This window comes from Platalea leucorodia (assembly GCF_965183815.1).
Source record: "Platalea leucorodia genome assembly, chromosome: 3".
In the NCBI taxonomy this organism is placed as follows: Eukaryota; Metazoa; Chordata; class Aves; order Pelecaniformes; family Threskiornithidae; genus Platalea; species Platalea leucorodia.
Window position 1 is genome coordinate 79,103,802 of NC_138825.1, and position 284,485 is coordinate 79,388,286.

Here is a 284,485-nt window from a genome sequence, read left to right on the forward strand (position 1 = left end):
TTGTTTTGTCGTGGACATCTCCCTATAGACACAAACAAGTCTGAAGTCAGTAATTATGGTACAGATTATTTTAAGCTAATTCTCATCAGCAAATGCATATAACAACATGCTGCAGACGGAAAAACCAGACAAGGTGAAGTGAAACTTCAGGAAATGAATGAACCAGTGTTGGAGAACAAAGCCAGAAAAAAAAGAAACCAAGCCAATTAAGAAACACATGGAAAATGATTAAAAGAAACTCAGTTTAAACGTCCTCATCTCATCTTACTACATAAGATATTGACACACAATTTTTCCAGCTTATCTGAATATCAGAAATTGGAATACAAACAAAGGAGAAATGTCCAAACCCACAAAAGTGGAGTTCAGACAAAATCAGTCCTGGGTCTGAAAACGCTCCTACTTCTGTTTTGTTTTCGAAGTCAAAGTTGGACTGGATGCTACTTTGCTAGGATTCCTGGCTGCGGGTGTTGAACCTAAGCTGTTGCCGTTGCTTTGGCAAGTTGGATAAAGAGGTGGATGAGAAATTCATTTGCCCGCAGCCCCAAGATTATCAGACACCGGCTTTTTTCTGGAATCAGTGGAGAGAGATTTGGCGTGTAAATTAAGCCCCTCCAGTGGGCAGTGGGCACGTGGTAATACTATAAAATAGGAATTGCCATTCCTTCATTCATTCCATTTAAATTTTTAGCTTTTCCTATTGGGGATTTTCCTTTTCTTTGTACAGGGTCCAGCTCTATAGAGCCTGATTTTGCTTGGAACCTCATAAAGGTAATGTTAAAGCCAACTAACTTTTTATAAATGGATAAATTCATTTGAATGCCTGGATCTATGAAATCAAGAATGCTTTAGTCTCCATTAAGATTTTTGAGTGTCAAAACAAGCCAGATGATACTGAAATATGCTCTGATTTCCAGTATTCTCTCTTCAGAGAGGTAAATGGATGCCTCTTGGACTATGTTAGCTATAACCTAGGGTGGTGACAAAAAAACTAGAGGCTTTTCCGGTACCTTTCCTCAGTCTTTGTGGTCTTATATAAAGGGGAAGCATAATCAATCCTCTTTGTGTATAAATATAAGATCTCATGCATATTCAGAACAACCTACTCTTTCAGGACCTGATTAAACATACCATTAAGTCTTCCCAGAAATTTAAACAGAGTTGTGCTGGGTTCAGATAGAGCTGAGAAAATTTCATGGTTCCCAGGAGAATGCAAGTCACACATGACTTTGGTTCATTGTGTACATGCAGAGAGGAATTCCAGTTGTCACACATTTCTGCCTACAGCAGGCAATATTTTTTATATCAAAATCTCTTCACTGCAGGCTGGCAACAAGCTGCAGACAAGAGCCCCACTGAGGCTGCTAAAAGCTCTGCGTAACTCTGGGAATCTGATGCCCATCCCAGCTTCAACGTAGAACAAGGACTTACAGCTACTCAAACTGATAATGAAAAGGTTAAAATTACTGTTTTCTGTTATAACCTGATCCGAACCTCAGTGAACTCCAGCAGAGAATGGTTTTAGACTAGGTCTCAATGAATCCTCTATCTCCTGTGAATCCAGTAAATTATTATGAGTCCAGCAAAGATAACCTGTGATTCTGGGAATTTCTGATGCTTTGTGTTGGTGATTTTTATGCAGTTAATGCCTGTGTTTGTAAATTCTCCAACCATTAAAAACAGCTTACCTCTTTTTCTGCAGGCTATCAACACATTTGCAGGATGCCAATATGTATACAAATATGGATCTTCAACCGCATGGTCAATCCGGTCTAGACTTCTTGAGCAGCATTTCTAACATTGTCAAGACAAAAGTATGTGCCATTTAAACCGTATTCATGCTAATAAAGTAACACACATGTACTATCCCCCTAAATCTGCAGGCAAGCACTGTTTCAAAATTTATTTCTACTATAGTACAGATGCTGACCCTTATAAAGTGCAGTTATGTTAAAACCAGGCATAAGGGAGTAAGTGGGACATTTTAGAAGTGCAAAGTCTGCATGAGGACAACCCACTGTGCTCTTCACAGATAGCTGAAGTTGTTAGAAGACTGTGTAAGAAGGCTATTTGCCTATTCATAAAATCAGATGGATGCAGTTCAATGGCTCTTTCTGGAATATTTGACGCTAATAGATGTTGACTTGGATGATGAGTATTTGTATCATGTATTATTTATCTAGAAGCATCTGGAAAGAACAGGTATTTATTACCAAAATGACTCTATAATGTGGATTGTTCTGTCGTACCACCTACATACAGAAATAGTGAATTTATACACCAAAGCCTGCAGCACCTCCTGAAGTTTTCCCATTCTATTGTGAACATTTTGCTTTCTTCCCCATTCTGGTCAGAGTAAACCAGCTCTCAAGTAAACAACAATTTACATGAGTCTTCAAAGAAGAGCAGAGTTAGGGAGAAATTCCGCACAGCACCTTTTAAGAAGTGCAAGTGAGAACTTGAAAGTTAAGGAGATGATGTTCCTATCATTTGAGGCTCCATGGTGCCTTCTCAACCATGAGCTGTTCCAGGTCCTCCTGGCACAAAATCATCCTGGCAGAGAACTGAGAGAGACCTGCAAGCAGCCAAAGCTGCAAGAGCCTCCCCCAGCCATCTCACAACCTTCAGTGCTCCCCGAGGCACTGACAGGCTGCTCTGTGGCCCCAAAAAATCTGCTTCTGCCAAGGGCCTGAGCTTGGCCCGCTGCAGATGCCAAAGCAAGAGATGAAGCCATCAGGACGTAGCCTCAGGGCTGTCTGTCAGAGCCTGCACAAAGGAATCCTTTTTGGGGGGAGACTTTGGCGTTAACAGCTCTCCAGCATGACTTCAGCTGGTACGGAGGAATTAGAATAGGATGGATAAGGGATTTTGGGGGCAATAACTCAGTCTTGGGATTTAGCATTCAGACACTGGATTTGCACTTTTTTGCTCAGTTTAGTTTATCTGCCCTATGGTGTATTCAGAGGATCTGTCACCAGGAGAGGAGTTTCCAAGGAGTGTCGGAGGGAGATGGCTGGGTTTGGGTGGGGGAACCATCAGATGCAAAGAGCTCATCCCCATCCTTTCTTCATGTCAGTGGCACAATTTTAATAAGAGGGCTTTGCCTTCTTCCTCCAGCTTTAAACTGATCACGGGGGAGCTATGATACTTCACAAGGCAGGAACGGTGTTTGGAACCGTCAGTGACCAAACTCACCTTAACAGGAACATAAAAATAATTATTATTGGCATCACATAACAAGAAACACTATAATCAGAGTAATTTTGTCTATTATTAAACTGAGAAACAGTAAATTTCCGCTGTTGGTAGAAAAGCACTGATGAATGAAAATGATAAAATCTTTTTTTGAAGACTTTTATTTTATTTGTTAAGGGCAGCCTGATGTTGGCATATATCTTAACCAGGGCATTATTTTTGTGCATTTTCTTTCATTCTTCAGCCCAAAAGACACATCGCTGGAAATATATAACGACGACAAAACAGGAGGGTACCATGCCATGTTATACCTAGAATATCTATCTTATTTGGTGACTCCATGGGTGCTTCCCTACATGGATGCTTCCCTACATGAGAAGAGTGATGGCTTTCATTAAAGATTCAAATAAGAAAAACTACAAAGAGGGGGTGAAAAAAAAGATTTAGTTTTAATTAACAAACCAGAAAACTTTAACAAAACATTTCCTCCACAAAAGAGACTTTTAAAATTATGCGCCTGATAATCTTGTTGTCTGTTTCAGTTTCCCTTTTGGAGGAAAGCCAATGGGAAGCTTGTGGCAGGATAGTTATTCCCCTGAAATATTGATTTCCTTAAATCTGTTGTTTTAGTTTATGAGCCTGACTATTAGACAAAACTGTCATCAATCATTATCTGTGTGCAGGAGACCAAAATGTCTACAAAGTTCTTTAGATTTCTTCTAGTCTTTGATATCAAGTGTTTTGAAGATTTATTCATCTGCCTACGCTAGAAGTGGAGAATTTTGTTGATGTTAAGTAGCTTAGTTCCTGTTTTCTCTAAGGAAATGACCAGAAAGCTACAGTTTTGTCCCAGAATACTTCAGGCAGCTGTTTATTAGTTTTCCTACACGGCATGTGCAGATGATCTCCACAAGAACAAGTGAGGAGGAGATACATTTCTAAGTTTTAGTCATTTTGCTGGTAACCTCCAAATACGTTTTTCTATATATTTTATCTGGTGATGCAGCAGGCAGAAAGCAGGTAGCTTTGCCAAGAGTTATTAAGACTGAGTCTTAGTTAAGTGAGAAAAGACTTTTATGTTCAGAAGTGTATGCCCCACTTGCGTTGCGCCCGCAAAATCGAAGTGTGCTCCCCAGGCTTGGCAGTGCGGGGCTTCCTGGCCTGTTTTTTTCTGAGCACCTGTACAAGGATATTTATTAAGATAAGGGGAAGAGTGTTTTCCTTAAAAAGTGCGTGTGCTTTCTCTCTTGCCTCACTGTAGGGTTGCTGCTGTAGACTCTTTCCCCATCCTGCCTGGTTTCCTGCTACGTGTTTAAAGAAACAGAATATATATCCTCATAAAAATAATACCAAGTCATTGGTTCAGAAGAAAGAATGTCACCATTTGAGTTAGCAGGAATATTTCCTTCTGCATCAAGAGGCCTGACTGAGACAGACACGTCTGACTTGCGATCCAATGTTATCCAAGCAGATGTAGTTTTGACTTTAGGATGTTAAAAATAAGTCGGTGATAACCGGATAACTGTGTATTTTGAAACAATTATTTCCTTGGATACAGAGAGAGACAGTGTGTGTGCTTCTAACATCTGCACTTTTTCTTATTCGTGAGTGCATGAAAACAGGAAAATAGCATGAAAGACCTGCAGTGGAATTTTTGTTGTATCGCAATTCTGCCAATGAACTTCCACTGGAAAGAAATTGACAGTTTTAATTGTGTTTTTTAAGCATGTAATATACAATTCATTATTGTGTCACGCATCCTATGATTGTGAGATACTCTTTATTACTCATTGTTATATCAGGCAACATTTCTCTCCTGCATACATCTGGTTTTATGTAGTTCCTAGCAATGGAAAAAAACATAGCATATGCTTTGTGGCATCTCCTCACAGTTGAGTCTCCTTTGCTTGCTTTTTAGAGGGTACTTAGCATTTGCTTGGAACTTGATATTTTTGAAGCAAGTCTTTATTTACAAGTGATGACATCAAAGATGAATAACACAAAGCAAATCAGTTCAGCAATATAATTTTGAAGTCAATCGAGAAACTCACAGTAATTAATAGATACTTCATTTTAATCCCTTGCAACAGATGCATGTGCTTCTCTTGGCAGTTAACTGCTTTCAGGCACTAATTTGACACCATATGGGTGTCAGATTTCCAATCTCAACAACTGCTTAATTAATTGATGTCTTTATCTTTGAATGGGTTGTGTCGGCTCAGATCAAAAACCTAAGCATGCTATAAAATTGTCAATAGTGAGAGCTTTCCTTAGAGACTAATGCAGCATAACACCAAAAATTGGGATATGTTATGTTTATGATTGATTTCACTTGGCTATCATGTTGCCGTAAGTGTGAGAAAGAGAGAGGAGCCAGAAACCGAAGATAGGGCTGGGAAGCACATACATAAAGTATTGCTAACCCCCAAAATCATGAATCACTCTCCTTAATAAAAACAACTAAACAAAAACAAAACCCAGAGATGGTCCTGAAAGCGGTACGCTGTAGAAACAGGTAAACAGAAACTTCACATTTTAAGATTTGGTCTAGTCCGTTCCAACAAATGGAGCTTAGTCTGGCATTTGGGGAAACTTACAATGTAAGTATGTGATTTGACATTAGATGCTCCAAGACTGTCTCCACAGCTGTCACAGTCCAATGCAGTTCTGCTCACCCCATCTCCAGAAGATACTGTAGAGGTGGAAAAGATGCAGAGAAAAGGTTGACAAAGATGATGAGAGGTATGGAATCAGCAAAAAAATTATAACGCTTCAGCTTGTAAGAGAGATGACTAATACAGCAAATCTCCTATATTCACTGAAGGTGAATAGGTGCCATAGGTAAATAGGCACCATTTATTCACTATTTCTTACAATGCAAGAGGGTACACTAACTGAAATTTTGAGGTACAGTGTTTAAAAAACAGAAGCAAGTAATTTTTTCACCCAAAGCATAATTAACTCACTGTCACAGGATGTTGTGGAAGCCAAGAGATATAAATGGATTCAAAATAGGAATACAGAATTTTACAAAGAATAGGCCCATTGATGAACATCAAAAACAATAGCCCAGATGCAATCTCTGGCTCAAAAATTCTCTGAACTGGATTGCTGGCAGTTACGTGGCCTTGCCCAAGGAAGGGTCATTTGAGTTTGCCTGTTTTCTTCTGTTCTTTGCTTAGCTTAGCTCAGCTGGCTAGCGTCAAAGAAAGGCTACTGAGCTAGATGGATTTGGTTGGCCCCATGATGGTCTCTCCATTTTAAAAAAGAAGGTGTTAATAAAAAAGTGAGTTTTGCAAAAGTTCCACATACCTCACCTCTGTCAGTCGTGTCCTGTTTCTACTGTAATCACAAAAGGACAAAGAAAAACCTAAGGGTCCGGGGTGGGGAGGGGAACCTTGCTGGGAAAAAGACTGTCATTTTACACCAACTCTGCACGTTCACAACAAAGAAATATGAATTCCATCAGGAGAACTAGAAGAACTATGCCTTGGACCCTGATCAGGAATTGTCACAAATGCTTTTGAAAATGTTGCATTTCAAAAACAATTCTTCCTTAAAAGAAAAAAAAGATTATGTTTTTTCTTGTAACTGTAAAAATAAAAAGGTTATGTTGTTTCTTGCGGCTGTATCAGAAAGGGAATTCCCTGTCCCTGTGAGGAACATCATTGAGATTTCTTCTGAGTCAGGTATGTTTCTTATACTACAGTCTGAGGACAGTAAAATTTAACTTGCGCTTTCAAGTATGGTTTTAGTTCCAGTTTGAAAGGGGTTTTCTGCATTCAGGTCTGAGTTCATGGCTGATCTCTACCAAAAATTTCAAGCCAATACTCAGTATTGCTTCCCTCCCACCCTGCCCAGAAATGTCCATCTCCTCTGGCCTACTGCTGTCCCATGGACCTGCAGGCTGCAGTGCAGCCACGATTAGCTAACTGCAAATAACATCTTGAGTTAGCAGCCACATCCTGCTGACTATAAACTTAATCTTGCTCTTTGCCAACAGCTCACTCCCACAGAGGAAGGAGATCACTGGAAGCATGCTACACCATTTGTTTGGCTACTGCCGTTTCTCCACCAGACAGAATTCACGAGCTTCCAGAGATGTCCCATTGCTGGAGGATGAGCCTTGCCTGAGGCAGGTAATCCACTGTGGTGCTAGGGTGTGACACTGCTGGGAGGACTCACAATGCTCTCAGTGTATCCTGAAATTGAGGTTGGGAGTGACGAGTCCACAGCAGAATGGCATGGAGATCATCAGCTCACATCCTTGTGCAGAGAGAGAAAAGGAATGGCGTCACCCTGCATCTGTAGTTTTCAGCTTCTGTTTTCCTGGAGATATGATGTGGAAGCATGGAAAACAACTTTTTTAATGAAACTGAGTAACTCAAATGTAACTTGCCTCATAAAGTGTCGCCAGATGCCTGTGTGGGCCAAGGGGGTGTGTTACGTCAACTATTCAGGCTCCTTTGTATGACCTCCCATATGAGTTACTGCTTTAGAAAATATTGGCTTGGCTTTATGCTCAAACAATCAGGTGATCTTTACCACATAAGGGGTGGTACGAAAAATGAAAATGAAAATTTAGTTGGAGTTGCGAGAAAAAGAAAAAGGAACATCCAAATTAAACACCAGTTACCATCAAGTACTGAGTTACTCCAAATGATGCATGACTAACATTTGGTGGTCTGAACTCTTCAGGTTTGTGGTTTCATCTGTATTAGCTATCAGTAATGCAAAAAAAAAAAGCAGAAGTGTTTTCTTAAAGTAAGACTTTCTTACTAACACTTGTCAGTGAGAACTGAACTCTAGCTGACACAAGTAATGAATCATAATTATTGGAAAGCACTAGAAATACGCTTGTCCCTTCCTCTACTCTTTCTCCTGGAAGAATGCTTCCTTTATGGTTCTCATCAAGTGAAATGGCAGTAACTGGTCAGGTGTAGACTACTGTCTGCTGTCATGCAAGCTGTAACTGGAAATCTAAAAATGCACCACCAAAACCTAATAGTGAAACTGTGGGCTCAGACAACTGACGAAGCAGAAAGGGTGAGTTTCTAGCGCAGGCTGCTTGCTGACATCAGCCGGCTTCCTGCTCACCTTACGCACATGAGTGGCCCTACTGAGATCAGCTAAATCAATCGTGTAAGCAAAACAGCTTTTGGACCTCTTGCTTCTCTGCAGAGATCTCCTAAACCGAAAGAAGCTGGCTAGCGGTTTCATGTACAAAGGTGTTTTCTACCAACCCTTATAGCATCTTACTCCCCTTTTTAGAAGTCAGTTCTTTGCCCTTCACGTAGCTTTCCCCATCTCACTCTCTCCTTCACCCCTCCGTCTGGTAAGTACCAGTGGAACAGTGATTTCTGGCCCGCCAAATCAAGCAGTGTGCTAAAAATAGGTGCTTATACACAGTGTAAGCAACTAAAAATGATACAAATACTTAAAGGTAAAAACAGAATTTAAAACAACCAAAGTAGACATATATTGCAATGACTGCACGGGAAACATTAGTACACAGCACCAGCAAACACAGATGACTGATCGCATTTGGCCTTTTGCTTGGACTTGTTCCAGATATCCAGCCACACACATTCTGCTCCATATCTCAGTATGGGATCTTAAAAAGGTGCTACAGAAATTGCAAAATTGGTGTCCAGTCTGATGCAATCTCGCCTAATCATTTTCCCACTGCCGTACATTGCAGCTGCTGTTTCCCGAGTCTTACGATCACATCTCTCCTTCCCTTCCCCTTTTATCTCCATCTTTCTCCCCCTCGCTTCCTTTTCCTATTCGACTGACTCTTCTGCACCATCACCCTACCCTCCTGTTCTCCCAGACGCGTATTCATCAGCTGGTGTTAATCAGCATCGGTGCACTGATGTCAATGGGAGCAATGTCAGCTAAAAACCTGGCTGACAACACTTGTCTGAAATGCAGAAATTCAGTCTTGCACCCCTGCCACTCCTCACTGTGAACGCTTTGCCTCTGCGTTGGATGTCAGTGCCTGGCACAGCCCCTCCTCGCCACCTCATCCCCTTAAAGCGTGAACCATTCACAGGGCTCTCTCTGATGGCAAGAGTTAAGGCGCTGAGGCAAAATGGAGCTGACATCCCGACAAGAATAACTTTGTGTTGCTGTAACGCTGCTGCTAGAAATAACAACGACACGGGGTGCTGTTTTGCAGCAGCACAGTGGCTACATCAGGGACTTTAAACCCTCACCGCTACTCAGCAAGGTGCCCAAGCTCTAAATATTTCTGCTAGTCTTGCCATAATTTTTGAAGTCCCTAGCAGCCCTTTCACGCATCCGCATCAGACACTGATTGCAGGCTGGCGGTCTTGTCATGTTAAGAAAACAATGGCTTAGGTCCAAGCTACAGTGTTTTTCTTTCTGTGGGATGATCAAAGGGCTATAAACAAAGGCACAGAAAAGGTCTCCCAAACAAGTTTCTGCAGCGATTGCACTGAGGTTGCAGACAATGGGCAAAGTACAGTAAAGTCAGTGAAAGTGAAAAGGACTGGTAGGGAAAATGGCACGTTCAGAGGCTGAGCGCGCCCTGTCAGCTGATAAAAAGGTAATTTAGTTATGTGTAACTGGCCCCCTCCAATTTCTGATTAACTCAGTGACGGGCCTCATCAAGAGAGTTTGAGTTAGCCGGTTTCATTTTGATTTTTTATCTCTTTTACCTTATGACACTATTGTTCCAGCTCGTGGCCCCAGAGAGATCCCACTTGCTCCCCCCCAGACCATTGTAAGAGGAACGGTGGATCCAAGGGTGTTGGAAAAGCCTGCGGCATTGTTTTGCTGTCATGCAAACCTGGCTACATTATCATTATTATCATAGACTGACATCTTTCATTGCCTTTTCTGTTTTCCAAGACAAAAGAGCCAGCTGAGACTGGAACAAAGGAGAATACAGGGAAAAGGAGAGAATATGTCAAGCAAGAATAGTTTGGAAAGGGCCAAAAGTGGAAAAGGAAGTCTAATTCTAGCCTCATCCAGGGGAAAGAAGTTTTTTGAGAAATGTAAACAAATCAGGAAATCCTGGCACTTACTCCAGTTCCGATTTGGCGAAACACACCAGCCCTTTCCCTGTGTGTGAGCTGCTGTTTGTGAATGAAATCCAGATTATGTTATTCATTGAGCCCTGCCAGTCCCACAGTTTCCAGGTTTCCTTTTGCCTATGGCATAGCTTAAACCTTAAAATAATAATAATAAAAAAAACATATGCATGTTATTAACTCTCCATATTCAAATGGAAATACAATGCTATCATAAATCTCTTTCTTTTTTTTTCTAATGTAAATTCCTTTCTCCAGCATGAAGCTGCAGGAAAGCCATTGTATCTGCGCAATCTAAACTTGAAAGGGAATTTTTGTTAAACTAGTTATGATAGGGGAAACATGTTTTTCACTGAGTTGAAAGATTAAAGTTGGTCATAAAAAGGGGTGGAGGAGCTGGGGGAGGATTATTGGTTGCTCAACTAATGATTAGATACAGGACTTCAAGGACAAATTAAGGAGCACAAAAAGAAAGATTTCTGAAGATAAGTGAAACCAGTTCCAATAATATCAAATAAAAGATGCCTTGTTTATCATGGATTTTAATCTCCCCCAGTTCTATTCTACCCCTATTAGTCTAATTAGACAAAGAGAGTGTAAACCCCAACAGAGACAACCAATCTTTTGTAGACCTTGAAGTCTGCCCAGCGTGTCTGTCTTCCAACTTGCCCTTCTTTTGCCTGTCTCCCGGTGCGGGTAATTTCCCTCTCTCTTGTGATTCCAGCTTAAACGGCTTCTTGGTAACATTCTTCTCCCCCTGATTTTATTTTTGATTCCTTACAGAAATATGACACTGGTTGCCAAAATTCCCTTTTTCCCGATTCAAAACGGTTTCTGGCTCATTAATGCTGCCGTTTAGGGCAGGGCGGGGGCGCAGGAAGAGGAGAGGGGATTGAATGTGGCTGCTCTTACCTCAGGCAGGGTTTATCTGTGCTGTAGTACGGGGACTGTTTGGAGCTAAACTGAAGGATACATCAGAACCCATAAAAATAAAGTACCTGGGAGAGGTGGAATTCATCGTGTAGCTCTAAATGGCCAAAAGAAAGAAGAGTACCTTGTCCTTGTCCGTGGAGAAATGAGAAAAAGTTTCATAAATACCAACGGGTAGCGATGATGAGCTCTCATTACAAGTCTGTCTGCACAGTGACTTGCAAGGAGTCAAGGAAAAGATCCCAGTCTGCCACGACTGCTTTGGGCCTTACGGGTGGCTGTGGCTAAGGACTGAGGAAGGCAGGAGCAATTTCAGCCCTGCTCTGAGGTAGGCACACATGTAATGATGCAATTGAGCTGCTGCCTCTGTGCCTTGCACAGTCTCAGTCAAATCCTTGTGAAATTAGAACATCGGAAGAGCTGCTTGAATTGCTGAAGGGCTGGAGCTGTTCGTGTTTCCAGCAGCAGCCTTGCTTGCACATTTATTTCTCCCTGTCTGTGTGTGTGTGTGCTCGTGTGTGAGCACGTGCACTCTTTTGAGAGAGAAAAGACAGAGAAGGTAGTATTTGCACAATCATCTTTACTGCATAAAAATGGTTGCATCATCTACCTGGAGATAGTCAATGGCTGTGAGCCATCCTGAGCTGAAATCACAGTGAAAGCAAGGTGTTATCATTTTACTGTGATATTACCATAGCGTCATGAGCCTCTTTTCCTTGTGGAAGCTGGAAGTTACTGTCATTTACATGGTGGTAAAACTAAAGTGACACTGTTTGGTTTTGGTTTCTTTTTTTTTTCGGTAGATGCATTTTTTCGTGGTAGGAGCTAGAGCTCCATTTTTAAAAGTGACATGGCCTAAAATACAATTCTGCAAAGTTTTTCAAATTGTACTGCTCTGGCAGTTTTTTTCAAATACTTACATTTTCTTAACACAAATAATTCCGTGGCCAGCATTTTCGGAAACTGGAAAATGTTGCTACCCATCCAGGTTTCCCTAAATTTAAAAAAAGAAAATGCTATAAAGCAGTTGGTGTTTTTACATTCCCCATTGGTTTAAAACCTGGTTTGTTTCTTCATTTAAAGACTGACTACAGTCCACAGCACAAATGGGGGTTACAGCTGCTGCATCAGACACAGTCCTCCAGCCTGTAAAAAATAGGTCCTTTCTGTATGGTTTGTCACCCACCTGGACCCACAAAGGCTGCAACCGAATGCCTGCTCTTCTTCCCTCTCCAAAGGGTGCTGCTTTTGGGCAGTGGGAGGCGGGAAGGGGCAGAGGAAGGTGGGCTGAGGCTGGGGAGGGCTTGTTACATGCCACCGTGCTGCAGCCTGGAGTTCCCAGCTCAGGTCCTGCTTCCCGGCCACGCAAGCCACGGGGACGGTCAGACAGAGAACGGAGAGCTTTGTTAGGGCCATCATTTTGGGGACCTTTCAGTATAGGTAGGATCCTGCCTCCTTTCACATCAGTAGAGGGCTTTCCATCGCCTGCAGAGGCAGTGGCAGTGAGGCAACTATCCTGAACACGGCACTGTAACTGCATTTCTGCATCCAAAAGAGACATTTGTAGAACCTGTAAAAATAGATATAAAATATACATTAATTCTTTGGTTTAACTTTACTGCTGTCAGGGCCATAAAAACGATCAACTTTTTTTCATGCCAGGGCATGGCTAATGACGAATAAAGTAATCTGGAGAGAAATGAAGTTACAGACCCGTCTCTGACTGCCTTCTGTTGGTCTGGGGAAAAAAAAAAAAATCCAGCACATGTGTATGAGCACTCAGAGGACTGCTTGCAAAAGCCGTAGATGGTACATCTCTGTTACCCTGTCAAGGGAAAACTGCAGCAGCGCTATTAATTTCAGGCTGTTTCTGTAGCCTGCATAGTGCTGTATTCTCCAGTGTGGAAAAGAAGGGAAACAGGTGCTCCATCTCCTCAGCATCTGGTTTGGATGACCACAATACTCCAAACACCTGCACTCTGCAGTCCCGCCAAGCCTTGCCTGCTATTGTATTAGGCAGGACTGGCTGCCTATAGCAATAAAAGACATTGTTTGTATCAGTTGTACCAGAGGAACATGGGTTGTGAGGAGGGGACAGAACAAACAAACCTGGAAAAAAAAAATCTAATAGGAAAGAAAATCTGTTCTGTAGCTTGAATGCTTTTGACCATGAAAGGCCATTTTTTTTTTGCAGAGACTGGAAAAGGGAGACCAGCCTTGCGGCCAGGTTTTCCTGTCTGAGCAGACAGTTGGCACTTGAGAGGGTGATAATTTTTAAGTATCAGGTATCAGGTTTTAGGACTTGAAGAGGAACTGTAGTTTCACATTTTAATACAGAATTGTTTTTACAGACTGTGCCGAGTTTTATCTCTGTAGCTCTGACTATAAACATGATGATTCACATCTTGCTAAGAATGGATTTAGGGCTATTTAGGATTAAAACTGAAACTTTGCCCAAACCTTAAGACACTGCAGTTTATTCTATTTTAGGTTTCCTCTTCAGGGCTGGCAAAGCCGTCTCCCTGAACGTGAAACCACCGATACATCCAGAAAACCAAGTCAGGGCAACACATTTTAGGAGATGCCGTAATGTAAGCAGTCCTAGTGAAGTCAGTGGTATCACTTACGTCCTTAAAATCACGCACAGATTTTAGGACCTTTTTAAGATGACAAATTATTCGGTACTAAAACAAAGGACTGGCAGATGGTCTACCTAGATCCTGTTCTGCAACATTCAATGGGCTTATTTTCTGCCCTTGTGAAAGCTGCGTAGTTTAGGGGCGTTTTACATTTCCTTACGTGTAAAACCGGGGGGGTCATGGTTAGCTAGCTCCTATGTTTGCTTTCTCTGCGGAGGCGCACCGAGCCTTTGAGCCCCTCAGAAGAAAGCCCCTCCAGAGGCGGCAGGCCCTTCTGCCAGGGCAGGAGATGGGGTAGCTCCCTCGCCCGGGGAGGGCGAGGCCGGCGGGGCCCGGGCGGCGGGGCCCGGCTCGTCCCTTTGCCCCGAGCCCCAACTAGCGACAGACCAGCGGAACTGCAGCAGAGCGCCTAAAGCAAACACCGCTATTTCAGCCAAAAAGTCACTTGCGGTGAGGAAAAAGCTTGCCATGCCCCCCCCCCCCCCCCCCCCCCCCCCCCCCCCCCCCCCCCCCCCCCCCCCCCCCCCCCCCCCCGAGCTGGGGCTATTCCACTGGCCTTAAAATACCTGTGACACTGGGCTTACATGCCAAGGGAGATGAATATCTTGTCTCTCTCAGCTTTTGGAAAAATGTTTCAGGATGGGAGAGGGGGGGTTCATACTTCGCGGTGATGGCTTTGCTGAGAAAAAGCTGTCCTCTGACTGGCATGCGGAGCACTTCCCTGGCAGGAAAGGCTTTTGTGGAGTGGTGGACGTGACGATATAAACAGGTAAAGAAAATCTGACAGTGCTGATGCAAAAAGTAGAGCCATTAAGTACTCAGCACAAGAACATAAAGGGACACCTGCAAGACAACATATGGAGCACTGGATTTTGTTAGATAACAGCTTTTTTCTTTTTGTCTGCAATGATCCATCTAACTTCCCAGTTTACTACATCTCACACATAAATGCCAGTGTTTAAGGTCCACAGCTACCCGTTCAGATGAATGATGGCCTAAGACATAAAGATGAAATAGGCTAAAACATAGAGTGGAAAAATGAGAATAGATGGGAACTATCGTTACACTCGTCAAAAGGTTGATATATAGCACGTGCATGCACCCACTGCGGCGCTCCGTGGACATGGTTAAAGAGAGAAACTTACGCTCAGAGAACTTCGGTGTCGCTACCCTAGTGAAATTACAGGAGAAAGAAAGTACTTCCAGTTCCTTGGGACTTTTTTTATTCTAAGCAGATGCGTCTTCTCAGATTCACTCTGTTTTTACAGTAACCACTATGACTAATTGCATATTTGGATAAAGAATGGGGAATCTTATTTCCAGCATATGAAGTGTGGTGATTAGCCATCGCTGAATTCAGTTCCAATCCCGGATTAAGTTATACTCTTGTTGGCCCCTATGTACAAATTATGAAATTTAAGGCTAAGAAGATATATATCCATATATTATACATGGAGAGAGAGAGAGAAAGAAAGATATGAGAAGACGTACATTTAACTGGTAGGAGCTCACATTTTGAGCTCAGCCGTTTGCAGAATGCTCCTGATAATAAAGTTGTGATTGGAGGCTGGTAAATCTGCAGCATCATTTTTCAAATTGGTTAAATGATGCAGTTGCACTCAAAAAAGTTGTTAAACCAACTTCGGATCCCTAGGGATTGAGCACACTGACTATTGCTTGTGCAGCCAGGAAAATCCAGTTCTTAGCAATGACTACTTATTCCTGGTAATGATTAAATAGGTTCCACAAGATCCTTTGAAAAGTGGTTTGTTTAAATACCATTTATTTGAAGGCCATCAAGTCTCTGGAGTTCAAGGGTAGCAAGGCAGATAGCGTCAAGGCAATGATATCACATCTCTATTTTATGACACCCACTGCGCCATAGATCATACTTTGTACGTGATTTAGGTGCGGAGAAATGCTATCCTATTAATCCATCTTATCCTTCGCCTTCTATCAAGACAGTTCATATTAAGAAGGGAGGCTGGGAGGATAAGGAAGTTAGGACATTAGCCATAAGAAATCTCTTTGTCAAAGGCTACGGTCACTGCACTGCAAAATCTTTTCTGCAGGGTGCACTTTCTTGTCAGAGTGCCATTTTGTCACACACCCTTGGTTCACCATCTCCTAAAAAACAATTTTGTGTGTTTGCTTAAAATCAACCACCTGCCATCTGGCGATATGTGGGTGCTGTTTCAAGGCTCCCTCCAGAGATGCTGTTCTTAGAGGTACCACAACTCATTTGTTCAGTAAGAAGCAGAACGGGTGGAAGCCCGACGCTGTGGAAGTGGGTGGCAGAGCTCCAGCTGAATGAATTGAGGCCAGGATCTTTTTCCCATAATGTTCCCGGAAAGTGAATTAAAAAAAAAAAATGTGAAAGTAGGACACAGCAGAGCTCTCCGTGATCATAAATTTGCACCATATCCTGCCATTCATACACAGGCACCAGGGCCTTTGAAATCACTGAGTCAATGGGAGACTTGCCTGACAAAGAATTACGGGATTACATCCTCAAATTGTTGAAGTTTCATGTGCGTAACTGAACAGAATTTCCTTTGAAATGAAGACAAAAACCCTTGTAAGGTTAAAAAGTGAATCTGAATTTTGTGTTTTTCTGAGTCTGTAGTTCTTGCCTTGGGTCTCATTTTCGGAAACACAGACTTGGATGTGACCCAAAACTTTTTCAGCACCTCATCATTATTAACTCAGTGTTTCTCCGTGAATGTAAATTTTCCAGTCCTCACTGACTAGACAGGCAGACAAAGCTACATCAGTCAGGGCATGCTTGACACATTTACTACAGAGAAAGAAGAAGAGTGGAGGAGTTTTAAAATTGGGGATCAAAACGCAAAGTAGTTAAAATGAATGCACTCACCCTACCAGGGCAGTATCAGAGAATCGATTAAAATGATGCCTGATAAGAAGTCTATAGGAAGCAGAAGTGAAAATAAGACATTCAAAAGCAATGGGATTTACTATAAAACAGAATTTCAGTTTACCAGAAGCCATGTGAACTAAACCAGCTGCTATGTATGAGAATGATACTCATCTAAATAGATGGTTTACCATGGGTTTCCTTAGCTTGCCACGATTTTAGTGTGTTTATTGTTTCTCTGTGGTGGCCATATCATTTCTGACCAGAGCATTGTGCAGGATAAACTTTAATCCACAAAAAGAAATGTTCACCACCAACTACCTATTTCTGACACACTGACTCAGCCAGGGGTAAAGCAGCATCTGTTTCTTTTTCACCTCCATGTCTTGCCCAGATCTTCAGCTTGGTGGACCAAGGCACAAAGAGGTCTGGCAACTTAGGCAATTGCAGAGGAAGCTGGTAGATTAGGTGGGATTATGACCTGAAACTTTGCCGGTTCCTACCGGTTTGCTGCAACCGCCGGGCTTTACAGCCTGCCTTTGGGACGAAGTGTATGGAACTGAGTGGGGAGTGGGAGCAGCAGCTAGTGGAAAGCCCGACAGCTCCTTTTCAACACTTTCCTTTTTGCAACTCTTGCCATTTAGATTTCCATTCGCTTAAAGGTGCCTTTATTTGAGAAGAAAGCAATGCCTTACATGTCCATAAGGAAAGGTCCTCTATGCTTGTTATGTTCCAGCTCTGGCAAGGACATGCTTTCTGTCAGGGCAACAACCCCTGCCCCAGCCCAATCCTTGTACCTAACGGGTAGCCACAGGCTTGCCCATGAATATGTGTGAACACACACTACCTGGATTCAGCCAGTGAACTTTGTTCGGGGACTACTGTTTAACTCTTCCAGGCGTGTTTTTTGTACCACAGGCTCATCACCGGCTGCCAGAAAGAAGCCACTGAGCTCCCTGCCTGCCCCAGACCTCTGTTCATGCCATGGGCCTGCCCCCTTCCTTCTGTCAGCACGAGCATTTCGGGGGGACCTGGTTCAGGGAGCTGGATCATGTCGTAGTTGATCTGGCCCACTCAAGAGATTTTTTAACTCATTTTTTCCAGACAACTCAGCTCTCTGCTCTGGTCCCACAAAAGCCTTCAGGGAGCGGGGAGTACGAGGTGGGAAGGAATGATTGGGGCATACACACAACCAATCTAAACCAAATTTGTTAGCTGTAGAGAGGTCTCAAAGGGTGTGGAGGAGAGATTAAAGAAAAAAAAGCCTATTTGTGCCAAGAAATCAATGCGGCATTAGTTCATCCCTTGTGAAGCATCAGAGAACTCACGTGGGAGACAGCAATGGTGAATGAATGCTCCTCTTGCGCGTAAAGCTTCAAGCAAAACTCACACCTTATTAGACATCAGAGAACCCACAAGACACAATTCCTCGCAGACCAGACTCCATTGGCTCTGCTGTTCACATACCTACTCATTTCTTTTTACTCTTTGATAAGATCTGGTGGTTCACTGCAGTCTAACCTCTATGCAGCGGATGAGTGAAAAGGAACCAGGTGACTGGAGTATTTTCTGCTCTTGCGTAACGAAGTGCAGTAATTCCTGCAGAGATGTCAGGACTGGTAACCCTACCTGTCAGGCTGCCACACCAGCAGTTTAGGAAAGATCCTGGTGGCACCTCCTGCCTTTGCTTTCACATATTTCTAACCTGTCTGTGTCAGATTTGCAGTGCAGGTTCCCTTGCTTCATTTTTAAAACAAAATGAGTTCTTTATGAGAGGAAATTTCATGAAAGAAATAAACCAGGTTGATCATGACGATCAATATTATGAAAATGCAGGGTTGCCCTGGGGTCTGGTGTTTGGTCAGATCTAATAAAAATGACTGTGTTTTTTCACCAGCTCCTGTGGGAGACAATTCCACAGGGAATTCTGGATCTCACTGTAAAGAGATTTCCCTGCTTATTTCTTCCCTTTTTTTTGACATACATATCTATCATACATAACTATTTCAATGACATCCGTCTGTGCCCTACAGCCAAAAATTGTGTTGGTACTTTCTTGTGACCCTATCCTTGCAAAATCATGTTTAACATTGTGTCCATAAGAGCTGGCCAAAAATGATAGTAATTTTGGGGAAGACATAGTGACTAATTTCTGAGCTTTTGATCATCCCAGATTGAATTTTAGAAAAGACTTGGTTTAGGATTTTCTTCCTGTCATCTCTTCTCCTTTCCATCTCATGCTTTTTTCCAGAGAACTGAAAAAGAAGAAAAGCTAGAGAGGGAAGAAAACTTGTTGAATTACTTATTTGTAGTGTTGTTTCCTACCTCCGAGGGACTCAGTCCAGAAGCTATACTAGAGTCTTCTTTTTCCCCACAGATGTAGTTACTAAACCATCTACAGCCTCTTTAAAACTAATTTTTTATTCTCCATGCTCACTAAGAAAACCCTTCCCAAGCTCAGACTATTTTTCTCCGTAGTTACTACAGTCCTTTTGGATCTTCCTGACATGCACTTTGGCCTGTTTCAAATTAGCCAAAATGCATCCACAGGACACATCAAAAAGTAAATGTGGAATTGAAAAGCTAATTTGTAAGTATGAAAAGTTTACTTAATACTACCCGGAAATTACTGGTTTCTGTTCAAATTGGCAAGAGAGATGACAGATATGTTATTGGGGTGCTAGAAAGCTGATGGAGAAGTAGGCCAAACCGATGCTGGCCTGCTTCATGAGACAGGCTAAAGCCAACACCACCTTGAGGCCTTCTTTAGTTAGAGAGAGATTTGTACCATTTCAATTAAGCCTCAACTATACAGCTGAAATACAAAGAAGCTATTCATTGGGTGTGCTGAGTTCAATACATGGATTTGGATAACGTGTCTACTAAAACACCCGTTGACATTGTCAGTTCCCATGACGCTCTCCAGAACCTGGCTCTCAATCTGGCGAATGAACTTAGTTCAGCGCTGCCCTGGTTTTGGTATTCAAGCTGTCAGTCACAGGCTGGGAGATTTCCAAGGAGTACCTGTAGCTACTGTAAATTTTTCTCATGTCATTGTTCCGTCCTGTCTGCACCCGTATCATGGGCTAGCGTGGGGTCAGAAGCAGCTCTTCTGCTGGAGCTTGCGCTGCCCTGACCATCTCTGACAGTAAAAGTTACCAGACCATTTTGCGTAAAACATAGATGTCAGCCAAGATTCCCAGCCAGAGGCTTACTTCACTTTGTGAATACTCCTATTCCCCTTCTTTCTGGTTATTCCTCCTGACCTTTCATTTCAATTATTGACAGAGGGGGAAAAAAAGAAAAAAAACCCAAACCACAAAATCAAAACACCTACAGTCCCCAGGAGAAATGCAGCAGACCACATAAGCACTGCCTGACTCACGTTATCCACCAGTATCTTCTAGCAAAAGCAGGGAATAGGGAAAAATGTGGGCCAGACAAGGGAGCTCTGGGCCAGCCGCCTTCTGCACCCTTTCCCCAGGGCTGTCTGCGCCTCTGCCCAGCAGCCCAGGGAGGACACAGCAGCCAGACTCCACCTACACAAAGTTGGCCTGTCTGGTTGCCTACACGCACTGAGAAAGCTTCTCCCTTTTCTTTTCTCCAGGATTTCGGAGCCAGGACGTAGGGCATATGAAATGAATGAGCGTGGGATCTCCTTTGTCATTGCCTAGCAGTGGTGGTAGCCCTCGCTGGAGCTGCGCACATCTTGGCGTGAGAGGAATTGCGACTCGTCCTTTCCCACGTCACCAAGTTGGGAGACGAGACGCAGGTCAATAATGGGACATAGCCTCACAACCCGGAGGCAAAGCCTGTTAATACTGCCTGGGATAAAACACACGTGTTCTCCTAAGTCATGCAGGCTGTGAGTAATGAACTGGCTTTGTAGCTGGTCCCCATGGGACAGGACATTTATGAGTGATGCCTTGCAGTCCTCCAGGATTCACAAAAATACTCAGAAACAGGGAAACTGCCCTCAGCTCCCAGGATCCTCACAGGAGAGCTCCATGGAGGACAGACATTTGCAAGGGAAACTGTTCTGCCATGCTGCAATGTGCCAACTGTGTCAACAGCACTTAGTCCAGAACTAACTCTCACTCTTTCCTTTCAGGCCAGCCTTCAAATCAGGACTGGCAACTTAGCCAACAGACCTGGAAAAATGCATTAGGCAATGAATCTTTGAATAGGAAAACCCTCTTCAAAAAGTAGTATCCCCATGCCCTCCCTACGGCTTGTGTTGCTGGACCTGCTCTCTTGATCGGCTGGAGCTCCTAGCCTATTGAAGAACTGGGCTGTGCAAAGAAACTCGCTTTGCAGATGGTCTGAGGCAGCTCTGGAAACATCTCTGACACACTGCAGAACAAAATCAGTAATCATTTAAATTATTCCCAGGACTCCCTGAGCAAAATTTGTTCCAAACAGAAGAAGCAATGGCAGAAGGGATGTGACTCCCAGTCTGTTGCCTGGGCCCAGGCTCTCCCTCTCTGAGCTTCCCAAGGCATCTCTCAGGATGTCACCCAAGAGGTGTTTATTAGAAACCAGGAGAGCACAGAAGCGTCTCTGCTTCTCTTGCCAACACAGCAGTCTGAGCAGTGCTGAGTGTAGAGGCCCTGGGACAGGGCAGTTCAGATGAAGGTATTAATAACAGGCATCTGGGGAGTGTTTTGGCTGTAATTTTAAGAAGTGGAAGAAGTGGGGAGAAAGGTGAGGCCAGTGAGAGAGCAAAAAATAGGTCTGGACCAACTGCCTACAAAGTTCACAGCACTTCTGGAGCCTATTTCTCAGTCTTTTTAGACCCTCCCCACCCTCTGAGCACAAGGTGTGTGCCCCAGCATGCTTGTCCTGCTCGTTTCTAGGAGGAGCTGAGACCAGCCCCACCATGCTGGCGGCAGGAGGCCAGATGGCTTGTGGCTCACCACTCTGAGATGAGCCTCACACCTGTTTCAGCCCTAGCAGGGCCTTTCCAGAAACATCAGCATCACTTTTACCTCCTCAAGACCTTCCAGCCTTGGCGAGGCAGACACCTGCACTATGGCTACCCAGGTGCAAGCAGTGCAAGCCAGGAGCCATCTGCAGCACCCTGCCCCGTTCCCTGGAAGGTGTTCTCCTGGCCAGCCCTCTGTCTCTCTGCAGCACAAGACAGCCAGCTTCACAGCCTGCTTTTCCCTAAGAGGTGGACTCTGTCTGAACCAAGACAGCCAGGTTTGGCTGGCTTGTGGAGGACACTGGAGGCAGGAAGAGGGGACTGCTTCCTAAGAGCATGTGGTGGGACCTGGAGGAAAAGGAGTGCAAAGGTGCCATGCTGCCTGGCAAGGAGTGATGGTGTCAGGCCAGGCTGCTCTGGCGTGTGTTTGTGATGAATGGTTGGCCCCCAGGAGCCGGACAGTCAGGCTGGAGTGCGCGTATATGGCCACACATTGTCTCACCCCCCTCCATACCATCTTGCTGCCGCTCTGGGGGTGAGCTGGAGGGAAAGCAACCAGCAAGTCAGGACACCACATGTCCCAAAATCCATGCCTCATGGGCGGTATTTTGCATCCAAAGAAAGGCTACATACTATTCATGCTTTTTTTTTTTTTTTTTTTTTGCTGCCTGCTTGTGCACAGTGGCTGTAGACAGTGCTTTTGCCCATTCAAAACACCAGGCTGATGGCACCCGCTTCTGCTGGTGGGCGAGCAGGGGATGAAGGAGGGTTCCTGAGCAGCCCATGCTGGTGGGGCTGCACCAATGTGTGGGCACCCTGCAAGGAGCTGCCCTCGTCTCCATCCTGATGCGGCCAGTCACTCATCAAACACAGGCAAGCCTGGCACCGGTGAAGAAGAGTGGCAGGATGTCATTGCAAGCCAGGGTCCAGGAGGGGAGTGGGCTGATCCCACTGAATGGTAGTGGGGCTGAGGAGAGCCTTGCCCCTAAACATGGATTGCCTTTGGGATGCGACTGGAGGTGCAGGAAGAAAAGGGGGCTGTCGGGGTGGTGGTGGTTTCTGGGGTGCTGACAGGGACCTTGTAACAGGACAACAGGGACAAAGTCTGTATGGATTAAAATAACCAATGGTGGGCACAAGCTCAATAGCATCTTGGCCCTGGGCTCACAACGAATAAATCTCCTTTCACTCAAGGGAGAAGCTCTTTTGTTTTCTAGGCTGCGCATCAGAAAGCCAGAGGCTGAAAATCTATCTATAGCTAAGGCCAAGTAAATATCCATTGACTTTCTGCTTTTTAAAGAAGAGATTTCAAAAATCATGTTTGAAAGTACCAGAGAACTTGTGCCAAGAAATTTCCATGGGGAAAAAAATTACTTCACTCATTCTTTTAAACTCTAATAAGAAATGTGCCATAAGTTTGATTTAGGAATACAACTGCTGAACATGAACATAAACATAAAATGATGTGAACTTTGGCATATATCTGTTGGAGAGCTGGAATTTAATTCCTCATGCTAGGGATGAGTGGATGGGTAAAACATTTAGGAATATCCCTCCTTCTTACTTCACACCATTACAGAACTTCTGTCTGGATTACCAGCTAACAGAATACAGTAATTGCTCTGATGACTAGCATTTGAGTAAGGATTTGCCTGTTGGGGGGAGAGAGCAGAGGCTGACAGCTGACTCATCTCATGAGGTCCCTTTCCTAAGCAAGTATTTATCTTGTTCTCCAGTGACGAATTGCCCACTGAGATCAGGTTCTGAAAATAGTAGATCCAAGGGTAACAGCGCTGTTTCGTTTTTGTGTGGATATACTGAGGTCAGGAAAGCTACTGTGCCTCCACCAGAGCTCCCCACTACCCCTCTTAGCAACAGCAGAGCCCAGTCTGGCCTTTGACCAAAGAGAGAGCAAACCGTTGCCAGTATTTTGGACAAAAAAGCAAGGCTGAAGTCATGAACTAATTGGCTGATAATGCTTCATGTTGACCTTACCCTGGTTTGAGTCTTTATAAAGACTTTTGAACAGGGGTCTAAGTTCACTCTGGTACCCAAGCGTTTTGATGGCAGCAGGGGGTTCCTGTGGGAGCCCTGAGCAAACCTGCGCTGGGAGGCCGAGGAGGCTGCTGCCCGCCTTGCGGCCATTGCGGTCGCAGCACAAGCAAGGCCAAGCAGCCTCGGCGTGGGTTTCCACTGCCAGTCCAGCCTTACAGCGCTGTCAAACAACCCTGCTTGGGCAAGCCAGCCAGCGCATGCTCCTTGCTGAAAAGGCCCATGTTGTAGGCAGCCAGATCCTCTGGGGAAGGCAGGGCACCTGGAAGCTGATCTGCCCTGAGAACAACGTGGGTGCGTGACACCCAGACCTCAGCATCTCAGGGCCAGACATACAGCCCTTAATCACCCCCTGACCTGCATCTCACCTTACAGTGTGCATTTACCCAGAGAAACTTTGGTTTGACCTGCTAGGACATACTATACCTGGCTAAACAACCGGTGTCAAAATAAATGCAACCTCTTCTGAAAGATTTGGGGAAATCAGGGGTGAAATTTGTTGCCAACCTGTCCAACAAAGAGTAAACACTACCTTATTTTTATGTAGTTGGGTCAACAATTTGTTAGTTTGGCTCCCGGGGCTATGTTGCTAACTGTTCTTTCAAAGCAGGGTGAACAAATGTCTGAGGGCTAGAAATTGCCCTTATGGATCCAAACTGGGAGGTTATGGACAGTCTGAAGAACAACAGTATGGAGAGTTACACCACCTTAAATGACAAGAAATTGTACCCTTTGACTTATGTATTCCTATTTTTAGTGATCCCTACAACATTTACTTGCTACGCTGATGAAAAGTTGTTCAACAGCCACAAGACTTAAAGTTCTGACATGAAAAAGTTGGGTATGTCCAGGGACATACATAAAGTGGTCTTAGGAGGGAGAATCAATGAAGAGAAGAAATGTCTCCTATACAGAAGAGGAAATTTCTTCTGACAAGTAGCCTTTGGTGAAGGTGTGGATGTTGCATCTAGTGCTTAGAGTTCTTGCTATGCATTGCCAGTCTGAAAAGCCTGGGGTGTTCAATAACGTTATCCCTCTTCAGCAAGAAAATAATCTGTCATTTCCATTGAAAGGCTGAACTTGTGAACGTTTTGAAAAGTCCATCCGCAGGTGAATGCAAGAAATCACAGATGGAGGCAGGCTGCTGATTTGGATTCAGTTTTATGTGCACATACTCTGGTGGGGGTAATCCAGGAAGCCAAAGAAGACAGGAGAGACTGTAGAGTAATACACCTCATGCAAATGTATTTGAATAACCTTCTTTGACCTCTGTGTATTTGTAATGAGAGAGATTTGTTAAGCAGACTCTAACACTGACAGAGAAAAAAAACCATACAACTTTAAAATATGCCGGGTATTAGGATTATCTGATCACCAGTGAACACGAAGCGTTCGACACAAAAGCTCTGTTTTCCATGTAAAGGGAGATAGGAGGTGCCTTTACGATATGAAGATTTATCTAAAAATCAAATACACCCCAAAAGCTGTATGGCTGCTGCTGGCACCTTCTAAACTCATCTATTTGTTCATTTCTGTGCAGCTGAGATCTGTTCAAGGTATTCCTTCAAAATAAAACAAACCCCTCTTTCAGCAGATTTAGTCCTTAAAGATGCATTGGGTTAACTTGTCTGAACCATTGACAAAAACTACTGCAGATCAAATGCATTTACTTAAAAGGGTGTTTCACAGAAGAGTTGTGCTAATTACCAGATCAGACATATGGAACTATGCTGTGTGAACAGGTTTTTTAAATGTTTTTCCTTCAAACTCGGTGAGAAGTGTCTGACACAGCACAATCAGTTTATTCGTTTAGAAGATTTAAGTCTCATGCTGGGTGGCTGCTGAAAGCCTGCAACAGTCTTCTAACCTAAGGCTGGGCTGGCCATTTTCATGCAAGTGATCTGATTAAGTAAGACATATTGGATGCTGACACAGCCATCCTCCATTTCACTGGAGCTCCAAGCAGGGGGGAAACCTCAGTGTCCAGGACCTCTTCATCACTAGGAAGATACTCGGCTTTTGCAATTTAGGAGGAATTGAACATCGTTGGCTTGTTCAATACCATGTCACTGTATGCTGGTTTAGTCTGTCCCCTTATAGCATATAAACATAAGGCAAACAAGCGTAAATCAAGCTTTGGCCAGTGAATTTGGGGAACTGTCCTTCTGGCCCCTGAAGGTCTCTGGAGCTGTATTTGCAGCCCCAGGGTGGCGACTACTGAGCTGGTGATACACAAAGCCTCTGCAGGAGCAGAGACCTGTGCTCAGGGCACGGTGGCTGGGCTCATCCCGTGCCACTGAGAAGCAAGACTGGCACTGCCATCTGCAGAGGTACCTGTTTGCTTGCAGATAGCTTGAGAGTCTGTAGCTCAACATAAGATTGTAGCATATAGTTTCACCATCTAAAGCAGCCAGCAAACCAACCCCTAACCACTATTAACCTAGTTACTCCTGTACAGACTCAGCTGTCCCCACTCACCACAAGGGCAGCAGCACCCAAATAAAGTTAATGATTTATTTAGAACTAAGGCAATATAGAAAAGAAAACCCCAAAACTTATCTCAAAATAAGACAACTATCTGCAAGCTTACTGTTTGTCTAGTCACCTTCCTCATGAGCATCTTCGTGGATTGTGCCTTCCCACCCAGATCAGTAAATCTTGTCTCATGGTCTCTTCTCTAAATTGAAAATCCATTTCCCTCTCCAGTTTCACAGACAGTATCTTTTAAAGGCCACTTAATTGCCCTTATTGTTTTCCAAGTTTGTTTGGAGATACTCTTACCTGGGACAGCATTGCATTACCTTCCTGGTTGTTCTTCCAGCAGCCCCTGATAAATTAATGCAGGAAAGACATACAGCAAATACTAGACAACATAAATTATTTGATCTGTCTCCAAAACAGGATTTTGCAGTAATGTCCTTGAAAGTACTAGGCTTTATTATCCATAGGCACACATCTCCACTTCATACCCTGGCTGTGGCTCCATGTGGCACTCATTTCGTTAGCAATCTATAGCATCTGACTTTTACTTAAACCAGCACAGCTTCCATGTGTTATCAAGCCCAAGCTGCAGCCATTTATGAAGGTGGTTGGAAATCACCCCACCTAAGTTTACACACCTGCACATATAATTCCTCTGGCCTATTTTAGACACGTATCACCAAATACCCAGGGAAGTGGTTGAGTCCCCATCCCCGGAGGTATTTAAAAGATGGGTACGTGTAGTGCTTAGGGACATGGTTTAGTGGTGGACTTGGCAGTGCTAGGTTAATGGTTGGACTTGATGATCTTAAAGGTTTTTTCCAACCTAAGTGATTCTATGAATTGAACCCCAGATGTGCCCATTTCTCTTCACTGCTTCTAAAAAGAGCCTTGAGAACTAACTTGGACATAGATGCTTACATGGTAGACATCTAATTTTGGACCAGAAGTCCCACCCAGTATAGCAACGCAGCAGATTCTTACATGGCTCCGTTCTGAGCTAGCCAGACGTACGCCAGGTCTACTCTGAAAGTCATGTAGCTGTGCTGTCATGGCAGCAAGCCCAGGCTAATAAACTGTATTGCTGGAGGAGTATGTGGCAATAATAAAGCGGCTACCTGACTTCTGGAAGGGAGAGAACTAGGTAGGGTATGGCCTGCTCTAATTATAAACAGAGTGAAAAGGCAGCTGTCTGCACTCGTTTGTGTACCTTTTCTGCATTGTTTAGTCTTTATAAAAACCTGTGATTGGCACTGGATCTGTTCTGGATTCAGGATTTTGATTTAAGCATCTGAATCAAGCACCTTCTCCAATGTGCTCATTAGGTAAATTCTACTGTATCACATTAGTGCAGAGCAAGTCAAGAAGCTTACACCTTGCCAACTAAAATGTTATCCAGCCTACAACTTAATAACTCTTAAAAGTCTTTCCAGCTTTGCTATGATGTGTGAAAATTTCACCTGAAGCACATAGTCATGCCAAAAGAACTGTAATGTAGATATAATTATATCAGCAAAAATATCCTTCAGCTAGTGTATTTTATTTACATCAATAAAAATTATAGTTGCTTATAGCTATGTTTAATATGCATCCTTGTGTACGCAGACACTTTCATATATAATACATACATCAGCTGCTGTGGTATAGGTAGACATACAGCAGACTATCATTAGTGAATACAAAGACTGCTGGAGGAAGATTTCTGGGTATGCTTTTTGCAATGTTTGAAATGTACATTGTGCCTATGGAAAAACTGTACACTTTTCCCTTTCTTTCTTAACAGGATATAGGTATAGTGTTCCCAGGGTAGGTTTTTAACTTGTTGGGGGCTTTTTATACAAACTAATTTAGTTAAATTTTCCTAAATGAAGAGATGTAAGCTATTCATAGCTTTTCTAGTAACTGTAGAATGAAAACAAAGTATGGTTTGAGACTCAACATACAACAATTTAAGTATTTGAGTTTATTGGTTTGCCCAGGGCTAATTAGGGCCTGATCCAAAGCCCATTTGAAGACAGTGGGAGTCTTTCCACTGGCTTTAGTAGATTTTGGATCAAGCTTGGAGGGCTATAGAAATTAAAAAAAAAAAGAAAAAAAAAAAAAGAGAATGTTGTCACAATTAGGCCAAATAAATGAAAGCATCTGTCACTTATCATGATTTGAAACTAATTGCATGGAAAATTAGATTCATGCCCCTAGAGATCTGATGGAATCTGGATTCAAGCACTTTCTTTCTCTTGTAGTTTAAAATACTTCATTTTCACTTTGTTAGCTCATTTTCAAGAAATAATCTCAGCCCCTTCCTGTAAAAAGAATAGCTTCATCCTATACGAGCCAAACCCAGAACAGATATTCATGGTTTTTCAGAAAAGAAATTAAATTCCAGCTTTGTTATTGTGATAATTGCAAGCTTGTTTTCGCGTATGAAAAGAGAGGGTGCGAGAGCTGAGTAAACGATAAACACGGATGGGCTTTTGCTGCTTTTGCGTGCAGCAGCAAAGCGCTGGCCCTTCTGGCCGCCTGCATCTGAAGCCCCTGCGCGGGGCCTGAGGTGCTGCAGGCAGGGACCCCTGGGACCCCTCCGGCCCTGGGACCCGCTGCTGCTCCCCACCGCCTGGCAGCCCCCACCTCGAGCGCTGCCTACAGCCCTGCCAGGCAGGGGGCACAGGGGAAGGTACCTCCTCCTTACGTTGTAGACCCCAGCGCCCCGGCTCTGCTCTTACTTACACTTTTTAAATGACTTGCTAAGTAAATAAAATACATTCTTAACCCAGCTTGGAAGTGATTTTTGAAGAAAATAAAAGGATTGCATTGCCTATCTTAGGCAGCCTTAAGAAATGATTTATAAAAAGCAAGAAAGTGAAAATGAGGGACTCCTTTCAATCTTGTTCTCTTGCTCAAGCGAACAAAGCTCTTCGGTTGTTTGGGACAGATTTTCCACTTGGGCCAAGCAGATTTGCTGACTAGTCTATTTACTACCCTAAGTAATTACTCCGCTTAAGCAATCAACAAGACTCATCCTGCCATTTCCATGTGCTCACTATCAAAGAAGGTGAGCTGAAAAGCCCTGTGTATGAGCTACATGTGGGGGATCCAGGGTGTCCTTCTAACAAACCGAGTTACGACAGGCTTTTTGGTACACGGCCACATTCCAGCGTTTCCCTTATGAAAGGGAGACATGCAGCAGCACATCCTCCTGCACACTAACCCGGGAGCTGCATCAAGCTGTTCGTCAGGGCCCTAAACAAGGGATGGGTGAAATTGTTTTGTCTAATTTCCAACCCACTTGAATGTCATGGGTTTTAAAGTTCATCAGTCTTGAATGGTTATTTGGTTTGCATTCCTCTGAGGTGAGGCTGCAAGGGTGGGGTGAAGCAGAGAGAGGTCCTGGATGAAAAATGGGGCAGAGGAGACAAACAAAAACAGAGAGACAATGAAAACAGGAGCAGAGAGGAGGAAGGAAAACAGTTAAAAAAAACAAAGCATGGCCTGTAGGTATCCTCTGTAGGGCATCTTATTGTATGGGACTGACATGCTTCAAAGACAAATGCAAATGTATTTATAAGACTCAGGGCCTTAGGGCCAGTTAGGGGGTGAGAGAGGGAAAGAAAAGAGGGGAAAGAGTTAGACTTTGTAGAAACATGGAATAATGGGCTTTCCCCACCTCAACAGATTTTTTTTTAGTGTCTGTAAACAAAGTAGAGATGGGGTAAGGGAAAATTAAAACATTAAAATCAGGGAGAGTAGTGATTAATTGGAATGGGAGCTTGGTTCTTGGGAGAGGAATCACAGGAGAAACTCCAATGGCAAGAGAAAGTAGGGGAGGGAAGAAAGAGGGGAGGTAAAAATAGTGAGGGTACTGGCTGGAAGAAACTGCGGTGAATTGCCTGCCAGTCATTACAGTGTCCCCATTTCTCCTGCAAATCCTGTTCTCATGTAAAAGTGTTGCCAGCTCAGAGGCATCAGAAGGACTCTTCGATGGAAGGTTTTTTCCTCTAAATCACCACGTTCCGCAGGAGGAACAAAAGCTTGTGCTTAACTGGATGAACAAACAAGGTCAATCTGTGCTTGCAGAAATGTGTTTTCAAATTCTAGAAAAGGAAAGCTCTAACTCGGTCTCTTGAATGAGCACCGAAGTCCCAGGATTCTCCAGGGAGCACCCCTTGGAGAGCAGCAAAATGGCTTACTCCTGTTCCCGAGGGACTCCTGGAGCCCCCAGTGGAGGAGCGCAGAGATGGGGAGGCAGCAGAGCCCTCCGTCTTCCCCTTCGACTTTCCTGCTAGGGAAGCCCAGGATGGCGGGAGCGAAGGGACATAGCTGCAGACCCTGCCGGGTCACCCTCCGCCCCCTCCTGCAGCCCGGGAGCCGTGGGAGGATCTCCACCTCTCCTGCCTCCCTTCCCCAAGCAGCCCCAGGGCCAGCGTAGCTCTGCACCACCCTCGTTGCCCGCCTGTATTTAGAGAGTACATTGAGTTCCTAGCTATTAAAGAAGGGCCTGGAGGTGTTGTGTGTGCTGTGGGACACGTGCATCGTGCTAGATCACTTGTGAATAGAAGGAGTGCCATTAGCAGCTGAACGGGTGGTGTGAGGTAATGAAACATTGAAAGAGCGTACATTTTTTTGGCAGGCTCTGAGTTGAGCTCTTGCATCACCGGCAGCATTTGGCTTTGCTGAGAAGGGCGGATGAGGCACCTTGCTGCTCTCTGTAGCCTCACCTGCAGCTTGCACTTTTCCTCGGCATATTACTGCCCTGACTGACACCGAGCCGTCAGCACCTTCCTTCGCTCTGCAGGAGTGGCAGGCTACGCTTTTTGTGCTGAAGCTACCAGTTGGTCTGTAGCTTTCTGGGAGGATGCTAATGAGAAATGACAGCAAAGTGGGTGCAGTAACAGAACAAATGTTAATGGGGTAATATGCTACTTTCATTATCTCCACCTGCTTTCTATATTCCCTTACCTTCAGAGATAATTCCTAGCATTTAATTTAATGAGCTTTTGTGTAGGCTTGCTAGCAGAATGCTTTCGATTGTATTTTTAAAGCAGAAAAGCACGCTTATCAGGCAGGATTTCTCAGTCTCTTGCAGCTGCAATTAAAATGTTTGCAGAAAAAAAGAATAATTACATGGTAAGTTTCTGATGACATGCTTATGGTCCGCATTGTTTTCTGGATTCAAAAAACCCACCACTCTCACCTCACATGATAAAACCTGACAGACAGGAGGATCTACACACAATGCCTTCCACAAATTCTCCAGAGCAGAAGTTTGAAAGCACTTAGTTGGTTTTTATTTAGCCTTTTGAATGAAAGTTTTTAAATTACCTTCACTTACTAGAAACTTTTTGGAAAGGCAGAAAAAAATGACACTACAGAGAAACTTTCCCTTTTCTTCATCCTGCTTGATTAATGGGTATTTGCATAACATATCTGTTGGGCTCTTGGCACTTTCCATTTCTGACATTTCTGTGCCTTCAACAAAGAAAGAACAACTTTTTTTGTTTTTAGTCACTAACCTTTAATTAGAAATCAGAGCGCCTGGCTCATATCTGTCATTAAAAATGAAACTGATTACTGTACAGCTCTGTAGTTGGATAGATAAATTCATTAACTAGCAGTAACACAGATGGACTCAGGAGTCTCTCCTCCTTATTGTTATGGCAGCCTGAAACCTGGCATCGCTGCTCCATGCTCAGTACCTACAACCGGTGTGAGACAGTCCCTGCCCCAGACCCCGTGCAGCTGAAATGTATCATTCAAAGGACAAGGAGAAAGGAAGCCATGCTCAGGTGGGAAGCTGAGACATCCAAGGATGCAGTGTAAGTCTGTGTCAGCACAAAAACCAGGACAAGTCCTCTGAGTTCCCTGTCAGTGCATTTTGCTTAAGGTTGTGTCTTTTTTTTTCCCATCAATTAATATAACTTTAATGATTTGAGGGTATGGCAGCAGGAATACTCCCAAACGCTTTGACATCTTAAAAGCAGATGGGAGAAATCACGAAGGTTATCTGATGATGCTTTCTGCAGCCCATGATACCTCCTGGAATTATTTTTTGACCGAAGGCATTGCCTCAGACAACTCAGGGTGACGAAAGTACTCACTGCTCAGCTCCTCAAACGAGCAGACGTCGTTTACTGCTGCCCTCTCTGCCCGCTTCCTATTTCTCACAGCAATCGCTCCTAACCTATCAGGATGTGTCTGTGGCATCGTTCCAGGCAAGTAAACAACACTGGACAGTTTGGGAATACCAGACCAGGAAGGGTTTAGAAGCACCATCGTGGGCTGTCTCCTTCATTGTGTTAGCGACTGAACCACCCAGTGCTTGTTTCCTCCAAATAGCAGCCCTGTAATTGTTTCCTCTTGTCTAGTTCATTTTTAGAACTGTTTTAATTTCGCCTATTGTTGACCCTGCTAGTTTAGTCTATTAAGCTTTACATACACATGGGAAAAAATAACAGCACCTAACTTCCTGCCTTCCATTAGCCTCAAGAGCAACTCTCGGGGCAACGCACATAAGGAACAGGGAAAGATATATTTTAAGCTGCGATGCTACCACAGTGGCAATTTAGAAGGTTAAGCTGGGCAGGATTTAAGGTACGAAAGGGCAGCTCATCCCGGGCGTTGTTCACTCCTGTCGCGCACTCTGCGGGGCAATGAATCTGGGCTCACTAGCTGCAGTTTGAGATGCTGCCCAAGGACCGGCTTGTTGCAGCATTATATTACAGATGTATTAGTTTGCTCTGGTTTTATTTCACACTTCCTTTTTCTCCCAGACAAAAAATCCAGGCTCTTGGTGAGATTCTTGGGAGATGCTGCCTATTTCAAGATGTTATAATACTTAATATATTGATCTAAGCTCTTTGATGATTTCCCTTAATACTTGTTCTTATCTCTGTGTTTAGTGTAGTGTCTCCACACCAAGCCATTTCAAAACAATTTAATCTGATTTCCCAACAACCTTCATGTTAGTCTGTTATAAAGTTTTAACAATGTACTGGCTTAATGTTGCTTTCTAATAGCTGGTCTGTGCTGGAAAGAAGAGATCATTTTTTTCATGCAGCTAATGGAGTAGCTCCTTCACGTGGAAAGACAGCAATTTCTGCTTTGACTCCTATAGACTTTGAATTGGGTCCTGGTTGCTGAAGATCTGAGAGTCTCTCGCTAGAGCTCTGTGGCCATCTGCATCCATACCCAGTCTCATCCATACCCAGTCTCATCCATACCCAGTCTCATCCATACCCAAATGACGTCCTAGGTGACCTTCGGTGACCTTCAGCACTTGATGGCATGTGTTGTCCACGACAGAATGAGAATGTACTGAAGCAGCTGGCTCACACCAATGCTAAGTGTCTATTGCTTAAGCAGAACAGTGTTAAGGCCAAGGTGCCAGAAGTGATTTCAGCCTTGCAATAACCCACACCACAGGCTGGAGTGCCTGGCTGTGGAGGAGGACTTCACGATGCTGGGTGAGGTACCTAGGAGGCTGAATGAAGAAAGGTGAGCACACAAGAATGAATTCCCAGCTCAGTCCTCGACTTAGCATGACAGGACTTCCGAATCAGACTATAATAAGCACTGAAAAAAGGGGAGTCAGGAATATATTTTTCTTGCTTGGATTTGGCACCCTTGTGAAACTGGGCTTCAGAGCCTTAAATGCTTTTCTGTGCACAGGGAAGCAATGTCATGCCCCGTATTTCCTTAAGCTTGGATGAAGAAGAAAGTACCCGTGCTCACCTTGTGCATGATGCCATAGTCCCCTCATCCAGGAAGCAGGAAATCTGGCTTGCATCCTCAGCCTCAGAGGGCTTGACTCCAGAATTCTCAGATCCCAGAAGAGCCCTGTAACCACTTCTGGGAGAGATAAACCTCCACCCTTTCTGCTGGAGATGAGTCAGGGTGAGCTATGACAGGTCAAGCCAAAGGTCCCAAAGGAGAATAAATAGGAAAACACCTGATGCTGTGCTTTCCTGAGGAGAACATGCAGCAGGGGAGATGGGGTATATTGGGTACAGGGTCCCACAGCGGAGAGTCCCAGCAGCAGTGCTTCACTGAAAACCTTCCTTCCCTGCTCAGAGAACTGAATCTAAAGCTGAAGCATTTCGGCTGCAAACACTGCAGTGGGTTTTGTTTTCTTTTTCCAAGTAAAATCTGTTTTCAGTTAACTTTACATAAAAATCCTGGAAGAAGCCGTAAATTTTAGGGGTTTATTATACTTAGATGAGCAAGCATATACTATATAGACAGAAAGAGCGGGAGATGACATATGATACATTTATATACTCAGCCCTTTTGTTGACAAAGCAATTTTATCATCAAGAAGAACTGTCATGACTCGTAACCTTAATGACTTTCCCTTGTATACAGTAGGGTGACAAGAAATACACACAACCCCCTGCCTTTGGTATTCTATACGTATTTCTCTTTTTATCTTTTCATGTCTTGTTGCTTTCCCCAAACGAGAAAGTGAACGGAAGTCTCCAGTTCTTTTCAACCACATTTTCCTGATTCCAATTTAATTTCTATTTTTGTATTTAAAAAGCAACACAAAAAAGGGCCATGTATGTATAAAAATAATCAAGGTCAAATTGAGCTGCTCTCTGTGAGCAAAGGCACGGATGGAAAAGAGGGGCCTGTGTCTCTCTTCCATCTAATGCACCTACTGCTACAAGTGTGGTTCAGTCACCGTGGGAAGGTTTAGCACCATTAGTTGGCAATGGGAACAGAGAAAAGATTGTGTCGCTGCTTTGACTGGGGAATGCAGCGAGTTTCATTCATGGCTATATCGGCTACCTAGCACTCTTTGGTTTGCTGTAGCTACAAGCTGTACTGTATTTTCAAAACACAGTTCCAAAAATATCCCTGTAGAAGACAAAAGGACACTTCTTTCATGTGTGCCAGTGGTATTGCTGCCAAGCTCTGATTCAAAAGTAATGCATGCACATTTCTGAGAACTGGAGACTTCTTTATTTCTATTTCAGGGTGCTGCATTAATTTATCATAAAGTATGAATCATATGACACGAACATTTATTTACTTGAAGTACAAGACTAAGTCTAGTAGTTCCCAAATGCTCTGAGCTTTCTTCTCTTCTTTTTTCAGTGTTTATCTCACAAAATACGTCTAAATACTACTGTATACTTCTTCCAGTATTTATACTTGAATGAAACATAGTACTTAAGATAGCAATGACTTCTAAGTCAACTCTGAACATAGATTTTGCTGTTATCAAACAGTATGCTAGCAACAATAGCGGAGCATCCCAACAATGAAATAAAAATCTGGAAGCTTTCAAGTATTTTGAAACCAAATTAATGAGGCTTCATATTAAAATAGGGATACATGTTTTCTCTGCTGACCAGGGATGCTTTTACCTTCATTGTAACTACATAGCTCTTAAGAAAACAAGGCCTCTTGTGCTCTTCATAAAAAGACAATTGATAATATGTAGAAATTTCAGCTGTTTGAAAAATGGCATGCATTAACTGAACTGCAAGTCTTTAAGCACTCCTGAAACTCCAGTGCTTTATCTATTGTCCTGAACAATATGAGTGATGTATCATGTAGAGCAGAGTGACAGTGTTTGCTAACATTCCCATTTGTAGAAAGCAAGAGGAAACCTAATCCTAAAAGGATCCTGACAATGCCGGTTGCCAGACTTCTTAATTTTCAAGCAAGGGATTGCTACTGGGTGTTAAATTGCATATGCCTGCATGCTGCTGCGTGGAGAGTAATGCATGAGAGAAATCCATTTATCAAGACTCTGGTTGCATGTTAGCATGCCCTAAAAGTAAATACATGACAGCTTCTCTCCGCTCTCTGTGCCAGTTGGTATGACTACAATACTGTTTACCCATCTGCACGTGCCTCAGGATGTTATATAGCCTATGCCATGATATCATAGCTAGTGCTGTGTCACTTGAATGCCTTTCAGTGCATTAAATGACACAATGAAATGAAGCAGAAAGACTGATGTGACATTTCTCAATAGGAAGCATTTATCTCTGTTCCATCAGTGTTTAATTGACTTGCAAACCACTCAGGACTCTACAAACACTAAGTGAAGAGATCTTTAGCAGACAGTAACACTTTACACTAAGTGTCTTTAAGTACACTTGTTCATAGTATAAATGTTCGATAACACATTTTAGATACACACACTGTGAATACTAACAATGACATTTACCTTTGGGTTCCCCTATCTATATAATTGAAGGAAATTGATGCTTAGCATGCTAAATATATTTATGGTGTTACACAGTGAAATCTCTACTTGCCTGTATTACTTTGCCTTACTTTATTCCAGTCTGTGCTTTGGAGTCTTACAGCTCGATCATCAGAAGTTGCAAGTAATTGCCATTAATGTGTTAAGTAGCATGGTTAGTGCCTATCATATGCTGTTTGTTTTCTCATCCTCTCCCCAAGAGGAGAGGCATGCAGTGAATTGTTTGGGTTTGGTACAGAGTTCTGGCCTTTTTTTGCCTTCCATTTGTTTTCTTTAATATACACATTACTATGTGGAATCTAAGACTATCCCACAGACTGGGATATGGAGAACAGGCCTAAAAGGATGCCAAGCACATGTATTCCACATGTCTCCATCTACCACAAGCCATATATCTCCCAGCATACCACGGAAAAAAGACTTGTGAAGATTCTTGTGGGACTATGTAGTGCCACAAGAAAGGAGCAAGAGAAATCAAGATCACTGACAACGTCCTGTTTATGTTTGCTGTTTGACTTGCTCACTGGGTTGCAGGAAATGATTTATTTGCCCCTCTGTAAAGAAGCCCCTACTGCTTCCCAAACACCCATGGGCCTCACCAATTTGGCATGAGGGAAAACGTGTTCTCGACCCCAAATCTGGTGATTACTTTATGCACCCAAGACAGCAGATTGGAGCCCCAGCATATCCTGCATGATATACTTGGTCTTACGGTAGACGATGTTTATTGCTGCAGAAGGAAGCAAGAAGAAATTATTTTAAAAACAAAACAAATTGAGAGCCAAGTTTCATATCAAAGAAGAGAGAAAAAATCTTTGGTCTCTGCAGGTGGCCAGCAGAAACACGAAGCCTTACATTAATGTGACACAACTCATCTCATGAACAAGAGAGATCACATCTACTTTCAGTACTGATCGGAAGGTCCAAATATGAAACAGCCAAAGACTGATGCCTCAAACATTAGTCTGTATGCTGGGTTCATCATATCTTGCCATCTAATTCCATCCATAAATTTATCTTAGAAGTAATTCTTTCTCCTACAATTCTGTTAGGAAGGCTATTTCAGAACCCACTATTTCAATGGTTGAAAAATGTTTTCTAATTTCTGTTCTAAATGTAAGTGATTACTGTAGGGCAGGGAAGGTCCAAGAAACGGGCCCCATGTACCAGGCCCTTGGAAGGGAAGTTGGTGGAATTTATGATATTCCCCAGACCCCACAGGAGTTCATTCATGAGTCTGACTATTTGTCTTCTGCAAAGATCGTCATCCTTATCACACTTAGTTTCACTACAGCAGAGGAAAGTTTTGGCTGACCATGGTCTTAACCCAAGAGCATGAAGAGCTCTTGGTTTGTGCATGTAATGGTTTACAGAAGCTGGAAAAGACAAGGTTTTCAATAGCTTCAGATAACCTGTGTGCTGTAGTGTCCTGTGCCTTTTGATGTTTCTTCAGCATCAAAAGCCTGTGTATATCACATCGCTGCACCCCAGCAAAAGGACATAAATATGCAAAGCCAGGTCATCATCTAGTGAAATTAGATGGAAACTTTTCACTGGCCAGAGATGACAGAAAAGTGGCTATGTTGTCATGTATGATTGAGTAGGACTTCAACAATATTTCTAGATCGCAGTCCAAATCAACATATTAAAGCCAAGAAAATTATTCAATATGGCTACAAAGTCATCAAATTACTTTCCATCATCCACTGACACAATTTCTGTCATGGCTTTATTTCAGATCAATCACTCTTTATTCATAATTTGACCTGTCCAATAAATAGGCTATTCTGGTAGTAAGAGTGTAAAAGAAAGGTGAAAGACATGTAAAGATTAGGACTTCCTCCAGTGAGATATCAGTTTAATTCATTGACCTGAAATCCTACCACTTCTCTCGGTGGAGACAACAATGTCTTGGTCATCATTTTTAAATGCTAAACACAGGGTCTGGGGGACAGAATGCATGCAGATCCCTATAAGCACACCTATTCACTGGAATTACAGAATAAGCCATAATTTTAACAAATTACCATTTGAAAAAGTGGGTCTTTCTGGATCTAAAATATTACTTTCAAGTAGATGAGCTTGTAAATGGCACATAACTCCTCCTCCAGATTTACAAGTGAGGTGTTCATCTAATGGTATTTGACTATGGTATAGTCAGATGTCTATGCATTTGTTAAGCGCAAGGAATACTTGTTCTCTGAGTGAAATATTGGCAATTTCAGTTCAGAGGTTCTCCAGTGGAACTTTCTTTCACAAGTCAGGAAGGACACACCACATCTGTAAGTCCTGAGCTAAGATTTGCCTTGGGTGTTAGGAGCTTCAAAAGTAAATTAAAGAACAAGCAGTGCAAATGAGCTGCTGATTAATAGGTACCATGCTGTTTGAGAAGGCAACTTGTATATGTACAGTGTTTTTTACAAAAGTGTTTAATATGTGTTCAGAGCACTCTTTAAATGCTCAGTCCCGAAGCAGGCTGCAACTCGAGGTTGAGGAAGACGCTTGGATAAGATTTGGTATTTTCAGTGGAGTGGATGTAAGGATAGTCCTAAATTGTAATGTAGCTTCAGCATAGATTTTGGGGAGTTTATTGTGATTCATCTGTCTACAAGTTTACATGTCTTTTTGGATCCGTGAACAGCATTGTGGCAAATTGCACAGAAGTTTTTAGAAATAATCTGTCAGTCCTAGAAACATTTTCCAGCTATGTTACTACAAATACCTTCCTTTTAAATAAGCCCTACTGTCTTCTTTATTTAAACTAATCATAACTGAATTTCCTTTGAGACCCCGGTCAAATATTTCAGCAGGCACTGGGGAACAATTAATGACAAAGTCTGTAAAATTCTGTGCACTGCTTATCATATTTCTATCATGTTAATAATCTTCACCCAGTTTGCTTGCTTGTGTTTTTTTCAAATATGAAATATTCTTTGGGTAGGCACGTGATTTGGATGCCGCAGGTTTCTCCCTGTGTTTGTGCCGTATTGCAGCAAAACAATTTAGCAAAGCAAGGGGGAGAAGAGGTTGTTATTACACCTCAACAATGTCAGTGTGGTGGTGTGACAGTGCACATGGCACACGCGGCTACATGCACAGTCGAGACAAGGAAGCCAGGTTCTTACCCCAACACATGTGTATCTGCAGACAGCTGTTTAATTTGCACAGGACTGGTGTCTGTGAACAGCAAAGCCTGTCTTCCCCTCACTTGCCAGTTCCCAGGTTGGTGCCCCGCCTGAGTAGGTATCAAGGAGGCCCTGCTAGCGGCAAACACTCCCAGCAGCAAAAACTCCATTGCTGGCACATCTGTGAGAAAACGCATGGGAGAAGGAGCCGCGCGTGGCCCCGCAGCCCCAGGCAGAGCTCTTGCAGCTGGGACAGTTTCCGCATTTCGGAAGGGAATTTGAGCAGGACTTTATGTCCTAAAAGCATGTAGCAAATTGCTTTTCTACTCTAAGTTCCAGTTCCAGGTTACTGAAGTTTCTTAATACATACAAATTTTTTAGTACCTGATATACCACATAATAGCATGTTATAGCAGCACCGTGAACTCTCATTCTATCAATCAGCTACGCAGGTCCTTCTGAAATAATTTGCACTGCAAACATAAACAGCTACTTTTTTATTACTTAAAACACCCCTTTCAACTTTCATTGTCACCAAGACAAAATGGCTTCAAACAAAAAAAATTCCCTCTAAAACAAACAAACGAATGAAGGGTCACAAATCCTCAAAAATAACAATGCCGCAGGTCTATTTTGGTAATTCTCTTGGCAGAGTAATATGGAAGCTTCTCTCAAATGAACTGCTTCCAAGTTTCAAGGGAACAGGTCATAAATAGATTGTTCAGGAAATTCACAAAGTTTGGATAGGATAATGAGAAAGTAGTTGATTAAAGACAAATTTTGAATTTACCTATCTGACTAAGTTACAGCGGCAGTGGACTTGTCCCCTAAAGAGGGCACTAGCATGTTTCTTTTTCTTAACCCTTTATGTTTGGTTTGTTTTTTTTTTTCTAAATTAAATCTCACTCCTTTTCTTAGTGCAGACTTTATCTCCGGAGCCAGAGATAGCCTTTGAGGCAGGCAAGGAGAGGACACAGTACAATAAAGGACATAGAGGTCTTTGTGATGACAACAGGAAAAGCTCAAGGAAGAAAAGAGAGTGGCGCTGAAGGATGTGTGCCAGAGAGGGAAGGGGAGGGAGGGGATGCCGGGGCCAGAGAGGGAAGAAGGTGAAGGAGTCCTGGAAGTCGCTGTTATTTCAAGAGATGGCACAGATAGGCAGAGAGCAGACTACAGAGCGCGGCCGCTGACCTTTCGCGAGCTTCATGTTACAGCAGTCGTCGGCTGCAAGCACCGACAGAGCTGGTCCGTCTTCAGGGGTACTCCGAGACACCCCCTCGCTGCCTCGCTGCGACTCCTCTCTCCCTTACGGACAATACTCGCTTTCCACAGCTTCCTATTTTCAACCCCTCTGAACCTCCCGATCATTCAAGTAGGCTGCGTTCGCTCAGCGTAGAGCTGGCAAAAATTTGACACTGCAGGACAGCAGGAGGAAAGGACGTTTTGATGTCTTCACCAAAACACCCCAGTTTATCTTTAATCATTGTGACAGAAACCAGAATGAAAGTCTGAAGCATTTCCAACTTTCCTTTTCTTATCAAGGGGAAAATACACATAGGAATGATTCCATCATGGGGAAATAATTTAAAAGGGACAGAAATTATGTGGGAAGACTTTCTCTTCCTTTTCAAAACCTTTTTTTCGACTGAAGAAAATAAGTCTACAGTTTTTATACTCTTTTTTTTTGTAAAAATATGGAAAAATAGGCATTTCTCAGTTATTTTTCTATTTTAAATTTTATCTGAGCAAGAAAGATTAACTTTCTTCTGGCCATCTCTCCCTATGTATTAAACTGGGAAAAGACACAAAATGATTGGCATTGTAAAGATTTTTACACTAGTCATAAAAGGAAAATGACACATTCAAACTTGCCATGTTATTAATAGCAAAAAATTTACATTAACCAGGATGCTTTCTCCCAAAGGATCCTAAAGCATTTAAAAAAAAAAACTCTAAAGAATACAGTGATGTATTAGTGACAGTCAGTCATTCTTCTGTTGCAACTCAGCACCTTGTTGGCAGCAGCACCACCTGGTTATTTAAGACAGGAAGTGAAATATATTTCATTTAATTGCAGGAATAATGTATGCAGCTAGAGCAATACTTTGACATGGCATTTGGTCACGTCACATATTTAATAGCTGTGTTATTGTGACAAGCGCTATGGAATTCTCCACAGCCCCAGTGGTCAACATAATTTCATCTGAATGATGGCATCTTCAATAGTATAGCACTACTCTAAACACCAGTTGGGACACTGATTCAGTGCTGACTCAGAGGGCATATGTTAACATGCTAAATTGCAAACATCGTTCTCTCCACAATGTGTTACCTGGACATTTTCTCCCCAAAGCAGAATCCTTGTTAAACTTACTAGTTTTGAGAACTGAAGAAGATATAGCACGTAGGGTGTGAAAGCCTCCTTCTGAGAACTGGAGTTACCATTCATTCTTAGTTTGCTTTTCTGATCTAGGCAGGCTGCAAAACAAAAACAAAATAGAAAAACGGTGCAAGTTCTGCGAGATTTCAGCACACATTTTATTGTAGTCTGGATAGGTCCTTAAAACAACTTTCACTGAAATCCACTCCATTTTCCGGAAAATTTTAACAGAGTTTGCTTTCTTTAAAAGTGAGATAAATAGCAAGTTATATCTTGCAGCTAGACTTGTTCAAACTTGTGCGCGACTGATCATCTCCAGTGAATGCGCACACAGGCACCGCAGAAGGTATCACATCAAGAAGGTGCAGCACAGCTTCTTGTGAGCTCAATAAAAAGCCCGTTGTGTTTGTTGTTTGGAAGCTTTTTGTATCTTTTGGCTGTCCCCTTGTCCCGGAACTGTTTTCTGAGGTATGTGAAGAAGTATGGCCTCTTAGTTACATCCCCCAGCTCATTTTGTGAGAGTAAGACAAGTTAATTGTGCCTGACGATATGGATGACCCTTTCAAGTCACGTAAAATGATACTGCTCTGCTTATCACAGGTAGATAACCATTAATATTATGTGTACTGTCTATGGGAAGAGAAAGGGTCTTGTTTGTTTTGAATGTTTTCAAAGGTAGGAAACAAAGGGTCCTGTGGGGACACCAGCACACAGCAGACAGTGCAGCCATACAAATTGCAGTTAAAAGACAGGCATCTGCAATAAAAATGGGTGAAAGACAAAAACCTGGCTGTTTCTTTACAATAAGGCTAAGCCATTTCACTGAGGTCTACAGCAATACAGAAATAGAATAAAGTCACATTTATCTCAAGCAGAGCTCCTGGCCGGAGCTCCCTCTTGGTCAGTCACTGTTCTTACTGAATGAAATCCTCAATTCTTACTCATTTTTAACTGGGCTCATGTATAATAAAATATCTTAAAGTAATCATCATCTCTCAGAATCTGGGCCAGAAATATTTTGTCCAGATAAGACCCAAAGAAAAGGGGGTCTAGAGACTGAAACCTTTGCATTGTTGTCACATTAATCATTACAGCTTAGGAGCATGGAGCACAGATCACAGTCCTTAAATCTAACTGTAAACAACGCATCTCAGTACAAGGGTCTATCTTTGCAACCACGGGCACAAATCAGTTTATATTCACTAGAGGGGCAAGGCAGGATAAGGAAGAAACTGGTCAGCTGGGTAAGCGATGGGAGGATTTATGAGTTTAATTTCACCTTGGTGAAATACTTTATAGCCACAGAACAGAATTTTCAGCTTGATTCAGCCTTCTGAGACCAGTGGACTTTGGATCTAGCCTTTAAACTGCTTATTTAAAAAAACCCAAACAACACAGCACCCTAAAAAGCCTGAAAGTAAAATGCACCTATTTCTTTGTAACACGCAACATGTATTGCACTCTGAGGAATGACATTTTTAAGTAAGTCAGTGGAAAATGTCTCATTAGCTTGAGCTGGCTTTGGATCAAGATCCAGAAGGTTTTGAAAAGACATTGCCAGTGTCCGAGGGCTTCAGACAGCCTCACTTTTGGAAGCGGAATATAATAGCTTTTAGTGCTATTTTAAAATTGTATAACATGCACAATGTCATTTGTGGTAAAACAATATGATAACAAATATCAAGCTTATATTTCATTTGACAGATTTTGTGCTATCTGTAGAACAAGAATGTAAAGTATAGAATTGCCGGGCAGGGAAAGAGCTGATTGAGGAAAGGGATCTCTCAACAGAGCTCAGTGGAAACACCGTGTTTCAGAGAATAATGAAGATCCCAGATCCCCAATGCCTCAGTCGTTTGGAATAATTAGGGATTCACTTACTAAGGGTCAGACCATCTTGTTGACCTCTAAACTTTCTGATCTTTAGGAACCTCCTCAAAACAGGCAAAAATCAAACAAGAAGGTACTATCTGCCTTTTTAAGTGAGTTTTCAGGAAATCAAAAAGATATGATTTCTCTGAAGTTAATTAAAACATTCTAAAGGTTTCTTTTTTGAAGCCTTTCAAAAAGGCAACTGTCGTGTCAGTTGAGTGAAAATGTAACATATTTCTTACATCTTACAGAGAAATGCATTTTTTAAATTACTCTAAAGGAAAATTACCATTGCTAGTTATAAAATAATAATTTTTTAGGGCAAATATTTTTACATTTTGAAATTTGGTTTTCATTGTGGAAAAGCTGACAATTTGAAATTTCTTGGAAAAACAGAAATTTGTGGGGAAGTCATCAGAGTCATGGTGCTGATTTGTTTTGAGAATACTGCTGAAATATCACAGTATTAGTTATTAGATAGATTTGAAACAGTAGGAACATATAAATGTAAAATATATGGTTAATAAAATATGCCATGTAATGAAAATTAATTAGGATGGTGAAGTGGGAACAAATGGGTGAGCCAAAAGATTCAGTATTACATTTGTCTTGCAAATACAGTCATTGAAGTGCTTTGAATCCTTTTGATTTCAACAAACGACCTATCATTCTTTTTTACCAATAACAGAAAATCTCAACATCGTGGTGTTTGAAACACTTTCATAGCATGTCTGTGAACAAACAGACATAAAAAATGAAGTTGAAAATTAATGTTTCGTTAATGCTACAAATGCAAAAATAAAATTAAACACTTGTGAAGAAATAGTACGTGTTCACCTGATTTATATAAAGTTGCAAAAAAAATCATGAAGGATTTACAGGGCAATAGAATTCAATATTGATACTGCAGTGTTGCACTTGAGTGATAACTTATTATAACAGCTACATGATTTTAGTTCACTTGTAGCATGAGACACTAAAGATTTTAACTTGAAAGAAAATTATACCATTGTACGCTCATATATTTTCCTGTGTTTTACAGAACAAATGGATCTTCTGACTTTCATCGGACACTCCTGATACTGCCGTGAAACATCTCTTTAAAATGTTGCATGAAAGTTTCCTTCTTTTCAAAAAAATCTTACCATTTTAAGAATTGCTCTAACAATGTGCTTACCTTCTTCTGCTAATAAAATAGAATATTAAACTAGCACCTTCAGAGAAATTAACAATTTCTCTGCTACTCTGAGAAAGTATCTCTCAAAAAGGAGAAGTGCCAGAAACATCATGAAATGCCCTTGACCTTGCTACTGCTCTTGATTTTATGAAGAGGGCACTAAGATTTCAAAGATGCTTATGTACCCAGTCCCTCTGAAATCATGATACTTGTTAAGTACTTAAATACCTTGAAGTATTTAAGCTTTACACTGCTGTGATAGGCTGTAGTGTGCAATTCTTAGGCAGACAGCACAGCTCTTCCAAATTCATTTTGCAACAGTAATAGGAATACCTGATCACTCCGGTATTCTGAAGTAAAACCCCTCTTTAAACCAGTTCTCACGTAAGGTTTCATTTTATCTACATGAAAATCCTCAGATACTTTGCTGAATCCTTTAGGAAAGGCTCTATTGACCTACATGGAAAATAATTTGCAAGAAAACACTGCGAGCATAAATTTTAGAGCTCTCATAAAACATTATGCATGGGACAAGTGAGGCCATATTACATAGAAAAACGGACTCTGTCCATAGAGTTATCAGTTAGGTTAGTGGTTAATATGTAATCTTCAATGTACAAACCCTGAAAAATGAACTATCCACACTCCACATCACCTCGAAAAATGTGTGGGTATAGTCACTTTCCATGACCTCATAACTTTATTACTGATTTTGTTAACTTCACATTATTAAGCTGAACAAAAATTCTCCTTCCATCTATTTTTCTGCCACACAGAAACTTTTAATGCTAAAAAGCTTCTGTAAGAGTTCTCCTGCTACATGCAGTTTTTATTGTAGCATTTTTACCTAGATAGAGCACAGAAACTATTTTATGTTTTCCTAAATTATATGATCCAAAACTGTAACATAGAAATATATGAACTTCTAGATATATTTTGCTCAGCTTATTCAAGGATCTAATACACCATTTTATATAAGATCCTTATCATTTTAACAAATTTGATCAAGCAAGGTGGCGCTAACTTTAAAATTTGGTATTGGTTTTTTTTGTTAATAACTTTTTAAAAGGCTAAACTGTATTATACCAGCCAAGCCTCTATGCCAAGCCTAATTTAAATGCTGACTGCATTCTCTTCTCCTTACAAATCATGGGATAGACACACGCAGTGCAGAGTTATGTAGATACCTTTATAACTATTTTGTTTCTTGCTGCTGCACACTAGAGCTAGAAGTCCCACAGAAATACTATTTGTGCTAGGCAAGAATGGATTTGGCTACTCTATTTTCCTTTAGTATCATCCACACCCAGAGGAAACTGTTACTCAAATAGAAATGAGAACACATATTCCAAACTTCAGGGGGACATTGTGTTCCCTAAAAACCCTAAATAAAGACCTTTTCCCTAAAACAAGTCCATATTCCCTAAATAAAGACCCAACAAATCCTGCCTAAGAAACTATGGAAGTGACTGAACTTTTATTGAACCTCAAAGTTTTGGCTTATCTCTTGGGCAATGGCTGGGCTGGTTCTTATTTATATCCCTATTTAAAACAAGCAGATTAATTCTTGGGTTTGCTTTCAAATTTAGTCACACATGGAATGTCTTAATTGTTTGTTAAAGGAACAGCGGGTTGTGGTCAGGGTCAAATGCCCTTGTGCTCAACAGATTTTAAATTTGCATAGTACTAACTCTTGAGACTATGATAAGCAAGCAAAGCAAACCTAAAGGAAGACCTTCATGCTGCATGTGAGGGAAGTGCTGAGTGTGCAGGTATGCAAGGGCAGGGGAAAGGGTGGAGGGGACCTGAGTCCATGGGACTGGGCATTTTTTACCATATTGGAGAGCATGATAGGTACTGGTAAATGGGCTTTCGGTGCAGGCATGTCAGGGAGTATGAGATTCTGCAAGATTAGTAGTGAAACAATGCAAGATGTCTCTGCTGCAGAGTTAAATTGAGTGTTGGCAGAAGGATTTAGGTATATGGGCTGGAAACCTGGTTCTGTGTTCACTCCTGCTAGTACTCATCACCTGCTTTGTAGGGGAGGCACAAGCTGGACCAAGGACCTGCTGGTGGTCCTCCAGCGGCACCATTCCAGAATTTCCTGTTTTCCTAGAACAGGTGGACTCCTCCCTGAGTCACTGTGGCAGGACCTTCAAGTGGTTCACTCTAACACAGCATAAGGTATCATGAGATTTCTGCTCATATATGGTGAAGAGGTCTTTCAGATGTACATGAGGAAAGGCGAGGGCCTGGTGGAATGGCAGAACCATGAGGTACCACAGAAGAGCTGCCCGTAGGCGTGAGCCCACCAGTTGGACTAGCCCAGCTGTGAGAGCCATGGGCTGGCTGGGCGGTTTCTAAGACAGAGCCCCAGGAAGCCAGGGGATGAAGGCTCTCCTCATCATTTCCTCGCTGTCCTTCCAAACCTGATCCTCCCCATTCAGGGACGGATTATGAGGGGGACTGGAGTGGTTAGATGGCAACAGGGAAGATTTTTACATGACCTGTGAAGTGTCAGTCTATCAGACGTAGTGCTCCCTGTGATCACCGAGTCCCTCTCCTCACTGGTGAGCAAATCCTCCCCAAAAGGAGAAGTTAGCAGGATTAAATAAGGGGGGCTTGACCTCCCCCGGCTGTGCTGGGCCGGAGGAAGTGGATGGCTCAGCAGGCAAACCGCCTGTTCCAGCCCAGTGGTTGGCCCAGCATCTTCCTTGCATATCAGGCAGCCTCCAGGGAAGAAAAAAAGGCTATTTTAACTCAGTCAAACACGGTTTCAGCTCTGTGCTTTTCTGCAAGGAGAAAAGGGAGGGCTTTCTTGTGTTTGGGACCAAGGGACTGGTTCTGTTTGTTTTCCCTTGGAGAAGACCGATTGCCAACTTTTCCACTCCCTGGAACAAGGGGGGCTGGTTTCATTTATTTTCAGCACCCTCCAGGAAATGAGGCTGTTAGGTTTATTATCCTGAAGCTAGAAGGCCAGTTCAGTTTCTTTAGTAGGTGTAAGGGCACAGTTACTAAATTTACTGTGCTTTTTCCAAAAGGTTGAGCCTTGGAGCAAGCCTGTTATTCCCACTAATTACCTGATGCCCCGATGTGTCTTTGGCCGAAACCTACCAGCTCAAATCGTGACCTGCCAGCATGAGCAATGACCTTATGTAAGGCAGCAACTTTCAGTTAGCTCTGGTAAAAGAGAAATCCTAAGAGCTGTGTAGAAATGTGTCTATTTCCATGTGCCTGCGGTTGTGTCTGTATGACACTGGCCGCAGTGGTGGTATCGGTTAAGAGCAGTGAGTGCACAAGTGATTAAGGCTGGTTTAGAGCAATGTGCGTCTCCTACAAGACAAAAAGAAAATCCAGGTAACATTACACAAGAGAAAGGTACATTTCTTTCTCTGATCTCTTTAGTGCTTACAAGATTTAGATAACATGCTTATCATGAAGCAAACGGAGATATTTTGCAAGTTTTACTTAGTGTGGTAACAATTATTACCCTTTATACCTTTGTAAATACCCTGACATTCGCAAGAGTAAGGGCATAAATAAAGTGAATAAACACAGCCTAACTCCAAATACCTCTTGGCTTTTCACATAGCTCTCTAATTAAATGATGAGGATGAATTTTTGTGAGGTTGTAATAAAATACAATTATTTAAATAAATATCTGAACAAAATAGTCATACGGCCAGAATAAATTACCATCGTATTTTTAATTACTGAAGTAAGTTTTGGTAGAAGGGAATGAATAATATTAAAAGATTTAATTAGTGAATTCAGAGAGGGGTGATTTACAGCACTAACATCAACAACATAACATCTAACATAATTAGGGATCAAAAAAAGCCTACTACAACACTAACATCTAACATAATTAGAGATCAAAGAAAGTCTACCAGGCAAGCAAGACCCTTCTTGCAGAAGAAGAGGTGGTCTCCCAGTCTTTAATTCTTGCATTTCTCTCCTTTAAGTTTCTTTCCCAAGTACCTTTATTTCCTCTAGAATATTTAACCATGGATAATTAAATAGTTTTTGTAAGGGATCAACTAACCTGCAGCCTGTTGGTTCTACAGAAGCTAGACAGCAGAAATGGCTGCTGAATATTCACAATACCACTACATATGAGAGGAACTGGGCAAGGGGAAGCAAGACACATCAGTGTTATCTAGCACAAATACTGCTTTAATTGTTTTTTCCCAAGATGCATAAAGAGTCCTTCTGACGTGGGTAATTTCAGCAGTGCTTTGGAATAATAGGTCTATAAAGTTATGGGGCAGAGGCCTTGTGCTACTTTGGCCTTGTCCCGTGCCTTTTGATGACTCTCAGGCATGTGCAGGGTTTAGAATAGGGCTCCCACCAGGAGGTAAAAGTAAATTAGATGAATTGGATTAAATGAATTAAAGGAAAGTTCACGAGGATTTTTTCTGTGGAATTTTCTTCCACCCAAATGTGTCATACTTATTTCTGCAATTTCTTTCACTCGCTTCATGTTTCCTGGCTGTGCTGAGAAACCTGTTCCAGTCAGTGAAAAGGATGCCTCCTCCACCTAGACTGATGGCAAAGGAAGAATATCTAATGAAAATGTTCAGAAGAGGAACTGATTTTCACAAAATTTGTCTCAATTTCTCCTTCCTCTCATTTTCTGTCAGAACTCAAAACCCTATGGATAGAAAAATGTAAAAAAAAAAAAAAAAAAAAGCTTGCAAAAGTTTCATAAAAATTACCAGGTGAACTTGTTATAATATCTATTAGATTTTTGAAATTTCTGTTCCTTTGAAATTCCTGCACACTTCTGCAGGAGATGGAAATAACAAAATACATAAAAGTCATAGTTTTCAGTAATATTGTTGCAACTTGAGAAACTTAAAATTCATCTGCAAAAGTGACTATTTACTCAGTAAAACACACAGGGCTTCTGTACCAGCTCCATGCTACATTAGAGTCTGTGTCTTTAAAAGTTTTAGTAGTAGGATTTAAAATCAGTTATTAAGAGCTTTTATTATCAACAAATCACATGCTGGAACAGGAGAATAACATGCCCTTGTTTTTCTCCAGCTTTCTGTGGGCTCCAAAGGGCTCTGCCCTTGGTCGCCTTCCCTCCTCCCTCTGATGACTCAAATCCACCCGTATGCTCCCTTCTGTCCAAGCCCAAAGCTCAGCCTGCTTCTCTCTGAACGTCTCGCCATCGGCTCAAGCTCAGTATGGCTCACCAGAGCTCTTAATCTGTCTTCTAAGCTCTCTCTGCTGCTGCTTTTTCCAGTCACTGTAGCTAACACCACTGACCCGTCTGCTTCTGGGGCCTTGAACTTGTCAGCACCTTCAGACCGGGACTTTCTCCACCTCAGCTACTCATATCAAGGCTCTGTGTAAATCTTGATACAGAAAACTTCAAAGCTATGACCTTCCTCATGTTTCCATTCATCTAAAATTACCAGTCCAGCTTTCATCCTTTCGCCACAAAACGCCACTCCCTGGTTTGGATAGAGCACGTTTCCCACTCTTTCCTTTGTGCCCAGAGCTGTAAGCAGGTTTCCTCTCTCCTCCCATCTTCCCACCAGCTCCCCCATCATCAAGCACAACATAATTCTCCTTCGTGCAGATTGCAGCCCCACTGCCATCTCTGATAACCCACAATGCCAGCTGTCATTGCACATTTGTAAACCTTTCACACCAGTAACATCCTCTTCCTACACTGCCCTTCCAGCCTGGGAGGAGCTCTCTGTAAAAATACACAGCCCTCTGCCATTATGCACCTTCAAAATTTCCCTGGCAGTCTTCCTTTTTCACACTGTCTGCAAAACCCATGTCGCTGGCATGCTGCAAGTGTGGTACACACAATGACCAGTAATGTTGTACTGTTTTCCTCCATGACCCTGAATGTAGCTACCTGTTGTTTTGTCTTTTCTACTTTGATCGTAAACCTTAGACCATAAATGCATCAAGCATCTTTACCACTCGGGCATGTGTGGAATAGGTCGCAGCGAAGCCCTGGCCCATGTCTGAATTGTACAGATGCTGCCATACGAGAAATACCGAGATTTCACATTCAGCTACACAAATGTTGGGAATGCGTTATTCAATTACAGGACTAGGTTTAACTCATACTCCTTTAGAGGAGAGGCTAAAGTTAGCCCTGAATGTTAAAAAAAAAAAAAAAGGATTCTTTACAAATGTAATTATTTAGTGTCTATCAAAATTCGGCGCCTTTCCTAAAAGGCAGTTCTGGAATTGAAATTTTTTATTTCTTCTTATTTTTGTCTCCATTGTGGAATTGTAGTGGCAATATTTTACATGAGTTGTTATACAGAGTGGCTAGAGCACTGCTGTGTGTGATAACCTAACACATTGTCCAATGCAGTTTGCAGTTCAGATTCAGTGGTCACTGAATACATTTTTCTTTCTTTCTTTTTCTCATGTATCGAGAGATTCTACTCAAAGGCATGTGCAAGTCTCACTTGGAATCACATTTCTGGTGCTGTGACTCTAAAGTTTATTTTTTCTGCAGGGATCTATAGTTTCTATAGCGTTATAAGCCAAACCAAATGTTTTCTGAGGCACAACAGAAAGCTCTATTTCTAAGCCATTTGAATGCATGTATTCAAAATGTATTAAACATAGGTAGATGATGACTGCAGAAGAAGATATTTCTAGGTGCGGAGTCTTTTAAAAGGAGCTAAAACTGTTTTCCTTTCCAAGAAAAGTATATCAGTTTCCCTATGTTTAGCGTATTTCAAATTCTGTCAACAAGTCATAAGCTGTTAACAGGAAGCTGCCTTCTGTTTTACTTGCTGCCAAGATTAGGGGTGACATTCCTACCCTCTTGAAATCAGTGACAAAACTTCCTTTGACTTCAATAGGCAGAAGACTTCATCCAAAGCAAGAAAATGATTATCCTTACATTTTCAGAACCGAAAAGAGTAAAAAGCCTCCTTCCAATTCATACTTATCTCCATTTTCAGATACTGCCATGTAAGAATTATTTATACTGTCATCCTTTTCAGCATAAAGGTTATCTTAGTTGGTTTTGATGCCTGAAGACAGGAGTTAGCTTATAAAGTATTTTTGCAGCATACAACAACAACAAAAGAGTAGCTCAGAAAGGCAAAAGCAAACACATAAAAAGAAGCACTTCTCTTTCCATTTCATTAATACGGATTTGCTATCTTTCCACACAAAAGAACAAATATCATTTCATTAGACAGAAAATGTTTCTTATAAAGATAGCTCTTTTCACAGAGTGATGTTTGGTGGGAGGGGATGGAGGAAGGGTTGATTCAAAGATCAGTGAAATAGGTGGGGAAAAGAGTAGATAGAAAAGCTTCCGTTTACTGTGTTGGGCTTTATGTCACACCCTTCTCCCCTGTTAAATACTGTGTAGCAACGAAAGTTCAAACCCTTCTAACTTTTCTGCAAGAGCCTTCTTCAGAAGAACAGCAAAATACACCAGCCATGGAGTCCCAGCTGAATTGCGTAAGATTAGGACACGTTTCCAGAAATGCTGAAGTAAGTAGAATCTAGGTGTCAGGAGTACACAGTGATCTGGTGCATAAGTAGCCGGTACCTAACCTTGCAAACTCTGGAGGTCTCCCTGATAACTTATTAAAAGACCCAAACACACCAAATTCAGTGAAAGCTGAGTATTGACTATATACCCAGGGACACAAGGGTCCAGATTTTCCTATGCGATCTCTGGTGTTTGGCAAATCCTTCTTTTAATGACCAATTGTCATCAGTTAAAAATTGAAGAATAAAAACTAAGCATCAATTAAAAAAAATTGGTCATCAGCCTCTTCTAGGATTAGAATTTCGTTCATTCTTCACTTCACAAGGAAGGTCACTGCAGAAGGAAAAGGTGAGCCTAAAACATTTTAACTTTCATCTGCCTGAAAAAATTCCTTCAAAGAAAAGTTATTTTTAATTGAGTGAAGTTATACTATGATCTGCGTGTTGATACTCATACGTCAGTTTAGATATGTTTATCGTACCATAATCATGGTTTAGATTGCCTACCTGATGAAATACTTTGAAATACTACTTTGTAATTGCTATTCCATACTAACTCCCCATGTGGACATCCCTGCATTGCTTAATTGACTTCACAGCACCAGGAGGGTAAGCATACCAATGCACAACCCCAGGGCAAACTAGAGTATGATTCCGCGGCATGCCACTGACTTCAGTGCACCCATCCTGTCCCACGGTGCACAGAGCAGTTTACCACAATGAAATATTGCTTTGTTTGATTGTACTTTCAAATATCGACCAGACCTACGTCATGTAGAAGTCTCTATAACTGAGATAATAAAACCGTATTTTATGTTACGTAAGCTACTTCATAATTCAGCTCAAAAAACAAGCAACCCTTCAATTATCCATAAACAATACACAATTTTCATAATTAATATGTACAGTAGATTAACATAATTTAGGAATCAAAGATTCACTGAAAATCAACAGGACTTGGGCTCTTGAGTCAGTGCTTCCAAAATAGAAATCCAGCAGGGCAGACACTTTCAGAGTCACATTCCTCTGAAACGCGAGTTATTTGTACACCTCAGCACATGCTCATGACAGTGAAAGACTGAGGTTCTGCTGACACCTGTTGATAAATGTCTGAACAGCAGAACTGGTATCTTACAAGTAGGTAAATGAAATTAAAAAATATAAAAAAAAAAACAGGAGTAAAGGTACAGACCTGCCTTCTTTCTACGGCAGAAAAGTTTCCAGTCATTGCTAAGTCATAATGGTGAAGTGAGGTTGGGGAAAGGACAAAAAGGAAAGGTAGAAACAAAATTTGCTGATAGATTTTTTGTTAGATCTTCCCTGACAAGGACAATGAAGTCACTTCCTACTGAGTCAATACAATACTTGTAGTGAGTCATTGTGGAGATGCTGACTAAGCTGAAAGAGATTTACTAATGACTGGATGATCAGCATAAGTATAATTAATATCAGCAGAGACCAGTATGTGTTTTTCAAATGATCAGATTTATGCTAACATGGGAGTGCGATAAGATGATAAAGACTGCCGAGAGATTTTCAAACTTTTTTTTTTAAACACAGGAAGATAATTTTTTGCTTACTCAGCAGCTTATCCTCAAAACTCAGCAAATATCCTATCTAAACTCTGCTGGGGTTGGTTAGACCCAAGAAAAGGTAAAATTTTAATAGCATTTTACTTGCTGCTACAACACTAAACAATTAAGATAACCTTCAAATTTTCAGTTATGGTACAGTCCTAACACTAATCACTTTTAACTTTGTCTTAAGCAAACATACTGAAAAGGGGAGAATATTGCTACACCTTTTGTAGTAAGTATTTCTGTTAACAGACTGCACTCCTTTTCATTTGTGCAGGGGGGGTATGGTCCCTGGTAAGAAAAACATGTTTTGGACAGTGTTTTTAACACTATGTAACCTGTATTAACTGCTTTTCTGATAAGAAAAGTTCAGACAGTGCAGATGTGCTGCTTTTGCTGTTGTTCACATGTGATCCTTCCCTCTCCCCCTCCTCAAGAAATATAGGAGAATTTACAGTAAAGAAAACATTCACTTTCTGTCCCAGGTGCTCACCTTTGAAAGAAAATTACTGCTTGTAAAATACAGGCCCAAAGATCTTATCTTGGACAACCTCGTACTTGGGTTTCTTTCTATATTCCCGCCCTCTCTGTATCCAGGATGAGCTGGAAGGTATTGTAATGGATAATTACTGTGATTACTGGATGCCTGCCAGCCCATTCAGGAATTACCGTGCCCTGGATTGAAAGGGCTGCTGAAGCCTGAAGAAGACAGGCACCGCTCTGGGTCAGCTGCACAGCGGTGTGCAGTCAGGCTGCCCTCTCCCGGCAGATCAGGTCTCTTCATGTGCCCGTCTGCCCAAAACTGCCAGGACACCTCAGCTCGGCTGCTTTCACAGCATAAACCTGATCTACGGAGACGGTGTGGAAATGCCCAGCATATTTGGATGTATGGCTGCTCAGTCAGAGCTACATGCAAGTCTGACCGAGCTGCTAAACATCCAGAAATTCTGGACAAATGTAAAATGCACCCATCCCAGACAACATCTTCGGGATGAAAAAGAAGACGTTTTCTTCAGGCAAGCTGCAGCTTTGAATCAGATGCAAGGCCTTTGCTGTGTATGAAGCAAATTTGCAGTCAAGACTGCTCAAAACTCTCAGATACGCTGTGCACATACAGCATGTTTGTGTAGCACGCAGGCAAGCCAAATGCTTTACAAAAATATTGAGCTCATAATCCTCCATATGATACCAGTTCATGCACATATGTACTTCTGTACAGGAAGCTCAAGACAGAAATGTGGCAGCCTTCGCCTGCCAGTATTTACCTGAGCAAGTTGCTCAGACAGTTAGCAAGCTTTTATCAGCTTTGGGCACGTCAAGGCATTGCCATTAACCCACCTTGCTGGTTGCATGTTCCTGAGTGCTGTAACAAAAGGTGTAGTTGGCAGCTGCGCTCCAGCCTTGCAAAGGGAGATTAATACAGAAACAAGGTAAGAAGGAAAAATGACCAAAAGAGAAGGGACGAGAGACAAGAAGCCACACAGGCGTTGTTTAGGATGTAAATGAAGCTGATGAACGCAGTTATGTCAGTTAGTAACAGTGATCATTATGGGGTTGGCTTATTTCCTCATACGCACACAACCCTCAGCCTCCTCACAGGATGCCCAATTAGAGATGGTCACTCTTTTCATTAGGAGTAAGCAATCAAGGCACATTTCTGAGCTGGTAACTATAAACGTTCGATGCCATTTCTGAAATGGTTTAGATCGTTGTCATTCCAGGCGGTTACTTTATTCGCGACCGTGAATGCTCTTCGGGCGGATCGAGCCTTTAGACACCACCGCGTGCAAAGCTGCTCACCTCCCGCTGCCGCCACGCGCCGCACGTGCACACGAGTCCACCCCAGATGAGCTGCGGTGAAGCCCTCCCCCGGCTGACAGGGCGTCTCGGTGAGGGCTGCTGGCGGTAACTCTGAAACAAGAGCTGTTTGGAAGAAAAGCAGTTCAGCCATGCTGCTAGCCCAGGGACAACCTGTCCGTTGCATGTTTCCAGTATTTTCATGACACGAGGGTCCACGGGGCCACTATGTGGAAGGAAAAATGTTTGCAAGTTTTCTGGCCCAGGAAACCCTATTGTAAAATAAGCACCTGGCCGATGAGCCCAAGGTCACCCACCCGACACTCCATCAGTGGGCGCGCATTCATCCCGACCAGCTGCGCAGGCCAGAGCCCGTGCGGTGCAGGGCCGGAGCCCCCGACGCCAGGGGCGAGCGGGATGAGCGCCAGCCAGCCGGGCCGGTGCGATGGAGCGGCCGTCCTCAGCGGGACTCAGTGGCCAATTTGGCCTTCGCTTTTCGGGTGGAATCTCCGGCAGCCTGCCGAGAAGCCTGTTTGATGGAAACGCGCTAGGGGTTTGGGTAGGCCCGGCCTACGACCTGCCCCGCGCCCCCGCCCAGGCAACGGCCGCTGTTTGCCGGGCGGCGCTGAGGGGAGCGCTCCGGGCCGGGCCTGAGCCTCTCCCCACACCCTGTGTCAGGGTGGGGGAGCTGAGAGGGAAGAAAAAAGCCCACAATCAGAACGCGCTAATTATGTGGTTTTTAAAGCGTTTACTGTAAGGAAGATGAAACCCGTCGGCCGGGTGCTCAGGGGGAAACAACTCCGACGGCCCCGCCTGCCCCCTCACCCGCCCCGCCCCGCCCCGCCCCGCCCCGCCCGGGCGGCTCCCTGCGGCCAGCCGGTGCCTGTGCGGCGGCTCCCTGCAGGGGGCGCTGTGCGACTCGGCCCGCCGCCGGCGGCCGCTCTTGGCTGGGGCGGCTGGCCGGCAGGGGGCGGGCCGTATGGCGGCGCCGCTCCGCCTGGGCCGCGCCGCACGCCTGCTGCCGGCCGCCGCCGCTACGGCCCGAGTCCCAGCCCCGCGGCCGCCTCCGCGCCTGGCTTCATCCTCCTCTTCCTCTTCTTCGTCTTCCCGCCTCTCTCCGCCGCCGCCCGCCATGCAGGCCTTCCAGTACCCCGAGGTGTACCGCGACGAGACCGCCGTGAGTACGGCCCTCGCCGGGGCGGCCCGCCGGCGTGTGGCGGCCGCCGGGCCTGGCCGCGGGGGCAGCCCCTCTCGCCAGCTCCCTCGGTGCTGCGGGGGGCCGCGGGCCGCCTGGAGGGGGTTAGCGGCTTCTCGGCTTTCAGGGCTTTGTTCGGCCTCGGCCGTGACAAGTCCCGCGTGCTCCCTTGGAGGGGTCTGGGGCTCCAACGCCTGCGGGCCGCGGCGGCCGCTGGGGGCTTGTTCAAAGCAGGATCTGTGGCCGTCGTGGCGCTGCCTGCGGGCACCCGGGGTGGCTGCAGCCCGGCTGAGGCGGGGGGTGCCCGGGGGGAGCCGCTCTCACGGCCGCGCCCCAGTCGGGAGTGCAAAACCCGGCGGTTCTGGAACCGCTGCCTGGTTTGGGGAAATCCAGGCCTCCACCTGGGCTGGAGCAGCATGCAGAGGAACAAATAGTCTGTTTTTATATGATGGTACATCTGCAAGGTAGTCTGTCTCCTTGTGTTCCAACTTGATATGTAAGGTTTGCTGTGTAAGTTTGGCTAAAATGGGTTCAGTTTTCTTCTTGTTCCGCAAAGGACTGTGCTTTAGGCGCCAGCCCAGGAATTATTTACAAAGCTAACGTGGCTTTTAAACCAGAATGTTTGCCGACATGAGCCAACACTGAAAAAACTTAAGTATTTATTTTCATAGTTGAGTGAAAGGCCTAACTATGCAACTCCTAACAGCAGGTATCTAGTCTTATTTTGTATACTGGAGGAAGGAACCAGATAAATTCAACCACGTGGGTTAGTCTTTTGTGTTGTGGGTTTTGTTTTTTGGTTTTTTTTCTGTTTTTTTTTTTTTTTTTTTTTAAATTTATATCTATACTTAGTGTTTGTGAGCAGCAATAGTAGGGAGCGCTAAACCAGAGACAGTTAGTCATGTAACCAGAACTACACCTAGCAGCAAAGTGTTACTTTTCTCTTCCTTTGCTTCTTAGCACTGTATGCTTTTGTGAAATTTCAAATACTACTCATCTTGATGACTGTCATTCCTTAATGAATAGAGTTTGCTTGTGTGCATGTCTTTTTTAAAGTATTGTCTTTTATAAATTCAGGTGTCGGATTACCATGGGTGTAAAATAAGTGACCCATACTGCTGGCTTGAAGATCCCGATAGTGAACAGACGAAGGTAACCTTTCTTTGTATGAGAATGGATGTTTTGACATGGTTCTCTTTTATAGACTAGGTGCATGGGTACTCTGTTTTTGAAAGACCTGCAAGTACTTTTTTGAAAGCTTACATAGTGAATGTAGGTATACTTCATGTGATATCTTATGGTGCCAACAGCAATTTTGTACCTTTGTGTTAATGGGGGAAAGACTGGAACACTTGGTATAGATCACAGAATTTGGAAAACTAAGGGCCTGTTTATCTTGCGCTCATTTTTCTTAGACAATTTCAATGCTCAAGGTGGTGTTGTCACACTGAAGTGAAACACTCTGATTTTAGAGCACTTTATCCACTGTTCTAAGTACATCTAAAACTGCCATAATAAAATAGTTAAGAAAGGGTAGAAAGAAAACTTCTTCGGCTTGCTTTCTTTGTACAGTGACAAAGTGCGTGAATACTCTTTTTTTTTGACCCCTTTTTTTAAAAAAAAAAAAAAAAAAAAGTTTTCCTCCTGAAGTTAGGTTTTGTTAGTGGCTTTTATTACAGATTGCAGATGTTACAGTGTTTCCAGCATGCAGTCTGGTATAGCTAGACTGTGCTGCTGGAACTGGTCTTTTGCTGAGAAAGAATCCTGAACAATAATAAAGTATGACTGTGGGCCGGTTCCTCTGATATTCATGGGATAGGGAGTTGCAGGGGTGATGGCCAGAAAGTGGTAGGTGGCAGTGTGGAGTGGGTTTCCTCTGTAATGGCTAATAACTTTGTGACAATTGTAATTCCTGATCTAAAACACTGGCGCCTATCTAGTATGCATGATTCTGTCAGAAAAATGATGGAGGGCAGGATCTCCATTTAAAAATATCCTGCAGGGTGGCTTTCCATTAATGAGATTTATTCTAGGTTCTCTCATGTATGTGCTTACATAATACATCTTGATGAATTAGAGGATGGTAAAATAGTACTTACTGTAACTGTCAAGAGCAAGATAAAATGTGTACAGTTAGGATCCCATTCCCTACTTACAAATCTATCAGCATATGTAAAGACTCATGTGGGTTAAAAAGGTTCATTTGGGATCAGGTTTTAGTGGAAATGGCCATGGACGTTAACGTTGGAATTGGATATTTAGTAAGTTGAGGGTATTTTTTGATTCTGACATCCTTAAGAAATGGTACACATAGGATAGTTTTGTGCCAAATTCAGAGGGATATACGTGTGAGGAGGTATGGTTATGTCTTTCTTTTATAGAGGCCTTATAAATACCTATTAAAGTGTTTTTCGGGATCCTATGGAAGAGTAGGGATTGAGAAAATGCCAAGACCTGACTTCTTTTATCTCTGTGTTCAATACTTTCCACATACTGTGAGCAGGTTGGGTGAGAACAGTTGGAGGAGGGTGAATCTCATTCTCCAGAGATTGTAGTTTATATAGGAGGCAAAATAAGGAATGGGGATTATAACATCCTCATAAAAATGCAGCAGCCCAGACACAAGATGTCACATTGGTGGAATGAAAATGTTGTCAAATCTTACTTGCCTACCCTCTAAAAAACACACTCCTTGGCAGAATTTTGCAGTGCAGTAGTAGCATGATGTAAAGAGTGGAGAGTTCCTGTGTGTATAAGTATGTGAGTGTGTTGTCTTTTCCAAGTTCCAGGAGTTACTGAACAAAGGGAATTAAAGTATTTTACTGTTCTACCTCTTTCGTAGAAGAGATCAGAAAAAAATAATCTTGAAGTGCTAAACTCCTTTCATCTGCTTTATCACTCACTTCTTTGTGCTCTGCAGCAGAGGTTGCTAATGGCCACTCTTTCTTGCTAGCTTTTCTTAATAGTTTTTATCTCCAAGTTCTTGAGATAGTTTGCAGAACTCCTGCATAATAGCCATTCTGCACCTACCAGATCAAAGAATAACCAGACACTGGTATAGAGGCAATTGAATGACTGTGCAGGCTTCAGAGAGAATTTGGAACGTGCTTTGTAGACTTCAAGCCTTCAAATCACTGACCTTGAGACTTGTGTCCTTTCCATTCTTCCTCCAAGTTGCTTGCTCTCTTTATGCATTCCTTTATCCCAAACCTCCATTTGTTTGGGGGAAAAGTAAAAATACCCTGTGTACACCTCCAGCGATAGGCTACCTTTAATTTTCTACATATTAAGTACAGAACTAGAAGCAGAATTCCTTGGGTATCCATGCTTATCTGTAGTGAAAGAGCCCCTATTCAGTTCCTGTTTACAATGTGCTTGCTTGATTTGAGTATGTGTAACAGTGAAAATTCTGGTTTATGCCAAGAGTGAAGACTGAACATCATTAATTTATTAAGTTAGGAATCTTTTCTTTCACGCAGACAGTGAAAATTATTTGGTGTGTGCTGTCAAATAGATACACAAATATGTTGGAATTCTACTTTTCTAGACTTAGCAGAAATAGTCATGTCAAGCCTTGGTGTGGTCACAGAAGATAAATGAGTAGGCCTCGCTTTGTTTCTGTGTTGATGTGAGTCAGTGAAACATTAAGTTTACTATTTCTTGAAGTGTGGAGAAAGAAGCGCAGGCAAGTGAGATTGGTTTTAACTCTGGAATTTCCACAGTAGTTTCATCTGATGTCCACTGTAGGGTCAACAGGACTGGGACTGAAAGAAATTACCCACAACAGCTATGAGCATAAAGAATCATACTCATTTTTTCCTGTGGCTCATCCAAATGATCTTGTGGGCTCTGCTAGTTAGCAGCTTACAAACAAGTGAGCATAGAAGGGTGGGATTTTTTTTGTAATTGGTTTAATCAGGTGTTTTTGCAGTGAGAGTAGAGTGCAGGTGGTACTGTACCTGATCTACTGTAGTTTGCAGGTTTCCATTAAGTTAGGTGGTTCTGTGGTTTCTCTTTGCCCTCCCTCCTCTTCCTTGCACAGACCTGAATGTTTCTGTGCCTCCCTTGCATGGGTGTAGCCATCGCAAGGTGATGTTCTGTAGGGAAGCCTTTGGTGGATTAGTTTTCTGTTGGCATACATGCTTAATCTAGGTCACCCCAAGACCACATGATAGTTGGATGTAAGATGGTTCAAGAATGGGATCTTTCCTTTTCTAGCAGCCCACAGCCTACTATTAAATAGGTGAAAGTCAAATAGGTCTAGAAACTTTTCAGCCAGGTCGCCTGGATGATCTTATTCCATATGCAGTGTATATATCTACTATAAAAAGGAGGTTATTGAAGTCTGCACATGGCTAAGCAGGACTGCTTCCTGCCAGATACAAAGACTGGTAATGTTAAAACAATTTCTATCCTAAGACTTCTTGGAAAGTATACTATGAGTGGAAATCATTATCCTGTCAAGAGAAAAGCTTAGTGGCATGTAGAAAGCTGATAGGTTGTAACAAAGCATGGTTAAAAATTTTGTGGCATGTGTTTTTTAAATGAAACTTAGTTATTCTTTTTTAAAAAATAACAATTGGCCTGCTCAAGTAATGGCCAAACACTTCAGCCTTGCGTAGAACATCTCTACTGTTAGTACAACACTTGAGAAATTCTTTTGCTTTTCAAGTTACCTTATTTTCTGAGACACCCATAAGCATATACTTTACTTGGACCCTTATTCTGTCCCTTCTTCTGCTAGCAAATTCTGTCCTGGTTCAAGGCTTATGATAGATTGTCAGATGCAGATTTCTACAGGTAAAATAGGAATCTTTCTCTATAGGTTCATGAAGATGTACAGAGAGTTATTGTTAGCCCTGTAGCCTGGGTAGCATCTGTTTAGCCCAGCGTGGTGGATGGAGTTGTTTAGTGTGAGAGTTTCTGCTGACAACATCTGTTCCTGTACTTTGCCTAGAGCAATATTTCAATTATGTATTGCTTTTTGAACATGAGTGCAACCTCATGCTCAAAAGTGTAAGAACAGAGAGTTTCCAAACTGGACTAGATTATCCTTGGTGGAACTTTTTCAAAAACCTGTAATTCCTACCTCCTTTTTTAGATAGCAGTGGCATTTCCTTTTACAAATAGTCTTGGAATCTTTGGTGCATACTAAGTGGAAATGGGAAAAATATATTAAGTCCCTGTAAAAGCAAAATTACTAGCAATTGAGTTGTGAGTGCAATAGTATATAAGCATGCTCTTGTGCAACGAATGCTTGTAAAGAAAAGTTTGTGTCTCCTCTTTGAATACCAGTAATGAAAACAGATGTGGTAAGATGTGACTGTGCAGTTAAAAGTGAGTAACACAGTTCCAGTATGCCCTTGCAGCAATGTTACCATTTTGGTCGTGTTATTGATAGATGAAACAAAGACGTGTGCCAGTTTCTGTCCACTAAATGCAACTGAAAAGTGCTTTTGCCCATCCAGTACAATGGATGGCTTTATACATGTTTTTATAAGACATCTTTTCTCTGAAAATGTCACAGCACTTTGAGTAGTTAGTTTATTTGTGTAGCATGCGCTGTCTAGATTTTTGTGTACGTGGTCTTTGAAATTCATGTGTTTCCATTTAGAGAAAACAAATTCAGATACACATAATTCTTGGGTAGATTTAATTAGACGATGGGGCCGGGGGGAAACTGTTACAGTGGTACTGTATGTGGAGGCTGCCACTGGGATGTGCTGTGCTGCTGGGCTGGGTGTTAAAGCTGTCTATGCCAGTAAGATCCTCAAAGGGAGAACAGAAGCAAAAATTGGCCTTCCCTTGGCAATGCATTCACCTCTTTCTGTCCTTTTTCTCAGGGGATCATTTCCTGACTCGATCCTCGCTGATGCATAGAGTCTAATTTTGAGTAAAGGTCCAGAAGTCATCGTTAACCCTCTGTATCTGTTCCTTTTCAATGCTGTAGTGCTTGCTTTCTTGTATCATTCTTGAGTGGTGACTTGCGTGTAACCAGCCTATGTGTTCTTAAACTGATATGTTTCAGCACTTAGCCAAGTGCTCTTAGGGCATTACTAATTCTGCACTCACATGTTTAAAGCTTATCAGTTTCTGTATGCTTTGTTAGGCATGAACAAATACCTCTCAAGTGGAGACTGACCATAATTAATGCACTTTCTCCTTTACCTTTTGGCCTGACAAGTCTCTGAAAACACAGCTTGGCATGTAATGCAGCTCTTGGCTAAGCACTGCTGTGGCAGCAGGGCAAATGGGAGGGAGAGTGTCTCTACTTGCCCTATGTGCTCACTTCTCACCATGTGAAATACCTGTAAAATGCTCCTTAAAGAGTTTTATGTTCTATTCTTTCCTCTTTCTCACCTGAAGAATTAATAAATGAGTAAACATTGGTAGCAATTGGTAATGTGTGCCAGGTACTGTGTTTGTACAGCAGCTGGCTTCTCTGAAGAACTGTGAAACGCAGGCTGTGGAATAGGGATTGTAGTCCTGCTGCTCCTGTGGGTCATGCCCTGGGATGAAGTGTAGCTCAGATGTTATCATGTGTTGATCTGCTTGCTGTGTGACAGATTCAGGACGGGTAGAAACAATAGCCTCTTTCAAAGCAGCTGGGGAAGAGACCTGTGTAAGCAAGGGATGAATGGACATCCGGCTGGAGGCGAGAGGCTGGGGTCCAAGAGTGGTACTGCAGCCACCGGTGCGACGTCTGGCTGTGAATTACAGCAGCACACACTGTGTCCTGTCCTTCCTACTCCACATTAGAGACAGAAGAGCCTGCATGTCTGCTTCTTAGCAGCTGTGGTTCACCTTAAGATGCTTAGGTATTAATTTTATGTTAATGTACTGTGCTATAAATAGGGATGGTGAAACACCAACAGAGCACCAGTTGTTCCATGCATGCCATGGGAGTGGCAGCCTCTAACAGACAGCTGGAGTGGTAATGGTTTTGGCCACTGTTGTTAAGTGTGTGTGACTGGGAAATGGAGCGTTTTGAAGAAACCAGCCTCCTCAAAGTTCTCTTTTCAGAGATTAGGTGTTCTTGCCTTTTGTAACTAAGAACTGATCTGTGGACAGTACTTTGGCCTTTCCAAGAAATAGTGGCTGCGACTAATCCTGTGTGTTACATTAATAGAATGAACAGATGGTGCACGTGACATTTTGTATCATGTTCCAGCCTTTCACAGCTCCTGAAATGATAGTGCTATCTGTGGGCAAAAGGGTCTCTGTTCTTTATCCGTTTCCTAATTTATCTATTGTAGAGTATTGGAGTATTGTATATTTGTGGTGAAGTAAGGGAAGATGGTATTTCCTAGATATATACTGTAAGTTAGCTTTTCCATGCCATTTAGGCAAATATAAGGAGAGTTTTTAAAAGCACGAGGTTTGGGTTTTTTTTAAAGGGGAATGGCAGGAATCTGGCTTGTCTTTGGCCAAACCACTGGTTACCCTAGTGCGTGCCCTGGAGAGACGTTATTCAAGATATAAAATCAGTCTTATTACAGTATTGTGGCATAATGCAAATAAGTATGTAAGACTCTCGGGTGTGACTCTACACAGCCTATATGCAGAGAAAGATGTCTGTGATGCATTGCTTCGGAAAATAGTGTTTTCCATAGGAAGTATGCATTTCTGCTTGAGTTAATGTATTTTGGGGGGGTATTCTTTTCTTTCAGGCATTTGTGGAGGCTCAGAACAAGCTTACAGTACCCTTTCTGGAGCAGTGTCCTGTCAGAGGACTGTTCAAAGAACGCATGACTGAACTCTACGATTATCCTAAGTACAGTTGCCACTTCAAGAAAGGAAAAAGGTATGTGAGGAATGACTTTGTAGATGGTGATGAATGTGAAGCAAGTCAAAAGCAACTACTAGTTAGGAAAACAAATTATAAATTATATTTTTATTTATTCCTTTATAGTTGGGAAGTAGGAAAAGTAAGCCAATGTTAATATATATGGTTGCATGATGCAGAGAACAAGATGCTTGACTGTCTCCAGTTCCCAGTCATACTATCTTCTTGTGCTTTTGTCATCTTTTCTTTTTATAGGAGGAACTGTGAGTTTATCAAAACTCAGATAACTTTGTAGAATTACCGTTGTAAAAGTAAAACTCTGAGGAGTTCCTTGCAGGGTTGGTCACTGTCAGTATAGTTAAAGGCACCTTATCCTGAAAACAGCACAAGTCTGTCATGAGTGTGTTGTTCTAAATATTTACTAAAATACTGCTCTTATGTTGGACATACTTTGAGCAGCTGGTAGGATTTTTGTTTAGTCATAGCCAGTGAAAAGCAGCGGGAATTCTGTTGTGAAAAATGGTTCCTATATCTGCAGGGGATAGGGGAAAAATTATTTGGAGGACTTAAGGCAACTGATGCAAAAAGATCTGTCTTTTAAGAAATAAAGAAATCCTGCTATATTCCAATGCCTAGTCTACTTGTATCCCTGTTTTAATTCTGTGGCTAGGTAAAGAGATGGTGCTTATGTGGTTTACCTAAGGTCTGGAGACTGCAGCTGCTACTCAATGTTGTGTGACCTCTTTCAGAAACACTAGCAATCTAGAGAAAGGGAGTAAAGGGATGAAACTGCTGATTAACTTAGAAACATCTAAAGATTGTTTTAGCAGTTGAAAAAGAGGTAGTGCAAACAACCAGCCATTCTTAATCATGGGAAACACAAATAGTCTTTATTTTGAATTTGTTTGATCCTTGTTGAGTGAGCACCCAGATATGCCAGGTATGTTTTCACTGTCATCCTCAGGAAAGAGAAGAAGATGTCTCATTGCCTTAAGATTTCTGCACAGATATTGAGGGAAATCTGCTACTCTTTAGTTATCTGTCCTATGCTGTGAGGAGGGTGTGGATACTTGTTACTAAGGGAAGGAATGTCTGTACTATGTGGGTTTTTTTAAAAGTATGTAGAGGGGAGTGAACCCAAGCTGATGTTGACTTGTCACGGATGTGGCACTGTATGTCAATGTGTAGAGGTGTGAGGTTTAAGCCCAGAAGCAATGGACCTGTTTAGGACAGTGCTGCATCCAGGGAATTAAGCCTTCTTGAGCAAGTCAGGCAAAGCTTATTAGTTTGTATGTCATGCTCATGCATCCGTAACTATGCTGAATCTGATTCTGGAACAGGCCTGGTCAGTGACTACTCTGGATTCCTGACCCATTCTCCCTGTGCAGTGCAAATGTGCCTGGGTGTGGTTATTTTCAACGCTGATAAGGCTTGATGTTGCAGAGATGCTCATGGCAGCGATGCATATAGTCCCCACTAGATAAAAAGTCATAATTTGATGCACCTGACTGTCCTTCAGGAAGAACATTTATGCCAGGATCTTCATGTGCTTTAACTTATGACACTTTACTTTGGTTTTAATAGATGTCTTTTTAATTTTTCTGAGTGTTACTGTATTTCTTGGCACATGCTGAACTTAAATCACAGTGGTTTAAAAATCATACCAAAACCCATATATTATGGCATTTGAGGAGATTAAGAGGACTCTACCAAGTTAAGTAACACTTAGTAAGGGGCAGGAGGAGGAACTATTCTATTTGAAGAACTATCTAAACTTACCATGACACTTAGAAATTCTTAAATTTAATTACTCCAGTTTTCTGCTGAAGAATAGCTGCTAGAGGACAGTGTCTGAAGAGCTGTTCTGTAGAATCTGCAGAAAGGAAGAGTGCCCAGGGAAGTGCTGTGCCTGTCACATTGTTTGACCTTTGCTTCCCAGCTTATTACCCATTATTGCAGAGGTGAAATTGGCTAGAAAATGCATGGTCAAATGGAAAATTATGTATCTTTTTCTTCTGTTCCTTTGAATCTTCCGATTTTGTCACTCACTGAACATGATTGTTAGTATTTGAACATAATCCTAGTTCAGATTGTTAGCCAGGCCTCTATGAGTATAGTTCCCTTCTGGGTTTACCAGGTTCCCGTGCTTGTATCCAAGTACTGGACAGTCTCAGGGAAGGTGTGAACTTATGTTTAGGTTTGAACATTACCCCACAAATTCTCCTGTTCCCCTAGATGTAGCAGCTATTTGATTTGTTAAGTCACAGGTTTGTGTAGTAAAACTCAAAAGTCCTATGAAGGAAGAAAAGTGTAGTACCTATGAATTGCATAGAATACAGTTACTAATTTCTTTGTGCTCTGTAGTGTCTTCTGATGTGAGAAGTACCCCTTACTAAAGAGAATTCTGTAATTCTCTGTTCCTACAACTTTTTCAAAACACAGAGTTTTATGGACATTGGGAAATACAGATGAAACAATTCCAGTTCTGTTTCATTTGAACATGTCTGCCACCCGATACAGATTGAAAGCAGCTATATGAATGACAAAGCTTAGAACACAGAGGATGGGAACCTGTGCCAATACTTGTAACAGAAAAATGCTAAGGCTGCCACAGCTGTTTAACATAGACAGTTATGTAGAGTTTATAGTATACTTAGCTTTGAAACGTGCTGTGGCAAATGCAGCTTTTATTTTTAAAAGATGTTTTGGATGCATCCTACAGTCTCCTCTATACAATTTATTTCACATTGGGATGAGATTCCTCTCATTTTTAGAGGCCTAGAAATTGATGTCTGGGCTTCCTCTGTACTAAGGGGGAGAGAAGGGCACCTACAGAGGATGGTTAAATCGCTGATGGCCACGGGGGAAACCATGATTCCTACTCTACTATGAAGCTTGTGTTTCCCTTACATATTTATTTGTCTTTTATTCACTTCATGACAATCTCATACAAGTTTTTCTTGCTTGCCTAACTGAAAATCTGAGTTCTGGCTACTTATTTTTGCCTCTTGTGTTCTTTTAGGTATTTTCACTTCTACAATACAGGACTGCAGAACCAGCGAGTTTTATATGTACAAGACTCCTTAGATGCTGATGCCAAAGTTTTTCTTGATCCAAATAAGCTTTCTGATGATGGCACTGTGGCTTTACGAGGTTAGTGAGACAGCAGTTCCTGCTGAATAAGTCTGGGTCTTCAGCAGAAGTTGGAAGTGGTTTCCAGCTCTTTGCCTATACGACTAGGGTGGCTTGTTTTAATCGAAGTAGTCACAGTAGCTGTATGTGGATTTGTATAGCATTTCAGAACACCACTTCTAAATCTACACTGTATTCACAATTAACTTGATTCAGTTTCTCAACGTCTTTTTTCACAACTCTGTAACAAGTTTCCACTGAAATATGAACAGACCTTGAGGCTGTCCACAGCAAGGAAAAAAAGTTTGTGTTTATAGCGGCTAATTCTCTTAAAATTGTATTTTGTATCTTTAACACAAGCCAGCAAGTTGGTGTGAGAGACTGTGAAGGAATGTAGTGTTAACTTTTATGAGAATCACAAAATTACTTGTGTTTGCTAGGGCTTTAACTTGTGTTAGCTGTCCATTTTCCAACTCCCTGTTGGCTTATTGTAAAAGCAAGACTCTTGGACCCAGAAGTCCTTTAAGTCTGTTCAAGGCCAGTTAATAAAAACAGAGGACAGAATTAATGGATGCTTCTTTAAGTGTGACCTAGTTAAAAAGAATCAATATGGCTTTTTTTAGTGAGAAGTCCTGCCTTAAACTGTGGCTATAAGGAATTGGGTTCATATAATCTTTCTGTATTTCTAAAATGTTTATGACAAAATCTTTGCTTGTGCACTTGAGGAAACAACAGCCATGGAACAAGAGGGTAAGCTCCTGGTGTTGATAAATAATTGATTTAAGGGCAAGAATAACTGATTGGCTCTCAAAGTGGAAATCAGTGGTAGAGTTCTGTCAGGGTTTATGCTAGGACTTGCACTGTTCAGTATGTTTATATATATTAGGAAAAGGAGTGAGCAGTGAGGTGGCAGAGTTTGGCCATGATACAAAGTTATTCCAGGTAAAGGCTGCAGACCAACTGTGAAGAGCTGCAGGAAGACCTTATTGATAGCGAGTGGGCAATGAATTAACAGGTAAAAGTCTCTGTGCAAATAAATTAAGTGATGCACAGGGGACAAACAAGCCTAACCTCATTTGTAGAGGAATGGATGGAACGGACTCTGAGCTGATCATGACCACTTGGGAACAATTTTTAGGCTGTAATAGATAGTTCTGTGAAAATGTCAGCCTGGTTCTCGGTAGCAGCCAAACCAGCACATCAAATGTCAGAAATGATTAAGAAGGAATTAGAGAACGAAACAGAAAACACCATTACATTAGCAACCCAGGGCTTATACAGTAGCATTGAATATTAGATACAGTTCCCATCCCCTCAGCTCAAAGGGGGCTGTGAAATACAGTTCAGAAGAAGGCGGTAGGAACAATCAGGGGTATGGAGCAAAGGTCAGGAGCAATTGAGTGTGCCCAGATCAATCAGCTTGGAAAAGGAACAGTTTAGCAGGGATATAATAGAGGTCTATAGAATCATTTGTGGCATGCAGTAGCATGAGGAGAGTGAATAGGGGTTGGTTAGTCAACATTCTTTCTATTACAAGAATGAGGGAGTATCAGATGAAGGCAGTGGAAGTCAAGTCCAAAGCAAACAAAAGAAGGTGGTGGTTCATACCAGAAGAAACAGATTTGTAGAACCCCTTACCCATGGATCTTGGTGGTGCAAAAAACTTACTGTGGGTTTAAAGGGAAGCTGGACGAGGTCAAGCATTGAGTATTATTAAGCAACTACTTCATGAAAAAGAAGTCTCCTAAGCTAAAAATGGTGAGAGGTTGTAAGAATATTTGAGGGAAATATTACACTTGCTTGCATTGTTCTTACTCTTGTAGGCATCTTCTTGTGACTACTCCTGAGGGCAGCTAGGTGGAATCTTGTTCTGAATCAGAATGGCCACTCATGTTCTTATGGGAGAGAATATGTTAGGGTGGCACTGTGGTGTCTCTCAAACGTATGATTTCTATGAAATTCAACTTTTTGGTGTGTTTTTTTTCAGTAGTTACTTTCAGGTCTGCACAGGCCTATGATAATTCAATCTTTTCACTTGAGTTGATTTGCAGGAGTGAATTTAATCCTTATCAACTATGATGGAAGCTCTTCTGAATTTTTTTCAGAATCATGTTTTCCTCACAGTTTGGATAGAGCGACATATGTATCAGAGGTCTTAGCTGAGAATACCGGTGATTAATCCATTCGTGTGCTAGTGGCAAATTTTTCTAGTTAATTCAGTTGTCATGGCTTTGCAGGGTCTAGTTTTCATTGACTTCTATATTGAAGTGGTGTTTGTTTTATTTCAGGATGCATTGCTTGCATCTCAATTTCTGTTGGCTTCTTTGGTACTGTTTCTCTCTTAAAATCTCACTTAAAGTTCTCTACCTGTGTGCATTCTCAGTCTCCACCTCTTCCCCCCAAACGCAGGGGAGTAGAAGAATTATTACTCAAACCATAATTCAGATGTTGGGCATAAACAATGTTACTGAACATACTTACTGAGTATGCATGCCTAAACTCAGATCTGTGAACTACTTGAGAAGTCCACAGAGACTGGAAAAGCACTGCGAATCCCAAATGATAGCAGATGTAGTTGCTTGCACTGTCTTTTAGAAGACAAACCCTCTTCTCGCAGTGTTTGGTGAACACAGTTCTTTTGACTGCTTTCCCAATTTCACCTCTCCTTTGTTGGGATTTGGCTAGTGTGTAGTAAGTAATAAAAAGCTGTGTGGCAAAATAACAAACACATTTTTCAATATATTGTTTCCTCGTGCTGGTTCTTACTTCATCTTGTTTGGTTCCAATGTCCTAGGTTATGCATTCAGTGAAGATGGTGAATACTTTGCATATGGCCTGAGTTCTAGTGGCTCTGATTGGGTTACTATCAAGTTTATGAAAGTAGAAGGTCCTGAGGATCTTCCAGATACACTGGAGAGAGTTAAATTCAGTTGCATGGCATGGACCCATGATGGAAAAGGCATGTTCTATAACTGCTATCCACAACAAGATGGGAAAAGTGATGGTAAGTATGTCTGTACTAATTGAATGCTATATGGAAGCAAAATGACCTTCTCAGTAAATTGATGCAACAAATAATTAGCTCTACTAGTTTATACTGAAATAACTAGCTGTACTAGTTTATACAATTTGCTATCAGATTACGTGTTGTATGACCAAAGCCTGTACTCAGTGTGAGTATCCTCTTGTCTGCCTGTCCATCTTTCTCTAAAAAGTCTGCTGCTCCTTTTCTTTTTCTCTGCAATGATTTACTTAGCTTTCATACAGGGTGTTACTGGCTGGAATTTGATGTCTGGTGACAGCTTACTTAGATCTCTTTCCCCTTATGTATTTGTGTGGGCATAGGTGAACTGGCTTGGGAGGCTGACCTGATGAATAGCAATCTGGGGCATAAGGTTTTTGTTATTCAACCAGATTAATTCATCTGTGGTTCACAGCACAGCAACACAAAATGTTTATGCTAGCAAAACTCAAGGACCAGCACACAAAGTGGAATAAATTGCTGAGGAGTGTCAACAGGGAAGGAATTTAGCAACTCTTATTATAAGGCAGTGCTACTGAAAAGTTTCTTCTGGAGCTATGCTCTTTGTTAAACCTTGGAGAGAGCCTGAATTTTGCTTCTGTGTTTGCTTTTGCAGCTTATCATTTTGCCAAACTCGCAAGTTAGATACCCACCTTGTGTGTTTTACATTTAAATATGTTTGTAGTTCAGAAGCTGAAGTGTTGGAAAGTGTTGCAAGAACAAAATTTAAAAAAAAAAAATAAAAATCAAGTAGCACCTCATGCAGTGCTTTAAAATACTTTTTTTTATTTTCAGCAAATGGAAGTATGAAGGTTTCTAGGAATGTTATATAGCAATAAATCTCCCCTTAGTTGCCTAGGGTGAAATGGGAGCAAAAACAGCATTAGAGGGTGGCAGGGATTGTTGTTTTTCTTTTTCTCGCTTAGTATTTCTAGAAAGCAAAGCTTGAAATGATAGATCTTCACATTTGAAGAATGTATTATCAGCAATAAAAGGAAAGGGTAACTGAACAGGTTTGCAGTGTGGTTTGAAATTTTTTTTTTTTTTTTTTGGAGATGGGTGTTTGTTTGGAGGGGAATGGTTGTAGACTGAAACCATTTGTAGTTCTCTCTGCTGAATTACTCTTTTATATGCAAAAGAATACAGAAGTTTCTAAAGGTTTTATTTGGTGGTTGTTGCATTTCTTTGAGAACTAATTGGTTTAAATATCTGCAATTCACTAGGTACTGAGACCTCCACTAACCTGCACCAAAAGCTGCATTATCATGTATTAGGAACTAACCAGTCAGAAGATATCCTATGTGCTGAATTTCCCGATGAGCCAAAATGGATGGGTGGAGCTGAGGTATGATAAACACTCTGAAGCTTGTCATCATTATGTTCAGCTTATCAGATTCTAACAACTGGTAGTAGGTATAAAGTGGAAAATGTTTTGTTAAAAGAACATTTTTTATTAATGTTGCAGAGTTGACCATTGAACTAAGAATCATTGAATAAGAATTGCTGAAAATAAGACTGTCTAGTTTGCTTTGAATCAGTCCTCAAGGCTGTAATGACACAATCACATACCCTTTTTCGTCATGGAGGACATTCTGCCTGATGTACATTCCAGGGCAGAGAAGGATCATTTGATGGACAATGTATCACTCTTCTTGTTTCTTCTTAGTCAGTGCTGAGCACCAGCCCTCATTTCCTGCGTAAAAGCCTTATTCCAGTAATCAACATGTCTGGATATTCCCTGCCATGTATTTATTTTGTTTATATTTATTTTTGTGAGGTCTTTTCTGAAGATGAAATACGTCCATTCTACTAACTTGAAGAATGGAGACACACAGGTTAAAATCTGTTAATACTGTGTGCGGAGTTGGAGACTTCCAAGTTTCCCTACAAGTTTTATGAGCACAAATATGCTGTGGACTGTGTTACTGGAGATGGAACAAGTGACTGCTGGAATTGATTTCTTAAGCTTATTTTGTTGAACTACTACTATATTGTGCAAAGTCCCAGTGAACCAAAATGATAGGTAACCATGCTCTGTTCTTCCTTACATGAGTGATTGAAAAGACTCTGAAGTTTTGTAATTAACACGTGTTTTATTCTTTGTATTAGATTTAACAGTGCTTGACTGAGTGCACTGTTCTAAGTGCTGTTGGAATGTAGTGGTGGTTATTCTGTTTTTCAGGGACCTGTTGTTTTTCCAGTGGGTAAAAACATGTTGTAATTCTTTGCACTCTCCTAAGTACTATGTTTAATCAGTACATTTTGCTTCTACACAGGGTTTCTTTTGGTCCAACACTTTTGATAAATATGAAATGTTTTTACCCTGATTTGGGGTATTCAGTTCCTAGAACTACTTTTCCCTGAGAGTACCTCTTTTTAAAAATTTGATCATCAGCCTATGCTCACTTTTCAACACATCAACCCGTGAAAATGTTGAGGGTTTCTGTTTTGTGGGCTGCCAGAAAAGAAAGGTTCTTTCAAAGAATTTGAACAGTGGGATTCAAAATGAGACAGTGACTGAGAGTGTGAAAGGCTCTCCAGCAAAGTGACCACACTGAGCTTTCTCTGTACAAATCAGACTTATCTGTAGGTGTAGGTTCTGTGAATGAAAAGAACGTTTTTTACATAATGTCATCTATTCATGAAACATACCTTTAACAACTGACCTGAACATCAGTGTAAACTTGCAAATGGGACTTTGGAATTTTTTTTACTGTTCAAAAACTAGTCAGTTCTGTTGAGTAAACTGGCAATAAAATAGAATTTGGAAAACATTATCCTTATTTTTGCCTAGTTCTGTAAATAAATGGGCTTTCTGTTGGTGACAGATGTCTTGTGATATATCCACTGATTCACGAGTGATGCATATTATTATTATTATTGCTTTGCAGCGTCGTGAGCTAAACTACACATGGTGTTGTGAAGGCAAATTCATTTTCTGTGGGTGAGGGCTGTTGCAGTCTGATTCATTAGCCTATACAGCTTTTTAGGGTAGTGAAAGTTTGCAGTCGCAGATGGTATTAAATCGCGTGGAAATTATATCTGCTGTATTAGGTGTAGAGGTACATTTGTCTTATAGGTAGCAAAATCTTTGAGATAATAGCACACTAACAGAGCCTTTTCTTATCTAAGTTGAAGAAGCAGGGCTGGAGCATTTCAAGATCAGAAATACAGAACGTAATATGAGGAGGACCATGGAAGAGAATTCATAGTACTGTGTGTGTAGTGAGTATCAAAGAATTTGCCTGGTCAGGGTGCAGAGAAGCAGCCATCCTGCATCCCCTGGCTCTTCTATTGTGAAAGAAAAGCTTGAGGCAGCCTTAAATGTAAAAGAAGTATCTTTTTTTTTCTGATACCAAATGTCTCAGATAATTTTTGTGCTTAATGAGAATATACAGCTCTTATAATAGATGATCAAAGGTCTTTGGGGTGGGAAGAATGGACTGGTACAAATAACTCTTGCTGTAGAATAGGAATATAATAGAACGTAGTGCAGCTGCCAGTTCTGAAGCCACTGGAATTGAAACAGTCCCATAAGTATTGGGAAAGTGGGGAGGGCAGTGAATAGAGAAACACCTCACTACTGTGGGTCCTGGTTTAATAAATATGTGTGGCTGCTTATGACTGTTTTCTTGACCTCTAGGAGGCATAAACTTCCAGACATGTTGGTATTTAAAAAGAAATGGTATTTTAAGGAGGAGTAGTAAAGCAGAGATCCACCTTGGTAAATAATCGTGAGCTTATCTAAGTGAAAGTACTTTAAAACAGTTGGTACTCTGGGGTTGTGCTGTGAGCTCCAGCTGAAAAATGTGGCTCTGTCATCCTGATACTAATGAAAAATGGTCTTTAATGGTCAGGAAAAAACATTCTGCAATTAAAAAAACCAAACCAAAACAATGCAATTGCAAAATGTGGTTTCATCCTTGTGCAATAGGTCAAAAATCTTCAGGCCATTCAAACAAGTTTTCTGGTCAGTTTTTTTGAAGTATGTGTTTGAGAAAGTGGAAGACCACAAAGTAATGGGGGAAAAATTAAAATATCTTTAGTAAAAATCAAATTATGTGGCTTATTGGCACTGTCCTGAATATTCTTACTTGGTACTAATATGCTGCCACAGTTGTTAAAATACAGCTTTGCACAGCTCAACATTTTATGAAAGTCTGCTGTCATGCATTCCTGTCAGATTAATAAACAAATGTTTTTATTTTACAGGGCCTTGCTGGGCCAAATGGGTAGAGACATTTGGGTTCTCTTAAGTTTTACACAAGCTTCAGTAAAGACAGTTGGATTATTGTGTGGGTGGTCTAATTTCAACTAGCAAACTTTTTTCTATAATGGGGGCAGAACTTGAACTTCCATACTCAGGTTTAAGAGTAGAATTTGCAGGTCTCGCAACTGCTGAGTTGAGGGAGAGAAATACCTTACTTGCAAGTGAAAAGCACCTGACAAGGAGATCCTTCAGAGACTGCAAAAGTAATAACCTTGCCATGATACTTAAAAAAAAAAAGAAAAAAAAAAAAAAATTACTAATCTCAGGTGCGCTGGGGGGAGTCAGTGTGGTATGTATTTTCAACGGAGAGAAGAAACTAGGTCACTGATTAGGACAAAAGAGTGTTGTGTAAAATTTTGTCAGCTTAGTACATTTACAAGACAACATGCAAGAAAGCTTCAGGTTTTTTTCCTCATTACACATTCAACACCAGCCCCAAGTATGCTTGATTTAAACAAAATCTGTGGTGCTGAAAATGGTGTTGGCACAGAAATATAGATGCATTTCCAACTCCTCACTTGAATGGATTACTTGTGAGGAAAAAAAATCTGTTTATTTTTAGTCAGATATATAAGTTTTCAAAAAGAGGCTATCAAATCTTTTCATTAGTCTAGAAAAAGCGTATGTATTTCTAGTACAGATTCTAGGATGGGGGGAGGGGGGGGAAGAGGAGGGATGGAGTTTATTTGAATAACATCCCAGTAGAGGGCAGTCTGGTATGAAGATTTTTAAAACCTTGGCAATGTCATAGCTACTCTTGGAAAAGCAGAGCTTCCCATGCTTCTCTACTTAAGTGACATGTTCTTGCCTCCTCTCCAGACTCATAGAGCGTATTTCTCTTTCACAGCCAGCCTGTTATTCGCAAAGTTAAACAATAAGTTATGTAAGAGCCTTTCACAGCTGGTAGTGTTAAAAGTCCCTACGGTACTGGCAGGAAAGTAAACAGGAGAGAAAGGAGGCGGTGGGGGGAACCCTCCCATCCCAATTCTGCCAGCAGTAAAACAAGTACAATTTTTCCTATTGTTTAACAAACACAGTGCACAGTCCCTGAATTGGCAATACTTTTTTTTATTTTAATGTTTAGAGCTGTCGGTTAACGTCAGTGGTTCTCAACCAGGGAGGTGATCTTGCAAATGAAATTTAGAGCACAGAGGAGTAAGCTGTGCCAGATGTGTGCTGGCCATGGTGTGTTTTCACTGCAGGAACGTGGAAGTGCAGCATCCAAAGAGGAAGAGTGAGCAGCATGAAGGGAAAGGGTTCAAAACATTGTCAGTTTGCTCAAGTGAGACTCACTGCTGGACTAAACAGGGCTGTGGGAATTTTTCTAAAGCCTTATGCTATCTTTGTCAAGGCTGAATCTGGAATAGAAGCCTACTCTGAGTATCATTTTTCAGCCCTGGTAATAGGTCTGGAGAATTTTACCATTAAGAAACAGGCAGGCCCCCAGCTACACATGGAGCTATGGTAGACGGTAATGTCTTACATATCCAAGTTCCTGATGCTTTGGTGCTTTCATTGCACTCAAAAGCAAGCTGAAAGCCACAGGAAAAATTGTATGTGATGTTTGTCTGTAACCTCAGAAGGCTACTGATTTTACTCTGTGCTAAATTGAAGAAAGAGAATGCATATAAATATGCATGTACATATCGTAGAATCATAGACTGCTTTGGGATGGAAGGGACCTTTAAAGGCCATCTAGTTCAACCCCCCTGCAATATGCAGGGACATCTTCAACTAGATCAGGTTGCTCAGAGCCCCATCCAGCCTGGCCTTGAATGTTTCCAAGGATGGGACACCTACCACCTCTCTGGGCAACCTGTTCCAGTGTTTCACCACCCTCATCGTGAAAAATTTCTTCCTTATATCTAGTCTGAACCTACCCTCTTTTAGTTTAAAACCATTACCCCTTGTCCTGTTGCAGCAGGCCTTGCTAAAAAGACTATCCCCATCTTTCTTGTAGGCCCCCTTTAAGTATTGAAAGGCCGCAATAAGGTCTTGCCGCAGCCTTCTCTTCTCCAGGCTGAACAACCCCAGCTCTCTCAGCCTGTCCTCATAGCAGAGGTGTTCCATCCCTCTGATCATTTTTGTGGCCCTCCTCTGGACCCGCTCCAACAGGTCCGTGTCCTTCCTGTGCTGAGGACCCCAGAGCTGGACGCAGCACTGCAGGTGGGGTCTCCCCAGAGCAGAGTAGAGGGGCAGAATCACCTTCCTCGACCTGCGGGCCACGCTTCTTTTGATGCAGCCTAGGATACGTTGTGTTCTTCTTCTGAACAAGGCTGTCTCATGTCCTGTTATAATTGAAACAGTCGTAAGCACGATGTTCTAGGGTCAAAGTCCCAGTTCTCTGGCTTTGGTAGGTCTCCTTCAACCCCAGGCTTAGCAGAGGCTCAGAAGGATATGGTCAGAATAGAAATGCTTTTTATACCAGCACATTGTATCTGAAATCAAAGAATAAAAACCTGCCTGGAATAAGGAAATTGAAGTAATGCCCAAAGCAATTTTTCTAACCTGGGGAATGGGTGGAGAGAGCACATCAGCATGTTGTTTACATATAATCAGTCCATGTCCTGCATAGAGTGTGTATGTCAGGCCTGCTCCTCAGAATGTAGTAAGTGGTTTCTGTTGGACCTGATCCTGAAATTATGCATTCCTGTGATCAGCCACCGTTAGGTCTGTCAAATCTAGTTGATTAAACCAGTATTATGCAAATAGAAAACAAAAAGCATTGGCATGCAGTGTTAGAGTGTCAGCTTCAGAGGTCTTGGATTGTGCAGACAGTCCCAGAGGGTGTTAGGGAATGGGAGTTCTTGCCCCAGTCTTCATCTTCTCAAAAGACTGCTAGAACATAAAATGTGATAGGAGCTATATGCAAGCTTCAGTGACTTTCTAGCACCGCTGCAAAGATAATGTCAGAACATAGCTTTATGTTCCTTTCATTACAAACACTGCCTTCCCTCCCCCCCCCCCAAAAAAAAAAAAAACAAGCAAAAAACCAAAACAAAACTACAAGATCATTTTACCTTATGAAAAACTATTTCCTGTTCTAGGAAAGGAAACAGCTTTGGGTTTGTTTTTTATTTTCTAATAGTGAGTTAATAAAAGCAGAATTTGAAAGGCTGGGAGATTACAGTGTTCCGTATTTTAACTTACTCATCTGATACAAAGCTTTAAAATATTGATATATAGCTTTAAAATATTGATACCTAATGCAAGGCAGGTAATTTCTGCATCAATCTGAAATGTCTCTTCCATATAGATTCTTCTTGGTCAAATCATATGCAGGTTCAGTGGTGTTATACAAAAATCTTTGTGTGGCATGCACCTGAAGTTTAGGAAACAACCACTGTCATCAGTCTGTTTTATTGTGGTGGCTGGGTACATTCCTAAATGAATATTTAAAAAAAATTCCAGTCAGTCACTCTGGGTAGTTTTAAACTGTTATATACATAGCATATAGTGAAAATTGTGGGAGTTTTAAAATGCAGCTTATTGATGCTATGAGTTTTTAATTCCTACTTAATTAATGCCATGCATGACATGGTTGCATCTTTGTTGCCACCCATCTGGCCTTCTCTGGATGGTTTGATCTTCCCATGACTGGGTACACGGAGTCCAGTTACTAATTTGACCATTTGCCTCTGTTGGAAAGCTTTGGTTCTGTCTGATTTTTGTGAGCTTTGATTTTTTTCTTTTTTTTTTTTTTTTGGTATGTCATTCACTTGCTCTGTTTCATTGGAAATGCATTAGATAGCAATGACAGTTGCCTTGTTCCATATGCAAAGGACACTAGCGTATGAAGCAGTAGTTTGTAAAATAATTGCAGATGCAGATCAGGTTGTAGGTTATAATAGTGTTAATGTCTGCAGTTAAAGGAGAAGTTGGTTTCTCTTTTCATCAACACAGGCATATTATCTAATAACTGAATTTTGCTGATTTAATTTTTTAATATCTTGTTATGCAGAAACAAATTATACACTGATTAGTTTTTTTCCACCTCGATAATAAAAAGGGCAAAGGTGGTAAAACTTTTAATTGGTTAGCTTAAAAAGGAATGATGTGTGTAATATTTGCCTTAATATAATATTATGCACTCAAAGGGCCCCTATTTGTGAATTAAAAATAGAGGGCTCTTCCTTATCCTGAATCTTGCAGTGGTGACTACCCAGGTAGTATTCAAAGAACTAGCTTTAATATTCACTGGGGTTGCTGTCATGCACTTTACTTGGAAGCAAAGCACTTTAATGTCTCTCCTATTGACGTTTTAGCTGAGGAGTGATACATAAAGCCAGGAAGTCTGAAAACCCAACAGCCTTCTCCTGTTCATTCTTTTTTTTGTTTAATTATGTATGAATTTTTGGTCTGAAATGTGCTGCTAGTAGACAAAATATTTAACCTCACTTTTGCTGTGGATCCTCATGGGTGGTTACTGCTGTTATAAATGCACAACGTGTAACCCTTTGGGATTCCTTATATGGCTTGTATGATGAATTAACTATATTTTGTAATGCAAGAAAAAAAAAAAAGTAGTTGGAAAACTCCTTTCACTAAGTAGGCTTTAAATAATTCTTGTTCTTTTGATATCCATTGATTTATTGAAGTTACAGGTAAACCACTTCATCTCTTAATGTCTTTCTAAGCAGTGATTACTTTTCATCAAAATGGAGAGAACAGGTTTAACATTGAAACAAAATTGCCAGTAAAAACCAAAAAATACTCCACTGTAACCCAAAACTATAATTTTACTTCAAAGGGTTTGATCCTTGCAAGACTAAACAGAACAGTAGTTGTGAGCACAGCTATCATAATGATACTTCTGTGTGTTTGGTGTAAAGATGGTCACAGCAAATATTTCAGAAATAACAGATCTAATAAATTCAAAATTGCCAAGTGACTGAATGGCAGCAATGAAACTACAAACTGTACACCAGCATCAGCTCTTTGAAATAATGCTTCCTTTACTAGTGCCAAATTAGGGATTAGTGCTGTGTTATGCCAATAAAATCATTGTTATGCTGAAGGTTTTTAAAAGCTCCAGTTGAAGGGCTGCAGGGTTTCTTCTGTCCCATTTTGACAGGACTTGAATGTCATTTTAAGATGTTCAATTGCTTTATAACCTCCTTACCTTTTACTAGTGTGTGTTGTTTGAAATGACAGAAATTATTTTAACGAGAGAAATGTGCACTGACTAGCATTCCAGATCTCTCTCAGAAATTCTTGAGATGTGTTTCCTTTTCAGCTTGGATGTGGGAAACCAGGAGAATTTACTTCTGATCCAAGCTGTCAGTTCTGACATTACAGCTGTCTCCCTTATGCTGAACCAGGAATGCATTCTAAGATTTGAGTGAAATGCTGGTATGAAATTTCAGTTCATAACTTTGTGGGCCAAGGGCAAGGATTGCAGTTCAGATCATGAAGATGATGTAGCAGCATAAGAATAACCAGAATCATAGTTGGGAAATCCTATTTTCTTTTGCCATTCTGAACCCCCGACTCTTGTCTGTTTAAGATATAGAAGAGTCAGTGGCATTCAGACCATGATTACACACATTTGTCAGTCCTGCCATCTGAGCTGCCTTAAGCAATCTCTGCCACTATTATTCATGTTTCCAGCTGCTTGGTTGCCGTGTGTTAGCTCAGCCATTTGTGCAACGGCACAGTGAACTGACTGAGATACTAATGTAGCAGAGGGACTTTTTCTTTTATTCTTTCTTTTTCATTGTGTTTTCTTTCTTTCCTTTTTTTTCCCCTCCTGGATTCTTCTTTGTTGTTTTGTTTTCCTGGATTCTTCTTTTTTTTTTTTTTTTTTCCTTATTTTATTTTTATTTTGCTTTTTTTTTTTTTTTAACATGCTATTTTTTCAGCTGGATCAGCTCCTCAGTGTGGTTTACCACATGAATGGTAAATGCTTGTATTGACATGACTAGGGGAATGAACTTGTATGGATACAAGCAACCAAAGCAGTAGGAAGAGCTAGAGGTGGAGACTGCATAAGCTGGTACTGCTCCCAATATTTGCCCATCAAACTGTAACTTTGCAATGTCGATGTCTGAATCTGTGGTATAATACTAAACATTTGGTATAATACTAACCATGTGGTGGTCGGAGGCAGTCTTGGGCTCAGTGACCATGACATGATAGAGTTTTTAATTCTTGGACAAGTGAGGAAGAGGGTCAGCAAAACCACTACCCTAAACTTCAGAAGGGCAGGCTTTGGATTGTTTAGGAGTCTGGTTAACAGAGTCCCTTGGGAGGCAGTCCTGAAGGGCAAAGGAGTCCAGGAAGGCTGGATGTTATTCAAAAAGGAAGTCTCAAAGGCACAGGAGCAGGCCATCCCCATGTGCTGTAAGTCAAGCAGGTGGGGAGAAGACCGGCTTGGCTGAACAGAGAGCTTTGGCTGGAACTCCAGAAAAAAAAGGAGAGCCTACCACCTTTGGAAGAAGGGGTAGGTGACTCAGGAGGACTACAAGGATGTTGTGAGGTTATGCAGGGAGAAGATTAGAAAGGCGAAGGAACTTAAGCTGGCCACCACTGTTAAAGATAACAAAAAATGTTTTTACAAATATATCAGTGACCAAAGGAGGGCCAGGGAGAATCTCCCTCCTTTGTTGGATGTGAAAGGTAACTTTGCCACAAAGGATGAGGAGAAGGCAGAGGTACTTAATGCCTTCTTTGCCTCAGTCTTTAATAGTCAGACTGGTCATCCTCGGGGTTTTCAGGCCCCTGAGCTGGGAGATGGAGATAGGATGCAGAATGAAGCCCCGGTTGTTGAAGAGGTGGCAGTCGCCGACCTGCTCCTCCACCTAGATGCTCACAAGTTGATGGGGCCAGATGGGATCCACCCAAGGATACTGAGGGAGCTGGCAGAGGAGCTTGCCAAGCCACTCTCCATCATTTATCAGCAGTCCTGGTCAACTGGGGAGGTCCCAGATGACTGGAAACTAGCAAACGTGACGCCCCTCTACAAGAAGGGTCGGAAGGAGGATCCGGGGAACTACAGGCCCATCAGCCTGACCTCGGTGCCAGGAAAGGTCATGGAGCAGGTCATCTTGAGTGCCATTATGCAGCACGTGCAGGACAACTGGGGCATCAGGCTCAGCCAGCATGGGTTTATGAAAGGCGGGTCCTGCTTCACTAACCTGATCTCCTTCTATGACAAGGTGACCCACTTAGTGGATGAGGGGAAGGCTGTGGATGTTGTCTACTTGGACTTTAGTAAGGCCTTTGACACTGTCTCCCACAGCATTCTCCTGGAGAAGCTGGCTGCTCACGGCTTGGATAAGTGCACTCTGCGCTGGGTTAAAAACTGGCTGGACAGCCGAGCCCAGAGTGGTGGTGAATAGAGTCAAATCCAGTTGGCGGTCAGTCACGAGTGGTGTTCCCCAGGGCTCAGTGCTGGGGCCAGTTCTGTTCAATATCTTCATTGATGATCTGGATGAGGGGATTGAGTGCACCCTCAGTAAGTTTGCAGATGACACCAAGTTGGGTGGAAGTGTCTATCTGCTGGAGGGTAGGAAGGCCCTACAGAGGGACCTGGACAGGCTGGATCGATGGGCCGGGGCCAACTGTATGAGATTCAACAAGGCTCAGTGCCAGATCCTGCACTTGGGTCACAAGAACCCCATGCAACGCTACAGGCTAGGGGAGGAGTGGCTGGAGAGCTGCCTGGTGGAAAAGGACCTGGGGGTGTTGGTTGACAGCCGCCTGAACATGAGCCGTCAGTGTGCTCAGGTGGCCAAGAAGGCCAATGGCACCCTGGCTTGTATCAGGAATAGTGTGGCCAGCAGGACCAGGGAGGTGATAGTGCCCCTGTATTCGGCACTGGTGAGGCCGCACCTCGAGTACTGTGTTCAGTTTTGGGCCCCTCACTCCAAGAAGGACATCGAGGTGCTGGAGTGTGTCCAAAGAAGGGCAACGAAGTCGGTGAAGGGTCTAGAGCACAAGTCTTATGAGGAGCGGCTGAGGGAGCTGGGGTTGTTTAGTTTGGAGAAGAGGCGGCTGAGGGGAGACCTTATTGCTCTCTACAACTACCTGAAAGGAGGTTGTAGCGAGGTGGGGGTCAGTCTCTTCTCTCAAGTAACAAGTGATAGGACGAGAGGAAACGGCCTCAGGCTGCACCAGGGGGAGTTTAGGTTGGATATTAGGACAAACTTCTTCACTGAAAGGATAGTCAGGCATTGGAAGAGGCTGCCCAGGGAAGTGGTTGAGTGTCCATCCCTGGAGGTATTTAAAAGACAGGTAGATGTGGTGTTCGAGGACATGGTTTAGTGTTGGACTTGGTAGTGCTAGGTTAACGGTTGGACTCAATGATCTTAAGGGTCTTTTCCAACCTTAACGATTCTATGATTCTATGATTTTTAGCATGCTGCAGCAACAGTGTCTTGTCCTGCTTCTGCCAAATTCCTTTGGGTTATAGAACTCACTGATGTAAGAGTAGCTTTAGTGATAGAGACAGACCTAATTGGCATCCCACCAGCAATATGCTTTGGGAATTCCTACTTCAAATTAAACATAAACTGCTGTCAACTCTTCAGTAGTCCAGCTGGGAATGTGGAAGGAAAAACTCATTAGATGTACTCAGATGTGCTGTCATCAGAGGTTCTGAATTGCCCTTGCAACAACATCAGAAATTTGCAAATAAGTTTTCTTTCTTGGGTAAAGCACACAGTTTTCTGTTAGCCGTTAGCTGACGGCATCAAAGAACAAATTTGTGTGGGTTTCAGTCTACAACTGAAAGAATTTTATGTGTCATACTCTTGAATTTAACTGAAATTTGTGTTTATATATACCACTTGCAATTATTTAATGTTTTTTATGGTTGGTGAGGAAGAGAAGGAAACTTGGTGCTTTTACAAGAATGAACAGTTGTTTAAGCAGCATCTTGCAGTCACTAGTTTAATTAAAATTGATGCCTGCAGTTAATGTTTGTGTAAAAACACTGAAGATGCTTCTTTCAAAAAAGATCATCTAATCTTGGTTTCCATTTCTGGATATGCTGCCATCTTGGAAGGAGGAGGCAAAATGTCTCAATTTTGCAGACTGCCCCATTAAAGCTATCTTAGCTGTTTCATATAATGTTTTTTTTTCAGTCCAGTAGGAATCCTAGGTGTTCTTTTCTATTTGCCTTGTGAGCTTTCAGCTGTATGGACTTTTTTTAGAGGTATAATTGGTTGTTGACAAAATGCTTGTAAAAAATATAACTTGAAAGCACTCGTTTGGGGTTTTTTTTGGTTTTTGGTTTTTTGAGGAGTGTTTGGTTGTTGGGGTTTTTTTGTCAGCTTTCATATACTGAGATTTGGCTCTGTATTCTACTTAGTTCCATTCTTGTGTCTTCAAAACCATGGCTCTGTTTGAATAGCAGTATAGTTAAGTGCTAATTCTTCTGAGATTTATTTTGCATAGCTAATTCTACAGGTAATTTGCACAACTAATGTTATGAATATTAACGAAACTAAATCTAAGAAGTAATTACAATAGATGAATAAGATTTTTTTTAAAATGTGTTTAGGGCCCAATGGAGAGTTTCCAGAACTCAGATTCACATTTTGTGACTAGAGGTTTAAATTTCCATTAGGTATTGTCATATAAGAATGTAGACAGGAAACAGCCTTCTGTATCGGCTGTTAATATAACATCTAAATCTGGTAATTTTGGAATACGCTCAAAACAGCTCAGTCAGGAGAGGGAAACTTTAAGTTGATGACTTCCTGTTACTTCCTGCCTTTCCTGGATGGACTCGCACTTTCAAAAGCTTTGCCAGGAAGCAGAGTATGTTTGCAAAGCCAGAGCAGAAAGAAGGATTCATTGATGACTTTATGTACCAGTAGACACCATTTTGGAAATTTTATCCTGTGTGTACATGCACGTGCAAAGGCAAACCACGAAGCTTCATCAGAAAATTAATAATGTGGTTATAGCTTATAATGTTCATTTAACAGCAGCGTTAGATTTTTGTGTGTGTAAACCTAATAAAAATGGCAAAAATTAAAACTCTGTAAGCGTCATTTAGTTTGCCGCAATAAGCAGAGGTACCCTTAAAATTATCAGCTTTGATGGTTTCTAAGACATTTCATACTGCTTTGTGACAGAAAACACACCTTATTAATTCCATCACTTGAGAACTTGAGGGAAAATCTGGTGTGAATTAAGTGACTGTCATTCAGACAGACTAAGCTGCCAGGCTTTTTCCACCTCTGAGATGGACTTTTAGCAGCTACCTTTGGAAGCTCGTTGGAATAAGGCAGCCAGAAATCCAAAGCTAACATCTGCCAGTTGGGTATTTTTTTCTGTTATATGTTGTACTGTGAATAACAGTACTAAGTAGGTGAGTATTCAGCTTTTTCTTTTAAAAAATAGATTGACAGAGCAGCTATGCAGAGCAAGCGTGTTTGCCATATGCCAAGTGTCAACTTGATGGTTTTCACTGTCCTGCCAAGGTGTGCTTGCATCAGCAAAATGATCTTACAGGGCTTAATTCACCAAGAGTATGAATCTAGCATCGTTTGATGAACCTGGGTTTCGGCATATCTGGGATATTCACAGGCTCAAACACTGACCGTGTTGGAATTGCTAGAGAGAGGAAGCATGGTGAGGACACCTCCTCGTGTACAGGAGGCAGCAGTCAGTTTATGTAGACCTGTAAAATGCTCTGAGGGCCCATTTTCAGAAGTCAGTGACAAACTCTTTTCTATAGGTTCAGTTTAGCTGACAGGTTATACAGTAAAAAATGAAGTGCTTACACAGGGATCAAAATAAAGACTTGCCTGAGATAAATACCTCTTTCACTTAAGTATTAGCAGTTTCAGCAGCACAGTTTTTCCTTTGTTTGATGAGCAAGTCCAGTCCTGGTAGATCTCTGCACCTCTTAAAATACCTGGATTAATATGTATATCCCAAATTACTGATTTTCAATGAGATACATGTCGCTGGTCCTTCTTGTGTCACTGCCGGGCTCCATTTATTTCCATGGGATTTGGGGGAGGGGAGGTAAACTTCATTTTGCGCAGGATTGATACCTTGATGAAGGAGTTTGGAAGTTCAAGCTCGGAAGTTTTGACCTCATCCTCCCAAGAAACTCTTTAAGTTTTTTTTTTTTTGGGCAAAAGCTACTGGTTGCTCCATTGTATCTTTACAAAGACAGCTAAGTTAGCAAATCCTCTTGCACAGTTTAACATTGGATTTGAATGCTGACATTATAAAAAACACTGCACAATAGCTGTGAGAGAGGAGTGAGAATATGTGAGAGAAACAACCCTGCAGAGACCAAGGTCAGTGAAGGAGGAGGGAGAGGAGGTGCTCTGGGTGCCAAAGCAGAGATTCCCCTGCAGCCCATGGAGAAGACCACGGTGAAGCAGGTTGTCCTCCTGTAGCCCGTGGAGGCCCATGGTGGAGCAGATATCTACCCTGACTCATTTAGACGCCTTTTTAGCTGGAATACTTTTAATAATCATAAACTTTCTTTTTTTAATTCACAGTGGGAATAAACAGATAATGATGTTTGGTCTGATCTCCTGAAATGTCAGCAGACTATACTTATGTTATTTATTGATGTAAGCGATGAGTGTGGGTTCTTGGTGAGTTCTCATATTCCATACATGTCTGTTCACTCAACTAACTGTAGCATCAATTTATTTTTTGCTAGGGGTTTAGGGAGTAATTTTTCAAGTTGTTTTTTTTTTTTTTCCAGAGGATGAATTGCCTTTGATTTTTCTGTAACTTCTTACAGGTATCGGATGATGGTCGATATGTCTTGCTGTCTGTCCGAGAAGGGTGTGATCCAGTGAACAGACTGTGGTACTGTGATCTACAAACAGAATCTCAGGGTATATCAGGTATGTGTTTTCTTCGTTTGTAAGTTTTGTTTCATTTTAAGACAATGTAAGACTTGAAATACTTTTTATGTTTAAATATATATATTTGAATATGTGTATTGCTTAACCTTCTCTCTTTTTTCTAATGCAGAGATTATGAGAAAATAGGCACTGCTACTGCTAGCATTCCATTTTCTGCTATGTAACAGTAGATGCAGAAAACTCCATTCTTAGCTGTAGTTTGTTTAAAAGGTCACAAGGAAAAATTGCAATAATATAAGCAGCCTTACCAGTGTATTTCTTTCTACACCACTAGTACTTTTCCATGTTTAATTTTTTTTACGTTTTAAAAATTCATGTGCCTCCCTTCAAGCATTGATGTCCTTTTTTTTAAAAAAAGTGCCTGGTTTATAGGTAACATTTTTTCTCCATATAGTACTAGGAAACAAACAAAAATCCTCTAATATTTTAGCAATATAACTTTGCTTTGTAGCGTCATTATTATTACAGTAGAAGTATCTACTCATTTCAAATACATGTTCATGAACTGCTCCTTCCTTGCCTTCTAGTTGGATTAGCCTTTGGCTTTTTTGTATTTGGCTTTTTATCCTCAATGGTATGGGCTGAAAATATGGTACTTTGATCCATATGGTTGGCATAATTAGTTGTTTGACTCATTGGTGGTTTTGTATTTCCAGAGTATTGGGTTATTAAAATCTCTTCCTCAATCTGTGCTTTATGTAGAACACAACTTAGCTCTTTTTGATTCTTTGCGGCTTCTGTCTTCCAAAACTTCAGAAACAAAATAAATACTGCAGTAGCTCCTTTTTAAATATTGGATCTCAAGAAACTTGTTCTCTTGCCCATGAACAGAATATTCAAGGCTTATGAGTGTGATTAGAACTGATAGCAGCTCGGCAACACAGGGCGTATAGTTTTGTTTCTCCCTGCCTTTATTATACTAGCTGGTTGTGTGGTCTTCCCTTAGTTCATCAACAAGTCTTAGTACAATATTTTGAATTTTGGTGAGTTAAGTGTTAGTGATGATTATTAACAGTTTTATACTCCTTTCTGGGGGCTTATTAATTTTGTTTTGTGGGCACGTTACTCTCTCCTTTTATGAAGGATAGTTCTTAATTACTTCTAAACTTGTCTTGGACAACTGAGTAGTTGTTTAATGTCCTCTTAAATGTAAAAAGCAAAATTACTACAGATGCTTTCCAGGCAACTTTATTAGAAACATAAAACTATGTAGATAAAACTGTTTACTACAGTGAAGCAGTCGTAAATGATAAATTGCATTGTCATTCAAGTTTACACTTTTCAGCTAGAGACAGAATACATAAAAAGCATAGCTCTCCTCCCATATTCACCCTCCCATTTATAGATACACTGGACAATCTTGAAGAGAATACTAGCATGGAGCCTTGAAAGACCATTGATGAGATAATGAAGCTTCTATTTTATACTACCTGGTATAAGGTAAACCTATGGTTTAAGCTTTTCCAGGCTTGGAAATGCTTCTTTAAAAAAGTTTTTTCTCTGAAGCAGTCTTTGATTTGCCTTCTTTTTGTTTGTTGATGGGTGGAAGTTGTTCCATCCCTCCAAATTCTCCCTTTTTGCATATAAAAGGAAAGATCTAGCTGTAACCATTTGCTTGCGCAAGTTCTCTATTTTATAAACTTAGGAATTCTCCATATCTGTCTCATTAAGTTACCAAATGCATTTTCAGTAGAAAGACTCTTATCTTTATGCCTGTCTTTCTACCTCCATGTTAGTAAGCACAGACCTAACAGTAAACATCTGGGATTTTTCCTAGAATTGATCTTCCATTCAAATGCAAACACCCTGAACCACTGGTCCTTCAGCTTTTGGTGGCCAGAGGCAATAAAGTTGAGCAAACAGTAATATATCTAAGCTTAATTCTTGTCTCTATCAATCTAGACCACAGGAGGTGTAATTTCAGTTCAGTTTGTAATTTTCTGGGACAGCGAGTGTAGAAGAGGTTGTTTATGAAGTTAGGATAAAAGGATGCCAAATTTCATTATATAAGCTGTTTTAGACAAGTAAATAAGCAGCTCTAGAATAATGGAGTTTAATGGCAAGTCTTGACTTAAGACTTGGGTTTAACTGCCAGTTTGTGCAGACTGCTTAGTAATATCTCAAGGTATGTTTGGATGGGTTAAGATTAAGCAATGATGAGAGAATTCTTAACAAAACCATGAGATACAAAAATACTGGCACTTGTTATGCTGTCTGTAGAATGCAGTGTTCAGTACAAGGGTCTATGTAAGTAGCAAACTTGTTATGAAGTGTTAAGATAATCAAGTGTCTTAGAAAAATATCTGTACTCGTACAACGTATTATATTATCCTTATTACATTATCCTTCTATCTTTTAGAACAGACTTTATTAATGAGTAGAAATCTTACCTTTGGTGACATCTAAGATGTCAAGACATACTTCTTGCCATTTTCCTCCTTCAGAACTATTGAATGTTTAATCTGAGCCTTTTTATGTGACTTGTTTACAATGATCTGTTTGTTCAAAAATCCATTCTAGTGTTCAGAATACCTCATCTTCGTTCTGAAAAAAAATAAAAAGGAAAGAAAAGTAAGATAGCTAGTGTTTTTCCAGTGTTGGAAATGGTACTTGATATAGATAAATAATTAGATTTTCAAACACATTTTTCTTCACTACTTGCTCTATTAATCCAGATTATCCAAGAATAAACTAGTTATTTAGAAAATTTTATGCTTTATATCTTTAAAGTCTCAGCCTTCTTTAGACTTATTCAGAGGCCATCAAACACAAAAGGCAATGAGACCTTTTTGAAAGGTAACAGGCAGTAATATTTTACATGGCATCCATTACATATACCATGTATTTCTTTGTGAGGAAGTAAAAGCAACTGCTAAGCAAAAGGTAATGGATGAGATTCTAATTTTTACGAAGCTTGTGGCAAAACCCTAATTATAGAATGACACACTTCAACAGATTGTTGTTAAAGCTGCTCTGTAGCATATATTGTTTATAAAATAACGTTTCAATCATGTAATTGAGAATTTCTCTTTTTTAAAATACTTTATGTCCCAAGGTAAACATACCACTGCATAGTCTGACATGCTACATGTAAAACCATGAGTTAAGGAATTTTCTGTTACTTAGAATTGCACAAAAATGCAAAGAACTTATTCTCATCTATGACTTACTACCTGAAAAACCTGTTTCAAAATGTCACGTTAACAAACTTAGGGGCACCTTTCTTGATTTTGGTTCCTAGCAGTGCGTTCTTTTCCTTTGACAGGAGGTAATCACATTTCTTAGTTGCTTAAAGAGTTTTCTTTGAAAAGAACATGTTCTCATAGTCAAGAAATATAACCACTGAAGAGTGAATGCCTTTTCCTTCCAATGTAGTGAGGGCCTTGTGGAGTTAACTGTAGTTCTGCTACTGTTTCTTAGAGATGATGGCTGCAATGATAAAGGCTGCTTATTTGGCCCACTTGCGAACACATGGCTATGAAGAAGTCATAAAGTTCAGTGTTGCAACCTCAGTACTGACTGCCAAAATGCCAGGTGGTTCTCTGTAGGAGAGCTGCAGGGATGTCTGTGAAATGCAGTTCATTATGGTTATAAATCAATACTTTATTCCCAAGATAGATAAGCTTATCTTTTTACTGGGAGATAAATATCCATATTTCATGATTTAAGAAAAGTAACGTGGGATAATATGATTTTTAAAAAATTAGCACAATTACTGCTTTACACCTGTGTATATTTTTGGTGGTTCAGATGCAAAGAAAATGAGTTTTGAAACCTAAATGCTGTTATTAATGCTTTCTGCTTCTGAAAAAGCAGAAATAATTTCTTGGGGGATGGGAGGTGGGAAAGTGTCTGACATGTTAGGAACTAAAAGTCAAAAACTAGAAAAAGAAGAAAAAGTCTCCTTTATCTGTAGGTTAGATGTACATTTGTAGAGCAAGGGGTGAAAATGGCAGGGTATATTGAATGACTGAGTGTGTGTTACCTAAAGAGCCTTCTCTTTTTTTATAACTGTGGCAAAGTTTGCATTAGAAGATTCTGCATGATGTCTGTATCAGTGGGAAGGATGTCGGGACAAGATAACAACATATAACGAAAAAGGTGCATCAGGCTTAATAACTAAAAAGTTGCATCAGACCTCGATCCAGTCTGATCTACTGTGGTGGTTTATTGGTGTTTATTTCTTATCTAAGATGTGTTAGATCTTTTAATTATTGAATCTTTTTGTAGTGTTGGTAGTAACTTCTATGTTAGTTTCCTTCAGACTAATATTATTGACACCACAAAGGGCCAGCTTCTTGCCTGTTTGTTTATTATGGTGCGAGGTATGTTTCACAGCTTTTAAGTTGACTTATTTAGTGTCACACTCCAGCATTTAACTGTTACTGTACTGATGATGGTCTTAATTTCTAGACAGAGTTAATGTGGCAGTAATAGTTTTTTGTTTGTTTGTTAGTGTGTTAACTTTGGTTGTCTTAGGCCTCAGTCCTCAAGATTAAAACTTGCTTTAGAGGTGCTGAATAACTACTCCAGAGAGTTCACAATCAAGGATCTGCTGAAGCCTTAAATGAGTCAATACGAATGTGATAAACTGTAATTTCTTGAAAACAATCCAGCCTTACCCAAAAAGAAGCACTAAGTTGCTCTATTCAGTGAAGACTGCACAAAGAAATTTCTCTTAGCAAAAACACATCTGTCATGAACACCATTACCTGAATGAAATGAGAAATTTTTTTCCTTCTTCTAAGCCTGAATGATTATTAATTCTGTAGGATAATGAGTATCTTAAATTGATTTTATCCAGATTGAGTTTGGTTAGTTAAGAGGTGTCTTCATTTCATAGTGTGTACAGTGGTAGAATTTATTAACATTTGTTATTTCATACTTTATCTAATAGTCTGGTTCATTAGGGGCAGAGGGGCCTTGCAGAGAGATCTGGACAAATTAGAGAGCTGGGCAATCACCAAGCGTATGAAGTTTAACAAGGGCAAGTGCCAGATTTTGCACCTGGGACATGGCAACCCTGGATGTACATACAGACTAGGGAACAAGAGGCTGGGGAGCAGCCCTGCGGAGAGAGATCTGGGGATTCTGGTCGACGGCAAGTTGAACATGAGCCAACAGTGTGCCCTGGCAGCCAGGAGGACCAACCATGTCCTGGGGTGCATCAAGCACTGCATTGCTAGCCGGTCGAGGCAGGCAATTGTCGCGCTCTACTCTGCACTGGTGCGGCCTCACCTTGAGTACTGTGTGCAGTTTCGAGTGCCACAGTATAAAAGGATACAAAGCTACTAGAGAGTGTCCAGAGGAGACCCACAAAGATGGGGAAAGATTTAGAGGGGAAGCCATATGAGGAGCGGATGAAGTCACTTGGTCTGTTCAGCCTGGAGAAGAGGAGACCGAGGAGAGACCTCATCGCAGTCTACAGCTTCCTCACAAGGGAAGGAGGAAGGCCAGGTGCTGATCCCTTCTCCCTAACGACCAATGATAGGACCCGAGGGCACGGCAGGAAGATATGCCAGGGGAGGTTTAGGTTGGACATTAGGAAAAGGTTCTTCACCCAAAGGGTGGTGGAGCACTGGAACAGGCTCCCCCGGGAAGTAGTCACGGCGCCAAGCCTAAAAATATTCAAGAAGCGTTTGGACAACGCCCTCAGACATATGGTGTGAATTTTAGGGTTGTCCTATGCAGGGACAGGAGTTGGACTCGATGATCCTTGTGGGTCCCTTCCAACTCAAGACATTCTATGATTCTATGATTAAAACAGTGACAAAACAGTAATTATAGTCTCCTCCAAAGTTGGACCCAAATGATCTGCCTTTTCAGTATTTAGTGTGTTTTGAAAGTTCGTAATTATAATTTGATCTTGTCCAATCCCAATGGGTCTTCATTCTTATTTTACAGAAAATGAAAATAGAAGCTGAAAAACACCTCATGTTAGAGAGCAGTGAGAGAACAGAAGAAATTATATTTGGCCTCTTCAAAGAATAGTGTGGTACATTTTCATAGTGTGCCTCTTAGTCAGTAGTGATGCCCGAAACTGACAAAAATACAATTGGGTTCCAATTATCCTAATAACACTTCTAAATGCAATTAATAAACAGGTTATCTGGATAAAGTCTTACAAACAAGCAGCATAATTAATTATTGCTATCCTCACAGGTTAAAAAATGAAGGGAGGGCAGCTAAAAGGCAGCTCCCATCTTACATCAGTGTATAATTTATACCTTTTATATTGTATTTCCTGAAAAGGCAAAAATGAGTCTGAGATACTTGGCACCCCTCTGCGAAGGTCCCAGTCAACATACCCCCTACTACCTTTTGCTGTTGCTGAAACAGAGACCTAGCACAGAATTTGCAACTGATGTGGCCATAGTTTGTATTTATGTTCTTCTCAGTACCACCCTCCTGCTAGAAGTCACGAGCCCTTCAGATCTTCTGGCTGATGGAAGCATGTGTTCAGGCTTCGCACTGCTTCATCGTAGGGATGGGGTACACTGCCTCTGTAACTCAGAGGCTATGTCTATACAGTAGCAGGTTAGGCGCAGCCTGTACTCTGACACTGAAGCCAGGAGGTACATGCCAGCTCACCTCCGTGTGTCAAAGCTCTCTTCCTCCAAGACATCATAACTATGTCCAAGTTGCCTGTTGGGAACGATTTTGGTAAATACTGTCCCCCAAACTGTGACCACATACTGTCTGCTAATTGGCACAGACTAAAAATGTGACCGGGGGTGTGCTAGCTGTTAAATAGTCCGGAAGTCACGGAGCAGTGCTTCAGGCCTGTGCCCCACCTCTCTTTTATATACTTATTTATATATATAACCAGGTTGATTTCACACAGCAGCCTGTTTTGTGTCAATTCTTCTACAGCCGGGGATGTGAATTACCTGGCATCGAGTATACACTTGTCATGACATGTTTCCAGCTGAACTATTCAAAAGCTGAGGAGATGGCAATGTTGGGTGATGGACAGAAGTGAGGCAAGGAAGCAATACAGTTGCAGTTTGCCTGAATTAAAGTTATGTTCCTTTAAGAAGCAGTGGTTACAAAGCAGGAATGGTAGAAATGTATTAGTATGATGGTAATGACTATAATAATTTCTATCAAAAAGTGGTCTAAAGGAAAGAGAGAGATAAACTTAAAAGATGGTGTCCATCTTTCCTTCTTTCGCTATGTGCATGTCGTATATCTTTGACCAAGCACTAATTTGTGAGGTACAGAATTGTTTAGGTTGGAAGGGGCCTCTTGAGATCATTTAGTCCACCTCCTTTGCTCAGTCAGGGTCAGCTAGAACAAGTTGCCAGGACCATGTCTGATTCGGTTTTGAGTATCTCTACAGATATTCTCCACAACCTCTCTGAGCAACCTGGTGCCAGTGTTTGACCACCCTGCATTAAAAAGTGTTTTCTTGTGTTCAGATTGAATTTCCTATTTTTTTTGTGCCCATTGCCTCTTGTCCTGTCAGTGTGCACTTCTGAGAAGAGTCTGGCTCCCTCTTCTTTATTCTCTCCCATCAGGTATTTACACACATTGATAAGATCCCCCCTGAGCCTCCTCTTGTCCAGACTGAAAAGTTGGAGCTTCCTTATCTCTTCTCATATATGCTTCAGTCCCTTAATCATCTTTGTGGCCCTATGCTGGGCGTGCTCCAGTAAGTCCACATCTTTCTTGTACTGGGGAGACTGGAACTGGATACAGCACTCAAGATGCAGCCTCATCAGTGCTGAGTAGAGAGGAGGAATCACCTCCCTTGACCTGCTGGTAACATTCTTCTTAGTGTATCCTAGATGCGGGACTTCGTTTTTCCTCTTGTTGAACTGCATAAGATTCCTTTCAGCCCGATTCACCAGCCTGTCCTGGTCACTCTGAATGGCACCACAACAATCTGGTTTATCAGCTGCTCCCCCCAGTTTTCTGTCATCTGTAAACTTGCTGAGAGTGCATACTTTCCCAGCATCCACGTCATTAATGAAGATCTTAGAGCATTGGCCCCAGTATCAACTGCTGGGGTACACCGTTAGTGACTTACCTCCAGCCAAACTTCATCCAAGGCTGCCTGCAACTTCCACATGCACAACCAGTTCTTCCTTGTTTGTAAGTGTCAGGTCAAGCAGAGCATCTTTCTTTCTTTGCCTTCTTGCGCATCTTGGGAAGTTATCATCAAGGCACTCAAGAATTCTCCTAGATTGCTTGAGTCCTGATGCATTTTCCTTCCAGCAGGTATCACAGTGGTTAAAATTTCCACTATAAGGAGTAGGGCCTGTGAACATGAGGCTTCTTCCAGTTGTCTGAAGAAGGCATCATCTACTTACTCTTCGCGATCAGGTCTATAATGTATAAGCGCTACAGTAGTACCCGTGTTGGTCTGCCTCCTAATCTTGACCCGTAAGCTCTTGACTGGCTCCTGACCCATCCCAAGGCAGAGCTCCATGAATTCCGGCTGCTCTTTCACTTTATGTGAAAGGGCAGCCCCCCTCCTCACCTTTCCAGCCTGTCCTTCCTAAAAAGCCTTGATCCATTGCAGCGCTCCAGTCCTGTGGGCTATCCCACCATATCTCTGTTATCCCAGTGAGGTCATAGCCCAGAAACTGCATGCAGGCTTCGAACTCCTCCTGTTTGTTCCTCATGTTGTGTGCATCAGTGTAGAAGCGGTTCAGGCAGCCACCCCAGCATGCTGATTCCCAGTACGGGTTTGAGAGCTTTCTCCATGAGGCTGTTCTGCAGGCACTTCCTTCTTTACATGCCTACGCTTGGAGAGATTCCGCTTCAGCTCTGTTCTGTCGATTGCTGTGTCCCTTCTGTTCCTGTCACCCAGGCCCTTGGCTTGCCTACCCCATCCGCAGCTTCCTTACTTGTTAGTTGAAGAATCCCTTTCTCCTCTGTCGTTTCTAGTTTAAAGCTCTGCTTACTAGGTGGGTCAGCCTGCAGGGATACTTTTGCCCTGGTTAGTCAGGTGGATAACAACACAGCAGTAGCACAGGATGAGGTAAACTAGAATAGCTGCTGAATCATTAGTTTCTCTAATGGATCTGTATGGGTGGATGTCTTCTGTTCCTTACTTGCAGCCTGTTTTCTATGGAAATAAGAGATGCTTAATCCCACTTTGCTTTTTGAATCATTGGCTTCCAAATTCAAACAATTGTGATGGAGGGGTAGGAGTCCCGATGGTGCAACCCTCACAGGAATGCATGGGAGGTCAAGTGGCCAGGGAGAGGTGAGAACCTGTTAAGTAAGGGCTACGGCATAAGCTTGATCTTGGTATACCTTGAAGATTCACTCAGATGAGAAATATTATGGATGCCTGAGGTGTGGAGAAGGCTTCAGAAGAAATTTTTGCCTTATTAGACTTAAGATACTTTTGGTCATGGTTCTCTCCCCTGTGGATTATCCAAGACATGAAAGTCAATGGAAATTTGTCCTTCAGTTGTGACATTCATAACAGCTCTCTTCTCTGAATTCTCTGATGAATAATAAGACGACACCCTGCTTATGCTGAATCTTAAAGTAAATTGAGTTAAAATGTCAACCAACTTTATACACATCTGTACACCAGGCTCCATTAGTTCCTGTGCTCAGAGACTTAAGTGCCTCTTCATTGCATACAAGATTCTGATTATGCTTTGTAGTCTTTTAAGAGGACTTAAGAGGCACCCGTCCTGTGCATTTGTTTGCTCAGATTGTTACCGTGTTCAGCAGGGCTTTGTCATCACAGGGGATTGTGGTGACCTGAGATGGCACAGTTTCAGAACCAATCCGTGGATTAGAAGGAGCAGTAATAAACACAGCTAGGTTTCTAGAGAGCTCCTTAAACAACCTGTTTCCTATTCTGACTTTTCCTAGAGGTGACAACTGTAAGTCATAGATCAATCCATAGTCTGTTAGACAGCTGTGTTCTCAGAGTTGAAATAAAGTCTAACCGCTATAACTGGGAAAATGCACCGGAATATCAAAGCAAAGAAATATTAGCTGAGGTGGTGGTGTATGATTTAAAGGACATATAGGGTGAACAAATAGAGTAGTTCTGTCTGGTTTTAAATTTGTATGCCTGTTTAGTTGAATGGGCTATTAACTGAGATGTAGGTTGGGTATGTAATAAAAAGGCTGAGTTACTCTAAGCCACATGTTCATTAAGCTCGTCCAACAGCTAGTTGCATCATTGACTGCTGTGAGATCCAAAGTATGGATGAGATGGTTAATGAATTTTCTTACGTTATGCTGTACTGCAGGAATTTGGTCACTGCCAATTTCTGTGTTGGAGGTAAAGTGGGAATCACTTCCAGACCCTAGACATGTTAGAGGAGATGATGGACTGAATTTACCTGTTCAGACCACTAACTGAGGCGCCTGCGTTCCTGTGCTCCTCCTGTAGCTATTATGCGCAAGAGTCTGTGTGAAATGAGAGTCTTCAGGATGATTCAGTCCATGTGGAATACAAGTAGCCCTCTGAACAGGGCTGGACCTCTGCTCATTGTAAAGGGTGCCCATGGCTGTTAGCTCACCTGTTCCTAAAATTAAAGGGAGGAAAAGAAAAGGGAAAGACCACAAAACTGCAAGCCACTTTCAGAAATTAAAACAGGAACATTCCTCTCATGGCATTTGAAAAAAAGTACAGAGCTGAGGTGAGAAAGAAAATTATCTGATCAAGACAGAGGTGTTCATGAAAGAAGATCTCAAAAAAGAGAACTAGTTGCAAGATTATTTGACTATTAGTTATTTCAGAAATTGTACTAGCTGGGAATGAGGGAAATTGAAAAATGAGAGAAAATGTTAGGATATGATAGGTAGCCTAGGATCTAGCAGATAACACATCTGATATAGATGCTTCTTGTATGTTTCAAGGACAGAGTGCTTTGATGGTGAAACTCCAATTTTGTGACCTTAAAGAAGAGGTGAAATAACATTAGATTAGAAAGAGGAGAGGCTTTGATTATTTCAGTCAAAATGCCTTTACATCCTGGAGATGCTTGCTGAGGAAAGACATGTACAAATAGTCTGAATTTGCAGCTGAAAGCTGACAAGATGATGACCATTGTTGTTATGTTTTGTTTGTTGTTTTTGTTTTTGTTTTTGTTTTTTTACACCATACTACAGTGATATTCAATAAACTGGTTACTGGATTGTTGAAGATGATTGACCAGAGAAAGCTTCCATCAAATATGCCAGAGACAGGACTATGATTTCGTAATGAGGAAAGAAAAAATGAGAGAGCTGGTAATTAAGGGAAAGGACCTAATATATGGAATGCACCTCAAAATTGAAGGGGCACGACTGGTTTTCTGGTATTATAAATGGTCCTGTAGTAATTCTGTACTTAGGTTGTTTTCCCTTCCCCTTCTCCCACCCCCCTTCTTCTGTAATAGACCCCTGCCGCTCCTGTTCCCTATGACACTTCCAGTGTTTGGACCTGTCCTTTAAAATCTGACAGAGGCAAAATTCTCTGGTTATAGTAGTCTCCTTTATCCTGTTAAATTTCTCTGAGGTGCATCAGAACTTAAATACTGTTTGAGCAGCGGGGAAAGAAGAATAAGTGCATGTGCATGTACTTAAGGACTAAAGTTATACTACCACTGTAGAAGCTCACACGCTTAATGTACTGAATATGTTGCTCTACAGTAGCATCCTGGCTGTAGCAGCAAGGATGAATAGGCAGATCTGACTTGTCTAGATGGGGCAAAACAAAAGGTTTAACTACAAAGGGATCAGGGTAATAAACTATTCCTATCCCAGACATTTTATAGGCATGTTATATGTTGCTAGCTCTTCTCATACGGAATAGTAATGTTCTGGTTTCTGGGTTGAGGCCCTTGTATTAAGTGAAAGACATTTGTGTTTCCATGAAATGATGCATAGTTTGGATCCCTCTGATGGTGTGCTGTACAGCTTATTTAGAAATAGTAATTGTTTTTATAATTTTTCTCATTTTAAGGAGGCCTTAAGAAAAAAAATTGAAAAATTCCATGCAATCTGGCAATATTACACTGGATATACTTAGAGGCTGGGAGGTGGCAGATTTCATATGAGCATATACAACTTTGTCTTCTCTGTCATGTATAGAGATTATGATATAGTTTTTTCATTATTATATTTATCTTTGGGCATTTGCTTGTTTTAGCTGAACTAGTCTAATTCAGCACACAGATGAGCATATATGGGGAATATTTCAAGTCTGGTATCAACTAATTTCCCATATTTCTGAATTTCTTTATATTGTAAAGTCGTAGTTTAGAAAGCTACATTGCAGTTTTTCATTGCAGTAGAGTAAATACGCCGTACTTAGGGAAGGTTGTCAGAATTAAGGTTGGCTAGTTCATTTGTGGGATTTGTTTCTAATTTAGTGTATATTAGAAATGTAGTACAATTTTTTTGAAAATCTTTTTACCTATATGTTAAGAGACCTGCTTGCTCAGAGTAAAGTTTTATTTTGTTTGTCTGAAAAACAAACAACACAGTATCTGGTTGAATTATTTTGCTTAAATTTACAGGATAGAGTGAAAAAGCAGGGTGGGGAGGAGGGGATCCATCTTGGGAAAAGAAAGAAGAAACAGGGATGCAAAATGAAACAGTATGTTTCATGTGTGGAAATGAAACACTTATATCTGCCTGACAGATCTCAGAAGACAACTGTGAATTCAGGGATGAGTCAGCTACTGTGGGAATTATTGAGCAACACAATATAGCCCATATATAGCTTACAGGAGTTCAGATATGTCTTCCCCCAGCAGAAGGAAGGAATGCATAGTCTTCGCTTTTTACTCTTATTTACATGTAGCATGTTTTTACAGCAAGAAAAAAGTTTCCTTTTTCATTTCAAATTAAATTCATTAGTTTCTGGCTGTTTTGAAAAGATTAATGCAACAGGATAAGCATATCCAATTGAAAAAACAAAGCTGTAAAACCTTTCCTGCCTCCTTAAATTGTGAACTTTTTCCATATTTATGCTCAATTACATGCCTGTCCTGTTTTTACTGGATAGGGAAGATCCAGATTGTCCCGCAAGAATCAGCAAGAACTGGAACAGAATGAAATAAAAAGTTCAGCCTTTTTGCTATCAATCTATAAGTAGTAGGAACAATGCCTTACTTTCCAAAGCAGAAGAATAATACTGTAGCTGTTCCTCTGTCTCTCATCCTGTCGCCGAAATCGGGAATAATCCCAGATGGTGTTGGGGGTTTTTTTGCGTCTCCTTTAATCTTTTCTTTACTCCACTGGTCTTGTTTTCTGACTAAGAGTCTGGCAGGCAGTGATGCTAAATCAAAATGCCTTGCTGTTTTGAGGTGCCTGACTTAGGTTTTAGCTCACTTATCTTTAGTTATCTTTGTTGTTTTAAATAATTTCCATTTTTTCACAGAATGTGATGCTTCTATTTGCAAGAATGGAAGTCCTCTTCAGTCATCTTGCTAGTAAAGGAGGATTACTGTACTGGGCCTTACAAATATGGAACATAATGTATATTTCCATGTTTTGGCCCATATTGGATAGATCTGTAACATGATCTGGACGTGACAACACTGAAATATTTCAATATTTATCTTTCAGATTCTTTGCTACCCTATGGAACCTGCAGAGCTACGTTTCCATTCTATACAATTCAGGCAGAGACAGGGACCACAGAAAACGATGCGTGATAACCTGCCTACTGAGCTACTGAAATTAGGAAATAGGCAGTGTTGAGGTGAGAGGGACAAGATTCAGACTACATGGGATGTAAGCACTCCATGTTCAATAGGTAGCTACCTCTCTGAGGTATCACAAAATATGCAAGGAGGTGGTGTTTTTCCTGTAATGGCATAGCATGGAGAACACATACTATGTCTTTGCTTTGACTGTGGATGTTGTCTCTTGGGATGAGAGTCTGTATTTGCTCCATACTTTGCCTTCAGCTGAGCTTCTTAGCTTAGATATTATATATATTTTAATCAAATCAGAATCTAAAAAGTGACATTTTACATACTTGGGGAAAACATGCTCCTTGTGGAAATCATCTGCTGGGACTTCTGTCGCTTCTGTGCATTTCAGTACAGTATTCTAGGTGTCAACCAATCCAAAGTAAATTGCTTTGATGCAGAGGGAACATCTGGCTTAACTTTCTCACAAGTTATCTTTTTATGAAATGTAGTTTGCCCAGTATTTGCCACTTCATTATTGCTTTAGTAATCTTGAGTTAACGCATTTCATTAACTTCCTGCACAGCATGACTTGTGGCTTCTCTTTGCATGTATTCCCTTTAAATTATAAGTGAGGAGGTAATGACATCATTGTCATTAAAGACTCTCTGCAAGCATATTTTCTTAGTTCTGCTGTACTGAGGGCAGTTGTATCTTGCACATGCGTTGATTCTTGATGTCCTTCAGTGGCTGTGGACCAGTGGAAGCTAACTTGCCCTGTGTTGGGCAGGAAATGGTCTTGACTCAGAGTGGAGATCACATCTAATAAATGGGAGTAGACTATTTCTAAATGTTTAAGAAAATTAAAGGATTTTATTTGCTTCGTTCTACACTTGAAGCTTTAAGTGTGTCAAATAGCCCTTCCCCCTTTACTATATGTGATTACTCATGATATTTTGTCAACAGCCATAGGTTAATTGAATTTGCAGTGCAATCTTCTGTAATAATCCTTGTCAGTTTGTTTTCCCTGGAAGATAATCTACACAGCAGTGTTTCTGTTGCTTTCCACGAACATTACAGGGAGCATCTGAGCATCTTTTCTGCTTCCCAGGTTAGCTAAAATGTTCTTCATGCTTCCCTTCCTCCCTTCACAATCTTTATACTGTATACAGACTGAGTCATTTTTCCTCTTCAAATATTCAGGTTGTTTGCTAGGTTTTTAAGTGGGCCACTGTGAGCTATTTGTGCCAAGAACACTCCTTTTTAGAATAGAAAATCACTGTGGTAAGTAACTTATGACAAATACATAGCTATTTTTTATGGGAATTTTAAATTAGTCTGAAAAGATAGGAGGTTTGGGGGATATTGTTTCCCCTGCTCCTGTACTACCACATGTATCTTGTGAATCCCACCAGATTAACCTAGTTTGCGGCTTAGTTTTTACCACAAAACTCTTAACGTTAGAAATGACCAGGTTTACCAATTGGAATTTTATGTTTACAACTAACTTAACCAAATACCCTTTAAAAAAAGAAAAGCTTTTTTTTATCTTATATTAAAGTGTTTTGCAAATACTTCATTCTTCAAGAGTAGATACCTGTGGTCATAATTCACAATATTGTGGCAAGACAATATTGGGAGAAGACACCACTGGGAGAAGACAGCTGGGCTGTTCTTTAATCTTTTGGGGGAACTCCCTTGCTGTACTCTGCTTCAAGCAGCTGTGGATATGGGGACTTCTACCTTCATGCTTGCCTCTTTGGTTGCTTATGGGGTGGGGTTTAGAAAGATTAGGGAAAATTAAAATGATGGGATTCTTATTGGTATTTCACCACTCTTTGTCAGTCACTGAACGAACTAATACAGTTTAATTTTGCTTTATGAAATTTCGGTAGCAGAGGTGTAACAGCTGCACATGGTGTCAGGAACGACAGCATTATGGATTCATGTCCAGAAGGTTACCCCTCCTTCAAGGCTCCAGATTTCCCTACTTGTCTTGGCCAAACTGCAAGTAGGATTTTCAAGCCTTGACTCTTACAATGTTTGTTGTAAAAACATTTAAAAATGATCTAATGCTAAGTATTTCTTTAAAAAACAAACACACATTTTCCCAGTGGCTGAGCACTGTAAGGCACAATTTTTTAGTAGCTATTTTATCAAGCTGGTCTTCCAGAATACAGACAGCACTCAAGTTTGCTTGTATGTTGAACCAGTCAAACAAGAAAACCTCTCTCATTAATCACTTTGCTTAACTGTTACTCTTGGTATACCTGAAAATGCCTCATATTAGCCAAACAGCTGGATAGACAGTAATCAAGCAATTATATGTTAGGAAACCTTGTTGTATATCTTACAAAAAAAAAAAATGCCAAACCCCAGACCAAACAAAAAAACAGCAGTGCTTTTTCTGTAGCATGTCTTTTACTGTTTCTGTGCCTGGTAGTAATTTTGGTTTTCCCTTTTCTCGAGAAATGAGATTGTTTCTTCTTGATTAGATTGTCAGCCTTGACTATTTATTCTTTTGAACGTGTGGTTTGGTGCAGGGAAGAGGGGATTTAGCACAAATCTGTAGGTGTGCAGCAAGAAATAAATGAAAGCTCTTTAATCAGCCTTGGCTATGAACTTAAACCAACATGACATGGCAGATTGGTCTTGTTGAAGTTGTTCTTAATATTGACCTTTTTCTTTATTTTGTATTATGGTAGCAGCTAGGAAGCCTAATAAAAAAATCAGGATCCTCTTGTGAGCACCATAGTACTGATTTATGAGTCACTGACTCAGAGTTCCGGGCAGAGCCCCACTTTCCTCTTCCTGTAGGAGCTGAAGCATGAGAACAGAGGGGCAAAAGGAGAGAGATATAAGGCAGCATGGGGAGCAGAAGAGGTAGCTCTCGTTATACCTCAGGGCACATAAAAACTGTGAAAGGCTGCTGTGACCTCTGGGATGCAGAAAGTTGAGAGGGATGGGTAGTTGGAAAGCATAGCCTGGGTTGTTGGATTGGAAGAGATTGCACTAGCTGGAAGCTAAACACAGGTTTGTAGAAGTTGGAGGTACAAGGAGTTTGGGGAGAGAGGACAATGGTAGGGGCTGTTATGCTTGGGTACTGGGCTGCTTGGAGATTGGCAGTGGGAGGTCGTGGGAGGACAGGTGTACAGGAAGAGGAGCTGGTGTAAAATATTTGAGAACCACTGGCTTGGAAAAATGCAATAAAAATTGAGCAAAACCTGAAGTTCACATCTTGCTGGTTGCTTAGTCATTGTCAGCTGGAACTGCTTTGTGCTAGACTGTCAGAGACAGGTTGCAAGAAGAAATTTAAGTGCGCAGTTATCAACTATAAGAGTTTTTATTTTGTTCCTTTGTTTAGAAGGTTGTTTTTTTTTTTTTTCCACACTGAAGAAAACATGTATGTGGCTTGAGGGCAAGTAGAAAGACAAAGGTGATGTTTGTCCACTTCCTGTCAAAAATAGGGTTCTCTGGCCTTTTGTATTTTAGTTTAGTCTTGCAATTTATAAGGCTCTCTTAAAAAAAAGGGCAATGAACAGTGCTATATACAGTGACATCAAAGGGATGAGTCAGTATGTGCTGCATAGCCTGAAAAAGTAGATCAAAACTTTTGTAATGAAAATGAGCAAGAGAAAAAGGATAATAAGGAGACAGTAGGCATCAGCTAGAAAGTGGAATGTGGTGGAAGAGTACTCTTTTTTTTTTTTAAAGACTTTTCTGTAATTGAAGTAACTTTAAAAGAAACCAAAACTTTCAAAAATGAATATTCAAACAAGACCATTATATCCTAGTTCCATAACAAACAGGGAGAAAAAAATCAGTTGAGTCTTGGAAAATATGTGGAAGCCTCAACAATAGAGCGTTTACTTTAAGAAAACAGTTTTGTATCCCTTAAATGGTAATTCCAAAGAGTTTTGTTTTCAATGTTGGGTTTGTTTGTTTTTTTTTTGTTTTTTTTTTTTTTTTTTCAATTGGAGGCAAATCATTAGCAATAAAATTAAATAGCTTGCTATTACTTTGAGCCAGGAGATCTTCATGCTGCTACTGTCTGACTGGACATTACATTTATAAATAGTATTCACAATGAAGTTATTTTTTTAGATTATGTATTTGTGCTTTTCTTTGTGTATATTAGAGGAAGAGTGGCGTGAGAGAGAGAGAGATCACCTTTGGTTCCTGTTTTTCTGTTGATGTGTTCTGCTGCATGAGGAAATAAGCTATAACTCTCTCAAAACCAAGCATATATATTCTCTTCTTCTGTCTTTTGAGTGATCATCCAAACAGAAGTAAAATAGAAGCCTTGAAACTGATGGAGAAATCTCTGCTCATAAAAGTGCTTGATTTCTTTCTTCTGGGCTAATCTTTGATTGATCTTGACATGTCTGAACTTTTTAACTCAAAGGAATAAATATTGCCTCCTTCCATTTATTTATTTTTTAAATTGCAAATACATTAACTCTCCATGATCATTGAGTAGCCATCATCCATCATCTGCAGGATGAGTCGTACTGAGAGCCCTCTCAGTACAAACACAACAAAGTTGCATTCCTTTCAGGGACATCTTAGTATCTACTCTCCAGTGTTCCCGCCCTCAGACATTCGCAAGTGAACTCAGGTCCCAAGAGATTAAGAGATCTTACTTTCAAAGAGAGTCCAAATTGTTTAAAAATATCTCTTGCCTTTGGAGACCAGAGTGAGACACTTAATTAAATACTTGTGGCTGCAAAGAAGAAAGAGGCAAAAAAACCCTGGGTTCTTTTGTGTAGCTGCCTTGCTCAGAGCAAGAGCTTGAGGGGAAGCTGAGTATTGCATGATTGAAAAAGAAATTAGATTCTGATGTGGAAGTAGGTGTCTGAGTGAAGGGCTGTGCTCTGCCATTCATTTCCCAGGATATGTTAGAAATATATCACTGGGGCCCTGAAACAGTCTCTTCCAATTTGAAGCACACTGTGTACCATGAGATTCTGTCTTCTATTGAACATAAAAACTATTGTGGATTAGTACTGTGACAAACTCTGGAGTAGATGCCCAGTTTTCAAAATCTCCTCTTGTAGAGGATACTTGAAATTTGGAAGCCTTTGAGTGTATGGATTTTCAGAGTCTGAGGAGTCTCTTAAATAAAAGTCTGATGGATCTGACTTGCTTTAGTGAGCCAGTATTCAACAATGAAAATGTGCTTCTGTGTGAAAACTCAGATACTTTTTATATGGTGACTGCACCCTCAACCATGCAACCTTGTGCAATTAAGCTGATGACTGGTACAAGTAGCAGTGGTGAAAATTAAAAGATCAACCTTCATCTGCCTGTCAACATAATTGTTAGTTTTGCAGGTCATAAATTTCTGTCAGTCAGCATATTCACCGCTACCACCTTATTTGTTTGGTTTTGTTAGTGTTCTGGGACACCAGAAAAGGATGATGACTATATTAACTGTCATCCTAAATATCTTGTGGTTCTTGTCCTCATAGGTCTCTTCTCTGGAGACAGATGATGTGACATTAGTAGGGATAAAACTTTTCATGTTATTTTAAAAAAGAAATTCAACTTTCTTTGGTATCCACAATAACAAGTGTAGAAATTCTGAGGTAAAAAGTTTTTGACATTAGAAACATCAGAAACAGCACTGTGTTTTCCCTTAAAAACACTTTTTTTTGTGTCCAACTGTGTGGTATGTTACTGAATTAGTTGATCATTAGACTAACTAATTCTTCACTAGATACCAAATACAGAGAATAAAACATAAGGAGGAATAGGTAGCTATTTACACACAAGCATGATCTGTCAGCCTCTTATGTTTTTCAGTTGGGTTGGTTGTGGGTTTTTTATTTGTTTTGTTTGTTTCTTTATTAAGAAAGCTGCTGGTGGACCAAAGTCAGAGGTCTCAGAAGGAGTAATGTCTGTGGAACGGGGTAGCTGAGTCATAACTTCAGAGTATTTCTGAAGAAAAGTCTTCAGCAGTTGGAAGCTGCAAATCAAGTGAAGATGCACAGTTGATGCAGCTGCTGACAGGGGAAGTAGGAAGCAAGAGATTGACATCAGTGTGGTGGCTTGAGGTTTGGAGGTGAAGTAAAACTATTTTAGTCAGAGATACTCTAGCTGGTAGAAGTCTAAGCACTGAGGTTCTTGGGTACATTTGTGCTTTCACGATAGAGCCACTGAGACAGACTGGAGGGATGGGCGCAATACATCAATGTATAGCCATGACCTGCTCTGCTCAGCTCTCATTTCACATAGGAAGGTGTTGTACGCCACTGTTTGAAAGCTGTGTACTGTAGCTGTCCTAAAGCAAACTCAAATTGTTCTAACATACTCTAAAAGATGACAGCAGCCTAATACTGGATTCTCTGTTACATCTCAATATCCAGCAGTCATCAGTGTGAGATACAGGATGCTCTCTGAAACGATGAGAAATGTAGGGAGAAAACATTCAGTAAATACTTCTAGGGAATTACGGCCACGTGACACACAGTAGTTGAACGTTGCCTGTTACACTGTAAATCCAAGAAAGAAAAAAGAGAAAATATAAATGGGAGAATACTAAAAGGAGATGTGACTACTAGACAAAGTTTAAATTACAGTGTGAGATTTGGGTTGTTTTTTTCCCCTGTGATGAAAGGCTTTATGTATCCTGTGATTAAGGTTTGCAGAGATGGAAAGAGGTTGCCAGGTACCGCTAGCAAGTGAAACAAATTTTCAGTTAGTGATTGACAGTCCAAGGGCAAAAGATATTTTTCTGCCGTAGCAGAGGTATTCAAAACTTGACATGTATATATGTGTCTGTACACATATATATAGGTATAAATATATATAGATATATGTATACCCATGTATTATAAATTTTAAGCCATTTTAAATGTACTACAGGCTATGTAGATAAGTTAATATTGGAAATGGAATCTATAAAGGATGCAGATGATTGTTTAAGAAAATAAAATTTGGGGAGTAAGAGCTTTCTCTTCAGTGTGAAACATATAAAAAACAGAAATTATGAGGGAATGAGTGATTTTAATCCATTTTCTTGAGGCTGAAAAAGAAAAAATAATCACTAGCAGAGTCCTAAATTGTAGTTTAACTATTGATTTCCTTCTGGAAATAAAGAGGAAAAACCCAGTACTGAGAGACAGAAGAAACATGCTGGTTTAGTTCAATAGTTTGCTACTGATGCTGGTAGTACTGAAAGCATTCATCATTCCAGTGTAGGAGGTAGGTGTGTTATAATTCTACTGTAAAACATACATAAAACCTATATGCTCTCAAGTTACAGTTTTGCATGTAGATACTCAAGGTGGATGTTACTATATATATATATATATATATGGAGTCGCAAAATCAAAATTACACTGTTTTTAAGGCTTTTCTGTGAGCAGATTAGATTTAAAGGCATTTTTTGTTTGATTTGTATTTTCACTCTGTTTAAACAATCTTCCTTCTTGAAATAATCAAGCAAATTATCATCTTTAAGATGAAAGGCAAATTGAATTTCAAATAACTGATGAACGGCTATCAAAATTAATTCAATTTAGAAAGTCATACCTGTAGCTAAGTTGGAGGCTCAGTTGTTAAGGCTGAAGATAACTGGCTGGGTTGGTTGGTTTGGTTCTTTTCCCAATCTTTTTAACATTCCATTTATGATTCAGAGACAAACGTATTATACACTTATCTTCCAGTGCCTCCCTGAAAAATCAATCCAGAGTAAAATCTAAGAGTTGAAAATTCGTGAACTTTCCTTGAGTAGAGTTCCTGCATAATACATGTACTGTAATGAAATTTGGCATGGCTCTTTCAGGTAGAAATCCTGTCCCATCATTATGAGCCAAACCTCTTGGTTCACTTCCTGAGCATTCTCCCCCCTTGCCAGAAAAACTGTCTTACCAAAAATGTAATTGACAAGTTAAAATGGAGTATAAGTTTATGGAGGTTAACACTTATATCTTTACCTGATAATTTTGACTACTAGAGTACATGAAGAAAACCAAATGAGAGTTTTTACCTTGTCCATAAAACTGCTTTTCCACATCAGATAAAAAAAACCTACCATTAGCTGATCACTAAGCCCTCTCTCTCCAGCTGGCACAGTCGAGAGGTTATTTGCCACGAATGGATTGTTTGGCCTTTCCATGAAATATGAAATATGGAAGGAAGTATTGAGAACATTTAGTGAAGTGATGAACAGTGACTCTCAGCCACTCTATCCTTTCTGTCTGCAAGAGGGTTGATAACAGGCTTTCTGTGATCATTCTTGCTGTTATAATCAGTTTGTTCAAATGAGCTTTTCGTTCTCCTGTAGTTGTCATCGTTCAGCTACAAACCCGCTTCATCACACAGAGAGCTCTCAGCAGACCAATGAATGTTTTGCTATGTTCAGAAGCCAGTACAAGATTGATGTCTTAATCTGTGAAGTTTACTGATATAATTTTCCTTTTGGTCTTCTATGGATCCAAAAATTTTGTTTAAAAATTCTATCTGTATGTTCTATGTTGCTTTTGTCCTAAGCATTGCAGAAGAAGGGCCAGCTCTGTAGGATTATGTTTTTCTGTTGTGTGGCATGGCTTTATTGTCCATTGAATAAAGGTTATAAATCCTCTACCTGCAGTTCCTATTGTAATGCAAGTATTTGATGATGGATAACTGGCTGGTATAAAGTATATAGGCAAAAGCATCTGTAGCTCTTCAGCAATGTATTTGAGCAGAAGGACTGGCAGAGAAAAGGCTTAGGTTATAGCAACAGTATACAGTAAAGTGTCAAGATCTTCAGCCTCATGCTTTTCCCATGTATAATAAATGTGTCTCATTGTATGCTTATGTGGATTAAACTAAAGTCTCCAGTCGCTCTGATGTTAAGGATAAGGGAGCCTGAACTACAAATGCCACCTCTCGGTGGCTCTCGTCAGAGACAGATGTTCTCAGAGGGGGCTGCTGGTTAAACCTGCAAATCTCTATCAAGATCCAGTTCTTCACCTCCCCCCTGCCCTCCTTTCTCTTAAAGAAGAATGAACTGAGTGCCCATCCTTTGGCTTGTTTTTGGAGGGCTTTTTAAAGTCATAACTTAGAGATGTACTGTTCTTTTTGTTACTGAGAGGCTGCTTGTTCTGGGTTTGAGACTGAAGCGAGAATCCTTCACCTGCCTCTAGATCATGATAACCAACCTCACATTCATGGACCTTGGTGACCTTTTTGCTGGAGTGCTTCAGAAGTGAGGAGGAACTGGTTTGCATGAACTGTTTGGGGGTCAACAGACCATTCCTTGTTTCTGAGACTGTCATCCCTATCATGTTTCGATAACTGGATAGATACATGCACGCCACGTGACACTGTGCACACATTCACTTTTGGTCAGGTATATAACCAGCCAGAGAGTATCCATCCAGTAGGATGGGATGTGTGCATGTACCTCAGGCCATTTGGTAAGAATGGATGTGCTGATCACATGTGGTCTATGACCTGTCTAGGACCAGTATCTGACAGTCTGACAGAAAGTCTGGGCACCACAGCTCCCAATCATTCATTGTTTTATACACTTTATCATGGTCTTATGTATTCATCTTTTCTCTAATATAAGGCATAAGGTATTTTCATAGGTCATTTTATATGAAAACTATGTTTTAGGCCTTTTATCATTACTTCTGGTCTATTTTGAACCTGTTTCCTGCATCTTGTCTAGCTCCTGGGAAGACTGTCAGTCATCTACCCCTGCAGGGCCCTTTCCAGAGACCTGTTGTCATAGTGAAACGACATAGTTCATCTCTGTATTTCCTTAGCTATGTGCACTTAAGTAAGGCAGCTTTTTTGACTATGGCTGTATATTCGTCAATACTTCTACTGACTTTCTCAGGTCCCTTGGGAACTGATGCATGTGACTTAGTGTTTCAACAAGTTACTTGGCAGGCTTTGTGTTGTCCCATCTAGATTGTGTATAGATATCTTTATTATTCTTCCAGAAGTTATTATGTGGGTCTTCCATGATCAAGCACGCTTTCCCATATCTGCACTGCATGCTAGACCACTTTTTTTGCTTACCTCTGATCACTGATGCTTAGATAACAGCTCTCAGCCCTGCTCATTCAGTTTCTGGAGGAGTGTGCTCTGTTTCACATGTACAGAGAATAGGCTGTAAGGAAGTGAGCACTGCTTGGGGCCCTCAGTACATAGTTCACCGTGCTTTTGAATGTTTAACCAGTTACTGCACAATCATCTGTCCTAAATTCAGGCCGTGTGAAAGTTGCCCGCAGATACCTTTCCTAGGACTCTGTAGTCATGCATGTAAACAAACGAAAGACATGAAGAAAAAGAAGAGTTATGCTTAATCTACTTGCACAGAGTTTGAATTGGAAATGCATATCTGTCTGTCTATCTAGACTGACTTGTAGATGTATTCCTGACACTTACAGAAAGACAATCTTTGATGAGGTATGCTTTATACTTCAAATTGTGTTCATTCAAGCAAACTCTCCTCCTGGTGCTGTCTTTAATAAAAATCTGCCTTGTCCATTCCCTTGGGCTTTTTGGGTACTGAAGGGAGCAGTTCTATGAGACAAGCAGAGCCAGACTAAGCAGTTGCTGCCATGGAAAGGAGAGATGTCCCGTCTATCTTCTCATGCTCCTGGATTACCTAACACCATCCTGTCCTGTTGAGTCAGTCAGCATCTTCACCCATCTGACCCTGTGGTTAGGTGATTGCACTTGTTAATCTGTCACAGGGAAAAAACCTGTAAAATAGAGAGTAGTTTTCTTCTAGGTTAGCTAATTTAATCAGCTTTACTATTCACTCAGGCAAATGCCAAACCAAGCATGAAGGTGGAGACACGCTGATGGAGAAGGAGGGAGAAATGGGAAGGTGCAGTTTTGCTTCAGTCAAGCTTATCTTATGGCTCATTGCTAATGAAAAATGTTGTTGCTCCTCTTCAGACTCTGTCTCTGCTGCTGCCTTGTGCATGCTGGCTGCCTTGTACGTACTGGCATTCCTGTGCCTGAGCAGTGAGCTGGTTCGGGCAGTGAAAGATAAAACTTTATTTTGTGGCACAATTTTTTTTTAGTCATTTAACTCATTGAACCAGCTCACTGCTGGGGCAGATGAGCAAAACAGAGCAGCAGGCTAGGAGTAATGTGATGAAGGACAGACTCCTCTGTGGCGATGCTTAGGTGTTAGCTCAACTTGGCAGCAAGGCTGGAGTGCTCGTCAGGGGGGCAGTGCCAAGCTGGTAAGCTGCATGGGCCTGCCCCTGCCTTGTGCTGCCACTAGTGTGACCTGGGGATAAATGGTTCCCCCCCACATCAGTTTTCAGCCATATTGGTGCCCAGTGAACTGGCTGTGCTGGTCACCAGGTTGTTATTCCTAGCCCAAAGGAGAGAGCTAAGCAAGGTGGTCTAAGGCAATGCTAGAACATCCCTTTCAGTCACAGGCCACAACTGGATCAGCTGCAACCAGCCATAAAGATGCATCCTCTTATGTCTGATATCTGTCTCATTGCAAAGGGTTTCTTCCTCTCACTGGAAAACTACAGCACATACTCTGTACAGGAGCGATGTACCTGATGTAATGGTCTCTTTCAGCTGCTTGTAATTGCCTTGTTACCGCCTCTTAGCTTAGACTAGATATTGGCATATTTAACCACTTCAGTGAGGCAATGGTTTAGAGGTAATTCATCTGCAATATTTGTCTTCTAAGGACTATATAACATCCACTTCAACAAGATGAATGCTCTTGATTTTGTAATAACGACTTAGTGTATCCCTGTAGAATATCAACCTTCTCGCCGTTTTGCTAGCTGTTCATTTGGGAGTGGATGAATGAATTGCAAGGCAGCAATGCAAATCCCTCATGTCACATTATTGTCCTTTTTTTTCACAGAATCCAACTTTGTTGCAGTCATGGAGACTGCAGTTATTGTGCACATTTACCATTAAAAAAGTGGGTTTTTTTCAACAGTCTGGGGATTCCTTTTTATGAAGTCTCGTTCTTCTTTAGTAAGATGGTTTCATTCTGTCAGATACTAAAATACAAATGTGCCAATATTGTTATGGTGTTATACTGCAGTTAAGTTTTTATTTACTAAAATGCTTGTGCATGTGACTAGAGATCTTAAAACAATTTCACTGGTATATATCAGAGTTTACTGTAGGCTGGATTTTCTTTGTTTTACTGGGCATCAAAGCAGGTTTTCACTGTAGAACTCTGAGCAACTGGAGGTACTTAGCAGGATTTTTCTTCAACATGAAATCTCTTGAGAAGGACAAAACTGTGGACCTCGGCGAAAATCAGGATTTAACATGCAATTGGGTCACTCAGGGGCAAGATACTAAGTTGACTGGATTGTCTGGAAAGTTTGTATTACAGCAGTATGAAAAGCAGAATTTAATTGGCTAATCTATCACTTTGCATGAAGAGACAGGGAAGTTTTCCTTAAACCAAAACGGCAATTAAGAGATATGAGCTTTATAAATGTACTAGGCCTGGCCATACTCTCTTATTACATTTAATGGGTTTAAAATGACCTTAGCCATCTAGCTGCTTCCTCAATTATTCTTTTCTTTTTTTAAACTTACAGTAATTACAGCTAAGCTATGATCTATTTCCATTATTCTGCTCAGCTTTTAATATTATAAAATAAGCTGATGAGCTGTTTTATTGATGCAAACATTGTATTATAGAGTTTCATGAACAGATTTACGCACAGCTTATTTATTTACACTTAAAAGCAAAGACTCAACCTTTAGTTTTAGGAAAGAGGCAGAGAGTGCGCCAAATGTTATTTTAAGATAGAAAAGCTTTAATTTCATGTACTAATAAGGATTCTGATTTTTCAGCATAGCTAATGTATGACGCTTATGAGAATAAGTTTGGTTGATAGGTTGCACTGTAAATAAAACAAGCATATTACATACATAATCTAGCCTTGCTGCTTTTTCTTTCTACTAGCCTCTAAACCTATTGCAAAACAGTAAAATGTGCATTAAGAGTAGTGGAGTCTTTCAGTCCCAACTCCAGGTTGAGTCAATACTAAGACTGTGGTACAGAGTGAATAAACTGAGGTAATTCATGTTTGAGAGAAGTGCGCTTCTATTAATGAGTGTGATATTCTAGAAGGTTGATAGGGAAAATGCAATTTCATTCTTCACAAACCAGAAGTTAACATTTTAGCTCACTGTCTGTAGTTGTCCTTTGGTGGTGACAAGCTTCTGCAGAACACCACTTCAGGAATGTTGTTTCTGAATTGACAGGGAAATTCCTGATATTGAAGTTTATTGTACTCATTCAAATAGCATAATTTCTATTCTGTGGGAAGTTGGGGGTTTTAAGGAGGATAGAACACTTTCCACTTTAAGAAAAAGTAGCGTTTTTTGCAGAAAGAAAAAAGAATAATTTATTTTATAATTAGTAATTAAAAAAGGCAATTAAAAATCAAATTGAGCTTGAAAGCTTAGTGCAGAGTATTTTGACTCAGCTGCGACTCCCCATTCCAAGAACTCTGTAGAAGTGGGGGCTCGTGAGCTCCGTTGGCAAGAAACTGATGTGCTCAGCGACATTGACTCCACGGCAGTCAGTGTGGTAGAAGCACCTCTGTAGCAAACACCTGAGCTTTCCATCAGCCCCTTAGGAAAGCTAGTGAAATGCTAGACATAGTTCTGTCAGTATTCTGCATGTATTTTGCTAGAAATTCCTCAAAACCAGTGTGTTAACATGTCTGTGAACTGGCATTTTTCCACCGCAGCCTATTAATCTGGAGAATTCTTTCTAAGTTCTTAATACTTAGTACATATTCAGCCCTTTCCATAGCTGTACCTCTTCTGGTCACTGCTGTTCAAGAAAGAGCCTACAGCAATTGTCAGGAAGACCTTGCCCTCAGATCTTAAAAGGTTTTGTTTCAGGAGATGAAGAATTTACATTATATGTTTGATCTTGCAGGAATTCTTCAGTGGGTGAAGCTGATAGATAACTTTGAGGCCGAGTATGAATATGTCACCAATGAAGGAACAGTGTTCACTTTCAAGACAAACCGCCATTCTCCAAATTACCGGTTAATCAACATTGACTTCAGTGACCCAGAGGAATCCAAATGGAAAGTTCTCGTCCCTGAACATGAAAGAGATGTTCTAGGTAAGAGTTCATGTCAAGTAAAAGACTTTCTATTCTGCTTTTTTCAAATTAATTCAGTAATTAGTCTGTTGAATGATCTTGCACAGACTGTCTTACTTTTTTCCTGTGTTTAAACTTTGTTTAGAATCTGTGATTAAAAGACTTGCTGAGACTCAAGAGATATCCAGGATCCATTTCTTTCTCTCTCTAACATCCTGTGTGGCCATAGTGAAGTTGCTTCATCTGTCCTTGTTTTAGTTCTGTGTTTGTAGGAAACGAGGGGAAAGTATTTTCCTGCTTCATGTCACTGTAGTAAATGTTTACTAGACAGTCAGGGGTTACAGCAAGAGGGACTCTGTAACCAGAAAGAAGGGAAAGAGCAAGTCTGGCAGTAGTGCAGCACACTGAACAGAGTTGGTCAGAGTTTGAGACAGGATTTTCTGTTGTTCCTGGGATAAGAAGAGTAGACACCACTTGAAAAAAGGCCTCAGGAAAGCTGAAGGGCATTCTCGAAGTATAAAAGCAAGTTCAAAACATAAATCTTTGGTTTTGATAGAATTAAAACAAAGGTGTATTTTTTTTAATTATCATTTTTGGGAAAATTCCATTAAACCTTGGAATTAGTTTCAGACAATGCAGAAAAACCTCCTCTGAGCTGTTTTTGACCGATGCTTTGTGTACATTTATGTAGTCTGTTCTCCATACAGTGCAAAATACAATTATGATTTAACTGACTAGCATAACTATAGCTATTCAAAAAGAATCTGATTTTTTTTTTTTTTTAAATTAAACCATCTTTATACAAATTCATTCATGTTTGCTACTTTTCCGGTGAAGAGCTGCTTTGTAGAAGGAGTAGAATTGTCTCTGTGTGTGTGGTTGATTTGTGTATATTCAGTAACTTCTGTCTTTCCATAGTAAAACGAGCCTATTTGACTACTCTTTCAAATTCCTCTTAAGATCTTGCTTTTCAGGACACCTAAAAAAAAAAAAAAAAAAAAAAAATCTTAATTTCTGTCTGCATTTCACAATGGATCCTGTATGATTTCTGCCACAGCTTAGACAAGGTGTGTCCCCAGTGTGACATAAATGGTGACTCTGAGCATGCCCAGAATTGTAGTGACGTTGCAAACGACTGGGGGTCTAGAGTATTGCAAGAATTTTGGTAAATACAAAAGTAGCAAAATAGAGCTTGGTGAGACACACATCTTTTTCTTAAGATTGTGAACTCTTTGAATCAGGAACCACCTGCATCTTAAATGAAGTATTTCATGTATGCTCAATGAAGTATTTCAGTATGCTCATTGCAGGGGGGTTGAACTAGATGGCCTTTAAAGGTCCCTTCCAACCGAAACCATTCTATGATTCAAGTCCTAAGCAGAGAATAAATAATAGGTGTAAGTGAAAAATTGCTTTCTGATTGCGTGCAAATTTGCTGGCAGTCCGTGAAGCCACGCTTAAGTTAGAGCAACAGCAACTTATAAAGTGGGACCAAGCTGAAGAATTGATTTAGAGATGGTGAGTGTCCAAATAGAATGGGAAGAAACATGTGATTGACATGAAATGTGGTTACCGTGTGTGGATTTACCTGAGATGTGGTCTAGGAAGCTAAAGGAGCTTTGACCACTGGCTGTATAAGCACTGACTATATATTCCTTCCCAGTAAGACAAAGGCCACATCTGCTCTTCACTACGCTGTGCTATTTAGCTCAACTCCGTTTTGTTTTCATTCTAAAGGCAAAGTTGTGCTGAGTTCATGTTTGTGCACATGCAAAAAAAATTTTAATGCATGCAACACTCCTTTAATGGATTATACGTGACAGCCTTGACTATAGAAACATAACAAGAACTGCATTTAAAAAACGGAAAGTTCAGATAAATGGGTTTGCTGAGGGCACTGGCCTTCAGACTGTAAACACAACAGGCATTCAGCTCTTACACACTTGAAGGCAAACATAATCTGTCATATAAAACCATCAGAGTGACTTTCAGGAGTCTGTTGTGTGTCATTAAGCTTCTACTGTATTTGAATGTGAAGCCAGAGTAGGCAATCGTATGTCCACTTCTCTTTCTAGCTTTTTGGAATTGTACGTAAAGGAATTGGATTAAATTAACAAATGAAAGTGTCTCCATAAGAAGATGAGTTATAAGTAGATCTTAGCGCTACAGTAAAGTAAGTTTGAATTGTTCAGTTGCGTCTTCGTGGCAAACACTTGCAAATTAGTGTTGTATCCTCAGCACCAACATAAGAGAGTTTTTTCATGTTCAGGAGGTTGTAGCCCTGAATAAATAAAAAAAACCCACTCGTTCACTTGATGAAGTCAGCAAACAAGCAAGCCAGTCTCTATGTCATGTTGTTTTAATCATTCCAAGATTTGGTTTAGAAAGACATAATTATAGCAGAAGGCAGTTAATAATTCATTGTTTCAAAACCCTTGCAGTCAAGTGAATTTGATTTTGAGTGATCCAGAGATGACAATGTAATGAAATGCCTTCTGCAAAAGCTAGGACAGCAGTGATTCATAAGGTAAACGAGTATTGCTGCTTGTCCAGTTTTACATATGTGTGGGAGTGACTCTTTACCCAGATGTAATTAGCTGTATTAGAATTTTTTTATAAACATTATAGTTAGTGATGCTCTAGGTCACAAATGTGTTGTTTTTTTTTTTTAATTGGAATATATAGATACTCAGCTCAAAAGTCTCCTACTTTGGTGTTATCTGACTGGTAGCCATAGCTGCCTTCATTTCTGTGTGTTAACTTAGATTCAATTTCATAAAAGCTGCACCATGCGCATACAGAAGTAGATATATTTATGAATAATAAATTCAGGATTAAGAATTATGAAGCTCTGCCAGTGTCCGTCTATGGCAAGAAGAGAAATTCCACAGAGTATCATAATACATTCTTAGGGAAGATGCTATAGCTAATATAAACTAACCAAGAAATAAACACACCTGCCTACAAGGCAGTGTAAAGGTCATTTGGTTTCTCCTACATATTCTTCAAGATAGACTTTTTTACTGGCTTTGACCTTTTTATTTTCAGAACTGTTTCTCAGTGAGCTAATTTGGGAAATACAGGGAAAACATCCAGGCATATTCCTGCAATGAGGTTATACACACACCTCATTTTACAACTTTCAGCAGGGATTTCACACAGAGTTGACATAAATTTAGATCTCTACTCTGTGAGCTGAGGGGAAGAAATAAATGACAGCTATTTTAAAATGAAATTTAAGGAGGGGCCTCAGAACATATTGGGGTGTGATGACACTCATTCCCCCACCCCTCCTTTGGAGTTTGTTTATAAAGTGTTACTTTGAAGTTTCAGGGAGTCTAAAATAGAACCATAGGAGAGATTCACACCTGATGTTGAAAGAGTGGTTTAAATGACCACGTAGCTGCAAGGGGGTGTGCTGCACTAGTTAAAAGGCAGCTATGAAACCATAAATGCAGACTGATCATTATAGACACTGTGACCCTAGTTTTAAGGCATAGGATAAATCTGCTCTCTTTAGAAGGTTAAATAATTAATTCTGAGAACTGGGACACCCCCCCCCCAAAAAAAAAGTGCCCAATATCAGTGGAGCGGGGCAGCTTGAGAGTAGCAGTTATATCCAGCCCTGTACTTGTGACAATGAAAAGAAAAACAGAATAGACTCCTGAGTAAGGAGAGCTGAGAAATAAGATGTATTCCTGAATGTGTCATAGATGAAGTGAGTGATCTCGAACAATTCCTTGAATCTCAGTTGGCCATTTAACAGGCAGGCGCAAAGCTAGGAATGCTCCTGTACCTTGTACACATCTGCACACCTAAACTCGGTGCTTGTAAAATGCTTCCCTTCCCTCAGCTAGAATGTGCACTCCAAGTGAAAAATAATATTTTTCTTCATACCTTTAACCTGTTAGCTAATTCATGAACGCTTAAGAGTTTGGGGAGGGGAGTTACCGCAACTAAAATGTTGTTATGCTCCAGCAGTGTGCCAAAGATTTCTAGCTGCATTTTTACAAACTTAAACTCTAAAGCCAGATTTTGAGTCACTGTCCTATCCACACCTGAAGTACAGCATTAATTTTAAAAAGTCCCAGGCATTCTTTCAGATTTTATTTAATTCTTTTCAGTGTAGCTTGCGGTGGGAAATACAGCATGGAGACAATATACTGAGTAGCCACCCAGAATCATCAAATGCATTGTGAGATAAATTAAGTTCTCTTTTGGCATTGTAGTGAAACCAGGAGGGAAAGTCTGGAACGAGTACCACAAAATTGTTGATCCTGAATGACGAAGGATGTGCATGGGTGTGCGTAATCCCCCGTGTTCATCTTGGTCGTCAGGAAGCTTGTAGTCTCCGTTACCCTGCGATGTTTTTCAGAGTACCCATAGCTTTACACACTCGGGAGTTTTGCTTGCAAAGTGGTTATGTGAAGGATTGTGTGACTGTTCTGAGGAGCAGTTGTGTGACCTTCTGTGTATAGCCCAGAGGAAGCACCCTGCAGAGATGGCTAGCGCAGAAGTGTGGCGGAGAGGAGGAGATTGGCTGCAACGCAAATGACCAGATTGATAAGCTCCTACTGTGAAATGTATAAAAAAAACCAAACTGGGATGTGTTTTAGCTCCAGTGTTTCCCAGCAACAAAAAGCACCCCCTAAGATCTGGCCAAGCCAGTTACAGTCCCTCAGTCACTGGGGACATGGGGAAAGGATGTGGTCCAGATGCATGTCCCAGACTGAAAGTTTTATTCTGCTCCTGTGGTAGGGCTTTTGTGGCTCTGTTTGATTCTGTCTACCACGGAAAACCTGCATCAGTCACAGATGACTAAAGCCTGTAGGTTACTTAAGGAAGCGTTGCTCCTGATGTTTGCAGCTTCAGAAGAGCTTTGCCCCCTGCCCCACTCTGTCACTTGTTTGTTTGTCTCATAGTGAGAGGCTGTGGGATATAAAATCCTTGTCTTGTTGAAATTGTTGGAGCTTTTCCATTAACTTAAACATGGCAGGCTGTCACTGAGGACGGTGTCTCAGAGAGAAGACATATGCCTTTTCATATGTTGTGAGGGCTCATCAACATTTAGTCACATGTTTCAGGATGCTTCATGTTTTATTCTGTAGATTGCTCATGCTTTGCTTGCAAGTCTACCCATAAGTAGCCTTGAGTGGTGGTTACGAGTTATTTTAATTGAGATCAGCATGGATACCTGTTAATCTGCAGCGACACTAAAGTTTATGGTCATTGTCTGTGATGACAAAAGAAACCAAAATGACCTTCCAGGTCTATTTGCCAGCTAAAGCTTTGACAGTCCATTAAAATATATTCATTCTTTGTTGAGTGGACACACAAGCACATTGTACAGCAAGTAACTTAGCAGTTTCTGCTGAAGACTTATGGCTACATAGCTCTTCTAGCTTGGTGTCTTCTTCTCCATCAACATTTCAGCTGGAATCTGTCAAAGCATGTTGTACAGTTGGACACTTAACATGCTGTAGCTACTGCTGCAGAAATGAAAGGTCAGAACTGTCATAAGTAATTAAGGTTAGTGGCACAGATTGATGTGAGGATTCAACCTTTTTTTTCCTGAAACTATTTCAAAAGTTGTTCATAGCAATGTTGCAGGTGCCGAGTCAGTGGCATGCCTTTGCTACTAATGAAAGCTGTCAAAATAAAAGCCTTTTTGGAAAGTAGCAGTATATGAATTTCTAAAAGGTTGAATGAGACCATTTCTTCTAGAGGTGGCCGAGCTCAGTTTTCTAGGCCTTGTTAAGAAGTATAATTCTTCTAACCCAAATTTAGCTATTGAAGAATTGTGTGTAACCTGTTGTAGTCATCAAGGTGGTCACTGTCGTCTTCAGAGAGAAACAGGCAGTACCAAGGATAATTCTTCACGCTTGCTTTCAGTACCTACAAGTGTCTGCAAATGTGTCCATCACTCTCTGATGCCTGAGCCAAGAGGCTCAGGTTGGAAAAGGCAATCTCTACATGTTTATTGTTTGGTAAAATAAATCCTTTGCCTGATAGGTATTGTAAGTAGGTGGATTGTAAGTATGCTGGAGAACAGTTGATAAATTTAGGTGTAACTGTGAGAATAATGGCTCTGTTCATTGGTATTCACTGAAAATAAACTGACCTTATACATTGGAGAGGTCTCGGATGGTTATCTTTTTAAATAAAAACACTTGTGTGAGTGAAACTGCTGAGCAAGCAATTCACAGTACCCCAGGATATCGAAAATAATTGGGTGAACTGCATTCTAAAGGTGCTTATTTCTGCCCAGTGTCTGTAAAGGGAGCCTACAGCAATGATGACAGGCTTAGCTTTTAGACATATGAAGTTTGCAAACATGCAATCTTAAAAGCTTCCTGGAAGTAGAGAGGCATGCAGGATGTGTTCTGCAAAGCATGAGCAAAACCGAAGAGGCTGACTGCTAATGCAACAAACTCGACAGTATCTGCAGTTCTCAGTGACAAGTATGGGCATACCAGAGACTCAGCTCGTAGCTTGCAGTTGAAAAATAGCTCTTGTTAATAATTCAGCATTGTTTTAGCTTGCTACGTATATAAGTGTTGGTTCTTAGTGTCCTTTTTTTCTTCTGCTCTTTCACGTCTGTGTCAGTGTTTTGCTCTGTTCTGATTTTTGCATTTCTTTGTGGCTTCCACTACTGTAAGTTTTGGAGGCAGTTAGCAATGCACCAAAACCAGTTATAATACAGGTATTATACACAGAAGCTGTGTTCCTAAATCTCATGGAATGTTTTAAAAACATTCTACATTGTCTTCTCGTCTGTTATCTTCACCTTGCTGTGAGAGCATCTAATTTGTAAACCAAAGGGGTGATGGAGAGTCAATATTGCTGCTTCCTAGGCAAGTTCTTCAATAGCAGGAATCCCCACATAAGCCAGCAGCCTTACCCCTGGACAATTGAGTCTTTTCGATAAAAGAGTAATATATCTTCATAATATGGAAGTTGAAGTAATAATGTACCTCGACTTTTAATGAAAATATCCATTAAACTGCAATGCTTCATCAAATGATTAGTGAGGAATGAAGGGTCATGACAATTTAATTTTAAAATAAAGATTGCTTAAGTAGTATTTTTGCTGAAGCAAAAATATATACATTTGAAGTTGATCTGAGAGTGTCTGTAATCTATTTTGTGAAACTTTAAATGTCAGGAAATTTCGAGATTAAAACTGAACATTTTAGTTACAGCTGTTACTGAGAATACCAGTGGAGTTCATGGGATTTCATACTTATTGCAGAGCAGTTAATTCTGCAGGCAAAAATGGTCTGTTACTGTAGGGGTGCTATTTTTAAAATTCATATTTTGTGTTAATAAACCAGTTATACATGTGAATGTTGGCAGATTTGTGCAATGACAATGTAATAAATATTTTAAATGACTACATATTCTCCTTGTTCATACAGCCAAGAATGATTCTGTATTTCAAAATATGTAAATGCATATAACAATTAAACTTACAAAGTTTATTCTCTTCTCTAGCCTCACTTAAGAAATCTAAGTCACTCCAGGGCTAAAATTACACATCAGTTACTAATTTATAAACAGTGTTATGTTGTGCTATATCTTATTATTTCAGGTCATGGTTTCATGGTTGAAATTTCCACTAGTATTGTGCTCTGGGGCTTTGGTTTGAAAATGCCCAGATTTAAGCTAGAAGCTCATAAGGGAGTTAGAAAGTCTGGGGGGAAAAAATATCAGTGGTGATCTTTGGGAAGAGGGGAGTAGTAAACCTTTATTTTGGTGTTTATATAGTATAAATTCATATGGCTAGAAAGTCAGGCTAGTGTTAAATTTCACTGGTCCTTCAGCAGCAAGCTAAAAGGAAAGTAGACGCTATCGAGCTATTAGGATTTGAAGGTCTTCGAGCTCTAGGGGGTCATGACAGACCTGAACTGTATATGAAAGCAGGGACTGTTAAAGAAGCTAAGTGTTACAGAATGATGAGTTTTGACCTTCAATTCAGAAAGAGCTTGTTACCCTTAATGGAAGGGACACATGATACAGCTTTGAACTTCTGTTCTGCAACCTGAGTGTGCAAAGATGCATTTATAAGACTGTCTTCAGTACAACTCTGTCAATTCAAATTATTTGCTTTTATAGTGCTTTGGGGAAACTGTACAATGTAAATTAGTGTAAAACTGAAATTCAGTCAATTTTGCCTTGCTTCTGTTTTGTTTTCTATGTTTTTTTTCCTCCGGTGTTGGTATTTTGAACTCCTCCATCTCACAGTGCTACTTTGACATTACAGCGTGCCCCAGTCAGTCCTACCTGATTTTTCTTGCTTGTTTGAGTCCATCTTTTCAGTTTTTGCTTCCAGCAGATAAGAGAAGGCATTGTCCAATGCTGGTACCTTGCCCACAATTTAGGTTTCCAGTCTGACTTGTCAGGGGAGAAGGTGCACATACATAATTGGATGAGGACAAGAATCACCATCTCACCTCGTCCTACGAACACAAAAAAAAAATCCTTCATTCCCTCCTTCCAGATATTTTTTTAATTGACTTTTAACCTTGTTTGTATTTTGTCTAGTTTGTATTTGATTTGTGAACTAATGAGAAGAAGTTGAAATACTTTTGTTGCAAAGTAGGGTAACCTGTTTCTTAAATGACAGAAATGCTGAGAGATGAAGAGATTTCAATCTTTTTCCTGTCTGCATGAGTAAACAAATAGATTTGTCACTAAAGATCTAAAGCCAACGGCACAGGAGACAGGAGAGAATATGTTATGTGATACATTCTGGGTGAACTAGAGCCCTGAAGAATTTCTACACTTCACAGGATATAAAGATGGGGATTGAAGTGAGATGGTCAGTAGAACTGCAGGGACTTTTGTAGAAATTGCCAGCCCAGGCCATTTTTTTTTTTTAATCAGTTTGTATTTTCCAAAGTCCAATTAAAAAATTTGCATTCCATGAAAAAGTTCACATATCTCTGGTGGTTTTTTTCTTTCATTTTTCTGAGGAACAAACTCAGAATGTGAAAGGTTGTGTGAAGCAGAAGCTCTTGTTCCGGCACGGCTGCGCAGCCGAGGTTGGGCAGCTCTGCAGGGGCCCAGGACTGTCAGGAGAGGCATAAAGGAACTGAACCTCTGCAGAGAGCTTTGCTGCAGGGTCCTTTTGCCAGACTGAGTTCACTGTGCTGTATCCTGTTCCTACTACCTTAGAGTCTCAAGAATGCTGTTTAACAACACTAGCTTCCTGAATAAACATATTTTTTCTGCAAACGGTGTGTTGAGGGTATCACCTCAGAACAGCCCTTTTCTTACACGCGGTAGAGCTTGCTTATGAGAATAGCCTCCTGAATAGTTAGGCAATAAAAACAAGATGAACAGCCTCTATGTTCTATACTTTAATGTGCAATACAGGATCAGATGTCTTTTTGTTCTTATTAGTTTAGCTTGAGTCTAAATCATAATGATTGTTTTCATTTTCATGGATTTCCAGAAGTATTACTGGCAAAGATCAATGTTTTACTTGAGTTTTGCATTGAAATATGTGATATTTAAGAGCAGTATTGAGCTATAAGCACCCCAAATGCATAAGCATCTTGGTTAAGCAATTCTTTATTCCTGTGTCTGCATAAATTAGCTTCAAGTGGCACAGTTAGTGCATTTCCAAAGAATGTCAGACTTTACTTTCGGGTTCATTTTTTTGTTTCAGAAGGCAGGTCACTTCTAAAGATTTAAGAGTTTAATTCAATGCATGTCAGAAGTTTTGGTGCATGTATTTAGGTATGCTAAAGAACTTTAGAATCAGATTATGTCTGATTGTTTTGTTTCTTACTTTTTTTTTAACTGTGTTTTCTGTGTCTTTGTTTTTCTTTTCCACACCGCAGAATGGGTTGCTTGTGTGAGGTCCAACTTCCTCGTCTTGTGCTATCTGCATGACGTGAAGAACATCCTGCAGCTTCATGACCTAGCTACTGGTGCACATCTCAAGACTTTCCCCCTAGAGGTTGGCAGTATTGTGGGATACAGTGGCCAAAAGAAGGACACCGAAATATTCTATCAGTTTACTTCCTTTTTATCTCCAGGTAAGATTGTTTTTTCCCTTAGTTATTGTTCTTTTTCCTGGGAACAATATCTTCCTCATTTTCTGTTGTTTAGTAGTTATTAAGTATGTCTAAGATGCAGATAAAACTGCTTCCCCCCATGTAATAAGTAGTGGTTGTGCGCTTCAAAGCGTACCAGTCCTTGATCTATGAAGCCTGAATAATATGCCTACTAATATTGGAAAGACCTGCATTGAGATATTACTCAAGACTGGCTTGTATTAGAGATGAAATTGTAGCATTCTCACAGCTCTTGCTTGATACAGCAAGACATAAGCTTACAAATTCTGTTGAAGACCATTGTTAATGTATTTACTGTGATTTTCATCGGAATCTTGAAGAACATTAACAAGTCACAAAAATTCTTTCTCTGACAGCTTTGTGATTCATTTATGTGTAGCCTCGTTAGAGCATCCTTACTATCTGTCCTTACAGCACTCAGTGTTGTTGGATTGCTGTAGGAATCCTCTTTGTACAGTCCTGCAAAGCCAGAGCTGTCCAAAGTGTTACGTAATACGTGTGGCACACCAATAAGCATTCCACGATTTTGAATAGGAAGGGAGCTTCTACGCAATTGTCAAGCTAGTATATGACAAGAAAATGTATTTACTGTTCTCTCTTCTCCCCCCCCCCCCCTTATGGCCCAAACAATCAGGAGCTGATACAGGACAGGATTCAAATATGGAGAGGGCAGATAGGCTCCAGAATCTTTAGCTTCTTCCAGGGTTGTGAGTGATCCATGAATTATAAGATGATCAAAAAAGTTCTTACAGCATCGGACATATATTTTTGTTCCTTTTAAGTTAGAGCACAGCCACATTGCAAAATGGCTGTATAATAGTTTTGACAGGTGTGCTGGTTTTGCTAGAAAGGATTGTGTCAAATGATCAGAATTATGTTTCAAGCTTAGCAGTTAAGTGTGATGAATTTCCTAGTATTATCTTACTGTTTACATAACCAGAAATAAGATATATTATGTTTCCAGTTCCTTTTTTAAACAAACTTTTAAACAACATTCAGATCATTGCAGCCATTGCATCTGGGGAGGAGCTTGAGGACACTCTTGCTTTTACCTCTAACTTCATCCTAACTTGATGGTTCAGATAATTCACTTGCTTGCATCCCACCTCGTGGACCAGAGGTTGCCAGTCTTATAAGCCTGCGCCATTAATCTCAGCTGAGCCAGTAGAGTCTCTGCAGCAGCTAAACATGTGGAGGGGAAGAGCCCTGAGATTTGTTTCAGCCCCTGGCTTGCCAGCCAGCCAGCAACGGCTGCTCTCACTGCTTGCTAGTTGCTTAGGCAGATTTTTTTTCTCCTTTTCATTCACGTGCTTAGCATCTACAGAGAATTCACCATAGCGTAGCTCTATTAGCTGGGGCAGAGCAACCTGGAATCTGGAAAAAAGAGGAAGGGAAGAAATGGAGGTAGAATGCATGGGAATAAGGAAGGGGTGAGGAAGGCAGACCAGAAAGGTAATTTTTAGGTAGCTGTGTGGATATTCTTTAATTTACATGCAACCTCCATTCACCCTATCAGTAAAATAACCAGACAAAAGGTATAGGGGTGCTCCTTGGTTAACCTAGATCTTCCTACTTTACTATTAGAAATCAATATAATTTGCACTTTTATTAAGTTGCACTATATTATTTTCTAATGAGAATCAAATTCGCATATTGGTGTTTAACACCTACAGCAAAAGTGATAGTAAACATATATATGAAATAACGAATAAAGCACTTCTAAAACCATAGATGCTGACACCATAAAAATCATTTTTGCTGTTTCATGAAAAATATGGTTATCCCTGCTGTCCACTCCAGTCAGATGCTTAAGTGAGCACTCTAGTGTGTTGCATTTATTTAACACCCAGCAAAAGAGTACAGGCCCCAACATTACTATGTTTTTGGATATTAACTGCCATGCCACTAAAAATATAACAGAACAAGAGATGCAGTACCAGGGCTTCAATTGCATGTTACTGTGATATTAGGTTGATTGACTCCTGAAATGCAGTCTATGACTGTGCTTATGCTTCATCATGTGGTTTCCTAATATGCAGCTCTTCTGCCTGCTCTGTGTGTAATGTTTGCCAATACATTATCCAGCTTGGGCAGCTGTATATATGTCAAATGACTGCTCTGCCTGTGACTGCCTGGTGTGCTTTCCTTTGTGCTTCCGCATCACTTTCTGGATCCTAATTTTTAAGGGAAATGCTGCTTTAATGCTTGTTTGTACCTGTCACCCTGCATTAGGCTTGCTAGTCACTTTGTGAAAAATGAAGAAGAAAAAATTCCCAGCAGATTAAAGTAGTCCTACTTTTATTCCCCTATTAATTCACCATTGTGGAAAGAGGCTTTATCAATTATTAGAAGTGTTGGTTTTCATCTGTGTTCCTTTGCCAATCTGCATCTTTGATTTTCCACAGTCTATGAAAGTTACTTAATGAGGTAATTCCCTTGTATCAGATATGTTTCCTCATTATTCCATGTTTCAATATAATTTTTTATAGTTATAACCTCTGTAATAATTACTTCTGGTTTCCTGAAAGTATTGAAAATACACACAATACAGCACTATTTCAATCAAGTCTTGTCCACCTTGGTTAATTTTACTACACTGAGGATCCCTGTAGCAGGCTTGTTGCCTTGAGTTTTAGTGTTCTTTTCCCTGATATACGTTTAAAATTCTACAGAGACCAGCTTGTTGTAAAGCAGAAAAACAAAGAATAATTAACACTTAGTTTTATGTATCATATGTATCTGTAGTATACCCATGAATATTAGGATTTTGTATTATGTTAACCAGTGTGCAAACACAATAGTCATGCTGTATAGCACATGCTCAAATGTTATTGGGCTTGAATGACAGAAAATGTGATTTATAGTCTAAATGCAAAATTATTCTTGGCCAATTATACATCTGTGTAGTGCCTAGATTGCTACAGTCTCTGTGATTCTGCCTCTGCTGCAACCTAGAAGTTTTATACTCCTTATAGACATAAATTTTCTCATGTGTACAATCCTTTGGAAATCATAGGTGCAACTCAAGCAAGTGAAGTTGCCTTCAAACCTGCAGGATCAGGATGTAAAATAAATTATACAAGACCAAATTCTGTTCAGTTACCTATGTAACCTGTGCTAGTCTGCCACAATTTCAAGTGGATGCTCAGCTCTTTCCATTATCTGGGGGTCCATTTGAATTGTAATTTCGAAATAGTTTATCATAAAGAGAAAAATGTTGACCTGAGTGGAATTCTTGATATATTTATTCTCAGTCTGGTGATTCTAGAGGAGATGCTTTAAAATTGACTTTATACTTCTTCCTTCCAACATTATCATTCTCAATAAGTGCTATTTAACTTTATGAAAAGAAATCTTTTTTTCTATTTTGCTTAACCCACTTTGGGTACCTGGCTTTGTATGGGTGGTGAGAATTTTTTCTGTACAGAAAGCCCTTGCACCCTTCCTAGATGAAGTGCATATATGTATGTGTTAAATTATATATTAACTGAAAGAATGTGCCTGGAGTTACTGGTTTTCACCCTGCTGAGTTACCTTTGCCATTCATTACTCCATCACAGTGCCTAAACCGTCATCCTTTTAATGATGGGCATACACTAAGCTGACAAATTTGCACTCTGTTTTAGGTATTATATATCACTGTGATCTGACCAAAGAGGAACTGGAGCCAAGAGTTTTCCGGGAGGTGACTGTGAAAGGATTTGATCCTTCTGTTTACCAGACAATTCAGGTAATAAACATGAATTCTGCTGTTTTGCTGTAATCACTTATGCAAGAGTTTAACAAAATTGCACTTGGCTAAAGGTGAGAGTGCTTTGATTAGCTCCTGGGTTGCAAGTCCGTGTGCACTCTGAAGGAATTCCACCAAGTCTCGTTAGAGAGATTGGAAGATGGCACTGCAAGTAACAGGGCAGATGGAATCCTCAGTCGTCTTACCTTATGAGGCAATACGTTCTCTGATTCCCCCCCCCCCCCCCCCCCCCCCATGTATGGTATTCTTTGATATTTGTTTTAACATCAAGTTGCTACTTTTCCACATTTATGTATTTCTTCCACCAGGGCAACTTGGCATGGCTCCAGTAGGCAAGTGTGTGATAGGGCAAGGCTTAAGAGGCAGTGGAGAAATAGAGGAAACTTGGAATAGCCAGTCATCTTCCCAGCACTTCCACAGTATTCCAGGGCCCACCATGGGAAGTGGCAACAACAGATAAAACGCTTCTGTCCCCACCACCCTTATATAAAAATAGTGATGATTTTTGCCACAAGTTCATATTGTGGATCTCTATTAAGACCTCAAGAAGGAAATGCATTGATTGATTTGTAGCTGGCATTAAATATGAAATCTGCCATAGAACTGTGAAAGGTCATAACCATGATTATTTGGAAGGAGGGCAGGAAGGAAAATATCTAGTGATGGGAACAGAAAAATCATGTTCATTCATGCAATGATTTGGGACGAGGACCCTTCCATTCTACCTGTACACTACCAAGTACCATAGGATCTGGGTCCATGGGATATTGCTTCAGTACTTAATATATGGTAGATTAGCACTGCATTAATACTCTGTTTTAACTGTTTCCCAAGGTTCTAATGATTCATTGGGACTTCATGAATAAAGAATTAAAAGACAAACACACTTGCCCTGTTTTGGTTTCATGAAAAACAGGTGTTGTCAAATATGCCTGCTGCCTCTTGGGAGGGCAAGATTGCATGGATGGTTTATAAAGCCATCAAAGGCTCAAATTTCCTAAGAGGTTTTTTGCCTTGATAAAACAAAGGCCCCTGAATTTGAAAGTTTGCACAAGTGGAGTTAAAACTACAGACATGGATGATGTACAAACTGGTTCTGTGAGATATGAACATGGAGAGAAATAAGTGAGGTGTTTCCTAGCAAGGTCTAATGCTGTTCAGTAAATTCCTCAGGAATCTAGAAAATAAAATCTTTGCTGATAAAGTATTTGGAGTCAACAAAGATTGGCAGATAACAAAGTAAGAAGGACAGCAGGTTACTTATTTATAACGATGTAAACTGCTTCTTAAATGGTCCCATTATGACAATCTACATTTCAGTATAGCCAAGTGAGGGTAAGACACCTGGGAACCAGGGAGGGATTTATCCCACTTCAAGGTCTGAAATCAGGTAGGTTGTGTCAGCTGGTCTCCCAGAGCTCCCTCTGCAATCCCTGGAAGGCCATAAGCTGCATCTACGTAACAAGCAGCATGGCATAATTATCACAGGAGTGAAATGGCTTGTGCTGAAGATCCAATGTCTGTTTTGGGAGTTTTACTTTGGACTAGCTGTAGTTCTGTCCTGTGAACTGAATTTCCATTATCGGTTGAAGTACTTTTGGTGCACTCCTGGAGTGTATCTGCTACTTGAGTTTCATCCAGAAGGAATCCAGTCTGCATACACTGAAACCTCTCTGCTGTGGGAAGTGAGAGTGGTGAGGAGACTTGCTTTAGAACCACACTTTTGTTTTGAACTGAAATGCTATTGTAAGTGCACCAAAGGCTCAGACAGGTACCTCATTTTAGTAGCATGCAGACTCCTTTGGAGGTGCCTATTGCTCACACGTAAGTGAAGGTGTATAAGAATGAGCTAAGTTTAAGGCATATAAAGTTAAGATAAATTACTCCTATGGAAAACAGTGTAAGCTACAAATGATAAGAAACAGGTTCAAGAAAGTACAGGACTCTTCGTAGACAACTGCTTTGACCTCATAACAAGTGCTGTGACTAAAAAGATTATGCAAAATATACATTTTAAGTAGTAAGTGATCTTTCCACTAAACACAGCTTTCGTAAGCCCCTGATAAAATACTATGCCCTCGTCAGGACTTTAAGGAAGATACAGAACTTCTACAGAGAGTTCATAGGAATTTGTTGAAATCATAGAATCATAGAATCATTTAGGTTGGAAAAGACCTTTAAGATCACCGAGTGCAACCATAAACCTAACACTGCCAAGTCCACCACTAAATTATGTCCCTAAGTGCCACATCTGCCATCTTTTAAATACCTCCAGGGATGGTGACTCAACCAAAACAATGAGGGCTCTAGAAAAACAGTCATTATATTGTGATGCTTAGCATATTTAATACTTGCAATTTATAAAAGAAATATTGGAGGGTGGATTAATTATTTTATACATAGGACTTTGCATCTGTAGAGTAAGAGTGGAATAGAGGATTTTTCTTTCTGTAGACAACGGTATAGCAAGATGCAGTGCCTAAAGTGGAACTTAAATAAGCTTAGCCTGGAAAAAGGTGAAATGACCTAGGAGATAAAGTTAAGCAACAGTGTGACAGCATGGCTTAGAGTCTTTGAAAGGAGATTAGATATTTTTCTTTATCTCTTATTTTTAATTTTGCCTCTGGCACATACACAGGGCAGATTCTCTAAAAGCATAAAGACAGTAGTTTGTGTGCATGAGGTGGCTGTAAACAGCCCCATCTGTTTATCTCTGCATCTCCAGACAGAAATAAGATTGTTGTAGAGGACAGTTTGCTGGAAATGTTCTCACAGAGTATTTGTTTTTACTGCTTCACTCAAATTCATTAAGGGACTTCTGCAGGATAACTTCAGGGCATAGTGAGCTGAAAAAGAGAAAGAAAACAGCATTCTCTTTAGGAAAGAATTTGGTACAATTATAATGCTGCCATCAAACTCAGAAGGATAATAATGGAACACAAATACCCATGTAATTAAAAAGGGTTTAGAAGGGGTTGCAATAAATTAGAAATAATGTATTTTTCTAGTAAATCAAATTTTATTAAATAAATGTCTGGAAAAACAAAATCTCATTTTACATTTAAATCAATTACATGCTAAATTAAGGTAAAGTAGAACAGTAATACGATAAATAATTTCAAGGAGGAAGCATGCTGTTGCTATGCCCTTGGAAGCCTTCACTTTGTAAATCACTGGCAGAGCTTCACCACTAGGCTGTAATGGGGTGGGAGTCAATACCACTGTTCCTGGGTTTCTCCTTACTCCTGCTCCGTACCAGCTCTAGGGAAATGTGACCTGTGTAGTTACACTGGAATCAGTGCTTATAAAGAGCACTCTTGGCTCACCACTTACCCAGTTTTGCCTTTTATCAACAAATGATCTCAGTGTGGCAACATCTTGGAAATTAGTTTCCCGTATCATACAGATCCATGGAGAAATCTCAGCTGCGCTGTGAAAGAGGCTGTTTGTCAGGGCCAGGGCTGGGATTGCCTGATCACCTTTGTAGTAACTCAGCCTGCCAGTGCTACACACTTCTGCCAGACTCCAGTCCTCGTTTCCATTTGTGGGGTCCCACTTGGACCCTTGATGATGCTTCTGCTTGGAGGAGGGAAAGGGAGATGGCAGCTTGTCAAAGCAGTTTATAAATGGCTGTCAGCCTAGATGAAAACCTTGCATAGCCATTGCAAAACTCAGGCAACGCTGCAGGGAATTGTGAAAGAAACTCAAAATTAAGAATACAAGAAATATATTGAGAATAGGCAAAGATTGCTGATTACAGGAGAATGAACAACACTGCAGAATTTATTTCATAATTTTATTTTCCATCAGAATTACTAAGTAGTAAAGAAAAATGTTGCTGGCCCTGTCCTGATCCGTGTCCTTAATGAAAGGTAGGTCTCCTGCCAAGGTTCTTCCTTTATTCTCAAATATCTGAAGAAATACCTACTAAGACTAGCAATCTTCCTCGCTTTGTCTGTGTAGCATATATGAAACTTTAATGAGTTGTTGTTCTTTAGCAGTCTTTGAACATAACTGAGTTAAGAAGAGTTGAACTGAAGTGTAAGGTGTCATGTGTATATGAAAGCTGAATTAATGGCAACTGGAAAATGCCACAGTGCCTGGTTTTTGTTCTTTTGGATCCGCTTTACAGTATTTCAAAAATGCTGTGCAGTGTAAGTGTGGACCAGTGATAAAGTTTGCTACACTAAGTAAATTTATGGTAGAGCAGCTGCTTTGTAGTACCCGAGTACCTTTGGCAGCCCAAAGTAAAAACAAATTAGCCGACTTATCTTGCACTGAAGGGAGAGCTGTTTCAACGTACCTGACATTCACACCAGGGTAAGAGCATCCCTGTAGGTTGTTGGCTCTGTGTGACACCCTGCAAGTACATATTCTAACTTACTGTGCAGTAGCTTGTGCATATGCCCTTACCTTGAAAGACTCTGTCTGACCTTCATGAAAAAGTCAGACTGATTAAAATGCTTGCCACACATCAAAAATTTATCCTGGCTACTTCTGTTAAATGATATATTAAGTTGCGTTAATAACTTTGCCAAATGCTTCTTGAAATTTGTCTTTGCTTCCTTGCGCACTTCCATCCATCATAACGACAGACTTTTTCAGGAAATAGCCTGGGGTGGGTTTTACAAGAGGAAAAAACACTTTTGCAGGAACTTACAAACGACACTTGCTGTAAGCCGTTTACTGCATAACCAACTCAACTGCTGCTTTAAATAAAAAACCTTTATTTTATCTTTACAAAGTTGCCAACGAAGTTCTTATTTGCCTCTCCATATTAACACCTCACAGTGGCACTTAATCATGGATAAACAGTCTTCTGGCCTGGCTCACAACTCGCCTACTTTTAGGCTGATATGCAGGATTCTAAGTGTTGAAATTGCAACAATGAAAATGTTGTTTGGCTCCTTTTGCCATTCTTTGAATACCTTCCAATACTGCCCTTAAAATAGTTTGAGATGAACCAAAAATAGATGCTGCTATTGACAGATGCACTTTGGATTAGCTCTTGCAGAAGAACGGTGAAATTCATAACACAACTTAGTTTTACAATTTAGTTTGATTTAAAAGCATGTGTTGTTTAGATATTGTTGCAGAGATGAAAGAAGGACAAGTCTTTAAAAGGATACTTCTTTTCTTGGGGCTGGAATGAATTTCCTCCTTTCTTTTGCAGAAACTATTTTTATAGGTGAAGTTTGTTTTATTGTTCAGGCTTTCACCCCCATCTTCAAGCCCGTACAGCGCTGATTTGAAGCTATGAGTCATTGACAGGGAAAATTTGTCTGCAGTCATTCTAATTCCTAGTGGAACTTTACACTGTACAGTTTGGCACGGTGGTTAATCTCTGTTTCAGGAAAATACAACGCTGAGAGAAGATGAGTCAGGCTTGAGGGTGATTGGCAGAGTTGTGGGAGAAACTTGTGTGCAGCACCTGCCCACGCTATTCCTGGATCTTGCCGTTGCTCGTGATGTCATTCCATAAGCATCAGATTCCCTCATTAAAATAAAAAGTAACAGAGGGCAGCAGAGGAAAGCAGCGTCCTGTGAAAGCTGTAGTAAGCTCAACCTGCTTAGCAGTGCAAGAGCTGATATTATCACTGGTTTTTCAGTGTGGATACAGAGATGGTCTTACTGTTGTTTCTTTCCTATCTAAGTATACATCAATAGATCACTGGAGTTTGGAGAGGAATTCAGTAGCTCTGAATTTATCTCTGTTGAGAAAAAGCACTCTCATACCAGAGAAGAGGGGCATGTACTTTTTACATTGATTCTGAGCAGAGACAAAGAATTCTTCCTTTCTCTTCGGGGGAGTAAGTTGTTTTGGCATCCTTTTCTTCCCCCTCCTGAGAATCCAGCACAGCCAAAAGGGGATGGATTTTTGAGGAGGTGGACTTTCTTGCTTCTAACAGTATTTGGGGTTTGAATCTGGCCTCGATCTCACAGGGTGGGAGGGTAGAATTAATACTGGGGGGAAACAAGTTGCTTATTGTTTTTTGTTTCTATTTTATTCCTTTTATTTCCTTGCAGTTCCATATTGCGGTGAGGAAGAAATTGAAGAAATATTGGGGGGAAGGGGGGGCGGAATGTGAAGAAATGCACTAGTTTCAGTGCTTGCCACAGTGTGGCAGAGACCTGCCCTCTTGCAGGGGGGAAATGAGCTTTGAGCTGCTTCCATCAGAGCTCCCAGGAAGAAGACTGAAGTCTTTAGCTCTGATCTCTGCCAGTGTTTTGGCAATGGCTGTGGTTTTGGCACCAAGACAACAGTCTCACTCTGGAGGACATCAACAAAATCACAGTGACAACTGTGGCAGTATTGGCTCTTTGCCGATGTGAATTTAGCATCTTACACCCTTGGCATGTGGTTGTTACAAACACCACTTTAATCTGCCATTACCTCTTCTAATTGCAGGTCAGTGAAGAAACACTAACTGAAAAGGTAGTCCTCTGGTTTTAAGGTCCTGTTTTTCTTGAGAGCCAAGAGATTGTGTATTAAATATGTTAACGTATTTGCAGCCACAGTACACTCCCTTTCAAGGGGGGAAACTGTCGGTGTGAAGGACTTTATGTCTAGAAGAGTATCAAGTGAAGGATTTCCCATAATGACCTTACATGCTCTTGAACTTTGAAATCCTTATGCCTGAGCAGAGGAGTAGCAGTTAGCTCTACACCCATTATATTTAAGCAGCCCCATCCAATGCACTTCAGATAATTCACACCAGTAATTCTGGCAGACCATGATATTGCCTAAGTGTCTGGAGTAGGAACCGGATCTCCATATTCCAAGTAAGCGGATGAAGTGATAGGATTTTGCATTGCTTTCTTCACCAGTCCAGTTCAAATCCTGCTTTAAGGTCTAAATGTCTGGGGTTGCTTTATCCCCTTCTTACATACCATAGAGGATTGCTGCACAGTTTAGCATGCTGGGAGCTTTTGTTCAGCAGAATGCAAAACAATGGAAATGTGGTCTGGGATGAAGGAGTACAGAACTGCTCTTAGGAAGAATTAGCACAATACCAGACCACACAGTGTGGGAGATAATACTAAAATACCAGTTTCTGTGTTCATTTGGATCGTCGTATGGGCTTTGTGATTCACTAGTTCCAAGCTTTTAATATTAGATTGTTTATTTTTCTGCTAAGTGTGCAGGGAATTGAAGAGCTTCTTAAAATGTTAGAGTTTGTAGAACCTTTATGCGCAAGACATTATAAAAACATTCGTTTTAAGCCTATGAGAGAAGCGATTGCTTAGTAGTTTAATTAAAACTCATTATGAAATGTTATTCTTATGCCTTACTCAGTAGAACTTTTGTTTGAATTCACAGTGGTTTGTTTCCCACTTTTCTAATGAGCGGAGCTGTTAGTTGGCATACTTGATCCCAAGCTGCATTCCATGCTCTGTTTCTTTCTTGGAATTCCTTAAAACACAAGGTGAAATAACATGGATTAAAACAGATCTGTAACCATTGAACATAGTGTAGAGAATCTCTTTTTACACACAGGAGTTTTAAACGAGGTTAAGGAATTGTAATGGAGCTTAAAGGATTGTTTTACAGCCTCACATGTCTTAAATGATTGTATTGTTAACTGTGAATAAAAAATAGTTTTGATTTTTACAATAAATGGCAAAAAACATTTTACCATCAGGAAAAAGATTTTAGAAGTCATTCACTTGGACACATTAAATGAACATGTGTGTTTAAACCTTCAGGAATCTCAGTAGGTACATTCTTTGCTGATAGAGAAAGATTAAAATGAGAATGTTGTAGTGAAGATGCTCGTTTCTTGTCCTCTTTCTAAACAAATCACTGATGATTTCTTCCCTTCTCTTTTTTCTCCAGCTTTCATATTCACTCCCATGATTGATCTCACCTCCAGTAATTAACCATGAACACATTACTATTTTAATTAACTCCCTTACTCACAAGATAAGTAAGAATTCTGTTTAATGATTCTCAGTGGGAGTCTTCTTTCAACTTTTCTTCTCCCTTTTGTATAAGCAGATCAGTGTTATTTCTCAAAGGTAGTGAGTATTATTAGCTTCATTCTACAGGAGCAGAAGCATTCAGAATGAAATTTGTCTGTGGTTCCACACTGATGAGGTGTTGCACTGGGGATATGTTTTGATGGTATGGTGTTCTAATGGCAGTGCTTTGCTACTCCTCTTTTTGCTGATCCTCCAGATGTGGTTTGAAAACTTAATCAAGCCAGTTATTAGTCTCACACAAGTAGCAGTTCATAGAACGTCAGCATCAATAAAAAGCCCCAACTCTTGATATCTCCAATAGTATTAAATGCTGACAAAACACTGTCTTTTGATCAGTATGGTGGTTTTGTGTCTTGTATAGTGCAGATTGAATGCCCAATTCCATCAGTGGTGGAGGATCAAACACACAGCGTGCTTCCACAAAAAAAAACTGCTCCGGAGCTTCTTTGTGACTGTTCAGTTCTTGCTCAGACCAAGCAGTCATAAAAATGGAAAATTTCAGCACGCTTAGGACTGCATGTATAGTCCTCTACTGAAAAAAAAGAAATGGTAGCTACCACTTTTCTTTTCTCTGTCTCTTTTTTGAGGCTAAATGTCAAACTTTGGCGTGCCAGCATTGTTCAGAATGAGAGCGCTCCTCTGCAAGTGTGGGAATTTTTCTAACCATCTGCCCACCCATTACTTTGCCTCATGGAGCCTACCCAGGAGGGTGTTAAATTGTGATGATAACGCTGCATTGAGGACAGATTGCTCTGGGACCACAATCATTGGTTTTATTCACACAGCTGGCAAAAGATCATTAGATGTTTGCAGTTGTTGGTCATCATGGGCGTGGGCCAGCATTCAAGCCATTGATCTAGCAGGGAAAGGCACTGAATTCCTTTACCAGGCCACCAAGACAACCAGACCCTTCTGGTTGTCTTTTTCAGTATGCTAGCAGTGTCATGTAAGTCCCTTGAGTAGTCATTAGGTTTCCAAAGAAGGGAACTTAGATTTTGTAAGAGTTATATACACAGGTATATATCTGTGCCTGCCATGGGATGTTTCTTAAATTCAAGCAGATTTGCAGAGCAATAGTAATTACAGGTGTTTCCTTGTTAGTGAAGCCCATGCTACTTGAGAATAAAATATTGTGCACTCTGTTTAGAGGTGTTTACACATCTGTAATATATTTATATGGGCAAGTTTTAAAATATCTTCTTTTTGTTTTTAGTTGTAACATTTACATTTTTAATATTTAAAAACTTAAACCATTTTCTGAAATTTAACTAGTACAAATTCTCAATGCAAGTGGTGGATTTTTGAATGTATCTCTATTCTCACCAGTTGTTCCTGTAAATTTTATTATATATGTAAACTCCCTGGATGGCCTTCACATCTCTCAAACAATCATGGTTTTGTGAAAGGTAGAAGGCAGGGAGAAGGGAGGCATTTGTTCTCTTTCAGTCCCTTTGTCTTCTCCGCTTCTACTTTTGAAGCCTCTCTTCATGAAATCATACAAAACACAGGTAAAAGCAATCTCGAAAGATCATCTAATCCATTGCAGTCCAAGAGGTAGGATACTGGCTTTTCCTTCAAGAAGAGAGGAGCCAGCTGTTACTGCCCAGCAAGTGATGTTGTAGTTGTGAACAGAAAAAAACATGGCAGAGCTGCTGTGATAACTAAGGGACAGAAAAACTGCGAAAGGGAAGAAACTATAGTGCCTGACTGTGGTTGGAGGTGGTGGCAACATGGGCATGTACCCATGTCCCAAAGCTGGCCGTTGTGGCTACCAAGGCTAGAGCATGCTGATCTGTCTCGTGCTCTGTGGCAGGTCACTTCTGCCTGTACCATTCCCGCCTGGCTTTTGCCTCCCTTGTGCTTAGAAGCCTTCAGTCTCCCTAGGCAATCTGTCCCGGTGTCTCCCTGTATTTACTGTTAAAAAGTTTTGCAGGGAGCAGGGGGTCCGCCACAAGGTCTCACCTGAATTCCCTTGCTGCAGTTGAAATGCATTGCTTTGTGGCCCTCACAGACATGAAAGGCAGGTAATTCTCTTTCTAGTTGCAGTAAACTTCTGTGTATTTAGAGACATTCACTATGTATCCCTGCTTTTTTTTTTTTTTCCTTTAGACTAAAAAAAAAAAAACCCCAAACCTTCACTCTGTTCAGTTTTTCTAGTAGATTGCGTTTTCTGGGCCATCACTCTTCTTTCTTTCCCCGGAATCTCTTTAGATGGCCAGCATACGCTGTGCCATGTTTTAAACTGAACACAGCACTCTAGCTGAGGCTTTGCAAATGCTGAATACAGCAGAAAGCATTACTTCATTCCTCTTGTGGGTAAGACTTCAGCTTATATGGCCCAGTATAGGGTTTGCCTTTTCCCTAACAAGTCATTGTTTGTTCAAGTTCAGTTTGGTGTGTACTATAACTCCAAGATAAGTTTTCTGAAATTTTTTTTTTTTGTGAGTTGTTCCCTGTCCTGTAGGTGACTGCGCCTGTCAGAGTATAGTATGGTGCATTTCTGGCCTTACTGGATTGCATTTTACTTTTTCAGGTAGTTTTGCCTTCTGTTTGTTACTCCTTCCAAAAAGCACTCCCTTGTCCCCTCTTTTCTGCAGCGTCTCAGGGTTTCCTGTTAGCATTTAAGCTTCCCCGCAGCTCCCTATTCCATTTAAATACTTTACAGTGGATGCATCTCTCATTCTGAATGGTGTCCCTGTAGGCTACCAGGGAACAGCGGTGTTTTCAGAATGGAAACGGCTCTGGCAGAGCTAGGAGGTTTGTGTTTCAGAGCTGCGGGCCTCCAAGCACACACAAGTTGGTAACTAGTTTATGCAGTCATTTATTAGGCTTGGCATACAGCTGATACAAAGAGGCTTAAGATAGTACAGCAGCCTGCAGAGAACAAAATAGAAGGTTGTTGCTCCTTTATTTACTTGCGTTATCACAGCACTTTGGAGTCCTAGTCATGGACCACATTCACCAATGTGCTGGATAGCATACAAATATAGGCCATCGCAGGGCCCTTACCAACCACAGCTTGAAAGCAGGACAGAGAAATAAATTATGCGTTTGGAAGATTAATAATGATAACTAAGCATTAACCACATACAGGAGACAAAAGCAAATTATAATTGGTAATATTTAACACTAATGAAAAATGCAGATAAACTTCTAATGTATATCACAGCAGCCCAATAAAATTCTATTTGCTCTCTTCACCCAGGGCCAAACCTGCTTGGTGGATTAGGATTTTTTTTTGCTGTTGTTGTTAATTAATGTTCATCACTACAGTGGAAAACAGATTAATAGAGCTGAGAGCAGTGACTATTAATGGGAAATAGCAGTTTCAAATCTTGCTGAGATCTTACGTAGACTTTATTCAGACTTTGTGTAACTAAGTTCATAACCCGGGAGCCTCTTGCAAAGTAAATGAGGCTGTGTGGCCACTGCTTTGGAGCAGGCTCTGCAATTTAAAGGAAAAAAGGGAAGCAAATGATAACATATCTTGTAAACTAAAGCTATGACTCTTGCTTTCACTGTGAACATGATTACCATAGAAGAGGATGCATATTAATCAAGATGGTCATATAATAGTTATGAGCAGTTCAGTTTGTACTGAGAAAATAATTTTTACTAAATAGAAATTAGGGGGGTTTGGAGAACCTCTCAAAGGTTTATCAGTGTTCTGTGGCACAGTCAAACCTCTTAATAATATGTTGGTATTGCTGGATACTTTCAAACGGCATAGTCTCCATTTATAACAAACACAGAAAAAATTATCACTAATAATATGTAAGGCAGAGCTAAAAAAGCTTCTTAGTCAATAGCTTTTTTATCTAGACAGGTTTGACGCTTTTTATTTTTTTCTGAAATTGTCGTTCACTGGTGAAGACATAGGACAAATTAAACAGAAAGTGCTTTGGTAAGTATCCAGAAATGCAGTTGTCAACTTGTGTACATGGAACGCTCATATTAGTGGGATCATTCAGGAGACTTTTCTCTTGTCCCTCAGTGTAAGATCAGAAGTAGTAAAAATTTAAAAACTATGAAATCTTGGGGCATTCTGAAAGAATGTTTTTTCCAAGGAAAAGGAAGGGAGGTAGCAGTTCAGTTTCCACCCAGAAACAGTAATTATGTGAGTTTTTTTCTGTGGGCTTTTGTCTGCCTACGATCCAGTACAAATTCATCAGTGCACAATTTTATTAAGGGTAATCTAGTTTGCATCTTCATTTAGCGGTTGATTTGATTTTATCAACACTGTCCAGAAGTACTGACAGAATATCATCTTTCCTTAGATTAATTATTTCTGCTCTGTCCTTGAGACATCTCCAGGAAATTTATGGGACAAGGGAAGCCTCCTAGAATTATCATTATTATTCATAGTAACTAGTTTTTCAACTGTGTAGATGAACGATATCAAGAAATAGATGATTTCCTGAGTTCTGGCTTGCTGTACTCACAGACAGGGAAAAATTGATACATAAATTCTCCCTGACAGCTCCCTGAAGTGCTTGCTTTTCAGCCGATTTGTCAATTATTTTTGAAAGTAATAGTGCACAGTGATCACTGCTAACGGCTGAAAATAGACAAGATACAGAAAAGCTGCAAAGCATGATGGCAGAATGCCTAAAATCAGGGACTCTTTTACCAACAGGAACATCCCTGACTTTTTCCTTGCACTTATTGGTGTTTTTTGAACTGCTAGCACTCACTGAAGTTGACCTGAGATTGTTAGATATTTGAGCTGTTGAGTGTGACTATTAGCAGTTAAATTCCTTATAACTGATAGAAGTTTGTTGAATTTTGCTGTCTTGTTCACGTTTTGCCCAAGAAAGAAAAGATTACTGCAAGCTGTCCTTAGTCTTATGGCTTTAAAAAAAAAGGTGTTCCAACAGTATTACAGGGATGCATCAGAACACTTCGTGGTGTTGCTGTTAAGAAGTACCTTAAAGTCTTGTTATGACGTCTCTCTGGAAATTACACCATCAAGGGAAATTTTTCCGGGGGTGCTTTACACTAGTTTTAGTTTAATTTTTTCCCTAAGTATTGCTACAACAGTGTCACACAACCTCATTCTCATCATTCTCTTCTACTTCCTGCTGCTCACTGGGTGATTTTTCTTCATTGTACAATGAGTACTGTAAATCTGAAAACAATAGATGAGCCTCCAGTATTGTCTCCACAGCAAGGACACCAAGACACAACTGTTGAAATCAATAGCGTCTGATCCTTAGAATTATTTTCTTTTAAGCTAGCACACCAGATATTTTCTAAGACTAGTTTATCATTGACAGTTCTCAAGGGTTTTTTTCTTCTGCTGCCATTTTGGGTTGTTTTTAATCATGTCGGGGCACAAAAGGGTAACTCTATATTCAAGCTTAAATCTCAGAAATTAAATTATTTGTAGCTATCATTTGAGTGAGAAACCGCACATGGAAGTGCTTCACAGGACTTCTGAGAGACCTGTTTATTTCAGTAAGTTCTTCAGAATAAATATTCGCAAGATGAGTGATCTAGGACTGATTTTGAAACACGTATTGTCCAGTGGAGATGATCTCTATTTCTTTTCAAACCAAAGAGTAGGAATGAAGAGTATCACCTATTTTTTCAATATTGTACTAGCCACATGCAGAATTTTTGTAGGTGTTTAGTGATTTATAGCGCCTCTGGTTTTGGGTAGCCAACTTGGCATCTATAAACAGGATGTGATTCTCTAAGGAAGAGAGAGCAGTGCTCTGAAATTCTCCAGCTATTGAAGGTCATAGATAAAGCTTCTTGGCAATGCAAGTGGAGTATGTGGGTCCTGTTGGGGCTTTGACACAAGTTGAGCACTTGACATCACCAGTGTCAAGACTGAATTTGTTCTGTACAAGAATTTTTGGATACAGGTTTACAGGTGAAATTGGAGCACCCTGAACCATGTAGATGCCCCTGCGTTAGGAAGAAAAACAAACAGGGGTTGTGTCATCTTTTTGAAGCTTGTAAAAGCTCAACAGTGAAGCAAGTTTTGAGCAAGATGGAGTCAGAAACAGAAAAGCTGAATTAGCCAGTTAGTGTTTGAGTGACTATATCTCTTTCTCAGCATGTTGAATTAGATGCGTGCACAGCGTAAAACCATAAATAAGAATAGTTATTGTGGAGTAGCTTGCATAAAGTAAGTTCTTCCCCTTGTTCGCCCCATGGTAAATTGCCTCTACATTTTTATTCTTATAGCATTTTTCATTACAACTTGAACTGATTTCCAGCATGGTAAAGATGAGTGGTGTTTGCTTTCTAATGCCTACACACTATTACAGTGAGTTGTCTTCTGTCAGAGCAGTTTTCTCAATGAAGTAAAGCTTAATTTAATGCAAGAAATCACACTAGCCAGCAGCTGTTACTTGTGTTTTTATTTATAACAGTGTGCTACTTCAACTGAGACAGCCCTGTGCTTGTCTCATGCTATACTACTTCGTAGTAATATATTTCTTGAATGTGTAAGCACAGAGGTAATTCAAGAAGGAGACTGTGACTTTGTCCCTGGGACTTTTTTCTGTTTAACATGACTACAGTGTAAATTTAACTCAAGGTAAATGTTACCTATCTGTCTCTACACTGTACACTAAGTTTTCTTTAAGGCAAATTGATGAAAGAAAAGGAATAACTGTACATAGCAGATGCTAATTATTCTGCTGCAGGAAGCTCTGAGATCAGACTGAAAGGGGCAGAGGATAAACATTTAGAGAGAGACAAGAGGTCTTTCAGGTTGCAGAAGTGGAGTAGAGGAGTCTCATTGGCTGCTATTTACCACTAAGGCTTTATGTAAAGGAAATGCTGCCTTTTAACTGATCTACAAAAGCGTGATTTAAAAGCAATTTCTGCCATGCCAGTCCTGCAGGATTTCTGAACTTTCAGCCGTTTCTTTCTCTTGCCTTCCCCTCCCTCCTCCCACCACCCTGTGGGATACCTCCCTGTAGTTGTTTGCAGCTAGGCAGCTGAACTTAGTAAGGAGGCATTTCTTCTAAAAGACCATCTCCTGGCACTTTGCCTCTGTCAGCATGAGGCTGCTTTTTGTCCCAGTGGGTGGGTGGTGAAACAATTTCTTCTAAAAGGTTTCTTGATTATTTTCATAGTGCTTTTGCAAATGTCTGTAGTGGGTGTTCTTCTTTCTGGGTTTTACCTGCATGAATTTTTACTGTACTGAGTTACTTTGGCCTCTGTCCAGTTCTGTATTAAGCAAGCTTTGCAACCCGCACAGAATTGCTTTGAAGCTAATTTAAGAGGCTTAAAGAAGATTGATGAGGATTCCCCTCCAAAGAAAGGAAACCTCAGATCCCGTGGATTTGCTGTGTAGTGGTAATAGTTCTCTATTACTTCCCCTGACTTCTGGTTCATCCTGTCTATAGGAATACAAAAACTAGTGGTTAGTAAGAGCTGTTCTTGCAGGTGGCCATTGGCTGGCTGCCAGAGCTGTCCATGGGGCCACTGGTGGTCTTATACTTGGGTCCATGCCACTGCTGCAATAAATAAGGCATTTTGCTTGTGATGTGCTATATAGTCTTTAGCCCCAGAGTAGTATCAGGTTTTTTGTAAGGTCAGAGGCAATGAGGGATTGAATGGGCTGTGGGGCAGTGGTGTGTACAGGAGTGCATGATTCTTTTTGAATTGATGAGATTTCTGCCCTGGCATCTCAAGGAGAGGGTTTCTCCCTGCCTGCCAGTGCTGAAGCGTTCAGACTTACCGGTGTGAAGGCAGGGTCTCTGTGACTTGCCTTCCTGAAGCACTGAGTAGCAGCTATTAGGACTTGTCAGTGGGAGGTGTTGCTGTATAGCATTGTTCAGCCTCAGGCGCCTTTATCTCTGTTCTTAAATACAATTTTGTACACCCTGATGCCGCCCTCTGTGTAAGAAAACTTTCTCCGGGGACTACTCCCTTAACTTTACTCTTCCAGACATCTTTCAAAGATAATTGTGGGGGATTTTTAAACTAGTGAGCCTTTCACAAAGCATTTGCAACATTTGGGAAAACATGAGTGATGTTAAGTAATTTACTATGAATTCCTTATGCTTTTCTTCCCCAAATCTCAAAACACAAATGTTGGTGTAAGCGTGATGAGAAATCTTCATTTCACACTTCATGAAGGAAATGCTTTATGTGAAACTGGATGCTTGAAATGCAGTTCCAGGAAATAAAAACTGAAGTGGTCGTTCCCTTTGATCGACTGCTCAACACAGCCATGCGTCCTTCACTCGTACCTGTGTCTGCTGGGACTCAACGGGAGACTGCACTTCTCTAGCACTGCCTTTAACTTTGTGGTGGCTGCTGGTGGAATCACAGCAGCCGTGTGTGAGGGCAGCTGCTCTTACCTAGAAGCAGAAAGCAATTGCTAAATTTCACAAGACTGCTACATCCTGTATTTGTTTCAAATGAAAAGGAATTATCTCAGTAAAACGATATAGAAGACATTGGAACAAAACTCATTTTAAAGGCATTGTCATGGTGTTATTAAACCTAAATTATTGAACATGCATTTTCGATAAGGAATATTCCAGCATGATTTGTATGCCTTTTTAGTTGCTCTTTGTAAGATTCTTTGGCATTTCGCACAATGGATGCCAATCTAATGACGAGCGTAACTCTTACCTGGTTTTGATCAAGCACACAAAGACATGGAAAGACTTGATATCTCTGGTATGTAGTACCTAATCTTGAAAGAGAGGTTGAGAGAGACATTTTTAGAATCACTAGTGGCTTTCTAAGAATAATTAGCCTACTGTGACTTGGGTGGTTTAAAGTCCCAGAAGTCTATGTTTCTTTTCATATGTAAAATTCATGTATTATCTGCAGGAAATAATTATTTCTGAAAAGCCAAACTAATCACTTTTTAATTGTATTTTCATTCTCTTTGCCGTTAATGAGCGAGTTAGAAGAATTGTAAAAGGTTTCTAGACATTCTTTATTGTTCACAGCTTAAAAATATATGCATTAGACCTGTTTGGGTAAGATTAGTTTTTATTTGTGTTTTACAGCAGTGTTTCAAAACCTGTGTTGAATCTTACCTTTGTAAGGTTAATTTTAAATCTGTACAAGTTTGGGGTTGGTTTTTGCTTAGAAGGATTTTTGGTTTTGTAAAAGTAAGATGATTTCAGGTGTACATGCACTTTTTTCCCTGAACAATTGTAATTATGTACATCTTTTAATCTCTCCATTGTATAAACAGAAAAGACATTTCTGAAAGGGAGAAAAAGTGAAACTGGATACTCACAAATTGCTGAGTTTTTTAATTTTTAAAAATGGAAATTTCTATTCAATTTCAGTAGTTTTAGGTATTTTTAATTATGTGGCACAATGTGAGTGTTCAGGCAGATTAGTTTTATTCCCTTATTTGTTGTGCTGATTACATCACTTCCTTTAATATTCAAAGATACTGATTTCATATTTACTCACAAAAGAAGTGCATAGTGGATGATTGCCAAATTGTTTTTAGTTCTGTGTGTAAGTCTCAATGTTGGCTATATTATCTCTATAGACAAATGAAAGAAAAACTTTGTCTTCAACCTCTCTCTTTCAAATCCTCTTAGCTTTTCAAAAGCTAAAATACTTAGTCTTTCCTCCTGGTGACTTGAGATGGAAAGGATGCTTCTTATCACTGCAGAGGCAGAAGTGGATAAACTTAGTGTCTTTCTGAATTTAGGTATGTGTCTACAATGCTGGCTGATTGTTCCCTTCTTCCCTAAGTGAAGATTCACCTAACATAAATACTGCACATTTAAAGCAAGTAATAATTAGGAGGACAAAGACCTCCCCAGAAGTGAATGGACAGAACTTTTTTATCCTACTTAACTCCTAAGTAACTTTACAAATCCTATCGCACAGCCATTAACTGTATTTACTTGTAAAACTTACTCTTGTAAACTGTCTTGGAAGTAAACTTCCATTGTCTTTTTTAGGTGAAAATTCAGTGTAAATTGCTTTCAAATGCTAAGTTTAAAAAACAAAAACAAAAACAAACAAAAAAAACCCCCACTCTCTAAATATGTATGTATGCACTAAAGAAGAATGACTAATACTGTTGTTTGTGTAGCTTATATAGCTTAATCTTCACATAGTTTGTAGTGATGAGTAATTGTGCGAACAGTATTGCTTTCTCCCTGGGTCATAATAAGAACAGCAGCTATAAATTTATGCCTCAGGTTCCGGCATCTGAACTGAAAGTGATTCTTTCTGGCACTGAAACCCCTCTGCTGTGTGACTGATAGGGACATTAGTGTGAGCCGAAGTTAGCTATGACTGTTTCAGGGCTGCTGTACTGCTCCAGTGGTATGCTCCTAGAATAGGACGAAAGGCTGCATGCAGGAGGAGTGCCCTGTCAACGACACAACATTGCTGGTGCATTCCTAGCGGCTGAAAATATTTATTTTTATCATGTCCCTCCTTGAATGGTGAGTTTCAGCATTCGTAATAATATGTCTGAAGTATTGTTCTCCATCCTTTCCCCTCCAAAATCACTTTGCTAATTTGGTCTCTTCTTATATGTGCTAATGGCTGCAGTAACATGAGTCTTTATTTGAAAATATGTGAGCAATGAGTAATATAATGTGGCCCGTACAAGCGGATCACTCCTATCTGTGATAAAGCAGAAAACAGTAGTACCCTTTTATGAGCATTTACTCCTGTAAAAACTGACAGCTTCTAAAATTAGGCATGAAATACCATCTTGGGAAATTCTTCTTTTTAGGGCTTGCCCTTTCCAGTTTCCCTTAATCTTTGAGATAGAAGCACGTCCCTTTATTGGTTACATGAACAAACCATTGAGCTTGCTTCAGAGATAACACCTAATTTAAAGGTGAGATTGAATCAGTTGTTGAAAATAGTCTATTTGGAGAAGCTTAAATAGCTTCACATATCTCAGTGTCTGACTGAATTGATTTCCACCCCCCTCCCGTTTGTTCATCTTGGAGGGAGAGGTAATCATTATTTTAGCAAAGATAGGAGGGAAGACTCTTAAATTGCAAATGTCACCTTGACATGCATCTTTGTTGAGTTTCCGTCTAATGGTATGTTATTTAATCTTAACTGGTGATGATAAAAGCCCTACTGAAGTCAGTTTTCAGAGCGTTGTTTTAAAAAAAAAAAAATAAAAGCCTCTTGTTCAGAAAGAAGCAGGAAACTTAGTGGCCTTCTTTAATCATCAGGAAAGGGCCGGCCAACAGCAGTAAGTGACTGGAAACATAGGAGGGCCAGGTGCTCATTTCATGTGAATTGCCAGCAAAAACTGGAGTTGATGGATAGCATTTTAGAGAGGAGTCTCTCTGGAACTCCTCGTCACCAGCCTCAGCAGTTCTCCTGTCCATCAGATATTTTATTTGTTTATAGCGTTCAGCTAAATACTCTAAATGAAAATCCTTTGCATTCTACTGCAGTGAGTTCTGATGAGCGCTTTGTCAGTAAAGATACAGTTGTGGCAGTAGTTGGAAACAGTGAATTCATCTGTGTAAAAATGCCTTCAGGCTTTTGTTCTGAATCTTTCCATCTGCTGGGAACTGTGAAATACTGAATTTTATCTGGAATATGTCTGCAGGTTTTGGTGAAGCCTTCGGAGGTAGATGTGGTTTCATTTGAAATTTCTCACATTTCCTTAGCAATGATTAAAAAAAATTAAACGTGATTATTTTGTTTTCAACATGCCACGTGGATTTCCATGTTTCACATTACAGGCAGCGCTCAGAATAAATGTGTTGCACAGGTTCATGTTACCGTTGGGGTTCATGTGTTACAAAAATAGATCCTGTTGATCTTGTGCTTTATGAAGTGTGGTAGGTCTATTTCCTTTAAAAGCACACATGTTGTAAACATGCAACAAAATTGTAAGAATGTCATTCTTCATTTACTTCTTCTTTGTTCTAGTTGGACTAGAAGCTGCAAATAATGATGCTAAAACCAAAGCAATGAAAAGTAGTCAACCAGAACTTTACGGCAAGCAGTAAACTGCATTCACACCCACGTATTTTGCTTGACTGGCAAAATAAGACACGCTGGATCCTAAATTAGAGCATGCAGGCAGATACATGCATCAAAACAACAAGATATGGGAACTGTGTTAAGCAATTGCAGTCTATGTTTGTGTACGTGGAATTTAGCTTTTAAGTTCACACAGTGCTGTGGCAGTAATAGAAAGACATACGAAAGCATGCGCTACACGGATACTTGGTGTTTTGGGAGCTGATTTCCTAAAAGCCAGCGGATAGTTCAGTTGTCTTGCTGGATGGGTTTGGAGGTTCTGCAGCATTAGGGCTCCTGGTTCTGGCTGCTAGGTAATGCCTGAAAATGCACCGAGTGCTACGGAAGTTTCTGTCACGGCTTATGTTAGCACCCTGATGAAGTGCAGTGGTCGTTGAGCCAACCTGGAAAGACTGGCCAATGCCTCGTCCACTTTTGCTGGATACAGACTTGCTTTGGTGAATTCATGCTGCATGTGAAAGTGTTGAGTAGTCAGCTTTTTGCTCTTTTCACAAGGCTTAGTAAGAACCAGTATCTTCAGCTATTCGAAGTTTACTCTTTTGACTTGAATGTGGTGTGTGGAGCGACTCCGTTGAGAAGTGTCGTTAATACCAATGTTATTACTACTAAAACCAAAATACCATGACTTTTTAAATATCTTTGGCCTTCTGCTTGTGATTAAACTTATGTTTTTACAAGCAAAGACTGCTACATCAACTGATATAAAGGAATTCTCTGTGATTTCAGCGGTACAAGACCAGATCTTCAGAGAGTTTTACATATTTATTTGGTAGTAATATAGCTCTTTCTTATCCAAAACAACGCAATGCTTAGTGGGGTCTCAGTAAGTCACCACCCTACCATGAGTTCACTGTTCTCTAGTGTCTGAAATTTTTAATTTTTAAAAAGGGGAAATTTTTAGAAATTATAATTTTAGATTGGAGATCTGGTTTTAGTTCTGTTCGTTTTCCTTGCCAGCTGAGTCTTTGCTGCTTTCATATATGATGGGCCATGCAGTTCTTGCGTTTTCACAATGCCAGTCTTCCCTTGCAGAGAATTGTATAGGTTTTGTAGCATTTTCTTAAACCCTCTTGTATGTAGAATTGATGGATAAGATACGTAAAAATGATACTGTCATACCTTTTGTATTGTCTCATTTTGATACATTTTCCAGAGCTATTAAGCAACCAAGCGGGTGATGGCCATTACTGAACCTGACCTGGGCAATTGGTGCAGATTGCTCAGAAAGTTTTACCCATTGGACAGCATGGAAGTGATCGCTTCCGATTCTTGGTTACAGCAGTTGTGGAGAGTTACAACAATAACAGCATTTCAGGTTTCTTTTTCTCTTGTCATAGGTTTTCTACCCTAGCAAAGATGGTACTAAGATCCCAATGTTTATTATTCACAAGAAAGGAATTAAATTGGATGGTTCTCATCCTGCCTTCTTGTATGGATATGGAGGCTTCAACATATCGATTACACCAAGCTACAGGTAAGCAGGGTAATTTATACCTTCTTCTGAAGTATCTGGTATTAACAACTGTCACGGACTGAGGGCAGGGTGGACGATGGATCTGACAGCGTAATGCATTTCAGGTCCCTGAGACACAAGATGGGGGCCATAAGGACTGCACGTCAGTGTCCAGGCATCATTTGTCTGCTTTGTTAGTTCTGAATTCAAGGGTTTTGCCCAGGGTCACAGAAGAAATTTATGTCACAGCAGAGAAGTGCTGTGCTCTTCTGAGGTTTACAGCAGGCACCCTGCCCTTTGAATTACGCCTTGACCTCTTCCTGCTTTGTTACTGAGCTCAACAGAAAAGCATATGGACATATTATATTAAGCAAGTATTTGAACCCTTTGCTGAACTAATAACATAGAAAGTTTTCTTTTTTCCAAGTTATACAATTACCTATGTCTAAATAGTACAGAAAATTGGCTATTTGTTTAAATTAATCTAAAAAATTAAAATTTAGCTGTATTTTCATATTATACTTTTGAGGAGATTGCATCAGAAGGAAAATCCTACTGTGTTCCCATATAATCAGGAAAGAGGAAAGATGATTCTGTCTTGAGATGTACATGATATGGGCTCTGCGTATGCAAAGCCGTGCATTGTAAACCAAAAATGCTGTGTGCAAAACAGGATTTGTAGCCCTCAAAAGCCATAAACTTTATTGAATAGATGATCTCTTTAAAGAAAAGGCTTATTTCCTCAGCAAGGGCATTTGAATAGACTTACCAAGAGGCAGTGATTGTCTGTAATACATAAGAAATGCTCCTAGGCAAGGCAGGGGAAAACAGGAATGCAAAGGACTGAATGCAGAGCAGTTTTTCAGAAAGTAGAAGAGCAGCTCGCCAACACAAAAATAACTTATTTTGAAACCATCCTATTAAGTTTAGCTGCTACCAGTTTTGCTTTAGAGTCAGCACACTTCAAGAAATCCTTTGTAGTGCTCACTCTTCCAGGTCACTGTAATTGTATTTCTAAATAGCGTTTACAGTTTCTCATCTTTTCTAGCAAATACCTTGTCTAACAATGGACCTGCCATCTTGTGTTCTGTGATTATTTGAATGTTTTTTATCTGCCTTGTAAAGCAACATTTTTAATTTCCTGTAGTTTTTGAGAGACACAATTATATAACCACAATAGTTTTTAAATTCCTTTTTAGATTAAGCTCAAGCACTGATTTATTACAGTTTATTGTAGATGCTGAAAACTGTGATAAAACTTACAATGTTTTCTTTTTTAAAGTAAATATTACGTATCTATTGATTTAAGATAGTAATATCTATTGATTTAAGATAAAATTTCATGTACTGCAGAGCTGACATGAGCTGGCTGCTGGCAAAAGGAGAAGGTATCTCATGGTGCCTCCTTCCACCTGCCATTCATTGGCCCTGGTGCTCGCTGGAACCTTTGCTAAGCTGAGTCACCTTGCAAGAATGGCAGAAAACTATTCCAGCAAAAAGGGGTGGGTGGTTTTCTGCCATTTTGGCAAGTTAAAAATTGACTCTCATAGGAGTGCAACAAACAGCAGCAGGAGGGTGCAGCTGACAGTCAGAAGAGAGGAAGATGGGAGGTGGGAGCAGTGACCTATGTCTTCTTGAACCCTATGAAACCTTTATTATACAGTTCATAAAATAAGAATATGACTCTGTAACATTCCCTCAAAAGTAAATGCACAGAGAACTATCGGTCACCTCCAGATCAAAATACATTATCCCGCTGACAATGTGAATAAAACATGATTGGCCACACCTCCCTCCTCACTCTCTTCCGCTAATATCAACATATCCCTTCTCAGCATTTTTCTTTCTAAAAGAAAATAAGAAAAGCTAAAGGCTTCAAATGCATCTTTATGTTTTTACCTGAGAATTGAGTACTCGGTGAGGAAGTGTGTTCCAAAAGTGGGCAGGGTAAGATCAGGGAAAGGAAATTGTAATAAAGAATTTATGCTAGAAAGGCAGGATGTCCAGTTCCCCCTTTACCTGGCAGATTCAAGTAATGTTTGACTACATCCCTGTTACTATGTACTGCAGTATTCCATGAGTAGTTCCCAGGTCCAAGTGTTGCTCCAGCCACAGCCCAGCACCACAATTTGGTCTTTCTTTTTTTGTAGATGGTCACAGGCATGAGTGCTAGAAAGCAGCCACAGGATGCTCAAGGCTGAGGCTTGCCGCATAGTTCACCTGATCCTGAGCCAAGACATGGCTATAGAAATGCAACCGAGTAGCAGCCTGCTTACCTTTAAAAAAACAAACAAACAAAAAACTCCTGGATAAATATTCCTGATTTTTTTATTTGAACTTAAGTCTGTTACAACTTTTCACAAAGCACTCCACCTTCAGCTTTCCAGTGGTTCGTTTCTGTGCTGTATTTCTTCAAGCCATTACAATGTTTTCTCACTGGTATTTCACACCTGTTGACATGAGCCAACTCTCTGGCTTGGGGAGCTCATTTGCGCTTAATTCAGAAACTGATGTTGTTTTTCATTTATTCTCCAACACAAAAAATGAAAATAAAGTCTTTTTCACCAAAAGCAATAGAAACAAACCAACAGGTTATGAGAATGATAGGACAAAGTCATTAAGTCAGTTACAGTAGTGGTTTATTTTTAAATGCAAGCATGCATCTTTTATATGCTCCTCTGGACCGAAGAGCTGCATTTGATAGCATTTTGAGTACGGTGCCCGCTAGAGCACTGTCATTAATTATACAGCCTGCATAGTGAGTGCAAGGTAAGGGTGATGGAACTGACACCAGTGGCTTGGCAGAGCTGCTGGGGAAACACCATCACAAACCCGCCACTAATGCCTCAGATTCAGCTAATTACCCTGCAGGAACCAGCCTGTTTCCCTTCACTGTTCTGTATGTGCCAGCGTGGGTACAGGAGAAGCAATTTCTACTGCGTCCTGGAATAGAGCTGATTGTGAAGCAGACTCTGAAATTGCATTTCGCTGCTACAGGGCCAGGTTGTACCAAGCCTTTAAGCAAAGAGGTGGTGCAGGGAGAGACTGCAAGCCCACAGAAAGGCCAGGTCAGGCAACGTAGCAGCCAGTGGTGCAGAGTGCAAGATTACTCTTTTCGGTTGCTTTGTTACCACTCCCTCCTGCTCCACAGAAGCCAAGAAAGCAACCAAGTCCAGTGACTCAGGATTTTTTCCCCATCACCAGTGCACTAACCTGCATTTCTCTGTCAGCTGTAATACCTGACAGCAGAACAGTAATTCTGGGAAAGCATTCTTGCTCCTTGAAGCACAGCTCCTCACGTTGTTCTATCCTGTAAAAAAACAATACCTGTTTTCTTATTTTTTGTGTTATACTCCTGAGGAGTGATAGGGTCTGGTAGGAGTTCTCCAGGGAAGGAACTGTCTTCTGCTCCCTCCACTGGCTCCTTCCTGACCCTGCTGCCTTTTCGGTTATTCTTTTTCTTTACCCTGCTCCCAGGAAAGAAGGAAAAACAGGGATAATGAGCAAAAGGCTATAGAGACTGTTGGGAAGAGCAGGGAGCCAGACTTCCCTCTGCAGAATGAGACATTTTATAGGCATCCAGGGCTACTGTGCAGTTTGCTGTGGCTCAGACACCAAGTTGACTTGAAACTACATCTGGAAGCAAGAACCCAGCTGGAGGAACACACGAGGCAGTAGCAGGGTTGTGTATGAAACTTGAATTTTATGCTGTCTGATCACCTGGAATTTTCACTTTTTTTAAAAGTTAATGAGGCCTGATTATATACTTATAAAACCTAGTTCCTTGAACTTGAAAGTCACTTTGAGAAAGCTTGTTATAAGCTCTAGCCACACCTACCTCAAAGTATTGGTCAAGTTAGGGTCCTGACTCACTACTACTGGTGATACCAGAGTGGGTACTAATTAATAGTCATTGGCAGTGACATTACTAGATGTGTATGTTGGGATATATGGGGTAATGTTTTCTGGAGTGTATAAATCCCCATAGTATTGCTGAGAGTGAGCACAGATATACTAAACCTTACTTATAATTTGGGCAACATAATGATTGTTACCAAACTCTGGACTTTATCCCATTAAGGATCTGTGCGACAGAAAAATTGTTTGCTTGTGGAAATGGGGACTAGCTTCCTATAATAAGAGTACAGAATATCGTATGACATCCTAAGTCACTTAGACCCCTCCAGAAACTATTACCAAGGTACCATCTCTGTTAAGAGTCCATGGACAGGATAGGATGCACTCAATACTTTGGTTTTGCGTTGCTCACAGATTCTCTGCTGGTTAAATATGCTGATCCCTCAGACAGGCACAGTTTCTTTCAGCAGATGGAAGGGGATGGAATCTGTTCTGGAATTTTTATTTTTTAAATATTCTCAGGCAATGTATTTGGGTAGCAAGCTCTTACTTTACCTGCAATTCCTATACTCGCTACCTCTGATTACTAGGAGATCAAGTAAGTTTGGACCAAAAAGTTTCTATTGATTTTGATTGGGACAGAGACAGGGAGAAGTGCAGAATATTCTGGGAGGTTTTGTGGCTCTAATGTACCAAAAATTAAGAAGCCACAATCTCATGAGGCAACTTACTGTCATGCTACTCCACATGAGCTGTGTAGCAACCTGTTGAAATTAGGCATCCTGGAGTTTGACAGAAAAATGCTCTTTAACCTTTGCACAGTGTGCTTATAGAATATCAATCTTGCATCTGATCAGCATGTCACAGCAATCTAAGGAAAATACAATTCACAGTGGTGGACTTCAGAATTGGTTTTACAGAAGCAGAGATAATTCATGCCTCCTGAGCCATCTGATGGCCACAGATAACCAGCCTAGGTGGAAAGTTTTCAAACCCATAACCTTTGATGGATTATGAAAATACAGAAATCTCTTATCAGTCATCCTCCTGCTTTTCTTTTGGTTTCCTTAATCCTTGGTATATACTCTCAAGAATGAAAAATTTACCTGTTTTGATACTGCATCCACACGAGACACACTGTAGGACTACTGTCTTTCAAGACATTTCTGATAAGCCGTATGGGGACTTAAAGGTAAAAAGGCCCAATCCTTGCTCTTGTGGTTGAATAGCATTAATTTCTGCAGGCAGTGGTTTCTTGCATGAGCAAACATTTCAAGTAAATAAGAAATTTAAACCTACTAGAGGAAAAAAAAAAGACTTGTTGGGATTAAATTTAAATATTTTACTGATCTCCTTGGCATCTATGTGATTTGCCATCTGGAGCTTCTGCTATGTTAAGCTACTGCCTCAACAGATCAAAGATCTATTTCTCTTCTTAACAGTCCCTTTTAAAAAGATAGCAATAGCTTTGATACTTTTGCAATTTGACATTTAAAAAAAATTTATGCTACTTTAGCTTTCAGCCAGGTTCTAGAGATACTAGGGAAGGTAAAACTTGTAATTTTATTTTTTACTATTTGTTTTGTATTTAGCAATGCAAGTGGAAAATAAATAAGAAGGCGATGGGCCAGAACTTGACTGCAGACCCTGGCACAAAACAGTGGTAGAAGCAGAGTTTTTCTTTGCAAACACAGTTTTATAAAGGTCCAAAAATAAAAGTACATTAAGCAGAAGTTGAAAATACCTGCTCATAAACAAAGATCAAGTGCTGATCTTAATTCTTTCCTTTCTTCATTTGGGCTAAGCCTTTCTTTCCTCTCTGAAAAAGCAGAGGACCCACGGAAGAGGAACAGTTCAGAAAGCTATGGGGGTCCAGTGGTACTGCATAGCTCTAGTCCTCATACTGAAGGCTTTGAAGATGATAAAAAAAAAAAGGGCGATGTCCTGGGGAGTCTTGTGTTAGGCAGAACCACTGGCCACTCTCCTCCAAAGTGCAGAACTAAAGGAGGAAGAATGGACCAGCACTGGTTCCTTCCTCTCCCGAGGCTGTAGAAGGTTTCATTTCCATGGATAACCGTTGAAAAAAGCCTGGTTACTCAGGTTTGCCGTCAAGGGGGACTTCATTCACAATTTCATCATTGATTTTGGGAGAGATCTTTCCCTCAAAGTATTTTTGTTAAAGTGGTAGGGATATAAAAATTGGAAATTAAAAGTAATCCTCTATCTGTTTGCTTTTTCAGTGTGTCAAGACTTATTTTTGTGCGACACCTGGGGGGTGTTCTAGCGGTGGCAAACATCAGGGGCGGTGGTGAATATGGAGAGACCTGGCACAAAGGTAAATCAGTCCAAGCAGAAGAACAAAACTGTAGACTTAGCAATGAAAATGACAACATTTTCTCTTCACTCCCTCTTCCATACTCACATCTCCTTTTGCCTTTTACTTATTCTGTAGAAAAGTAATTTTTTTTCCTTACTCAGATGTGTATGTTGACCAGTGTTATCTGATGGTTTTTGTTAGATTGTTTTAATTTTTGCAACCTACTTAAAAATAGTTTTGCACAAACACAATATTTTCCAAGAAAATTATTGTGTTTTTTTAAGCAAGATCAAGTTCCCTAGACTTAAGGATTTGAAAATGCAGCTATTTGTCTTGAGCTGATTTTGTCCATCCCTAGTGCAGGAGACCTGGCTTGCTTTCACACACCTTTTTCATTATTTGCAGATGCACATGGCCCCACGATTCTAGATCCCCAAGACAACAGCACTGACTGTTTAGACTCTCTTGGTATCACACAAAAAAATAAACCATTTGCAGAACCTTACAGAAGGTGTGAACTTTTGAGTTCAGAATGTATCTCTTTCAGATTGTTTTTGCACAATTTATGAATAGACCCTTTTTTTATATTTAGTGAATGTGATTGAAGTTCATATGAAAACAATCAGCTCCACAAGTGCAGTGGCATGTCATCCCCTCCACACTCTCTTAGGGGGTCCAGCTTTGTGTAGGCAGGCATTTGACCTTTTTGCATTTTTTTTTAAGCTGACTTTTATGCTGCGGGGAAACCAAGTCACTCACTACAAAACCCTGTCAATCTCTTTTCCCCTTTTCTTAATACCTTTGATGTATTTCTCTCCATGTTTTTCCCATCCAATCCTTGTCTTAATCCTTTGATTGTCTTTGTCCGCACCCGTATTGCTGACAATTTTCTCCATCCCTTCACCAGAAGAAAAGGCTGGAAAAAGCCCTACTCATCTCTGTACCATACTCATCATTATTTAATGGTGACACCTTATTCATATCCCAAAAATCTGGTGGATAAATGGCTGGAGATGTTGTCAGCAAAGCAAATGCACCAAAACAGTGGTGTTTATGATGCAGTAATTTGCCATGGGAACAGTTCATAGTAACTTTTTATCAAACAAAATGGTATTCCGAGATCATTACATCTTGGTTTTACTATTTCATCTGTGGTAACTTTTTGTCTCGGTCATTTCCACACAATTGAGTTAAATATATAATAGTTTCATAAATAGAAGCTATACATGCTTGCAGATACAGGATATTATTGCTAAAGATGAAGTATCCTTCATTAATTTTAATTTGCCGATCGGTTTGTAATAGGTTTTAATAAAATTTATCTTAATATGATAATGCTTCTTTGGTCCACCTATTTCCTGCTTAATTTTGACCCAAGTCTTTTATTGCAGTTGCATAATAAGATATATATCTGTTCTTTGTTAATTCCAGAAGCAATTAGAGAAGTCTGTTTACTTAGGTTTAATTGTACAGATAGAATTCTGACCTTACACCAAACCAGAACTTTGAGCAGAGTAAGATTTGTTTCTCCTTTATCGCCACACATTTGAAGACTTTTTCGTTGTCCCAGTATGTCTCTCTTCAGTGGTCTTCTTAATGTGAGAATGATGTGTATTTGTTAAAAAATTAAAAATTTACTGGTCCCAGTTCTACAAGATCTGTATGACTAAATGTCAGAGTTATCTTACCAAACTTTTGCAACATAGAAATGAAGCATCCAGTGTAAACTTGAGTGTCTAGGATCACTGGATGGACAATGGAGATAAAGAGACACCTCCAGATTATAGCTCATCTCACTTATTTTAGGGTAGAATTAATTGGCCTGGAGGTTCCTGGACCATAGTGGGAACCTTAGGCAATTAGCTTAGAATAAACATCCAGCTTCCAAACAAAGTAGAAGGAACTGGAGTTCCACTTCTGTGTTCACTGAGCCCCTCTTACCTGGCTGGACCACAGCCTTTGCTATAGGAATATGAAGATTTTCTTTCTAGTTCCCATTTCTTACTAGTATTTAATTGCCTGAGAAAGAGGCAGATCTTAAGGTAGGATAATGTTTGACAAGAAGCCAGTTTTAGTCTCTTCCCAAACAAGCATCTAAAGCGGAAAGATTATGAGATTTGGTCAACTGTGAGTTCTGTAGGTCGACATTCTTCTTCTACGTTTCTAATTGAAAGATTGTAGGGCAAAACCATCCTTTTCCTTCCCTATTCCACCCTGCAAATTTTTTTGTTTTGAGAACTGGAAGTCTTACCAGTGATGTCATCTGGACCTGCGTTTTCAGTCATGATTTATTCCTCATACATCTGATCCCATTTGGAATTTTGTTCAAAAAGATGGCAGCATCTTAAGTATTTCCATACTGATAATTAATAAAATTTCAAACCGAGATGCAACTCTGAAGTCTCTTTTTGACCATAGCTATATATCATCCGATTTGAAAACAGCTAATAGAAAAAAAAGTAAATTACCAGCCACATATTGAATGTCCAGGAAATCAGAAGTGCTTATTTTATAAGCTGAAGCTTTATTGCCTTAAGAAACTGTCACTGAGTTTAATGCTGTTTAAGTCCCATTAGATCAAACCTCAAGTGGATTGTATGTGGTCATTTTGTATATATTTTGCAATGCAAAGCTTTTAGCTTTAATTTTACTGGTTAGGAACATTACCTGGCACTTACTCCACAGTATAGGTATGTATTATTCAGAGTTTCTGAAAGCATTAGAGTTATCGACAGAACCATCTTATACCCTCTCTGTGTTGAAAGAATCTTTCATTTTTGCTGTCTTTCTGAGCTGCATCAATTATTAAAATGTTCATGAAACTGGAATTGTTCCCAGGTATTTTTGCACACATGTTTTTCTGAAGAGATGGTATCAAATGGATTTTATGGCATCAACTGATCTGTTTTATTTGTGTGCTAGGTGGTATCTTGGCCAACAAACAAAATTGCTTTGATGACTTTCAGTGTGCTGCCAAATACCTCATCAAGGAAGGCTACACATCCCCAAAGAAGCTGACCATTAATGGAGGCTCAAATGGGGGCCTCTTAGTTGGTAAGAACTGCTCGTTATTTCCTGGGTTTGGTGCTGGGTTTATCAAAGTAACCAGACAAAAATTTATGAGATCCTCTTTTAAAAGTTGCCAGAATGTCAATGCATTAATTAATACCGGCTGTTAAATATATACAATTGTACTTCGTTTGCTGTTTGCATAGGACGTTGGGATTCTGCAGTCTCTAGCAAAGGCTGACTGTTAAAAGCCATACTTGCAATTTCTGGCTTGTGTGGTAGAGCTAACCCTGTGGTAGAATCACACAGTGAGTAGGAATGCTTTAAAAAACAAATGGTTTTTGATTTTTCTTTCTTAAGGCTAACCATTACAAAATAATTACTGAATAACCAGAAATATGTTATGTAGCATCGGGAAACTTTGTGTGGTCTGTAGCGTAAGCCAGAATCCCATGTCCTGCAATCCTTCATCAGAGTTTCTCATTCACTCTTTCTCTAGTCATGCGTTCTTGTTCTTAGAGAGCAAATGAAAACATGATAGTTCTACATTTAAAGCCTTTGCACAGGGACATGTAACAATTTGAGTCTACTTTTATTGTACAGGTAAAACATGACCACAAATAAAATCATGAATGTCTCTGGTGAGAAACGTAAAATACAAGTACGGCTACTTGAAAAAGTCATGAGCTTTTGACGGACTGTGTAAATGTAGCACTTTGTTACAAAGGCATCTTGTTCACATATAATTCACTGCTGTGTTCTTAAATTCAAGGAAATTAATGGCCTCCTCTTAAACAGAAAAGCTTGTCACATAAACCTCTCATAGTCTAAGCAGTATTTAAAGAGCTACAAACTTTATTTCTCGTTAAATCCCTGTATCTGAAAGTAGCAGCAGAAGAAGGGAGGTGATCTTGTTCAATTTTGAAAGAAGGAAACACAAATGAATAATATTGGGGTTTGTTTGTATTTTTTTAAACAGCATGAAAGGCATGTGACAGTGACAGAGTTGCGCTACTCATGTGAAAAGAAAAAAAAAGGCATTTCAAGTTCATAAACCACTGATTTATAGAAAATGAGCAGGTTTACTAGGCCTACTCTTTGCTTGCTCTTCTTTTTATATTCCTCCCTATTTATCTGCTGCTGAATACTGGCTGTATTGATTTTACTTTATTTTGCAGTGAACTAGCATCCAGCATAAGAAACAGGATTTGGAGTTATACAGATCTTTGGTCTAAGCCATCTTGGCTATTCCTGCATTCTTATTTTTAAAAAGCAGTTCTTTTAGAGATAAATAACAAGCTCATGTAAAGCTGTATTTTTGCTTTCTGTTTATATGCTTCTCAGTTACAGGTGGCAGGAGGTATTTGTGCATTGTAAATAAGAGCACCAAGAGAAATGGATGAATATGGTAAAGGATTAAAGGATTTGCACACCATTGGGAGTGCAAGCATGGCACAAGTCAATTTTATGTGAGCGTAAAAATATATATTTGGAAATGCAGTTAAACTTTCAACATGTTACATAGCTTCTGAAAATACTCTTTTATGGTTACATGGACTTAAGTTTCAGTCAGGATGAGATTCATCCTACTTAGCTTTAGTCATCAAAAAACCTGTGTTTCTGGCTGAATCAAGTCAGCTGGGCTCCTTGTTTCGGTAAGGGGAAGCGAGTGACATCTGCAGAGTGTACGTCATTGCAGTGGGAGACAGGTGGTAGGAATCCAGACCTCCCTGCTCTGAAAAATCTCTTGTTAGAAACCTTCCCTTGCACTTGCAGATGGATGGCAATCTAGCTGGATTTCCATGCTCTTGATAAACTATATAGGGATTTTCCTTGACTGGGTAGAATTAGGAGAATTTAGGAAATTCTTGTAAGTGCTTTTTCATCAAAGCAGAACTGCATTTTGCAGTAGTTGTTCATGCAACAGTAGGGAGCATAACTCATACTTTAGGTGCAAGGACCCACTGCCAGATTTTCTCAGTTCTCATTTATTGAAGAAAACACTGACAAGGAAGAGTATTGTCACTCTTCCAAAATACTGTTTCCTTCTAGTCTGACTAACAGGACGTGTCTCTGAGGAGTGCAGAGCCCTGAGCTCTTGCCTCACTCAGCTGCAAAACAAGAGTTCCTTGTGCTGCAGTGTGATCCCAAAGCTGCGTAGAGCAGCACAGCTGTGAGCTGAAAACCTCCTTCATGCAAATGCAGCGGTTGACCTCCCGTGTTTGCTTAGACAAACAGTGCTGAGGTTTGGAAATCTTACTTCTGTACTGAATTTTAAAGCTCAAAGTATGTGTAGAGGAGTAAAATTCATGAATAAATTCTTGTTCCAGGTTACAGTTTATTAATGCATATAATTAAGTATTATGGCTAATTAAAGGGGTGCAGTGGGAATAGACGAGTGTCTCCATAAGTGATTTCTTACTGAAGTAAGTATTTAGGGAACTAGGAGCAGGAATTTTTTATAAAATCCTGAGCAACACACAGTGCTTCAAGAGACATTCTGCAATAAAGAGTACTAAGATTAAATGTTATGGTAGTTGTTTTGGCTTTTTTTCCTACCAGAATATAATTTATGTTCATAAAAGGAAATAACATGAAGGGGAGGAATCTGATCAAAAGCTTCAGTTAAAAGGATAGAGAGCTTTTACGTGGCAGCTATTTAAGGCACTATATATGCCTCGTCAAAATGGCTCAGAAAGGACCTAGGAAGAGTTAGCATAGTTACATATTAGAAATGACCAGAAGTAAAATCACATCCTTCAGAAAACAGAAATCACATTCAAATGAAGAAAATAGGGTAGAATGTAAGCTCTGACTGGGACTGACAGACCACAGGAGACTGATGAGCAAATTACTTCCCATATAGAGATCAGCAATGAAAGCTTTCTATGCACATCAGAAGCAGGAAGCTGGCCAGAGGATCTGTGGGACTTACAGGGTAGCGAGGTGTAAAAGGAGCACTAAAGAAAGATAATGGCAGAGCAGAGCAACTAAATGGTCTATTTGTATTGATGTTCCCTCCTGAGGAGCGTGGGGAGTTCCCTGCACCAGTCTCTCTCTTCATGGGGAATACTCTGAGGAGCTGACTCAAGCTGAAGCATCAGCAGAGGAGGTTTTGGAATAAATCAATCAAATGAAAAGTAGTGTGTTGCCAGGACCAGATGGTGCACACGCAAGATCCTAAGTGAACTCCAATATGAAATTGCAGGCTACTAAGCCTAAACATCTGAGGAACAGAAGGGGGCAAGTGTAATGCCAATTTTTAAACGGTTCATGGTGATCCACAAGCTGCAGATGAATAAATCTGACTTCTCTAATGGGAAAACCAATTGAAACCAATAAATAATAGCTGACATACAAGGAAGAATTTTGCAGGCTGAAGCTATGTCTTGCAAATCTATTAGAGCTATTTGAAGGAGTCAGGCAGTGTATGGTGCTTGTAACAGTGATCTAGGTGAGGAATTATTCTTGGATTTTCAAAAGCTTTTGACGAGGTCCCTCCCATAAGGCTATGCAAGAAAGCTCTTGCTGAGCTGGAGGCAACATTGTGTCATAGAAATATCCTGGTTAGCGGGAGGCAAAGAATGGGAATAAACGATCCATTTTCACAATGGACAAAAATTAGGAGATAGAAGAATTCGGGAAAGAGTATACCTACGTGTGGATGGACAGTGATTAGCTCTGAATTAAGAAAGGGATTCTGGGATCCGTTGTAGTAATGTGAAAATCTCAGTGCTCTTATTTCTTAAAATTCAAAAAAGCAGGGGAGTTTGTAAAATCACCAGGCAACAGATTGAAATCAAGCAACAGAAATTGGAATTGGAAAACTTACTGCTACAGGATATGATGAACACTAGATGAATAAACATTAAGAAAGGAAATAAATGTATTACAGAAGATATGTGTTTTGATGGCTTTTTAACAGGATGGCTGGAGATAATTCCAACTCAGGGAAAACCTAAACAACTAGCTCAAAAGCTGATAATGTACAGGAAATATCTCCCAGTATTTGCTTAAAGCCTTTTCCCAGAGCATCTGCCAGTTGCCACTCTTACAAATTGGACACTGAGCTAGATGGGCCTACTGTGGTTATTTTTAAAATATCTGATGCAAGCATTATTCTTAAAGAAATTGTCCCTTCCAGTAGTAGGAAGATGAAAATAATAAAAAAAAAAATACAACAGTAATTTGCTTTATTAAAGTGAGGTTATTCCTCTGATTTTGTAGTAGTCTGCTTTTATCAAAACTCTTTTCATATGTGTTTACATAGTAATTATGGAAGAAAACTTCCATTAATAAACGGAGGGCTTTTGCTCCTTAATGCCCTCTTCTTTGTTGATATTAATATTAAAAGTTTAGACAGTGAATGGTTTAGGAAACTTAAATTCAGTAGTCCAAAAGTTCACATATTTTAAAAGTGCATTTCTCCTTTAAACCCAGTTTGCTAGTTTGGAAGGCGGTTTTCAAAAAACAGCATGTTTGGTGCCTGAAGAACAGGGAAATAGCTCTTAAGCTCCTTTGAACATACCATCTTTGGGAGTCATAATTTTTATCCATTTGTGTATCTGCTTTCAGTTTTGCTTAAAAGTCTGTCTGACTTCATATTTACTGGCAGTCTTCTCCCAGAGCAATTGGGTTTATATCAGATATTTTATACTGAAGTTTTTTGGCTCCAGGTATTATGTGGCGATCTATATTTCTTTTCACATTGTTTTAACTTTACAGGGGTTTTTTTGGTGTTTTTTTTTTTTTTTTAAAGAAACTGTGAGTTTATAAAAGGCAGCTTTTTGGAAGTTGGTCTTTCATGAACTTCACAGTGGACCTTTCACTGCTGAGCTTAATCCTTTAAGATATGAATACTAATAGAGTTGTTTTCCTGTCTAAGCTGCCTGTGCTAATCAGCGCCCCGACCTATTTGGTTGTGCTATTGCCCAAGTGGGAGTGATGGACATGCTCAAGTTCCACAAGTACACCATTGGCCATGCTTGGACCACTGACTACGGTTGCTCCGACTGTAAAGAGCAGTTTGAATGGCTGTGCAAGTAAGTGCCTTTAAATACTTCCGTGGTTGTTAAAATCCATAGTCTGCTCAACAGTTTCAGGTTGTCATGCTCAATATCTATTCTAAGAATTATTTCATCCTTTCCCACACTGGATTTGGGGAGTTCAGCATTTCCTTACAAGTCAGTTTTGCATGAAAGACGATCTTCAAAGCCCTGTTGAGTCAACTGGTCATATTTTCAAAGACCTTGTTCTACTAGCAGCTTTAGCAACTTGTAAGGTTTTATTTCTGAATAATGACTGCTTTAGGCTGTCACAACAGAATATTCTCAAGTGAACCACTACATAAATTGTATTTTTTACCATGGGGGAGAGACAATCACCATTGTGAATTATGTTATACAATGTGGATGGGATTTATTTGTAGGAATTGAATGGCAGTAGACCATAACAGGATATTAATTCATTCCTTAACTCCTCGCTGAGAGGTCTGAAAAGATTATTTTAAAAAATAAAAAATAAAAAAAAAGAGAGACAAGAGAGACAGCTGTGTGAGAACAGAAATGATCTGCACATTGGATATGGCTAATAATGAGTGTGTTAGAATTAGTGCCATCATTTTAAAATATTTTTCTGGAACCTTGTCTTCTGTTATTGCATTTGTATTCCTTTAATAATGAAAATTGACATTCCAGGGGAATGCTTCAGACATACTAAACAATTCGGCTGGTCTGAATTAATAGAGTGTTTAGATATTAGAAAGTACACGTGCTACAAGTACACTGAGATCTAACTTGATCTAAAGCATTTATTAAAAAAAAAACAAATCAATGTCAAGTCCAAATACTAGATGATCAGTTGGGCCCATTGTAATGAGATTGTTTCAAAACCTCCAGTTGTCTATAAGCTTTCAGTGGCAAACATGTTCTTGTAAATATAGTGCACAAAACAATTAACAAATTTCATAATTCATCTTTTAGCAATAGGTAACTTTGATAATAGATAAAAGATTAACTGTTGTAAAAATGGTCCAAATAGTCTTCATGATTTTGGACACTGAAACTTGCCTGCACATCTGTGAATTCAGATATTCTGAAGAGGTAAAGTAGAAGCAAAGTTTTAAATTCATTCTGTGATTAGGAGAAATGCATCTGTAGGAAAGAGTCACTCCATACCTACTTACACACATGCTTACTCACAAAATCTCAATGCATAATTTTAGAAACATCTTATGTGGCAATACCTGAAATATTTCTTTGCCTCCTTTTCAACAGCTCACAATTGCTTATCAAATGTAGGAAGATATATATGTAATGTTGCTTAGATGTTGCCTTTACAGATACCCAAAAAATACATAAGGCAAATAGAGTGGCATGTAGTGACTATCATTTAACTTCTTTTCAAAACAAATCATAATCTGCAAATTCACTTACATTGTTCCTTAGATGAAAACAAGGAAGCCAGGAATCTGTTAGATTCAAATATTCAAATTTGACAATTCAAATATTGTCACGTGTTCTTAAAAATAATTCGGACTTACTTAATGGGTACTCCTCCAAGTGGGAAATTCATTCAAAAATAAAGCAAAATTTCCTTTGGTATTTCCTGTCATGAAATAGGGGGGGGAAATAGCATCCTACTCTTGATTTAAAGAACGTAACATTCTTCCTAGATGTGGCTTTGTCTAAATGAAGTATGAAATGGATAGATGGAATTCTTTGTGACTTACTATTACATTTCATTTCTAATGCTAGAGAGTACTTTGTGTTGAGATATGTAGATACACCTTTTATGTTATGTTACAGTAGCTAAAAGATGTAAATTCTCCTGCAAAGAAAGCAAATTTTGGAAGTTATTCATTGCTCAAAAAATAAGAATCAAGGTCATCTATTGAAAATTCTCCTTTCGGTTTCCTGCATGATGTTCTCTCAAAGTATGTGCATGTTCAAAGGTGGCTTAAATATTGGAGGGAGCAAACTTAATAACTCTACAGCACTTGTGGCTTACCATCAGAGACTGTTTCCAAATTTGGATGGGAAGAAGCCATCCACATGCAGACCTGGACTGCATATGTATGCTGAGAAAAAGTCTTGATTTCCCCGTTTTCGCAGCAGGAAGGATCCGCTGTGAACTCAACAGCTTTTGCTGCAGTTTCCCTTTTGCCCGTTCCTGATATTTTTGGCATTTCTGTGAGATGTATGCATAGGCCTCTCTGAAATTAAAGAACTGTACTTGCTTCACATCCGAGAGGCAGAGACCTGTGGCCACTACCACATATCAGTTGCCAGTAGTGCAATTCTGCAACAAAACTGTAGTATTGTGAGTGCTACCAAATGCCACTGTGACGATTTCGGTATGAGAGGACCTTCTTGTTGGGTCTTGAGGAAAAAATATGTAAACATTTGTGTGCTCTTCTCAGGTACTCTCCGCTTCACAATATCAAACTACCAGAAGAAGATGGCATCCAATATCCTTCTACGCTGCTTCTCACAGCAGACCATGATGATCGTGTGGTCCCTCTACACTCACTGAAGTTTATCGCTACTCTGCAATATATTGTGGGCCGAAGCCGTAAACAAACCAATCCACTTCTCATCCACGTTGACACCAAGGCTGGGCACGGAGCAGGAAAGCCAACTGCTAAAGTTATAGAAGAAGTGTCAGATATGTTTGCTTTTATAGCACGATGCCTAAATCTTGATTGGATTGAATAGGCAAAATGCTTATTACTGTCTCCTTTAGAATTCAAGGGCTTTAACACCATTTAAGACCAACCAGACTACTACTTGGTGTAGTACTTACATTTAAGAACTGCAGTTTAATATTTTATCGATCCAACCTGCTATGGAGTTTTAATCTTCTGTGCTTCCCTTTTTTTGGTGTTTCTTTGAATTTCTTTTCTACTGCATTCCAAAGTACATTTTGAAAAGCATGTTCAAATAAATAGCTAAGCTGCTGTTGGTACTGTTGTGAACATTTAGATTCCAGAGGTAGTGCTAGTTGAGCTTATTTCCTGTAAACAATTTTAATGTATTTTGCACCTATAAACATGTCCAGTCATCTGTAATTAAATGTAAGTACTGTCCACATACAAGAACTCTGAGCATCCTTTATTTACACAGTAACTTATTTAAGAATGTAAATTGAAGGTGTTCAGTGATAACCGTGAAATACTGAAGAGAAAGTAATCTGGGTAATTAAGTCAAATATTATTAAAAAGCTTATATTACATGGTGTTCATAAGTGTGTTACAGTCTATAATAATGATGTTGCTAAATTGTTCTTTCTTTCCAAAGAGACTTCAAAATGTCACCAGTTTTCTCCTTTGTTATATATTTCCACACAGAAGAGAAAATTGGAGGCCAGAAAACGTGAAGAATTCTTAGATTCTCACTGTAATCTCAGTCAAGCTATACAGATACTCTTCAACAACCCGTCTGCTGTGTTAGCTCTTTAACTATTTCTGAAGAGTAGACCAGACACTGGTTTAAAAAAAAAAAAACAAAAAACAAAACAAAACAAAAAAAAACACATGGCTTTGTCCAGATTGTTCAAGTTCAGTTTTTCCTGATGCTTTTGACAGAATGTTCTCAAGCCAAAATCTGGACATACGTATATAACCTAGTTCTGGCTGCAGAACAACAAGAGCTCGTAGTCAGACTCCCTAATGATTTGACACAGGCACAGTATTTGAACTGCCTTTTCATATCTTTCCCGTCTAGGCTGTAGAGCTGTAAAGTAGATGTGAGTATTTGCATACTAGCTGTCTAAACTCTGATGCACTGCAGCAATTAGGGTTTGATTTTGCAGAGCAGAAAAGTATTCTACCAATTATTATTAGTCTTGTTGCCCCTCCAGAAAACACTGCTGCTTCATTTTGGATAAACTGATATATTCCTCCAGAATCATGCTCGTCATTATATTCATACTTAGACCCTAAGGCCTGTATTTTAACTCTCAGCTCAGGAGTTTCATCTCTAAACAAACAGTGTCTCAGCCCAAGAAGAGGAGGGAGTGGTATTTAAGAGAGGAATAGGCAGCTGTAAACAGCAGCAAAATTAAAAATAAACTTGCCCCAGATTCACTCTGTGTTTCTGTCATGCTCCAGGGCTTCTGCTGATTCCTTCTGCAACCCAGGAGGGATCATCCCTCCCAGGCCCTTATTATGCATAATTTGATTGGGGGGGGGGAGATTTCTGCTTTCTTATGAAATACCACACCTAAAACCTGTATGTGATCTGGGGTTTATTTGTGATCTGTGGGCATTATAGTGTTACCAGGTACTCTATGGACTGATGCATTCTGATCACAGCATTGAATTAAGCAATCAGAACAGGGAGTTGAGGGAGGGTTGGTCACCAGGCTGTGAAAACAAGGTTCAGGTTCAGCATCCCCCTTTTCTCAGAAGTATGTGAACTGCTTTCTGTGATCATCTTGGAATTTTCAACAGCTTCCCTGCATGGCAGAAACAAAGCAGGTAAAGCAGTGCCATCTCCACTTGTAACACCTCACAATTGCGGCATCTGGCCCTTTACTGAATGTTACAGTATCATCAAGAGGGCAGAGCTTCACCTCTGAGACAAGAGCTTTGCAGGACAGGGTGTGTGGAAAACATGGTCCTCAGGCGTTCACGAAATAGAGCTGAACTGTGTCGGTGCGTTGAATTGCAAAGGCTTGGGCACAGCCACCTCAATCATCTCTTCAGGTCTTTTTTCCTAAAAATGTTTTTCCTTATTCTCCAGTTGCTCAAACACAAAACTTCTGGCACAGGTTAAAAATCATTCATTTTCCTCCTGAAGCTTTCTGCTGGAGTTGAGTTCCCTGAATGGCTCAGTATCGGGGCAAATGACCCATAATGTGGGGAGTTTGGAAACAAATATTTCTGTCTAAGTGGCAATCAATAGTATTGAAGGTGGAGCTGTCTTGCTGGAGACACCACTCACAAAATAAGAAGTGTTCAAGAGTATCCCTCGTCGAATGCTGGTATCTCTATTGAGAAGGCACTATGTTTCTGTAATGGGGTCTTAATGTCGACATTTTAATTGATCTTAATCAGGTATGCCAAGTCCAGGATTCAGGTGCCAAAAAAGTGATGTTGCAGAGCTGTCCTGTTAGCTGAGCTGCTCCTTTCAGTGCAGAAAGGGTCCTGCTCCAACTGGAGTCTGTAATTAACTCTGAGTGAGTAATGCTCTTGCAATATAGTGGGATTTAAACCTTCAGGGTTTGGATCAAATAGACCTGGAGCCAAACCATTCCTGCTGTATAAAACCTAATGAAATCTCTGTTAGTCTGGTTTCAAGGTTAACTTCTTTCCTCTGCAGTGGAAATGCTATTTTATGAAGAGGCTCTGTATTTTGTGCCTTTTCTTTCCAGTACATGAAGCAAAATTCACTAGCTGGGCAAGGTAACCTCCTCACAACTATCTGCTTTTTCAAAATCATGTTTCTTAGAAAAATAGATACCAATGTTTTATGCCAAGATCAAAACCAGAAAAATCTTTAAAGTCCTGTAAGAGGCTTAAGCTACATGAACCAAAATCTGTTTTTAAGTGGAAATAAATGAACTTTTTACATATTGCTCCTTCTGATACTCTTCACAACTAATGTAAAGATATCTTAGTTGGTTTTGCTCCCATGAGAATACATTTGCATCAGAGTTGATTTATGTGAAAAAGGTCAGAAGTGTTTTTAAAAGCTGAGAGTCTTCATATTCTTCACAGAAAGAGATATTTTAATTCCTTTGCATTGGAGTTAATTTACATTTTGGTAGCGGGGGGGGGGGGGGGGAGGGGAAGATGTACTGACTTTAGATGGGTGCTGCACCCTCCCCGGCGATATAACCACCAAGATCTAAGGGTGGACTAAGGGCAGCTGGCCTGTGGATATGTAAGAATAAAGGACGCTCAAGACAGCGTTTGGAGACACCTGTTCCTGGCAGCTAGGACTTCTCCCGTTTCACCAGGATTTTCTTGACTTGACTCTACTTTGCCATCTGTCTGTAGGAAGGCAGAAACATGAGCAGCAGTACTTTTGGATTTGATACGGCAAGCAACAGCTTTCAAACACCTATATTGTCAGGTCATTTATTTATTTTTAGCCTGAGGTTGCCCCTCAGGATTGCCTAAAGATCTGCTTATAGGCTCTCCCTGACAGCCTCTCCTGTGAAAGGGGTTTTCCAAGCTGAGTAGGATTTAGGGGGGAGGGCCGAGGGAGGGACTTGGAAGCCAAGCTAATAAACAACCACCCAATTTTCTGCCAAGCTCTTCTACTTTGAAAATGTTTAGTAGAGAGCTTTTGTGCAATTGCCTCTTTGCAGACCTCACAGGATTTGGATAGTCCATGCTGTTTCAACAGCCAGGTTTGGCAACTTTGTTCATTTCTCCGTATGTTCTTTTAATTACTTCTGCCTTACTGTACTGCATGCCAGGAAAAGAAAAAGCATTCCTCTGGCTTTTTTTTTCCTTTCCCTTGCAAGAGGGGGAGTTGGGGTAGCCTTCCAGTTCTCACGTCTCTGAAGATAACCAAGGTGTGTCCTCAAGATAACAGTATTCCTGAATAGCCATTTCTGAATAAGCTCACGTCTTCAGTTTATTCATAGCAGAGAAGCCCAGTGATGAAGTCCCTCAGCGGAAGCTGGACTAGCTACTGCCATCTGCAGAAATGAACTGAAATTCTGGACTAGGAGAACTGCGATTTGGCCATTTCTCCTAATTTTCCATGAGCAGATTAACTGAAAATTCATCATTTAAAACCGAAGCTGAGCAATAACATGTCAGTGAGAATCTCTGTTCTGTAGACATCCCTCTGCCTTGATAGCAGGAGCAACAGAGGCAAGGAACAAACTTGGTGCTCATGCCCTTACCCATAGCAGAGTAGGTTTAATGCTGAAAGTCTGTATGGCAAGAGTCAGTGCGTGGTGATTTTCACTGAACATTTCTAGCTTCTGCAGCAGGTGCAGCACGAGAGCTGGAGTCGGTGGATGGATGATGTCTCTGCAAATGTGACGTTTCTAGCCTGCTGCGTGCTGGTCGGAAGACTGCAATTTGTGTGTGCGCAGTACTTTCAATGCCTCTCAGGCCTTCTATGTGCAAAAAGGAAGGAGACGTTATTCTTGAACCCCTTAAAGTGTGGGGGCGCATGCTATTTTAAATAATGTCCATATTAGGTAGGTATCTGATAGTGCTAATTGAAGCATTAAATCAGATATTTGTCTATAACCTAAACAGGGCAATATTAGGCCCAAAATATTATCTATAATTTTTATCTTAGCCTCACTGTGGAAATACTGGGGAAATAATCAGAAGAAAAGCAATAGAATGGGCTTGATTTTGTAGTATTCATATTGATTTGACCCTTTCAGTACTTCAGGAGACTGGATGAACGTTCACTGGGTGGTTTCCAAAACAAGCATTCCCCCAGACATGGAGGGGGGTGGAATTTCCTGGTTTTAGGAAACAAGGTTGTATTACAAATACAAGATTGCACACAGGAAAGCTACAGACCAGCTGTAGGCTGAGCTGAATGAAATACCTTAATTCAGCAGGGGCACCTGGACTCATAGGTGGTAATTCCATTTAGGTCTTAGCACCATCATTTTCATGCTGCTTTTCTTTCCCTGCGAAGAGCTATACTTAACTTCTGACATCTCAGTAGAAGAACAGATGAACATTAAGATACATTGCATTTCAGTGATGCTATCAAATATATTCTCTTCTCCTGTGGGACTTCTTTGAAAGTGTCAGAAGTCATGAACAACAGTGAAAAATTTGTTTGCTTTGCCACCTAGCAGTCATTGAACTGTGAGCATACTAAATAACAGAGAAATCTGTTCATTAGTTAGTTATACACCAGTTAATGCAATTGTTTAGAAGTTTGGATGAGAATGCTTAGCTGGTGAAAAACTGCTTTCTGTGCTTGCTTTATGCTTTTAGGCCGTTTCTGGTGTGCAACAACAGCATGCCATTTTGAGAGCAAGTGACAAAGTGCTGTAACGTGAACTGTTGTTTCCTTCTTGGGAAAGAAACTGAATAAAGGGCTCGGGCATTTCACTATTCAGAATCCTTTGGAGCTGTAACAGGAGCAGATAAACAATACTTAGTGTCTTCTGATTGTTTCAAATGAAACAGTGTCATTTCTCAACAGAATAAATGTTTTCTGGTAGTGTTATATTTCAGAGGAAGCTCTGCTGTAGTAGCACAAGCTTTGAAACGTACGTATGTGCAGGTATCTATTTCAGTAGCTGGGCTGTTAAATACTTCCTACTTCATATATTTGGTGTTAATAATTAACGTTCTGCTGCTGAAATTGCTTTTTGATTTAGTTTAAAGCTTCTCAGTATGAAAAATGTGTTTTCATCGTGAATGGCATAAAGCTGTAGACCTAAGACCGTTCATAGGGACCCAAGCTTCAGCTCTGCTATGGTTTACCTTTCATCTTGTGTTTCACTAGGTAGACACAGGTATTAGCAAAACTTTGCATTACAGTAAAAAGGTGAAATAAACATTCATGATCACTGCCCCTAAATTGCAGAGCTTGGGAAATCTCTGTTGTTGACTGTACATAAACAAATCTCCAGCTGTATTTTGAAATTAAAGGGATTGCTTTTCTTGATTAGAGACGCTCAGACCTCCTTGAGCTTGGAGGAAGTGCAGATCCAAATCTGATCTTCGCAAGAGCACCCATCACTCAAAATGCCTAAAAGCAAAAGTTCTTCAAACTCCATGTATTCGCAATGTGGTTATCCTGTAGCACGGGCTTGCAGAGCTTTGGCTGCCAAGGACAAACTGGAAAACATCCTCCTCTCACAGATGACAGTCACTCGCACAACAACCCAGTCATTAAACAGTTTGCTGCCGTGGGCCTGCTGCCCATTCTTCCTGCCTGGTGGAGCCTTCCAGGGCCTTTGCGCTTGCCAGAGGAAGCCGATTGAGGGGGAGGGGTATCAAAGTCACAAAATCGCTTCCAGCTAATGAATTAGAAACCTTATGGAGACCATTTCATTAGAGGTTTTGGACGGCCTTCGTTATTTTTGATGCTTGTTCCCTCCGGTGAGAATCAGGCAGCCTGTTCTGCCAAATGGGGACAGCGACGCTGGGTTGAGAAGCAGAGAAAGTGTCACCATGATGGTGGATATCACCTGGAGAGGCATTCTGGAAAACATGCTTTCTGTTCACCGGGGCTTAACACCAACATGCACTGATTTCTGCTTTACGGATCTAATTAGCTTCAAGGAATGTCCATCAGAGCGTTAACTGCAGAGGGATGTTGTGGCCTCTTCAGTCCCTCCGGGTGACTGTGGGGGACAAGATGCCTATTGCAGCAGGACTGTCAGAAACACGGGGAGCAACCACCAGCCAAATGCAGATGTGTCATGTCTCTTAGGATAAGAACCGTGTACCTTTGTTTTCAGATGCACAGGCCTGTGGAGCTCCTGCTTGCGGAGCTGAAGGAAGAGCCGCTCCCCCCGGCTGCCAGAGGCTGGCTGTGAGACGTGTTGGCTGTAGCCCATCCCAAGCTCCTACACCAGCCGTCGGGCTGGTGCTTAGCTGTAGTCACTGAACCATGAAAGTTCTCTATTTGGCTGTTATTTTGGGAGCCGAGGATGACGCACCAGTGACTTGAGGAGGGACGTGATAGACTGAATCATTTAACCACTCAGCCACTTCACCCTGCTCTGCAGGCCTAGGTGCGGATAGGCTTTTTGGGTTGCCTATGGACCGGAGTGCTACAGGGTGGCCTCCACTGGTGGCTGAGGGCAAGAGTTGAAATGGAGGGCAGCTTTTGGTCAGGAGAGTTGGCCCTCTCCAGCCAGCTGGAAAGGTACGGCAGCTTCTAGCTGATCTTCCCTTTTGGCCACCACCAAATGGCTGACAGGGATCTAAACCCCTGCAATGGGGGAATCCTCCAAGACTGGGACAGTGCCTAGGTGCCACCCCATCTCAGGCTCCCCTGGGGCTTGTAGGTCCTCTGTTTAGCAGCTCCCTTGTCCTGCCTGTTAGCTGCAGATGGTGCCAGGTGATGTGGTCACCAAGGCTAAGTCCCTCTGGACAGCCCAGGTTCCCTGTGTGGCAGCTAGCAGTGGCCTCAGCTGTTAGCTGAGGGAGCTGGGAGCAAGTGGGACACCAGGACAGACCATGCTCTCACCGATGGTGCAGTCCCATGGGGTCGGGCCATGGTGGGCAGCTCTGGGGGCTGGTAATGGGGCCCAACAGCTCCCAACACGGCAAGCAATGTACCAGGTCCAGGGTCCAGCCATGGGCTCCAGACAGGAACAAAAGGAGATGGGGCCAGAGACAGGGCTGGAGAGAAGCTACAGTGCCCATCCAAGGGGTCAGTGCAGGAGACAGGCTACCCACAGCACAAATACAGTAACAGGGGCTACCCAACACTTGAGATGAACACTTGCAGGGTTAGTTTTAGAAATAAAACAGATTTAGTTTCCAGTTACTGGATAAATAGAGGCCCCTCCTTCTCAGGAGCAGGCATCGGACCCTCTCTCAGGTAGAGAACGGGGTATTCAGACATCCCTGTAGATGGTGGTGTCAGTGCCCTGGGTGCTGCAGGATTTCGGATGCCCAGGTGCTTTGCATGCTCAGTTCGTACCTCCTGTGACTTCAAGCTTAACCTGACAGCTACTCTGAATCCCGTTTTGAGATCTAAGTTTACTTTCCCCCTGCTCTTGTAGAGGTCTGGCACTTTGCTGAATTTTGACATCTCTTCTGGAAAGCCTAGCTCCTAAAATTAGGCATTGATAGACCCAACTTAACTGGCATTTAAATCCCACACCAGAGTTAGCCCGAGGCATCTCCACTTGACTGTATAATCCTCTCGTGGCTTTTAGTAAAGCCTCTGTCTGGGCTCAGTTTACTCAATTCGGATAACTCAGCACCTCACTTGGGGCCAGGTACTAGGTGTTTGCTCTGGTTTAGTATTTTGGGGGATGTGATTCAACAGGCATTTTCAGAGCATGTTTAACAAACAATCTGCTAGGACAGAGCTCCCTGCGAATCACAGCTTTCCCCTCTTTCCCTTTTCAAACACAGCAGCAGCCTCATGGCTGGGACCGTCCCCAGGGAGAGGAGTTTGGGGTTGAGTGACCCTGTAGCCCTCCCTGGCTGGGCGACACCAAGCTGCAATGATAAAACGCAGGAGTCATGCCCCAGGCAGTGCACAGCAGCAGCTCACCCTCCACAGGGATGTCCTGGGCTCTGGCACCTGCATCCAAAACCATTTCACTGTTTTATCCCATGATCTAAATATAAAAGACCAATATAGGCTAAGGCAAATTCCAGGGATCTCCCATGTCCTGGTAGATACTAAACTACAGAGTTGGGGTCACTCTTTGGTTTGTTTTTTTTTTTTTATATCCTTCTGGGTTCTGAAATCCTTCACTTGTCTCAGAGCAGAGGCAACTGCTTCTTTGAGTAACGAGGAAGGAGAGGGGATCTGCTCAGGCTGCCCACACACGCAAAGGCAAGTGCTCAGCCAGGCAGCTAAAGGTTGTGCCTTGCAGCTCCTGACTTGGGCCTGTCTTTAGCAAATGTGGCCCACTATGAAAAGTTTTGTACCTCTTTAAATAAATAACTCCCTCAAGACAGCTTTCAGTGTTGCAGACATCTGGTTAGACTCAAACAGCTGGTGATAAATCATTCTGGAAAAAAAAATTTCTTTTCTTCTCCTCCTTTGTCCCCAAATGTAATATTCTTCCAGCTGACACCAGCCCCAAGGCAGAAGTCTGGCGTTAATCACTTTTGCCTGGCTGCCGTGGTAAAATTCAGAGGGTCTCGCAGGGCCGGGGGCACGCAGCCCCACGTGAGCACGATGCATGTCCCCCCTGCAGCAGGCAGCCCAGTGACACCGCACCGGCGAACCTCTGAACAGCTGAAAACACCGCGTGAGGTGGAAGTGCTGGGAGGCTCGTGCCTGCTTCCACAGCACAGAGCGCCAGGAGGACCCCTCGGAGAAGGGCTGCTGGCACTGTGGCCCCATCTGCCAAGGCTGGAAGGACAGCTGCTGCCGCCCGTGTATTTAATACCTCTGTTGTCATCCAGACTAATGCACCGGCTCGCAGAAAGGCTGTGCTGTCTGTACACGTGCCAGAGCAGTGCTGACGCTTGACATGGGCCTTGGCTGCACAGGAAAATGCACTTACGTGGGAACTCGGGAAATATATTTGGAGCATGGGGTCTCTAGGACCACCTGCCCTGCTGCAGCAGAGAGCCTGAATGCTGTCAAATTACAGGGGCAACCTTTCTCTTCCTTTAAGTATAAACATCTTCTACACTCAAAGCTATTTTTTTTTTCAAGTTTATTAGTATATTTATCTCATCTGAGGGTTTTCTCCACTATTCAGAATGACAACAGATGTCTAGGGAATCTAATCACTCTTATGTTCAAGCCCTAGAAGGCTGCGCAAGCCTTTTGGGAGAGCATGTCATCCTTATCTCCAGCACAAGTTTTGTTGAAAATGCCAGTTCAGCCTAGAAGCCAGCTTCCCAGGAGTCTTCCTCTTTACAACCAAAACATGGAGCTGATCTCCTTGGCTTGCCAACCCAAGACCCACACAGACCTATAGGTAACTGAAGGGAGACACAGCGAGCAAGGAGACCCCTCAAACCAGCAACGGCAGCCAAGGCGAGGCAGCTGGGGAGCCCCAGCCTCCCCAGGACTTACCAAAATCCTCCCACTGGCTCGTTTGTTTGAGCTGTCCTGCTGTGCTGTAACGCATGAGGCTGGCAGGAGAAAAGGCACGCAGGAGCCTGACCCTGCCACTGAATAACCAGGGCCTGTCATTCAGCGCAAAGGAGGAGTCCAGCTCAGGTCAGGGCTTGGGCACGATGGAGACCTCTAGCTACCAAGGGAGCTTTCTAGCCCACATCAGAGACATTTCTGGAGGGAAGTAATGAATTGACAGGGTTTTCTGAATTGCGGTTTCAGACTTAAACACCTAGAGCTTGCCTGACATAGATCCTCCTAGTGACTCTGAGCTTACAGCAGCAGCTTCACCCTTCTCATTCTCCCATCCCATTCTCTCTACACTGTATTACGCATTGCAGGAATATCTTATTTTCTTTACCTGCTTTGAGCTCCACAAAGTGCTCTCATCTTTCCTAATCACACTACGCCTGCTCATTTTTCATTCTTTGACCTTCTTGTTGTTTTAACCTTGTCTACTCCTTGAATTACCTAGAGCTTCGGCATGCAGGAATCACTACAAAGCTTATGGCAAAACCAAACAAGCTGCAGGCTCACGTACACATGCAGAGACCTTTCCTTGGGGCTTTGCTTAATTTTCTCTCTGCTTTGTTCCAGATCACTTATTAGAAATTCAGAAATCCCTCGAACCAGTTTCCGAAGCTGTTCTCCTTGGGTGACATACGGTTCCCACATACATGGTCCTCCAAAGGACTATGCTTCACTCAAATCTTATTTCTCGGATGCAACGGGGACTTGAGACAGCATGCTTATTTGCCATGGATGCCTGAATCTCGCCCATCAGGAATGTTTGGTACCAGCGTTACAATTCCCATTCTGCCCTCTGGTTTTAAATCCTACTTTCACTGTGCCTTCACCATCTGCTGCTAACTCCAGCTGTCGTCTTTTAAAGAAACACTTTTTGAACATTTGTCACGGATCTGAAAAACCTTCTCTCCAGGTACTTCTGCGAGAATTGGATGTCCCTGGTTAACAAACAGTCAGCACCAGCTGACACCCAAGACAGACCGCTGCTCTGAACTTCCTCCTGGTCTGTTTAATTAGCTCCTCGAGCTGGGACTAGCTGTGGTTTAGCTTCTGTTGTTTTTTCCGTTCCTTCATTATTTCACCGGGGCAAGCTGTCCCTACAGACTGCTGCCACCTCTTGTGCATCTCCTTCATCTTGGTCCTTGAAGCTGGCAACAAAAGCACTTGGTATAAGTTTTGCTTTCCACGCTGGAAGACGTGCAGCTTACAGAGATTTCAGCCCTAACAGTGGTTTCGCCTCTACAGCAGCCACTTGTCACAGTAATTTTCTCAGAGGCACAGGCCCCCCAGAGACGATGTAGTCTTCTCCTCCTGCAAACCCCATGCCGTTTTCATTACTGCATCTTTTGTGGAGACACAAAGACTATGTCTGTCTGGCACTACATTTCCCTATTCTCATTTCAGGTAAACACAGCCAGCAACGTCTAAATCAAGTAAAACGCAACAGAATGGAGGAGTTTGGAGATCCTTCAAAGTGAACTGCCATCCCCCCGCCCAGGTTTTCAGTACTGGAAGCTGAAAACTGACTGGCAGCAGAAGGCAGTCCTCATCCAAACCACAACAATGGGTGTGAATCTTCCCTTTTTGTCAATGAACTTTCAGATCAGACCCAAAAATAGCAGGGAAATTGTCATACTAATGTAATTTTGAAGTTGCAGCGTAGATGGTACAAAAGGACCCTCAAATACCTTTTGAGATATTCCAATATAACTTACTACGGCAGTTCTACCACTGCTAATTTTGTGCCTATATTTAACCGAGTCCTTGACCGATCCTGGGAAATGCAGGTCATTAATTATCACGGCCAACCTTGGTGACGGGGCGAGCAAGAGCACGCGCTAGGGGATGGCCGGAGCAGGGTCCTCACCATGGGCAGGAGGCTGGGGAGCTGTTGACCTGCCCCTCCTGCGGCCAGCCCCATACCAGCAGCTCACCCCGAGGACTCCTGCAGGCTTTCCTAAAATAGCAGCTCCCTCCCAGCCCTGCCCCTGGGGGAGGTTCAGCATTAGAAAAGTGGCAGCCTGACGCCCTTCTGCGCCTCCTCACTTCAAGCCCTGGAAAGTCCTAGTCTGATCTACGCACTATCCAGTAAAAACATATCCACAAATACATTTAGAATTAAACAAACAAACAAACATACAAACATACAAAAAACAACCCAAAAATCCCCAAACTCCAGCACCAATAAGGAAGAGGAGAGACGATGAAGATATTAAGCCCTCCCCTGAAATTTGGCACTGAACTGTGACGGTTCTACATTGAAAAGACAAAGCAAAAGTAGGAAAGCACATACGAAAAACAGTCAGTCAGATGTCTGTTAGGAGAGACTGAAAAATTAGGAATTTTTCATTCAGAGAAAAGTGAAACGGGAGGGCATGAAAGATATATTGACAATGAACACTGCCGAGATGGTAAATTGGATACTGAAATCTGCACTTTCTCTAGAAACAAAAAGACATTAAAAGAAAATAAAGAGGCAGAGATTTTACAAACAGTGAAGGGGAACAGTTCCACACAACGCATGATTAATCTGCAGCACTGCCTGCCACAAGATGTTATTGGGGTTGAGTGCTTAGCAGAATTTTTTTTTTAAAAAGGCATATTACATGCTAATAAAAACATGCAATCATCTGTGACAGCTGAAGCTTAGGGAAAAAATCTGCAGAATTTGTAGAAGAAAGCAGAGACGGTAGATGACAGTGCATGGGTTCATGGAGGTAACTCTGACCACAAAAGTGTGGACAGTCCCCTCAGCTGGAGCTGACCAGTTTTACATACAATTTACTGTTGAAATAGAAACAAAAAAAAAAAAAGCATGAGCGTTCTCAGGTCTCCATGATGCATCCTGAGGATTATTCAGGATAGAGCAATGGTGGGAGAAAAGTGAGGAAGAGGTTGTAAAAAGGAAACACTTTTCTTCATTCTTAAAACCCTTTTCAGCCCTTGAGACCTCTGCGGGATAAAAGAGCCATAGCAGAAAATGATTGAAGCCATTTAACATTTAAAAAGAAATAAGATTATAAGGCGTAAGCTCAAGTTTTCTTTGAATGTGACGCCCCACCACTGATGAGATTTTTCAGCCAAAGGACTTGCACTTCTATGCTCAGTCCTTGCGTGTCTTCATCTCCTGTAATGATCTGAGGTAGCTTTGCCAGCCTGTGGAAAGATTGAGAAGCACAGTGTTTTGAAAGAGCAAAACAGTAAAATGCTCAGAGATGGTCTTATGCAAAGGGTGTAAATACCTATGCGTTACTGCTGTCTTACCACTTGATTCATGCAAGGGTCTATCAAGTTGCTTCCCAAGCTCTTTGCTTTCTGAACAAGACAGAACTAAGCTTTTGATGCCAGCTCTTATTACTAGAAATGCCTTTAAACACCTACACATCTTTTGCTCTACTCACACTTAATTATGAGCTCATTTGACAACTGACACTTAATTAACCTGATTTCTTTTCATTCTTTTTCCTCCTCTCTTCTAACTTAAGTGACTCTGCTATAGATACTAACACTGATGCCAGTGCAGTCTTGGTCTCCACCTTTTAACTCCCATTTTCCATCCCTGCTACTTGCGCAAAACATGGTTTTCAGTTTTCTGGCCAAACTCAGAAGTAATGGTTCAATGCCTTTTTTTTTTTTCCCCCTCACTGAAAGACATATCCCAAAATTCATTTTTAATTGAAGAAAATGTGTCATTTGTCCAGGGAAAAAAAAAAAAATTAAGCACATCTATTCCAAACCAGAAGCAATTTGAAAATGAAATGACTTGACTTTGCCAACATTTTATGAGACCCTTTTCCAACAATTCACTGCATTTGTCATGAACACATCACTGTGTGGTCCTAAAATATGGGGTCCTGTTTGCTCCTATTGTCGCCTTTCACAGTCCTTCGTGCACTGAACAATCCTACACTACCATAAGACTTCCAAGCTTTTTCTAAAGCATTTGTAAGCTTGTGAGAGGTTTTTTGGTATGTTTCCACCTTTACTTTTATAAAGCTTTCTGAAAGAACAGGTCTGCTTCTGGTCATCTGGTTTTTCCTACCAGATTGCTGCTAAAAAAAATGTAAGGTCTCAACAGGAGCTAGTGCACAGTATCATTAATCAGTGTCACCCACCAAATTCTTGCCAGTATCTCAGAGTCGCACTTGGGGGAATATTTCTCAGCCTCCATTCATAATCGGTGACCTCTTGCTTATTATTTTTACTGCAGTGACAGTTTTGCTGGATCTAGAGACTTCCCCATGTGTCCTCTGTTGACTTTGCAGCAGTTAAATTTTAGTCATCTTAAATTCATGTTTGGCTGCAAGTTTCTTCCCTGTTGTAAGCCTCCTCTTCAAATGCTTCTGCCCAGTGGATGAAAACTGGCTTTAAGCCCCCTCCAGCTACTTTGTACAATGGGTCTGCATCACAGGAGCAGCAGGTTTTCTTCTTTTCCCCCTTCTGCATGCTCCGGTTTCCCTTTCCCTTACGGTCTCAAGACAGAGGCAGCAGGTAAAACTTCAGTCTTCAGGGAGGAGTCTGAAATGGTAGTGAGAAATTGTGGGTTTCGGCCTCCTTCATCATTTTCATTTTTCAGAAAACAAAACCTGACTCACAGCTATGCAGCGGCAGCGGCGCAGGAGCCACCAGCCTCCCAGGGCTCGGCGGTCCCACTGCAGCGGCTGAGCCCCACCGTGCTTAGGCATCATGTTCAGGGCCTGGGTACGTCACCTCCCACCGGTGACACTTTCCACCAGTGGCCACCCGATCTCATCAAGGAAGGGCCACCTTTCCTATCAGAAAGTGCGGTGATGCCGTGGGTGCTGCAGGCGTGCGGGGAAAGGCAGGAATTATTCCAGCAGTAAAATGGGCAATGGGATGATGTCACCACCACACCGCATTTCCCAGTAACATTACTGGAAGCCATGTGTGCACTGAGCTCGGGTTAAAGAGCCTCCGGACAAAGTTATGAGGAGCCTACTGGAAAATTTCTCTTAAGCCTTTCAGACAAGGCCTTTCAGTTTATACCATCCCATTTTTAGTTCGTTCTTGCCCGCTTACCATAGTGCTACAATGAATCTCATGGACACATCTTCAGAGAGAAACGGAAAATATCTTTTAGTTTGCCAGCAGCAAAAAAAAAAATGTCAAGATTAACTGCTGTTGTCAGCTCTGTTAACAATGTCTTTTGCAGATTTGTCCAATCTTTGTTAGTGTTATTTTCATGCATAGTGAAGTATTAGCTATTGTCTCTGTCATAAGCAAAAAATTCCATTTCTTTAGCAATGCGCTAAAACCTGAAAAAGAAAAATTGTCCTTCATAATGCCTGACAAGATTCCATTATACTGAAAGCGAAAAGTGATTTTGTATTTTACGTACCCAAAAAATGATGTCTTAAAGGCTGTGATGCCTCTGTTACACAAAGAATATTTTTCCACATCAGTGCAGTTACTCTTAGACATTACATCCATTACTGCCCTCCAAGTTTTTCTTTCATATAATATGGGAGTGTGTTCTGTGGAAGACACAGGAGTTTCGTGCCACATCAGAATTAACCAAAATATCACAAAGAAAATACAATTTTTCTCTCAAAATCTTTAAACCTAATAAATTCTCAACAGAAGTCTGTGGTTTATAATAAACAGATATTTCTTAACTGTCTGAATAAACTACACGATACTGTTTCAGCATGCAGTTTTGCACCTCTGGAGTATTACAGCAAAGAGAGCTGGAGGAATCCATGACAGCCAAAGACAAAAAGGCAAAATCCTTCCCTAATATAAATTCTCATAACTTCATCAAATTCAAGCAAGCTACAATGATTTACACTTCTCCAGAGTGTTTTCAGCACTTTCTTTCATAAACAGAAGGGTGAAAGTGGGAATAAGAAAAGGTAGAATTATGGATAAATAAAACAGAGAATGGAGACTGCATGAAGTCTACTAGGGACCCCTGTTCAAATGTAATTCAGCTAGGAAGTGCATGTGCTTTATAGCTCTATGTCATACAGGAAAAATAAAGATACATTTTAAAAAGATCTTTAGAAAAGTAACCTATTATGTCCTGCACAGCCCTGTGTCAGATGAGCTCATCTGGGATTGCTAAGAAATACCAGTTCAATGGTGTGTCATTAGGGCAGCAGTTCAGTTGCCCACACGTGGGTGTCTAGTGGCATTTGAGATGCTCCCAGGCATCCCCTCAGCCTCCAGATGCTCTCCCAAAGGGTGCAGATTTCCCAGGCCGTGGGTGGTATATGCCAGCCCTGCACAGGCATTTCAGACACCCTCGAGCATCTCAGACACCCTTGAGCATCTCAGATTGAACAACCTTCTTCTATCTGGGCACCTGAAACCTGCCCCTGGCAGGAAGCCAACTCTAGATTAAGACACCTGTATTTAGACGCCTACATGTAAGCTGTCTTAGGTGCTCGGAGGTGTCTAAGGGTCCACACAGGGCTGGCGGATAGGACCCAGGCTCTGCAGGAGACCCACAGCCCGTTGGAGAGGCAGCTGGAGCCAGCCAGGATACCCCTGGGCATCTCAAATGGCCATAAGTGCTCACATTTGGGCACTTGGATGCAGCCCTAGGTCTCCACTGACCATAATAAGAGCTTGACCTCAGCTCATGTGAGCACACGCTCACAACATGGACAGCAAGGCTGAAAGACTTCTGCAAGAAAAGCCTTGAGTTGGGTATTAGCCACCCCAAGAAAAGCTTAGTTATTTTTAACTCCTTCACCAGGGCAGGGTTTGAAAGCAGATGCCCAGTCACACCTCTGCCACTCGATATCCCTGTTCTGAGGAGATTACTCATAACTTTACAATCCAAGTGTTTAAATGTGTTTTAATACTACCCTGATGCCACAAATACAGAATTTATACTCTACTCACTCCCTTGGCTTCAAAAATTGAAACTGTCCAGCAGCTACAAATATAAATATAGCCTTTGTCAGATTGCATTTTGTTATTTTCAAGTGGGTTTTGTCCTGAGATGACAACGAATTAAACTTAGATACCAAGTTAACTCTTTTCAAGGGTAAGGTCTCAGTGGTAAAGCTTTGTAATGCAAAGCTTTTTGGTTACTAAGGTGAGTATGGACTTCAGGGTGGTTTTGGAGTTACTTCAAAGAGTGGCAGCTTAGTTTATCCATTCAGATGCTGACTCTTTGCTGTTGGAGTTTATTTCATATGCCCATTTTCAGTACAAACCATTTATGAATGCTCTACAGACCTGAAAAGTGAAGTTGTATATTGGCTCCCAGCGATACTGGTTTGGTTTTTTGAAGTCATGTTTTCTGCATTCATCTGTTCAATAATGCAAATATTTTCCACTGGTTCAGAAGAAGTGGAGATCTCATCCTAAGCCTGGTTAAAAGTCTCCTGCACTCAGTCCACACCTGCTTTGATGTGCCCCAAACAGAGAGAGACACAAAAAGGATTTGGGCACCAAGCTATCACTTCCTCGTCTCTGCAGACCCCTAAGTCCAATGCTTAGACATAGACTCTGGAAATTTTTACTTGGATGATTTCCTATTCTGTCATACAAGCATCTAGACTTACATGTCTAAATTTCTTAAATGCCATCTTTTGGACATGCAAACGCATATTCTGACTGAGTTTAGCAGTAAGGTATCCAGACCATGCTTAAACTTTGTTGGGTCCTACAAGCCAGACACTCAATATCTTGCATGTAAAACCCATCTGGGACATGCTACCAGAGCACACCCTCAGCCCATTCCAGGTGTAACGTGGGTGAAGGCAGCAGTGCCTTCCTTCCAGGTACTCCCTGAGAAGGGCTGGGGTGGTGTCCCTGCCCCGCTGACAGATACCAGAGTAAGCAAGAAACTAAAAACTCATGGTCACTCGCTCACCAGTCCAATAAATAACAGTCTTGGCTTCAAGTGGAGAAAGGGTGGGCCACACCTCTTCTTCCTACAGGCTACCCCAAAGTCCATGAGTGAAGGAAGGATTGAATTAATGTCCAGCCATATCTCACAAGGGCAGGAGAAGGGCCAGTGGGTAAGAGGACCGACACCACCTCCTCACTTGGCTGTGAGGCAAATGCCCCTGTTGCGAGAAGGGACAAGCTCTGGTGCTTATCACAGCCTCATGGCAAGGTAACCCAGCCACAGTCAGATGCCTTTTTGGAGCCCTAAATCCACCTAAGTCTCAGGGAAGAACATGGCATTTCTGTTGGCATTTCTCAGACAGCTCTGGCAGCTTCCCAGGCAGCGTGCTGGGCTTCACCAGTGGCTTCTCCTGGTGTCTGTACAGAGAGCAGGGACCCACCGAGTCAATTCCAGTCCCAGAAGGTGCCGAAAGCCAGGAGCCTCAGTGGTTTGCTACTTGGAATTGCTGCCCTATATAGTTATTCTTCTACTGGTGTATGCAACAGTGATCTAAAAGAAGGCTTTTTTGTCTGTTTTCTAAGAGATTATTTCACAGAGGAATGATGGGTCTATTTAACAAACAGTGCAAAGAGCATCTGGTCTATTCAGAAGAAAACAACAAGCTAATTATAAACAATTCTGTCTATACCTCATATTCCCTATTTTTTAATTCCTTCTCTGATTTAATTTCATTTTATTGTTGTTTCAGGGAAATAAGATCTTTTGCTTTAAGACTTCATCTGCTCTTGCTTGTCATAATTTAGAAGCTAATAATCCTCCTCATGACATCACACACACTCACTGAAACCCATTATGCCAAGGACAAAGTATGACAGTCTCAGGCGTGGGGGAATAAGAACAACAGATGAGAGACAGCAACAGATGCAAATTAACTGCTAAAGACAAAGAATTATAGTGTCCCCTTCCACGAGAAAACTCCGGGAGGAAGGAAAACAGCCCAGCAGTGCTGTCTGTACCCCGGGGATGCTTTCTAAAACCCCTCTCCCATCGTTAGCAGCAACGGAATTGATCAGACCAGAGCTTCTCTTCTTTGCAAAGGAAATGTAGCGGGCTAACAAATGGCAGCTAAAACACGGTGTTAAACACAGCCTAGCACTTAGTGTAACCAACTCATGATTAGCCTTAGGTTGCTTTTAGTACTAAGTAAAAGCATGGCTTTACTCCAAATCATAGCGTTATCAGTTTTCCCATGCAGTTTGAAACGATGTGCAGTATTTTTTAAACAATTGTATTTTCTTTTATCATTTCTAAAGGATAGATAGTGCCGTGAGCTGAGCTGGGTAGGAGTGATAAAAATGATTGGGATGTTTTGATAGCCCCCAAGCCTATTCAGCCTCACGTTTAATGTGGTTTTGGCCAAAGGAGTCCCATGGTTACTGAAGAAGCTAATACTGCTAATAACCTTGCAGTGTACTACAGTGGTGGAAATGTGTTCAGAGACCATGGCGGTCACAAACACGGCTTTTACTCAGACAAGGGGTTCCCCGTGAGTGCTCTCAGCTGGGAGAGACAAGGAAGGAAGGTGGCTGGGGAGGGTGCAAAACCAGGCTCAAATGTAAAAGGAAAAGAAATAGCATGTCTGTCTTTTCACTGTAGATTTCTGTTTCCAAATTGCAGATCAGGAACCACTTATCCTTGGCCAAAAAAAAGTTCTGCTTTTTTTTTTTTCCTTGTTAAAGTTTATAACAGCTTTTTAAAACATAAGAGCAGAAAGATTCTTTAAGGTGGTGCCTTGTCTCCAGCAGTGACTGCAAGTGGGTGTACTCCAAGGGCAGAGGACAAGAACACAGCAAACATGGATGGTCCTGCTACCACGTACATTTGCAGCATCCTGTAATCCTCAGCAAAGCTCTCTTCCATGAGCTTGTCCTGTGCCCTTTGAGTCCATGCAAACTCTGAGCATCCACGATGTCTGTGAGCAGGAGTTCACAGCCCAAGGACACCCTGAGGGTGGAACAACCGCCTGTGCTGTCAGCTGAACCTGCCACCTACTGTCTTCATCTGACGGTGCCCCGTTCCTCTACCAGAAGGAGTGTGCTGTTGATCCCCTCTTTCAATGCCTTTCATGATTTCATAAACTTCTGTGAAGCCCCCCCCCCCCTTTAGTTGTCCCTTCTTCAGGCTGTTTCATTCCTTCTCTTGTTGTTCCTCATACAGAAGCAGTTTCATACTTTTGATCATCCTCGTTGCCCTTTTCTGAAACTTTTTCAGCCTTTCTACACCTTTTTGAGAAAGAAGGACCAGAACTTTATGCAGTACTGAAGGGATGAGGAAATCATGGACTTATATAGTGGCATGATGATGACATCCAGTTTTATCTCTCTTTCTTTCCTGGCAATTGTTAATACTTGCTTTGCCTCTTAGACTGCATACTGATAGCAAGCATGAATAGTTTTCATGGAGCTATCAATCATAACCCAGAGCTTTTGCTGTTGAGGGAAGCAATCAGCCCATCTTTTTATATATGAAATTAGGATTGTTTTTCCCCCACCTTCTTATTTGTCTACATTGAAGTTCATCTGTCACTTTATTGCCCACTCAATCTAGCAAGCTCCTTCTGCAAGTCTGCACAATCACCTTCACTATCCTGAATAAATTATTACCTTCATATCATCAGTAAGCCTCACTCCTCACCCCCCTTCTCTGTCATATATGACCGTGTTGAACACCACCAGTCCCAGGACAGATTTTCTTGCAGGATTCCCCTTACAATCTCGCTTCACCATGAAGAATGACCAGTTGCTCCCACCTTCTGGTTCCGTTCTTTTAATAAATTATTTATCCATGCACGAACCTTCCCTCTTGACACACAGCTGCTTTGCTTCCTTAAAAGCTTTTGGTGAAGGACCTTGCTGAAAGCCTTTTGGAAATTCAAGTAGACAGCATAGCCGGCTTTTTCTTATTCAGTTGTTGTTGACATTTTCAACGAACTGAAGGTCTGAGAAGGTGATGCTCATCTATAAAAGCTATAACGATTATTCCCTAGCAAAAGGGATTGCTGTTACTCCAGCCAGGAAAAGTTCCTTGGTGAAATGACAATGCAGGGAATCCAGCACCAATAAAATGAATAATTTTCCATACGGCATCTCACCCAGCACTCATTTCCAGAAAAGATCACCCAGGTCAAGAAGTCAGCAGGATTCAAAAGAAGGTTGGGCAACCACACTCAGAGTTCTCCTGGCTTGTTTTCCATTAATGGGAAGGGATATTGAAATTCATGAATCAGGGCTTAAATGATCGTCTCAATATAAAAGATCAGGATGAGTTCTAATGAAGCTTAGTAGACAATCCCCTTATTTTCTGAATACTCCTTCATTTGAACCTGATCTGACAAAAAGAGGCATAAAACTCAAGGGGTACATTAGCAGGAGAATCAGACAGGGAGCTCCAGGCTACGGAGCCGGTCAGAGGAACTGCCTTCCTGCTGATTGCCGGCTGCAACACCACTTGCTTGGCCTGCACATGAAGATAAATTATCTGCAAAGCTTTTCAACGACTTATTGATCTTCATTTTAACGCTGACACTTGGGTTATAATATAAGCTATCTGAGATCTCAAAATCTTAATTCAAATTGCAAAATATCCCATTTATAATCCTCATAAAATAACTGGTTGCACTCTAAACCTAGTCTAATGTTTGTGCTTGGTATGTTTCTCTTATTGGTTTGCCTTGCCCTTCCCTTCCCTTCCCTTCCCTTCCCTTCCCTTCCCTTCCCTTCCCTTCCCTTCCCTTCCCTTCCCTTCCCTTCCCTTCCCTTCCCTTCCCTTCCCAGCAATTTGCAGCAGGATGAGATTCTCAGACTGTTCAAGCTGGATCTTGTGATATTCAGTGTATTACAACCAGTGCTACAGCATTTCTTAACAATAAACATAAGAGCTTATCAGCACATTGGGAAATATTTTGGAGCTCTGCAGACATAACACTCTCTTGGTTTCTTTTTTTTTTCTTTGTTGTTCCTTTACTCCACAAACCATATAGTAAAAGGTAGATGGTAAATGATGCTTCCCCTTTTTTTTCTGGGTAATACTTTGTATCAGGTGCAAATAATAACCAAAAGTAAAATATTAACCCTCTAGGTTCCACCTTGCTTCTTGAAAACTTCTGGTCATGATTTCTAGTGCATCTACATGGCTCCAGGACTGAGCTAGCACACCCTCGCACTAACCAGATACATCCACTTTACAACTGTTGCATAGAAATACCCTAGCACAGTAAATTAGCATGCTCACAGGGCTGTGATTTGAAAATTGGCTTGGATAGCTCTCTGACATGTATCTGTCCGCACATGCTTACTTCAGAAAGGTATCTACTCTCTAGCACAGAAGCAGGAAAAAAAAATTAGCATAAGGTATTTTTTATTTACTCCCCTTTGATTTCCATATGCAGCCCATCACTAGTATCTGAGCATGCCATCCATGTTCAGATACTCTAGACATAATTGTCTGTGCATATAATAAATGCAAAAGCAGTACCATTTTTAGTATCACTTATTCATTATTTGTGTGCAGTGATACACAATCTATTGGCATTATGGCAGGCAATCTACATTAATAAGCAGAATGACCTTCCCAAATTTCCAGTCTTTAAGAACACAGTTCAATTGTCATTTTCATAAATATTTTGGAACAGCTTCATATTTGAGAGCAATCCCATTGACACTAATTTTAGCCTATGTGTCTGCAATTAGATCTGTCTATGTTACTCTCTTGGCTGAATGTGTTTAGTCAAAACATACACTGCAAATTGTAAAGATAATGCCAGAAAAGACAAAAGAAAAAATATTCTCAGTTGCTATATGTAAGTGCAGGCAAACATGCCTGAAAACAGATTATGAAAAGAGTAACTGAGATACTCTTTTAAAGTAATTAAGCAACTAGGAGAGTTAACTCAATTGCAAGACAATATCCTTATTAAGGGAGAACAAGATAAAGGAATATGTTGAAGTGGATGACACTTTCCAGAAAGAATAAGCTACTTCTCAACTCCCTAAATTGAATTTTGATTGTTATCCATTTTCTTATCTAAGCTTATATATGTATGCTGGGTTTGAGTACATGTATTTTGAACTCCATCCTCCCTTAATGTATTGATTTTCCCCCCCACTGGGCTGGCTCGGTAATATATTTGTGCTGCTAATACACAGCAAAGGTTCCTCACGTACATGCTGTTCAGTGAGAGCAGCATCATGTTCCCGTTTGGGGAAAAGCAGTCCGCAAGCCCTGACGTACCGATACTTGCTAATCCTTCATATTCTGTTGCACTTGCACCCTCCTGCTGATTTCCATGGCACAGAAATATGCTTTCGTAGTCACAACAGAGCTCATTAACCCACTAATTGCTCCTTTGCTGGCTGTTTCCCTCCGTTGGTCTGGTCCTGTGCACGGGCAGAGTCTGGGCGAGCACCTGGAGGTGAGGAGGAGAAAGCGACCTGCAGGGACGGTTCAGAAGCCAGATGTTCTCTGGTACCGGGGAAGCCCTGGGTGAGGATTTTGGAGGAAAAGGCAGCTGTCCTGATGTGGCACCACACAGCCAGTGCACCAGAACTCCATTGCTTATACTTTTTTCATCTGTACCTGAATGAATGAGGAAGGCACAAGCGAATTCATGTGTCAGGAAGCTGGTCATGGCTGCTACTTCAGCCTAATGAGCCTGGCCAGCCAGAGGCTTCTTGGCAGTAACAGGGAAAAATGGATTTTGCCGAAAGTGGCTGAGCAGCAATCACAAGGACCACTCTGCCCAAGCAGCCCGGGGAGCTGGTGCCAAGTCAGGGCCTGGCTCCAGGAGGAGACGTCTGCCTCCCTGCAGCCAGCACCTCTGCCCTCCCTCGCATGGGCTCCGGGAGAGCAGCCATACCCAGCTCTGCCTAGGCAGGATGACTCCGGCAGCCTGCAAGGAGGGAGCGAGGGAGGTCACGGTCTCCCCGGCAGCCTTTTCTCAGGTTTTGCCTCCCTCCCTGCCACCCAGCCTGCGGGAGCTGCTCCGCCTTCGCGTGGCAGGACTTGGAGGCACCCATCATCCTGGCCTGCGTCTGTTTGCCACCCGTGGCAAGTGCCTGCCTCATCCCAGCCGACCAGGCTCTGGGATCTCACGGCTGAACACGGCAAAGTCAGTGCAACAGCCGGGATGTGGTGTTTTGCCCCATGTAAGGATTTTCAACAGCAGGACCTAACCCAAATCTTTCCTCATCCAGAGCTAGACCTAAGCTCCCTTGAACTCAAAGAGAGTCTCCTTTTCCATAGTGGATTTGGAGATGGCCCTCCCAGAGGGCCACTGACTAAATTTGGTGAGCTGCACGCGTGAAAACAAAGGCAGGTTTGAACCAAGAAAGAGGCATATTAATAGGTGAAGGAAATTGTGTTCTCTTTGCTGATTGTTTTTTTTTTTTAAATGTCATCTTTCCCACATGTAAATGTTGCACTTTGAAGAAAAAGAGCACTATCAAATGCAGTCAGCTGTGGTTCAAGTGCTCTGCCTTTTCTTTGTCATGCAAAACATTTTAAAAATATTCACATTTTAAACATCCTTACTTTCCTCTTCTGTAAGTTACTGATTTTGTTTTGCTACAGCCTATGTACAAGATAACTCTAGTATTTCTTTTTACTAAACTTTCACTCAAATCAAATATTTTTAATACAGAGAGTATTAGAACAGGCTGGATGCTCTTCATAATGGATTAAATGTATTTTGGTCTTTCCTTTAACTTTCATGAGTTTTGGCTAACCTGTACACCCTGAAGGCATTGCATCGACAGTCAGGTGTGGTACCTTCCCACTTACTTCTACCCCTCCTCGTTTCCCATCACTGTAAATTGGTTGCTTCACATTATGCAAGATGAACCATACTAAACTAATTCTCCAGTGCTTCTTTCTTTCCAGGTAAATGCACATGTTGACTTACTAGATGAAAGTAATCTGTTTACTGACACCTAAGTGGCTGGGTATATGAACCGACATCATTAATCTTCACTGACATGAAGCCCATTGGTGCCAAGGACAGGCGGCAGTCAACATTTTCTGTGTGTCTTGTGCTAGGAAACCAAAAAGGAATACTCAGGCTCAGGATTGACTTATTTAAATTCAGTGTGAAAGCATTTTTCTTTGCCTGTGACCACTTTCATTAAATCAATACTAATCTTTCAACAATGATGTGAATGCCATTATGCAAATAAACAACTGCTTTTCAGACTTGCAGAAATGATGGCACCTATACAAAGATTTCTGAGGCTCTTTAATAGTGGCAGTCGCTGAACTTCATAAATACCGATTTGTAAGTATTGCATTTGGTGATAATGATTTTTTCTGTGAGGCTGACCACTTTTAAAGCCATATCTCGAAGCTGAGAACTAATGAAATGTTTAATATTCTGGAATAATTCACCTCCATGCATCAGAATGTTGTAAAAAGGCTCCCATCTGATGACGCCTGTAGCTGGCACGGTGCGCTCTGCATTTATCACAGTGCTCCAGATAATATTAGTATTTAATGACTGCGCACTGATAAGCTGAAGCTGGATGAATAGACTGTCTTCCATCTCATTCTGCTTAAGGTGACATGAACTTTCATTTATGTCACAGCCACTTGCAGCTGTTCAGATACACTCTAAAAACACTGAAAGGAATACTCTATCAATCCACAACTGAATGAATGACCATAAGAATGAGTCTGTTGTCTTACTGTCTTTGGATTGCTTTAATAAAAGCATTTGTATTCCAGGAAGGAGGCAAGAATATAATTAATCATTGACACAACTGAATAGGCACATTGTCTAAGTGATTCATTAGGAAGCAATTTCAAGAATATTTATTTTGATGATATACATTTTATAATTCATTAGCAACATAATAAAGTGAACACTCAAAAGAATCCATTTCCTATTTTTATACCTTTGAACTAAATACAACTGCATCCTTACTATCTGAGACTCTCTTTGCAAAGCTTTGTGTCTGAAGCAAAATGCAAGAACAGTGATCGCGACGGATATAGTTAGTAACACTGGGAACCTGCCTTTACAGGGCTGAAGTCCTTTTTGAATTCATAACCACAATTCAAAACAGAAATATGATATACATGGTGAAATTCAGCCCTGCAGTTTATTATTACTGATAACAACCTCAGCAGATAAGTCTAGAACTAAACGAGTGCAACTACATGCAAGAACAGATATTTGCAATGATTTTTTCCATACTCCAGGTGCACTTCAGTGTGTGCAGAGTATGGGCAGAAGGTGGGAAACAGCAATGCAGAACTCCTCACACCACCATGCCACTCTTATGTACTTACAGGGAGCTAGGGCTATACTACAGCGCCTTGGTACGCTGTGTGATTTTTCTGTCTTTGAATGCTTCAAGATAAAAAGTTTGGTTTGAAGAGGAGGCTTTTTTGACAAATATTTGAGTAGTATTTCTTGAAGTCCATAAGCCTTCATGGTAAGTCTGCCCATTAGGGCTTACCTTGGTTCTGTTCACAGCTAGGGCTCAATGACATGCCTTACCTGTAGTTTCCACCTGCAATTAATGTAACACTTTTTTGTAGATGCATCTTCCTAACACCAAAAATGAGAGCTACAGTGGATGAAACGAGTTAGAGAGTATGGTATGTGGGTCAACTGGAACTGGTGCAACTTGGAGTTAGTCCGAACTTTTTAACAAGATCGGTTCCCCCAGGCAAGCAGACCTCTTGCATTGGCCGGCACATCTGGTCATCTGGATCTTTTTAAGCAAAGATAATAATTTACTTAAAAGACCTTTATCTATTCTTAATGACAATGCTTGTGAAAATAGCTTGATTGGTAAGGACTGAGACAGAAGGCTTCTGGGAAGAGATGAAGGAGAGCTGGAAGAGGGTGAAAAGGCAAAACGAGCAGTGAGACTATAGAGTTAAAAATAAGAAGTGTAAATCTAAAAGCTATTGAAAACATTATGTAACTACTAAGATATTTGACATGAAAGCTTAGGCTGGGAATTACAGGTTTCCTTCCTTGTTCTAACAACATCTAGTAGGAGGTTGATGACAACTCAGAACCTCAGCAAGAGGGAGTATCAGATACTGATATCAGAAACCATCTCCATGCCTGCAGTCTTTAAACATGGGTGATGGAAAGCATCTGCTTTATTCGCCTGACAATAACATAACCTTTTCATTTTCACAGTTGATGTCTTCCATAGTTACATAATGCTTTGAAGAGCTTTTAGATTTACACTCTGTATTTTTAACTTTATATTCTCACTCCTGAGCAGACACCTTACTTGAGGGATGGACTGAAGTATGGCTTTGCAGTGATGGAAAAGTCAGCCCAGTGAAGCACCTGGTCTCACAGAGCCAAGTTTCAGCCACATCCCTCCCCTGTGTGGGCAGCCCACCTTTTACCTAACAATCTCATGGTGAAAGCACCCATCCAAGAAGCTGGAAGTCTACAACAATTCAAATCTACATCTCTTTTTTGCCAAATAAACATTTACCATGTTATATTTGCTGGCTTCTGAACACCTGGAGACACTCAGCATCAGCGGGGTGTATCTCAGCAAGGCAGAGATGCCATGGGGCAGTGGTTTTGGCACACAGTCCAGCTTTAGTGCCAGTTTCCAGATTTGTTTCTGTACTTGGCATTAAGCTCTATTTAGTGGAAACAGTCTTGAGAAAATGCAGGTCTTTCTCACATTGAGTGCCCTAAGCACTGGGCTTTCAACCCATACAGTTTTTGCATCCCTCTTCTTGGCCCATAGAAATCTTGGACCCTTCTCTGGTTCCTACATTTGAAGGAGAAGTCTCCTTTTCTGCGGTCAGACTGCTTCAGGGCGTGAAGTCGCTTGGTCAGGGAACTACATCCTCCACACTCTGCTTACGGCAACCTGGGTGGAGAAGCAGCTGAGGCTCTCCACCTTAACTGCAGCTAAAACCACTCAATTCCAAGTCTATTATCTGAAAGCCTTTGAAAGTGAAAAGATAAAAACTTAAATGCACTATTTAGCATTTTATTTGACTGATGCATAAAAAAGCACCTTTTGCCTAAATTAAAACTATTATTTTATCTGTACCTGACAGGGAATGCTGTTAATTGAATGACATTTTTAAAAAGGTTTCCAACTTGAATTTTTGCTCAGTTCTGCAGGCTGCATGAGCTGAACTACAGGATTATACTGTGTTATGACATGACTTGGTTGTTGTCTTGCTTGTAAAAGGTAGTAATAAAAACTAGTTTACTACCTGAATGCAATCCTGATTCTTCTTACTTCAGTTGTACCCACAAATAAAGGGAGGAGGGGTTTCTGTAGAACTCAGCTATACAAAAGTCTGCTAAAACCTTTTCAAAGTACATGAAAAGTTGAATTCTCATTCCAAAATGACTAAGAGCTCCTACACAAGAGCCCTCTTGCGACTAGCTGGGAAGTACAATATTACATCCATAGAGGAAAAGCACATCACTTCTTAAAGAGGTAATTCATCATGTCACCTGCTACCATATCCCCCTGCTTCATAACTTATTTTTATTGACCAAGGACAATGCAGGGGAAAAAAATGCAGTAGAGATTTATTAAACATTTTAAAAGTCTAAGAAAATATTAAAAATCTCCCCCTTAAACACAGTTATTGATAACTTCTCCTCTTAGAGTACAGCATGACGTAAGAAACGCCATTACTTTACTTCAGAGATAATGGAGAAGGCAACCATCTGATGTTGTAAGTCAGTCCCTCCTTAAGCGGTTACTGAGGAAATAGATGGGTCTGTTTTCTAGACAGTGAAATCATACGCTGAGCTTTTTCCTTCCTCTGTCTGGGGAAAATCTCCGGTGCACCCGAGGGAAGGTCTGGTGCCACTTTTGGGTGCCTGCTCGAGTAACCCTGCCTTGACTGCAGCACCACTACGAGCGGCGTCTGGAGGCAGGGCTGTCGAGAAGCCAGGCAATCTGCACATTTTACGGAGCTGTCAGACTTCTCGTAGGAAGGATTGTGCCCAGAGAGAGGTGCATCTAAGGTACTCCCATAAATCCAGTAGCAGGTATGAGAAGACAGCTGTTCACAACCAGCCAGAAACTCACGCCGTCCAGTTTCACGGCTGAACAGTGGGACTGGCCCAAAGACACCAGTTCAGGTGTTCAGGTTCTTGTCCAGCCCAACTGGAACGTATCTTGCACTTTCTGCTGCCCCTTCCTAGCTGGCCCTTGCTGGCTCCTTGGCCAGGTGCCTTCCCATTCTCTGTGCAGAGCGTTTGCCAGAGCTGAGCCTCTCGCTTGACTCAGGGCCACAAAGTCTCCTGCGGATTTTCAGGTCTGATACTGGATTTCGGAGTCTCGCCACAGGCTCTCTTGTAAGCCTACCTTTACGTATGACCTTTATGTCTTGCCATACTGCTGCAAAAAATAACATTGGTTATAATTTGGCTTTACATTTATTATATTATTTGACCTTTTAAAAACAGTCTTTTTATATAAGTAAGTACCATAAGCAGTTTTAACCATATCAAAGAGTAGTCCGATCACTCGAGCGGCTGGTTCAAAGCACATTGGGCAGTGCTGGGCTCTCCTCAGCGCGTGGTGGCTTTGCCATTTTATGATTGCCTCCCTTGGATCTCTCATCCAGGCCTGATTTTCAAGGCTGGATTGAGAAGGTCATTTGTTGTCTCAGACTTATAGTGCTAGAGAATATTTGATGTGGAGTTGATTGAATTAAAATAAAAATTATTATAGTAGAACTGTTCCTTGGTGATCTATACGTCTGTGGAGAATTATGATGACTGTTGCTTCCAGCTAAGTACAACTCATAAAGTGTCTTACAGATATGCCATCAAAATTTTCTTGCTTCTTTTATGATGATTAGGGGGAACATGTTTGAATTGATATAATAGTGGTTTATTAGAATAATGTAATCTCAGTAGATAAGTGGATCAAATAAAAGACTTTAGCATCCTTCTTTTATTATGTGTTTCCCCATCCCTTTGCTATCATCCCAATGAAGAGTAAATATAGTGCGTAAATCTATGCCTAATGCAACTGGGGATAAATCTGAATAGGTGGTTGGGTGCTTTCAGCTCCATCCATGTGCAAATAACAAAATGTCAATCAGCACTGCCTCAGGTTTGCCAGTATAGAACTCTCTCAAACGATACTGCTAAAATTAAACAACTTGTAAAATATCATATGCGAAGCATGTCTGAAAGGTATGTATTTGGAGCTACACTGCAAAACCCTTTAAATGTTTAATTAACTACAAGAACCTTAATACATACTTGATTAGGTTTATAAAAAGACTTTTTTCTCTCAAAAATAATAAATATAAAAATAAGTACTGCAATCAGATAATGAAGTTTTGAATACATGTAACTCAGGATAGCTTTGGGTTAAACTGCTCTGGCTCTTTGTTTTCTCAAGTTTTTGGAGAATCGATTATTCCAAAAATTTATGCACCTTCTTCCCCAGTAAATATGGAGCTAAAAATCTTCGAGAATAAAGAACCTCCTTGGGAAAGCAAGTTCACACAGGTGCTAAGCCCTAATCTCTCTGCTCAGAGCATGACAGGTCGCTCTGTCCTTTTACTCCTGGAGACGTTCACGTCAGTGCATTGCCCTGCGTCGCCCTGCCGTACCATGAGCGTGTCAGCCCACCGTGGGACCTCAGAGCTGGCCACCGGCAAGCACGCGAGGTTCTCCACGCTTACTGCTGAAAAGATATTATTGCTCACGCTCCAGTTGTTGAGAAATAGCTTCTGTAGTAAGAGGAGCTGCACATTTAATATGCTGTGATTTTTTGTATATTAACAACTTGTAAGTCTGCCTCCTTCCATCAATAAATTCTCTCTCCCTGAGACACAAAGTGATCACCAGAACAAATGCACGCCTGGTACACCGAAGGGCTTATGTATTGACACTGTACCAACACTTCTAACGGTATCGTCGGCGAGGCATATGCTTGTTCTGAAACGAAATAACTAAAAATTGTGTATAAATAGATGCACTAGTCATGCAATGAAGGCAACCCTGAAGGTACGTATCTCCCGTCTGAAGAAACATGCTCCTGGGGTGAGTAGGTGAAAGAGCAGAAAACGGTATTTTTATTTATTCCAAACCGACAGTTCCAGACAATTTAACCCGAGGCAGCGGTATCAAATGAGCCGTCTTCCTCCGCCTGTCTCCAAAGCCGCGGGTTTTGCGTGCAAGTCCCAAGCCCCAGCCAAGCGCCCGGGCTGCAGCCGCAACGGGTTTTAAGGTGCCCAAGTTCAGCGGGCGGCACCGCCGCGGGCTCCGCCGCCCGTCCCGGAGGGGTCTCCGCCGCCGCCTCCTCCTTCCCCTGCCCCGGGGGAGCCCCCCGGCGGGACCGGCTGCCGTGGGGCGCGGCGGGACGGGCGGCAGCTCCCGCCGCCTCGGCTGCCCCGGGCCGGGCCGGCTCGGCTCGGCGCGGCTCACCTGGGGCGGCCCCGCCGCCCGCAGCCCCCCGGGGCCGGCGGGAGGCGCCTGCGCGCTGCGGCCGCTCGGTGCCGGCCCCGGAGCTGGCGCCGCCCGCAGCCTCCCGCCGGCTTCTGCCTATTTTAGTCACAGCGGCGGCTGGGTGGCCGCGGCGGGACCTGGTGCCGGCGGTGCCGGGAGCGGCAGCCTGAGCCCGTCCCCGTCCCGTCCGGGCGGCCGGGAAACTTTTCCGAGGGCGCGGGCAGGGACGCGGGGCAGGTAAGGGGCGCGGGCAGGGCGGGGGCCGTGCCGTGCCGTGCCGTGCCGTGCCGTGCCGTGCCGTGCCGTGCCGTGCCAAGCCAAGGCCCCGCCCGCCCCCCGCCGGCGCTGTCCAGTCGGGCAGCCCGCGGAGCGTCGCCCCGCTCTGCCCGGGGCCGGGGGCCGAGGGGGAGCCGGGGCCGCCTCCCGCCCCGCTGCGCCTCGGGGACACCCGGGGACGCGGCGGGGACTGCCCGTCGGGGGGGGGGCTGCCGCCCCCAGGGCTCGGCGGCCTCCTGGGCGGTGCGGGACGGGCAGTAACGCCGGGGCGGTCCGGCGGCGGTCACCGGAGCGCCCCGGTCCAGCCTCGGCTGGAAGTTGGAGCGCTTTACCCTGTCCCCTTCGTAAAGGAGCGGGGCAGGGCGCCTGCTCTCCCCCTCCGAGGGGTCTGCCTGAAGTGAGGCGCTCCGCCGTGCGCCTCGGGTTCAGGGTGTGTTTCTGAGGAAAGCGCGGTCTCTGGTTTCTCCTCGGGCGCAGCTGCTGCCCGCTCGCCCCCGCGCCGACTTGGGGGGGGTCTCCGCTGTCACGACACCAGCTCGGGAGCCGGGGATTTCCTCCGCTGACTGGGGTTTGCTTCATGGGCTGCTGTTACTTGATTCTTCTCTCTCCCCATCAACCAATGGTAAGAGCAGATGAACCCTGAAATTAAGATCTAGTTTTGCATTTGCGGTTGTTTCTTTCCAAAGATACAGCAAACGATACAAAACACTTCTTTTCCCCAAACTGTAACGTTTTTTTCCAAACATGTTTTTCCAAACTATAATATTGTATCACATTTTCTTCAGCTGTTCTGTAAAGCTTTGTGTGCGTTTAGGCTGTCAGTCACTTTATGGGCAAACATTTTATATAGCTGATCTCTTGTAATATTGAATCATGGACCACCTGGTAGTGTTATAAAGATGTAATTGATGAAATCTGGCTTCCAGAACTGGGGCTTCTTGCCACTCTGGTGATTAATGGGAATATGATTGTATACATGCAAGTAAAAATGTCTTCACTGACCACAGCAAAACAAGGAATGGTTCCCACATCTGCAGGACTTTTGCTGTTCAGGCTTTCCACAAAGTTCTCTGTGGTGCCAAATAATAAAGTAGCTTAAAATGTCAAGTTTTTAAGAAATGCCTTGCCTGCAAAATGGCAAGTACACTGCAAGTCCTGTAGTGAGGAGAACAGGTACTGAAACAGAAGGAAATGTGATACGGGTAATTGTGAAGGCAAAGTTTGTGGCAGGAAAACTGTTTATGGTGAAAGTTGAGAACAGAAAGTTTATTAAGGATTCAAGAAAAGGTTGTTAGCTGAAGCTACATTGAATCTTTTTAGTAAGTGTGCAGGCTCTTCAGAGATGAGATCTGATTTTATCATTTTAGTGTGTTCCACTGCCTTGTGAAAAAACCTCTGCTCAGTGTCTCCAGGTGACGATACAGTACCTGTAACTGGCCATGCTGCTGTTGCCCAAACAAAAGTCGGATATTGTACAGTGAACAAAGCCTCTGTTTGTGATTATATTACATGATGAAAATAAGAATATTCTGGCTCTCATAGACAGAAAACTAATGAAAGTGATGCTAAACCAGTGCCATGTGCATGCTTCTGCCTGGTTCTGTTTTTTATGTAAAGCCATATGACACTTGTTTCGGTAAAGCTGAGAGTAGAACTGTACTTCTAACCCCAAACCCTCCAGTAAAGATAAATAATTTCAGCAGCTCCATTAGGGCACCCTTGCTACCTTTCACCATGTTTCACTCTGGTTTAGAGCTCACGGGGCTCATAAATGTGGTGTTTCATGGCGCAGCGTGCTGTTTATCTGTTTGAACACATGGCTCATGACACTGCTGCTCCGTAATCCAGTTGTACGTGCAGGGGTAGTGCGATGAACCAAGCCTCTGTGTTTATTTCTTTTTTTTGGGAAATGAAGTTCACGTCAGGTGGTTGGTTTCATGGGAATACATTCCCGTCCAAAGGCACTACTAGACCGTACAAACATTTAAGCTGAATTCTGCACAGTTCAACTGTAGTTCGTTAACACAGTTTTAAAGCATTTGTGAAATATGCATTGTAGCTGCTTTCTCTATTATTAATTTAAAAGTTGAACTGTAGAAAAGCTTGAACTTGTGCTTCACTTTGCAGTTTTTATTATAAAACACAATAAAACAGACCTTCTCAATTATTATTTGGTCAATGCTGTTCAGTGTACAAGAGCCTTGCTCAAATTTACCAAAGTGCTGGCAATCCATAGTTAGTTTAAAAAATGTCTGTCATTCAATATTCATGTTTCCTAGGAGCAAAAGACCTTAAAAAAAGGAGGGAGGGGATTATTCTTCCTAGTTTGGCAGGAATACCACATGTACTTATGGTTCATCAGTTCTGATTCAAATTGGAAGAAAATCTGTAATTTTTTTTTTCATATCGGATACTGTCTAGATGATAAAATAGCATCTTCAATATTGGCTTTGCAACCACAGAGGATTGCATTGTATATTTTACAGTGATAAATGAGGAATCGTTCAGGTACTGTAAGCTGTGTATAGTAAGCTGGTCTTTAAATATTTAAAGACTAAATAATAGCAGCTTGACTGTATGCAGTGCTTCTAATGAACCTTAAAATATTTTGTATTGCTGGGGGTTTGCTTGCTTTCTTCACTTTCCCCCGCCCAGCTTTTTTCCACCTTCTTAAAAAGATTAGTAGGAATTTGAGCAAATTGTAAGTAGAATCAGGCCTTCCCAGCTGCAGCCGAAAAAGCTCAATGAATTGAAAGTCCCATGAAAGGCTCCTGTGAAAGCGCTCTGCTTTGAAGAAAGCAGTTCTGCATCTGCTGCAGCAGGGAGGCAGGAGTCAGGCCCAGCCTGGCGAGGAGGACAACCAGTCACCAGCCTCATGTCGTTGGTGGGTCCTTCACGTGGACCATTGACTTATGACTGACGTAGAGGTGGCATTGGGGTGTCTCCAGGGTTAGGCAGCAGCTGACTGAAGGGGGTTCTTGGTTGAACAACCTTGAACGTGGGAGCCTAAATTCTGCCTGACCAGAGCAGGGGTTTGGCCCCGAAAAGTCCCGCTTGGCTGGTGGTTATTTCTCAGAGCTGCCCTGAAGGCAGTGAAGCATCACTGATGGTTGGATGTGCCCCAGCTGCTTGTTTAGTAGCTCTGAGTATTCCCAGAAGGATCACTCTCCAAGGAGGTATCACTTCACATGGATGCTCTGGGGGCAAGGGTCCAATTCGGCAATTGCAGCCTGTGCAGCTCAGGGGGGTACTGGAAGGAGTGGGAAGGGTGGGGTTTGACTGCTTTTCCTGAGGCCTGAGGTGCTTTTACCTTCCAAGGGACAGCCTGCACTCAGAGCACTGATCCAGGGGGTGAGACATAGCGATGAGACATCAGTGAGACACAGGATGCCTTCTGTGGCCCAAGGGAGTGCAAATCCACCTTCCCCCCTCCCATGAGGGTGCCCCGAGTGACTCATTTTGACTCGTGTGGGTGGGTCGCTTGCTGCCCTTCTTGTTGAAGCTGTGATGTTGTGCAGAAAGGAGACTGAGGGAGGGAGAACCGCACTGCAGTCGCTCTTCGTTCTGCGATGGGGACACTCAGCTGGGGAGTGGGATCCTGATGCTCGGCTCCCGGGGTTGCATACATGTTTCATGTTAGAGCATTCATTGATAAAACATCTCTTTCTTTGAAGAACATCGGCAGGAAGGGATGCTGGCTCTCCATGGATGAAGGTTTCTTCTGGAAGGTCTGTATGAGGCACAATTTCAGAGATATACCTGTCTTCGGTGTTTTCTGTTGTCTAAAGTAGCTGCTTAGCTGGTATCTGAGATAGGCTTCCAGATTTCATTGGGAAGACTAGCTATGTAACTTTCTAGGTATATACAACTTTTTTATATTAAGTAACTTAAGACAAAAGTCCAGAAGACATCGTTGCAATCATCTAATGTGACTTCCTGTAGAATAAAAAATAGAATTGTAGTAAATCAATTAATTTTTTAATAATAGCATACCCAGATTTATTTTAGGTACCAGACAGCATCCTGACTTCTGTAATTCCCAGCAAAGGAAATCTTTAAAGCCATCCCATTAATTAATTACCTTTGCTATGTATGCTTGTGTGTCTTTGTAATCCGAATACATCTAGTTTTATAGTGACTGATTATCTTGATACCTTTGTCTTTTGATTGAGTAGTCCTTTTCTTCCTCATCCTCCTTCCATCTTCCTGAATACATGTTATGGACTGTGATGAAGCTACTGTAGCCTTCTCTACATTGCACAGGCTACGTTTTCTTGGGAAAACCATGGGTTTTCCAGTATTATAATTACTGCTTTCTCTAGGGTATAGTCTCAAGAAGTTTAAGGTAAGCTGGCTTGTGTTGTTAGTTACTGTCCTAATTGCTGCATGCATGCTTTGAGCCTGGAGTGGGTTGAAGGACAGTTTATCGCTGAAAATAGCTTGTTTATCTGCCCATACTTGCCTATAGGTGCATAGCCATACCTCTCTGTAGGTGCATAGCTCCTTCGTGCACTGAGTTAGACACTGCATTGCAGTTAAGAGTTTGGTTGTCTAGGTCCCTTTGGGTATCTAACCCCAAGTGAACAACTGCAGAAGGAAAATAGCCTGGGGAAAGCGTGCTACATAAAACAACTATTGAGAGCAATAGGTGTCAGTAGGGGGCCAGAGAGAGGATTTCAGAGACACAGGGGCAATGGAAGCAAGGGGTACATTAATCGACCTATGCATTTACATTGCATGTTAGAGGAGGTACTTGCTAAAATTAAGAAGCAGCTTCTTTTTATACATCTAAATGATAGCCAGACCAGATGTAACTTGCCAGCCTAGATGGGGTGCTCAGAGCTCATCCCTATGGGCATCGAGGCCGGGAGGGCCCTCCTTGGCTGGAGGGACCACTTGGTTCCCAGCGGAGTTGCTGGACCAGCTTCGCTGACTGCCGAGCCAGGCTGTGGCCACTAGCTCATGTATGAACATCTACACTGTAGATGGCTAAAACCAGTGAGACAAATCCTGCTAAATCCAGGATAATCTCGTTTTGTACGTGAAAGCATATATGCTGTAAAGGAAAATCTTCCCTTTTGCTTCCAAACCTGTAGCAAACAATTCATCCAGGCTGGTTACACGATCAGCATGTGCGGCTCTACGGCCTGTCAACATGTACAGTGTGAAAGTGCTGAGGGCTTTCTGGCTGAATACTTGGGATAAGACAACTAAAGAATGGAGTATTCGAACTCTGAATAGCTTTACTTTTGACTTAATTAAAAAGACCAAAGACAGAACTGCTGCTGGCCTCAGGGCTTTTTGGGTTTATTTCTTGTAGAAATTACTGTGATCCAGACACAGTAACTAACACTCAAAGCTTCTCACAGTTGAATTTGAGTCGTCTGTGACAAAAAAGGGGTAAAGTACCCAGTTCTCAAGTAAATTAAAAATGTACGTAATGGGTAATTCTTTGTGGGAATAGTCCAGTGTATGGGGAAAATGCCCGTTTGGGGAGGGGGAGGTTGTACTATGTGCATTTAAATTACAATATAAATACATTGTTTTGACTGTTTTAGTATACTACTTATACGAAGTTCTAAGTTGCTGGCAGGTATTTGTTTTGGAGAGTATAAGTGAAATACTCCATTTACTGCTTTGAAGCTCCAGCAAACTCATTGATTTTAACACTTTCTGATGACAGCTTAGTCCTTTCAGCAATGCCGCTGTTTGTTTTACAGAAGTCCATGCTGCTGTATATTGCTCACATCTCTAGTCTGGGCTAATTTTTCCCAGCACTTGACCTGCTTCTGCTGGAGAGGGTGGGAGACGTAGTGGGGCAAAACACCCAGAAGCATCTCAGTAATTCAGCCTGTGTTGGCAGGGCATGTCTCCTTCTGAGCTGGGAGGAGACCTCTGCCACGCACCTCTGGCTCTGGCAGCCTACAGATGTCAATGTTGTGTTACTCTGAATGCGGTAGTCACATAGCAGAGACTGTGCTTGTGCATGGTGCTTCTCCTTCTCCTTAGGCAGGGGACGGAGTAGCAAGTATGCAGCATTTACTTGAGGAAGATACAGTTCTTCAGGCTTATAATCAAAGATACCTACTTTAAATGCAGTTTCCCACTGAAGTTTGCCTGATCACCACTGTCAAATGAGCCCATAGTGGTAACTGTTCACCACAGAAAGGACAGCTGAAGCAGGACGTCAAACAAGGCCACGTCAGTTGGCATGTTCCCTGTCCTGGCAGCTAAGAACGCCAAAGCATCTCAGTGAAAGGATGGTGTCCCCGCTGGGTGCTTACAAACTTGGTAATGCCACACTAATGTGGGCACTTTGTAGATGGGTCCTCAGTGGAGGATGACTCACAGTTAGCACCACAGCTGTTTGGTTTTTTGGTTTGGGGGATTTTTCTCCCCCCAGCCCTGCTTGCAGTAGATGAATGGCTTAATTAGAGTGACTGTTCTGAAGCCCTCAAGGGTTTAAATTTTGGACTTGTAGGAACTGTAAAGAAAACTGTGAAAGGCCTTATCTAGCACTAAATACCAATCAAAATAAGAAATTTTACTATGCTTAGGCCCATATATACTACTGTCTCTGCTCTATTTAATACTTCATAAAAAAAAAAAAAACTACCAACAATTTTTAGCTCCCAAATCTTAGAATAATTTCTTGATGAAAAAGAGCTGGATCCTCTCTGCCTGCAGTTCACTGGCAGCAAGCACGCCTGCTCTTCACCATAGCCCTGAGAAACCAGCTCCATTTAGTAGTAGGCTTCGTCAGTATTTCCAGAGGGTTTGTTTTTGCCTGCACACCTTACGTAGCTCAGGAGAGTGTCATGTTGGTGAGGCTGTATTCTGTGCTAGTGCTGGCCTCCCTCCTTTGCCCTTCCTCTTGCCCGGGTGGAGGGAGGCCCTCTCCAGCCTGGGTGATGCTGTAGCACGGTAAAAATTCTCGTTGTGCAGCACTACTGAAATAAGTGGGAATTTTGCAGACAGTGGTTTTGGAAGACAGGTCCCATTCCAAAAATAAACAGTTACAAATACAGGACAGTTTTTTCCAGGGCTTTGATTTTGTGTATGATGACCCTCTGTCTGTGTCCTAGTGGTGTGCTGTTCTTCCCGAATTATTTTGACCCATCTTGTCATGAATAGATGTTTTACAGCAATGCTATGAGCTGCAGTCTGGGGAGACCGTGAATGCCATAAGCAAATTGGAAATGGAACATAAATTTTGTGAAATTATTGCAACATCATGTCAAGTTATTGCAATATGTGACTTTACATGACAAAAATACACTGGTAATGGAAAGTAGGTTACAGTACGGATCCACGGTGGTTTTGTTTGTGGCGTGCATACAGCTTCCCATGTAATTTCTCAGTCATGGTTCCATTCAAAACACTGAATTTTTTGTAAAAATTAGGGTCTTCATGAGAACTGCTCAGAGCAAAATGTTGGCAATAGAGTAGAAGTATTAACAATAATCCAAAATCACTGTTATCAATGATTCTATTTAAAAAAACAAAAAAACGAAACTTCTGCTGCCGATTTTTGACTGTGCCGTGGAAATGCTGACTGGATTCAGAACACAGCGTCTGGGAACTGCATGTTCCAGTTTTATTTTCTTTTGGTTCAGAAATCTTACCCCTTGATCACAGAAGTACTGCCTAAAATTCCTCATGCTCTTACCATGCCTAGGTAACTTCTTCGTGGCTGATGCTGTTCTCATCTCCCATTCTCCAAGGGCTAAATCCTGCATCCACGGGGAATCCTGTACCAGAGAAGAGTATTTGGGTAAAGAGACAAACAGAAAAGCTTATAATTACAAACTACCTCGTTCTTGTAATGCTGGTTTTTCCACTACAGCAGGGTATTGAGCATTTTAATTTGGAGAGATTCCGTGCTCTTTAGCTCTGATATTTTTATGGGTCAGTGACTTCCCTATGGCCACTCCCAGAGAGGGAGAGCTCCTCTCCTGACCTTTTCCTCTGAACTGTGCCACTCGGTTGTTTAGGATTTTATGTCTTCATTTAGCATTAGTGTTTTTGAATCATGGAATTAATGTTGGGACTTGAATAAACTTAAAAGAAGTAAAGCTGTAGCAGCTAGGAAATGTGATATGACTTTGCTTTATTAATTTCTTAGACCTGTCACTGTAAAAAAAACCCCAAAACATCACTGAAAGCCTTGCTGAATGATGTTGGATGCTTCACTGCACTAGCAGTACTTTTTAAGTATTGACTTCTGTGGCTCTTGGGGATAAAAAACCAACAACCAAAGCAAAACAAAAAACCTACCTTTGATATTCTAGAGAATCTAATAATTTAGATAGCAAGATATTTCTTAGCGTCCCTGCTGTTTTACCAGGAAAAGAACCAGACAGTTAGACTTTGGTGGGTTTCAATCCTGTTGACACTACTGATTGATAGACTCTGGCTTTGCAATTTCTACCATGTCTAATCTGACATTGAAGCATGTGTTTTTACTTTAAAAGACAGACACAGAAAGCTGGTTTTGATTTTTTAAAATTTATTTTGATTTTTTTCATGCTTCTTGGTTGTGTATTTTAGTTTTTATTTAACTCTTAGGAATACATTATATGCAAACAAAGAGCATGTTTTACACTGTTGAACACTAAAAGAGCACATTTTACACTGTTGAACACTAAAATTATGTGGTCCGTGGCATGAAATTATACAAGGTAGAACATTGAATATTATAAAATTGCTTTGTAAATGCCCTTTGAGAAGTATTTTGCAGGACTACTACTTCATGTTCTGATAACATAATCTGTATAAAGCTGCCTTTAAACTTTGTAGTCTTCCTTATACATGACAGCTTTTTGCCTGTCATCCTTGGAGTAGAAAAGACCATCCCTCGTGATACTTGGGTTTCCCTTATTGTGGTGTTTGGGGATGTCATTTGTTGTCTCTGGGGTCAGAGCAGCCTGGCTCAACTGATTAATGATAACAGAAAGGCAAAGGAGGGAAAGGAGAGCGGTTTGACAGAATCCCAGAGTGAGATGGAGGAGGTGAACAACAGATAAGAGTTCACTGTCTCTTCTTGTTCAAGACCTAGGTAAGGCATTAAATGAGACTCACAGGTGGCAGGTTCAGGACCAACAAATGCAGCTACTTTCTCAGCAGTTAAGCTGTGGAAAGACTTGTCACAGGATGCTGTGGATGTGATGTACAGGTTTACATCGATTCAGTGGTGATTTGATGGTTGCTACAGGGTTCATAGATACAGAAACATGATCTTCAGTTGAATGAATATTAAGGTTTGATCCTGGAATCACAGGGCTACAAGGGGAATTGGATGACTGTAATGCAGTCTGTGGTTTTAGACAATAAAAGCTTTGATAGAGTTTAATTGATGAAAATCATTTTATAAGTAATTTGTCTTTTCTTCACTTGTCCAGATCAGATAAAACTACAGATGACATGGCTGAAGTCAAGACAACACATGAACTGATGAGAAACAGCATTGCCTTCTGAGAACTTTAGCCTCCTAGTTGCTGGAAATCCTAAGTGCAACTTTACTACCAAAAGAGACCCTGACATTATGTGATCATTCAGCAGAGTTTGCAAGAATGGAAAAGCAAAGGACCCCACTAGCTGTATCGCATAAATAAAAACTTCCAAGATTCAGCCAAATCAAAAAATTATTCCAGCCATGGGAGAAAATGCAAGTTTTTGGGAAAGTTTGATATATGCACATCCTACCTGTACCACCTGGAAGCAAGAGGCAGAGGGATCTATCTACCACCTAGCCAGTATTCTCTTTGTTGTGGGCTTCATGGGTGGAAGTGGATTCTTTGGGCTTCTCTATGTCTTCAGCTTGCTTGGATTGGGCTTTCTCTGCTCTTCTGTTTGGGCTTGGCTGGATGTCTGTGCTGCTGATATATTCTCCTGGAATTTTATACTGTTCGCTATATGCTTCGTCCAGTTCATATACGTTACCTACCAAGTTCGGAGTGTTTCCTTTGACAGAGAATTCCAGGAACTCTACAGCGCTCTTTTCCAGCCTCTGGGAATTTCCTTGACTGTCTACAGGAAGATCGTCTTGTGCTGCGATGCAGAAGTGGTTACCCTGGAGAAGGAACACTGTTACGCCATGCAGGGCAAAACACCTATTGATAAACTGTCCTTGCTTGTGTCAGGCAGGTTTGTATTGGCTTGTTCAGACTCACTGCAAATATCTTTTTTTCTTCCTCCTTCTTGAAAATGTAAGAAAAAAAATTTGTGTACTGTTTGTTCATTTTCCAGTACAATAGATTAAATATTAATGCAAGTAATATAAATATTAATAGGCTAAATACACTTGTCTAAGACAGCACTAGCATAAAAACACTAAGCACAAAATCTGTAATAGCTTAAAGAAAAGGATTTTAAATCATTCTTTTCCAGACCACTGTATCATAGCACTTAACAGGTTAGGCAGATAACGGGAACAAATGTGCGCTTCAGTCTTCAGGCGATGGTTTGCTATCTGTCTACTGCCTAGCTGATGAACACAGCATCTGTCTTATTTTTCTCTGCTAGTATCATCTGAAACAGGACTAAGAGGTAGTTATGAAACTGAATATACAGAGATAAAATCTGTTTAATAGAGATCTTGACTTCGATACAGATTGTATTTGGTTGCTTTCTTGGGGGTGGGAGAAGGGAGGCAGTAAGGGAGAGGAGAAGGCCTAAAAGCGCCCTTCCATTACAAGGGGACATAGTCGAGCCCTGTCAAGATTTGCAGAACTGAGTCTACAGTTACTGTATACTGTGGCTCTTAGTTAGACTCTGAGGCAATCAATCCACCTGCTTGTACTCCTTGCTTACTGGAGACCCTTCTGGCAATCTTGCTGATGCTTTCCTGAAGGGAAATGCTGGCTTTTGTACTGTATACAAAGTGGTATACCAAAGACCAATATGTACAAAGACCACCACAAGAGTAGATGGGATACCCAGAAATGATGGCCATGGTCTGTCTTCAATGGGACAGTTTGTAGATGCATTTTGAAAGCCTGCTGCGTGGACAGACAGAATTTGTAGACAGCTTGAAGTTCAGCTGATTTAGGACTACTTGCAATGAACAATATGGATTTTAAGTAGTTGTCCCTAGTGACAACCCAGTTCAGGGCATTCTTGGGAGCTGTCTAGAAAGTACCACGTGGAGGTTGCTTTTGGTCATAGTCATGCTGAAGGAGAGGTGTCCTTCCTTCTACACGCCCAGCCAGTTAGTAACTGTGCAGGGAGTTCTTGCTACCCTCCTTCGTGCAGTATAGGGCTGCTGCTTCTCATTTTGCAAGAAGCATTAATCTCGGTGCAGAGCAGATGTAAAAAGGGGACTCCTACAGCTTGCTTCTCTTCTTTTAGCTCATGAGGTTCAAGCATACATTTCCTGCTTGTGTGCCTTCAAACTTAAGTATGATTTAAAAAGTAGAATGAAGATTTTTCTTTGGCATCTGCAGAAGGCCACAGCATTCACACAGAGATCCCATACCTTCATGCTGTTCTCCTGGCTCCGGAGACAGTCCTGTGGCAATGTAATTCCTGTTAAACATTGAGAGAGCCCTACCTAATGCATGCCATGGGGAACTCCTACTTCCCACTCCTTGTATTTGCCACTTTGTTCCCTCTAAAATGCCTATTTGCTAAACCTAGAAGTATATCCCGTGGCTTTCAAGTGAAGGAGGCAAACAGTGTGTGCATTGGTTTTTCACCTCTCCAGTGCACGCTGGCCTTTTCATGACAAGGCTTGCACGTTGCTGTACGGACCTGCCCCAGAGAGAATAATATGACTTGAATAAGGGCTGGAAAGATTTCCATTTCAGTTGCAGGATTGTCTTGTATTCTCTTTCAACTGGCCTGATCAAGTTGTGTTCAAAAATATAATTAGGATACTGTTGGCCAGTGATTGCTTTTTCATGCTCTCAAAGCTATATTTAAAGTCCTCACATAGTAGAAATAACACATTCTTGTTGCAGTCGTCACTGCTGTACAGGTAGTACTAACAGATTAACACATCTTATCTTGGTAGGATCAGAGTGACAGTTGATGGGGAGTTTCTGCATTATATTTTTCCTCTTCAATTTCTGGATTCTCCTGAATGGGATTCACTGAGGCCCACAGAAGAGGGAATTTTCCAGGTAAAAGTAGGGGGCGGGGTTTGAATACTACAGAAAACTGGTCAAGTACTAATGGGTAAACTTCATTTAGTTGTGGGTTTTGTTTGTGAAATTACACAAACAAGTGGCATTCTGCTGTTTTGGGGAGGGAAGTCCTCTTTACCCGCTGGAGTGGTTATGCCGTTTGTATCTTCTTTCTTTTTGCATCTTTTCGTTACAAAAACTGGGTTTTTCTTAAAGCTAATCCAGGAGGCGGACTCTGTTTGCATTCTTTGGCTGTGCTAAAACCCAGCCCTGAGAAACCAGGTTTGCGGGAGGTGGGTGGAAGCTGGTGCTGGAGAGGCTTCCCTGTGGGAGGTGAACCGGAGAGCACGGGCTGGGGAGAGGTGTGCCTGTGGTGCAGCGTGGCACGGGGGGACGGCGTGGGACACGGTGTCCATCGGGGCTGCCTCCTGTCATCCCTGAGCCTTCCCACTGCTGTCACTGGACCAACACGCTAGCTCCTGCCTGTGTGGGATCTGATGTCTCCTGTCACGAGGGCAAACGGCATTTGTCAAGAGCTTTCTTTAGACCTGCCTTTCCAGCTGGGGCTGCCGAGAGCGAAGCAGGGAGTGCAGGGCCGAGGCCGGGGCGCACCGTCAGCCTGCATCCTGGCTGGGGCTGCCGTTCAGCGCGAGCAGAGGCATACTGTCACTGAGGCCGACAAGATACAACCTTTCGGTCCATTCCCCGTCACCCTTCTCACTTGTCTTTGCCATACAGTAGACCTCGCAGAGCTCTCTGGCTGGATTAAATGGCTTTTATTGCAGTAGGTGCAAAAATGCGGTGTACGTTACAGACACAGCCTGCGTGCCTGCTGAGAGAGAGGGTATGCTTTCTGAGCGAGGGCAGCAGCAGCAATATCACTGCCTTATCATCTAGCTAATTTTAATTTTCTTTTCTATAGGTAACACTTACAGCAGAGACAGATTGTCGGTACGTGGCCTGGAGGAGAAAGAAGCTGTATCTGCTGTTTGCTAAACACCGTTTCATCTCCCGCCTGTTCTCAATTTTAATTGGGAGCGACATTGCTGAAAAACTGTATGCCTTGAATGACAGAGTGCACGTGGGGAAAGGCTTTAGGTACGACATTCGGTTACCAAACTTCTACCACGTTTCGCTGCCAGAGACCCCTCCGGTGCAGCCCTCCCACCACCTACAGAGGGGGTCCCCCCGCCGCAAGCCCACGGGGGTTAGAAACTGCGACTCCTTCAGCACACAGTCCTAGGAAGGAAAACTCTGCTGCAGCCGTTCCCCAAAGCGATGAGGGGAAATGCAAAGTGATGAAGCAGAAGAGCAGAAAGATGAAGCAGAATGAGACCCAGTCAAGCCAAATTTGACTGACAAGTGCCATTTACTTTCATTGGAGTAGCTTGAATTCTTCCTCTTTTTAGAGCCAGCAGGTTGGCTTCTGCATTTTGACTGTTTGTGCAATATGTTTAGTTTCTGTTGATTCTTTTGTTGATCTTCATCTCCTTACGTTTGGAGGAAAACAAATCCTAACAGGCTGAAGTTTTATTGTAATTGTGGTGGCCTCTGTGTTGTGTTTTTTAAAAAAAACAAACCCACGGTATTTGTAATTATACTTTCTCAAAATTATTTGCCATAATGAAGTATAGTCAGTATAGTCAATGAAAACAAGTAAGTTGTCTTCAAAATATAGCAACTTGCTTGTAACATTCATATTTATGCCACGTGAACAGTGTCTCAGTTAACATGAAGAATATTGCAGAAAAAGACTAAGAGACCAATTGTATTGTTTTTGTTTTTTAAAGAAATGACAGATTTTGAAATGCACAGAAAGATTCTTAAAAAACAAACAAAAGAAAATGACAAATTCTGTCCCATGGGCGATTGGTTTCTCTGACTGTCCTAAAGAGGTATTATCTGAAAACAAACATAAATGTAATTGCTGGCATTAGAAAAGTATAGCAGTTGTAACTGCTGCAAATACAGCTTAGGGAAACGATTGTGTAGTGTTTCTGATAGAATGTGATGCTATAGGACCTAGGCTTCCCCGGTGTCAGTGCCATTCGTGACATGTACAATAAATACTGTTAATCAATCAACTGCCAAACCATTGGAGTTTGTTTTACAATATTCTCTTTAGCCAGGTTTGTCAGGATGAAACTAAGAAACGGCCGCAGCAATAAATACAATTTTTAACCGAAACATTCTTGTTTAGCTTCCAGAGTCACTTTTCTGTGCCTATGAAACTCTTGATTTAAAAGGTATTCTCTCCCTAATTCTGTGTGTTTTAATGGCGTAAGGGAGCACCAGCTCACGCTTCGGTAGGAGAAAGCTGGTTTCGACCCTTGAGGTCACTGTGCCTTTGGGGAGAAGTGTCTGAATGTCTTTGCTAGCTCACCTTCCTGCTGCTATGCCTGATGCCTGCCAGTAATCAAAAAATAAGAAGCATTACTATTTTATGAGACTGTATTGCTGCTTGGTAGATGACATTTTTAATATTTTAAAATTGCTGGACTGTTTGGTAGGACAACCATTGTGTGTTTGTCTGTGTGGGTATACATATGAGTTTAGATCTTGGAAGTTGTTGCTGGAGGACTTAAAATAATGATACAACCTCATGCTTGAAAGATAATCACGCAGTATGTGTAAGAAAGCTATTAGAAGTGGTACGAAACACCACCTGTTTGAAGGACTTTCTGTGTAGAGCAGGTAACGTTGTGTGAGTTTTGCTTTTAGCTTTATGTCCCTTTCTCAGAGAGAAAAATCTGCCAAATGTAAATACCATAGCATGCAATGTGATAATCCCCAAATCCTACTAATAACCCTTCCACGCGATGTATTCTGTACGTATTCCTTAATGTGTGAAGTCCCTGACTCACAAAGCTACTTTGTCTTGGCCAAAAGAGAATTGAAAAAATGCAGACAGAGAGTTCATTGACAGCTATTACAGACCAGCCCAGAAAGTAACTAAGGCACAAAGTGCCGGAGGCTGCTAGTGTGTAGTAAGGACGTACAGCTGTGTGTGCCCTCTTCCACGGTTAAGGGCCAGGATAGCAGGCTACCTGACCCCTTGGTATGGCTCACCACAGGTATTCTCATGTAACTTCAGAGCTGTGATTAGTATCATGTCTTATTTGTTGGCGGTGCCTGAGATGGGTAAGAAGTGCGTCATCTCTCGTGGATGTGGTCACTTAGGCTGTGCCTCGTGATCCCCACTCCGCTTCACCCGGCCGAGCTGCTCTGAAAACCTTATGCTGTTAAAAACCTGTGAAAAACACAGGTGATTTAAAAATAGCCCCCCATCTCTCATTCTGATGAAATAACATGAATTTATAAATTTCTCATGCTATAATATGTTGGGCCAATATGAGGCTTATACTTAATGGTTTATGTGTTAACAATCTAAAAACATAAAAACATTATAGTCTAGAAACATAAAAGAGATATTATTCTAGATTTAGGTGTAATATAAATCGTTGATTAACGCTCTCCTTGGTTTTCTTGAATATATGGGCTTGACCCACATATTCAAGAAAACTTCCCTTAACTTAAATAAGATCAGCATTTAATAAACTAGTATGATCATCTTCACCTTCAAAATAAGGCCAAGGAGTCTTGCCCACCCAATTTCTGTATCAAGCCTATATATTCTATTTAAACTGTATCATAATGCTTAGAAAGATAATGGCTCTGGAGTGATGGGTGCTTCGTTACATACTTCGGTAATTTTTACTTCTTTGTGACTGGTGCGTGCCTTCCTTTCAGCCTGGTTTCCAGCCACAGTCCTCTGTGGTGCTTTTCTCTGCTGGAATCAGTTACTATCAGAAATCTCTACTAGGACATGTCTGAGTCAATATCTGAATGTACTCTTAGCTAATCTTGTTTAGCTTTTGCTACTGTGCTTTTTGGGCTTTGAGTCACTTTTTAAAAATTGTTTCCAGTTTTCCAGCATCTGTTTGAGTCATGACTAGCAGAACATTTCAGCTGTAGAATCCAGGGCATATATACCTACAATAATATAAGTACACACAAAATTACTGGAAGCGAGACAGCAAGCGCTCTCCACCCCTGTTTTTTTATCTTGACAGCACTTTTAAAATGTACTGTAAAATACGCTCTGGTATGTGACTCATAAACCAATGTTTTGGGAGAGCTGTATCATTTACCTATTATTTCACTGATGTCAGTGAAATAATACAAGCTTTTATGATATCATATACACCCAGTCATTAGAGAGTTAGGGTTGTTCTGCCTGGAGAAGAGACCTGGGGAGACCTTATTGCAGCCTTTCAATACTTAAACAGGGCTTATAAGAAGGATGGGGGCAGAGTTTTTAGTAAGGGCTGTAGTGATAGGACAAGGAGTAATGGTTTTAAACTAAAAGAAGGTAGATTCAGACTAGATACAAGGAAGAAATTTTTTACAACGAGGTTGGTGGAACACTGGAACAGGTTGCCCAGAGAGGCTGTAGATGTCCCGTCCCTGGAAACATTCAAGGACAGGTTGGATGGGGCTTTGAGCAACCTGATCTAGTTGAAGATGTCCCTGCCCATTGCAGGGACTTTGTACTAGGTGACCTTTAAAGGTCCCTTCCAACCCAAACTATTCTGTGATCTTATGATTATTTATAGGTTAGTAAACATTTGGAGCTAGCTGAAGCTCTGACTTGAGCATCATCCAATTTATGCCTATGTTACTCCTCAGGAATAACTATCAGTGAGGTGGTCAGGCTCCATAATCGGTTTAAGTGAACGGATACTTGAGTCCATGGTGCTTTGTGAATTGAGGACACTATCAATGAATCCTTTTCTTGATCTGCAGTGATTCCCCTTTACTCACATTTTACATTTTTAACAGTTCCATAATCTTCTATGGGGTTATGTCTATGTTTGCATGCTGTTATAGGTAAGAGTGGCAGAATCTGGCAGATGCTAAGCAATGTTTTCAATCCATCGTGCAACTCCACTCAAAACTACAGAATAACCAGCGAGAACGTATCCCAGTGTACTGTTGTAACTAATAACGCTATGCAAGGCAAATTGTAAGTGCTTAATGAAAAAGATTATTTTATGCAGTTGCCTATGATAATAGAGGCTGGACTTGGTGACTGAGAAGGGCCATGCAGGTCCTAAATTTTCAAGAATTGATTGCCCTGCAACAAACCAGCCAATGTGTTAGTGATCAAAGTAAACCCAGTCATGGAAAGAATGATGGCGAATGATACGTATAGATACATGACCTCCGCTAAGATAAAGCTGGGAAAGCTGAGTACATGCTTGGATGAAGTTGTATAGTTTTGCCACACCACAAAAAAAGGCATATGCTTGCAGTAATTAAATAATATGTTGATGCTACATTTCCAGCAAAAAAGTGCTCTACAGTTTTCGATTATGGTAAATGATAAATATAAGACATATTTGGGCTTAATATACATGAAAAATTAAAATACAATGTTGTACTGCTCATATAAACAGGTCTTGCAAACCATGTGTTAAAAATGAAACAAATCCGTAGCTATTTAGATAGAAGAAAACTATTCAATTAGAAAAGGAAATAATCAATATCTATTTGCTGAATTCAGGCATCAACAGATTAAATATATTTCTTTCTATTCCTGTAATAATTGAATGCATATTCTTCTGCACCAAAACGTCACTGTATAACAGATATTTTTTACAGTACAACAAAATAAATACCTTCTTAAGCTGATTTGTTAATCCCTCTCAAAAATACTTACTTTGATTACATTAATATGCATAAAAATACAATAGGTTCAGGGCTCCCAAGGGAAAGCACCCATTTTTTTTCTGTTTGTCTAATTCACGTTAACTTTCCTTTCTTGTAGATTTTTGTGTGTGTGTCTGCAGTTTCTGCTTACTCCAATTCTACTTCCACGTGAGTCAAAAGAGTTAATTGAACTTTGCATGTAGATCAAGCCACCTCATCCTGATGAATCAAACCGTCTAGGTGGAGCTTCATCAGTAGGAGTGTGTAGGAGAAAGGCAGCGCAAGCACGTCATGTGCCAGCCCCGGGATTCAGGGTCGCGTCCCAAACCGCCGCTGGCAAAGCCCTTCTAGAGGGTGGTTCTGCCAGCAGAGGGTTTGGACCCAAATCATCACTGTGCAAGCCACAGATGTTGTTAAACGTTGTCATGGACTGGGAGAAAGATGGGACATTCCCAAAAGCTTGTGGGAGTGGAAGGATTTTGTAGCAGTTATTCTTCTGCCGTGGATTCCCAGGCAATTTCATTCAGTCACCAGTTCCACCACAGCTCCTAATTTAAGGGATCTGTGGTGTATTGTGGGGACAGGACTATTTCCCTGCCTCGGTAGGGTTTTGAAGATAAATGATGATAAAAGACAGATGATTAATAACTTGGACACTAAAGTCATATAAATAAACAACTGCAATAAAATAGTGGTAAATAACTATTTTAGCAGTGAATCTCATAGTTTTCATTGTATCCACTTGTAATCCACTCCACTCAGATTTGTCTAAAGCCTGGGGGATATAGTAATTTTCTGGGAGTAAGGTACCTTAGGCTGAGAAAGACACTGAAGCCAAAAATCCCATTTCATGGATAAATGCTCTAACCGTGTCATTGTATAGAAGTGGGCAGCACCATCACCTTCTGTAGCAACCACGTCATAGGCAAGCATTAAAGCGTCTCAGATCTGTGAAAGGAGGCGAGTGGGTCCCCGTCCCCAGGCAGGGATTCTGGCTGGGTGACCCTGAGTAGCTGGTGGCCTGCCGGAGCCAGGGCTCGGTGGGGCTGAGGCACACACCTCTGTTTAGCCTTTCCCATGTGTAGGTTTTAGTGACTCCTAAGAAGCGTACAGGACAATCTAGATGCCCAGCGCTGGGTCTGGACTTCCAGAGGCCAACTGTAGGACATGGCTACAAGGGTAGGATACCAGCAGGTGAGCTATGGGGTGGGTTTAAAACACGTTAGGTATGACCCTGTATCTTCCCATGTGCTTTCTCTTACACTGCAGTAAACACAAAATAACTTATCCCGTAACAAAAGTGAGGCAAGCCAGTTCACATCTGCTAGGATACAGAAGGATGAGTATCAGCAGTTACCATAAAATAGCTGGAAATTCTTACTGTGCTTTGTTCATTTAACTCCTTCATGTTAAAAATCCTTAAAAATTTTAGTGAATCCAGTTGTAGCAGATATTCTATTTTACTAAGGGATTTAGCCTAGATAAAATATTTTGAATACTTATTTTGAATATGAAGCAAAACTGTCCTGTTTTCATTTACGAAAAGGTCGGGTCCTCTCAGATGACCTTTTTAAGCAGATCTCCGTAGTGAGGTGAACGGGAGTACTTCTTAAAAACCCGTCATATAGCACGGCAATCTGTTTTTTTGCTGGGTCTCCATTTTCTTGTTCTGTTATGGCTTTTCAAAAACATAGTGTCCTTTCAGTATATATGTTCATATTTTAAAGAACTAAGGAGTAATTATTAGTAAGAAAAAACACAATAAATTCTGATATTCTGAAATCAGATATGGAACATAAAACATTTTTATACTGGTTTTGGTTTTACAAATTATTAGTACTTTTCTCTTTACCATAGTCATTGCCATTTTAGTTCTGAAACCACTTTATACAGTGGTGTGTGTACTTAAGCTAATACTACACGCAAAAGCAATAATCATATATATATTGTCTGTATGTTTACTGCGGTCTGTATCCCTGTTTTTAACCCTATATAATAGGGGTCTGTTTGTTGCTTTTTTCTTTACTGAACAGAGAAGTATAATAAACATTCCTCAGAAGACTGGTCTTATTTATTTGTTGAAATTAGAGGAAACTTTTTTTTATTTAATTCTGTGTTTGTCTTTATTCTCACAGATCACTCAAACAGTAGCAAGAAGCAGCTGAGGTATAATCTAACTCTGCACACATTTTGATAGTCATTTATGATATGCATAGCTGAAGTCCAGCATCTGGAGGTACAAAGCAGCATAGTTGGGGTGGACAGTAAATGCGGACCAGACACTCCTTAGCGACTGTTTCATGCTGACTCTTCTGAAGTGGTAGAGGAGGCAGCTAATCCAGAAACTGAGTGCTTATCATCTCCTTGAGGGTTATGCTCAAAACAAGGAGTATTTCAAAGACTCTTATTTAGGACTGCTAATCTGATCAAGTGCATAAAATACCCCTGCTTGATGCTCAGGCTACATCAACCCATTTCTGTGCATTTGGACCAAACTTATGCATTCCTCGTTTCCCTGTTTTTCTTGAACTTCTGTTCCTAGCATTTATTTTGGCTTACTTTCTTCCCCACTATGTTCCTTCATGGGATTATCCATTTTTCTCCCCACTCTTGCTCGCTTCTTTCTGTGTCTTTTTGCAAAGAAAAAATTAACTTTAGAAAAGCTACCTCATGCCCATTCACAGTTCTTCTGAGCTGATCTGTTTACTTTTTCTTCTCCCTCAGGGTGCAGTGTATTTTCACTCTCAAATCCTACACGCTTTCTCTGGCAGTTGTTTAAATAATCTCGTAGACTCAGCTTCTGCCTCCCCCCGCTTCCTCTTTGTCCTCCTTTCTCAAGTTTTCAAGTTAGATTTTTTTTTTCTTTTTTGGAGTTCTATCTGTCCTTCTGGATATGTTATACACCTTCTCTTTAGTTTCTTTTTTATCTTGAAATAAAATTCTAAATCCTTATCAATAATTTAAAAATTTCCTAGAAAATGGTAGTTTTTAATGATGCTAATATGCAAAGTCCTGGAGATTCAAGCCTAGCCTTCACTTCTCAAAAACAGCCACTGGTGAATATTAAAATGCACAGCTAAAAAGGACTAATATTGCAACAAAACACTAATTGCCCTTGTACCAACACCCAAAAGCACGCATACATTTATACCCTGACAATATTTGCAATTCCTTTCGTTTACAGAGACTGTCACATAGGCTCACACAAATTCACAAAGATCTCTGCAGAGAAAACATTGTGAGCTGCGGTTGAGATGGATTTACTTCAGGATTAGCACCGACATCTTTGCGTGACCATTTTGAACTTTGTGCACGGAAGTTGTCCAAAAAGGGAACAGAGAAATCACAGCCAGTTCAACCAGCACTGCCAAATCCACTGTAGCAGGAACCCCTAAAAAATGGGCTGTCACCCGGTGAGGGGACAGATGCAATGCAAAAGCACTTCTTTATTACTCATCTTCCAATTATGTGTGAAGTAAGAGCTGCCTCACGTTAACCAAGAGCAACATGTCGATAGCAACTTGAGTCCTGGACAAGCGATGTGGTGAAAACCCATCTCGGTACTCCTCTATGTCCAGAAACAAGCAGACCCGCTGGGGACAGGCTCCCCGTTATTCCCTGCCGCCGTTAGCAAGCTGCCCCGGCAGGGCAGTGACAGGTGCACCGTCACCCTGGCCTTAGGAAATCCAATCGGTTTTATAGCAGCTCTCCTTTTTTTTTGGGGAACCATGTGATTTAGGTAGAGCAAGAGCAAGCGGAGCAGGCCCTTCCAGCAGCAGTCTCAGGAAAAGCGGTTGCGAGCAGCTCGTAGCCTTGCAGATACTCATAGAAATCGTTCACTGAGCAATTTCAAATAATGAGCGTACAAATTAAATTGTCAGCAGGAGACTGCTCACACATAATTTGGGAACAGGGATAATTGCTAAGTGTGACTGAATAAATTGTTTACTGTGCACAGTTTAGAAAACTTTAATAGCAAACAATTTTACTCTGCCCTTACGCCTCAGGATTGCATACCCCTTGCATAAACATGTATGACCACCAGTGCATCTGTTAAAACTTGGATACTTTCACAGATCGTTTTAGAAGAAAGTTGGCTCCTGTCTCTAAGTTTGTAACAAGCAATTATTATATGCTCAGTCAGACACTTGAAACCCTCAGGATACAATGTTTTATATTTCTGATTCAAACGAGGTTCACAAATAGATAGCCCTTCTTGTATAAACAGGAGACACCCTCCCTGCAGAAACAGCATGGGAAAAATTGCCAGACCATATTGCAATACATCAGAAAGTGGCCGACAGAGGGTTTGAGGTAAAAATGCACCAGAATGCACACAGTCCTCTTAAATAAACCTCCAGAATATTAAAGAGCTGAGAGAGTATTTGTCATTCACAATCTCTTCCACACAAACTTCCTTCTAATAAAACGTAGTTCTTGAGGATGCTTTCAGGTAAAACCCAAATAATTTTTTTTTCCCTGTGGAAAATATGTGTAATTTTTCAGTTATATGGCACATAATTTTAGCATCTGGGATGGGATTTGTCTCAGTGAAATGTGGCACTTCTGAACTATGCCAGGGTATTTCATCCTGCTCCAGTCAGTTGTCAAACACACACAGGATTAATTACTTTCTAAAGGAGCCCCCTTGCCTTGTCTGCGGAGGGAGGTTAAAAGATTAGTTTAGAGTAGGCATCTTTTAGCTTGTAGATGCTGAGTACGCTTCCTAAAACTATAAATGGAAACATTTCATAGATCTCACCATTGTCTGAAAATAGCCCTGTCAGCCTGGCACATCTGGGATCCCGAATACAAAGCATTTGTTCTCTTTAGTGAAAACTTTGCCTAAAAAAGGCTGAGGAATTGGGCTCTCATTTGGAAGAGGCAGAGCACTTCCAGTTTCACAAAACGTTACTTTATCATCTTTCAATGCCCGGCTAGGCTGAACCGAGGAGCAGGGGAGGGAGGCTCTGGTCTCAGCTGTGCTTCTGAACTCCGGCCTGACCTCAGCTGAGCGACATCTCCCCGCATCGTCAGCAGGCCTCCTTTCCCCGGTAATACAGGAGAACAGCCAGGCACCAAGAGGATAGGGTATACTGTCGAAAATCACAAAGCAGGTTGACAGAGATAAGGAATGAGACTGAGCAATTTGCAACATCCATGTGACATTTTCTGCGGCGGACCATTACTGTGGAAAATAACTAAATAATTGGAGAAAGTACTTAAGCTATCAAGACTTTAATAGCAAGAGAGAGAAACATGACAGAGAGAAAGCCTGCATCAATGAACAGCTGTAATACCATTAGACCTGTCTCTGCTAACAAAATGCATCAATTCAACACAAATCTCTAAAAATTGATCTGGCTATTTGAAGCCAACTCCTCATCAATGTAGACGCAAACAGTTTTTATTTCTTGCCTCTGTCAGATTAATTTATATTAGCAGACTTCAATGAACTTGTGCTTTATTGACATAGATAGGAGGTTAACCCAACTCTTTAAGTCTTTACAGTGGTTTAACAGTAGGACATTAAACTGATTTAGTTAAACCAGCCCATTCTTCTACCGTACATGAGACCTTGGTTTAAGAGAATAAATGTACTTAACACATTCTACTTACAGAATGTTTATGTTAGCTATATAACTATAGATACTGTTATCTATGTTATCTAATATTATGTATGTAACTAAAGGTTATGTAAAATTATTGCCATTAATATCTGCATAGGACTATGTGCTATTATCCATATACACTTCATGCTAGTCGTTCTATTAGAGAAAGGAAGGTTTTTCTTCTACATGCAGGGAAGGGCACCAAGATGGTCAGGGAACTGGAGCACGTGGTGAAGGAGGAGAGGCTAAAAGAACCAAGTTTGTTCAGCCTGAAAAGGAAAAGGTTTAGGGAAGATCAGAGCCCATCAGAGCCACGTCTACACTCTTCATCTGCTTGTGGTCCTCCTGGAGGGCCAGGAGATAGGGGCAGCTCTCAGATCCTGCCTCATTTCTCGCTTTCTGCCGACAGCTGTACTAGGTACCACCATCTACGTTACCCACACAGCCTTGGTTCTTACCACTTTGCTGCGCAGGGGAAATGACATTTAATCTCGAATATACTGAAATATAAAGATCCCACGAGACTAGCAGCAATCAGGACAAAGTTCTACACCTTCACGTGGCTGCAACTATTTTTAGTTCATTGACAAGCTTTCCTAACATGGATTTTCTGCATTGGGCTAAGCAGATACTGTTTGTCACCAAGGCTCCCCACAAAACCAGAGAAGATCTGGAGGGTAATGAAAGAAGTACAAAGACTCTATAAAAGACACAACTAGTACAGCAAACTCTATTTGTCCAATGCACAGCATTCAGTAACGTGCTAGAAAATGCTTACATGTCAGTCGAGATATAGGAGCCCTCTGACAGGCTGCTTTGTGCTGCTTTTGGAAGCTACTTGGCTTTGCTCCAGCAAGCATAGCTGAATATTATGAATCTGAAACACATGCTAGATGCTATCTCTCATGACCGTTCCTGCAGCCATGCTATCCTGACTTGCTCTTCCTACCCTTTTTCCAGCTCGCTCACTCTGCATATCTCAGGAAAGAGCGAATACATCCATAAGAATGACTGGCCAGTCAGAGGAAACGCAGTCCCAAATCAAGTCCTTCACAATAAATTCATAATATATTTTGGAAGATCAGGTCTTATACCAGGCAGCAGGATTCCTAAAAACCCTATTCACGCGGCACACATCACTGGAAAGATCCAGATCTCTTCAAGATGTAAAGGCAAGAACAACCATAACAAAGCCGGAGCCTCCTGGGACACATCTTGATGTGCATGTGTATAAACGGTTACTTCAAAAATGGTTCAGGATTCTGTATTCTTCTTTCCAAAATATTTAAGTATAATGCTGACCATATGCTCTCAGCTGCTGAAAAAAAACCCCAACATTTTGTAGGTAGCTCATCAGAATGTATTGAAAGAGATTTTCTGCCTTTGCAGTCCTCATTTATCACTGACAGTCAGGTTTCGGGATGGGCTGGGATGCCCGTAGGCTGTATCTGCAGCGCCTTTCATCGCTGGATGATACACCTCAACATCCTGGAGATGAAGGCAGGCTTGGTGGGTACTTCGCTTGTCCTGCAGACTGGCGGTGCAGGAGAGGGCTAGACGGGACATCGGCAGAGCAATCTGCCGACACGCAGGGACACAAGTGCCCTGCTTTGGAATGTAATTTCTGGGAGCTGTCAAACTGCCACACGAGCAAACTCAGGGACATTTCTTGAACATCATGCTCGTGACAAAGCAACCACAGCAGGTGCCAAGCTGAGAAGAGAAGTTTTGTAAAGGCTATTGTGGCTCCTTGACTCACCATATAGGGGAAATACTGCTTGCCACTCATTTAGGGGAGAATTCAGCTCTTCTAATGTTAGCCACCCAAAAAGCGAGGCAGGCCGCCGAAGATCCGGGTTCGCCCCACGGTGAGCGGAGGCACCTCTGTGGGGTGATCCACCCCACGAGTTTCCCCTGCCCACGCTGGGCACCACCCCGCGTCGGCAGGCTCCCCCCCGGGAGGGAGCCCCGGTGATGCCCGCAGCCCCGCGGGGAGGAGGGGGCAGCCCCCAGACCCCTGCCCCCGCGCCCCCGCCCCGCCCCGCCCCCTGGCGGCCGCGCCTCGCCCCGCGGCCCCGCCGCCCGCAGCCCCCCGGGGCCGGCGGGAGGCGCCTGCGCGCTGCGGCCGCTCGGTGCCGGCCCCGGAGCTGGCGCCGCCCGCAGCCTCCCGCCGGCTTCTGCCTATTTTAGTCACAGCGGCGGCTGGGTGGCCGTGGCGGGACCTGGTGCCGGCGGTGCCGGGAGCGGCAGCCTGAGCCCGTCCCGTCCGGGAAACTTTTCCGGGGCCGCGGGGCAGGTAAGGGGCGCTCCCGCCGCCGTGCGCCGGCGGCACCGGGGAGGGAGCGAGCGGCCGGAGGGGCGGGTTACCTGGGCGGCGGTGGGTGCCCCCGGCTGGCTGCGGGCGGCCGGCGCCAGCGTCGTCGGGTCCCTCGGCCCCCGGGGGCGGCGAGGGGAGGGCGGCGGGTCCGTGCGGGAGTCGCCCCGGCGGCGGGCGGGGGAGCGCGCCCCTGCCCCGCTCTCGGCCTGCCCCGCTCGGGGGCTCGCTGCGGGCGCGGCTGCCGGCGCGGTCCTGCCCGCCCCGGTCACAGCCCCGACGGGCGCCCGGCGAGCGGGGGCTCCGCTGGCGCCCTTCCTGCGGGCGGGCATTGCCTTGGAAGTGGCCCTTGGGGGCGAAAGGAACGGGTTGCTTGTGGTTTTTTTTTTTGTTTTGTTTTTTTTTTTTTTGTATATAAACGACGGGTTTGGTGTTTGCAGGTTGTGGGCTAAAATGAAGCGTGGGAGGCACGGGTGAAAAGCCGGGCTGCGGGGTGACAGCTGCGGTGGTGTCCCTCAGCTCGGGCTTTCCGCGCATCGGCGTGCAGTGTAATCAAATCGGAGAGTGAGCTCGAATACACTTAGCAAACTTCCATTGCCATAGTACAGCTATGCTGCTGTTATGTTGAGTGTACGTAAGAGTATTTCTCATGGTATGGTTATTTTTGTTAACTATGCAGAATGAAAATGCCGTTAAATTTTGTCTAGAATAAAGTGTAGAGTAAGGCTAACAAATTTCTGTAGTTAATGACTTGTTTCATGGAAAAGAACTTGCCCCGAAGAGCGTATTGAACTACATCTTTTCTTATCCACTTTTCCGTTCACTCCTACTTCATTATAAAAAGGAAAATGGTAACTTAAACTGTAATTAATGTATTAATGCTAGCGCTAATAGTTTGTCTTTCGCTCACAAAAGCAAAGAAATCAGTTGTCTAAATTCTCTATGCAGGTTTTGTGCTACAGGACCACAGAAAAGTAGTTAAAGTTCTCCAGATATGATTAAAGAAAAAAAGCTTTTCTTTTTTTTTTTATTTTTCAATTTTTGTTTTCTGTAGACTCAGAAAATCCATCTACATAAATGATGGACTGTATAGTTGCAATGACTGTAAAGTTATACAAACATATTCAAGCAAAGCTTTGAGAAGGTCACTTCAATAATGTTGAGCAGCAAAGCTGCGGGACAAGAATAATCTCAATAAAGTGCATGACAACGGGAGTGGGACGCTCTGCACTGTCCCATATCGGCTTGGCTGACCTGTTCTCCTACTAGAACCAACTGCTTTAAAATTTTCTTCTACATCTCTCTTCTGTGAGTGTTGTGTAGGTATCTGTAAAACCTCTAATTTTTTTTTTTTTAAAGGCATCTTTGTGCCTAAAGATTTAGGGACTAAATACTTTTGGGAATGGCTTTCCGAAGTTTGACCTCTTGTATAAAGATGTCCTGAGCACAGAAAAATCCTAGAATATAGCTCACCTCATTTACATTCTGAGAATTTGTATTTTCAGACCTAAAACCATGATCTATTGCCTTAACTCTAGCAAATTCATGCGCAAAAAAGCAATTAATAGGCTTTGTTGTTAACGATACTTATTTCTGATAGATTTAATGTTAAGGTGTCACTGAGTGGAGTTTTTTTAATATTTGTTCTTTTTTTTCCTGTTTGGACAACAAATTGGCTTGAGTTTTCAATCAGCTGGCTTTTCAAACTTTTAGTTTAGTAAATCTAAATCCATATGAAAGAAAAATTACTTTACTGGATATTAAAAATATTCTTTTGATTATTTGTCTTATGCTTCATAAAGCTTTCATTTCAGTAGACACTATTTCCCCAATTTTTTATTTCCCAATTTTTTTTTTTTATTCCCCAATTTTTTATTTCATTTCGGTTGACACTATTTCCCCAATTTTTCCAAAAATTTTGGAAAACAAATTTTTCAAAACAAACAAAAACAATGTTTGTTGCATTTTTGACTTCTGATATTAATACATGTCTTCAGGTATGGAAGACTTAAGCATAAGACTTTGAAGTCTTATGCTGTATTAATCCTGAGCACGCATAGCACTAATTTAAAGTTTTAAAGGCCTGTTTCTGTACTTCCAAAACTAATTTTTTGACTCTCCAAGATAGTAGAGGGTAGGAAATGACAATTGCTTGTCCGTCTGTTGAACAGCAGATTTTTTGCTAATCCTTCAATATTATTTGACAACAGTAGACATTAGGACTAAAGAATTGATCTAAAATTAGAGAGATGTTATTTTGAATATTTGTCTTTCTGGTGTTACCTGTGGACAAACATTTTGGGTTACAGCTTGTAACTCTGCCTGCCTGCCTGTTTTGTTGGTGCTCGAACAGGCTCCCTACTTGAAATTCATGGGCAGCTCTCCTTCAGAGCCGGTATCGCAATCTGTCCTTGTGTCATCTTGCAGATAGCATCAATCTATTCCTGCCAGCTTTAAAATACCGGGTTGACAGAGAAGTTCAGCAGCTTTCTGCTGTTTTCCAGAACGTTAACGGTGCTGCAATGTTTATTTGTGAGTAGTAAGTTCAAATGTCATCATATAAAGACTTCAATGTATTAAAGACAAGGCTTATAAATAAATAAATAAATAAATAAGGTGGCTAGATTTAGGTTCTAATTTAGGCAATTAAGTAGGTGGCCCAGACTTTCAAAAGCATTGAACACCTTGTTGTTACAGCTGTGGACTCTTTATTATCGAAAGCTTTAAATGACTTGATCAACACTTGTTGGAGGAACATCTTCCCGTTATGACAGTTTCTGGCTGGTGGGTTGTGGCATCAGTAATGGCGGCTAACAAGGGGAGCCGTGTTTTGGCTGGGTTGTGAGGAGAATGAGATTGTCGCGTGTTGTATCGTTGATTTGGCTTGTTGGGTTTCCAGTCTTCAAATGTGTGATGCTTTACAGCCAAGTCTTAGAGTCAGGTAGCCTCTGTTCTCTGGGTGATACAGTACAAAATTTTGCTATTAAAAAAACCAGGCATCTGGAAAGCTTTGTTGATTTGTAATCAGATGCGGCTGCAGTTACTTCTTGCAGCCCGTTTTGATCTTGAGATGAGTTGATGGAGTTACGGCTGGTTCTGTATCTGTATGTGAGTTCGGTTGTCTTTACTCCTGTTGGCATGTTAAGTGGTGCTTGTATTGGCAGATGACTAGGCAGTGAAGGACTGAATGTAGCTAGAAAATCGGCTGATAACTGTGTTTGTGCTCATCTTACACCTCATCACCACGCTCGTGTTGTTTTCAAACAATATAAACCCCCTACGCTGGAACAGCAGGATCTCTAGATCTTTTGCAAAAAGTTATCTGGTTAGCAATTGTCTTCTGTTTGTGAGCGCATTAAAATGCTGGTCCTGCAGCCTCGTAGGGGCTCAGGCTTCCGCTCGGGGTGTGAGCGGCTTTGTCAGGACAGCGGAACTGCTCTCGTGGCTCTGGCGCTGAAGTCGCGCGGAAGAGCTGAAAGAAAATAGGAGCGTGTTTGGATGGTGCCTGTGTGATACCTGGGCTGTGAATTTGTTTGGGCACCATGGTTATGGATAACAATTTAGTGTAGAACTTGTTTATGCTAAAACCCCACGTTTTAATTAACCTATGTAAGTAACTAATGTAGGAATGAAAAGAGGAAAGTGAGCTTTTAAAAAAAAGAAGTGAATCATGTATTTTGGTAAAAAACAGATAATTTTTTTTATTTGAAAATCATTTCTCTCCAGACGTGGATAGCACTATGTCCGTGCTAGTGTTTGATCCTGCAAGTATGCCTCTGCGTGTTCTGTAGCATGCCTTAGCTGTGACAGGCTCTCTGCGTCGAAGGGGAGCTATCAGAGGGTTGAGGTTTTCTTTCTGATTTCTTTCTTCCCGCTACTTTAAAAAGCAATTTAAGACTGATTAATTTCAGAAATTGTCCAGCTTGCTTATGCCTTGTACACAAGTTGCTTGGGAGGAAAATAATAAAAAGAATGGATGAAGCAACTCAAAATTACTTCACAGCCCAAGAAGCACTCTGAAGTGACAGAGATGCTGAGTGTATTCCAGTCTGCAGGAAATATTGACTGTATTAACCGTGACTCAAAATCGTCTGCTGAGCAGGTGAATTACGTGACAGTTAGTAAGCACACAGGGCAGGGACATGCACTGTCTCTACAGAATTTACTTGAATGCAAATCCCACCGTGTTGTATGTTACGGAGCCTGTTTGCTCAGTGGTACGCGCATGGATTTCATTAATAAGACTCAAGCAGAGCTCCATATAATCTCTACTGCTGTGGCAGTGGGGGACGATATGTTTCTCCCGTGTTTCTGACAGTCCGTCTAGGAACAGTCGTGTTTGTCCAGCTGGGAACTGCTCTGGGTTGAGAAGACCTTCTGGAGTGCTTGTAACACTGACTGCCGTTCCCTAGAGAGACCAGCTTTCAAGATTTTAAAGGTAGTGTCTGGAAATCTTTCAGTTTCTCTTTGTGGTTTGTTTTTAATAGGAATTTTTTACTTTGTATTGGGAAGATATTTGCCCACAGATATCATTTTTAGTTGGTGTAAAAGGAGAATATGCTAGATTTATTATTACAACAACAAAAAAAAACACCCTATGTATTTTTAGATGAGAAATCAGCTTTTTAAACTGTCTTGTTTTCCACAGGCAGCCAAAGGTCTTGCAAGCTTGCTCATACTAGGTAGACCAAGTGATTTCCCTGAAAGACTGGCAACCTTGTCATAACTTAGCAGCCTGGGCATCTGCCTTTCTGACTTGGTAGCATCTGATCAACTAGGAGGAGAAATGGTAGTTTTTATTTACTGTTCTCAAAAGTGGTTTAGGTTTTTTTGCCTACTCTGGTTAATGTGTGCAAAACAATATGTGACTTAGGAGACCTCGAAATGATCCTGCAAATACTGCAAGAAAGCCAGAAGCTAAGACTGTCTTTGGTTTTGAGTTTTGTATGGTTTGTTGGCTTTTTTTAATCAACCAAGTAGAACGGGTTCCTCCTTTAAGACCTTCGATTCCTTATTTAGAAGAAGAGCTTTGTATGCCATAAAAGAGCCTTACACTACATAAGCCTTTTTTTTTTTCTTTTTTCTTTCAATTCTCATCTAGGTTGTTAAGTTCTCTATTTACTTTGCCTAAGATTGTGGACCCATTCAATAAATGGTAGGCTGAAATGTGTTGTGTTTTTTTTTTTTTTTTTTTTTATTTGTGTAGTACTGGGAAGAATACATAGGATGTTGTACTGAGCAATGATAGTCACAGTAGCTAGTGTTAAAGCAGTGTTGATTTATGCGCATATGGTCCAAATTTTGAAATGTACCATTCTTCATGCATAGCACTTAGGTGAAAGAGATAGTAAAGCATTACTGAACTATAGATCTAGCTTACCCTTTTAAAACATTTGTAGTTCCCCCCCTCCCCCCCCCATGAATGATAATGGAAAATATATCCTGGGAAGAGAGAAAATAACCCTAAAATCAATGTGTATGTCTAATATATTTCAGTTTAATGCATGGTGATTTTTTTTTTTTTTCCCTCTCTCTCTCATTGCAGGAGTCTCCAAGATGAATACTACAGCAATGAGCCCACTCACTGTTACTCCACTAGGTTTTATTCCAGAGTTAAAAAATGCCACCCTTGTGCCTTTCAATGAGACTGCATGTGAAAACTGGAAAGAGATTCATCATCTTGTTTTCCACGTGGCAAATATTTGCTTTGCAGTTGGACTGGTTATTCCAACTACTCTGAACCTTCATATGATTTTTCTGCGAGGCCTGCTCACCATAGGTAGGAGAATTATTCTGGAGAGATTTGCGACTTTCCTGTGACAGAAATAACAGTTTGCAACCATTACGGAGCTGGTCCCTTCAGCTTACGGTGAAATTACAGCCCATATTCATAGTTGTTGTACTCTGCTGAAGGTGTTTTTGGTGTAAGTGGGGGTCTATTCTCACCTGACATATCTTTTCTAGAAAGGTTATATGTGCCTAGGCTCTTAAAATTTCCCAGGAATGTAACTTACAATTTCAAACCTATGAAGATGTCAACTTGAAAACAAGTGGACCCTGTTTACTTCAGATGTGACTGGCTGCTTAAAATTCATTAAATTCCAAATCACAGTTAAGTCTATGGATCCTTAAGACCTTCATTTTAGGTTTCAAGTAAGTACCGGGACTGTCTGCTGGCTGGTGCACCTGCTGCAGTAGGTGAGGTTTTCCTTGAGAAGCTTGATGGCGGCCCCCATGTTCTTTAAATGTGGGTTTAAACATATGGCACTTGTGGGTCACCAGCCTTATTTTTATTGCCGATTTAGAAGTGCAGGCTTTCGATATGGAGTGCAGTCTGTGTTCTCCTGAAGTCAGTCATATTTCCTCCACCACTATAGGCATCTTGCAACACCAAAATTTGACTTCAGAGGAAAAACTAAATTTGGCATACTTGAGACTGAGCAAGCATGGTGTCATTTGTAACCCTCTTGCAGTCCCACAGCTATTTCAAAGCCCCTGTACTTTGTGTGGGACAAGGTCTTTGTGATCAAAGGAGAAGTAGTGAGTCATTGCAGTGTAAGAAAAAGAAACCCGAGTGTATCACAACACAGAGCATGCTTAAGTATTTTTAAGGGAGAATGCTTATTATTATCTATAGTACAGCTCAATTCTGTGATAGAACTTCTATGGTCGAATTTACAATGATCTTGCCTTTTCTTTTTTATAGCTGTTATAGGATAACTTATTAAAACAGACTGCACTGATGACAAGGGTCTGAGCATTGCAAGACCTGTTGTCTGTGTAGTTCTTATTTTAAAAAGCAATGGGAGCTCTGCACTTGCTGAGCTTGCCACTTTGGTCTGTAGGTCTGGTTGCAGTTTGAGCAGATATGGAATCAGAGTTTGGCAAGCTGAGGTGGCAGCTGGAAGCAAATTTACTCTGTGGACAGCATAAGTAATGAAACCTGGTTCCTAGGGATCTGTCCCCTTTGCTTTGATGACCCTGCCCCACCTCTGTGCTGCTCCACAAGATTGCTCCTCTTAAATACTTCCAGACCTTGTATCCTCCCATCCCTTGTAGTCTAATTAACCAGCTGACCAAGAGTCACTGTATTTTGACTTTTCTGATCTGTATGTCCGTGCCGCCTGGCCAGTCAACAACCCAGACAGAATAGATAGTACTGAGTTCATGAATTCAGCATCATCTTCAGGGAAAAAGGGGGAAGGGATGCTAATTTGGCACCTTCTCCTTGTCGCCTTTGCACAAAACTTAAGGGAAAATGTATCTGTGACCTCTGCAGCCATCTCTATCAGACAGTAGGCTCACAGTTATCTGGGAGAGACTCACTGATGCATAATCTATCATTTGATAAGTATTGTCTTTGTAGGCTAAAAATAGAATACGTAATCATACAGCATGCCTTATCTTTTAAAGCAGTTGTCATTGTTCAAAGTAAAGTGACTGAAAAAAGACATTTTCTTTGTTGTGCAAGAGAATCCAGGTTCTTGCTGTGACCTTGTCAAAATGCAGCAATGATACTTCTTTAAATTTTCAAAAATATCTGCGTGACTTAAACTTTTGTGCAACTACTGCTCGCTAGTTGGATATGAATGTTACTGATATGAACAACAACCATTCATTTTTAGGGTCTTGTTTGCTAATTAATGCAATACTAGTAATAGTTTTATGAGCTGCCTAATTTCTGTGGATTGGTTGGTTTGGTTTTTTTGTTGTTTTCTTTTTTGTACTTCAGATACAGTTTTCGCTGATCCCATTTCTACTTCATTTTAGTAACAGGCCATTGTGGGCTGCACCTCTCTGCTTTCCCCAGTCCTGATCTGAATTATTGTTGCTCCAGTATTGCAACAGGACTGCAGTCTGCTGTCAGCCTGCTCTCGGTGCCTGTTCATAGCCTTGTAGTGGATTAGCTCATGCTGCCAGTGCATGCATTGATCCACAGAGCCTAACTGTAGTAAAGCTTGTAGAATATATTGCTTTTCAGTGTAATTACACCCAGTGGACACATTCTTGATGGCTTTGTACGAATGTGTTTATTGTTCAGTGAAATTTTAAGTTCCTTTTTTTTTTTTTTTTTTTTTAATTTTTACAGGATGTGCATTGTTCATCATTTGGGCTACACTCTACCGTTGTGCCTTGGACATAATGATCTGGAATTCTGTGTTTTTGGTTGTCAACCTCTTACATTTCATATACCTAGTGTATAAGAGAAGACCGGTATGTATAACAGCTAAATTGCACAAGCAGTCTAGTAAGACGCAAGAAAAAGGAAGTTTTGCCCGTGTTTGCTAGACAAACCAATGAATTACACAGCAGTTCTTGAATTACACAGCAGTTCTTTTGGACAAAGTCAGTTAGCTACTTCAGGAAGGATCCAGACCATGAGTGTGATCTGATGCAGTACATAATTATTTCCCTGAAATACATATTCTTGAAAAATGATTTGACTTTAGAAGTTACTATTGGCTGGTTGTGGCTGTTGTGTTTGGTTTTGGTGGTAAGGAAGGGGTTACATAGTTTCTTTGCAGAGAGACCAGAAATGGTAGTTTGGAGGTTGTGTGTTTGGGGTATTTTTTGTTTGTGTTGAGTGGGGTTTTTTTTGTCATTTTCCCCAGTCACAAGCATACATGCATACAGGTGTTCTGAAATAAAATCCTACCAAGATACTTAAAATTGAGTATTCCTGGACAGTATTTTTTTTAAAATTAGGAGTTTGTGAGGGATCAAGCTTTCCTACCTCACTTTTAAGTCTTGAACATCCTCTGTGGTGGGAAAGGGGACTGATAAATGACAAGTGCCCTGATAGACTGTTGTTTCAACATGGAAACAAATGCTGATGTCCATTTATAAATGACCTTCATGCTCTTTGCTTTGCTGACAAGTGCTTTAGCCCGTATGTTTTGTACTACCACATTCCTTTTAATTGAAAGGAAAGGTAAGTGAGATGCTACTACCCTTTTTGAACATCTGTGTGACTCCGATGTAAGCAGCAAAATTGAGTAAGGTGTGGGGAGAGCAGTATTAAGAAAGATGATCCTTCCTTTTATCCCATTTAGTGTATTCATTGAGTTTTGAGGGTCATATCTGGGAATTTTATGACTCCTGTTGTTGCCTTCAGAAGGATGCATTGGGATAACTTTCTTCAAAGGCACTCCAAGAATATATTTGAAATGTATACCAAAAATACAGGATTTTTTGCCCTGCCTTCAGCTAAATGTATATCCAATAGAAGATCAATTTATGTTGTTAGTGTTATTCATCCAGAAGTATATTCTGTTTCTGCAAAACTACTAGTAACCCAGCCTTCTGTTGGTATATGCAGATCAAAACTAGATAATCTTTAATATAATAATTGCAATTATGTGTCAATCAAATATTAATGAAGTGCTAATTGTTGAAAATGTTAATATTACATTCTGTTGTCTCCAAAATCTAAGGCAGATAGGTTTATAATGTGAAGATTACAGGAATATATATGGGGTTACATTATCAGCAGAATATCTCTGCCTTCACCCAAAATGAGACACATTCTGGAAGTGTGTAACAGCTGGTACAAAAAAAACTGGCTGGAAATAAGCTCTTCACCAAGTCAACGCAGCCTGTGCAAGAAAGCAGCTAGGAAATTAGCAACCTCCTCCTTTCCTGGCAAGGCAGCATATAAAGCTTGACTTCTGTCTTGCCTAGAAGATAGCTTAAAACTAGCTAGACTGATCTACTACTACACATAGATGTCTAGTAAATATTTCTAGTCATTTAAATTACTCTGAGTAATCTTCGCAGTTAAAGGGTAAGTTCCTCTTCGGTTTGTATTGCTAATGCTATTATTTTAGGCTATTCAATCCATTTTTATGTCATCATCAAGATACAGCATCATGGTGAAACTGCACCATGTTTCTGCTAGTCAGCCGTGGCCATGCTGCCCAATGCACCACACAAAATAACAGTTGTGATAATGTAGAGCCAGTGAAGCCAGACTCTACATGTTTGTGCCTGCAGTTAGATATCCTATGCAGATACTCTGGTCTTTAATATGGGATGAGCTCATGTTGCATTCTTTGCCTTCAATGAAGCCACCAAGTGAGCGTGTTCTGCATCTTCTCAACCTACCCACCAACTTGGCCTTTTAATGTCATCCTGAGGCCTGTAGTCCTTTGTCAGATGGGACAGGAATTCGCTAACAAAGCCAGAAATCATTGCAAAAGGCAGGAGTGCATAGCTGATATAAACTCATTTCCCTAGAAAACCAAGCCTTAAAACTTGTCTGTATCTTTAAAAGTGAGTTGTGGCATCTGTTCTTAGAACACAGGTAATGGTCCTCAGGTTCATACCCATCCAACCGTTTCCAAAAATTCTAAATAAAAGGTTATTGGAGAGTGAAGGAGCATCCTGGGAGGGAGACACACTGGTTTCTGGTTGAGTGTTTTAAAAACAAACAAACAAAAAAAAACCACCCTTACAATGTGTAAGGCAATGCTGAATGAAGAAGGAAAAACATTTTCTTCTGTGACTACAATTGTATACTAAAAGATATGGTAGTATAGATTAGGGGTTTTTTGTTCATTATAATATAGACTTCATCATATTGAAGTGCCAGCTATTTTCACTAAATCTACTATTTGGATACTACAGTGAAAGAAGTGAATGGAAGTACTGTATAGGTGGGTTTAAAAGAAGGAATTGTGTAAGGACATGAAACGCGACTGATAAACTTTCAGTTACTAAAGTTGGTAGGAAATTACCTCTAACTAAGAGAGGAAGGATTGGAGGACCTGCCTTTAGCTTTGCTCTCCATTTCTCTACATCTTCCCCGCTGACTCTGGAAGCACAGCAGAATCGAGGTGCTCGGCACTCCCGCAGATACTGCACCATACACATGTGGTGCAAAACCACAGCTATTCTTACACAGAATAAACTAGAATTCTAGACAGAGAACGCTAGAGGAAACGTAGGAAAATAGACTTTGGTGGACATCTTCTAAAATGCTGTGCAAGTTAAGAATTTCAACTTAAGTAGAGCCAGAGCAAGCTGTCAAAAGAAGAGTTAAGGGAAATGAGAGAAAGCGAGAGGTGATAGAAAGGCTGAAATCTTTACCAGTATGGCTAAAAACAACTGCAGGACAAACTCTGATAGGCAACCACAGCCTATAAAAAGAGGCTAGAGGTTAAATTGCACCTGTCTACAACAAGTTGATAAATTGAGTACATCTACTTATATGTGTTAACAAAGGAAGGGTTCTGCCTACAGCAATGTTCCTCCAGTATGGAGCACAGATTCATCCAAAGGTTACCATCTGCAGGGCTACATGACCTTTACAACTTAAAGCTTATCTATCAGAACAAATTCTTGGCTTAGCCATGCAGTGGTGTTTCTTTGTATATTAAGACTTAATGGAAGAAAAATATTGAAATTATTTTAAGTTTAAGAAATTACAGTATTTATGAACATTACATGAAAAATTATACTAAATATTTTACTATTTTATTTGGTGTAATACATAGTATTTTCAGAAATTATTTTTAAACCTCTTTTTTTAAAACACCCCCCTACACACCTTAACACTAGTTCTTTTTCAGTTTTAGTTCTCAGCTCACCATCCAACAATGAAATGATACAGAAATATCTCTTTTTCAGAAAGACCTGAAAGGAAACTCAGTGCAACCTAATTAACTTTTTTCCTTTAGTATTTGTATTCAAGGCACATAATTTGGGCAGAACTTCCAAGAGCGAATAATAGTTGAATTCCATAATAGCTGGTTCTTTGGGTGGGACTGTGGTATAGAAGAACCATCCAGTTTTATGTGAGTCCAACATAAAGGAGTTTAGTATCTGGTTGTCACTAGAGTCTACCAAAATACTTCCCATGTCCTGGCAAGAACACCAAACAGTTGTTTGCAACCAGCTTGATCCATAGTGTGGAAACTGTTCAGGCAGCCAAACTCCTGCTTCTCTGGCTCCTGAATGAAACCAGAGGAGACCAGGGCTTCTGAGGGGGCTGGAGTTCCACCTGTACCTGTAGACAGCAAAAGCTTGTGCTCCAGCCACTGATAGCTGAGACACTGTGCTGTTTGATTTTATGCTGGAACATTGAAGGAGCACTTGTACAGCTAAATACCTACTGGGAGGCAAGCTGACTGGTCTGGCATTCACCTGAGTGCAGTCCTGCCACCATATATGCTCATGCTTGACTGTGCCCTGACTTGGATACAACATCATCAGGGGACTTTCCTGGCCAAGGTCCTGGGCTTGTGCTTGAGTCCATCAATGTTTAAATAGTCTTTGTGGTGGTGTTTTTCTGATTTTTTTTTTTTTTTTTTTTTATTTAATAGTCTAATCTGTCTAGTTCTTTGCATGACTCCCATCACTGTATCTGATCGTGGCCTAGGATTCGTGCTTTACTTCAAGGTAATGTGTATACCAGATTACAGTGAACATAAAACTACTCATTTCACCTTTGTCCCTATATGAGTTTCTGGACTGTAGCTTTTTCTCTCTGTCCATGGCAAAATATAGCATTGTTCTTTAGAAAAGGATGAGGAAAATTTCTCAAACTAAAAATAAAGCATTGGAAAGATCTAATGAAAATTCTGTCTTGGGCAGTGAGAGTACTTACAGTTGTGTTAATGAATGACAGATAATAAGTAGTTGAAGTCAGCTACATTTAAAATAAGTTTCCCGAATATACATGCTAACTCGACGCATCCCACCATGATCAAAATATGGTCTTCTACCAATTCCGTGAACAACAACAGTGACGTAGTTGAACTGTAAGTTTCATCTTTCTTGTTTGGTCATATGAAACCTCTCTGGCATATACATCATAATCATTTAACTCTGATCTTTGTAGATGTGCACACTCCTCTTTCAAAATAATGTTTTTGTGGTGGTAAAGCTTACAGCACTTAGTCAGATCAATGCCCTCAGCTCCCTACTCCAGATCTTGAATGGAACAAGAGAGCTTGTAGGAACAGTCTTCCATGTGGAGGCTTCCTAGATGCTCCTGCTGGTCGGATTGGAGTTACTACCAGAAGAGCCACTTGAAACTAAATGTCAGTTCTGTTGACTCTAAAAATTAATGACTGTCTTCACAGTCTATAATTTTGGATAGAGAACAAAGTAAAATCATGAAAATGCCACTGCAGATGCCTTTACTTAATCTCTCTTTTTCTTCATCTTCTGCAATATTGAACTGCTTTCTGAAGACAGAAATATGAGGGAAATAGAAACAGTGAAATGTAGGAGTGATACCAAATCCTTTTAACTGGGAAGTGCTCTACATAAGCATTGACTGTTTTCTTAGGTAGTCTCAGTCACATTCTGATACTTGCCCTGAACTACTACATCATTCAGGACATGGGCGCTCCCAGAAATGAAAGGCCTCTGAGAGGAAGCATGTAATATTTGAGTCTGACAATTAAGAGCATTCTCAAAGAGTGCAAATAATTATTTGTGCTCTTTACTTCTGCAATAGTAGCTTTGCCTTATGAAATAGGAATTGGAATCATCTCGTCTCACTCCATCCATCTCCAAGTTAAACATCTAGTTTCAGCTAGTTATCCAATGTGATTCAACCCACCCACCCAGTATCTGTTTAAGATGTGATAGTGGCATTCCTCTCCACTGGCTAGAGAACAAGCCTACACAACCATTATAAACTACTAACCTAGCTTTATATAGTCATAGTTAGGTGAGATGCACTTCATTGCTGCTCTCTAGCAGTATGGGGGGGGGGGGGCAGAAATTCCAATTGCTTCATGCTAATCTAAACTGTAATGCAGTGGAGGACTGGAGTCTGGCTTGCAGACTTGTATTACTACCACTGCAGCTCTGGTCTGGGAACTGTGGGTACTCTGCTTCTCTGAAGACTGGGCTCTAAATACCTAGTAAATTATGTGAATTTAAACAATAGTTGAAATTACATGGAATCAGGGTAATATCCCAAACAATACATTAATCTTTTTGTTACAGACTGTGATCAGCAAGCTCACTTGAAGTGCTGCCTGGTAGTCACACATGGCTTTTTAGCTGTCTTACACATGTTTATTATGAACTTGAAGGCTGTTTTTAAGTGCTTTTCCTATAGAAAACTAGAGAATGAAAAAAAAACACCACCACCACCAAAAACCTTTCAGGAACTAATTTTGCATGAGATTTTTCTGTCTGCAAATATTGTATTGCCCATCTCAAAATCAATTTTATTTAATTATCCTCACAAATGACGTTTTTAAGGCAAGAAAGGAATGGAAGAATAATTACAAGTTAGTCATATTACAAAATGAATAATTTATAGGTTCAGTTGAGCATATTTTATTAAATGGAGCATGCAAAATAGCAGCAAGTTTCTCTTCTGACCAGAAGATTATTTATGTGGATTTGACTCCTTGGAGCTTTACAGATTTGGCTTTTTCAGTCTGAGTTGAAGCTGGAAGAGTAATCGTTGTCTCTGCAGAGCTCTGACTCGGAGCTCTGGCAGCATCCCAGAATATTTCAACCACTGCTGAACAAAATATTACACCTACCCGTGTGGCTCATTTGGAATATGACCCGCAAGCATGACTGGAGAAGCAGTCAGCTGCACTTGTGAAGGGTGAATAGTCTGTTATGAGGGAGACCATCTAAAATATATCTGCAGTGTCCAACCCGATCAATCTTTAAGAAAGTGGTTATGCCTGCTTTCCCTTTTATGTATTGTACATGAGAGGAAGACCATGAAACCTGAATTATGTGCTGGTTAAGGATTGCATTAGCATTCCAGGACCAAATCCTGTCCTCATGCCTGTATGTGTTGTTTTGAATTCAGGAGTCTTGGGAGCTACTTGTACGTTCATCTGAGAAAGGCATTTATCTTTCTTTGAGTTGCAGTGGTCATGTTTAGAAAGAAGTGGAAATTAAATTGGTACGGCTGTTAAAAATAAGGGAGAACCCGTGGGCAAAACAAATTGTCATCTAACTTCACAGGTATATGGAACGTATTTTGAAATCAAACGGTTTAGGGCAATCCCTGATGCAATTTCTCTTGTTAGTTTAAATTTAATCTCTTGTTTTGTTTAAATTTGAGCTTTGTTTTGTCCATGTAGGTGTCCTCTGAGGTGCTAAAGATTGTGGCATAAGGAGCATACAGGAAATTCAAAAGCTCTGTTTCATATAAATGTAGTCACTGGTGGAAGGTGTAATTAGTAATTGATTCAGTGTGAAACCAGTGTAAGTTGAGGTCAAGTGACATACTGGACATGCGTAAGTCTGTGAGCCCTGATGGCATGCACCCACGGATGCCGAGGGACCTGACGTCACTGCAAGGCCACTCTTGAGAATCGTTGAACAATTGCGGCAACTGGGAGAAGTGCCTTAGGACTGGAGGAAAGCAGATGCCACTGCTTTCTTCAAAAAGGGCAAGAAGTAGGACCCAGGGAACTGCAGGCTAGTCAGCCTCACCTTGGTCCCTGAGAGGTGATGGAATAGCTAATCCTGGAAACTATTTCCAGCCACATGAAGGACAAGAAGGTGTGTGTTTCACATGGAGGCTGGATAAAAATCCTCATGGTTTATAAACTTGCTTTCACTTTTCATGGTTTCAGGCTGTCTGGGTAAAAAGTGAAGTCTGCAGGTTTGGGATATCCTTTTGTTGAGCTTTTGTGGAAATATAAATGTTGAAAAGTCATGAAGTGATAATAGCAAGGTCATGTAAGCAGGCTTCTCTCTCCTGTTTAGCAATTTAATAATGAACTGTATGCTCTTTCTGTGGGACTAACCCACCATCTCTGCCTACAGGATTGTCACTTCCAGAGTGATTCCTATGGTGTTCAGTGGCCCGAATGTGGGATGGATCGCATCAGCGATTGAGGCTGTGTGTGAATTACTCCAAATGTGGTTCCATAAATCTAGAAAGTTTCTGCCTCAGCTCAGTTTGTTCTGTGTTTAACTAAATTTGAAATGTAACAAGGAAACTTTCTCAGTATTCCCCAAACTTTTTGTTATGCTTGATTTACTATTTCACACAGACATGTAATTCTACCACAAAGAGCTCAGGGAGGATTTTTGACGTGGAATGCATACATCTCTTAGGGGCTAAAGACTAATGTTTTCACCCTAAAATGCTCTCCTGGGCCAGGAATAGTGACAGTTTAAAGGCATCATGGGCCTCAGACAGCCTGGGGCATCCCATGGTCACTCTGGATTCCCCACCTCCTCCAGCCACAAGGTGACCAGAAGTTTCTTGATTCCCACTGTTGGCTACCATCAGCTGACAAGTGGCTCCTGGACTCCTGTGGTGCCACCTTCTCTCCTCCCCTGTTTTTTATACTGAAATACAAAAAAAATCTAGAAAATTATGTAAACTTGGAATATTCTCATTTGTTGAAGTGGTGACTCCTTTTCTGCCTTTTTTTTCTTGGTTGCTTTTCCTTTTTTTCTGTTCTATGTATATTTTATCTTTTCATTGTCTGATGCTTATTGTTCTAATTTGTTTTCCTCCCAGCAAATATGCAGGCTTTGTTCAAGATGCCTCTGCTTTCGGGGAGGCTGGGATACCGTCTCGTTCCCTGCTACCTTCATTCAGGAAAGACTTCCAGGCTTGGGATTTCAGCCAAGCTCCTTTCCCTCATTGCTCCTGCCTGCATTTGGGTGGGCTCCTAGATGTGGGATGTTCAGCTGGCAATGGTGTTTTTTTCTTCCCTCATCACACATGGTTTCAATATGATGGGTTTGTTTTTCAAGCCTCATAATACTGCTTTTCTACTGCAAGTAAGCCAAGAAGCTTAGGGATGAAAGGGGCTTCCAGGAGAGCCTGAGAGATGGCCAGAACGAGGCGTGCATATGGTGTGAAAAATGCAGGCAACCTCATTTTTTTTTTTTCTTGCGTAAGTCTGGCCGAGGTCCTATTCGCTGTTACACCAACAGAAGTCTCAGAAGACTCCTTGCGTCTGGTTTAATGTGCCACTTGGATGGAATAGCATCCTAAAGCACCAGTGTGCCAGCCTGGCTAGTTTTAGATAAGGTTTTGGTCACCCTCTCATAGGCAGTGTTTGTGGATAGATGTCACACATTTATCACTTCTCTCCTTGCCTAAACATAACAAAGACAAAGATGTTCCTCAAACGTAGCAACTAAAGCATGCGCACAGTCTTACTCTTTTTTTAACTAATGCTTCTGTGTTTATTGATGTCTTTTGGTTTTGCATTCTAGATCAAGATAGAGAAGGAGCTTAGCAGCCTCTACAAGAGAATGTTTGAACCTCTCCATGTGCCTCCAGAGCTCTTCCAAAGACTAACTGGACAATTCTGCAACATTCAGAGTTTAAAGACAGGTCAAGCCTATGCTGCAGAAGATAAAACATCAGTTGATGATAGGCTAAGCATCCTGCTGAAGGGGAAGTAGGTTCTGTAAAACTTGGGGACACTTTTACACTTTGTGTGATGGTTGAATAGCTTAGAAATTTGTTGGGGATTTTGTTAGCTTTTTAAATGTTACTGTTTGTAGCATGTTAATGGTCTATAGCCACAGACTATTTTGTGACACAGTTTTCAAATGTCAGTGATGTCTCTTAGTGGGAGCATATTATGCCTCCACTCGTGTGTGCAGCTGCATGGATTTTAATGGGAATTAGATTTGCATAAGACCAAAGGCAGTGTCTTCCAGAACAAGCAAGAGATTTGTCTGAGTCTTAGATATCTAAGTCGTCTTCTCAGTGCATTCTCAGTTTTTAAGGTTAAAAAATATTGTGCATGAGGGAAGGAAAAAATATCCCTCCAGCAGACTTTAAAACAACAGGCCTGTTGGAATTGGTTCGTTGCACATGTACGTGCATTGTTTTTCTTTGAAGTCATTAGCTGCTCATTACTGCAAAGCTAGTTAGCTAAAGGAAGCCTCACTCTGGTCCGGCTGTATAGCATAACCCTGCAGACCTTTTTCATTTTGAATAGCAATGTTCTGAGGATACACACCACCTCTGGCAATTCAAATTGGCTGGAAGCTTGTTCTGCTTGGAATTGATGGAGATTTAGGCAGAAAACAGGTTAGCTCTGGGGCTGAAATTCCAGAATATTAACGTATTTTTGCCTTTTACCTGCTGCTTTACCACTGTCAATAATCACATCCAAATTTAGATTAAATTAATCAACCTCCATGACTTTAAAACACTGTTTCATAATTTTTATTTCCAGAATGAAGGTGTCTTATCGAGGGCATTTTCTGCATAATATTTACCCCTGTGCCTTTATAGATTCTCCTGAATTTCGATCAACGCAGATGAACCGGGGTGAAAAATTCCAGGTACACTTTGGTTTAAATGTCACTGGATATGAGCTGATGAGATCATTAAAAAAACAGTATAAATTTGATCAACAATGAATTATTTGACTTGCATAATTTTGGTAGTTTTCTAGTACTGGTGTTTCATGATGGACCATATCAAGAATAACTTTTAAAATGAAATGGTGCAAAACAGTATTATAATGGTGTTTGCTAAAGCAGTCTGGCTTTTGCTATTCTGTTCTCTTTTACTGTTTCCAAGTTTACTTTGTATTAAGAGATTATTCAGGACAAATAATTTAAGAGATAGCCTTACTGGAAAAAGAGATGACGTGAGCAGTTTCATCGCTGGTTCAAAAACAGAAAAGGAAAAATAATGATTGTAATCTTTGGTGTTACTAAAATGAGAGACTGAAAATTCAGGCACTAGTAGTCTGAAATTGGTATTTATCTAAACGTATTAATGCTTCTGTCATTCTGAAAGTTGTTAAAGCAACATATGCTGAAAGAGATCACAGTATTTTGAATAAAAATATTTGTATGAGGAACAATAAGGGTATATGTTTCTAGTGGTGTAATTATGCTACTACATTAAAGGATATATTATGCTATAGCTTGTGGGGAAAAAATACTGTTAGAGAAGGTTTTTTTCACATAGTACTGAAATGGCTATTTTGCTGTCTCTTACTTGTTCTTTTACTGCATATGGGTAGTAACGACCGGACTGTGGCTGACTGGGTACATCCACATGGATACCCTGGCAGAAGGGGAGGGAGGGAGAGCAATGTGTAGACTCTAAAATCAGTGATTGATGTCATATGTTCCAGTCAAATACTAGGCTTAACGCCAAGGAGAGAGAGTTGTCCAGATGTATTCATTTCGCAGCAGTGAGGCGTCCTGCAGCACGGCCGCCCTCTTGGCACGGCCTATTCCTCTCGTAAGCGACTGGATACGAATCGGTCCCTCTGAAGGGAAAAGGTTCATGCCTCAACTTCTGCCTGCCTTAAAAATTAGTGCGGTTTGGTGCAGTGTACATCCTTCACTCGTGAGTTCTGCTTGTTACTGCCATGTAAACGCTCTCGGCGTTGCCATTGCAAGAGGACACGGATTCAATCTTAACGACCCCATCTGCTGGCAATGCTGGCAAATTCTTCCTCAGCCTGTGTGCTTGTATTACAGACCGTGAAGTTAAAATCCATGGATATGTGACAGTTTCCCATTATTTCTTAGGCTTTATATATTTTTACTTTTTCAAGGGGTAATGTTAGCTTGTAATAGCAGAGAGCACCTGATTTCTTCGTAGATGACTGACTTTCCCTTGCAAAACATGCCGTTGGATGGCACCGAGCGGTGCAGGTTTCGGTGTGCCATTGCCCTCTGCCGGCACAGGGGGACGAACCTGGCAGGTCCAGCCGCCCTGGAGACGGGGCAAGCTCCGCTGTGACTATCGCTAGCAGAATTATCAGTAACTGAGCAAATGGAGCCTTAGCTTAACTGCTAGAAGGTGGTACTTGTGGGATCAGCAGGGCTGACAGTGAAGAGAGAAACGTGAAACTTAAAAAAAAAAAAAAAAATCACTAAAAACTCTTTGATGGAGGCTTTTGGATTATACCAGTTGTTCCTGTTTGGTGACAGCGACATAAAATAAAACCAAGCAGTGCGTAGGCCTGTTGGGTTGTGAGTAGTGTCATCACTGTAGGACTGACTTTATCTGTAAATCTCTTCTAACATAAATGCTTTTACAGTTTGGAACTTATGAGAGATTTTCCCCTATTATCTCCCCCTAGGTATTTGGAAAAACAAACTGGTGATGCTTATCAGTTAAGAATATAAGGATAATAAATATCTGAGATGTTTTACGTTTGTAAATATCATGTTCTAAAGGATACCAAAAAGTTTTATGGCTTTAAGAGTTATTTTAACTGGAGGCACAAATAAAATGGTATCGCTTCTTTTAAAGCATGTTTAAATGTGCTAATTTTAAAGCATTTTTAAATGTGCTAATTCTGAGCCTGTATTTTCTCAGGTCACCATTATCGCAGATGATAACTGCAAGTTCCTGTGCTGGTCCAGGGAAAGGCTGACTTATTTTCTGGAAACTGAGCCATTTCTTTATGAGATCTTTAAGTATCTTATTGGCAAAGATATTACAAATAAACTGTATTCATTGAATGACCCAACCTTAAATGACAAGGTAAGCAACTGAAGTTTTGTTTGGGAATTTTCCTCCCACACACTAATTTATTGTTACTTCAATTTTAAAGCCTCTTAAAGCACCTTTTTTTAACCTGCTGCTATCAGCTGCTGAGGTCACACTCATTGCCTTTTAGTGCCAAAGTATGAGCCAGTGCAGCATTTCTGTCAGAAGCAATATTGGTTAAAGTTAGCACGGTAATGTGCGAGAAAGGTAAATAACTGAGATTCAGAACTGATCGGCTAGCGCAAATATTTCTAGCCAACTAGTAGACCTGATGGCCAGTAGATAAAAAGTGCTTCTCCCTGGATATCGTTTCTCATTAACAAATGGGTGCCTTTGTACAAAGAAGCTTCAGGGGTTTTTCTTAAAGAATTTTCTTGCTGGAGTCAAACAACTGGGTAATACTGATTGCCAAGAAGAATAATTTTAGCATGTGTTTCAGGGTTGCAAATAAAAAAAAAAAAATAAAAAAGAACGTTAGGTTGATACAATGTAGTTAGTGGAAGGAGACATGAAATACATATAAAATATAAATACATATAAAATACTCAGTGGTCTGAATATAGCTCATTCTTCTTTGCATGTAGAGGGAGTGTGTTTTAGGTGTCACAGTAAGTGGTTTGGGTGTAATCATGGATATATTGATTATCTTGGTTTACTTTCATTTTGTCTCCTTACTTAGTTACATGGCTTTTCAAGATTCGGATGGTAACTCAGCTGCTGGTAGTTTTTTTTATTATTTATGTAGTGGCTGTAGGGTTCTCATATATAATTTATTTGAAGAACTTTCACCATCATTTATGAAAAGCTTTATAATTTTATAATACAGTATTTTCATATTCTGTCTGTATTGATGTAACTCACAGTAACTCAGAGCAAAAATCCTTCTCATCAGCTTGCCCATAAATATCTCATATATAGGTTAAATAGTTACTTCTGCAAAGTTGTGAATTTACTGGAAAATGCTCCAAAAGGAATGACTGCCACTGCTACTATACCACAGACATCAGCAGGCTTAACTTATAATGTCTTTATGGCTAATTAGACGTTGTAAGTTTTCCCAATTTTGTACTGGCTATAGAAAGAGAAAAGAAAGAATTGCTGGAGAAACAATTTAGTAGCAATAAAGCAGTGCTTATTCTGCCTTCTGGTCAGTGAAATAGAGGATTACACTGTCTTGCAATCAGATCCTCAGAACTATTTCAAATCACTGTCTTCATCTTACTAATGTGGTAAGTTAAGTGATCTAGTGGGAACGTACCATCTATAAAATACATCTTATAAAGTGTGTGGTTAAAGCATCTTTTTTTTTTCTCTCTTTAATAAAAGGGAATTACAGGGGAACGTTCTGTAATAAAATGCATATCTACATAGACAGTAAGTCATTTCTGGAGTATGGCATCTGAAAGGAACATGTAGCGACGTTCCTCTTGTGTGTGCATTCAGACTGCCTCTCCTGGGAGACTGCTGTTCTCCACACTCCTTCTCACCTTGCCTTTTTTCTTTTTTTCTTTTTTCCCCTCTTTTTTTCTGTTTTCCTCTTTTTTTCTGTTTTCCTCTTTTTTTCTGTTTTCCTCTTTTTTTCTGTTTTCCTCTTTTTTTCTGTTTTCCTCTTTTTTTCTGTTTTCCTCTTTTTTTCTGTTTTCCTCTTTTTTTCTGTTTTCCTCTTTTTTTCTGTTTTCCTCTTTTTTTCTGTTTTCCTCTTTTTTTCTGTTTTCCTCTTTTTTTCTGTTTTCCTCTTTTTTTCTGTTTTCCTCTTTTTTTCTGTTTTCCTCTTTTTTTCTGTTTTCCTCTTTTTTTCTGTTTTCCTCTTTTTTTCTGTTTTCCTCTTTTTTTCTGTTTTCCTCTTTTTTTCTGTTTTCCTCTTTTTTTCTGTTTTCCTCTTTTTTTCTGTTTTCCTCTTTTTTTCTGTTTTCCTCTTTTTTTCTGTTTTCCTCTTTCCTGCCCTCATTTTCTTTTTTCACACATGGATGACAGCATTAGGGTGTCATGCCTAGTATACAAAGACATCTGCAACAAACTTGTGCTGCTCACTGTAGAGGTTCAGCACTAGCATAAATATTTCTTGAAATGGAAGTATAATAGAATACTCACTGTAAGGTTGTAATTCATTGTTTTTAAGTGAAGGGTCCTTATCATACCTTCTAAGTATTAAAGAAAAAAAAACAAAGAAAAAACAACAAAAAACCACCGAACTTCGCCTCCCTTTTGACTTAACATCTGCACATTTTTATAAAAATAACAGCACAAGCATTTTTCATCAGCACATTTGTTTTGGGCTTCCTTGCCTAAAAGAGAGTAGTGAGCTCCCCCAGCTTCTGCCTCCTCCCTTCTAATCCTCCTGTTGTGTTGCAGCCATAGGCGTTGCTGTCATCAAATGGCAGTCCTTGCCTTGCTGTTTGAAAGGTTTCTTTTGATTAGCACTGTGCTGTATGTGCACAGCCTGGAAAATCAAATGGATGCCCAACCTGTTGGGCTAGGCGAGATCAAGGCTGAAAGGGACTTTCTATTTCTGTACTTAACCTGTCTATATTTCCCGCTGCATGGTTCAAATATAGCTATATAATATACAGACAAGTCAGTATGAACAGAAAACTTCCATTTAACTTTATTCCAGCTAATAACAGTTTTGACATTTCTATTTTTCGCTTTAATGCACTGAGGACATATTTCATTTGCCATCCTAAAATCTTATACAGATATGTAAATCTGGCCTCACAACATTATGTATATTTCTTAATTAAATGATACTTTAACTTAAGTTCGTATTAAGTCTTTAGTGAAAATAGTCACATGAATTTAAGATTATTGTAACCATTTTATCACAATAACTTTTGAAAATGTATGTTATAAAAATTAAGAGTGAGCATTTGGGAAAATTGTAGTACCTTTTTATTCTTCCTCAAATGAAAGCCCCATTGCACAAGCCCTTCCTACATAACGTAGGACAAGAACTGTCAAGTACATTCTCCTTCATTTCCCCATTGCCGGCACCCTATGGGCATGTCACTTCTCACAGGCTTCATTGTCAAATACACATATTACTGGTGTCTTTAATGCTTTTTAGCTGGTGACAATCTCAACAGAAAATTTTGTAGTAGACTTCTGTACACAGGGGACATACAAGAGAACAACTAAACCAAATCCAGTATAGATTATTCATAACCAAGATGACAGCAAGAAGATAAGAATGTGAATTCATTGTATGTTGGAAAAGAGAAAAGTATCCATTTATTCATAAGGAACCTTGTGATTTTCTCCTGCCTAAGGAAATTTTTCACTACTGTTGGGAAAATAGTCGTTCTTCTCCGCATGAAATAGGATGCTAATTCCTGACAAAGTTCAGTAAAGTGGAGTTACCCGTTACGCTTTTGTCATTGATGAATACCTTTCACGTACACCTAAAATATTCTGACTAATAATTCTAATGCATTCTGACTTGCAGTAATACTTAACAAGGTACAATGTATGGTTTCATATCAATATTATAGTACAAAGACTCCTCAGGAAGACTACTCAAAGCAAATGGAAGCTCTTAAGACAATTTGACAGGCAGCAGATGATGTTCCTATGATGCATTTAGTTTGTCTTCAGTAAAATCAAGAGCCAAATGATTGTCTACTAGGAAGGAATGACATCCACCATTTTCTAACATGATGAAATGAAAAGCCAGGAAAGTGAACAAGTTTCTGTTAAGATACAAATTGCTAAACTCTATATATAGCGTACTGTTTTGTTTGGCAAGAAGGACCAGGTTCATCATAAAGGCTGTATTTAATTGCAGAGCATTGTACCTGAATAATGAATTACCAAATAATAAAAATCAACCTTTCTGTAGGAAAATACATTAAAAGTCCAGTGCAAAACAGAATTAAAATTTAATAACTAATCTGAGGTTTCATGCTTGTCAGTGTTCGAATTCCATTATATTACTGGCATCTTCTATTTTCATTTAAATCAATTTGCACTGCATAGATCTTCTGCTCTAACCAGCTGCTTGATTCATGAATAGTTATAGCTGAGACCAGAGCATCTACTACAGAGGAAATAGTTATTTTCCATTTTTATTTTAATTTACTTGATACTTTTTTAAAATAATATTATTTTTTTTTTTTAGGCTTCAAAAAAGATTGATCGACAGCCTAGTCTTTGCTCACAGCTCTCTGTGATGCAGATGAGAAACAGCATGGCCAGTACCAGCGACAGTGAGGACGGCTTGCAGATGTTTCTTCGTGGGACTTCCTCTGCATCCTCTCTTCGTGAGTGCTCCAGATAGTTCACGACAGTTTTGAACACAGCTTGGTTGATCATTAGAGATGACTGTAGAACTCCCGTTGTCTTCAGTAGGAGCAGACTGTAGCTTTTTGGAGGCTGCTGTGCATCAGCTAAGTGGAAGGACTTAACTGTAGGGAATTCATAAGATGCATAAGGCTTTGTATTCGAACTGAAGCTACCTCATTTAGATACTGGCAAAAATCAGCATGTAATAATTTTTGGCATAATATGAATGCGTAGGCATAATATGGAATCTTTATAGCAATGGAGCAAAACTGTGAATGTACAATGCCTGTCACAGTAGTATCTCCTTTGGTCTGTGACTGGTGCTTATAGAAATTAAAAACCCAAACAGAACTTTTTCCCTCGGCAGCTTGGTGCTCTGCATTTCCTCCTGAGATAGTTTCTCTTGGCAGGGTCTGGAGAAACGTGGTGTACAACCGGTATTTTGATGCCACCTGGAAAATCTCGAAATATCCTGTCAGGCTCTCCTCCCTTGTGCTTTGTACAACAGGAATAGTAGAGAACAGATGAAATGACAGAAGAAACCGTATCTGACCTTTTTGCTTCTACTCTTGGAATTTATTCCTTTATAGAAACTTCTAAATGATTCTTTCTAGGCTATTGTTATGTTTTAATTTTCTTGAATCTCAACTTCAACAGTAGCCTGAACTCTGAAAACAGCTTTTGAACAAAAAAACCCAGAAGATGCTTAATTTTCTCATTTGGCATAAGCTGTTAGTTTAACAGAAATTAAAAGGATCACATAGGATTATTTACTTTGATTTGGGAAATAGTATTCTTTAGTAATTAGAATTCAAACATATGAGGAAAAAAATCACTGCCAGTTATTCATTGTGGTTAAACTCTCTGCTAAGAAGAGAATGTGATTTAAAGTATTTGCACTTTCCTATTTAATTATCTGTTCTCCATTGTGTTCCTCACCGTTCTCATCCAGGAACTCCTTCAGATTTGGAGCGCTTGTCTGTTTTCACTCCTTAACATTGATGTAGTCTGCCTGCCCAGATAGATGGGAGCAAAAGTCTTGCTAGTGTTTCACCCTACTAGAATGCTGAGGGTGACAGCTGGGGTATAGTTTGATGAAAATTCCAAAGTTGTTTTCTTTATTTCTCGCGTGTTCCCTGAAAGGACATTTAGAATCACAGAACAGTTGAGGTTGGAAGGAACCTCTAGAGGCCGTCTAGTCCAACCCCATGTTCAAAGCAGGACCAGCTAGAGAAGGTTACCCAGGGCCATGTCCAGTCAAGCTTTGGATATTTCCAAGATGGAAGATTCCACAGCCTCTCTGGGCAACCTGTTCCAGGGCCGTACCACCCTCACGGTGAAAAAGATTTCCCTTATTGCAACTCATGACTGTTGTCCTTTGTTCTTTAGTGCATGCCTTCGAGAAGAGTCTGGCTCTGTCTTCTTTGTAACCTTCCATTAGGTAGCCGAAGACAACAGTAAGATCCCCTGAGAACCTTCTGTTCATAAGGCTGAACACACCCAGTTCTTGCAGCCTCTCCGTGTACATCATGTGCTCCAGCCCCTGACCATCTTGGTTGCTCTCCACTGCACTCACTCCAGTATGTCCATGTCTTTCTTGTAGGGGGAAGCCCAAAACTGGACACAGCACTCCAGATCTCTGGAGTGCACTGTCTCACAAGTGCCAAATAAAGGGGATTAATCTCTTTCATTGACCTGCTGGCTATGCTCTTGCTAATATGGCCCAATATATGCCGCTAATATGGCCCAATATATGGATGGCCGCCTTCACTGCAGGGGCACTCTGCTCGCTCATATTCCATTTTGTGTCCACCAGGACCCCCAGGTCTGTTTCTGCAAAGCTGCTTTCCAACCAGTTGATGCCCAGCCCGTACTGCTGTGTAGGTTTCTTGTGTCTCAGGTGCAGGAATTTGCCTTTGTTGAACTTCGTGTCGTTTCTGTCAGTTCTTGTCCCTGGTCTCTGAAGGCCCATTCTGACTAGCTGCCCTACCCTCTGGCCTATCAACAGTTTCCCTCGCTACTTGGCTATTGTCTGTGAACTTGACGGGAGTGCATTCCATCCCATCGTTCAGGTCATTAATACATTAAACATTATAGGCCCTGGTATTGGCCCTTGAGGGACACTGCTGGTAAACAACTGCCAGCTGGGTTTTGTACTGTTGTTCACCACCCTGTGAACTCAGCAGTCCAGCAAATTTTTTTACCCAAGCTGTAGTCCATGTATCCAGTCCATTTTCTCACCCATTTGGCTAGAAGGATTCTATGGCAGGCTGTGGAGGGCCATGCTACAGTCCAGGCAAACAACATCCGCTGTACTCCCATCACCGACAATGCCTGTCATCTCACCACAGAAGGTGGTCAGACTGATCAGGCACAATCTGCCCATGGTACATCCATGCTGGCTATTCCCAGTCACCTTCCTGTCCTTCATGTGCTTGGACATGGCTTCCAGGAAGACAGGCTCCATTATCTTCCTGGGGACTGAAGTTAGGCTGATAGGCCAATAGTTCCCTGGATGCTCCTCCTTCGTTAAAATGGCCACAACACTGGCCTTTTTTTCTCTTCCCTGACTGCCATGACCTTTCCAAGATGATAGAGAGGGGGTCTTGCAATTGCATCAGCCAGCCCTCAGCACCCTTGGATGCAGCCTGTGTGATTCCACAGTCTTGTGTTTGCCCTGTTGACTTAAGTGGTCCCTAACTCAGTCTGCCTTTCCTTTCCTGTAAGTCAAATATCATTCTCCCAGTCTCTACCACTAGACTCAGAGAACTGGGAGGCCTCAAGACAAACCTGTAAAGTGAAAACTGAAGCAGAAAAGGTATTGAATATATCAGCCTTTTCCATGTCCGTAGATCCTGTGCCTCACCAAGCCATAGCCTCACAGTTTCCCTTGTCTTCCTTTTGTTGCCAGTGTATTTGTAGAAGCCCTTCTTGTTGCCCTTCACTAGATCCAGGTCCAGCTGAGCTTTGGCTTTCCTAATTCCATCCCTGCATGCTTGGGCCATGTTTCTGTATTCCCCCCAAGCAGCTCATCCATGCTTCTACTTCATGTGTGTGTGTTTTGAGCTCTGTCAGGACTTTCCTGTTCATCTATGCCAGCCATCTACCACGCTTGCTCAACTTTCTGTACACTGGAATGGACTGGCCTTGTGTTTTGAGGAAGGTGTCCTTGAAGATCAGCCGTCTGTCCTTGGGTCCCTTTGCCCTTGCAGGCCATGTCCCATGGGTTCCTGCCATGTAGATCCCTGACCAAGCCACAGTCTCCTGTCCTCAGGTCCAGGGTTGTAACTCTACTATTTTTCTTACGCACTTCTCAGTATCTTAAAATCCACCAGCTCCTGGACACTGCAGCCAAGGTTACCACCAGCCTTCAGCTCCCTGATGAGTTCTTCCTTGTTCGTCAGTGACAGGTCCAGCAGAGCACCTCTCCTAGTCGGCTCATCGATCACTTCTGTGAAGAAATTATCTGCTACACTCTCCAGAAATCTCCTGGACTGCTTGCGCCCAGCCCTGTTGACTTTCCACCAGAAACTGGGGTGTTAAAGTTCCCCAGGAGTACCAAGGCCTGCGATCATGAGGCTTCATCCAGTTGTCTAAAGAAGGCTTCCATCTACTTACTTTTCTTGATTAGGCAGCCTGTAGCAGTTACCTGCCACGAAGTCGCCTGTGTTGGTCTGTTCTCTGATCTTTTACCCATAAGCTCTCGATTGGCTTTTCACCTGTTCCACAGCAAAGCTCCATGAAATTGAGCATAGAGCACCCTCGGACAGATTTGCACACTCAGAAGCCTGAAAGAAATTGTAAAAATTTGTTTGTGCAATTAGCTAGAATTAAAATTCTTTTTCAGGCTTAGCAGCAAAACACTCTAACCGGTATTTCGGCCTTGGGAGCAAGTAATCTAAATGCATGACATGTTCAACTGTAATTACATTAATCCCTAAGATGCATCCATGCTTAGCATACACTTGATAAATACACTTTCCTCTGTTATACTTTTCTTTGGCTTGCATACCATATTTTCTAGTATGTGTTGTGTACTTTCCCCAAAAGAGGGCTTTAAATGTCTTTTGTGTTCCAAAATTGCTCAGTCCAACTGCGGTTGGTGTAGTTGATACTGCCACTGCCACCACCCCCATGGCAGCAGTAGGTGTGGCAGCAGCCTCCCAAGTCCAATGCTTCCCTTACTTTTCGGGAGGCAGGGGGGTTACCTGTACAGCAGTCTATCATACACCTCGGGAAATACCATTCTTTATTTCTCCTTTGCATTTTGATTAATGCAGAATTTCTGACTTTTATAAAAGGTTGATAAAAATTCCTGATGAAAGCTGATTTATCTCATTAAACTGTAACGCTTCAATCTTTCTTCTTGCCAAAATAGCTTGTTAGTTATTCCTGGGTACTGTCATTGCCAATGAGGGGTTTGCTACCAAGGTGAGCTCTGCTTAAAGATTTGTATTCAACGTGAATTGTGGCCACGTATGTACTTTTTCTCAGATCACAGGGAAAACTGAACAAAAAGCTGCCATTTGCCTTCCCACTGCTGCGTTTTCAAAAACTTTCTCCTGGGAGCTCTCAGTGCAGCAGTCAGGTGGTTTTTTTGGGGTTTTTTTGGTCTGTTTTTTAAAACTCAGTATGGGGTGCGTGCTGAGGCATACTGTCCTAGTGCTGTTCCCCTGGATCCTCCCTCTGCAATCGTACATTTGTTTATTAAAAACAAAACCCAGAGGATTTAGTGAGGAACCTATGCAAATGACAAACTTTTTTTTTTTTTTTTTAATTAGAATAAGATATTAATAAGAGAAACTTATCAGTACAGGAGCTCTAGAGGAATACTGTCTTGTCATTGCTAGGTGAACAATTGTATGGACAAAAGCTTCCCATTACAAATATGATATTTGACTACTATTGTACAAATAAGTTTTATTCTCCTAATTTCCATATTCTTGAAAAATTGAGCATTTTTGTCTAATCCAAACTTTTTAATTATATTTAATTATATTTTTAATTATATTTTTAATTATTTTTAATTATATTTTTGTCTGTGCTACAAACTATCAGCTTTGACTCATTTTCTAAGAAAATTAATATAAAGTTTTTTTCGAAGTGTTTAGCAGTGCAAGAGTGAAAAATACTAATTAGTAGGCCCCAAACTACGACTACTAACAAAACTGTGTTTTGAATTTAATTAACTAAGAAACCCAACTAACTGTTTGCTTTTATATTAAGGAAATAACCAACAAGAGTTCTATAATGCTTTCGGAGTGAGTCGTTTGCAGCATGATGCTTTCTGTTGATAACATCACATTAACTCAGCAAGCATCCTCAAAAAGGTATTAAAGTGGGATTTGATTATCACGTGGTACTTGTGCTTGACATCCATGATCCATCTGTACGTAATTTGTTAGTGAATGAAATTGATGTATCTCTTTTTCCAAAATTTGAGTTAAGCAGAAATAGTTCAACGTGATTACAAGGGTAGCTTCACCTAACTTTCAGTCCTTTAAAAAACATTTCAGTATTAGTTTCTATTCAATAATTCTATTGCTTGTCATTCATATACTTATTATTGATACTTATTATGTATTCATATACTTGATATTGATATGCTGCTTGGTTTACATCACTCAGATTTGCTGTTCTATGAATCTGTATTTGCAAACTTCTAAGCTAAGCAGGAATGTAGAAAAGTTTTGATTTGATAATGCTTTTATTGATATTATCTCATTATGTGTGCTCCCTATTTTATACCCAGCTTGTGGTTAAAAGCAGGATTAGGTTTCATGGGAAATGCCATTTTAATAGGCATTTGGGCTTAGGCCCTCGAGAGGGGCCAACAGAGTAGTGTATGGAAGGCCTGGGTTCAAGGTCTGACTCAGTCTCTTGAATATCTTGTCCAACAGTGGATGGAGGCATCAGTAGACAATTTTTTTTGTATTTGGAGAAAATAAGGGCATGTCTTTGAACACAACAACTTGATGGTATTAGACTCAATATTGGATCCTGTTCAACAGACTTATGGCTTCTTATTGCTGATTTCTGGAGAGAACAAGGCACTTTTAAACAAGAGTCTAAAAATAGTAGTAAGCTAGTAATAAAGTAATAAAAAAGAAGTGCTTAACAATTCCAGTATTTAAAAATGTGTGCGAATAACCCTTTATCATGGTAGTTTTTGAATGTTAAAAGAAAATACTAATACATTTTTAACGTAAAAAGTTCTAAAAAGCTAATTCCGAACAGCATTTGTGTGAATGTGACTTAAAAGTGCAGTAATATGATAACCCGCTGGTCTTGCCTGTAGCTGTATTTTGTTCTCTATGTGTGACATATGCAGCCCAAAGGAGTCCTTCTTCATAAATAAGCTTCCTTAGCAGAGCACTTTACTGTATATCTGATAAACTTTTTTTAAAGTAATAAGAACAGCCCTTGCAATAAGAGTATGTTATGGCTATCAGTATTTTTTTCAAGAAAATTTGAATTTTTAGCTTGTATACAGACGATCTGTCAGACAGGACCACGACCTCTTGCTCTTTTCTTCTAAAATGGTATTTCAAAGATTTCCCTACTCTCTTTGGTCATCATATTGTAGCTGTTTACAACCTTGTACCATTGGGGTGGTTTAACTCTAGAAGAGGGTACTGAGAGAAAGAAAAAAAGTGCAGATGCAATTTCAGAGTGGACAATGAGAAATAAACGTGTTCGGCTGATGTCAAAGGACCTCTCTGGTTTAACCCTCATGCTGAAAATTTAACTACAATAGAGGTAATTTGCAGCGGTAACTTGCACAAAAACTCCATTTAATGTCTTAGCAGCGGTGGCTGTGGTGTGCGCTCCGCTCTGGCAAGCTCTATGAGTTCCTGCTTTTCTAAAAGATTGTCCTGGAGCAATGAAATAACCATCAGCCAAAAGTTGTATGGCCTTCACTTGTTAATCTTGTTTTTGCTATGGTTGTTTATGGGGGTATTATATTTTCCATAAATTTTACATTATCATGCTTTTAAGGCTGTTAGGGCTGTGATCATGTACCCACCTGAGGTTTGCCCAGTACACCGAGGAATTTTTTCACAGCCGAGGCAAGTGTGCAAATGTATATACCTCTTGTATTTAACTGTTCATATCGTCGTTTGTGGAGAAGAACTAGTGGGTGAGTGTAACGGTGAGAAAATGATCGCCCGGGACATGGCGTTGGGCACCTCACGCAGTCAGGACTTGCACTGAATTTGAGGAGACTACTGTGCCTGCAGCTGGTGCAGGGTTTGAACCTCGGAGGCATTGCCGGTTGATAGCAGCGTTGCTGTCCCACGTCTAGGTTTTCCTGATGCCTGTGGCCAAATAACAAAGAAACCTTCATTTATAAAATCCTCTCGTGAGGGAACTAGGACAGGATCACCAGATTGTGTACGCTTTGTCACAGATAGGTGTGTGTTGTTAAATTAATTGGTAATTTCTTTGTAACTGTGGCAGGCCCGGGCCGGACATCTCCCTACCTGAGAACTTCAGCAAAAATGAAGCCAATAGAAGAAAGTGTGGAAGATGATGTCTTTGAAGCACCATCTGCAGATAAGCTTGAACTCCAGCGGCTGCCTTAAACAGATGTGTCCTCAGGCGCATCAGAGCTTGCACAAGGCTCCAGTGCAAGAGGAAGAAGCTGGATTTGGGAGGAGTCTGAAAGCTAAAACCACCTCTCCGTGTTTGAATTTACCACAGCATATGTCAGTGGCTTCTAGATGGAAATGTCACCTTTTATTTTACTTCTAAATAAAAAAAGAAAAATTAAAAAACTAAAACTTTTATGGGTTTTATTTTTGTTTTCTGGACATGGGTATTTGCTTTATTTCTACTTTGACACTTGCCATTGTAAATATAGTATTAAGTGGCTGACTAGCCTGAAATTTCTAGGGACTGACTTGGAGCAGAATATCCCCAGTTTCATTTCCCTAAGTTTCTTAGAAGCCTGTATCTTAGTGTTTTTCAGTGGGAGATTTTGAAACTATGCTTCCAAAGCCATGTTGCTGTTACCTGCCATCATTGTTGTGAGGCTCATGTGAAATAGTGCACACTCTTCTGCGGTTATAGGGAGGTATTTGCCTCTAATTCTGGCATTTCCTAACTTGGCTGCTTGACTCTAAAATTGTAATGACGACTTCAATTTTTCTTGGCCAAATATTTAAATTTAATGTTGCCTTTCCAACCTTAACTTTTTCTTCTTTAGGTAGCTGTATTACGCTGAAGTCTATGCTTTTCCGTAGTCTTATCCATGGAGTGATCGAGCTATTCTGGATTAACCTTTCCACACAGCAATAGGGGAGGTACAAATGACACTTGAGGTAGGAAATTCAGTTCAAACCTCAAGACTGGGTAGCTGCGAGTACAGTAAAGCACAGTCTCATAATGGGAGGCATTGGGAAGCCTTTATAAGAGGCACTTGTAGCCGTCCTGCCCATCATATGTGGAGACACATAGATGGTAACTGTCCTGCTGTGCTTTGACAATTCTTGAAATTTGTTATGCAACTAATAGTATATATTAACTAAACATAAGAGAAAATAGATACTGTTCCATTTATCGAATTGCACAAAACTCCAGTACGTACAACAATAGAAGTCTGGCATAAATTCTCAAGCAGTCAGAGGTGTCAGAGTCTGGTTTTGCTCTGTTTTCCATCACTCTGTTTTAATTCTAAAATTTATCCTGACAAAGCATCTTTGAATCAGCCTGCATCTGTCTTATATAACCCATTTATTCCCTTCTCGAAAGCTCATGCAATATCAAAATGTGCAGATAAATGATTGGAACTTTGACTTGCATTGTCAGCAGTCCTCCTTCTGTGAATTTAAATCCAGTGCTTGATATTACACCAGTATGTCTTGTGGTTCGGTTGGTTCTTCATTATTAGAAATGTTGCACTGAGGTGAGACATACTTACTAATTTGTGCAAATAGATGTAAAATATCTTTATGCCACACATACACAAAAGAGACTACATTTACTTCTGTTGGAGTTGATGTAGTTTATCATCTAAATCTGATTTGATGTTGTTAAAGTCTTTATATGTAGAAAATAGGAAGTCCTCCTGCAGCTGTTGTAACTTAGGCACAAGTGTTAGCTGGAACAGCTTTTAAAACCACTGGTTTGATAAACCAAAACGATAGGTAGGAGAAGTTGCGAGTCTACTGGGGTAAAACTGGGATTCAGCAACTAAAACATAAATGCATACTTAAAATTACACCACATTTTTAGTAGCTGACTGTCAAATGCTATCAACTGAAGAGATTACACCATGAACAAAAATACAGTAGAAAACAAGAAAAATGAATATATTGGAAAAAATATGAAATATTCTCCAAGCAATAAAATGCATACTGAAGGAGAAATACGTATCCTCATAACTCCAGCAACTGCTTGGTGTAAAGTTTTGAGTTTTTCTGATGTCCTGTTTCTTTTAATAAAAAGAATACTTGCAGAACATTTCAATAGGATAAATTATTGAAATATAGACTTATTTAGGCCGAGACCTCTGCAGGTCATCCGATCCAGTCGCCTGCTCAAAGAGGGTCAACTTCCAAATGAGCGGAACAAAAATACGAAGAAGTGCTGTTACAGGAACATGGCTACATGTGAGAATCATGTGTCTAAAATGCTTACCTTCCTTTTGGATGACAACACAGACAGACTTTGTAAATAAAACAATTCTGTATATTTTTGCAGGTTTTACAAAAGCTGTTCCAAGTAGTCGATTATCAAGCTGTGTAAGTAACACGATGGTGAGAGACTTGCAGCTCGGCGGGTGAAGGCTTCCTTGCTGCCGGCAGCAGTTTCAAGCTCTGCGTAAGAAGTGACGTTTTACTCCCATTCCAGATAAAATGATCCTTATGGATAAAGCATGCCAGTCGCAAGGGGGATGCCGCTACACGATTTTTAGTGGTTAGGACTAAAAAGAAATCGCTTAAACTCACTTGACCATGCTGAAAATATGCAAAACCCTCTCCTCCTTCCTGGGTTACAAACAAAAGATCTTTTATACATAGGAAGCAAGTGCATCATCATTGGTTCCATGCCAAAAAAAGAGTGGCTATATCTTGAGGTTGCCTCTTGGCTACCAGGAGACTAGGAGAGGAAATGAGGATCATTTTACTCATGAGGAGATACAGGGAGCCATGTCCTTGTCCTGATGTAATTTTCTCTAACTTCTGCTGGTTTTCAGACTCCTTTGAAGAGGAAAACCAAGCTGGTGGAATAGAGCTCATGTAGTTTAACAATAACCAGAAAACACAGAGTGGCTGAAGTAAAAATAGCAGTTTCCTTTTCTCTTGTTTCCTTTCTTCTTCTTCCCTCTCCAGCAGAATAATTTCTTATGTATCATTATCAATGCAAGCAATATTCAATGTCCAGAGAGGCTGCATCTCCTGAACAGAATTTGTCTTATAAATCAGGGAGGCCCTGCAGGAGCAGAGCTCTGCGTACCTGTTGCGTATCCCAGCTTCTGGACTGTAAATCATCTGCTCGGAACAAGAACCAAGTCATCTTTATGCCTGCAAAGCATCACATGTGCTAAGGATACTACAGCAATAGCACAGCAAATAATGACACATAACCGTGTTAGTCTACTGGAAGCAACACATTTTATTACCTAAAAATATGTAACTGGAAATTTTAAAATTCCTGATGAATTGGTAAAATTAATTGCAAATTAGTTTACTTGATAAACACAACTTGCAAAGTCTATTTACCGCTGTACCTGTTGTTTCAAATAGAGTTGTTACTGAGACAACAGAAATTAAAATGGATTGTAGCCTGCTTTTCTGTATTGAACGAGGCACCCCTGCCCATGGCTGTTGCAGAAGGTAAGGAAAAGCATCCTGTAATAATTCAGATTTAAAGGAGGAGTATTTGTGTGCATGGGTAGCGGATGGGCTGTAAACCCATTGTTAGCTCATTTCAAGGTGTGACTAGTAAATCAAACATAAAGCAACATGTATTTTTAAATCATAGCATCATGTTCTGTTGGTCATAACTGTAACTATGCAGCAGATGTGAATTATACTAGCAAACAGTTCTTTTTACTAACCAGAATGCCTGGGGAGGAAAAAAGGAAGGTACTTCATTCAAAATGTATTTTTTATATTTTTTTCAAGAATTCTGTGACTTCAGTGCATTTTATATAAATATAGTAAAATGCATATTGAGTACCATGTTTGTTAGGGAGATTGAACTAAAAGGTGTTAATCAGCTATATCAAGAATTGTCTTAGAGATTCATTTCAGGCTCTGTCCTGCTCTCATTAGCAAAGTGCTGTTTGTCTCGCTCTTAAATCGTGTGGAATGAACTTTATGTGGAGCTGACCCAGCATCTCTTCAGCTGTAACTCATAGGCACAGAAGCTTGTGTACTCTTACCCCAGGAGGTAAATCCACTTTGAAGAAATTGTCCAAAGCTTGAAAAAATTAATTTGGGCATTTAGAAGAGGATTCAGATAATCAGTTGTAGCCCAGTGCTCGGGAAGTCAGGCATGTAAAAAACTCTCCAGCTGCGAAGCTGGTGAACCTCTAGACCTTGGTTAATGTAAAGAAAGGTGCTAGTCACTAGCCACAGCGCGGTTCTACAGGCTGAAGACCAACTCTCAGGTTCTAGTCCGTGATGGATATTTGCAGTAAATAGCAAGCTTAGAACAGGTCAATTCAATGATCAAAACTATTTCAATAATATGGATGTAGTTTAGCTAACACTATTTTTTTTAACGGTCATTTTATAAACAAACTCAATGTATTTAAATTTTTAAAAATTAATGTGTTGAACTGGTATGCAAATACTAAATACTTAATTTTTTTCCTATACTATTTCCCTTTAGGAAATAAGTACAAGTGAATTATAATCTCCTTATGGGAAATAGGCTACTTTATTTGATATATGCATTAGAAAGCAAAACAATGATCTAACAAAAGAGGCACTTCAGTAAAAAAACCGAGAGAATAGCAATGCTGAGATGGTTAAAAGGCAAGGACTTGGTTCTTCAGTAAATTTCTGGCATCTAGGTAGAGTCAAAAATAAAGACTCAAAGTATCTTCATATGCGGAAAGCGGCAATTTCATGAGCAACATTGTGCCTGATTGATAGGCTGTCACAGATACATTCCCGCATCATTTGGATGGAGTTTCGGGAGGTGAAATTGTAGTGACACATTTTAACATTATTACTGGAATCACAGCAACAGTTACTCTCATTATTGTTTCAGAAAGGCAGTCATAGGAAGTGCCTGGGAGTAAAATGTTGTTTTTCTGTCTCTTGTGCAATGTCGGTCACAGCTGCTTCTGATTAAAGGGGAATGGGTTCTCTGTACTTAAGGGATTAATAAGAGAAGACAAACCATCTTAATTAATTAGCCCTGACATTTCAACTTCCTGAGAGCATGATGGTGATAACATGAGAGTCATTAGAGAGTGCAGAGAGGCAGTACGAAAGCAAAAGTTGCAGGATCGCTTCGTATTGATTGCATTACAGTCCCTATACTTTTTTCCAAAAAGGAGAGCACTGCAGAGTGGCTCGGCAACGTGGCAGAAGTCGATGGGCTCTTGTTGGGCCATTTAACAGAACAAATTGCTTTTCAGTTGATAAAGTTATTATGACTACAGGTAGAATAAAACATTTTCAGTGAGCTTAAGTATCAGCTGAATTTTAGTTCACGAGAACATTTACTTAACACTTAATGAACATAAAATAAGGTACAAATCTCAGTATACAGCCATGCCGTGCCATGCCTGTGTGTTTGCTAAATACCTCTAGAAGCCTGAGAGCACCTGCTTTCTTTTCCAGAAACCTCTTTAAGACCCATAAGTCAGAGCTCGAGTAGAAATACGGGCTTTGCACAGGGATGGACGTAAGTTGTGTTACAATCTCCAGACACCTACTGTAGCTATCGGATGCCTCGAATACTGTTTAGCCACTGCAATTTACCGTACTTGAATTCCTCCTTAACTTTCTCCTGGGGGATTAATATCTGTTACGGCCGCATCCTGATTTCCTGTGCAAAGTGCTTTTGGGAGAACAATTCCCCGTCATCCTTTGTAGTAAAGACCAGATCAAAAGCAGTGCCTCTTGACACGCATCCACTTGTATGCTACTGCATCAGTACTGTTGTGTTCACTGCTACTCAGTGCTCTCTTCTGTGCCAGAAAAGTAAGGAATTTAATGTCTGCCAAAATAGTGTGAAAAAATATGAGTCTTCTAAGCTTTTAAATGCTGAAGAAAGCATGGTCTCCTTCAATTTTTTAAAAATAATTTCCCTCATCACACCACCCTCTGGAGTTTTACATTGTGCTTTTTTATTGTTCAGTGTACTTGGGCTTCTCTCCAAATGATGTAAAACATATAAGCAGTAGGCAAAATGACTTATGATGAAGGGCTGAAGAAAAAATGGTAGTATATAACATGCTCTAACAGCATGAAAACACATTTCTGTTCTTATTCCATTCATGGGGAGGTGCCTTAAAGATGACAGGTTTGTCTAGATAGAAATAAAGGAAAACCTGAGCAGCTACCTGATTGCAGGTGCTCAGACTGGGAAGGTTCATACACTGCAGAGGTTCATGTAAATGAGAAAAAGGTGAACATCAGCTCTAATGTAGGTGTTGCTAAACACAAACCAATCCTCTATTTTTTTCACTTTACTAACCTGTGCTTGCTACACAAACAAGTTACTATAGCTTAAGAACATGGATTTCTCTTTCTAGTAGACCCCCAGCTGCCAACCTGACCTGCTTGCTGGGGGCTCGGATCTAGGACATTGTGCTGAATGGAGGGGAAGGATCACCTCCCTTGACCTGCTGGCAACAAGTTCCTGAGGACTAGAAGAAAGCAAATGTCAGTCCTAGCTACCAGAAGGGCGAGAAGAAAGATCTGGGGAACTCCAGGCTCATCAGCCTCATCTCAGTTCCTGGGAATTGGATGGGGTGGATAATCCTGCAAACAACTTCCAAACATTAAGGATAAGAATGTGATTGGGAGTGGCCAATACGGATTTATGAAAATGAAATCCTTAACCAGCTTCATGGCCTATAGTGAACTGACTGGCTTGGTGGATGAGGGAAGAGCAGTGGATGTTGTTTATCTTGACTATAGTGAGACTGTCGACCCTGTCTGCCCTAACGTCGTCATGAACAAACTGATGAAATATGGGCTACATAACTGGACAGTGAGATGGACTGAAAATCATCCGAACTGCCAGGCTCAGAAGGGTTGTGACGGTGGCCAGGCACTAGTGGAGCACCTCTAGAGTCAATGGCAGAGTCAGTATTGTTTAATATCTTCATTAATGACCTGGATGATGGGACAGCATGCACCCTCAACAAGCCTTCAGACAATACAAAATTGTGAGGAGTAACTGATAGACCAGAGGGTTGTGCTGCTGTTCGGAGGCCTGCATAGGCTGGAGAAACGGGCTGACAGGGATCTCCTAAGTTTCACAAAGAGAAGTCCAGGGTCCTACACTTGGGGAGGAAAAACCCCACGCACCAGCACATGCTGGAAGCCAACCAGCTGGACAGCATCTTTGCAGAAAAGGATCTGGGGGTCCTAGTGGACGGCAAGTTGAACGTGAGCCAGCAACATGCCCTTGCAGCAGAGATGCAACAGTATCCTGGGCTGCATTTAGGAAGAGCATTGCCAGCAGGTCAAGGTAGGGGTGATCCTTCCTCTCTACTCAGCACTGGTGAGACACATCTGGCATGCTGGGCCCAGTTCTGGGTTCACCAGTACAACAGAGACAGACACAGATTGGATGAAGTCCAGCAAAGGGCCACAAAGATGATTAAGAGATTGGAGCATCTGTCCTACAAGGAGAGGCTGAGACTGTTCAGCCTGGAGAAGAGGAGGCTCAGGGGAGGAATCTTATCAATGTACATAAATACCTGATGGGAGGGAATAAAGAAGACAGAGCCAGGCTCTGTTCAGTGACAGGACAAGAGGCGATGGCACAAACTGAAATACAGGAAATTTTATTTAAGAGTAGGAAAAAATACTACTGTGAGGGTGATCAAACACTATAGGACAGGTTACCCAGAGAGGTGGTGGGGTCTCTGTCCTTGGAGGTATTAAAAACACAACTGGACACAGCCCTGAGCACCTTATTGTAGCTGACCCTGCGTTGAGCAGAGGGGCTGGACTCCAGAGGTGCCTTCCAGCTTCAGCCATTCTGCGGCTGTGTGTCAGCCCACTCACTAGCTATCCCATTGCTACCGCTACGGAGCTGGGTTAGTCCTAAAACTTCTTCCATTGTTTTTTCTGTAATCTCATTCCTTTCCTCAGCTGTTTTCACCATTTACCCAGACCTTTTCTGTACTGCTTTTCCATCTTGGTTTCATAAGTTATGTTTTTATGAAAAGTTCTTACAGAAAAATCTTTATGAAAAACTTTTCTTTGCTAAAAATTTCCAGGGTTTGGTCACTCATGTCTGAAAATACTTTGTTTGCCTTTCAACAGGAACAATTTTTGAGGACTACTGCTTGCTGAAAGCTGACTTAGAAAACGAAACACCAATCTGTGTTTATCTCTCCACCTTTTCCTCCTCATATAATTTTTCAAGAACTGTCATAGGACTACAAAGAGGGGAGGATGGAATCCCTTTCAAATCCTTTCAAAAGGCCCCAAATTTCATTTTCTAGTCAAGTCCATAACCTGGTCCTTTGGGCTACTTCTCCATGCAGGGGTACTCAGGAGAGCTGGCAGGTGGCACTGCTCTTCGGCTGGGTGGCTGGCTTAGACTTAGGAAGGGCATGTAGCACACCTGCTCCTGGCTAAATGGGATACGAAGGTGGTATCGTCCTTATTTCTAAAGGCTTTGGGATGAGCGTGGAGGCATGGTGCATGCAGTCACTTCCAGTGGAGCAAGACAGAAACTCTTTGTACTGTTCAGAGGCAGGACTTTAAACAGATCTTTTTAGACATTACTTAAATGTCTTAAAATCACCGTGTTGTTGTTGACATTTTCCCATCACACCTCCACCACCGTTTCCCTTTCCTGGAGCACACAACCATTGGCCTGTGCCAAAGCACAGCTGGAACCAACCTGTGAGCTGAGCTGGAGGAGGAACAGGGTTTTTTCCTTGACATGGGGACTGCACTAGGACCAGTGGCAATGGGCAAGCCCAGGTGGAGGTGGCTGATTCATTTGGCTGGGTGTGATAAGAGAGGAGCGAGCTGAGCCAGCAGGAGCAAATCAACACATGGGTGTGTGGTAGAGGTGATGTCTGTCTTGGAGTTGAGCTAGATAATCCTCTGTGCCTTGGAAAAATTCGCTGAAGGTGTGTTTGTGGGATGTGCTTAAACCAGTGCTGCTGTGGTGCGCGTCCGTGGTGGTCTGACCAGCGGGCTGGGGAGAGGTAAGTGATCCTGAGCACAAGGGAAATGTCTGCATAGTCCCTGTGGCTTATACCTCTGCTGGGGTTTGTCCTTCTTAGAAATAAGGCCAGATTTAGTCCTTTGTTCCAGCTGGTATTTCATCCTTGCAAGTGTAAGGAGGAATTGCAATGATGCAACTTTTTGTCTAAAATCAAAAGATGTTTGGTGATGAGGACAGATGGGAAATCTGAGCTGCTTTTCTGGAAACCCTATAGAGAAATGAAGCTCAGGCAAGCATCATGGGGCTGCCTGGCTACCTGTCTCTTTTCTTCTTTGAGCCAAATCTGGCAGTAAGGACACTTATCAGAGGAAACTATTACGCTCATTCGTAGATTTTGATATATTCACCACTAAGCTGTATAGTTAGCAACAGCAACTCTGCTCAGAGATGTTGAAAAACTCTCTTTGACATCACCTAGCATTACATTTGGAGGAATAACTAAAAAATTACTGCTTTTGGCTTAGAGTGAATTGAACAGAAAACGGTTGTTTTGGTTTTTTTTTTTTTCATGCACAGGGTGTGTTGTGAAACACCTTACAGAAAACAAAAGTTTGAATTCATATCCTTACTTAAATGTCAAGGGGAAAAATCATATTATTCAAATAGGAAAAAGTGGAGGTTTTTTAAAAGTTGTTTTTTTCCCTCCAAAAAAATGTCCTAGTGTGTCTCAGACATCCTTTAATTGCAATAAACTTAGTACTATGAGCTCTTCTTGAGGAGGGCAGGAGAAGTAAAAGACCAAGAAAATGTCTTTTTAGTGTGTGATTCCTGGAGAACTTGAATTCTTCTCAACACTGCAGTGAATACCTGCTCCCTCTGCTGCCTTGTCCTAGATACGGGGGTCTGAGCCTTTGCAGGTGAAAAGGCAACAGACAAATAAAGACCCCTAAATAACCTTTTAAAGCAAATCTGTAACAAGATGAGTGGGATTTATTTTTGTTTTGTTTTAGCGGGCTGAGAACCCTGGTTTTCTTCACAGAACAGACAAGGATTTGGGTTCAGCATATTTAGTTTGTGTCTTAAATGGGACAGGAATACATAGGCAGTATGTATCCGTGGGATATTACCATGGATTTCTTCTGTTATATTCATTTAAATCAGTCAGTTGGAGCTAATTACAGTTTGTCTACAAGTTGCTTATGCTGCATTCAGCTCAAACCAGTTTACTTTAACATTGACTGGCTTAATGGATGGAGACTCTGCTAAATTTTAAATCTTATCTCCACTCATCATAAGCATCTCGGAAGACCAATTGCTTTCTGAATGTTACCTTAAAAATGGAAGCAGCAAAGAGAGCTGAATCAATAACTCTTGTCTGCTGCGTGTACCTTGTCAGGGTCGGGGAAGGTGGAGCTGGGAGGCAGTGGTACGGCCAAGCCTGTTCCTAAACTGCTTCTAGATTGCACTCAGCCAACACAAGTGTTTCTTGCAGTGCAGCCCGATGGCCTGGCTGCAGCTGAGCTCTGATCAACTCTCAGATGCTGTAACAGGAAGAGTCGGGTATGAGAGCACCCTGGAATTTGTGCTGTTTTGCTCAGCAGAGGAGAAATCTGAAAATTGCTCATGCTGGAAGACAAGAATGCAGACAACAGCAGCCTCTACTGGGGAGAAACCTCTCATGCTTTGTGCAAATGCTGTTGATATCAGTGGGGAAGCAAAAAAAAAAAAAAAAAAAATCAGTTAATTGGAAAGACATTGATTTGACAAAGACCGTGGAAGCTCATGCAAGCTTCAGGCTTGGTGATGAGCCAGATGAGCTTAGAGCATGTCTCGTGGTGCCCAAAGTGAGTGATGGAGGTAACATTTCTCTAGGCTGGGGTGAATAAGTATTATGATCATAAGCTTTTGGGGGAAACTGCTAAAATGAACAGAATTGTTTTGATAATTGGTAGATCTGTAAGCTGCCCCTGCAACAACTCCACCAGATAGCTGTTCCCATTAAAGAAGCACATAGCTACAACGATGTGCCACAGGCAACGGTGCAACTCAAATCTCGCATCTCTCTTCCCGATTCCTGTCTTCCTCTTAGAGATGCTTTCTCCACCTCTCTGAGTTAGAGGCAATTGTGCCTACCGAAGAAAGACAAGGGAAAAAAATCAATTGCGCAGTGAGTAACTTGAATCATGTCATGGAAAGAATGATCACTAAGCTATTTGTGTCTTGAAGCAGTTGATCTGAGTTCTGTTCTTGTCCAGCGTCATATTTATATGCTATACAGTGCATTTAGAAGTACTAAAAAGTGCTGACAGCTGAAAGTAATGGAAATCCCCAATAGAGTCAAGCTGAAAAAGGAGATGATGTATGTAAACAGTACGGGAAATATTTTAATGGCTTCCGAAGTGGGGGAAAAAATTAATTTTCTTTTCCAAAGGGGGAAATGTTTCTAGAGAATTTCCACTGTCATCTGGCCCTTTCCAGCTCTGAATTAAGCTTCAGTTTTGAAAATCAAACCGTCTTACATACTTTCTTACACTCTTTTTGTTTTCCTTACCAGCTTATGTATACCACCCTTAATGCACTAATATCCAAGCCCAGCTCTGGCTTGTACTACGAAGAGAAAACGGTAACAGCTACTGAGCTGTTATTAAAGGAATTTTTGGCATCTGCAGTATGGCTCTTGCAGAGTGAGTGTTGCCCTCGTGGCCAGGTAAATGGGATATTTCTCATCACAGCCTGCCTTTTTATGATTTTGGTACATTGTGCAGCATAGCAGGGAAGCAGCAGATTAATTTTGGTGGCTAATGCTGTGGCAGTCCTAAGGCATTCAAGATCCCAGCTAGCTACTCTGTCTCTTCCCCGATAGCCCCTACCCTTTCAGAATGGGGCAGGAGAAGAAAGATGAACCCACTTCTGGGCTTGTCTGGCCTGACCTGGAAATCCCCGCCTCGTAAGGCCGGGTAGGTGGCTGTTCAGTGCTTGCCTGCTGCTGACCTGTTTAAAAGTGCTGCAAAAGGAAACAGGGTTTAATATTGTTTCCCCCCACCACCACTTTTGGACTTGGAGAACAACTGTTTGTTAGTCCCTTTGAGCCAGCCTTCCCTGTAAAAGGAGGCTGCTAAAAGAGAGACTACAACATCTGCTTCTTTCAGCCTACCCTCATAGCTGGCATTTTTTTGCATTTATTGCTTGTACCAGAAGCTGTCACCTTATGGTGTGGTACCTTCAACTAGAAAAGCTGCTCCAGCTGGGTCCTTGGCACTGATGCCAGAACAGAGCCAATTCCCTCAGATGTTTGCTTATATGATGTTTTGATGTGTATCTTCTCAGACAAACTTCTTTCAGCAACAATTACATCTTGTCCATACACATTCAGTAGCTGGCCCATCACAATTTTCCTATATTTTTCTTCCAGTGCTGCCAAATAATTTGCAGATACGCTGTGTCCTCTGGAAATGTACTGCACCCTGCTTGGCACTATTGAAATCCACCCGCTAAATGCATATGTTCTTTCTCTAACCCTATCCTCTAACGTGCCTGCAGTCATCCCTTTTAGCTTCATGCCATCCGGGGGCACTTTTATCCCCCCCATTGGTTCTGAGCGCGTTGAACAGGGCTGGACCCATGACCTGGGCTTTAGATTCCCTTTCAGGGGAAGAAAGTCACTGGTGAGACTCAGCCCCATTACAGCATTTTCACTGCTGAATGCAAACCCTGTCCTGAACTCCAGCTGAAGTGGAGAAGATCTATCTGGGCATGGTTCAAGAGAGGAGCTAACTGGAAGAGTGGTACAAAAATATATGGGTCTTGTAATATTAGTAACTACATGAAAGCATGAGGGAAACCACCAATTTTTCTCTTTCATCTATTGCTGAATTCCAGCAGAGATAAGGCTGACAGCACTGTAGAAAGAAGAGAAAAATAATGCAGTGCTTGTATTGGCATGTAGGTAAACTGTGGGAGTGAAAAATAAGCGCTTATCCTATGGGAACGCTAGCTGCGACTCTGCTGTGCCTCGGCGAGCACAGGGCTGAGAGCACTTGCTCTGGCACCAGAGTGATGCAATGTCAGCCAGGGGTAGCCAGGAAAGTTGCTTACACCCCCCCTTTTCATAGAGCTGTGAAGAGCCCTGAGGCAGCTGGGCTTTTCTTGTCGCAGCTGGCAATGCGAATAACAGCAGAGGTTTCAGGGGGTCAGATGCAGTTCCTTCTGCTGGGCAGGAGCGAGCTGAGAGCGTGAAGGAGGGGAATAATCCTGCCGGTGCTGGCAGACAAAAATTGACTTGGGCCCCTGGGAAGCAGAAGATCAGCTCACAGACTGGGGAAGGGTTGTTCAAAATCATAGATGGGATGTTGTTTTGCAATGTTATGTTAACCTCTATGTCCCACTTCTTGTACTTGAGCTAAAAGTTATGAGTCTTTACACTTTCCTAGGAACATCCATTGCATACAGGGGGTTATGCTTCTTTTTGGGGACAATTCCTCATGTAAGCAACATTTAATTGTACGGGTTGCTGAGCTCCGTTAATAACGCTCATAACAGCGACCCTGCAGTTGTGTGCCTTCAGATTCCTTTTGAATGGGCTGTATAATGTATGTGGGCATCCAGTGCTCACGGGATCCTGCAAGGTGGATCTAGATGTGTGTCTAGTGGCATGCCTCTGAAATAAGCATCTTTGCACAGGGCAGCAAACAGCTTTTATGCAGAATAAATTCAACAGAGCCTCACAAAATCCTGAATGAGGTAAGCATGTTCCAGGGGTTGGATAGTATGACATTCTCCTCTTGCTTTGAGCTTAAACTGTGAATAAAAAATATCTCCCTCAAGCAGATGGCCTCGTGTTAGGACTGCAGCCTGTTCCTGTCTGAGCAAGAATCATGTCACTGCTTTCTTTGCCTATTTAATCTTTTTTTTTTTTTTTTTAAATGCAAAAAACCCAGGACATGAATACACCCAGGTATTTCTGAGTGCTTCAGTCATGTATAGTTCAAAATCATGCTTTTCTCATATGGCCTTATCTGTGCTGTCCAGTAACACTGCCAGGAGCTTTCTTTGCTTCAGTGCAAAGCCTTACAGCTGAGGGGCAACACGTTATACTCGGAAACCCACGCTGCTGTTTTCTTTTGGTTAGCTGATGTACCCCCATACTTTTACTGTATGCAAGGCAGTTTTTCTGATTATGTGTGTGGGTTAACTTCAAGTGGGACCTTCTAGCTGCATTACCTATAAGTATCTGTGAATGTGGCGAAGTTGCGTGGTGCCCATCCTGTGCACAGTGGTCCTGGGGATGCCTGGCAGCTCTAGGTGCTGATCTGAACACTCGGCACCTCTGCAGACCAGGTCCTGGATTTCCAAAATTAAGTCAGCATGTGTGAAAGCTGATGCTTGGAAATAGTGAGGGTGGTGGCAGCAGAGGTGAGGACACCAAGGGAAGAGTTAGCTGCTACCAGCAGTTGGACCAGCTCTGTGAGGCTTAGGTTTACAGCTGCTGCTTGAGATCTGAGCGCCCTCGCTGCTGGCAGAGGGAAGGCAGAGCGGGCCCTGCCTGCACCGCCGTATCCCAAGGGGGGCAGCTGTTGAGTTGAGGTAGGGACAAGGTGGGTGTTTGAAGAGCAGAGGTGGCTTAACAGTTTGAGAAGCCTGCTCTGCTTTTGGTTTGCAGAAGCACTCACTGCAACGCTGGCCAACCACTGGTGCAAGGAGAAGAGGCTCCTTACCTGGAGGTGGTGATGAGCAGCTGTGACATCGGCACCTCTATCCACCAGAGCCCCCATCTCGGGCACGGGGATAACCTCACATTTCCCGTAGCTTCTCACATCCCAAGAACAGCTGGGTTCATAACTCTCAGCTGTTGATTCACGTGCTACCTCTGTTATTTGTGGACCACCTGGTAGCCTGATTTTGATGTGTCCAAACTCATGGGCTACTGGCAAAAGTTTGTGACAAATACTTTCTGTGGAGAGTCTGGTATTCCTGGTTCTTCAAAGCAGGTATTCCAACCAGGAGGTGGTGATTCAATGCAGGAATAATGAAACACCTTCCTGTTGGCGGGATGAGTGTAATCTGGGAATTTGGCTTCTCGTGCAGCTAATACTATATATGAATTCAAGACCAATTATTTTTATAATTGTTGTTTCAGGAAATCTTTTCTTACTCTAAAATAGAAAAGCACATATTGTAAGAAGTTAGAGGAGCTCTTACCTCTGTACACATGTCCACCACTAGCTCTAGTATGAAATGTAGAGGTAAAATCTCCCAGGCTTTAGAGGAAAAGGGCAATTGCTCAGTGATCGCTAATAACAACAACAATGGCAAAATTATGCATCAAATTAAAAATAATTAAAGATACAGAGGAGGCAGATGAGTACATCTGAAAATTTGCAAGGCAAATATAATCTGGAGGAATAAAGCAGTGCACAATAAAGAGATTTGGGGTTCATTAGGAGTCCTGAGACTCTGAACGAACCAAGTGATGTCTAGAGAATGAAGTGCAGGAGCAGTGATTTCCAGGCCCCAGGTCTCCTTGCTGTGTCACTGCTGGTGCGGTTTACCAGGCCTGCTTTTTGAGAAGGGATGGGCACTTTCTGGAAGCTGCTGAAGCTGCACTTAAGACATTTCAATCCTTTTCAGGGAAGCAGAGGCTTGTCCTTTGTGCTGACCTGTGACCTGGCTGCTGGGACCTTGCTGAGAGCCAGTGAATAGCAGACAGGGATGAGATGGAGTAATTACAGCGGGTGAATGGGGAAAATAAAGATGGACCTCTTTCTTCCTTTTATCTCAACTAGAGGAGCTAATTTAGGGAACCCTTCTGACAAAAGCTCAAAGTGACCCAAATTCTTCCCCCTTTGACCCAGTGGAGACAAAACCAGGCTCAGAAGCCCCTCTGGAATAGGTTAGACGGATACTTAAGAGGCACCGGGTGATGAGTGCGAGTGGATCCTGGTGGTGCTGGCACGGGCCTGGGAAGCTCTGGTGCGGGCTCCAGGTGCCCCCAGGAGCCCCATGGCCCTTGGGACCTGCTGGCATCTCTCTGCAGCCAGAAGAAACCAATTGAAAGAGACTCTTGACCTTCTTTATTCTCCCACCAGCCCTTGTTTCTTGTATCCCATCACTTCCCTTTCTGTCTAGTGCTTTGTGGTGGTAGTGTTCCAGCAAATGGATGGTCTTGGTTTTATTTTGATTGAGTATAGCATGTCCCTGTGTGACTCACAGGGGCCACGAGGTTTTTCTGGTAACTACTTGTGGCTGTTAGCTGCAAGCTAATAAATACCTCGTATTACTTTGTGGCTCAAGATCTGTGCTGATCCCTGTATTTTCTTCCATTACCCTCCCTGTACCTGTTGTGTCTCCCTGTCTAGCTGTAGCTCCTCATATCCATGTACTCATGTAAAAAGAGGCAGGTAGGCTTTTTTCTCTGAAAAATTTCACCTGGAAATCAGTCCTAATTCCTGTTTTGTGGAAAGCACTGTCAGTGCTGCTGATTTGAGGAACTTTTTGTGCTTGTAGAGAAAAATACCTGTTTAAGCCTCAGAGACAGATCAGCCTATTGTCATTCCTAGCCCCAAGAACTTACCAGTTGCCGGAGTGTTCAGAAAATGTGTATCTTACAGCCTTGTTGGGAAGAACCCTAGGCCTAGCTTTGCCACCTTGTCAAGCTGAACAGCAGGAAACTGTGAGAGACAAAATACGGGAGGTTTTACGTCATTACCTGTAGAGATGCTGCTTGGTTTAACAGCTGGAGGCAGGAACTGGAATTTTAGCCCCTCCCTTGCTGCTTTTGAGGATCTGTGGATCAGTGGAGGCTTCTAGGAACAGGTTTTTACCTTCCTCTTTGCAATGCATGGCCTTTATCCAGCTGGCATAGCGGTGAGCTCTGATGCAGAGTGCAGCACCTGAGGAAGGCTATTCTGCAGAGGTGGCTGTCACTCAGTGGTACTGGCAAGGGCCCAAGGTGAAATATTCTTAGCCTCTCTTGATTTCAGGCAGGGATCATGTATTGGTGCTAAAGCATGTGGTACCAGCCGGCACATGATGCTGTGCTTGCCCATTTGGAAGCCGCATGTGCTGGGGAAAACTTTGAAATAAAACCAGGTGGTGCACAGAACCCACCTGCTGCTTTGGTGCTAAAAGCTCATAGGTTTTAAGCTGCCCTTCAGCTATCCCATAGCCCCAAACAGGAATCTGACACAGCTGCTCTTACCAAAGATGCATCTTAGAGATGCTCTCGTCTTAGATGTTCTCGCCAAAGCCTGATGTCAGGGAAAGATGCTGGTGGTTCCACTGGGAAGGGAGGGAGAGTTTCATGGGTTTGATGCTCTTATCACCACAGCAGAGCTCCACAAAGGACATGATAGGGTCTGTTCTTTGTGCCAAGGTGGGTTAGTCTGGTCTGAGTTCAGCTATAGGCACCCTCCTGTCCTTGTGGGTAGTAATTGCATAGCACTGCAGCAGAAAGTCTGGGCAATGATGTTCCCTGGGCTGGGAGCCACTCTTGTTAATATGGTCTGCAAGTACAGTGCAGAGGGGACACGTGCCCTTCACTGCGCCAGTGCATGTACTTGTGGTACAGGTCCAACACATACACAGACGTCAAAGGTGCAAAATAAAACCCAGCCACATGAAGTGTTCTAGGGAGCAGCTGCAGCGCATGCTCCAGGGCAGGCGTGATGTGAAAAGCATTCGAGCACCCAAGGAAACAGTTGAACAGAATACAGGGAAGTAGGGAAGGAAATTGCACTTGGGGGAATGTGTGGTACTTAAATGTCCACTGAAGGGAGTGGTTGTCCTCCTCGAGCTGAGCTGTTGAGAGAAACAGCAGGACGTGTTCTGCTTTGTATGTACTGCTGCCTGGCATGGGGTTGGTCTGAATCCATAGGGCTGGGGCCAGCCAGGAAAAATATTTTCAGCCCTAAGTGCCTATGTTGTGTCAGCACTCAGAACAGTGAGTTGACTTGTTCGATAGTAACAGTGAGATTCATCTGGTAATGATGTACCTGATGCTTCTAATGTAGTTCGTAGCTTCCTTTAACATCTGTATGTAATTTTCTTAATTGTGTGACAAATTCTTCTTCAAATTTGTTGCTCATTTGAGGGTTTTTTTGCTGTTTTATCCAACAGTGCAATGCTGAGAAACGTTATCAAAAACAAACAAACAAAAACAACCCCCCAAAAACCCCCAGGGAGTGCACAGCCAAGCTGATAGAAAGGAGAATCTCAGCCTTCCCCTTCCCAAATGCATTAGCCAAAACATTTGTGTCACTCAGGCAGCTGTACCGGCCCACAGCAAAGTTCCCGCAGTATAACTGTCCTGTCCAGGGGGTTCAGGAGACCAGGGTGAAAGCCCTCAGGGAGATGGTCTAAATGTTCCTCCTGGCACACGTGCTCTCCTTAGCACTTGAGAGTCTATGTTAAGTCACCTCCAAACATGCTAATATGGCTAATGGTACTCTCTGTTGTTGGCTGAGAATGACTACCAGCTCAACTAAAATGACTTTAGGCGAACAAGGCTGCAGCTAATAGTAGAGGGGCCAATTCAGGGCCATCACTTCTTCATGAGTTATTGGGAAAAGCAACCCCAATCCTTGGTCTGGAAATGGAGCTTTACCTCAGCAGGTGGAAGGGGAGCTGAGCCTATTGCTGCTCCTTGAAACCCCCTCATAGGCTGTCCATAAACTCCAGGAGCTGCCAGTAATCCCATTTTTCCAGATTCTTTGGTCAGAAGGGCTAGAGAACCTTATCCCTTTTTTTTTTTTTTCCTTTTCTCCCCCTTTTTTTTTCTCCTTTTCTCCCTCCCTTTTTTTTTTCTCCTTTTCTCCCTCCCTTTTTTTTTTCTCCTTTTCTCCCTCCCTCTTTTTTTTTTCTCCTTTTCTCCCTCCCCCTTTTTTTTTCTCCTTTTCTCCCCCCTTTTTTTTTTTTCCGTTTTCATCATATGATGCTGGAAACATACGCCTGTTCCTGCAGTCCTTTTGCTTTAGTTCCCCTTGGCTTTCACTAACACAGAAACAGACCCTGGGGCTCAGGGAACGCTGGGGTGGCGCTTGTGCCTGCCCCCTTTGCCCTCCCATGCTGCGGCTGCCAAGCAGAGGGTCTCTGTGAGGGGAGCCTCTGCTCTTCTCCGCACAGCTTTGTGCGAGACAACTGCTTTTCAGAAACTCTCAGCCTTGAAACTCCACAGAAGTCACTGTTCAGCAGGCTTGACTGTGACTTTTTGTCACAGCTGTCAGTGTAGGTCAAGGAGAGATGAAAGAAACGGGGCCTGGATGGAAAGGAACTTGCTGTGCCTCGAGCCCCCACCCTTGCTGTGCTGCCTTGGGGGAGAAGGAGCATTTCTGCTTTCTTTCATAGGCAGCTTCCAAAAGACTTCCAGATTTAACTTATTCTAAGTTACTCCAGTAACTTTCAGCCAGTATTTCCCAAAATGTCTAGTTAGTCTGACTGCCTCAAATATTTTGGATGCTTTAACTAAAGGGTTTTTTAAGTTTGTTTGTTTGTTTTTTTTTTTTAAGCTAGTCGCTTTAAAGAGCGTAGGGCATCATAATTCAGCACATTTCTAAAAGGGAAAGAAGGCAAAAGAACCAGTTTTCTAGAATATTGAAGACCAAGAGTGTGGCAGTACAATCACCTACCATATAAATCTGTGTAGTAAGCCAGAATGACTGAAAAAACTGGCTTTCATGTAATACTGCCAGTAACAGATTTAATCAGCAATGGCCAAGATGAGCCCATCAATTCTTTTCCAGCTACAAACCATCGCTAGACATTTAGATTTGAAGATGTCAAAGGGAAGAAATCACAGTCCAACTCCGTGCCTTGGTTGGGGGATTGTTCTGCCAGTTAATTATCTTCACTAATGGAAATGTCCACGTATTTCTGGCCCAGGCTTTTTGCCTTTTCTCCTGCAGGGAGGAAGGCAGTGTTCAGCTTCCAGCAGTGGCCCAGTAACTGCCATATTGCCATGGCTAGCAGGACTACTTTGTTTGGCTAGTGTCTGTTTTGGATAACACAGCCTTTGAACCATAGTCTGCCTGACTGAAGACAGGAGGCTGGTTTTAAAGCCAGAGCTGGATACACTATTCCAGCATCAAAGTTGAAGGACTGTGGAGGAGGAGAGTAGCAAGTTTTTCAAAATGAAGGATAAAGGAGACAACTCCTCATTTAAAAAAAAAAAAAAAAAAAAAAAAAAAGTCTTGTCTATCATTTTAAAAAAGAAAAAAATTTTGCATTTTCTTACTGGTGCACAAGGGGACTTTTTACTCTAGTGGACAAAGAGCTGGAAGTTGAGGCCAGAGGAACTGGAAATGAGGCACTACTTGTTAGCAGCAGGTGATTAAAACAAGCTGCCATGGAGCAGAGCATCTCTTTTCTCAAGAGCATTCAGGCCTGGTCTGAAGCCCAACTGGAAAATATGCTTAAAGCAGCCAAGCAAACAAGGCTCCAGTTAAAGCTGAGTGCTAAAATTCAATACAACAGTAACTGCTCTGAATTGAATAGGCTGTGTCATGCAGCAGGTCAAACTAGATAAAGTACTGATACTTTCTGGATCTTGGATTATTTGGAAAAAAATGGGTTGTAAGCATCTAAAGCTGCATGGATACTTAAGCTCGGTACTCGTTACTCTTTCTGCCTAGTCCACCTTCTCCTGGCTGGTAAAATGGGAGTACTGGCACCAGTTGATCTGTGTTGGTTTATGAACTGTTTGGCTGCTCCAGCCCTGAATCTAGCCTAAAAGTGCTGCGCAGCAAGTAACGCCCAGGGCCAGATATTGAATGGCCAGGAAACAAAAATTGCCCAGCTGCATGTTAACTGGGTGTCAGCAGCCTGAAAATGTGCCCGGGGCTTGATGGCAACTACTCTGCAATCATGCAGTGGGCAATGCTTACAAAAAAATAATGGGTGCAGTGTAACCTGCTCTCGAGGGGACCGGTCGTCCTGGAGGTCAACGGCACTGAGCACAGCAGAGTGCTTTGCTAAAAAGGTCTTTAAATTAGTTAATCAGGGCACCACCTAAATGATACTAATAAACAGGAGCAGGACAGCCACAGAATGAACTCCCTCCTCTCCACCACAGAGTTTCTTCCTGTGCAAGTATACAGGAAAGGAGAGAGTTAAGTATGTAAGCAACTTGAAAATACATGAAATTATTTGCACCTGGGATATTTTTATTATCAGGGAAAAGATGACTGGGAAGGAAGGAGATAGGTATGGAGCCTTTCATGAATTAAGAGTAATTTTGAAATGACTGGCTTGTGTGAACAGCTCCTGGTCCCTGCAGATTGCAGGAAAAACACAATTCTTTAAAAAAAGGCTAAATTTGTTTCGGCACTTAAGAATTACAGAAAGGCTGGAAATAGCTTGGAAGCATGTGTCCTAAGACCTACCGAACAGGGAAGCAAATGAACATGCTGCTTTTATAATTATTTCAAAGGGCTGCTGTGATTTTGATGTTACTCTGTTGACTAATCAGGAAGTTTCAACCCAAGAATTTCTTCTTGTTGGCATCAATCAATGCTGATGTTAATGGTACATGACAGTTACCTCTTCTCTGCAAGGTTAGGAAGGGGGGGGGCTCATCTTGCAGCAGTGGATTTAGGCACTGCTGATGATCTGTCTTTGCCTACTGCACAAGACATGACTTCCTGCCTTTACCGTGAAGATTGTAGTTCTTAACTGTCTGGGGGAGCTGCTGAAAGGATAAAGACTTCTAGATGCTGGACATGAGCAGGCAATGTGCTCTCGCAGCCCAGAAAGCCAACCGTATCCTGGGCTGCATCAAAAGAAGCGTGGCCAGCAGGTCGAGGAAGGTGATTCTGCCCCTCTACTCTGCTCTGGGGAGACCCCACCTGCAGTGCTGCGTCCAGCTCTGGGGTCCTCAGCACAGGAAGGACACGGACCTGTTGGAGCGGGTCCAGAGGAGGGCCACAAAAATGATCAGAGGGATGGAGCACCTCTGCTATGGGGACAGGCTGAGAGAGCTGGGGTTGTTCAGCCTGGAGAAGGCAAGGCTGCGGGGAGACCTTATTGCGGCCTTTCAGTACTTAAAGGGGGCTTATAAGAAAGTTGGAGACAGACATTTTAGCAGGGCCAATAGCGATAGGACAAGGGGTAATGGTTTTAAACTAAAAGAGGGTAGGTTCAGACTAGATATAAGGAAGAAATTTTTTACAATGAGGGTGGTGAAACACTGGAACAGGTTGCCCAGAGAGGTGGTAGATGCCCCATCCTTGGAAACATTCAAGGCCAGGCTGGATGGGGCTCTGAGCAACCTGATCTAGTTGAAGATGTCCCTGCCCATTGCAGGGGGGGTGGACTAGATGGCCTTTAAAGGTCCCTTCCATCCCAAAGCAGTCTATGATTCTGTGCTCTGGGAGGGAGGTAGGCACATATCAGAGACTAGACGGGAATAATTCAGTGTTGCTGCTCTTCCAAGTGGTTTGGTTTCAGCCACTATTAGGCACGGGTGGAGGGGAGGTTTCTCCATTTCACTTGTTCCAAGGGCTTCTTACACCTGTGCATGTCCAGAGCTGCTCACAGCTCCCCAAGGTGGCTTGCCCCTGCCTGTGGCATCTTGCGGGGTGGTGCAGAAGGTAGATGGTGGCATGCCCAAGCTGTCCCCTCCCATTCCCCAGAACAGTGGGGTGCGGCAGGCCAGGAGCATGCGTAATAACCCAGTGTGAACTGTGCTCTTTAAAGAACACTTGTAAGATGTTTAAAAGAAAGCCTTGCCCCTCACGACTGGCCCAAGAAGTGGGACATGTGGGAGATCTTAGTGAAGGGGATTCAGCGTCGACTCTTCCCCTCCCCAGCAAAGTGATGAAACCATTTGGCTACAGGTTGGGAGCGGGGTGGGGACAGGACTGGATGTGATGGGACGTGTGTTCGGGACACGTGTTAACTGCTCATTCTTTTTTGAGGCCATGAACTGGGGGCTGGGAGGGAGTAAATCAAAGTTTTATATGACTAGAAGAGTAGATGATGGAGTAGATGGTAACCCTTCATGCAGACATTTGTACAAATAGAAGAAAACCTTTTCAGCCTTGTATTTAGCAGAGATTGTTAGATTTTGCTATTAATCACCTACATGTATAGCCCTGTATTGAAACACAGACACACTGGAACTAGCATATACAAGCCCTCAAATATTTTAATACAGAACGATGAGCTAATGCTATCCAATTCACTAATACACTTTATGCAATTTAGAGATGGAATTTCAAGGTAATGGTAGATGACAGCACTTTCATTTCTAAAAAAGAAAAAACTCTTCGGATCATTTTGAATTAGCATGTAATAGAGATGTACAAGCTTACAGATTATGGAAGAAGTAATAAAGACGGGATGAGACTTAAATACCAAAAGCCTTTCATCCGGAGAATAACCCAAATCTCTGATAACTTTAATGACCAGTGTATTCTCACAGAGAATAAATACCAAAAGGTATAATCTTGCAGTTTAATTTTGATAGCTGAACAGGGTTTGGGCTGCAATTTCTGCAGCATTGCTAGTATGATCGAGGTATGCATTGATCATTTATTTCTCCCTCCCCTGAACAACAACTTATATGACTAAAATTATCTTTTCTGAAGATAATATCCTAAAACTAAGTGAACATAGGTGCATATGAAAAGCCTGCCCAGTGACCGTATGATGCTTTTTTATCACGCAAATAAAGAGAATCTCAAAGGCTCGCTGTAAATGCCAACGTTATATGTTTTATTTTTAATCAAGTAATTCTTTTGAACCTCACAATATCCATGACTGACAGGAAAAAAAGACATTAGGCATGAAATGAGAATATAAAATACATGATATGTAGAAAGGCAATCAGTGCTTTAGTCCCTCAAGACAGTAAGCAGGTGAAATGACCTTTGAAACTTCAACTCACTGTCTTTTTCTTAAAACATAAAATTCAAGTGATTTTTCTTTTATTTCACCTTGTAAACAACATACAAGTCAAAATGGACAATGAGGTAATCTATGCTACAGAAGATAATTTAAAAACACTAGATAAGACACAGTATTAAAGACATATAGAAATCAGTGTTCACTTTGGTCTCTAGTATGGTTATTGTTATTATTACCACAAACAACACATACTAGTTTAAGCCAGTCTGGTGATGTTTGTCAGCCAGTTGTTGCTTAACTTAGTAATCCAAGAGGTAGTCAAAACCATTATCCTTTGTAAAGATGGTTGCTCTCACGTTTCGTTCAATGACAATGGTAGCAAATACCTTGGTACTTTTCAACATTCTCATAAAAACACTGCCGAAGCTGCTAATATACAGCTCCAGTTTAGTATAAAAAAAGAAGCGTGTGTTCATAGATCAACCTCTTGTTATCAGTCAACAGTTGTAACAGGGGTAACACAACCAACGGATCTTAAAGAAGAGGCTGTTGATATACTAAGCAAAATAAGATCGATGCATTTAACAAGGCTCTGCTTGTTTCTAAAACAATACTCAAATCTCATTAAGACTTCTAGAAAATTAAAATCAGTGCATCTGCACACGTACATATCTTCCCAATTACTTTTATATCTAGCACAGGGGAATACATATATATTTTTTATGATAAACATTTCTTACAGATAAATTAATTAAATTAAATTTAAGACTCAATGAGATTTCCCATGTTCTTTTATAATTCTTCTTACAAAGAATGTTACAAGATCTATAAACACTTTTTATGGGGCTCTATTCACAAAACTAAGTATGACTAAGCAGGAACTCCAGGATAACACTGGTGCAGAGTAAAACTGGGCTGAAAAAGGTGGCCTGCAAAGGGAGGAGGTAGGATCCAAATGTGGTGTTTGGCACTCCCTGAAAGCTGGCTAAAAGCAAAATATTGCAAATGGTATTACAACGCCAGATTTACCATCAACTGCAGCAAAAAGTTATTTGGCTCTTTCTCCAAATACAGGTCTCTTCCTCATGGCCTAACTTTTGTAGTGTGTAAATAAATACCATGACCTCTCCTTGGTGGAAGAGTAAAAAATACCTAACAATGTCCCTTATGATTAAATCGAATTGAGTATTTTGGGGTGGGGGAATGGGAGGGAGAGAGATTCTTTTTCCAAGTTTAACCTTATCTCCACTATTGTTAGGAGAAAAATACATCTCTCTGAGCAGATATTTGAACTATTTCTACTCAAACGAGTTTTATTGTGAAGCCTTCCGGCAAGGACAGGCTGGTGAATAGGGGAAATCTAGGCTGAGCCAATGCTGCAGAATATTAATTTTGTCCTTAGACATGAAGGAAGAATCCTAAACTCAGTCTGTGCCTCCTCCTTTAAAGGGTTCTTTGCTTATTTGGAGCAGCCTGTTGAAGAAGTAGAACTTGATTTCTTTTCTACTGCAGCCCAGTGCTAATTAGTTACCTGCTGCAACTTGCGCTGCTATATGTTTAACTTAGGCATGTACGTTTTTGTCTCTTCTGGAGATGTATTTACTTTTGTGAACAGTGCCCATAATCCTTTAGACAGAAAAATAAGAACTTTCAAAGAAATGTTTGGAAACGTCTCCTAATTTCAAATGGATGCTTCATCTTAAACAAGTATTTGCCATAATGTATGCAGTGGTGAACTATCAGTTACACATTTAGTACAGATAAAAAGTATGTACCATAGATCAACAGCCACCTTTAAGGCTAGAGCAGCACAAAGGTGTGTTTATGCAGTAAATATGAGGTAGCCTTTTGCTGTAAACAGAATAATAAATTTATTGTCACCTATGTAAACAAAGTGGGCTTGATGCTTTTGTGTTTGTATTCTTCCCCCCCCGACCCCCATCCCTCCCATCCTAGAAAAGCTAAGCACCAGTAACTCCGACTGGAAGTCAGTGGGAGCTGTGGTTACCCAGCATCTCTGAAAACTCAGACCCTGTGAATGTAAAGACACAAATGCTCACATAAGCAACCAGTACAGAATACCACTTTATCATTTCACAGGAACTTATAATACAAAATGCTGAGATCTGATTATCAGAAATGTAGGTCTATGTCAACTCAGAGGTAGTTACTAATATCAGTACATAATACTTATAGAGAGATAAAAAGGTCTAAGACTATTTGATTTGTTCTGAGTAAGCAGGTCTGTAGACTATTCTGTAAAGAAAAAACAACATTACATGGTATATTCCCTGAGCAAAGTTCTTTGTCCTGAGTATGTTATGTAATAGTGATAACATTCTAATATATAAAAATAAAACCTTAAGCTTTCAACAATAAGATAGGGTTTGGTATGTGCTCTTAGCAGTTCAGTCTGACTTTGGTGCGCACAGTGATTTCAAACAGCACCAATAAAAATCTGCATGTTGAAAATATTTCCTTATCTCAGCTCTGAACTTCTTACATATAAACAGGGAATGACCAGTTTTCAAATCCACAATTGCCTATTTCTATAAGGAACTTTGGTTTAAATTTTCAAAGTGACCTAAGTTTTGCATCTTTGCTGTTTAACCTGGTTTTTACACCGGCTAGAAGGTTAAGCAATGCCACTTTGATTTGTCTACATAATTTAAATAAGTTTACTATCCTTACGTAAGGCAAGGAAGTTCTTCTCTATAGATATATCACATTCAATATCGTCAAAGGTAAGCTTTGCATTAGGATACTGAGAACTTCAGTATAAACCATCGAGATTCTCGCAAACACTGGCAAGGAATTCACACAAAATAATCTTCTTGAAATTGTGCCCTCCACTGAGGCGTTTGATTACTACCTGTTTACTGAAGCAGCAGCAGCAACAGTAAAAGTCTCATCTGGCAGGACAAGTGGGAAGGGGAAGGCAACATAACGAGCCAGCTGCATACCTGTTGTAACTATCGGCTGCAAAAGAGTTACCATGGGTAGGACTTTGGCTCGCTGTAGCCTTTCATGCAGGCTGTTTCTTTAGTTTGATTATCCGAGCTTAAACCTACCTGACTCTTTCAAGCTTTAACAGCCTGTGTTTATTGCCAATGTTAAGGATTATACAGGTTTCTCTAATTAACTTACATCCGCAATGGGATTTGTCAAAGTACGTTATCTTACGTATGACTTGGTAATTCAGAAGTTACAAATGGAAAGCGACTTCAAGTTTTGATAGGCTCCAACTCTATTAACCCCGAGCAAGGGCTGCAGCCCAGGGAGTCTCACTCTGAGGCCACCAATCTTACTCCTCTTTAATGCAGAAGTGTGTGGTCTCAGCGCACTCTGGACCAAGGCTGGTCAGCAACAGTCTCCAGTTCATAAGAAGCAGATGACGCCCAGGGCTTCTGGCAAATTTGCAGGTCCCTTCACTCAGGCTTGCCTGCAGCAGACTCCTGTCCTTCTCGACTATACACATGCCGTAACATCAGCAAGGGAGGCTGGCTGAGCAACCGCAAGTACCCATCTACCTTTATCCTTAAGAAACTATTTATCCCAGGATCTCATTAGCTTTGCATTTAGTTTTCTTTAAAACCAAAACAGACAACAACAAAAATCCCTAAGGAGGTCTCTCCGTGGCATTTCAACAGAAAACAAGAGGGAAGTCCCTTCAAATTGAGGGGCACTACTCGGGACCAAGAGAAGTTGCTGCTGCTGCTGCTACTACTGCCACCAAGGTCCCCTAAACGTTCACAGAATACAAAAGGTTAAACAGGACGGTGTCCTGATAACACTCAAAAGGGTCTGTTCGGTAACAACTTATACATTCTCCCCTACACAACAGTCATCTAAATTACAGTTACAACCATATTAATTTAACAAAACATTTTGAGAAACCAGCACAGGAACTACACATTCATTGTCTTTTCTGGAGCTTTAAACTCCTCACCAACAAAGGATAGTGGCAATGAGAGCCGTGTTGAGTCATGACACCACCCTGCATGGGCACAGGGAGGGGAGGGCTTTTGATACTTTGTGGAGATGAGAAAGAAAATAACTCAAATTGATGGCATGGGGGATGTCTTAGTATCTTTAGTACCATATGGCAGCTTTAAAATATGAAAGTATCCTTTGGTTCACAAAAGAAGTAACAGTCTTGATCTCGGTTCTGTATGTGGTTTTTCAGGTTTGGTTTGGTTTTGAGTAAGATTTCTTGGGTTATCTTGTTTGGTTTTTTGAACACGTTTAGAAATAGATTCTAGGAATGCATTCAGGAACGTTTGTGGATACTGTGCCTATTGCTTCTCAGTAATGTCTTGTTGGAGCTGGAGAGTGGTCTGATGG

At 41.3% G+C, this 284,485-nt stretch overlaps 3 protein-coding genes across 4 annotated transcripts; all 3 read left to right on the top strand.

The window, feature by feature from the left end:
• Window positions 1-56,774: 56,774 nt before the first annotated feature.
• Window positions 56,775-168,552, top strand: PREP (prolyl endopeptidase; the record flags this gene model as incomplete). Of its 2 annotated transcripts, none has more annotated exons than XM_082306441.1 (15): window positions 56,775-56,972; window positions 58,068-58,142; window positions 64,661-64,794; window positions 67,799-67,929; window positions 70,703-70,912; window positions 72,154-72,275; window positions 86,923-87,028; window positions 114,563-114,754; window positions 124,582-124,779; window positions 128,445-128,548; window positions 149,872-150,008; window positions 156,086-156,180; window positions 159,085-159,216; window positions 164,057-164,213; window positions 166,592-168,551. In XM_082306441.1, the coding sequence occupies 15 exons, from the start codon at window positions 56,775-56,777 to the stop codon at window positions 166,884-166,886; spliced, it is 2,286 nt and encodes a 761-aa protein (XP_082162567.1). In that variant the 3' UTR covers window positions 166,887-168,551. The 2 variants fall into 2 exon arrangements, with proteins under 2 accessions (XP_082162567.1, XP_082162568.1); XM_082306442.1 differs by lacking the exon at window positions 56,775-56,972 and adding an exon at window positions 57,403-57,454 and having other exon boundaries at window positions 166,592-168,552.
• Window positions 168,553-208,148: 39,596 nt separating this feature from the next.
• POPDC3 (popeye domain cAMP effector 3) lies at window positions 208,149-212,768 on the top strand (the record flags this gene model as incomplete). Its single annotated transcript, XM_082305667.1, has 3 exons — window positions 208,149-208,639; window positions 210,507-210,615; window positions 211,541-212,768. The coding sequence occupies 3 exons, from the start codon at window positions 208,149-208,151 to the stop codon at window positions 211,859-211,861; spliced, it is 921 nt and encodes a 306-aa protein (XP_082161793.1). The 3' UTR covers window positions 211,862-212,768.
• Window positions 212,769-229,812: 17,044 nt separating this feature from the next.
• On the top strand, window positions 229,813-256,667 carry POPDC1 (popeye domain cAMP effector 1; the record flags this gene model as incomplete). The annotated part of the gene is made up of 7 exons (XM_082305169.1): window positions 229,813-230,035; window positions 232,346-232,470; window positions 241,432-241,619; window positions 242,409-242,517; window positions 244,523-244,690; window positions 248,811-248,952; window positions 256,436-256,667. The coding sequence occupies 7 exons, from the start codon at window positions 229,813-229,815 to the stop codon at window positions 256,558-256,560; spliced, it is 1,080 nt and encodes a 359-aa protein (XP_082161295.1). The 3' UTR covers window positions 256,561-256,667.
• Window positions 256,668-284,485: the final 27,818 nt, after the last annotated feature.